The sequence below is a fragment of the Anas acuta genome, chromosome 11 (assembly GCF_963932015.1).
Source record: "Anas acuta chromosome 11, bAnaAcu1.1, whole genome shotgun sequence".
NCBI lineage: Eukaryota > Metazoa > Chordata > Aves > Anseriformes > Anatidae > Anas > Anas acuta.
In genome coordinates this window covers 1,860,360-2,146,406 of record NC_088989.1, presented here as the reverse complement: position 1 = coordinate 2,146,406, position 286,047 = coordinate 1,860,360, and the positions used below count along the sequence as shown (strand labels likewise).

Sequence of the window (286,047 nt, the reverse complement as noted above, 5' to 3'; positions counted from 1 at the left end):
GGTCGTAATAAAGCCTGCAACGCTGGGAGCATCTGGCCATCATTAAAATGAAAGCCGAGGGAAGAGCCTGGGCAAACTTAATCCGACTCATTATGAGAGGAGAACACTGCACACACCTCGCTGCTTCACTCTGCTGTTTGCCTTCGACACATTCTGTTTATGATTTTTTATCTTTTTACTTGAAAGAATCAGACGATGAATCTAACCCAGGAAAACAAACAGCCCTTTATCTCCAGCATCCCCGGAGATCAAACAGCTCTATGTCCTCGGGAGAGTATCAGCAGCTAACGATTCCCCATTCCTAGGGTGCCAAGCAGCTTAATTACAAAAAGCACTGTTTTTACAGAAGTTGTTTGTTCAAGTTAATGGTGCACAGCATTACCAGGAGATCCTGTGCACCAGCCCTGTGGACAAGCCCTGTGCTGAATTCCCCGGTGTCCTCTCTCCCCATCTCAGCAAACGATTCCACTGGTAAAACAGCATCAAAATTCTGCTTTTGTGCTCTCCGTTGCTCCCCAACTCTCTCTGACCTTACACGAAACACTCACTCATTTGCCATTCCTCTGCTGGGTTGAACAGCAACATTTCCATCCCTTAATAATCTGTAGAATAAAACCCTCACTATACCTACTGCTACAGAAAATTAAGCAGGAAATAAAAGCCAGACGTACATTATGGCAGCTTTGGGACTCGCCCAGAAGCCCAGCTCCATTTTATCTATTCGGGTTGCTTCACTTGATGATGTAGAAATACATTTGACAGCGGCCACTTTCCACATATATAGGAAGTGAAATCCTGTGGCATACAGGAATCATTTTAATGTAAAATGCTGCAGAATAAAGTTAATTGAAGGTCATCGGTGTTTTGTGTGTGCACTTGTGTTTGTGGGTTTTGTGTATGTGTGTTTTTTGTTTGTTTGTTTTTTTTAATAATTTGAAGTGCCTCCACTGTCTATCAGCATGGGGGAAAAAAGGTAATTTTGTTAAAGCGGATGGAATTACTATGAGATAAGCAGAGGTTAAATGTCAGGATAGACAGCAGAGGCTTAATCTTACTCCACCACACAGCAGACCAGCGGAAGGTACTGGAAAGGGGAGCAAAGAAGAGCTTGTGCATCAAAAATGTGCTTGCAAATTTGAACAGACCCGGGTTTTGATCAAAGACTATCAAGTTTCCAGTTAATTAGGAGTATTCAGAGATCAGACTTTTTTTGGAACAGGTAAGTGAGATAAGCAAAACCTCTTACCTTAGGAGGATCCAAGTGGCACCACATGAGTAGATGGGCACAGAGAGGAGAGCAGGGCCTGTGCTGCCAAGAGACCCCAGCTGTCCTCCCATGCCACAGCGAGGGAAACATACCAAAAAAGCCATTAAAGACACAGTTCTATCACCAACTCCCCTTGCTAAAGCCCAAACTGATGTGATGGAAGCAGAAAACTGAATGCCCATTTGGTCATGTACCCTGACTGGAGCATCCCGGGGACAACGCTCCTGCGAGCGCTGCCAGAGACAGAGGGGCTGCGCTTCCAAGAGGGCCAACAGCCTCCAGCTGGGGGGCTGCAAGTCACCTCCCCGTGCCCTACGAGCTGACAGGAGACGGACACTGTGTTCTACAGGTTGTGCTAAAGAGATGCTCCTGGAAAGCAGGAGTTGTAATGAAGAGGTAGATAACATTTTCAGTAAGTAAAAGCGTGCGGCTTCAGACCAGGGCAGCAGGGAGCAGGATGCGATGAGGACGGTTCCCAAGGCAGGATCCACACTGCGCAGGCCAGCTGGGGGCAGGAAGGCAGCAGCCTAAAGATGGATCAGTAAAGATGCACTTATGAAGCTGTTTTACAAGCGTTTGACAAATTTAACTTCAGCATCACCCTCACAAATGACTAGATGAACACCGGTGCCTTGAATGGAAGGTTTCATACAAAGTCATCTGCAAATAACTTGGATTATAATCAGTTACCGTTAATACGAAGTGTAAAGAAAGCATGGAAGATAGTGAAATATAAAATAAGGGAATAATTTTTCTAAATAACATCCTAAATGAAACAGTTAATGAAGCTGAGAAATCCTGGTAGGTTATTCTATAGATCACTGAGAAAAAGAGTTCTAAAATGTATCTGCTTATTCAAGAAGAGTACAATAACATTCCTAAATAAATACAAGTGGAATCGAAGTTTCATTTTTTCATTTCCTTTTTGACAATAAAAATGAGTTATGAAAAAAAAAAGAATAGCCTCATCATCATTCTGGCTGCTTTATCTCAAAGAGTTTTGAGAGAGATTATCGTGTGCATTTAACACTTCTCCTAATTTCAGTATTATCTGTATGAGCAGCTGGACGTCCTATCGTTGTCACTCCCTAGGGGCACCTGCCATTGTGCAAGAGGAACAATTTGCCATCACATATGATAAGCTGAACACTTGGGGAAGGTGGCATTTCGAGCAAAACTGGCACTGCACAGACTGCAGCTTGGTTCAGAGACAGATTATGGGATCTGAATGTCACTCAATGATACTGCTCCATTTCAGTAGTAACTAATAATTACTAAGTAAGTAAGTAAGAAAAGAGACTGAAGCAGTGATCATGGATGCCCAAACGAGTAGCACATGCAGCAAAGATATCCCAGCAACTCAGTAAAGAGAAAGCGAGTGGACTACAGTGACATTTAAATCATTTATAATGTAAGAGGGAACAATGTCCTCCTTACAGAACCTCCACAATGTTTTAATACAGATTTTTTCTATTATCAAGTTTAATTATGAATGAATAAAAAACACAAGTGCGGATAGAATTTGTTGGGTATTGCAAAAAAGTGTGAAGTTTTCAAGGACAAATATTTCAAATTCAGCATTTCCACTGAATGAAGCATCCAATGGAGTGTTTCACTCCATGGAAATACCTTTCCAGAACCAGCACAGCCCACCGGCTGCAGCCCACCATTGGCCTACATAAGGCATGCAAGCAGGCTACCAATCCGTAATTTTATATTCAATAAAAGCAATTTGCATATACGTCTATAAAAGATCCATTTAATATGCACACAAATTCCTGTGTCATCGTGCATTTTACAATCCTCTAAGAGGGAAGCTCTGACAGAACTCCCTATGCGAGGCACTGCTCAAAGCCCAGGACAGCGCCCAACCCGAACCATTTCACACCAGCCTCAAAACCTTTTTTATCCGGTGCACCATATGCCTCCAGCTCACTGTCTGCCACCTTCAGTTTTTAGTTTCTGCGGGAAGCAGCATGCCAAATAGCACGAAGCCTGTTGTTAAATCATGTTAGATTTCTCTCCCTGGACTAGACTGGAGCTGGACTACAAACGCACCTCAAAGAGCCTTTATTCCAATGATTATTAAAGAAACCCTCCCGTCATGGAGTAAACACATTAAGCGTCATTACACGGCCATTCTTCAAAGCAAAATGGGTCTAAAGGCAGGCTAAACATTAGACTCTCGGTCTGACACTGCTTGTTGTGCTGCCAGAGGGCCGTGCACATCACCACCAGGAGGACTGAGCACAGCCTTGGGGTGGTTGCGTTGCCGGTTAGATTCAGGCCATGGATTTAGGAGCCAGGGGTTGTTTTGCAAAGCTTCACTATCTGGGAATTCCTCTTCTAATGCCGCAGTTGGGTTGGGCTGAAGTTGTCCGAACTGTGCAGGTCCCCTGAGAGGAGGCAGCAGCGGGGCTGGCAGTCGGCGCGCAGCTCGTACAGGAGCCTGGCCAGGACCCATCGACGAGCGGCATTCCTTGCTGTAACATCTCCAAATACTACAGCCAGACAAAACCCAGCAAGGCCAGCAGAAATCTCTTGATTTCATCGCTGGAGCTGCTATCTATTTCGGTAGCAGGTTTCACCTCCAAAAATAGCCCTCGCAGCTCAGGCAGTTCGTTTTCTTCCCAAGTTGGTTGGCAGCTGACCAACCACTGCTGCTATTAAAAGCAAGCACTGGCGATGGCTGATCCGAGAGCTGTTGCATTTGACAGGGAAATGGTTTAAGCCCCATACTGCTTTGTGTTAGGCCTACCTGAAAGTCTGCAGCTTCATCTCCCTTGCCACATGTGAAACTCAACGATGGGCTGGGTCCCCTCGGACAGCACCCGCAGCCCAGCGAGGGGCTCCTGCTGCTGCCCGCAGCCTGATTCCTCCCCCTGCACCCATGGGACCTCGGGGGGAAGCTCGAGCCCCTCTGAGCTGAGGTATTTGTTCCATAAATACAGACAGACCTTCAGCCTTCAGGGCTGTCTGGAATCTGTCATCCACGCAGTAATTCACTCCGTTTTAACGAAAGCCTGGAATATGAATAATCTCCCTTCCATAGGCCCCGAAAATGAGAAGTATTCTCTCTTTAAATTATTCATCACGTTATTATTACTGAGAGTCAAAGGGCCCTTTAATGGAATAACATCTTAAAAGTATGTTTGCATTAAAAACAGAATGCCACATCTTTAAAAGACCATCTCTCTCTGTTAGCCTCCGCTGAATTACAAGAGAAATGAGTCCAAAATCATGCTTGTAGCTCAAGACAAAACTCCTCTCTGATACACAAATCAATAGATGATTTAATCGTGTTTTATTGCTTTCTTTGCTTCAGTCTGGGGTCAAGAAAAACCCTGAGAACATCCTATTTGCTATTTTCCCAAGTCACACTCACTCAACATGCACCTGCTTTTTAATTCTAACCTTCGGGCCTTCTCCAGCTGCAGGGCAGCAGTGAGACTGAAAGAGCAAGCGTGTGGCAAGAGGAAGGTATTTATTCCCTTTTTGGGCTGCAGCTTGTTGAAAGGTTTTTCCTCTATGATTATCCTCTGAAGATGCCAACAAAATTACGATGAAAAAAAAAAAAACAGAGCTAAAATGCTCATTATACAGCAGCGTGCTGCACCATCATGCTCTGATAACATGTTATCCTGGTGCCTTGAGTGCAGCCCAACACACCTTTTGGCTAGAAATGCTATTTGATATAAAGCATGAGTTTAGACCATTACTCTAAGTTTTAGGGGAAGAAAAAGTATAGTAGAAAATGCACTATTTCAATACTGGACTGAGAATTTTTTCCCCACACTCAAAGTACATCCAAAAGATTTGCCAAGCGCTGTGTCCGAGCTGAGTGGCCGTGTTTCTCACAGACCAATAAAATAACCGACTGATTTTCAAACACACAACACTGGTTGATGTCCAAAGTGACATGCACTAATCCCAGTGAATGAATTCGCACGCAGTATACGTGGACCCTTTTAATTCCTTGACTTTTTCTAACAGTGGAAGAACTTCTGAAAATGCTTCACCTCAAGATGGAAATCTAGGTTCCTGTTCTCCATCTAATCTGTTTCTACTCCACCGCTTTAACCTCTCTCTGACACCAATGAGGAGCTGATGGCTCTGTTCTGCCTTGTACTCTGGAAGATATCTATAGTTCAATTAGAATCAGTAAGAATTTTGAGCCTCGAAACTAACACATTATTTGAAAATGAACTGCTGATTTTTATTCCCCACGAGTCTCCAAGGAGACATTCAATTTTTATAGTATTTATTTAAAGTTTAAAAAAAATGAAATGGATTTTATCTTGGAGGTTGGAAATGCAGTTTAAAGCTTGATTGAGGGAATTAACGGACAGCCATGTTCCAGCTTGGGGTTATGCATTTATCCAGCCGTCCTCCTCCCAAAAGCCTTTAGGCACAGTGCTGAAAGCAGACCCTCACTCCTCTGCCATTCCCTGCTGCTCCCACCTGCCTCCAGCATTAAGACCGACTGCTCTGCACTGCCTTCTAATGGCATTCTGTAGGGTCTCGTATGGGTACATTCATCCCTGTGCACTAAATGATTTAATGACTTTCAGTGGAAATATGGCTTATACACACCCAATTCCTTCCCCTCAGTCTAGTTAAAACAAGCTCTGATTTGCCGTTTCTTGCCACTTTTCACCGGTGGTTAGATCTGTCCACTGCACGGCTTTTAGATAGGCATTTATTTTTCAAGATACATAAATAGAAAGATTTTAGAAATTAGAGATACGAGAAGACTCCAATTATATAAAAAAAATTGGCACCTGGAGGATTGTATGGCAAGATAAACCTCCCCACAAGTGTTTATTATTTCTTAGCAAACAGACACGCTGGAAGCAAAATTACTGCTTTCTGCAAACAACCGAAGGATTTGTTTAGTAAGCTGAAAGCAAAATAGACAAATCTGCCTCAGTTATGTTTATATGAAAAAAATACTTTAATATAAAAACTTGAGTCCTAGTGTAAGTCTCACAAAGGCACATCATGTTTCATTTCCACAGCCAGAATAAGAGGGTCTCCTGACAATAGGCTTAGGTCCTTCCCAAAGCCATCTTCTTGAGCAGAACAGAAGATCCATCCCCAAGGCACAAAAATTGCCTTCTGCACTTTCTTTTCTCATTTAATGGCCATAAAAAAATCCCCGCGTTTGAAGAAGCGTTTTTCCTCCATTACGCACTAATGGTTAATTCACCACACAAAAAGCACTACTTAAAGGCCAATTTTACAGTTGGAATTGAAAAAAGTACGGAGAACAATCACTATTCAAGACATTACGGGATGTGAAGTGTTGAATTCAGATGACACCACCTACCAGGGGGCTCAGTCAGCGTTGGCACCCCACCTCCACGCCTGTCCCTCCACGAGGCTGGTACCAGCACTGCCAACAACCCACGGCCACCACGGGCTGCTGGGTTCCAGATGGAAAGGCACGGACGTGGCACGGAGAAGCACGCTGGTGGCTAGCAGGACACCGGGCTGACCCGTGCTGCCTCCTGCAGGCTCCGGCCCCTGCAGAGCTCTCCACAGCAGCAGCCCTGCAGAGCTTGCAGCGTTTTTGCTACCCAGGCCAAGTAAAATGCTTGCTAACTAAGAGCTGTCAGGCTGTGATGACACACCGGCATCCAAAGAGTAAGAACAGCCCCCCAGAGCTGGAGGTTGCACAGCCGACAAGAAATAGATAGGAAAACACAGGTTGTCAGGAGGAGACAGAGTGTGAGAAACACATCCGATGAGCTCTAACCGCTCCTCGCCGGAATATCACCAAATCACTCATCCCTCGTCTGGTGCTGAGATGGAGAAAAGTGAAAGGATGGTACTCCGACACAAGTAGCAAGGAAATAAAATGTTCTTGCAGAACCACGGAGCTGTGGTCCTCATTTCTGTCCCTGCAGATCACCTGAAGAGGCGCTTCAGTGCCTGTCTGGCAAAGCTCAGGGAAGATCTTTTGTTCCTTCCAGCTTAATTTTGAGTATTTCCACATTCCCAACAAGTGTCGTTTCTTCTGCTGTAACTCAATATGCAATACTCACATATAGGAGAAATAATTCACCTTGCATAGAAACAGATTGGGTTTTCCTTTGAGACACCAGCAGGAAGTCATGGAAGCTACCCAGAAAGTTTTGTTGTTCACTGCAAAGAAAGCAAATGGAGGTTTACCCACTATTTTTCCTAACAATAATTCACCAGATAGCAAAATCATCATAAAGTATCACTGATAATGCATATTTCTGTAACAAACCATAAACTTTTTCACTGCAGCTTTCAGCAGGCCAGCCGCTGGAGCAGAAAGGAGATCCCAGATCCACAGCAGGCTCGGCGGCAATGCAGGACACTGATGGATGATTGTTGTGGTACTCACTGCTGGTGTCTGAGGGCACAGGTGCCACCACCAGTGGGGTAGGCACAAACGCGTACAGATTGTGATGCTGTGATGATCTGTGATCCGGAATATTAAAGAATGAGGAAAAAAAAATGGATGCCTGTCAGATAGGAAAGGATAAGAATAGCCGGGGACTAATGAGGTACTGCCAAGATGTGACAACAAAATGACTCATAAGGAGACTGAACACCACAAACGACGAGGAGGGGGAATATTCTGATGGCTTCCTTCAGTTTTCACTAGAATGTCATTCTGTGAACTTATTTATTCAGTATTTTCTCAGACTAAAACAGCCTTATTAAAGGCGTATAATAGGAAGTGTAACTAAGAGAACTCAAGGGTAGAGCTTGGGAATTGCAATACTGTGAGTGAAGCTTCACCTTTTGCTTGAAACACAGGACCAGGAAACAAGTTCTATTCTTGGCTCTTGCACAAATTTTCAGAAACCTCTTTCAATTTTTCTGCTTCAGCCTTCTCATCGGTGTGAAGGAAGGCGGTGTGCCTTCCCCCTGTATCCCAGCCGTCAGTGCCGCAGTGCAAAGTGCGAGCGAAGCGCCCCTCATCCCATCGCCCAGCTGCAGCAAGCAGCACTGAGCCTCTCCTGCACCCCGGCACGGAGCAGCCTGCAGGCCTGCAACACAAACAAAAACCCCACAGGGAAAGCAGAATCGCAGAATATCCTGAGCTGGGGGTATTTAAGCATTTTCCATCTATTTCCTTACCCAATAGAAAGAAAATTGGCATTTGGGTAACAGCCCCCAGCCCAGTTTCTGACTCGCAGCCCAGCAGTGCTTACAAACCCCAAAAGACCTGGAGCATGCGGTGTCCCTGCAGCACGTACCACGCTGCATGTCGCATGGAAATTTATCCAGGAGATAACCAATTTCTCCTCAATTTCTCCTGTCAAGGTTACAGCCTACTGTAACCCAATTAACCGAAGAGCAGCTTCCTCAAGGCAGGGAGGCTAGAGAAATGCTCTTGCACTAATATTGCCAGATTTGCATTCTCTTCACAGAGCCCATCAGTATCTGCTCGGAGTTGCCCAGGCCAGCAGAGCCAACCCAAGCTTCGGGGGAAACGCCACTCATCCCACAGGCGCTCTCAGTGGCAACATCGGCAGATCAAACTGGAGGAAACCTAAAGCAGGCACTGGCACCAGGCTGGCTTCCCCGGCTGCTTCAGCTGCCTGACTGGGCTTGACTGGTGAGAGCAGCAATTCACTCTTGCAGGGAGGATGACATTTGAATTTAATGGACAAAAATATCAGTGTATGTTCAATGAATTTAACAATGCACCCATGCCACACAAGCAGCAGACACGCACTACACACACTGTGTAACCACTGCTCCCAGGGATCGGGAGGTTAGACCAGGAAGACTTGCTCCAAATACATGAGAACGGTGCCAACACAGGAGGCTGACGTTTTAATGGGAGATCACAGATTCAGCAGCCTTCTGAGGATGGCCGATACGATACATGCCCCTGGGAACGCATGGCTGAGGGCGGTGGCGTGGGGCAGAGCACGGCTGGGCACAGAGCTGCATCCCATGGAGGAGTGCAGAACACACAGCAGCCAGCACAGCAGCACGCCGTGTCCATCCCACAACGTACACTACATGAAAACCTCACTGAAACTGAGAATCCCTCGTATAAAAGCAACCTTAGATGTCCATGGGGTATTTCCAGGGGACTTCTGAGCACGCACAAGTACTGATCTTAAAAGGCCCCTTTTATTTGTACTGAAGGCTTCATAACCATTTTCAACCAGCTTGAGACTTCTTTTTTATTTTTTAATTCTAGACAATACTTCGTAACAGCCTACACAAAGAGTTATGCCAACGCATTTTAAAAAATAAGATACTCTGGCTCACCTTTGCAGCACCTCCTTGCTACACTGCTGACAGAACTGTAATGATATGTTTTGATTCTGCATTTTTGAAAAAAGGAAGGAGGTTTACAAGGGCAGATATTGCTGTTACAAGTCAGTGGTGACTCCTTAGTGCAGTAATCTAAACCACACGGCCATTTGCAGCCTGTCACGCAGAAGGTGTGTGTTCCTCCCACCCCCTTACCAAACTACCTGTAATGCTCCTTCGTGGATACCTCTGCATCTCAGTTTTATTTCGAGTGAACAGAACGTTTAAGCACTGCACTCAGCTGCCATGTACAGTGCTTTAATAGCTAGTTTCTGCGATCTTCAGGTGCGGTTACAATCTGTTACCGTATTAATTTCACCCCGTAATTAGCTACCTAGGGAAAACGTGTATTATTCAGAGGACACAGGTGAAAGAAAAAATAGCTCCACAGGAATGAAACTCACGATTTACCTCCCTCCCAAAACAGAAGGGAGAAGCGAGGCACATCCCTCACTCCATCAGACACAATATTTGACCATTTTGCTCTGCGTGCTGCAAGTGCAGCACTGAAAGATGGCCTGAAACGGCTCCGCAGAAAATCAACACTGCTGATACAAGAGAAAAGCATGAAAAACCTTGCGGTTAAAGATCTTCAGCACCAAGTTATAAAGAGGCTGCAAGGTATTGTACAATATTTATGAGTATGAGATATCCACTATAGATTAATTCATAAATTCTCCATCCATAATTTATGGTCTGTTTGCAGAGTAAAACAGTCATCACACAGCAGCCACCACAAATGCCTTCACTTAAACTTAAGGGCATTTGTAATGCCTGCTCAGAAATAAGGAGGCCGTAATAAAGCAGTCGCTGTCGATGACAAGCTGACTAAAACGTGCAGGAGTAGAAAGAAAGGAAATGCATTTTTTAAGGCAATTGATGTGCCATCAATTTTTAATGCTCTATAAAATCTTTCATTTACTTAGAAATATTTATATAGTATTAAGCGCGTTATTCCAATTCAGAGTAAGAAATTAGTCTTAACTTGTTTTATAGAGCACTTGAATTTTCTTTCCTAAATTTTACTTCCATGCTTAACACACTACAAATTATGGCTCACCAAACTATTTGTACCAAAGCACCATACGTTCCTTTCCTTTCCTCAAAAGCCTTCCCGAAAAACAATTACTTTCTCTGCAGTTGATCATCCGAAGCAGCTGTGCATTAGTTTTTTAAACTCTCAGGTGCAGTATATTTGATGACCAAGATCTGACCGGTTCAGTAATTTATGCAGGCATAGCACACAGTTCATGCACCTGGATAAAATTTAAGGCACCTGATAAGTAATGTGCTCTGTAAGTACGTGTTTGCAACCTTGAAATAAAGCAGAATTTGCTGTGCAATAGCAAGAAGGCAGCACACTGTGACCACTGCTATTCTTACACACTGAATTTAATTTCTCTTGCTGCAGAGCAATTAAAAACCAATCGGTCCTTCAGTTTCACATGGTTCCTCCATTTCCCCATGGATTGTCTTTGAGACTACAGCTTTGCATGCTGTTCCCACACATGCATACATATTTATTTACGTGTAGTCTAGATCCCCATGAAAGGAGCACAGAGCAGTTCTTAAGAAACATGTGTGATGGGCTTCCTCCTTCCCCAGCTGCTTTAAGGAAGACATGGGGAAAGGCTCCTTTTACCAGGCAGCGTGTTTCCTATTAGAAGAGGAACGTGTTAAAAAGCCGTAGCATAACTGGGAATCACAAGGCCCAAGATACACAATTAGCTCTCCGGTTTCTGGTTGAATTCCTGCAATAAATGATATTGTATGCCTTGGCACAAAGCCAGCAGATCTCATTACTTAACAGAATGAGCTTGTTGATACAAAGTGCACTATTCTCTTTTTGATGATGTATTTTGTTCTTTAAACGTCTTTACGATGTTCCTCTGCATACATGCAAAGATTTTAAATTGCTGGTTAATATTAATGATTTTTGTTGGTTTTTGTGTGTTTCTGAAGTCCACATCCACTTCGAAGATAGAGCTAAACAGATGATTGTTAGAGATGGTGGAAATGGGACGGAACCAGCACCTATTAGAGTGCAGTTTATTCTGTACACAGATTGGATAGAGTAAGTAGCAATGGAGAAATTGTGAATTACTGAAAGATCTATGATGTCATATTTCTAGCACAGGCTCCTCTGAAACGCAGCTGCCTGGTTCTACTTGTGACACTGCTGCCCAACAAGCTCAGTTGTTCAGATTCTTTTGGTAAGAAGTTACAGTTAATTAGGAATCTCAAATTTTTTATCTGTGGTTCAATCACTTTAACCATCATTTCTGACATGTCTGAGAGCAGAAAAATTGCTTATGTTTCTAACACCAGATTTGCAGGGATAATAAATCTTTCAGTGTGGCATTTTTCTTTCTTCTAGTTTTAATTGATGTTTTAATTGACTGTTAAAGATGTTTTAATTGACTGTTATGGACACAGCTAATTTTATGTATTTCAGTTTCCTTAATCTCTGATCACTGTTATGGCTTTCTTTAATACAATCACATTAAACGTTAGGTTATTTCAGAAGGTTAGTGAGACTTACCATTGAGAACCACGCTCAGAGTTACCATTGGCATCCCCTGCGTTTTAGAAATTATTTGAGCAAGAACTTTGAAACTTATTTTGAACACGTTCCTTAAGTCTGTTTTACAGTTGCATACCTCGGGACCTAAGAATTATGTGAAAGAGTCAATCTGACTCTGTTTAATGTATCAAAAGGACTCACTTCCACCTACAAAATCTGCAATTACATGCGATTTGCATTAATCCTTAAAAAGAAATAGGACAAGCAGATTAGGAGTAATATTCAGTTGACAGTACCTCAAATGATTTGTGTCAATTACGATTATTCCCATGCTTCCATGAAGCCACCTTTCAGGCTCAGGAAAAGGGGGACGTTGAATGCTAGGAGGCCTCAGCACTAATGCAAAGGAGAGCTCTGCTTCCCATAGAAAGAACTGCACATTTTAAAGTTTATGCAGTGAAAAGCCCATTACATTCAACACAGCTCCAAAATGCAAGCTTCAAAGCTATCAAGCAGCAACAAGAGAAAAGTCATTTTTCATTATCCTTTCAAGATGCTGCTGAGATAAAGCTATTAAACGGAGTGCCTGATATATGCAAAGGTTGAACTCTCCCAAAGCGAACCCACACGTGCTTCTTGCACTGCTGCTGCAACGCACAAAGGTCGCTGATGTCACCAGGAGTCAGAAATTGTGCTGTTTGCTTTAGAGAGGTTGAGAGCACATATGCCAATCCAACTTCAAGCCATGTTCTTAATCTAACAGGAAGATCTTCAGGAATATTTCCTGCAATTGATGAATCATTTCTCAAGTCAAGGCAGAACAGCTATCAGAAACCCACCCGCCTGTTACTTCAACAGGCTGCCTTATTAAGAAATCCGCTCGAGCTCTCATTTTTGAATTCACTGTTGGTGACTTCGGAGAAAAAGATTTCCTACCTATCACAGAGGCTTTAATTTGCCCCCAGATATTAGCAGAGCTTAACGCTGATCCACAGAACACGTGTTAGAGTAAGTACCTGTGTCAAATGAAAACACGCTGTGTCTGGATGGGTTTCAAATTCCAAAGACAGGCTGACTTCTCCAGCAGCAACATACTGCCCGAGACTCCTCGGCACAAACACACACAAAACCACGAATCCAAGGAGGGCACCCAGCAACTGTACCAGCACTCATGACAATGATAAGCACCAGCCTTTGCACATGCATATAATTCAACCACAAATGAACGTGCTGGGGGCTGTAGTGGGCTGTATGTAATTTACCCTGGAAATTGAGAGCCTTCATCTTTCAGAAGCTTTCCACCAGCCATCCCGGAGATCCGACTGCTACTGTTCATACACAAATCTCACGTGGGTTACCTGCAAAAACTGCACCGTAATGTTTATCTTCAAGAAAAACTGATTGAGAGAAATGACTAATAAAATGCAAGAATGCTTAATTGGCATATTGTTAGCAGAAGAACACTAATTGCCAACTATAATACACTGAATAAATTAGCATAGCTAGTTAGCTGAGGACTGACATGCATTATCATGCATTTCACACTGACTTCTTAATTATTCAGAAAGCAAATAAATTGTTTTCAAGCTTGAATTTTCTTCTGTTTCATGTTGTCCTTGAGGCTTTTAAATATGTTTCTAAAATTCTTTCTTTTAAATCCAAGTCTACCAAGCACTGGTAACTCAGCTTTTCTGTTCTTCTCTGAAAGCATCCAACTGGGAAGAGAAATCTTTGTCTCATCTTTAAGATCTGCAAGGCTCTATTCATGCTTGTAAAACCTAGACATATAAAGCCTCCAATGACACAGCCCATATCTTTCCAGAGGAAGAGCCTGTTGTCAGTTCAAGGCCCATCAGTTGATTTAAATACAGTGTATTTAGCATTTTTGAGTTCCTCTACCCAAACAAGAGGTTAACCAAATACAAATCTAAGAAACCATAATGTGGTTTAATTACATTTTAACTTGCCTTTTTTTTTTTTTTCCCCTAAACCATCAAGACTTTGAACTTAACAGGAAGACCAACCACGACAGGTCAATCACCCAGGGAGCTCTGTTTCTGAGATGGGCAATATCCCCACTCTTCCCTGACCTATAATTCACCAACTCGTACGTAGCTGTCTCTAGTTTCCCCGTTCGGTCCCGTTTATAAAGACTATTTTAAGCTAGAGCAAATGTCAGAATACAAATAAAATTAAAAACGCAATTAACATTGCCAGATATAATGAGTTGTTTAATTACCCTTGAAACTAGCCTTGTGAAGATCCAATAAACTTTGAAGTGCTTTTGTTACCAATCAAATTAACAACCACAGAGAACACCACACTGTTTGCAGAACGCAGGTATACGAGTCTAATAGTTGGGACGCCAGAGCAAGGAAACAATTTTGCCATTCACCTGTGGGGGGATGTTAAAGAAACTTCAGCTTCTGATAAGAAAAATGCACCTTCTTCAAAATAGAATTTGAATATATATATATTTTTTTTAAAGAATTCCTAAATATTAAGACAAATAAACCGACAGACTGGAGAAAAAACCCTCTGCTCCTCACTGTTTTTACAGTAGCAGGAACGTCCTTCTTTGTAAGCAAGAATATATTTCATTGCTATGTATTTAGTATGCATCTTGTCTGCTAGACTGCTGACAATGGAGTATGATAATTGCAATTATGGCAGTGACTCTTGTGATATAAATACATGCATTTTAAGATAATTTATTTCCAACAGAGCTACGAAGCATCCATCAAACAGTAACTACTTTCATTTCTATCATTCCGCATTGCATTTTGCTTCAGTGGCCTAAACCAAGTCTACAGAGAAATACCAATGAACAACTCAACAGCTTATCCATTTATTGAGACTTAAAAAAAATAATCAAAACACAAAACAAAGCAAAATATTTGTACCTCTCTACCAGATTTAAATTCCGAGCAGGTATCCTTCATGTAAGGTTAGATTAGCCTTTGCAGCCGGTTTTATAATAACGGAGATCCTGACAGGCCCTTGACTACACTGGCAAGAAATGGCAGCACAATAATTACTTTTCGGCTTTGTTAGGATAATGTTCCTGCAATTGCAAAGCTTTTAACACAGGATAAAATGATAGCCTCAAGTAATTCTCAATTACAATATACCCTAGCATCCTTCTGTCATTTCACTGGACACTTCCACTTCCTTTATTATTTCAGAGCATCATTAAATCCCTGAGAACGAAGGGGGGGGGATCACCTCTGGAGACCCCTTACCCAACCCTGCTGCTCAAAGCAGGGTGAGCTACAACAGCAGGCTGCTCAGTACCGTGTCCAGTCAGGTTTTGAATTTCTTTGTTATTGGCACATGGATCTCTCTGAGATGGGTTCCTCCTTGCTAGAAGAGCTGCTCTTTGTAAGCTTTAAGGAGAAGAGAGGATGCCGAGTGAAGTACCAAGCTCACCTTCCCAAAGGGGGATCCGACACCCAGGCCACGTGAATTGCCCTACTCATGCAGGAAGGCTGAGGAAGCTAAGAACTGAACCCAAATACACTGAATTTTAAGGCCAGCTTAATTCATTGCTTACTTAAATTCTTCAATACAAAGCAATACTTTAAAAACCAACTGGCGGATGTAAGACCAAATGTCCCCAATCTCACAGTGCTGTCCTAATGATTAACTTCCCCTCAGTGTGGAATATATTTCCAATGTAGACTTTCAGCTGGAGACTGCTTCAGAAAAGAGATCAGGCTGACACTTGAGAGAAGAATTTTGTGTTCCACCCTTCATTAAGACTATTTATTTTCTGAAGGTTAACGCCAGCAAAAACTGTTCCTCTTATAGCTGCTTTTTCATATAGTTACTTAATTAAAAAACATAATCCCCCATATGGACTTTTTTTCCCCAAAGTTAACATCATGATTTTCTGTATAAGGGAAGCTATTTACGTGATGATTATTTTTCTCTAGACAAAATCAACCCCTAGAAATTTTTGATTAATTTGCAGCTTGATGCATAAAAAGTGAGCTTGTGAAATTACCAGAAGTGGTAAATAAATGATTCATGCAGGTTGGTTTTGCATGAATAAATTATTTGTTCCTTCTCTGTGCTTCATTTGAGAGAATAATGCAAAATTCATGCTATTCTATGCAAATAGAAAACCTTTTATAAAATTCTGACATAATTATAGGTGTTTGCTAAGAAGCACATACTTTTTTGGGGGAAAAAATTCTTAGTATCATATTAGTGTCATGGAAGGAAAGATTCAATCAATAAAACATGTCATTTGAGGGTATTTAGCATAGAGACTTATACCACAGCATTAATATTTCTGCCTTCCCAAACCGTTTTCTCTCTGCTGGGGAGGTGATTGGATCCATACCCAAAATACAACATTCCTACAGCTCACGCTGTAACACAGCCTAGGACTGAAATGAAATCATTGCGTATCATGCAAAGATGTGTATCCCAGAAGATTTTCATTAATGCCAATAAAATAGATGGTGTTTAAACTATCTTGTAGCCAAGGAAACAGAGAAGCACCTGACGAGTATTATCCCTTCAGCTTCCTGCTTCAGAGGCAGCCGATGTAAGTAGTAGAGCCCAGTCCCACAACAGGTAACAGCAAAATTAATTCTTCGAACATCAGGCCCTCCATCACAACCATTTCTTCTGCCATGCGAAAAATGCCAAAATACTTCTTGATACCTACCATTTGACACAACAGGAAACACCTTCCTTCAGAGCTGCCGCTGGCAGAGCCAAAGACAGAAGAACACAACCTTTTCTTCCCAAGCCCATGAGAAATCTCAAGGAGGAACGTAATGAGCTAGAGCTGGATCAGCTGCCATACACAGCACCCAGCTGAGCTGCAGCCACGGAGCCTCCCCAGCTCCCCATGATGGGCTCCCCCCAGTCACGCAGCCCCTCCCCTGCAGGGAAGTTTCATTTCAGCAAGGTTTTGCTTTGAACTTTTCCCAACACAGCCAAGCTATCATCGTGCTACAGCACCTCAGCTGCTTTCTAATACCTGCCCACATAAACGTATGGTCCCATCCCTCACATTTTGTGATGATGCCATTTCAGTGATTTAAATGTGAATTCATACCTTGTCAATAAAAGCAGAATCAATTTAGATTTTACAGTTTCTCATCTAACTGCTCATCACTAAGAAATTCTGTGAAGGGGACCTCACCAGAATAACTGTCTGAAAATTTTGAAAAAAACATCCTTCAGAAGTCTGAAGAATTTAGACATAAAAACATAGAAGTTATCAAATTAGAAATTACGTGTCTGTGCATATGAAGATACAGAGCATTCCAAATCTAAAGATTACCTTTGATCTGCCTGTTAGCAAAGTAAATGTTACACCATAACGCTAACGAGAAAATATACTAAGCCCTTCAAAAATGTACTTAACGAGTTACTTTAGATAATTCAGAATAAATGAAATTAGTATTTCCTACTTGACCAGTGGTTCATATTTCAGGTGTGTTCACACAGTAGCTTGGGCATATTTGCAAGTGCTTTTCCCCCAGGACAGTTCTGCTGTCACCCTCTGTCTAAGCACTGTTTACGTCCGTGATGGACATAGATTGACTGATGGAATCAATCAGTCAGAGGATTACAAGTGGCATTTTGCAACAGAGCTGCATGAGGAATTGCCCTGACCCGAGATGTCCGCTCTCACCTCCGCAGCTGCCGGCTGCTCAGATTCAGTCTCTCCTCTTCAGTTCTGGCCTTCGCTCCTTGATCTCCATCCTGCTGTGTTACAACGAGCCTGGGTCACCAAGGGACTTAGCCTACTCTAAATATTAAACCTAGACAGGGATGCACTAATTCCTCTATCAGGCTTTTTATCAATTGCAAACTTAAACAGCACTAACTCACGCGTTAGCACATCACTGAGCAGCAATCCTGATGCTGCTCCCCGCAGCGATTCCCCTGGGACAGCAGCCTCTATGTATCCACGCTGAGAGATGGAATGCTAACTTAGATGTGTGATACTTATTTATTTCCACTTTATGAGAACTAATTATCTGAAAGGTCAGCCCATAAAGCAATGGGACATTTCTCAAGTTCCAGGCACCAACGGCTGACTGCACGCTCCCCAACTACCCTGCACTCAGCTGCTTCCTCACTGTAAGAGGGACCAGGAATTTCATCCCCAGGAGCAGGTAGTTAAGCCTGAGCTGATTTACAACTAGATAAATCTGGCAGATTTTACGTGTTAAGTGGGTAATTAGCAAGCTAGAGGTTAAACAACCAGAGTATTCTGCTCCTGCACTCCTAGCTTGAATGGCCCCGATAGAAATCAGGGAGGTAACTACTCCAAACAGTTTTGTTTCGGTACACAATGTGGCTGCTAAAATTCAAAACAGACAATTTAGTGGGTGGATCTGTAATTAAATTATTATGGCTCGTATCTAATTAAAACAGATTTCAAGGCACATTTCAAGCTGTGGTTGGATGTCAGTTTGAAGTTGCCTCACACAGCTTGGCAAGCAATCACACTGAAGGAGGGCAGAGAGAAACAGCATCCAAGACTAAGAATAGGAGGATCTAAAAATAAAAATGTTTTGGGATGGCTGCCTTTCACTTTGAACCCAGCACTTCGTTATTGGCATTATACCATCCCACACCACAGACTTCTCAAACAAGCCTCGAGACTCTCAGGAAGAAATAAGGAACGACTAAAAATGCACAGCCCGTGGCTGCAGCTCGGTTCCAAACATAGTTCAACAACAGCAGCTGACTACACGTCTGCACTATTTCAGGCACGACAGTTCCAAGGAGGAGATATAATTACCAGCCAGACAACACAGAAAGGTGTAGCCTGGTAAGACACATCACGCATCGCGATCCCAGAAGAGGCTTTACTCCAGCACAGACCATCCCAGCTGGTTTTACTGGTGTGCAGGACAGAGGCAAGCACACCCCGCCAGGAAATACTGTCCTGGCACGGCCGGCTGTTGGTGCTGCTACCTGCCCTCGGCCAGGACTTACAGGACACGCACAGGGTTTTGGTGTGACAAGAGGAGACCAATCTGTTCTGATTCTTCAAACACAGACTCACCGTGTGGAAGGTAACTGAACAGTTCTAGTTGCTCTGCCCCATGTCTCGCAGCTCCGAAAGGGAAAACGATAAAATAACATAAAGAAAAGCTCGCTTACACACTGTGAGAGTTCTGTGCTCCGCTAAGGTTTGGGGTCAGTAGGTAACTCACCTGAAGAGCAGCAGTCTTTTCGTATTACCACAAAAGATGTACTTGAATTAAAAAATATTCACAAGTCCAGTGTCAATATGATTCCTGCTTGGACAGCTATTTATGATTACTTTGCCCTCACCAATACATTACTGCAAAACGTTGAGTAGTTCTCTATTGCCCCAAGTGTCTGAGAAATGAGGACAAGAGTTACATGACCGCCTCAGGGCCCCCAGCACGCCCGTCCCGATGCGGCCTGCCAACACCTCGCCCCTCTCTCTTTCCTCACACACTTAAATATATTTGAAATGCAGCTGTGTAAGAAGACCCTCGTTCACCCGGGTGTTAATAGTCACAGGAACCTCTATGACAAAACTCAGACCAAGGCGCTGAACACTGCCCTGCAGAGTAATTAACCCAGTAAAGCTATCAGCAACTTGAAGTGCTCCTTCATTAACACAGGGAATGCAATTATCTTCCTGCCACCTCCCCTTACCCTGCTGGCCTGACACAGAGGACTGATGCTGGAAGCTGCCTGCCTTCTGCCTCCCAGAGCACACGGGGCTCCCAGCCCAGCCTGCCCATGGCCAGCCCCTGCCAGCCCAGCCCGGGGGTGTCCCACAGCCCGTGAAGGAGCTGCAGTTTTCAGGAATGAGCAGAAATGTGCTGGTGAGCCACTGCACTGCTCCGCGGGGACACACTCACACAGCGTAACTCCAGGAATGCTGCCTGAAACCGCGTGCTGCTAAGTGGCACGCGTGGCGCTACCTCAGCCTTCCCTTTTTAACCTAATTCTGAATATATTTTTGTGACAATAGGGTATGAAAATGTAATTTCGGAATCCACTTTAGGCTCCTGTCTCATCGCAGCTCCTAAGCAAGCAGTATCGGTCGGCAGCGCTCTTTGTATTGATAACCTGCAGCGGAAAATCAAGACCCTGCACCGAGCGACATGAATAATTCACTGAGCCACCCAAACGGAGATGAGCAAGCCTGAACCTAGTATGAGGGGTCTCTCAACAAATAGATGAGCCGGCTTTTAAATTATTCAAAAAGTAGAGGTCTCACCAGCCTTCCCAGAGCACTTCCAGCCAGGGCAGACAGCCGGGCTGGGGACCTAACTCCAGGCGCACATGACAGGAGAGGGCTCAAAATACTTGCTGCTTTCCTCCAAAATCTTTGGTGGCGTGCGAAGCAAGAAACCAATCCCTGCCACACGGCGCATTGAAGAGAATCCAGCTCAGCGACAGGCTTCTGACTGAGAAGGATGAAATTACAAAGTAATTAAGGATATTAATTAAAGATTGACCGATGGCTTCCTTGCAGATTTGCTCTAAGAAGCAGAAGCATAACTTAAAGGAAGATGGAAACACAAATTAACGTATTTCCCATTAAAAAAGCAGAAGGGATCATTCTCCTTGACATGCAGTCAGAGCTCGCAGCAGCACTGCACGGCGTACCCGTAGCAGGAGCTGGCCGTAGCGAGGCTGATCCTGCTGAACGCCTCTGTGCTCACCTGCTAGTCCTGAACTTGCATGTAAAATATTCTCCTACTTTACCAGAACACACACGTACAAATCCTGTGGCGTTTACTTGCATGGCTATTATCTCCCAGCCATGCAGCATGACACACCTCATAACTTCCTGAGCCAATAATTAGGGTGAGAGGCAGCTTTTTTTTCTTCCCCTCTTTTCATTAACACAAGTCAGCGACTGACAGCCCAGAAAGCCACTGGCCTGGCAGACAGCTGTGAGCAGCAGGTAACGGCTCAAATGAGGACACCGCCCAGACTAGGGCTCGTCTACAACCGGCAGAGTCACAGAAACAAAGCCCAGCCGAGACAGCCGTGTGTAATTTTTGACATTTAAAAATGCCAATGCCACAGCACCTCTGTACCCAGCTTGCTCTAAGTCTTCCACGGGGTGTAGCGGCAGTGTACAACAGAAATGCAGCTAACTCGATTAGACAGTGAAATCTATTTGAGATTAATTGGTGAGTAATGAACCCGACGGAGTTTATGATCCTTGAACTAGGAGTAATACCGAGGTACAATGTCAACAGCAAAGTGGCAGCAGCTGATGAGAGAACCCTTCTGCGGAGCAAACAAAATCCTTTCTTCTTTGGCTGGAGGCACAGGCAGCATCAGACAATTTCACAAGTGACAAGTGCACTTTCTCTCGAATGGATCTAAAACGTTAAATTAAATAACGTCTTCGCTCCTGGTGTAACCTTTGGTAATTGTCGGAAGAAAAAAAATGTGATGCTTTTCTACTTGAGTGCAGCATGCATCATAATTTATGTTGAGACATTCGAGCAGCAGTAGGAACATCCAGCAGAAGAAAAGAAGAAAACTCAGGTCTAGGATCAACCTTGCAATTTCCAACACAGAAATAAAGTTCTCCCCAACTCGGGCACACTGTGATTTGGGAAGTCTCCTGCTCTCTTGTTTTTAGCTTCCTAGGCTTTGTTTCAATTAAATGTCAGCAAACATGAACACTGCGGTATTTAAAGAAGGATTAACTCTTGGATACTGTGGAGGACTAAGGCAACTGGCAGATGTTCATCCACACCCAAGAGTGGTGGAAAAGCTGCCGCAACCCTTGAATCCAATGGAGTTATGCTGACTGGGGGTTTTTCAGAATCTGGCACACAGCATCAGACTTACTTCCTTCAATTGCTGATTTGGGACCAATTGTAAGAACAATTGTAAGAAGCCATTAGGAATTACGGAGTGGAAGTCTTCTACCCATGCTTTAGAAACCCCACTTGCATTTCCCTCACCCAACAGTGAGCAAAGAGCCCCTCCAAGCTTTTGTGTGAGCCAACACAGGCCCTGGAGAGGATCAGCTGAAGCCTCTCCGAGCCGGGTTTATGCATCTGTCCCATTATTATTCTGACAGTCACAGGAATTGCCAATTTACTTCCTCCTAATGCCCCAATTTCCCTCTCCAACTTACAACTTGTCTGAACAAAGCACTGTAGCTCACCAAGCTGAGAAGCAATTCTTTAGGATCATTATTGCATTCGGTGCTGTTTGTGTGTTCAGAGTTTTCTAGATGCACCCCAAGCAATTTCTCCTCTGCGCTGGGACCTGTCTCACAGGAGCTGCACTCCTTTCTTTTAAATCGTTTTGTTATTTCATTGCCATCTTATTTGATATCCCCCTGACCCGTGCAGAAGCACTTGTAGCATGTTTATGGTTTGATTCTGCAGTGCATGGGGAAAATAATCAGCAGAGCACCAATGCTTTCTGTTACTGGCAGCCCGGTCTCCAGCACAGAAAATACTGATGACCACCCTCCCACGTAGACAAACATTGCCCCTCGCAGCACAGTGGGTGAAAAACTTGGAGAATGATTTCTTTTCATTTCTCTTTTCATCACCGGTTATTGGAAAATGGATTGAGTCACCTGGCTAGGCCCTACCAGTCATATGCCTGTACTGCGAGGGGATCACAAGAAGGAACAAATGAATTCAACACATTTTACACGGGGAAACTTCCCTAAAAGCTAAGCAAAAATAGAAGCTACTGAAGGAAATAAAACTCTTACAGGGGAACAAGGAAATCCATCTCCTGGCAGCCACACCACCAGCAGGGATGCCGTACAGCCACGCACTGCATGGGGGAGCACAGCTGGGGGGGCAGGAGCAGAGCGCTCCTCACTGGGGCCTGGACGCTCATCACCCAGCCAAGCCATGCAGCAAGAAGCACAGGGTTGCACTGGAATTTGAGTAGGTTAAAGGAAGAGAAAACAAACACGCTAGGCGAGTACCGGCTCTCGCTGTGCATGCTGAGACTCTTTAGCACGCGTATTTATAATGAGGATGTGCTGCGGGACTGTCAGCGCCTCTTAATGCTGCAGAAATTCAAACTGCATACTGAAAGAGGCAAAAATTGCTTGGAATTCAGCTAAATGTGTGCTTCTCTCTGACACACCAGCAAACCGAGGAGAAAAGGTTTTAATTTCAGTGGGTGGTACGATTTTATGACAAAGGGAAACAAATTTTCCTCGAGTATGACTGACGTTCCTGAAAACTGTTTGAGCTTTGTTTCCAACCATCACGTCAAAATAGCTTTGGGTGTTCCTATTCAGATCAGCACCGTAATCAGAAGCCTAGAAAACATCTCCTTCCTACTGCAGCATTTCGAAGTCACCTCTTCATTCTGCATGAGGAATTCCCTTCCCCTTTGAAATCTCTGATAATTTTTTTCCAAAATGCAGGGCTAGAAATTTCTTCATCTGCTTCATTGTATAGGGCAGGAATGACAAAACATCTCCTGAAATGTTGTCCTGCCTTGCAGATATTCATTATTAAAAAATAAATAAATAAATCTGTGCTTTCAAAACATCCTGCAGTTTTTGAACTGCAATTACTTGTTGAAAGTAATTCCCAACCCTAGCGAGTTACCTAAGCCCTGCTTGCTGTACCCATGCTGAAATCTGAGCTGCGGGTGCTGGGAAGATGTACCAAGGTCATGAGGACAATTTGATACAAACGTCATGATTTCACAGGTTGTCAATTTATCATCAAAATTCCCTGTGGAGCCTCACAAAGAAGGTCCAAGGAGAGAAGAGCTGCTCTCCTCTCACGCGTACAGCAGAACAGCCTCCTGTACAGCCTTCTCCTAGCACTGCCTGCAGTCTAAGACACAGACTGCTTTATTCTCTACTTTTAGCAAATGCATATATGCTCGAAGATGCTGCCACGGAGAAAAACAGCAGATTTAGAACTAAGGGGAGTGGTGTGTGTTCATATGGCTGATCCTGCTGGAGGCGGCAGGGCAGTACCAGCTAGCCTTTTCATTTTTTTATTACTAGCACAAGAGAACGATGCATCTGCTGGAGTCACGGCACGGCACACCAGCCCGTAACCTTGTGTTCCTAACTCGGGAGCAAGCACACCCACCTGTGAGCTGCTCCTAAGTTTCACCCCACAGTTTGGAAGCTTCTGCTGCTTATGAGTTAGCCAGCTGGGCACAGACTTACACTGATGTAACCCAGCCATCCAGCTCAAAGGTTTAAGTATCACATTTTCAGCACATTTCAGCCAACCACCATCTCAACTACAAGAGGATATTTATTTTTCTCCTGTTGTTTTAACTGACATTGCTGAAAATGACTGCAGTGATTCAGAAGCAATGACTTGAGATCACCCTGGTTGGCTACCCTCTGCCCCTCGTGTCTACCATGGTGAACACGTTTTTCTGCCCTGGCCAGAAGACACAGGACAGCCGTCCGCTTGTTCACTGTGACCTTTTGTAGCATCAGCTGGATTCGCATGGACACAGCCTCCCCCAGCACGTGGCCACGCGTGAGGCTCCTTACCCCCAGAGGTGACCCCAGTGATCGAGTGATCCCCTGATGGGCCAACAGCCGGCAGGCCCAGCGCCCCCACCTGCTGATGCAATTACCAGCTGCATTTCATACTGGAAGAGAAGGCTCAGGGCTCCCAGTGCTCTGTCTAGCCCAGGCTGGCTGTGGTGACACAGATTACCCCACCGTTTTGTTTCGTGCTCACGCCGTTCACAAAAAATTTCCAGGGACGAGCACAGGAGAGGGGCTGTGCAGATCACCAGGAGCTGCGTAGAAGTGAAGCGCTCCCAGAACAACACGCTGAGGTTATGGAGTCCCACGGCACAGCCTAATTTTATCGGAGTGCCCCAAACCTGAGCAATCCCGAGCGGCTGGAGTATTGATGAGCAGAACACCAGTGCGGTCAGGTAAAACAGCCCCTGCTGGGTAAAGAAAAATATACAGGCGAGCCATCTGCTATCCGAGACAGCAATAAAGCAGTTCCCGCAGCACAAGTATTTACAGGCAGAGCCCAGCTCTTTGAGCTGTGAGTTACTGGCAAGTTGTGACTGCACTTTCAAAGAGTTTTCACCTTACCGGCTGCTCAGCAGCATCGGTTGGAGCAAACACTTCTGTTCCCATCTGGAGGAATTAACCAAGTCAGAAGCTGGTTTTAAAACTGAGGCGGTGTGTGTTTCATCAGCTGCACAGCTCTGTGTAGGCAAAGGGAAAATCAGACCAAAAGGCACGAAAAGCACCTGTGTGAACGTATCTGATTATCAGCAATGTGACCGATGCCAACTAGTGAAGGGCATTTTTAGAAGTACTTCCCTTTAGCACCCAGCCCTCAGAGGCTGGACACAGAAGCACAAGATGAGTGTTACCTAGCATCACCAGCCGTTATTGACTCCACCACTCAGCCATCACAGAGCACACTACCACCATCTCCACACACACCACAATGCTAAACAAGACTGACACGAGACCCCTGGGAACCGCTGGGATGGTGGGAAGAGTCTCCCAAGCTGCTCTCCACGAGCACTGATGAGTTTGTCCTGAATTGCCTACTTTTTTTTTCCTTCAGAAGCTGAGGGCACACTGGGATTTCTGCAGAGCAGAACACTCACTCCAACAGTTACTTTGGCTTGCATTAAGCTTTAGTGTAGCATTAGGCAAGAGCAACAATAAAGCATATCAAAAGAGTGTGAAAAGACCGTGTCCCCTAGCCTTAATTGACTTGCTGTAAGCATCAGCTCACTGATGCTGGGAATAAAGCCCAAAAGCTTGTAGAAAGCCTGAAAATGAGAAGTTTGACAATATACAACAACTTATTATCCCTGATTTGAATCAGAGCAGATGAGGTTATCAGTCTCCTTTTTGTAACGGCAGTACTTGGAACAAACTGGTAGTGGCCTGAACATCAAAAAAAAAAAAATCCACACCATAATTGCAATCAAACAGAGCAAAAAACCCAAATGGTACAATAGAGAGCTTCTCCTGTTGTGCAGCATTCTGGAAAGCGAGGGCTGCTACCAGCACAGGTTGGCATTAAGATGAGCCATTTCTCTCAGCTCTTCTCTGCTTGCTGTGAAAAATAATGATCTGTTGATCTTGGTTTGTCATTCAAACTGTGTACCCACTAAGTCAGCATCTGTCTCCTTACTGGATCTTCTTCTGTGATGTTTACCAACAGTCAAAACAGAACAAAAACAAAAACTACAAAAAAAAATACCAAAAAACACCATTCCAGAGATGCTTTTAAAATGACATTTGTCAAAAAGCCCTGCCAATAATCCCCACCTGAACTTCATCACTCATCCATAATGGTATTATGGCCACATGCATGTCTACACAAAACAAAAACAAAATAAACAAAAATAACAACAAAACATAAATGTATATTGTACTTCCAATATCAATACAGCTTTGAAGGTTTTTTTTCCTGCACTTCCACTACGGAAAGTGAACAAAAATGGTTTGTGCTCGGCTATAAAGGAGAAGGCAAGGTTTGCATGACAAATGCACAAAAATAAAGACTTAAATGTTCAAAAGAATAATGACTTGATCGTTACTCCATTTCTTTCTAAACCAGCAGCTTGGCAGGTGTTCCCCCCCAACAGAGAAAGCTTCCCAAGTAACCCCACCAGCCTGTATTCTGTATGATCTCAGACACCTTCCACAAACTCAAGGAGCAACATATCTACCTTGTAAAGATGAAAGACTGAGATCTGAAAGTAAAGAAAACCACTACAGCCACCATAAGATACAGTCTAAGAGAAAGCATCAGAGTTTCCACTGGCAACGCCAGTGTGGGAGGTGTGAGAAGCAGCTGAGGTTGGTGTGTGTGTGCCTGAACCAGCTCAGGTCACAGCAGCCCAGATCAGCACCCAAAACACAGCGCACTTACCCAAACACCACCAATCAGTCCCAGTCTTTTCCTCTCTTTGGAAGAAAAGGATTTCCAAATAAAACTAATATGTCGTAAGATTCCCTGAAAGCTACTCTCTCAACCGAGTGGTGTCATTTCTCCTTCGAATTCAGTGCTAGGGAGTGTTTAAGAATCCTGCATGAAAGATTATTAGAGATTAAACTGGTTCACAGAAAAAAGAAACACAGGACAGTCACTGCTGCTTGCAGAATTAAAACTCGTTTCTACATTTTGGAAAGTAGCGCCCAAAGGTGTCTGCACAAGAAGTGCTGCTCTGCAGAGACAGCCTGGAGAAGAAGGATCTTCACCACACAAGGGACAGCCTGTGCACTGTGAGGACTAATGCTGATTGCCTGAATTACAAGTTACTTTCCCATTTGAACTCATCCCCTGCTTAATTAATGCAGTCCATTAAGCACTAAAAGTAAAGCGACTGTTCCTATTAATTGGTCAGCATTAGTGATCTCTCCAAGTAGGCTTTTAATTTTACACTGAACTCACTCCTTCACCGACTCCTCTCCAAAGTGTGCAGTCACCAGTGAAAGGTTCCCAGCTGGGCCTCACACAGCCTCTTTGTGCCAGCTGAAACCCACAGCACGTGGCCAAACATGTAAAAGAAAGCAGAATTTTATTTATTTATTTATTTTTAATTATGCTCTACTATCACACACGCAGTCGGGGACACGGAAAGGTAACACCCAAGTTAGAATTGCTGTGGCAACCCCTACCAGCTAGCAGATACACAAAATATTTCAGGTCCAGCGATGCTTACAACAGATGCCAGTGCTTTACTTCAACAGAACAGCTGGAAAGCATCGTCTTTCTGAGGCTTGTGTGAACTAACCTGTGGGTAGTTGACCCGAAACATCTTCTGCCCCATTCTTACGACAAAGTTAAGGGCAGCGATGTGCCGGTTTGCCCTTCTGAGAGGCAGAGAGGCTTGGTACGAGCAACCTTGTTAAATACTGCATCTTTAAGAAAAAATCGGATGCACTACAGGTGCACTACATTTACACCTGGAAATACAAGCCGGCTGTACAAAGGGGCAAGCACAGAACAGCCCTGCCTGAAGGAAAGGGAAGTGCACGGCCCTAATCCTGGCACATGCCTAAAGGCAGGAACCACCCCAGCATCTGAAGCTGGAGATATGTTTAAGCTTCTGCAGGATCAGGGAATAACAGACAAAGGAAAAAAACAAATGGAGACAGAAGAGACAGTGAGACAAAAGGACTCCACAAAACATGCAAGTTAAGCCAAAGCAGGATGGTGCCCACTTGAGTTATTTTCACCTAAAATTTATTTTTAGGGCATTTTAGTTCAAGTCTTCTCTTACTATCACACCCTAAAAGATTTACAAGCCGGTTCCAGCTCCGGACTGCTACTCCCCACATGAAGTTTGCATCCCCTGCACCCCTTGGTGGGAGCGCTCCGAGAGGAAACTTGGCCAGAAAGCTGCCATCTGTCTGGGTGGAGACAGAAAAAAATCCAGGGAGAAACTGATCCAGGAGAAGTTGCTAAAAGCTGTACGATGAGCCCGTAAATGCTTTAAATGTGGGCTTCTCCCCCATTCCTCAGTGACGTGGCCAGCCTACCCGTGGCGGTGCATTAATATGTTTTACGCGGTGCAGCTGGAGAGGGGAGCAGGGCCGAGGCAGCCCCCCTGGCGCACAGAACATGCTCTGTCCTCCCCGCGCAGGCACCGGGGGCTTCAACAAAGCGGAGCAGGGGCTGGCGCTGCCCTGAATCAGCCTTCTGTGCCCAGCTGCCTCGGGGATGCGCCCTCCGACGCATTCAGACATTCACGCGGCGTTCAGCTACTCCACATCAGCACCAAAAGAAGTGAAGGGAAGCTTTTATGCTCTCTGCAGTTTAGCCAATGCCCTGAAAGAGGCAGACAGCGCTCCTGATCCCAAAACGTGGCTTCTGTGCACAGGGCAGAGATGAATAGCTCAGGAAGCATTTCCACAGCCCGGGCAGGCAGGCTGTGACTTCTGCCAGGACTGCTCTTAGCAATCTTCCAGTTTAAAATATCTCGCCTTTATGCAGAAATCTCCGTTAGCTGCTGGCCGTGGGGAAGCCACGCCGAAGCATTAAAATCCTTCTGAAGACACAGCCCGCTTATTCACTGTGAATTGTCATTTACTGCGAGAAAACGCAATTATTCATTTTATGAGCGCATTGATCCTCATCTTTCTAGTCCGACTCTGGGAAGGCTTACCTAACACCCCCCCTTTCAGATCTCCATTATAGCCCAGCGGGACACAAGGCAGCGCACAAAGGATGTGCTCACTGACCACAAAGACCCCTCCACTCCTTAAGGAGGTTCGGATGGCGGAGCAGCACGCGCGGTGCCCTGGAGCTCTCTCCATGGAAAGCCTGCAGAAAAACGTTCCTTAAATGCACAAAAAGTGGTCCACTATGCCCGGTAATTTGGCTCTGTAGAGAGAGATTTCTGTACTAGACAGGGAAGTTTCAGTCGTGAAGGTGAAGGGGCAGGGAGAGATTCATTACGCAGCTGAAAGGAAGCGGGTACCGGAGTTTTGCAGCACTGACTCTCACTACTTTGCCACCACGATAAACAACTTCTCTGCAAGTTCTTTGTTTCTAGAGGATCCACAATCAGATGCCAGCCTAGAAATTTTCTTTCAATGAATTCTGGAGTTTAAAGAGCTGATTTGAGAGAGCACAGTTAGGCAAAGACAAGCAGTGAAAGGGTTTTGCCTGTTTCTGACACACCCCTGTGAGACCCAATTCTTCTTTTGGGGTTCTGGATAAATGTATCAGCACGTTGATGGAGATCCAATGAAGTGATCTAAACATCACTTCCCTGGTTATGGATTTTAGGGGAGGCATTTGTAGGTGCTGACACTACAGGGCTGGCTCTTTGTCCCCCTGCACAGGGCGAGGGCTGACCACAACCCGGTCTGCCAGGTGCCCCCATAGCACCGACCTGTTCCTACAGATGGATGTTTCTTTCAGCTGAGTATACAAAATCTGAAGTACATAGCAAGATTTTTCTTAAAATAAAAGATATGCTAAGTAAATATGATTTCTGCCAAAACTCGGTACTTCACAAAAAGCTACCAAAAAATTCTGTAATAATAACGTGAAACAAATATATATACAAACATTCATGTAAGCAGTGTTTACAAGCACTACTGTGCTTGTCAAAAGATGAATTTCCATGCTCCAGTCACGTAATGCTGCTAACAGAGAGGTTATGCATCCTTGTCCAAAGGAAAGAATTAGTAGCTACCGACTCCAGTGGTTCCTGATCCCAGAAATCCTTCCTAACTCGAGCAGTGTTTGCAGATGTGAGCAGTGCCCCGCCAGCCCTGCTGCAGTGCAGCTTTGCAGCGTGAGGAAGCACGAAGCAAGCTTTCTGGGTAGCTGAATCCCCTGCGATTGCCCCCATCCTGCCCATCTTCAGGCAGGAGTCTCTTCTCTCTGTTCCTGCTACAAAGCTGCTCCCCTTCTCTTTCTCCAGAGGAGAACAAAGGCTCTTGAAGAAGATAAAAAGAAAGAAGGAAAGAAAAAAGCTTCACCCTCACAGGAGGCAGAACACTACAGATGTACAAACTTTCTTTTATTGTATATTTGGTGCAGCTCTTATTTAGATACCAAGGAATAAAAGCACAGTGAGTTTCTCATGAGTGAAGGTCAAAGCCAGGGTCTCTCTCCCAGTGTCCTGGTTTACATCGCATGGTCACAGCCAGCTGCAGCACATCGTACGGAGCTCACCTGGCAAAGCAGACCTTGCAGAGTTAAGATAAGCAGAAGCTTTAGAGATATGGCCTGGCCTTAGTGATAGGTACTTTCAGTATCCATACCTTGTCAATTTTGATATTATTAAATTGAGAACAGAAAAATAAAAATATTAGCATCAAATATAATTACTCATTTCAGAACTGAGCACTACAGAAAGTTACCTGCAGTCTGCACAAGAGCAGATCCTTGACTACCCTGGATGACGTCTGTCTGCTACGCTGTGACACAGGGCAACCAACTGCAGTTGCCAGAACTGCATTTAAATTAATGTCTTATCGCAATGCAAGGTCCTAAGGGCAATGAGGTACAAAGTAATAGCAGCTGATAATTCTAAGATACCAACCACTACTAACCATTAAGAATTAAGTTTCCAACCATTTCTGAGCTTCCCCTGGTAACAGCCACCCTAAGCTCGTTGACAATTTTTTGTTTTGTTTTCCTTTGGCTGCTCTGAGCATTTATATTTGGAGCCTAAGGTTTCATTCTCTTGGAGTGTCATTATTTACAGCAATCAATATAGCCACGACAAGCAAATGGTCATCTCACATTTACTCACTGATGAGAGCACAGAGGTAAACCCAACATTTTGGTTTACATGGACGTTTTGAATGCCTTCCTATTAATATCAGGGGAATTACCTCTCATCAATGAAGGATTTGTATGTTGGTCACGGCACCTAACAAGGCATCCTCCTATTGTTTCTGCATGCCCCACTTCCTTTAAGCATAGCAGTGTGCAAGTTAATCACCTGTCCGGGACAGCAGGAAGAATGCTGCAGCAGCATCGTGCATTCTGGTGACATCTCGCAATCAGGCTGACAGCAGGATCAGCATGACACCGGCTGGTGTGAAGGGGAAAGTGTGTCCAGCATGCTACACTCCTGGTGCGTTGGTGTTACGAAAAGAATGCCTAGGGTCATCATTTTTCTTAAATTTATAAAAATAAAACAAACCAAAAAAGCATCACAAATGGTTTTTTTTCAGTCCAAATATAATTCAGTTTCAGACCAGAGACATTACGCTCAGCTGCTGCTAGATTTTCTTTTCTTTTTAACCTTCGCAGCCTCTGCAGTTTATCTCTTTTATCTAAAAACATTGTAAACCTGAAATGCCTTTATCCTGTATTTCCTGCCCACTGCAAGGCCACTACCTCCTTCTGCAAAACGTAGTGTGCTTGCTTGCAAAGTATCCACAAGCTTTTTGGAGGCCAGAAAGCCTGGCGTACAGTCTCTTCCTTCTTATCCTGTTACTTCAAAGGCAGTGAACCCAACTGCATCTCCTAACTGCTAAAACTTTTGTTCTGTGACAGTACAACTAATTCCTCAGCACACTATGGCACTACTGGCAACCTCTTTATCATTAAGGTTTTAGATGTGTCAAATAATGGCATAGATATTTCCATAATAGCTATTACAACAGCTTTAAATTTCAGGAAATATTCCTAATTTTGTTAAACAAAATATTTAATAACTATTTTGCCCGTGGCTGCTCAGCTTTCACCCGACACATATACATATTCTTGAAACCTCTCTTCGATACTACACTGAAAATCACAACCCCCACTATTGGCATCCCTGTTTTTTTGCTGGCAGTGTGTCTGGAGAGGCACGGATAACTCATGTGGTGAAGCAAGAATTTTTCCCCAAAGTATTTATCATCAGAGTATGATAATCTATAAATTCACCTGCTCAAATGGCATATGCATGTTTTGTACATTATGAATTCAATTCATCATTGTATATTAGCATTTGTCTGTCTCTAACAAATGAGTAGCCTGAGGAAATCAGTGGGACTTTTCATTTACTGAACATTAGCTTGTCTTTAACTACCTTGATGAATCAGATCTAATGTTTCCTTGCTGGACGGACTGCAGCATACATATGCAACAGGCTGAATAGGGGGGAAGGCTGCAGTTCTATCAATGCCTGAAGCATTATTTGCAACATTACGTATCGTTCCTTTAATGTATAGCACTTAGTGCAATAGGGGGCTGGCTCCAACTGCGATTCTGAGACATAGCAGTTTTAAGTAAATAAGTCAAGCTGAGGAAAAACAGTCATAATGAAGAGGAGAAAAATAAGTTCTATTTCTCAGCCATAACTATGGTAGCAAGGAAGTTAACAAACTTGCCAATAAAACTGGCAACCACACACACAGACATGCCAATTTGCTACTAAAGGAACAGAAAATACTAACTTTTCTATGGAATTTTTAAAAGCTCCACAACAATAGTACTTGATGCAGTCACAGATCTGCTATAAAATTGTGTTAGAAAGACCTGGAGAAAGGTCTTGCTTTTGTGCCATATTTCATTATGTCATTACAATAGCCTGCTATAGATTTTTCAGCCACATTGAGTTTTTCAAGACTTTTTCAAAAGGTTATTCAGAAACGGCAACTTACACATGCATAAAATAAAGAGACCCAACTGACAGGGGACTCACAAGAGTGACCCCAATAAGTTTACGTGAGACGTTTTTTTTAAACCTGTGCAACAGAAAATAATTGCACCTGCAACAGTGGCAGATAACGCATCTGTGGAGAATGGCTGCTGGATGCCTACAGACACAGGAGAGAGCACCCAGAGCCACTTAAGTCAGTCTCAGGATTTAAGGATAAAATAGCCTGACACAAAAGCACTCACTGAGCATCCGTGCCACCAGGTTTGTGAAGGGGTTTCTATACATGCCTAGTAGCTCTGTGACTGCTTTTTGCATTAATACACGATTTCAAAGCTCACCCTGTAACTACATTAAAGCCTTGAACGCAGCACCACCGGAAAGTAGAGGATCTTACACAAAAGGGGCAGTGGATTTACTCAGTGACAAACCCGTGAGAAGTTTCCTTGCACCAGTCATTATACATTCCTAATAAGCACTCACCATGCCTCCTGGGACAAAACTGCAGACACCGGCGGGCCCTCTGTCACTTCTCTGACATCCTTCTGAAAACGTGTCACCTGTGTGCCCCAGAGGGCAGCACACCACGTCTGCTCCAGCATGCCCGGCCGCCGCGCTGCTGCTGCTGGAGATGGCTGGGCTAGGAGGCCTCTGGCACAGCTTCTCCACACAAACTCTCGGAGGGGCGAACTGCAGCCAGAGAGAATAACAAGGAAGAGAATGAGCTAAAAGTAGCTAAAGCAGGGTGAGAGGGGCAAGAGGAGATCTGATTTATCCAGATCCATTATTTTGTGCTCTGGTTTTCACAGAGGCAAAGCATGGCAGCTAAATAGTTTTAAACATTAATCCGGTGCCTCCACACAAAGCAGTCAGGTTTCATTAGCAGCTTTTATACTACACCTGACTTTCCATTTGTTTAAGTGCTGGGCTGCACCTGCAGGCAGGAGCCCACCCCTGAACGTGGTGTTGGAGCTGCTTCTACCCTGAGCGGCCGAAGTTGCAGAGGCTCTTTACTCAAGCAGTTTGGCTTTCCTTCTCAGACAAGCAAGGCCCAATAAACATGTTTTTCCAGCATCCTGATTCAAGCACCCCCAAGGCATTTAGCAGAGAACAGAAATTTGTCTAATTAAAGACCACTTTCTGAAATATTTAGCCCTTGCTGCCTTGCTCAAGGTCATATGCTAAGCGGCAGGAGAACAAACAGATCTGCTAACCTGCAGCAGCGCGAGGAATTAAAACCTCATTTCACTTCGGTACCAACCTTGGTATTTGACACTGTCAAAACATTTTTTCTTTTTAAAGCAGCAGCAGACTGAGTGAGGAGGCAAAAAAAAAAAAAAAGGCAATGAAATAAGATTATATAATTTATTTCTTTTGTTCTTAATTAGAAAAAATTCTAAGAAAAAGGTTACTTGAGAATATGATGCAAACTTATTTCTAAACCTAATTTTAGTGGTTCTGCTGGATTACCTACTTGGATTCTAAGTTTAAATTAACTGAAGGTTTTCCTCAGGCATATTATTCACATTAAACAAGCAGTGCCCAAAACATCTTAAGCACAACGTCCTTTTTTTTTTTTTTTTTTTTTTTAATGGTCTAACGACACCTTTGGTCTGGTAAACAGGTAGAACATTATCAGTATTTTCATAATTTCATACTTCCTAGTTCCTGTATTCCTGATGGATTAGAAAAAAAAAAAAGAGTAAACAAACATAATCATCCAGTATCTTTTCTTCAAGAACATTAAGGCATTATTAAAAATTCCTCCTTTATTAAAACATAATTGTCAAAACATAATTTATCCCTGAATACCTGTTTTTCTGCTTATTTCCTACCCTATTTTTCTGAATTCATCACTCATTGTGAAACAATTGGGCCAGCAAGCACCAAATTTTATGTCATCGTGAAGCTCTATTTCAACAGCTCGTCTGACATTTTAACATACACTATAAGCCCACACTGAAAATAAAGCATGTCAGTAACTGGGAAGGACCAGCGCAGATGCAGGATTTCAGCAAAGTAGAAAAAAACCTTCTGAACACAACTGGCAGGTGATGGCCACTAAAAAAAAATCAGTTTGGTCATTTTAAATTATCTTGGAAATGAAATAAAATCTGACTTCTGATGCAAGGAAGGGACGCACAAGTCTTGCTGTAACAATAAAAAAGGAAACGTTCAGCTGCATGGGCTGAACCAGAAAACAAACAACCAGCTCCGCAGCACCCGGCAGTGCTCCACAGACACGGCGCAGCCCTGCTCTGCCCTCTCCTTCCTGCCGGCTGTCTGTAGCCACGTGCCACATGGACAACCCGACACTGCCCGACTTCTCTGAGCTGAGGAGTGTCTTTTTTCGTGTGCCGTTTCTTTTCAGAGTTCCTTTATGTCCCTTATTAGCCTACTGCCCTTGTACCATTGCAGCTATGCTAAGCTCTGCCCTGTCCATCCTCACCCACCACTGGGCACGAGAACCTAATTTCGCTGTATGCTCAACTGCAAATAAATTAAAAAAAATAACAGACCTTGAGGCAGAGCTAGGGAAAAGAAGCAACCTGTATCCAAAAGACACAAAGGTCTAAAGAGGCCAGAGGGCAGAGATAAGAATGTAAATCCACCAAGCACTATGATGGTGGATTGCCACAATTACAATATTAATGAAAGCAAAATCCTCAAAATCTCAGTGCTACTATGGCTGCCACTGGAGGACAGGACGAGTAAGTGAGGGCAGAAGGCAGCTTTGCTTCTGGCAGAAGAGGCAACCAAGCAGTGTTGCAGGCCACAGCTGCTTAAAGCAGGGTTTGTACAATGGGGCTAACAAAGCACGTCGGACGGGAAGGCTGCGCTCACTGTAACGCTGACAGGTTTTGTTAGAAACGTGGAGTGCTAGAAACAAGGTCACAACTAACCACATAATCAAGTGGCAGAGTACTTTTTGTGTACTAATATACCTATTTACAGGAATCTAAAGCTAAGTTTGTGTTACTTGCTTTTAATTAGGAGCTATGAAGAAATGTGACAAGCTCCATGCTGCACTTTGAAAAAATAGATTCGCTACCTCCTGCTTCACTGGGTTCGGGATCTATGGGCCTCTGGGACAATGGGACAAAAGGCAAGGCAGGACAAAAGGACTCGTGGATTGCATTCATCAAATAAACGCCTTGCATTTCTAAATTAGAAGGTCGAGAGGAATGAAACAAGAAGCAGCCGAATGCACTTCAGTAATAATGCCCGTATGGTCACCCAGTACCAGCAGTTACAGATGAGCATTTTCAGCAGTAAGATTGCAACTACTGAAAATACACTTTACAATTTTTGGCAAACTGGTTGGGAAATTATATTTCAGGAAAAGCTCTATGTTTTCCAAACCATACGAAAGAGAATATTGGGCTGCTTTTTCTTGAAGTTTTTTAAAAAAAAAAAAAAGTTGTTCTTGAGTGCAAGCAGCTATGTAAATGCTTGGGCAGGACACTCCAGCGCCTGAGACCAGCAGCAGATACTTCAGATAAAATACACACATCGACACGACCCGCTTTGCAAAACCACTGGGTACCATCCACCCATGGTGGATTTTCCCAGGTAACCTGGAGCCAGATGCCGTGAAGGGCCCAGAAGTACAGGTGCAAGCATTCATTTGAAGTCACTGAGAGAAATTCTTCTCGTGTCAGTCTGACTACAGATTTGGCTCCGTTTGCTACTCGTATTACTGCAGTTAAAACTTTCCTTTCAAACCTTCAATTTCTCTAGGCATTTTTAAGAATTAGAACTCTATTTTTTATCTTCAAACTCCTGTCTCTTGCTGGTACATAGTCTCTGGGGGCACCCCCAGTCAGGCAAGCTTCTTCCCTTATTAATGGAAGGAGAGAGGATTCCAAGCTACAGGTTTTCTAAACAGGATTTTGTCTCTTAAATAGAAAATTCCCATAGTGCCATATTAATAAGGGTCAATAAAAACATATCCCAAAGAATAAATGCATTAATATTCCCAAGACATGTTAGCCTGGGCTTTTTCTTTTGCAAGGGAATTTCTCAGGTGAAGACACCAAACAGGTGCACAAGTAGGAGCATCATTACTTAGTATTCATGGCATTCATACAGCACTCTTCATAACACTGTATATAGGTTTATCAATCTGTGATCACTGCCAAGATAAGGCAGCAATTTCAGAAGGTACAAAGATGATGTTCAGCACCTTTTTTTTTTAATAGAAGAGTATCATACGCTTATTGTGTATATGGTACAAAATCAGTCCTTCTTTCGGCACCCACATGCAAGAAAATAATTCCCACTATGAGTAATTACAACATAGATAACTACAAAGCTGCATTTATTATGAAGTCCTAACTTTTGAAGACTTGGTCTGTTCCCCTGCTGAAGGAGGCACAATGAAGCTTCTCGTCACATCCTTCTCTAAATATATCTGGTTTACTTTCTTCCTGTATATAAAAGCCAGTACAGCAATTCAAACCTCACTCTCTATAGCTCCGGGGATTTCTAAACGGACCTGGCTATTTTTACAAGTTGCTCCACAGGTCACTTGCCTGAAAGCAGGCTCGGATGTTACTGTCTCTCACATAACTGCTCCCTCAGCTTTCCCTTCCAGCAGTTCTCTTTGCTACACGACATCAATTAATTTATAATCAGTCTCTGCTGTACGGTAAGTTCCCACCTCACTACCCAACTCCTTGTAAACTTCCATCCAAGTACCCTTACCAGCCCGGCCACCGAGAGCCAGGCTGTAAGATGGGATCGGTACCGGGCAGTTAAGACCCAGTTGCATTCATTTTTCCCTTCCAGGTGCTAGCTCCAACCTTCACGTGGCTTTTGTAAGTGAGCGTGTATTTCTTACTCCTGCCAAGAATCATGCTGCCAGGAATCCCGCACCTCACCTGCCGTGCCCCCGAGTCAGCAGCCATGCACAACGGGGGCACGCACACTGCTGCACGACGGGGTAATTCGCTGCTATGGAAATCGGGGCGGGATGATTGAACAAGTTGCTGTACATTTGGGTTACCCCATCTACAATCTTTCTTTACAGAATATGAAATTTTAACAACGGGATGAACTGAAGATTTATGAATCCAATACTCCTACTGAAAATATTAGGCTGTTTGTCTTCAGATTCAATCAGTCTCTGCAAACTTAAGGTAAGCAAATAGTCACAGGAGTAAGCACAGGCTCGGTTCTATTATGATTTGCTAGAATCAATGAGCTACAATGCAAACGTTTGCCCAAAAGCATAGGAAGCAGCAGCCCTGCCCGCACTGCCAGTGATCATGACTAATAGAGAGCTGACACGGGAATGGATAGCACAGAATGGAAATGACTTCTGTGCAGCCTTGTTTCATTTGTTTCCATTTTCAAGTAATAATACAATATAAAATTCTATTTTATTTTTAGCTGCCAGAACAGGTGGCATAAGGAAAAAAAATAATTTAAGAACTTATTTGTATGAATACACGGTCCCAATCCGCAGCGTTCTTCACTTTGTACTAATGGAACAGAGAATTAGCTGATTCTGAACAAACTGTGCTGCTTTATCACCCGAATTTCCTGCTAAATATTCATATGCTTGCACCCTGCAGACAGCAAGGCATGCAGATTCTGACAATTCTGACTCTCAAAGTATCTCGCTGAGTTCGTCACATCCAACCTGTGGTGAGTCGTGGTGAGGCCCAACGCACAACTCTGAGCTCCCCTCTGGCTCATGGCTCACCTGGCGGCTCTGCAGCTCCATGCAGTCCCTTGTAGTGGCCCAGAGAAGACGTGTAAGTAGAGGTGCCCCACGGGCACCAGCACCCGGGGATTCCAGGGGGAGCCTGGGAACCGAATGGGAATTGTCTCACGTGAAATTCCCTCAGGACTACATCAATACACTTCTTGTTTAATTTTGGTTTCCCCTAGCACCATGACTTTTTGTCCCAATTGTAATCTTTCACTGCTTGCAATACGCAGAATGGGACTGCTTTACTCTTGATCCTGATTAGCATTACTGGATTTCATCAGTTCCATCTCCAACATGTAGCTCTGGAAGCCACAGCAATAACGATGATTGATTTTGTAGCACATTGGTTTTGTGGGCCTTGTGTTAGAGCCTTGGGAATCAAACCAAGCCAGTGCTACAACCCCGGGACACCCCGCAGCACCGGTCACAGCACCCGTGTCTCACTGTCACTGCTGGAACAAGACGCAGACCCCAGTGAACCTCGCTTCTCGCCTATGAACGGCACTGATACATTTGCAGCAAAGACGCCTGTTAGACAAAAGAGAACTAAAACCAGATACACATTCTTAGGAGAAAAGAAATTAAAACACTTAATTGCTGCAAAGAAATACATAAAAGCAAACTGAGCTCTATAAAAATATATTATCTGCCTACAGCCACAGGGGACAAGCCAAAGGCTATGGAGATGCCAAATAAAATAAACCGTGCCCCTAAAATTAGCTGTAGACATATTTTGCAGATATACACAGCAACTCAGCAGTCAGATGAATTTATTGCAGAGAATACAAGGCATGTAATGTTTGTCACTATTTCTCATTTCCTGCTTCCATCTGTTTAGACCCAGCTGAAATCTGCTATTGTACACCACACAACCTCTCTTCTCTGGGTCTGTCTGGTTGCTACCATAAGAGGTGAGTAATGAAAAGGCTAACATTAGATCTGGTGCCAGTGTTTTGCACACAGAGATATTTCTCTGTGCCATTTCTGCAGTACTGCAGGGTTTAGAGACAAGTGAAACGCCTAGCAAAATTAAAACAAAGATAAAGCAGAAAAAAAATTCCAGCTTCACAATCTGCTTCTGAGGCTGTCGCATGCTATCAAAGCTGTGGCATCCTTCAGCAGTGAAACCCAAATGAAATCCCCAAGTAACTTCACCAAGGGAAATACGGAGCATCACAGGACAGAGGAACGTGCCTGGAGTCTGCTGTTTTACTACGATCTTTCACACATGGAAGTTGGATTAGACTGGAATTTTAATTATAAAAGCAACTCACCGTGAATACCAGCTAGATGATTTATTAAAATGGAAGTCATCAACATTCTGCCCAGCACAAGTGCAGAAGGGGTATGGGTGGGTGTACTCTACCAGCTCCCTCTCTGGAGGACCCACGTTAGGTAAAACTTCGAGCCCCCCGGTTCTGCAGCCAGGTCTGCCCCAGTGAGCTGCACGGAGCTGAAGGAAAGCAGCCCCCGGAGAGCTGCTGCAGGCTTACGGCTGGATGCATCCACAGAGTTGTCAGTCAGAAATACAATGAAATGGGAGTGCGCTGTTTCCTCTCAACACTGTCACAAACTACTTCTGTTTCCCATACTCTGTGCTGCAGGCAACTGATTAACCTTTTATTATCCAGACTGGGAATACGAAAATTAATTAGTCCGTATATAAATACAGCAATCCTCCAAAAAAGTATAAACAATGAGCAACAGCCTACATTACTTATGCATTTTCAAGCCCCTCTGCTATTCTCCATTTATTTACCAGTGCTACTGGATCCATACAGCACGGCACTACTCCAACAGGGCCCAGGCAAAGCAATTATTTCAGCTGGTGAGAGGCGATGGCTTTTGTGACACAGCAGGTCAGACATCATTATCGTAACTGCTTTGTCTGGTCTTCCAAATTTATAAATACTCAGTTCCTGCAAAGAGCAGGTCATGCTTACTACAGCCCAGTCCGGAGCAATAGGACCAAGCTACAACAGGACCAGGTCCAAGCAGCTCTGCGAGGAACATTCTGAGCAGAGCAGGGACCAGTGGCTCTAACTGCATAAGGAGCAGATGATAAAAATTCAGATGACAATTTAGTGGTAAAAGTAACACAGATTAAATACTGGGTAAATATAGAGAGAATAGCTGGATGACTTAAAATGACAACATATTTAACAGCCCCCAAATATTCTCCAAGTTCTCATCTTCAAGAGCTCTTGAGTGAATACATCAGCCCTGAAAAGTGACATTCCTGAAGTTCATCCAAGAATCTTCTTATAAATAAACTTATTTATAGTAATAATGGTCAGGATATTTTGTTACAACATTCTGTAAATGTTATTTTTTATCACTGTAGAGAAACCTGCATATGGTAACTGAATATTAATAATAGAGGAAGGTTGACTTTTAATAGGGTCTGTGATTCTTGCCACATCTGTCTCTGTTTCTGCAGTTCCTACAAAGGAACCCAGTAGTGCTCTCCAACCCTTCTGTGTCAAAAAGATAATCCCCAAGCCAGATGTCCTTCTGCGCGTTTTTCTGCACTACAAGAGCAATTAGCATTCAGATATGCAAAACAAAAAACTTTGCTCTTTACTTTCTAAGGACATACACATTTATGTTTTGTTGTCAATGCAAAAAACAAAACAAAACAAAAAACAGTTGGCTATGAATTTTGTTTGGGCTGTGACTTATCATTCATTTTTTTTATATCTGCAGGAATTCTGAATGTCACCGTGGCTCCCTCGCTCTCCCTTCAGGCCAACACTGTCACAGATAGGTCACTGCCTTTAAAACGCTGGAGGAAGGATGGGTGAGGGAATTTTTCATGTTCCCTTTATGAAATCTGCACAACGAGAGTTTTAAGGGTTAAAGCAGAAAAATACGAAAAGCCTTGCTCTAAGCCATCCTAGAAGTGTTTACACATTCTCACCACTGAAGAGAAACGATAAAATTTTATAAGGTTTAAATAAAATGAGGCCAGTGGCTAAAACTAAAAGCTGGCATTTCACCAGCTGCCAAAAGCAGATCAATAAATAACCATCGGAAAGTACAGCAGAAAAGGCTCAGCAAGGTATTAGCAGTAACCTGCGATCCAGGGGAAGGACGCGGGCCTTACACTGGCCATGCAGGTGTTGCTGCAGGGGGAAAATGTAATTTTTTGGCACAGCTGGTGCCAGCAGTTGGGCACCTTTCCCTGGGACAGCACCCGTCCCTCGGGCTGCTGACACGAGCTCGGCAACGCAGACAGGGAATCACGGAAATTTGGTAGGAGAAAATTAATACAATTGATATGAAGTTGTTAGAAATTAACTTTAAGCCTCACAAACTAGCAAGAGTAGCAACAATTTCCTAAGCCTGAACCCACACAATTTATACTATTTTCTTTTGTGTATTAAAATGTTCCCTGTGCTAAAGGGACTTTTTCTATCTCTAATCATCCTTCCATTTATACAAAATTTACACAGACTGAGGATGTTTTTAATGTCTTAATGCTTTACTGTCTTTAAAAAAAAGTAAGAGGAAAAAGCATAACTAAGGAATAACGCAAGTGGCTGAGCTTTATTGAGTTGTTACAAAAGCCACTGTGCAGCGAGCACTGTAAATAACAACACTGCAATGCCCTTTTTTCCTCTTAAAGTGCAATTACTGTGAATAGCATCTTTGGAATTCAAGGATTTTTCATAGGGAAGCTGCTTAGTATGCATGCAAACCCCGCGTGAGCACAGACAAACAAGTCAGCGAGCTTGGCAAGGTCATTTGGCATTTCTTGCCGGCACTCGGGCCCTACCACCTGCACCCAGCCTCGTGGCCCAGCCTCCACCGTGCGAGTTGGCGCTACCAGCCCCATGTGGCATTTGGGAGCGGGGTGAAAGGGGACGAAAGGGGAGCGGGGCTGATGGCTGTGTGCGATGTACATGCCCATACCTCCTGTAACAAAACTCCCGTTGTGAAGCCGCATCGCTGCTTACAAAACGATCAACAAGGACTCCTCAAGGAATTTTGGAAGTGCTGAATCAGGAGGATCTCAAACAACTTTCAATTTTCTTTGCAATTACATGGCATTAAAATAAACGTCATTTTCCAGGCTTTTCACTAGCAGACTTCCACAACATACAGCTAGCAATAAAAGCCTGAAATGGCCATCACGGCGGTGACAATGACATGTCTACAGCATCAAAATGAGATCCCAACCCATCCAAAACTGAACAGAACTGCAACACTCAGGACTCTAAAAGATCCCGAGAGGAACTCTGACAACAGGATGTGAATACACCAGCGAGGAAGGGCACGAGCTCCTGCACTGATGGGCACCAGGTACCTGCAAAGAGCCTGTGCCCCAGGCCTGCTCTGTTCACCATCAGCTGTGTTGCTGGGATGTTTGCAGGGTGAAATGGTGAGGCAGCACCGAGCACCCTGCCCTGGCTGTGGGGCTCGTCCTGCTGCTGGGGCTCAGCCAGCTCCGAGGTGTGCGTGGGAGCCACGAGGCAGACGCTGCTGCTGGAGCTGCAGAGCTGGGCACAGGCAGCACAGAGGTGCTTGGCATGGGTAAAAGCTCTCCAATTCCCAAAGCAGCCCCAAATGACTTTGACCCCAAACCAAAAATTCTGTATTTATCAAACACAGGACGAGGTTTGAATATCCAGCTGTGCCTGTAGACGGAACCTGCTGTGGGTTGCAGCCCGATGCTCTGCTCTGCCGTGAGCCTCCCAAGCCCGGCAGTGCTTGCAGCAACTTAAAGAAAATGCCCCACACAAAGTCAGAGGAGCTGGAAGAGGCTCTTTGTTTTCTTTCTAAATCACACTTCCAGAAGTGGTATGGAAGGCATAAAAATACTACTGAATACGCTTTTGAAATAAGTATTTTTATTCTGTGAAAAATACGATCAGGATTAATGATTTAAACCAACGTGAAAACAAGAGAATCCCCGGAACAAACAAGAAGGCAAGGCACTGACAGGAATTGATATACCAGCTGGATACTGGCCTCTGCAGCACCGGAAAAAAACCCTGACATTTTATTTACTAAAGGTCTAATAGAAAACAACAGAATTATCTTCCAGTGATCCATAAAACACGGAATATATAAACTGACATAAAGCTGAGACTACTGAAAGGATAAGAGGGCTGCTCAACTCACCAAACAAAGCCATAAAAACAAACACGTCCTGCAGAAAGCAACAGCATTTTTCATGAGTTTCAGTCTGTTATTCTCCACATATTTAATTTAATTCAATACAATGAATCCAGAGCCATCTTTAAGATAATGCTGATTTACTAGGGATATAAGGAACCATCATGGATTCAGGTATGTTTCTTTCCTACAGAAATTGAGATGGCCAGAATGCACCAATGACTCCCCAGACAGGAGGGCCCCCAGGAGGCCGTGCAGTTCGAGTACAAAGATTCAAATCCACGCAGCCACAGATTGCTCTGGTACTCAAGCTCTTTGATTTAAGTCTTTCAAGGGGGCTCAAACCTTTTCTATTCTTCAAAACCTTTCTGAACTCACACATGTAACTTTCCCAGTTCCTCTGGTTAGGAGCAGTACTTCTGGACTGAAGTCTTTTAAAGGCATTTTTATCAGATAAAAAAAAAAAAAGTAAGTACAAAACAAGCAAAAAAAAAAAAACAAAAAAAAAAAAAAAAACTAAGTAACAGAAAGCACAGGGAAGAATGGCATTACCCAGGACAAGTAAATTGGTTTCCTTTTTCAAGGCAATCTTACGTTCCCCTAAAACTGTATCGCTTTTAAGTTAAAAACGCAAGGTAAGGGGCGTGCAACTTCCACACCAGGAAATGGAAGAAAAATCAACATCCAGTGAAGGCAAGAGAAAGGTCAATATTATATAATTTGTCAGCAAACAGACTAAGAATTAGGACTCCTCATAAAAGTCGTCTTAAAGGGGTTTAATCTTTATCTTTTTTCTTAAAAAATGAAAAGTAAATACAAAGCCCAGCTACAAAAAATAATGACCAGCAGACGAGGTAGAGCAGGAGGGTGAAAACAAAGCAGGAACAAGCCCAGCTTCATCCTAGGACAGCAGCAGCATTGTGCCAATAACTGCCTGCATCTCACCCCTACACCCAACGCTCCTCACTGCAGCCGCCCAGCCCGATGCGATGGGGTGGCCAAGCTGGGCACCGAGACAGGCACAGGGCGACACTGACCCTACCTAAGACATTTTATCTCACACACAGCTCTGACACTAGAGCAGGCCGTTCCCAGACTGCAAAAGGCTCCTGCAGGGCGCTCGGTCGCTCACAAGCCGCCCTCCGAGGCAGGCGCTGAGCACCCAGCCGAGTGGGGAGGCCTCCTGTGCTGCTGCACAGCAAGAAGGGGACGTTATGAAGATGGAACACAAACCAACTTTAATTTCATTGCTTTGTGGGTTTTAGTTTAAGGACCAACGTTATCTTAATGCGTTTCCTGGCTCCCATAATTAAATTCACTAATCCCCAGTCTTAAGGCATCAGCAAGCTAAGCTAATTTAAAGTTACTACCTGAGCTTATATCCATTTGTTTTTTTTTTCTTTTCTTTTTCCCCTTCAGCAAAGAAACAAAGTATTGAACCCTTTCTTTGACAAGTAGGCATTTTTGTCTTGTCTTTAATTGCTCCTTCTCCACTGTCCTCATTCTGTACGTTAGGGGGTTAGGAAGGAGGCTTAACATATTAGCTCGAGAAGATTTAGATATAGCTGGATATTTAACCACGCTACAGAAAAATATCGTACAGAATCCTCACTGCATGGCTGCTTGATATTCCCACGCCGGCAGTTACGGTGTATTTGCAAAGTCTCCCATCTGTTTAACATCTCCTACTCCCTTGTTCGGGTGCTGGGATTCCCGACGGTAATACCGAAAGAATCAGCACGTCAGTCACGCCTCCCAGCACCGCAATCCTGACAGACATCACAGGCTAAGCAGGGCCAGGTTGTCATCATTCTGTACACTGCAGACAAACACAATTACCAGATAAAAATCTCACAGAAACATAACTAGATGGAGAAATAAATTTACCCCATTATCTGCAATGAGATCGCCTAAGTTTCTCCATCACTCCACAATAACGCACCTAGGTCCTCTTTCTAATTACACAGAGGACACGTCTCCGAGTGTTTCCAACTATATAATCTTCCTCTGGCCTTTCCTATCAGCAGCATCAGCCATCCTCTGGCCCCATTTTATCTCTGGCAATTATTTGCTCCCCGCGTTAAGTTCCTTCTCGCACTTCCAATTAGCGCGGTGTCATTTGCTGCTGCCCAAACCCCAGCGCAGGTGTGGGCTGTTTGCTCAGTCACCCAGCTGCAGCACAGAGCTGCTGGCAGCGCCAGAGCCTGCAGCTCCCGTCCCTATCGGGTACCACGTGCAGGAGACACTCAGTGCTGCAAGGTCTCCTTCCCCTGTAGGCTGCCAAAGTTCTGAGCTGAGATGTGCAAGGCCCATCGTCAGCATTTATGAAATCTCTAACCCAGGCCCAAAACTTCAGTGACCGCCGTTTAACTAACATTGTAATGTTAAAAACACCACCAATGCCCCACCTCATCTGAAGCCATACTTCCATTAATCTTCATATCTTGGGGTTTTATGGCGAAGCTTTCAGTTAACGTACCACTTCCAAAGTGAGTTTCTTCTCAAAGCAGGTGTCCGATGCCCTACAGCTACCGATGTCTGTGTCCTATTCTCTTCCAGGTGCTCTTCAACTGATGCAGATCCCAGCACCATGGCACGTGCGAAGTGAATACACGTTTTCCTTTCCTGTACTTCCTATTAAGCACCAATAAAGTGTTCTGCTTTTTGCCTTTGGCCAAGGAACTCACCCTTTGGCCTCAGGCCTCCTAAATACACTCAGCAATGAAGTTCATTACACAACATCCGAGCAGAAGCTTGGTCTTCATTAGAAGTAGTTCAGAAAACCCAGCTTCTAAGTCCACAGTTCACACAGCTTCTATGTTCTGACCCTACGCACATCCTTCTTGAAGTTTGGAATCATTCCCTTTGAGGGAAGCAAAATCTCGGTGTGCCCTATTGCACAGCAGGAACTAGTTTTATACCTTTTTTTTTTAACTGTTTATTCTTGCCAGAAGAGCTCTGGTTCCCTAGCACTTTTCCCTCCTGATTTCTGTTACTGCTAGATCCATAGCTAACAGATCTGTCCAGCTGAAACCAAACAGGTTACAAAATTGGTGCCCGAGCAGCAGAGTACATGGATTGAAATCGCTCAGTGACTGCTGCCTCAACCAACACCCATCTCAGGGTACCAGAACGCGCACAGTTAATGCTGGAGGCTGCTCCCGTTTCCCCAGAGGAGCAGGACTGGGGCCGTGCGTGTCACAGAGGGCTGTGCTGTGCCCTCGATGCTTGGCAAACACCGCCACTGCCAGGGGAGCTCTGTGCATGGGGAGCTCGTGGTGAGCACCGATGGATGGTGCTGCTCGCTAAACCTTGGCTCACCCCACCACCGGTTGGTTTCTTACATTAATTAAACTTTTAAAAGGTAGTTAGGATAAGAAATTATAGAAAAAAATGGGCTTTTTATTGTTTATTCCCTAATTGCCCATGTAATGAGGCAAATTTGAAGTAGTATACCTTAGAACTTACACTTTAATGATGCTTTTATTGTGGTCTGGGTGCTAGTGCCCTCATTTTTATTACTGATTGCTGCTTTTTAGTGACTGCTCAAAAAATGTTCTTGTTAAGAAATGCTTATAAAGCATTGCAATTATATATTGTATATATTAAAGTTATGGTTAAAGAAGCCAACACTTTGGTTTATGAAAAATACATTGTATATTACGATTTCCTTGTTATAGCCTCTTATTAATGTACAAGGCACAGTCTTGGCATGAATACATGCTAGTAGTGTTTTCCATTTACATAAAAATAGTAATTCAACATAAAACAATGCCTTGCTGTTTTCCTAACTCGATGCGTTGTATTTCAACAACTGCAATGCCAACAGCACTTCCATCCCACTCTCCCAGCAGTATGAAGAGCTTAATTTAATATTATTTCAAAAACAGTTGTTCAGTTACAGATTCATTTGTACTTGTACGTTGGTTTCCAGCAGCTGCCAGCAGTCCCACCTGGAAGTGAAGCTCCTCGCCTTTGCCCCAGCGCCGCCTTTACACCAGCCCTGGCTGCACGTTTCCCCTGAAGCCCTGAGGAAACGAAGGCAGGGGCTGTGCAGGACAAATAACCAACTTCTGAATTCTGCTGCGAGAGGACAGCGGAGTGAGGAACCCTCACATACAGATAAGGCGATTACCATAATGAGTGACAGCGCACCAGCTGATTGCTAGCCTGACCTTGAAATCATCAGCATATCAATAGGTACTGAACTTCTGTCTTCTGGGGCTTTACGGTCTGGAAATGCAAGTTGCTGCTGCTTGAGATTTCAGAGAGCTTTCTTCCAACAGAGCAATACCCAGAGAGTTACAGCTTCTGACTAAGGTGCTTATTAAAACCAAGTCACAGCTCCAGGAAGGGCAGCAGTGAGGGCACCAGCCCCCATGACGAGCTCAGGCCAGGACTGGTGCCTCGCAGCCACTGCCCCAGGGCTCCCCGTCATGGCCATGTCACCCCACAAAGCCATCGGGGGGGCTGCCATGGGCCCGCACCTCCTGCTGTAGGGTCCCAGGAGGATCCGGGCCCTCAGGAAGACTCACACGAACTGGAGCTGTCACCTGCCTGCACCCTGAGAGAGGTTCCAACTCCAGACACCAGAACCGAGTGGTTTTTTACTGCTGCGTATCCAGTAGAGATATTTAATGAGATTAGCATCAAAATGGCCATCGTCAGACTAAATCACGAGAGCCAGAAGAAAATTTCATTTGGGTTATTCTCCTTTCCTCCATCGCAGTGTCAGAGCACAGTCACAGCAATGCCCGAGGCTTCACCCCGAGGGAGCGCAGTCACCTCCTTTTCAATCCCCTCACTTTAAAAGGCCGCATCATTCTCTTTTTGCAGGCCAGAGGTTAGCTCAGAAGCAACCAAAAGGCTTCTTGGGACAGGTGCAGCACAGGGACCACTGAGGCTGCACTCCTGCTGCTTCCCAAAGAGACACGAGGTGTGCGGCCGGCCCTTCCCCGAGGAGGAGAAACAGAGCAAAGCTTTCAAACTGGCAAGATAGGATCTGTTTAACACCAGCGTTCCCAAATGCCTGTGAATAACAATCCTCATGGTGAAAATTTCTAAAGCACCGGCACTTTAAAGAAAAATAAATCTAACTATTTCTGTTGTACTACTTATATACGAGCTTAGCCTACTAAAACCCGAAGCAACTACTCCTATGAAATACTCTCAAAAGCCCTGAAACACTTGTAAATAGATAAAGTTTTAAAAAATAAAGAAAGAGCCATGAGCTGTAGAAGGATTCCCAAAGCTGAATACCTCTGTGGGTCCCTTGGAACACCTCACTCACAGGCAGGCACCCCGTCCGAGGCCCTCAGCCACCCTGCATTTGAAAAGGTATTTCAACAAAACGTGTTCAGCTGCTGCAAGGAAATGGGAACAGAAGAAACGCTTCCCCAGATGAATCAGCAAAGCCAGCATTTTGCTTTCGACTCTGCAGCAGGAGGGTTCAGCAGATCGGGGTGAATGTTTTTTCCAGGGATCTGTGCAAGGGGAAAGGCACCTCATGTCAGCTTTCTTGCAAACTTCCTCCTTTGGTTCAATTCCTGGCCCATCCCCAGCCACCTCCACAGCCACGTAAGGGGCTCAGCTAACAAGTCGACGAGCCCCAAGAAGCAAGCAGTGAAATAACAAGCAGGAATTTCCCCTTCCCTGGTGCTGAACTCAGCAGCTCATCATTTGGCTGTCCTCAGTACAAGGTCTCAGCAGGAGACAGCTAATGACTTTCTCCACCTTGATGTACACTGATCCACCCCGTGCCAGGTAAATCTCACTTAGCTTTGTGTGGGAAGTCTCAAGTCAGGTAAAAGATAAGCCTTTTATGGCACAAAAGGGAAAAAAAAAAGGTATTTTCAAACTAAAATTAGTCATATGGTCTAATATCAACTTCCTAGCATGCACCATCAGCTTTTTTATTTTTATTTTTTCCTGCATAGATTGAATCAGAGGTGTTACCCTGCAGCAGCAACACTCAAATCTAGCCCTAGGCAAGCAAGCGGGATGATTTTAAGAAGGAACCAGAATACAAAATGTGACAGCTTTATTTATTCAAATGACATGCCGTGTATGTCACTCAGGATCACTTGTTTTTAACCTGTTGAATTCTCCATCACCTCAGCTTTCTCATCTTCAACTACCGAATTAAATTTTATTTATTAGCAGGTGCCCATTAAGTCACAAATGACTGCAGGATTAACTACCAAGTTTTTTTTTGATACAGAAACGTGGGTCTGAACACCAAGAAATACTTCCACTAGCGCATTACCATGAGTCACTCTCCAAGGTTGTTTACCAGCAGGTTCAGGCTGCCAAAAATCCAAAGGCTTGTCAATCCTGTACGTGGCAGCTCAGCTCCAGGGAGGAAAGCCCTTGCCTGGTTTGTTCCCTGCCTACCACCAGCTGCTCCCTTGTGAAGGGACAGGGAGAGCGAAGCGGGCAGCTCCCCAAAACGAGCGGCTGAGCAGTTCTGGAAGCAGATGGTGGGTTCACAGGGGGACTTCTTGCTCCCGTGAGGAAGTCCTGCAGAACTCAACCATCGTTAAAACTGGCCGCATCCTCCAGTGAAACACAGAACTCACAGACCTGCTGCTCCTTTTTCCCAGGAAATTTTCCTGGGAAGCTTCCAGGTGAGGGGAGGGATAGGAAAGATCCCTTTTCCCACACCACAGAGGCACGTCCACATCCAGGTAACGTGGTGGCACGGCTGGCATCCTGGAGCTAGCGACCAGATCCCAGAAGCAGTCTGCTCAACTATGGGGCTATCACAAAAAGAGATTTTGCTCACTTCTGTAACATAGAAGAAAAAAATTCTTCAATTTTGGTGAAAACAGAGCAGCTGTTCTTTCACCATGTGGATTCCCTGACATAACCTTGTCTCGGTGGTACAGCAGGGGCCCAGACTCCCAGTTCCTTCCCACCACCCGAACAGCACGCGCTGCTTGTATGAGCACAGGCGAGCTGTGGATCTCACAGCTTCGTTTGTGTGACCTGCACCAGCTCCAGCACCGATCCCTACAGCTAAAACAAAGGTGGTGAAAACTGACTGACGCAGAGAGGCCTATCTGTTAGCAGGAGGCAGTCCTTCTGGCAACAAGGCTGCTAATTACCATGCTGGGAAATATTTAACTTACTAAATTAAAGCTTTTTTTTTTTTCAATACCAAGTGGACAGCTAAAAATTATTTTTCACACCTTAACACAACTCGTCAGCAGTATTCCCATTCCTAGTGGCAGGAGCTCGTAGGAGACAGCACTGCTGTTGGTTGTGCAGTGGTTACCCAGCCTGACCATTAGCACCAGTAAGGAGCTGCACGCAGGCTTTGTGCTGCTCTGCACTGCTCCTCAGATGCACTGCCTGGCTCTGCTCCTCCTCCAGCCTGCCCATAGTGTACACGCAGCTGAAGGAGAGGCTGTGATGTGTCTTGCCCATGCGAAGAGCCCGACTGCCTTTAAGTGGAGTAAGCCTCTAATTCTGCGGTGCTTCCAACAGCAATGAAAGTATTTGGGGTAGTTGGGCTGCTTCTGCTTTCCTTCCTGCTCATGTAAGAAAGCTTTTCTAGAGATGTACCTGCAGGTAAGTGACAGCCGGCGAGCGGTGACAGCTGCCTCCAGCACAAACAAGCAGGGCTGATGAAAGCAGGACCAGAGCTGCACAAAGGCAGCTCAGGTGCTCATTTTCCCCAGGTGGCAGGAGGCGGGTTGGCCCCCCGAAGAAGATGCACGAGAACAAAGATCATTTACAAACAGCTTCAAGTTACGGACTCAATCTGATAGAAGATGTTTCAAAACTAATATCTTCTTGCCCGTGGACGTTTTTCAAATTTCATTGCTCGGTCTGAAAATGAACACCTGAGAACTGATACAGAGGGTCAGGGAAAAGGTCTGCGAGCAGAGCGCCCTGCCTGCAAGCAGCCAATTGCTGGGTTTTGTGATTTTTATGACAAGGAAAGCACAACGCTCTGCCAGCACGCCTCCCTCAGAGGCAGCCTGGGGAGCTTCTGAGCCAGCGAGTTAACTGAGGCCGGTTTATTTCATATTTACCAGTGGACCCAGCCCCCAAAAATCCATCGCATCTCTTTTGGAGTACAGTTATTGTTCGGATCTCTGCAACATCCTGCGGTGATGAGCTCCATAACGTAATTACATGCTGTGGGCAGAACGACTGCTTCCTTTTGGTTGTTTTGACTCTGCTACCTCATAATTTCACCGAGTAGCCCTGTGTTTTGTGGGAAATGTCACACACTCATTCCTGAAGAACCTTCTTTCCATACATATATCTGTTTTTATAGAGCACTAAGCTATGTATGATCACCCTTTATCACCTCACTGTTCCTTCCTTTTCCTGGTCAGCTACAAATGCACTGACCAGCACGAGACCAAGAATCCATCTGTCCGAGCAGTGGCAGGCTCCCTCCATTCAAATACAAAGATCTTTCTTCTTAACTTCTTGTTTCCTTTATGCTAGCATGTGATTAATCCATTTTATATTTTAAATAAAACGTGAATGGGACTTGTATTACTGTTTATTAATTTATTATTGATTACCCATTAAATGCAAAAACAGGACGAATGCCAGACTGTTAAAGACTTAGTTTCAGATTGTTATTTTATTATGACTGTCAATTCCTCCCAATCTTTTTAGCTTATCCTGTGGTTTTTCAGTTAATCAGGACGCATTCTGACTGCTCCTTGACGTTCTTTGCATTTCCCCCCCTCTGTGAAGAAGCCCACATTTGAAGCGCCCCGGGCAGCCCTGGCCTGTGGCAGGGAACAAGCCAGGAAGCCTCCACAAGTGGCACCAGGAACCCATCCCCGTTGGGAAGAGGTAACCCAGGTGTCTGCAGACAACTTCTGGCCAATTACAGAAACGAAATTTAAAATGCACTCCAGCAACCTCATTAACTCTACAGCCAGGAATGTGCTGCTGGAATCCTTACCAGCATGAGGATGCAAGGATCCGTTTGGTGTACTAAAATAAAATATTTTCTTCAACCGACTTTCTTTGTACTGCCTGGGTCATACTCTTAGAGTTAACGATGTCCTGTAAATCTGACTTAACGACGTTGCATAAATCTAACTTTTCAGTGACAAAAGCTTACGTAAAGGATGATAAAATTCTCTCGATTCCCCCACTGGGAGCTGGAGCTAAATGAGAGATTTAGGGTTTTGGATGAGCTGAGGATACCTGTAGGCTCTTCTAAATAGGGTCTGGGATTAAAGCATGCTGTTGCTTTACCGCAGGCTGCCATCAGCTCGGAGACAAGTACACGTGCTCATGCAGATGTGCCCCACGCCGCTGTGAGGCAGCAGCTGTACGAATCTGCAAGGGACATGAGGCATCCCAAGAGAAACACTCTGGTGTCTTCTTCCTTCAGGGCTCCAGCCTCTGAGCAGAGGTCCCACGCAGAACAGCATTTCCTGAAACTTTGTTTGAAACGTTTGGTTTCCTGAAAATTGGTTTCCTGAAAATTTTAAAACCTACTCTAAACGAATAACTGCAGCTAAGATAAAATAGCTTGCCCAGTTGAAATTCTTGTTGTGTTTGAACAGGAATTGCTACCACCCCAAAAGAACAAATCTCTTTGTCCAGAGGCACCTGTAACCACACAAAACCGTGTACCCAGCCCCCAGTGCCAGGCACCAGCACAGCGACGGCGTTGAGCCGTGGCGATGCCAGGAGACCCCAGCATGCCAACGAGGCCGGATTGTTTGGCAGCGCGCTGCAAGCCCTGCTCCTGCCCGTTGGCTTTCACTTGCAATTCCTCAGCTGATGTGGCTTCAAAGAAGAGCTCCAGAGTACTTCAGAGGAAGACCTTGTTCTGCTTCTCCTACTGAACCTGCTCTTTTTTGCATAAATAAATATTCAGGAGAGACAGAATTAGAATCCAGGATACCTTTGTCTCACTTTGTCCCTCCCAGGAGTCCTCTACCCCATCGACTCTAATCATTTTTCCCTATCGTTGCTCTCTCAAAAGCCAAGTTTTTCCTAATAAGTAGAACAACTTCGGCAGAAAAGATTGAGAGATTCATCCTGTGGAATGCTCTTTAGCCCAGCACTTTGAATATTTATTGGATATATATGAAAATAAAGAATTGAGCACAAATCCCATAGCAGAAGAAATTAATGATGTGTATTCAGGGCTCTTAGCACTGAGTAAACTATTTGTACAAAGCAATCCCAAAGATACACAGCAAATGTGCCATGAAGAGTGGGAAGAGGGATTTGTCCCCAGGATGGCTGCCGCAGGAGGACAAAGGGAACAGCATTGCCTCAGTGCATGCCCTGCTCCCCAAAACTGATTTTCCAGGAAACCTGATCACCCCCCAAGACAGATCTACATGGGAGGCTACAACACACCCTAAATACTGAATTCGGGCAGGGAGGCACTGCTGACAATGGAACCACTGTGCCACCCTGCTAACAGCAGGTGAAGTGCCATGCCTCACACTGAGAAGTCCCCGTGGGACTAGCACGAGGCGGCTCTGTGCCGGGCACTGGCTGCAGGATGCAGCTCAGGGACGCCCAATACCCACCTCCCTCCATGCACACCAATTTTTCTGGGAGTTCTCTAGTCACGGAGGGCAATTAAAGCTGCTGTCAGCACTACCAGCTACCTCAACGCATTTAATAACCCAGAAGCCAGTGATTAAGAACTAGGAATAATATCCCAAGGCCAACTGCACGTTACTGAACAACCCAGGGGACCAAGTGTCAGGACGTCCCCAAACAGCGCCCGTCCCCACCGAGGTGCTGCCACCCCCCAGGCCACGTGCCGTGCCTGACAGCGGTGGGGTGCTGCGTGCTTCCACAACAACCAGCTCGTGCCATCTTCCTTTGCTTCCCGATCAGTGTGCCCCTGCCTGGCATGCAGCCGCCCAGCCATTTAACGCTGCCACATGCAGCAGACATTTTTAGAGGTCTCAGTTTTTCAAGCCTTCTCCCAGCTCGATAGGGATATTACAGCTGCTAGGGACACAAAAGGCTCTCCAAGTAGCTCCGCAATTTCAAGAAGTGCAATACGGCTCCTTATCAGTTTTGTAAATGAATTGAACTCAAGCAGTAACAAAGAAAACAGACACTAATCATCTAGCTGGAGAAAATGACATTACGAACCTAATGAAAACAGCAGGAGGCACAGGGGAAATAAGAGCAATTCTCTGCCAGCAGCAGCGTGTCTGTGGGCACACTGCAGCTACCAGCGAGCTGGCATTTACCAAACAGAGCACAGATGCAACCAGGTTTCATACGGGCTTTCAGACCTCCGGAGAATTTGCCGTCAGCAGGATCCCAGCCTGCAGAGCTGCTTGCACCCCGCTCAGGGTAGAGGCTCTGCAGCAAGGAGCTGAGCTTCCATCCCGTGGGTTTGGAGAGGTGCTGAACAAGCACTGAAACAGAAACATTAAAGAAAGCTACCACCACACTAGATCTTGCCTCTACCGGGGTCTTAAACTGCTGTAATGGACAAATAGGCGATGCTGATCTTCAGGCCCTTCCAGCATTAAGCTCTTAATAAGCAGTAGGAGGAGGAGTAGCTAATGCTCAACGATTCCCAAAGTGCTACTCATTCCTTACGTTGCCTCTTACACTAAGAAAAAACTTGAAGTCATCTACATGATCTCATGATTTAAAAGCACACAGAAAAAAAAAGTGCTTCGATTTATAACTGCTTTTTTGGTAGAGCCCTTAACTTTCCCTGCATCTGGGGGCAATAACCATTTCCACAAGTCTGCATTAAATCTCCACTGAAGTGCCTCTTCAGGAGGCTGGATTTATTAGTGACAGCAGACTGAACACACGGCCTGGTTCATCTATCTCAAAGAACAAAGCCAACAGTCGCTAGTGTTTATCCTAGCTCTAAATGTGCACCCGTTTTCTAACGCCAAACGAAGGTTTGGTCATCAAACAGTTATTCTGTGCAAGTGCTTTGTCTCCTGAACCTTCCTCACCCGCAGCTGGCAGCACCTCAGCGTGCAGGCTGCGATTAACACAAGGCTAACGAGCCCAACACGCGGCCAGGAGATGCTGAAGGGTCCGGACCCAGACGGAGCTGCCCAGGAAGGAGCAGGCACATCCCGCCTGCTGCAGGAGTCAGTCCCTCCGCTCCGACATGGCAGCTTCAAGAGCTCCCTTTGAGACAGGCCAGTCTGGGAACGCTGCTATCACTTCTGTGCTTTGTGTCCCCCCGCACTTGCTAGCATAAAAGTAAGCCTAGCCACATGCCCAGGTCTCAGGACTTCACTGGGAGCCACTGTCTTGCATCCAGCGTGAGTGCACTTTCCCCCAGTTCACCTGGTTGGGATGTGATTAAATGCAGGAGGGCTTTAAAACCCAGAGAGCAAGGATCTACAAAATGGAGCTGACCCTAGAGCAGAAAACTTGCATCAGTGCTCAGCCCTGAACCCGGCTGGTTTCAACCTGGCCACTGTTATGTGCCGTTCCTTACTGCTTTCAGTCCCCTTACCGCTATGGTTAGACAGGCCAGGTTTCTTATTATTTCTGAAGTGCTCAGCGGTACCAAGCCAGATCTGCTCCAGCTGCCTTCCTTTCTAGAGTTACAGCACCAAGCACAAAGGAGTCCAAGTTAGGGCTCTGTGGCCCATTTGAAAAACAAACAAACCACCACCAACTGCTGCCACATCCCACAGAGAGGCAGGAACTGGTAAATCACAGAGCCCGAGCTTTGATTTTCAGATCTACTTCTCACCTAAGAGCAATTAGAGCAGCGCATACGTTGAGAAAATAAAGCAGTATGATGAGAGATTGCTATTAAGAATTAATGTTTTTATTTGCGTTAAACGTCTGAGCTTGATAAAATTCAAGCAAAGCCTCAACCCTAACAGCACGCTAATCAGAACGCCGACAATCAGCTAACAGAAAGGACATACTTTTCATAAATACACCTCCCCTGGCTCTGCCTTTCTTCTTGTGTGCTCAGCTGTAGCAATTAGGAGAATAATCTATAGGAAGCCTACCCCCAAAAGCCTCTCTCAGCTTTCTCCAGCTGTTTCCTTCTTTTTGTTGCCAGCAAACTCAAGCTCTGAAGAGATGATTCACCTCAGCAGGACTCCAAACTCTACATCTGCTCTGGGGGCATAATCTTTGCTGGGTACATAGAAATGGTCTTTAAACTAATGGAGTCACTAGACTAAGCAAAAATCCTCTTCTCTAAATCTACACACTAAGGTTTTTATTTTCAATTATATTTCTAGCTGGATATTTTCAAGATTATCATCTTTCTTCTTTAATCATCGTAACGCTGCTGTGCAGCACACACTGCTTGCTGGAAGGGCCGTACTGCACTCTGTAAGTGAAAAGCTGCCCCAGCTTTTAGAGACAGAGGAACTGCAGCGACCTGCCCGGCCAGGACCATTCCTGGGGAGCAGTGGAGTTGGCATTCGGCTACCCTAACTCTCCCAAGCCATCACCTAACGCTGCCCCATAAACAACGCAGTATTGAGCATTACAAAAAAATAGGTTTTAAAAAGGACTTGAGCTTCCCATTCTTCAAGGAAACAGGCTGTTCTCCCTTAATCACAGCAAGGGGTTGGAGGAAAGTTGCATGTCTGTAACGCACGGAAAGTGTGGCTGCTTAGCGCTCCTTGGCTCGGGGAGGATGGCACAATAAAAGTGAGATGGGGGAAGGAGGGAGAAGGATGCAATGGGTTGAGGAGGAAAGCTAGGAAGCAGCAGAGCTAATGCTGGCAAGCACACTGAGAAACACTTTTTTGTGGGTGGCAGATACAGGAAAATAGAAGGAAATTGCTACGGGTAAGAGCAAGGAATCACAGATTCTGTAACCCCTCTCATGCCTCCATGTAAAGCAACATTTTATTACAGGGTGAGGGAGGGAGAAGGTAAATGATTTTTCCCAGTTCACACAGAAGGCATTCAGGTATTTGGCTCCCAGGACACCTGGGGTGAAGTTTCTGCAAGTATTGTGCCAGGAAAAACAGTGTTTCTTGTTAGTCAACACACTGCAAAAAGCAGCTACTTAGTTATAACTTCAAAGGAAATGTACACCCATCTGTATATTGGATCAGTAAGACCTTCCCTTTGTGCTTCCCTTCCCAAGGAGGAATGCATGATCCCTACGAGGCGCGGGAAGCTGGACAGAGCAGCACCTCCTCTCGCCTCCAGCTCAGAAAAATTGCGCCGGAGCTCGAGCGTGTGCCTTTTGTCACCTTACAGAAACGTGGCTGTGAACTGGCCTCTTCTGCTAACTGCATGAAAAGAGGTTTTGAAAAACAGCTAATGGGAATCGAACCTCTGAGGAGTCACAGAAAATTCCATGGGTACCTAAGCACTATTTTAGCAGAGGCTCAAAAAATGTCATAAACACTAGCCATAGAAGAATAATCAAGAATAATTCTTTCCTTAACGGAGATTTCAGAGCCAGAAAGCCTGGGTTCCACCTGGTTTTATTCCATATTCTACCACCCGAGTTTCCACACAAGACAGAAACCTGAGGACCATGACACAGAGCCTGGAGCAGAGCACTCAGCCACCCCTTGTGCTCTGCCTCCCCTGGGAGCAAAGGAGGAAACCTCAGCCAAAGCTTAGAGCAGAAGTGCCTGCGTGCCGGCCTTGCCAAACCTTTTAGGAAACACCGAAAGGGGCCCTGTAAGCCCTGAAAGACCATTGGGAGGACTGCTGAGGTTATCCACTTCAGCTTCTACAACACAAGCCAGGACCTACCCATTGCCAAGGACATAAAAGGGATAAGGCTGTCTCAGCAATGAGTTTGCTGACTCTTACTCAAGCAGATGTTGCTACGCACGAGGAGCTCAGGACTCTGTTGTTTGAAACACAGCGTCTGGTTTTGTGTTTGCCGTAAGAACATCAAAGTAAATAGTGAATCAAAGGCATCAAAACACCATCCCCAGGATCCGACAGGGCGGCTGGACCCCAGCTCGCAGGTTCGCCCCCTGCACCCCTTCAGCAGCTATCGCAGCTCTACTCAGATGTGGAGGATGAAGCTGGCTCCAACTCAAGCGCTGACACACAGCGATGGGTCTCAACAAGGAACAGAGCCTTAGTCCCAGCAGCCCGCCTCGACACAAACATGTACTGCTGCAACAAAACCCACGGCTCCAACCATGCACTGCAGCTTGCAGCAAGGGCAAACAGATAACAAAAGTTTCAATAAATTCCACGTTCTGTAGAACTGATATTGGAACCTTTTGCTACAAATCTCACCTCTGCTATGGCCTCTGAACGTCAAAACTATCTTTTAATAAGATCAGCTGACAGGACTGGGGGTTATCATACAAACTCTCAAGTACCCCAGCCCCGAAGGCACACCTGGCACCTGCCCTACGTGCCCCGGAGCTGCTGGTTTATTCTTATCCCTGCTGAGTTACTTAAAAATAATTTATATACAGACCTTACCACAAACCTTGTCTTTCACTTAGTTCATTATCTGTTCTGAGGCACTGCTTGCAACACGGAATGAAAGAACGTCCAAGCAAGTGACATATCCCAGCTGACAGCCCCCTATTACAGGGCTCTGCACCAGCTATCAGTTTGTCTCCTCTTTCTGTAGGCAGTACAGGACGTGAAGCTCTCTTTGGTAAATGTAGTTACTCGCTACCTTAATATCCTCATTTACTTGTCTGTGTTGCATATTACTGTTCATATTGGAAATTTTAATTAGTCTCTTGCAATCAAAATGACTTTTGACAACAAATAATTGTTATTAGACAAGTGGGATGGATGAAAGACTGCTTTATTGACAGCTACAAATTGAGGAATGTTTCCTAATGCCATGTATCTTGCATCACTCCAACCATTTCAGATAAACATCCTTTACTGTAAAACTCCCACTGCCTTTCACATCCCATTTTTCTTTTTGTCATATCTGGAAAGCGAGGGTCCAAATTATAAACCAACTGATATAAATGGGACGCTTAGAAAACTCTTCATATGAACCAAATGATACAATGAGTAAACAACCATGGCAGCGTTCATGCAGACGCTGGAATGAGTTCTCCCCTCTAGTCCCTGGAGTACCGCGTTGCTGCTCCACAGGTCAGGCCCCTGCTGCTTCCCTGCAGCCTTTGCTAACGTGTTCTCGCTTTGCAGCTCTCCTGCAAGCCCTCACCCGAGCACAGCACAGCTCCAGTCTCCCACTCAGCCCTCAGCCCTGGCAGCGCTCAGCCTTTAAATGAATGCTTAGGGAGAACAGCAGGGAGATGTCTGCCTGTCCAGGCAGGCTGTGGATGCACGTGGAGCTGAGGCTGCAGCCAGTTCCGGAGCCCAGTGACCGAGCAAGGACCCACCTACACGTTAACATCAAGCTCTGGGCTCTTGCTCTTGTACAGGAGGACCTCAGCTCCCCAGGAGCTCCCTGCAGCAGCAGCACGCACACCTCCACCCTGCCGGCTCCTCTTCTGCTCACACAGCGTGTGGCTGTCCCTTATGATGAGGAGCAGAACTGGAATTCTGATCTGTAACACCCTTAATTCTTAGCAAAAACCTAAGGCAGATGGAAAACAGCAAGGAGGGTTAGAGAAACTCCTTATTACGGCAGATGCACTGCTACCCGCCGGCCTCTCAGGTCACCTCTGCTATGGCACTCCTGGCACACGGCTCATTAAATGTGGAGTACCTGACAGAATGGGGCTGCGCTTACCTGGGCTGAGAAACATCCAGCACCTTTCGGGCAGTTAAATCTGACTGCTCCTGAAAAGTGTGTTAGGTGTGTTAGGAAAGCCTCTGCCTTTCTGCTGCTGTACGTGGTAAGGCTGAAAATGCCAAGAGCCACCAAGATGCTACACAAAGGAAAGGAAATCATCTGAGCCTCACAAAGCACAAAGCTTTCCACAGGATCGCAGCTGGCATTTCAGCACGCAGCCTTTGATCACGATTATCTAGGCCCTGTCTACACCGTGCTGATTTTGAAGCAGCTGGCCTGGCTGGCCCCAGGTTCAGAGCTGATGTTAGCTGGGAAGCAGGCTGATGAGCTGAGCCCTGCTACCACGGCCATGCCACAGTGCCTGCACAGGGCAGCCAAAAGCCTGCTCGGGTACGTCCCCACCACGGGCACCCACCTCCTAAAGAACAGGCCATGGTGTGCTGCGCTGCTTCCCGGCCAAGGGAACTGGGGAAAGCACTTCAGTAGGAGCTAGGATTTCCCCAGACACTCCCAGCTGTTGTTCAGGAAGAATATCAACTGTGCTGCTTGGTGTACGGCATCTTTGTGTAGACCACCACCACTGCTTGAAAAAGTTAACAACTTGTCACACACTAATTAATAAATCCACTCTGTCTCTTGTCCAGAGCGCACGTGGACAAGCAGGGTGGTCACTGACACGCCAGACAAGCCAGCTCTTTCAGCAAGATGAAGCTGCTGTTCTTAGAGAAAGACATTGCCTGGAATATGTTGAAATCAATATTACACGATCGTGGCCTTCTGCAGTAAACCAGATATGAATATAAGAAGCGAGAGCAAATACGTGTGTTCAGCCTGCCCACCATCTGATATCAGCAGAGTGATAAGAACTGCACACAAGAACTGCAGCGATAAAACCGCATTGACAAGTTATCTGCTCAGTCCAGTATTCCTTGGCAAAGCAACACATTCGTAGCCTGCGTAGATAGCATTTTATTCAAGATCCTTTCTGCGAATCTCTGCTGGCCTTGTAAAATGCAAATGCCAAGGATTTCTGATGCCACTGTGCTTTGCTTCTGGCTGCCACAACAGCGGGGCACGCTGCGGGTCTGCTCCCCACAGCAGCTCAGCGCACGCCTCAGCTCCACCACAGCTCTGAGCAGAAAGCACAGACCCAGTATAATTGTGGAGAAATGGGGCTGGAGAGCATCTGATCGGTGAGCAACCTGCTGTCACAGCCGTGTGACAGCACTGCTCGTGAGGCAAGCAGCACAGAGGAGGAGGAAATGCTGGTCTGTGATTTTTTATTTGTTTCTTTAACCCCCCTGACTATTTGGTCTCAGGTGGCCGCAGCCCAAGCTGCAGGACACAGATTTATTAAAGCCCAAACATAGATACTCGTTGAAATTTAAGCTGGCCATAAGGGGTGAGAGGGGCCCTCAGAGCCCTCCTGGTACTTCCTTTCAGGCAGTGCTTTTTGATTCGGCGGCTACGTAACACAATCTCAGAAGTGAATACACCCAGGGCACCAGCATGCAAGTGGTTCTTGCCCCATTCTCGCCTCACAATTTTTGTAAGCAATAACTTACCTGAAATAACTTTTTAATACCAAACAAGACTTCTGCATAACAGATTTAATTACTGAGTTACAATCTTTTTTTCTACATAAAGTAAGAGAAGATGAAAGGATTCTTTTCCTGTTGGCACACAACCGTACTGCAAAGTGTTCTCTCCTCACCTCCCTCGTATCTCATGTGCCTCCTCTTACCTCTGGGTATGCTTCTGATGGCATTGCCGACCGGCTGGTAATTAACTTTTACTCTCAGTTAGTTATTGACCGTGTCCCAGGATAGATTATGCAGAAAAACTATTTCACCCATCGTGGTTTTAGCCAGAGGTAAAATATGATACCTAGTAACAGACAGGCTTTTTTTACCCTTCTGGGAGAGTAAGTAACCATGGATGCACAAGAAACAATGCCTGCAGATAGGAAGAATGCCTCCAGATAATAATGTTTGTCAGAAGAGATTTACACATTTCTTTGAACTGATGTATTTATATCCTACTAATTATTTGAGAAAAATCTCATAGACCTTATCTCAAAGAAAGTCAATGCTACGGTTATATTTTTCTCCCTCAAGTCTAGGTTTATTTTTAAAGTATCCCTCAAACTCTCAAGTTTGCTTTGAACAGTTTTCTTTACAAGCAGTTTAGTAACTTCCACCTACTCAACCACCTCTACGCTGAATGGAGCCTTACAGCTTGTTGGGAAATGTCTTTAGAATTCCAGTCCATTACATTTTGTATTTTTACAAGCATTACGGATGGCCTAGGTCACATTTTGTGAGACCTGACTTTATTGTTAATTACTCCCTCTCTTGTTCTTCCATGTTCCTTCTCTCTCGTTCCCTTTTCCACGGAAAGCAGGGGCTGCTGCTGGTACTGGTGCGCAAAGGCCACACAATAAAACTGACAGCTCCAATAAGTTGTACGAGCAGGGAGCAAACAATGATAGGTCACCTCAGGGTCTTTTTTTCCTTTAGAGCCACTGGAATTGCAATTTAGAGAATGCTCTGCTCAGCAGGTTTTCGGCTTCCCATTTTCCTTCTGCTCTTAAAGGCAGAGGGGAGGAAAACCTTACAGGAAGGGCTGTGCACAGGCAGGGAAACAGCGCTGCACGTGGAGCAGCAGAACAGAGAGACAGAAGCGATCTTCCTTCCCTGAGGAGGAAAAAAAGAAGCGTGAAACATCCTACCAGCAGCTGAGCACTACAGGTGACTGCTGAAGGTGTCTTCACCAGCTGCAGCTTAACGGGCTCCTGCTCCGGGGCCCTGCAGTGCACAGCACGCCCAGCACAGCTCCACCAGCACCGGGGGACACAGCTGGGAGCCACAGGCCCGGTGGCACCCTGATATGAGCCCTGCCCCAGGTAGGGCTGTAACATGCCCACAGCCCCTGCAGAGAGCTCATTCTGCTACAGAGTCCAGAGGGTTACAGCATCCAGTACTGGCAGGCACACAACTCATCCATGCCTCACAGCACAGCCATAAAGGACTTGGGATATAAGGGTATTCCTTATTACACGGATTAACGAAATGCTGAACTTCTTCACCATCAGGGCAGCGTCTTCTGAAGGGTTCAGGCTGCAGGACGTACCGTGATGTTCTGCCGTGCCAACAGGAGCTGCCACATTTCAGAATCAGGATGCTTACAGTGGTTTTACCCCACCACACACGCAGAGAATGCAGGAACTCAAACATCTTCACAGGGGAGCAGACACCTCACACAGCAATCACTTTTGTGAAGCTGGGTGTCTGTAATTCAATTTCTATTTTGTTTAACCACTTAGAAGTACTCTGCAGCTCATATTACCCAGCAGGGACCTAACAAATCACTAAGGACTTACACAGCACGGCCCACACCAGCTTTCCCAGGTCACCCAGCATCAAACCGATGTGCACCAGGCATGCACCTTGCAGTGCTGCTCTGTGAACCCCAGCGGCTGGCAGCCCCCTGCTTTTAGTTACTTTGCAGAAAAGGAGCTTGTCGTCATTTCTTATTTTTATCCTTTTTGCCATCTCTTTTCCTGTGCATTAACCAATTTGTCTGCCTTGTTTATACTGTCAATAGCAGTGTGTGCCAAGCTTGATATAGAAATTTATTTGGATTTAATTAAGTTTCCAAAGCCACCGGGAAAACAGTGGAAAGTGTGCGTGCGAGAGGAGGAAGGGAAACATCCTCATAATATTAGGTTGGAAGCTCTTCTACAATTCCTACTTCAAAATAACCATCTGAATCTTAGACAAGAACTACTCGATCCAATTCCTTTAACAATGTGCGCATCCTTCTCAGGCCCTAGAAACAAAACTCAAGCCACAAGGAACAAACTCAAACGCATTTCACAACCACAGACTTGTATATTTGTTTAGATCCTGGAGTCACTTTGAAAATACCTTCTCGGAGCAGGCCAGCCCTGGGATACAGGCATCTTCGTTCAAAACCCCAACCTACAAAGTGTTACAAGAACACAGCTGAAGGGCAGCCGCCTCTAATCAATACGAGCAGTGTCCTGGTGCTAGAGGTTGGGATGAATCTACTGAAGAGAAGCCAGCAGTCAGATTCTGATCTGACTTACACCAGGTAATCCAGCGTGACCTGACAGAAACCACAACAGTTGCTTGGCATTTCTACTAGCACGAAATTCACTTTTCTCCTCCCAAAAGGGAAGGTGAAGAACCTGAGGAAAAAAGAACAAATATTTACAACACACAGCTCAGGAAGGACTGCTCAGCTAATTCTTCACAGTGAGGAAAGAAAAGGTGTCCCAGCCATACGGGAAGAAACCCCAGCTCGGTAAGACCATATGGCAGAACCATGGCAAGCACAACGCTTTGAAGTGATGTGGAATACAAGGACAAAACGCAGGTACGAGGCCGCATGGAAAAGTAGATTCTGTGCAAAAAGACAGGATGCTGGTTTTATTACTTCCCCTAAAAACCCTGCCAGTCCCTCCCTTGCAAGGACATTAAATAGAGAAGATTTGTGAATGATCAGATATGAGTTGGACTTGATGATCCTTAAGGGGTCCCTTCCAACTCAGGATATTCTATGATTCTATGATTCTATGAAAGTGCCTGTGTCAGAGAAGGAAACAGAACGAACCAGCCCCAAGGCGGGGGAACAAAAGCAGAGCGGTGCCAGGAGCACGTCAGCAGCCGGCCCCAAACACGGCTGGTGTACAGCGACCCGGAGCAGTACCCACCAGCTTCAGAGCAGGCTTCGGTGGAAATGCTGCAGAGGAGAGGAACAGATGGAAAGACAAAGGCAATCAGGAATCAAAGCAGGGAATTCAGCAAAGAGTCTCCACCAGTGAACATTTTGCTGGTTTTATTGCCCTAACGAGGTCAAGCAAGTTTTTATCCCCCGCTCGCCGCCTGCTGCATCGAGTCCTGAAATGAGGCAGACCAAAACCAATGATGCTCAAGAAAATATTCTGAGCATGTGTGGAAAACAAAGACAGAGATACACTGGTGTTAGAAGCCCTTTCAACAAGGAAATGTAGCAAAGACACGCAGTTAATTCCAGTGATGTAGCAACGTGCACTGTGTGTAATAAAATGTAACCCAGGTCCAGCCTGGCCCACAGCATGAGAACACACGGATGGGTACAGAACACAAAGCACTTCTCACAACAACCAGAGGTTGAAAAAATATTTTACATGCAGTGTTGGTGGACAGGAACAAGCCATGGTACTTGCAGACAGTTTTCTTATCAATAGAAATGATTTTTCCTGAATCTTAGAAGTTTCTCTATACTCTGCTATCGAAGCAAACTCGTGATGCTGACAACAATCCTCTTTATTTGTGAGCATCCCACGACCACAGGTGTGTGAACACATGAACTAAAAACTGGAGCAAACTAAGGCAGTATTCAGGTAAGCCTACAAAGCCCAGGCAACTAATAAAAATATCCAAACCCTCTCAGCTAGTGCTGCGCAGCCACCACCAACAAAAGGCTCCCTCTGTTCCACGCTGCACATCCCAACCATTCAGCGCTGCAACACTGGCATATGGGGAGATAATCCTGAGCGGGGATGATTCTGGATGCTAAGCAACCATTTATTTTGACTAAGTGGGAACACAGATTGGCCATTGTACACGAGTTTCCATGTGATAACACACAACAGCTTCAGCATGCTTTTTGGCACAAGACACAGTTCTTCATTCCTAAGAAGAAAGAAGAATTTAGTCAATATTTGATCTAAACCCCCCGAACACCACATGAATTACAAAGACGCTCAGAACTGACGATTATGTTCCCTCCTCTGCAAAAAGAGGCTGAACCAAAGCCTGTTGATGTCAATGGAAGGATTCCCACTGCCTTTGCTGGTCGTTGGCTCAGACACAGAGGAAAAAATAGGATTGCTTCGGAGCCCCAGGGTAAGGGGAACAGCAGCAGGCTGGAGAGCTCGGCTCTAGCTGCGGCGATTTGGCCAGAAGACCAGGATGGACTCGGAAGACCTGAGTCCTACCCCGTGTCCTGCTGGGCGAGCTTCGCTGAGCCTGTCCTCAGGCCCTGACTTCTGCAGCCCCTCACTCGCCTCTTCTGTGAAGGGCTTCAGGATCTCCTGGTGTGGTGTGGTTTGGTTTGTTTTGCTTTGTTAGAACAAAAATCACCTCGCTTTGAAGCCCCCTGACCGCTGCTGACACTGATCAACGCCCAGTCCTCTCTTGGCTTCTGTCCTTTTGCACCTTGGTCAAGAGCCAGCTTTTGGCTTCTGCTCCAGGCCCCCCCTGCAGCTGGACCTGCGGCACGACACGCGGGCTGGGATCGCGGCTGCAGGCAGGGCTTGGCAACTGGAAGAGCAGTGGCAGCACCATGGAGAACAGCTGGGTCTGGGTTCATCATTCTAACAGTTATAAATCGTGTTCACTTGTCACAAAGGTTACTCCAAGAGCTATGACACTGGAACACGTCAAATGTTTATGATAGTATTAGGAGACATTAGCTGGCAGGATTAAAAAACAAAATTGAGACCGAGTATTTGGGAACCACCACCAATTAGAGAGGTAACACCCACTGTGAAAGAAGGGAGCCAGGGAGGAGGCAGCAACCCCTGACCATGGTGCTGGGGTCCCAGAGCTTAAGCTGCTACATCAGCACGGGAGTAACAGGCGTGAGAAACGCCTTGGGTCAGAACGGCATCCTTCAGCAGAGAAGCTATGGAATGCTGCTGCCAATGCGAGTGTTAGTCAGGTAAAAAAAAATATTTAAAAAAAAACGTTCTTATTGCATCTTTCTTCAAAGTACCAGGAAAGTACCAGCGCTGAAGTACTTCCAAGGCGAAGTGCCAGCTGACAAATTACTGCAGACCTCACACCTATCTGTCGGGTGCAGGCACAGCCACCAGAACAGAACAAAGCAGCCTCCTTGATGGCCGCAGCTCTTGCTACTGACAATGAAATGGAGCACTCTTCAGCTATCCCTCTAACCTCCTACCCAGCTTTTCCATAAAACACTGTTATTCAGACAGCAAAAAATAAGGGCTTCCTCTATTAACAGCTCCGTGTTCCAGCGTGCCCAGAATGACTGGATGTACAAGAGAGACTCAAAGAAGAGCTTTCATATCCTAAAACACGTCTGTTCTTGTACCTCTAACAAACAGGAGAGCTTACCTCAGCCTAAGCCTTGCCGCACTTGAGTATATACAGCACCTAGTAGCAATACAAGGTGACTCATATTGGAGAGTTATGGATTTTTTATTTTTAGTACGCCACCCTAAAGAGAACAGCAGCCAGCGCTGCATCACTGCTGCCCGTGGATCTGCACCAGCTGGAAGAGATGCCCAGTGCATGAACTGCTTCTGGATTTTTCTTAGAGAGCCTGAGAAGCCCAGGCAGAGTTTGGAAATCTGCTCTGCACGCAGCATGGAAGCGTAACACTTCCCAGGGATAAATGAAGAGCACTGCAAAGCAGGCAATCACCTCAACTTCTGCACATCTCTCTCAGCCCACAGCGTTAGGAAACAAGCTGATCAACGCCGGTCTGTTCTAGGAGAGGCCAGCAGAAAGCTCAGGGAAGAGCGCTGTGCATTGTCACAGCTACCAGATTTCCCCACAATCTCATCCGGCACGTTGAACAGCACTTCGCTGCCATCTCTTGGCAGATGTCTAGATAACAATTTAAGTTCTGTGAGGTACAGGAATAAGTTGACATTAAAAAGACATTAAAAGAAAAGGACGTATATAGAGATATTCTTCTTTTACTAGCCAAATAAAAACAGATTGAAGTTCTGCTTGAACAGTCCAGGCTGCATCCAGATTTCCCTGCCTCTCAAGATTGGTATTTAATGTTAGACACACATCTAAAAACCAGAACTGTTAAGAGTTTAAATATGGTCTAAAATCTGTATTTATTTATTTTTAAGTTTTCCACCAACTAATTCTTCGGGCTGTCCTGGATGAGCACATTACCACTGTCTTGCATTCAAGATTTCATCCAAATAGCACCTGAATGTCAGAGTTGTGGGAAGAAAACACGGATAAAGTTCTTGGTCCTTTTGAGTATGTTGAAGCAAACAGCAAAGACCTACAAAGACAGGAGAATGACCTGCATGCACTGAAAGGGGGCAGAAGACAAGAGTTACCAGCCATGATGATGTATGATGTTTACACTCACTGTAGTATGCGGTTTTAGAGATCTAAGAGAGCACTGAAATATCTCAAGTGACAGCTCCGAAAGCATCACCAGGATTTTAATTTTTGACAGCTACCAGTTAAAGATTTAGTTCTGTATTAAGCATGAAGACACACCACCAGCCCTGGGTGGAAATGCTGTCCCTACTACCATCCAGTTTGAGATCAAATTAACACTTTGAGAGTTCAGTCACCCTGAAATCCAGCAACTCTTCCAGGTTTTTGAAAATGCTACCCCTCGTTTCCAGAACTACGTGCAAATTAACAACTAAAGCACCCAACACAGGCCTCAGCAGATGACACCGAAAGCCTCAAGCAGGTCCAACAGCACCTGCAGCACAACCCTGGGCAAACAGTCCGCAGGCATTATTTTCAAGGGAGAGCAGACAAAGACCAATTCAAGAACAACTGTTACAAAGCACCAAACCTTGCTCTAAGCGTAACCTACCATTGTTCCATTTGAGTGAACAGAAACAATTTGCACCAGCTGAGTCTAGCCCATACAACGTGTCGATCTTCAACAGGCTCTAAATGAACAAGAGCAGCATGGGCTTTAAAAAAGCACAGAATTATGGAATTGCCAACACTGCGCTGAGATAAACAAGGTCACTGTCTACTTACTTGAGATGTGGTTATACGAACCTGACCTTTCTGTAATAAGTGGTAATTTCTCTGAAAACAACCTTTCAGAGCAGAAGGAAAGGGAAGTAAGTCATGTATCCTGCAGCTGCAGTTTATGATGAGACTCCCAGCCTTAATTTAAAGGTCACCAGCGAGTCTTTGCAAGGGGGATTGCTTTTCACTTTTTCCATATTTCACATAATGTCATCAGGGGGACTAGTCCACAACAGCAACTCTACACAGCTGCCAGGCCAAGAACTTTAACCCTCCCTGCACAGCTCTGCCATCTTATTAGGCCTGCCAGAATCAGTACGAATGCTCCTATAAATAATTACCTTGCTACTCTGCCTTCCTCTGGTACCGAGCAGGGGAACTGAAGACCTCACTGTGCTCGGTGGTCTACATAAAGGCTGCACTGGACAGTCAGCCTTTACCTCCTCTTCTAAAGGGAGTTTACAGAACTGAGCTCAGACAAAAAATGAAACAGTACAAGGTAGAAAAAAGAAGGATTACGTTAAACAATACAGTGACACAGACAGCTAGTGCAGATTCCCCAAACTGATTTTAGAAGCATTCTGATCTCTGTCACAATTGTCTGTTCTTAGTGGCTATGACATGAGGAATGCTAGCTGCAGCAGATAAATTTTCTTCATTTCTGATATTAGAAAAAAAATACATGGACATGAAAACAAATAACAGCTTTTAGGTTCAACGTTAGTTCATGGTTTGCCTTTTCTGAGAAGGCAGGCAGCTTACCTGCAGCTTTCATAAGTGCAGGTCTTCAACCTCTTCCTCATTATCTGACTTCTACGACAAGTGAGTACAATGCATTTTCAGCCATGTAAATAGAGAGAAATAACCAAAAATCAAGAAGCACTTTGGGAAGCTGGGAGGAAAGATGAGAAAACAAGCCGTGACTGAAAGCAGTGTCTTAGGGAAATACTGCTTCTAAGTACAACACCCCAAAGCTGTCAGCTCCTGGTTTGTAGGCGCTACCAGTTCAAATAATCCTTCTGAGGACAATGCTAACCCCTGTGTCACGCACGAGGCAGCCTAAGTACATCACTTTCCCTTTGCACTCAAGGAACCTAAACCCAGAGCAGACTGTTCCCACAGCAGTTCAGCTGCATTTCAGACAGGAACCGTGTTCACTCCTTCACCTCTGTCTGCTCAGCAGTTTGTGCTGGGGGCTGTACGCCTCGGGTGTGCTTCATTCACCACGGGCAGCGCAAAAGGCAAGAGTAACAACGCTCACCGACAGATTCCTGAAAACAAAGCTTCCTACACGGAGACTCCCCAGTGTAACAGTGGGATCCGCACATTTATACTTGGAGATTTGATTTGTCTGGCTGGAAATGCCTGCTGTAAGATCCTTAGCAGAGCTGGAGAACACCTGGGGGGAGCAGTTAATGCACAGGATGCTAGAGCCTGGCTGGATGCAAAGAGCTGTTTGTGCTTTTAACCTAACCTGAGAGATTTCTTCAGACACTTACTTACCCTTGGTAGAGTTCTCTCCAGGAAAGAGGCTCATGATTCTATTGCAGACAGAGGACAAGAACTCTGTGACCACGCAGCACTGCTAAGCTGAGGACTTCCCTGAGACGAGCAGGCTGGTGCCCTCTCTCTACACTGAGCAGCAGGAAGGCTCCGCCACATCCCCGAGGAGCCAGCCCTTGGCAGAGGAGGGAGAGGCGCTGTGCTGGGCCCCTCCGACACCCTGAGCACCCCAAGAGGGTCCCAGCCCCGCGCTCAGCTGCGCACAGCCCTGCCCTGGTCAGCTCACCCGGTGTGGATAAGGACTTCAAAGAAATCAGTGTTACAGTAAACAAGGATGACAGCAGGCTGGAGATAGCTGGAAACATATTCCAAAAATGTCCTTTTCACCAGGTGCTGCGGATGGCTCAGCCCAGCAGTGCTGACCTTATCAATTCCTCCTCTTCCCTCCCATTCCAGCAGCTGCTGCTCTGACAGAGGAGAGGGTAAGGGACTTGCTGAAGAGCAGAGGAGAGGTAGCGACGTTCAAAAATGCAGTGACGGTGGCACTTTCAGCTCCTCAGAGAAAAAGCAATTGATTTCTCTGTGCCTATCCCAGAGAATTTCCATGGAAAGAATACGCTTGGTTGTCTTGCTAGACCCGCACTACTCATTTCATTTCTGAACCCTCTGTCAGCCCAGTTGCTTGTTTCAGGAAGTACTAAGTTATGGTACAGACTATTCAGATTCTGTTCCTTACTCTAACAGCCTTGTATTTCCTGTAATACAGAATGAAATTACAAGGAAAGCTGCTATTATAAAAGCAGCCACCAAGAGAGAAATGTTGACTAAGCAGATTATCGCTAAAGCTCTGTACAGTACATCACTGTTTCATTCACTCAGGTGCAGCTCAGTCACAGCTTCCTTTCTCACTCCCCTGACTGCTGCTGTGCAGCCTGCAGGCATCACACGAGGGCAGGACTCTTTGCACGCCTTGCACACCTTCACGGCCACCCCTGAGGCCCTGACATGCAGCGTGCACCCTTAGAGGCACTCAGCCAGGCCGCTTCTCCCAGCTCCCCGTCTTCGGGCTGCACTCCAAGGCAAAGCGTTCAGAAACGTTCAGAAACGTTCAGAAATGAGGTAAATGAAAATTTTCATTTCACAGGACACATGGAAACAGTGTTCTGGGGATCATTACGGTAAAAGTTGAGAGATCACATCAAAATTAATAATGTTGAAAAGTATTTAAATTCTAAGCATGGGGAATGCTACGTAAAGCAGCTGCTGGGTTTTTGTGTTTTATTTTTAATAAGGAATTATTTCTTCCCCGCTTTTTCTTCTCCATTTTTTCCCATAGAAGGAACATTTAGAAAGTTTTAGGCATTATGTCTTTGAGAAAATTGTTTATAAAGGTTACCATGCAAAACTAGATGTCTTAGTGCTATACAAGATTGCTTACTAATTGCCCTAGATGCGTACGTACTCATACATTTGTTCATATACCTTGACAAGGGGAATTGATTTACTATCACAGTGAAATACTGCATTAAACTCACATCATTCTTGCTTTACACCGGTCCTCCCCCCTTAAAAGTGGTGTTTGACTGCATGCCATACTGAATTATTATTCTTTAATCATAAATTTCAGTGATTTATCTGCTACAGCAGATACAGCTAACATTCATCTATATTCTTACTTTAATTTCACCTTTATGTTTTCTGTTGTCATACCAACAAGGAGAAATCATGGATTTCATTTATACCAAAGTACAGCTCTGGAGCAGGAAGATAAGATAAGAGACATTTTTATTCTTTTGCAGCACATCTTTCTCGATGATGCAAATAAACTACCACAAAATACCATCTTTTTGAAAGCATAAATAGTATAGAAGCAACAGTTTGAGGCCTTGTAAAATATCAGCGAAATATTACTTAAAAAAACACGTTTTTCTTACTGTCGAGTCATGTAACGAAGGAAACACTGCAGAGCAAGATGCCACATGTGACAAAAACTGGAAGGATTTGTCCCACGATCCATCATGAAGATAAAAATGATCATTTCTTACTCAGTCATCTACTCTACTTGCAGCACAGTTCAGCCTTAACTCGTGTGCCTTTTCAGGTGACGTTCACTCCAACCACTGCTGGGCAACACGAATGGGCACCGTGACACCTGGTTACCGCTACGGCCTCGGAACGCACCGAGCTCATTTTGCATTCAGCATGACCGCCTTGCTGCGTGCCCCTTTACAGCTTGGAGGATCACCACAGTATTTGCCAAGACCAAATGACTATTTTAGTCAGCATTGCTTTCTGTATACAAAGGGGAAGTAAGGGGCAAGAAAACGTGTATCCCCAGAACAAACTTGACATATCCCTGAAATCCCAGGCACACAACGCCATCAGTAGGTTTGGGAGCAGCAGAAAGCCCTCCCCTCACACCAGACACCGCGAGCACATTTATCACCACTGCTCTAGGCACACCAAGCAGCATCTCATGACGACACGAAGCTATGAACTGAACTGTGCAGAGAAGTTTGCTAAGAGCTCTATCTATATAGTACCACTGTGTCTTTTGGAAGCACAGGCCCCAACCCCTTCACACCTCACACACAATTTAACTGGAGTACATCCAGAGGCTAATTGCGAGCTGTATGTTACAGCTAGTCAGGAAGCAATTTGCATGGAGAGGTCTGAATTGTTCCCATTGTTTTAAACGTGTTCTGCTTCTGTGTAAGGGTATGAAAAACATTAAGGCATAAAACATGTTTGTATTTATATTAAAGTCAAGATTTTGTGAGAGAGAAAGAGAGTGAGCATGAGCTGGCAAAGAGAGTTATGGCCCACATTACCTAGGTGATGCTGCAACGGCCGGCTATGAGGAGAGATGAAACAGCAAGCCCTGTGATAACCAAGAACAATAGCTCAGCCACTGCTCAGCTCATTTCATGTGCTTCTGCACCAGTTTTCTTATCTGTAGAAGAACGAAAACAAAGTCCCTCTATCTCTGCACAGCACTTGGAGATATTTTGATAAACTATGTTATTTAAACACAGCATTTTCCAAGGTCAGCCTTCCCTGCACAGCTGAGGCATACATAAACGAGCTGATCCTCAACTTCTCCCTCTCTGGCTGTACAAATGTGATCACCAGACATTTCCCTCCAGCATCCCTGTCCTTCCAGAAGCCTCACCAGCTCATTAGCAGCCAGGTAGGGCTGCAGCTGCAGGAGCCTGATGCAGGGAAGTGACCCTGACAAGTCCTGCTCAAAGCCAGGTGTGACTCAGCTAACGAGCTCGGCTGAGCGAGGAGCAGGCGGCGAGCCAGCCAGCTCCCTGCACACCGCCACGGCACTCCTGCTGCAAGGACTGCAGGCTCTCATTATTTCAAGTGCTTGGCCCATAAAGTACTTTAATGTACTTTACAAGCTATAAAACATAAATAAATTGCACTGTAAATGGGTAAAAACTGGCTTGCTTGCTAAGCGATTAGCAGGCAGCATTAACACGTTTATTTTATTTATCTGTTTTAAAGAAAATGACAGCACGGTACGAGAAACAGATCTTAAAGTAACTGTGGACTGGTCTTACTGAGAATGTCTCAATAGGGGGAGATAGAAAAATATTGTGTGTGTTTTGATTCCCCATCTCCAAACGGAAGATGAGTGTGCACAGAGCATGTGGGCAGCAGGTGGGCACGTTCATCACCTGCCCCTGGTACGCACCTCACACTGACAAAATGCATCACCTTTACACCTCCTCCTTCCACCACGCTCTGAGCACTTAAGAACAGGCACTGCTATCCAATAGCAGGTTACTGATGTCTACATATCCCAGCCAAATTCCCTGCAGAACATTTATATTGTACTGTTTGGAGCTTTACAGTGGCTAAATAACAGTAAATTCCAATTGTATCATCATAAATCAAAGTCCCTTTTCACACCAGCAGCACTTTTTAAAATTTGGTTGTTTGCAGTGAGTCTTCCATGATCACATCTTAACGACTCCTAGCAGGATGTGTTTTATCTTACTTGCCTAGCCAAGACCATATGGTGAACAAAACACCTACAACTTCAGTGTCTAGACACTCGTCTTTGAACTCTGCTGGCCGTAGCACACTGTCACTCCGCTCCACTTAATGGGATATTGATTTTTTATACTCCACTCTCTGCAAATCAATATTCTAATAGACACACAGCGGACTGGCAGAAGGATAGAGAGTACCTGCCCACAAAGCTGATGGAGATGATTAACCAGAAACAAAGGTCAGATCAAAGGAAAACGTAAACCTGACCTGAGAGGAAGAGCAGCACACAGAGAAGAGTGTGTCAGCAAGGGAGTAAAAAAAAAAAACAGCAACAACAAAAACTAAGTTAGCTGCAGAAGGAAGAAAACCCAACCTGACTACGGCACGGACATGGCAGCTAACGAGCTCTCAGCCTGAGAATGGGAATGACAGACTGACGTTCCTTGCGACTGGCAGAGCCCAGTGACATGATTTATGAGGTATTTTAGGGCTCCTGCAGGAAACATCTCCCATAAACCATACAGGAGATAAGCATCCTTTCAAAACAAAATCTCAGGTTTAAACTACCTGAGTAGCCTATTCAGAACAAAGGCAGACAGAAACCATGTGCAGTATAAAGTGATGTACTTAAAAGGAATACCTTGTTCTTCCAGATGTCAGTTCTGTAGGAAAGTGGGAAGCCAAAGGGAGTCTTCAAACAGGCTCTTTTACTAGAAGAGCTGCTTCTGCTCCTGTCTTTCTGCTGCAGGCAGCAAAAAATACTTATGCTATGACACTTAGAATTAAAGTAGCCTCTTGTATGGACTGCTGACTTGCTGGCGTGACTTAAGGCAGGCTTGAGACAGAAAATACTGCAACGGTCCAGAGAAATGGAAGACCAGTGAAGGAGTATTTGCGGGCAGAATATCCCCACACACCAGTACAGACTGGGACCTGGAAACCACCACCGACAACCACCTCTGGGGTTACAGCGGATGCCAGCCGCACATAAGCCAACAGCACACTCTGCAAATGAGGCAAACCTCACGCCGGGCTCCACAAGGAGGCACACAGATCCAACGGAGTTATTAATGCTCTCCACTTGGCGTGTGGAGGCAGCAACGCCAACTGTGGCCAGTCTGAGGCCCTCTGGTTCAAAAGATGTGGGAAAACCAGAGATGATCCAGCAGAGGGTTACCAAAACGATGAAGATACAGCCATATAAGCACATAGCCAGTAGGAAAAGCTTAAGGGTGGTAAGCTTGTTTATTCCAGCAAGTAGGACACCATGGGCACTATCTAAAGGAGTGCTACAACTGCTCTCTGAGGAGTATGGGCGAAGCTGACAGTGAAACTCTGAGTGTGAGGTGTTAAGGCATAAAGGCAACGAACTTGAGCTAGGGCATTGGGACCCACGGACGCTGCGGAATCTCAGTCCTTCAGGGTTTTCCAAAAATCAGCTCAAGAAGCCCCAGCGATCGGGCTGAGCACTGGCAGCACTCCCACTTGATGAAAGAATTAGACCAGGCCACCCGAGCTCCCTTCTACTCAATATTCCCCATGACAGTTCTAAGAATATATAAAATTACTGTACCAGCTATTAATCACTTGAGATTTCTCAGCTTTCACCGTGCTGATATTAGAAAGACAAGAAGCTTTATAGCTACTTTCTTCTAGACCAGGTTCATGCTTAGTTTGCTGAACAAAGCTCCCTTATTTGCAGTCGGACAAGTCACGGGTTCATATGCACTCCTGAGCTCCACCAGCTCGCTACAAGATGCTGCATCCACCACTAAAATTCTGTGATGAAGTGAGACGAAGACAGCTCTCAAATGAACACACTGTTCCATGCACAGTTAACCTCCCAACCTCTCATTATCACTGGGATATTAAGAAATCTGAGAAGGCTCAGAGAAGTCATAAAAATGATTAATAGGCAGAAAGCAATTATTTATACAGAGAGAAAAAACAACAGCTAAATGCATGCAACGTATCGATGACAAATGATACGTACGGTGTCATCCTCGGGACAGCAGAACGTGTTGCAAAAGAAATTCCCAGCTGCACGAGTGCTGTAGTTCAGCACTGTAAAGTTCACGTACAGTTCACTTTCATCTCCACTTTATGCTTTCTTTCAACAACAATTTTATGTAAAAAATTGAAATGAACTTTCATCCATTTTTCACCCAACCTGAACACCTCAGGAGTTCAACCCATTCATAGCTCAGTATGACAGAAGCTTAGGGTAGAAGAAGGACACGAAAAAACCATGGTTTTCCCATGACCTTCTCATGATTTCTAAACGGCATCTCCAGAACATGTAAGCAATCTGTTTCTTTTACTACAGAGTAATGACTCATTACTTCTGTCATTTCAAAATGGAAAGGAATTCCAGCTGGCAATAAGGATTAGCCGCCAAATTATGCGTGTCTTGATCTAAAGGTCGATTTGGTAATAACACAAAGCCCTAAACTACAAAAATAAAGTGTGTTTTAATATCTGCAATCACTCAACGTTTCAGTGTCTATCTCATAAAACTGATCTATTGCCTTCCTCACAGCGAGAAGAGCTTGCAGGATGAAAGCTCCAGTCCCAGGCAGGCAGGGCTCAGAGGCACCCACTGCAAGCAGTGCTAGGTTGGCTTCAGCCGACAAACTGAGAGTGACCAGCTGTGCGTATCTGAAGCCTTCCACCGTTTTCATTCCATTTAGTTATGAAACACTGGTGCTACAGCCACGTTTCCTGAACATTCACACCAGCACGCATTGCTCCAAGGTTTAAACCCATCGAACCTCCCCAGATGTATGCTGTCCAGACACCAGGCAGCACTGACATTCCTAAGTTCTTCCATACCTTTCCCTTTCTTACAGACTGAGCAAAATCCTAAACAAATCTCTTCATTTTCTACCCGTTCTGCTATCCCCACTAAACACCCAACCCACAAGCAAAGGCCTCACTCTCCAGTCTCACCTGGACCTCTGCTGGTGTTGCTCAGCTCCTCTTCCCAGGCAGGAGGACGGGTGCAGGACAGGTGAAGCCTCCTGCTGCTTCCAGGATGCTGCCAAAACAGGGATCAGGAACGTCACACCGCTGAGCACCGCCGGGAGGGAGATGAGAAGCTGTGGGAGGCACACGGTGCGCTCCGTGGCTTTGCAACTGCGAACATTTCTGTGTCCTCGCCCCGAACAGCTCCTTGCAGCTGTGGTAACTGATTTGTGCAAAAGGTAAAAACATGCTTCCAGTGAAAGGAAAAGGGGCACGGAAAGATTATCTGAGAGCTTCCTCAACCATCGGCCCCAAAAAGCTGACCCAAGAAACAAACGCGAGCAGAACAGCCAGTGTTCAAAGCATCTGAAACCCTTCATCCCAGCCCAGATCTCGCTGGGAAAGATGGAGCAAGGCCAGCGTGGCTTTGTTGTTCCTACACAGTCACACATTGATGTTTTGCCACGACTGCTTTGGCAAATGCACACAGGTAGCACAGGGCCCCGGCCAAGCGTGTGGCTCTCCGCAGCCCCTCTCCCTTCACCCAGAAATGTTCTTTGCTGAGCAACGCATCAAGGAAGCGGCTGAGGGGCTGATCAGGGCCTTTGGCAGCAGGACCCCGATCTCCTGAGCCTGCGGAGGGCCGGGCACCGCCTCACGGCGTGAGGAGACGGGCAGGGGTATGGAGTGGGGGAATTCACTTCACAGACGTGTTTAATTCAAGGCGTACATGGGGCAGGGCAAATTAATAATAATAATTTTTAAAAAGCCTCTAGTGCCTTTAAAACTCTCAAGGGTTTATTAATATAACTGCCAACCCGGGGCTGTGCGGGTAACGTTTGAACCCCGCACCCCCCACGGGGCCTCGCGACGGCGGCGGCTCCACAAGATGGCGCCTCGCGCACCGCCTCAGGCGCCCACGGCTCCCGCGCACCGCCCCCGCCCTCCCGCCCAGTCCCGCCGGCCAATCACGGAGCCGCCTCGGCTCGGGCGAGCCAATCCGTGCGGGGCGGGGGCGGGGCGGCGCCATGGCGGACGCGAGCGGCGGGAGCGAGGCGGTGGCCGTGGCGGTGGCTGAGGGGGCGGCCCCGCCGCCATTTCAGGTGAGGGGCGGTGAGGGGGGGGCCGAGAGAGGAGACGGGAGAAGCCGGCGGCTCGGCCCGGTGCTGGGCGTGAGGCGGTTTAACGGAGCATAAACGGTTGTCACGGGTTGCACGGAGAAGTTTCCACGCAGCGTGGTGGAAAGGGACGGTGAAAGTGCTGTAAATTTAGCAAAAATGGGCGTTTGGCGTCCTGTGAGGCCAAAGGACTTTTCAAACAACCGTAATGTTATCAATATTTTATTGAGCGCTTTGCAGGGCAAAAATTTACTTTAAACATAGTTGGTGTTTGTATTAATAAAAATTCTGTCTAGTAAACCAGGTGAAATTAGCTAAAGTGTCTCCTGCTGTAAATGTTTTGGGGTTTTTTGTTTGTTTGTTTTCTGGCTTGTATTTTGACAAATTCAGTCACCAAGGGTTTTGTTTGTTTTTGTTTTTTTCAGTACACGTGGAGAATCTAATGTTTATTCTGTAAAAACCTTTAGAACAGGGAGCATTGTAGTTAAAAAAAAAGCTTACAGGGAAACCAAGTGGCCGTGATGTCGGTGCTCCCAGCCCAGCTGTGGCCCCACGCTGCCTCCTGAAACACCTGGAGGTCTCTGGAAGGAGCATCCCTTCAGAGGATGTGATGAGGTGTGACAAGGATTTCATTCTTCTCTCCGCAGTACAGCCCAGACAATGTCCCTGGGGCAGACGGCGATGTGGACCCCACTGAGATCACCTTCCCGGGGTGTTCCTGCCTCACCAGCTCCTGCGTGGCTCCCGTGTGTTCCTGCCTTCGCCGAGGTGAAAACTATGACAACCTGTGCCTGAGAGCTGCAGACAACGAGGAGTACGCCCGGCCGATCTTTGAATGCAACGCCCTGTGCCGGTGTGGGGAATCCTGCCAGAACAGGGTTGTTCAGAGGGGTTTGCAGTTGAGGCTTGAAGTATTCAAGACTGCTAAGAAAGGGTGGGGTCTCCGCACGTTGGAATTCATCGCTAAAGGAAGGTTTGTTTGTGAATATGCCGGTGAAGTTTTAGGCTTCAATGAGGCATGTAGAAGAATTCAGGCCCAGGAACCACAGGATTCAAACTATATCATAGCAGTGCGGGAGCACCTCCATAGCGGTCAGGTCATGGAGACGTTTGTTGACCCTACGTACATCGGTAACGTAGGCAGATTCCTGAATCATTCTTGTGAACCAAATTTATTTATGGTGCCAGTTCGAGTTGACTCCATGGTGCCTAAACTGGCACTCTTTGCAGCCAGAGATATTGCTGCCGGAGAGGAACTTTCTTATGATTATTCGGGGAGATTCTGTAATTCACCACTAACCAGCAGAGAACAGCAAACCTCAGAAGAAGATAACAGAGTGCGAAAGCCATGCTACTGTGGTTCCCGCGCATGTGCTTCCTTCCTGCCGTGGGATGGCTCCCTGTTCTCCACACCAGACAAATGTTCAGAGAGCTCTTCATAGCTTTTCAGGCCCTAAGCATACAGTGATACCATCAACTCCAGCAGTTAAATTGCAGTTAAGCCGAAGTCTGATGGTGCATTCTACCAGTAATATCAGGGAAGTACATACAGAGTAAAAGCTAAAAAATAACATTTTTGAAACTGTCTGCACGCAATATCCTGGAGACTGTTTTCAAGGTGAATGATAAGAGGAAGCACTGGAGCTTCAAGATGTCCTGAAATCAATTACTGAGCTGGGACTGGTGCTTTTTTGTTGTTCTTTTCTGACAGCTTACTGTGTGTGAAAGCACTTGTCTTGATTTGTACTAAAGCTTTCAAAAAGAATGTACTGCAACACTGGAACAGAGAAAGGGTACGTGATAACAGTGACAAACATCCCTGAAAATTGCACAGAGAAGAAAGTGAGAAAATGAATGTTGATGTCTGCAAAAAGGGCATTAGGTTTCTTAGATTTCATTAAAAGAAATATTTTAAAATGAGTTGCTATTTTGTTTGTTCCACGAATCAAAAATAGTTCTTATTGATGTTAAAAACTTCCCCAGAACGATTAACTTAAATGCTCCTTCCTCCCTTTTCCAGTCACATCTAACTGCTTGCCAAAATTTGCTTTTAAGGGGTTAGTTCAGTTTCATTATCACTTAGCAGCTGGGTAAACTGTGCAGCACCACGGGCTCTTAGAGAACAATCATCCCATCTTTTTAAACCACATCTTTCTCAAGGCTCATCTAACGTGATTTCTGCAATAATAGCAAGCTTCACTTCCACGTTGCTTTCCAGCACTATAATTTTGCACTCCAAAGCAGACTCAGGCTGCGATCCGAGCAGCTCGGGGCTGCCAGTCTGGCTTCTGAAATGGATTAAAAGGGAAATGGTAAAGTACGTCTGAAAACAACAAATTTTGAAAAGCTGGAAGATAAAAGTTCCTTTTCACTGTTTCTCCAGAGGCAAACTATGAAGCAAGGCCTTTTTTAAGCAGAGGAAACAAGTCACTGCATCTTCTTTTTGTTACTCTCATGTGGGGATAACACAGGGGCTGCTCTGCTGGGCCTGCATCCGCATGGCAGGGACAGGAGGGCTGGCTGGGGCATGCTCCGTAACTGCCCGTTGTGTCGTGTCCTCCGTAGAAAGATGAAATGAAGGCAGCTTCACACAGCCTCCTGTTGAAGTCCCTCCATCAAAGCAAACCACGAAGTGGCTCTTCTGCCTGTACAGAACACTTCCAAAGGAGTTCAGCTGTGTCTAAAGCACCGTTTACACACAGCATGGCCACTAACTTTACTCCTCGCCTGATACAGGCAGCCCGTTTCTACAGAAATTCACCACTTTCCCTAACCCACACTGCATGCTTCACTGCGTACCAGAACGCAATACCTTGTCTCATTTAGAGGCTTATCTCATTTTCTTCTCCACAGAAGTGTTGTGGCAGCCACCCAGACATTTTCAGCCTACTGGACGGGAGGTCTGGGAGTAGATGAGCCAATCTACTTCTTTTTTCCTTTTGGAAAAAGTTTCAGGACTTTTTTTTTTTTTTTTTTAACCTCCTGTACTCCTATTCCTCCAGATGAGATGGGTTTTCAAGCTGACACGGCTGTTTGTTAGCTTCCTGTTAGGAATACGTACTTGGCACGATGGGCAGTAGTTAAGGAAGTGTAGATTCCAAACCCAAAAGCAGTGCTATCTACTTGCACCTCCAGCCTTACAGCAGAAACCAGAGCCAAGCCTCCTTTGTGTGCTCCTACCCGCTCTGTCCCAGCAAGCTGCTGCTATTTCCAGCGAGTGAACCAAATAGCAATTACCTGAGGAGGGCAAACTTCCACAGCACAGGGCTACAAGAGGCTGTGGCACTGTTAAACACAGACGGTTACATTAAAGGCCCAGCAAGGCCACGAAAAGATGCTTTGCCCTTGAGCTGTGAACTACTGGGGCAATTGGCAGGGGCCTCGAGTGGCACATGACGTGTATCGGACCTTGCACAGCCCCAGCACTGCAGCTGCCCGGGGTGGGCACCAAAGTCCCTGCAAAATCTTGTAATAAAATACAGAGACCATGATCCAAAAAAGAGCACACATGGGGCACCTTTGACCATCTCAGTGGAAGAGCAGGGAGACCTCCCTCCACGCATCTCCGAGCCTTGGCACAGTCCCAGCACTGTGGCACAATGAAGCTGGTTTTAAATAGTGATCAGATCTTTCCAATATACAGAATTACACGGTTGGGTTTTTTCTTTCTTTCCCCTCAAGGCATTTTTTCCAGCATAAAAACCACCACCAATCCTAGGCAACATCTTTAATAAAGTGTTCGTTCCTTCTTATAGCAGAAAAATGCCTTTTAGAGAAGTAGAATCTATTAAGAACAACAGGGAAATACATTTTTTATACAGAGATTTTAATTAAACATTTAGTAGTAGTAAAATAGCCTTTAGAATAGAAAACATTTAACATAGCTTTCAACATGGAAATGTGTTCCTGAATCCTTTCTGCTGCCAGAATGGCTGATGCGTAGTGTCCGTCCCCTCCAGGGGCTGGTGCTCCTGGAAGGTGCTCCCAGAAGCCCTCCAGCGCTCGCCCTTCCCTGTGAAACACAGAAGTGGAGAAGCACCTGGCAAGCACTGGATGTGTAGTGTCCCCCACCGAGTTCACTACAAGAAAATAGTGCTGGGAAGGGGTGGCAGTAATGCAAAAATGGTGCTACACCATCACATTCTCGCTGTTGCCTCTCAAAGCATCTGACAAGACGGCCAAGACCGACCCCTTGCACACGCAGGCAGCTCAGAGGCCTGGCAGAGGTCAGCCACACAGCTGACAGCACGGCGGGGCTGACAGGACAGCCCCTTGGGGACAGAGCTTACTGCAGGGACAGCTTTGGGCTCCCTGGCACAGCAGTGCCCCCAGCTGCTGTGGGCAGAGTGAGAGAGAGTGCAAAGCACTTTGCAGAAGGGCTGAAATACATTCAGATCCCCAACCCAGGTAGCTGACAGTACCCCCACTTCTTCTCCTTGCTACAGTTCTACTAAATGAAGCTTTTGTTTGTTTGCTTTGAATCGAGAGAACAGTTTCTGAATTTACCTGAATTTACCTTTTTAGGCCTTGAGGCTCAGTTACATTTACCTCCTTTTCACTTTGACCACCTGGTGTTCAGGTAGAGCCAGTTGTTAGCCCCAGTCTCTAAAGCCATTTTTGCAATTTGCAAGTCCCCCAAACAGGCCCACAGCATGTCCAAGAGAAACTCCAAGGAAGGTGCCAGCGTCTTTCCATCAGTAAGAGTCTTAAACCTAAAGAGATGCTTTACATTTTATTCAACCATGGACATCCCTAACCATCACCCTGAGGATTGCCACCCCTCAGCTGCAGAAGGCACTTCCTAAAGAGGAGCAAATATCACACCACAAAACGCACCTTTCGGTGCAGGCAGGATTTGATGTGAGAGCTGCACAGACCGCCCATGGGGGCAGTTGTCCTTCCTGCAGTCCTCACCTCTTCTCAAAGTGGTGACTGTGCCTCCCACGGGGTCACAGACGCAGTAACCGCTTCAAATTTATTTTAAAGCTCTCAAATTTATAAAAGTCCTTGTTTGTGGGATTTGAGTATGGAAACTCAAACCATACATAAAAACTCTTAAAAGATCTTTTCCAAAGGATCTACAAAACTCAACCTTTTAAAATACAATCAGCGTGGTTTTGCTCGGTTTTGTGCCAGTGCAGCTCCAGGACACCCCCACTGAAACCCACGGCAATAAGAGGTCGGTCAGGACAGAAACCCAGGCCGGGTTCCCCAGAGAGAAATCCAGGAAGCTCCAAGAGACGGTGGCTGGTGCTGGACCCCCTGCCCCACAGGCACGTGAGGGGTTTTTCCGTTCTGTCTCAGCAGCAGGCGTCAATCCCTACGTCTTTTTTGTCTCTTTTTGTCCTCAGGTGCAGCTGAGCCGCTCAGTCGGGGTGGGAGCCCTCTGTCACTGCCGCTCTGGCAGGGCATCGGCTGCGCAGCGGAAGCCCAGGTTGGAAGCGGAGCTGTCGGGGGTGTTCTGGCTGCGGGCTGCACAGCGGTACCTGTAGCAGTAAGACTGGAGAGAAAACGGGGAAATGGTCACTAGGGCCTGCCACGGCTCGTGCTCCCCTAGGTAAAAGGGTTTGCGACACAGCAAGGCATTCCACACGCCCCGATGAACTGACATGGATCAAAATCGCCGTGCCAGAGATAAGGAAAACAGTTCTACAAAGAGACCAGCTGCAACAGATGTAAAGAGGAGTTTGAATGGCAAAAAAACATGAGAGTAGGCTAATATAGGCCAATAACGCCTGTCCTCGCACTGCTGCGTGTTGCTGAACAGCCCCAGAGCTTTCATTCTGCTGGCAGAACTTGGTGCTCTGCGAGGGACCAGTCAGAGCAAAAATGGCACCTGGAACAACTCCAGGAAGGACCAGTGCGCTCGCAGACCTCTACGCCTGTACCAGTCACTTGGAGAAACGCTGTGAGCTCACAGCCAGCCAGCCGGGAGCTCTGCTGGTACTTCACCATATCTGGCTTTTTGCTCCTCTCCTCCAGCTGCAAGCTCCTGGCCTCCAACAAAAATGCTCCTGTTTCTTTCCGGTTGGGTCAGCTGCATATAGTCAGGCTCTCAACCAATTAATTAAATGAATTAAAAATTAAAAATCAGACACCCCCCACTCTGGGGGGCTAGGGGAGAACAGAGGGTAGTGCATGTTTCCCCCAGCCCTTTAAATAAAAATCCCTTCAGGAGTTTGGGCATAGTTACTCCAGCAATTGTCGCTGTACAGCCACGAGGGCACTGACAGCTCGTGCTCAGGCGACCATCACTGAGATCCACACCATCCCTGCGGAGGCAGCAGGGCACTGAATGTTTCTCCCCACGAGTCTCTCCACCTAAGGAGACATCCCAACACCAGCTCCTCGCTTACCCTGCTACTGACACGAAGCCCTAAACAAGAAGGGGGCACACTGTGCTATCACACAGCAGAGGTCTACCACTACACTTACGGCACGCTATTAGGATGCAGAAGCTGAACTACTTCAAAAATAAAAGAACGTGCTACATGTATGTGTAAGAAAGCACTTACTTGGTCAGCTCTAAGAGGTAGAAGGGCAATGAGTCTACACAGATATTTAGGCAGCTCATGCAAAGCCCTTACGCTAATTGTACTCGGTGATTTTTTTTGGCCTTGGTACACAGCCTAGTTTCATCACCTACAAAAACTCTAGGACAGACTAGAATCTTCACAAGCCTTTAAACTGGGTCGCATTATTCAGCACTGAAGATGAGGAGTCTATTCGAGTGTTAATTTAATCAAAACTGCTAATTAACATCTGACATTGATTTCACCTAAGAAGGAAGTCAGTGTAGAAAATGGGATCTCACTGTAGAAAGATTTAATCTAATTAAGAGGATTGTTTGCCAGCAGCATGCTTTGCAAGGGGAAAAAAGAACAGAAGAGCTTTAATGAGAAAGGAGATGTACAGTGAGCATTTTCTCCAGTGCAGCGTGAACAGAGTTTAAAACATGATTTATGTTCATGAAAGTAGCTTTGCAAAACATTTCCCGTACTTCCCAGTAGAAGTCAAACCAGAAGAACATGAAAGGCTGTTCCATGTGGTGTACCCAGACTTTCCAGAAAGAATTCCATGTCTGCTATCATGGAAGCTGAAGCATTTAACTCCCAGCCATCTGTCTCCAAATTTATTATTTGGAGAAGGACGTATATTATTTTCCAAAGGAAATTTTGGAAATAAGTTATGGGTCCTCCAAGATCAAAAGGTATTTTCTAGGGAGGAACAGCCTCAGGGTGGATGGAGCAGTCCCTACAGCACACTCAGAACCAAGGCACATGAGAAGTCCTGGTACTCGGCACGCTACCTTCGCTGTTCACCCAGACACCAAGCGTGTGTTCAGACCTTGATTTGAAAGTTTCAGTTTGAGTTAAAATTGGCCTTGAACAATATCTGTGCTGTTTTCCAGGTTGTCATGCCAAGCCTGGTGATAAAAAAGTATTATATATGATGATAAAAAGCATTGAAGGTTTTGAATTTCAGATGATAAAAGGTCAGTGACCTTTTACACTCAGCTCCATATAATACAAGGGTGCGTTTATCTAGAACTGGGATCTTGGTCAAGTTGCTTTCAGTTTCCCATGCAACCAAAAACTCTGCAAGTCAGAGCTGAATAAGCTTCAGCTTTCCTGGGCAACAGTGTCTATGCTGACTTCCTCCTTGCCACAGAGACATCTGTCTCCTTCCAGAAGCAAGCTAGCAATATCTAGTGAGAACAACAAAACAAACACCCATACAGCTTTGTGCAGAAGGCTGGCAGCGTGCTGGGGAGGCCTGGCTCTGACTGCTGCCCCATACTGGCTGCCCAGCAGTACATTCAGCTTAGCCTCCTACATCAGAAATAAATGGAAATGGCTGGAAAGCAGAACCTGCCAACAAGCCAGCGGCTGAACTGATGGATTCTGCTGCAGCCCTTCTCACTCACCTTGTGGCACATGTAGGATCCGCCCTTCTTCACTTTGTCAGTCCCTGAGGAGGGCCCTGTCTGTGGGGGGAACAACACCGGTTAGCAGGGTAAGGGGTACAGGGAGATGGACAAGGAGCACGCGTGAATATTCAGAGCGAACAACCAACTTCAGCTGTGTCTGAACAAGGCAGCTTGAAATGATGAGGTGGTGAGGGCTTTGCAGACAGGTGAGTCAATGTCCTCTGGTACTGCAACATCTCAGCTGTAACCTACCTGCCCAGAGAGCACTGCCTGTTGCTGTAAAGCACCTGGTATCAGGCTGTAAAAAGCACAGTGGCAATCATGAGAGTAATGCTCTGAAAACAGTTCTGATTTTGTAGCGTCAGACCTTTTCTAGGAACAGGTTACGTGCCCTCACACACCAGCCTGCACGCTTGCTGAGAGCTGACTTGTCAGCTCCACTGCTCCGTGTCAGCCCCGCAGGGGGTTGCACAAACACCACCACAGCCCCTGTGCGGGCCTGCGAGCCTCTAACAGAGCAGCTCCGCTCCTCTAAGCACAGCTGTACTGATCTGTGGCCAGTTAGAGACGAGGCCCTGCAATATCCAGCGCCTGGTGTTTGTTCTCTTCCCAGTCCCAAGTACAGACTCACAGCACAAGTCAGCGGCTGCGCTGTGAGGCAGTCGGTAACATCTCCCAGTCACCGGGTACTGAATTTGTTATTATGTGGGGCTGTGACAGCTAAAGAGGTCTGCAGAAAGCACTGCACTTACGAGCAGCAATTTTGTAATTGCAGGTACGTTTGCAGGGTAATGTATGTGATTTATTTAAACTGCTTATGAAATTGGCCCTAGAATTGCTTTAACAAGGTTATTTCACAATTCTTTTTCAATTCCAACTCCAAATAATGGCCCATGAGTTCAAGGAGAAAGCTGGGCTTCCTTGATAACACTTTTGCTAGCTAGATGATTGTGTGATTTGACACGCTTATTACACAGGTGAGTGATTCTCCCGCTGCAGTCCTTTAAGCTGTGAAAGTTACTGCTGCAATCTGCTTACCATCAGGCTGCTGTGATGCCTGGTTCCCAGTATTGATACCAAGCATTCTTACACGCTTCCTACAGACCCTGTGCATTGACAAACTGCTGTTAGGAAGGAGCGAAAGGGTCCTAAAACATGACAAACAAGATCAAGAAAATAAACAGTATCTTATCAGGTAAGTGGCAAGCAAAGCCTAAAAGGCAGTACAGCCACTAAGAAGCCTCTCAGCGTTGTAGAGTTGAATTTTTATTCTGTACATGCCTCAAGAAAAAGGCCTTGACCAATATAAAACCACACTCAATGAAGGAAATGTTCACCTCTAACACCTCGTTAATGCAGGACTAGTTCCCCTCTAGGAAGGAGGTCCTTAGGGAGGGGATTCCGCAGAGAAGAGCTAAAGCAGCTCTCAGCTGCACCCACTGAATGTGACTGCCCTAAAAGCCTTCACGTTTTGAAGCCTTCCCATTCTGGAACCTCAGAAGTCTCACATTTAGCGCAAAAGCTTTTAAGAGAACAGGTAGGGAAAAAAAAAGTCTGGCCTACTACACTGAATATCCTACAAACATGTGAGGAAAAACACACCCACGTACTGTGTCCTCTGATTTCCGCGCCCGGGTGCTCCCCCGCAGGCAGGCTCACTCCTTAGCCAAGGTCTCTGGGAACTGACTTCCAAACCTTGCCTGCAGATGCACTGGGCCCCGCGGTACGATAAGCCACGAACAAGCACAATCGACTCAAACAACCTGCTAATCTCATTTTAAGGGAAGCCAGGGTACAGCCAGGCATCAGAAAACTGACCTAAAAAAAGCCACATGAGAACAAGACAAACCAGAAAACAATGGAGCTGTTGAGCAGGATTTCCCATTAAAAACTGCAATGCAAAACAGAGCAGTGATCTTTGCTGGTAGCTCCGAAACAGCTCATCTGAACAAAGAGGGCTCTGCTAATTTAGGGTTAAAAGAAGGTTCACTGTCCAGCTACACAGCTACAACTGCTGGAGCATACGGTAAAGGTCCTATACCTGGCAAAGAAGGTTTTTTTTTGTTTTTGTTTTTTAAACCACTGTTACAGAACGATATAAATCTAATACTTTGAGAAGACAGCAAACAACTTACAAAACACTTTCAGATGTCCCAGTTTATTTTTTGCCCTTGGTAATCATTTGTGAATGCAGGCCAACGAATTACAGGAAAAAAGCATGCGTAGAATTCCTTGTTACCAATCCACAAAATCTCTCCAGTTCTAGAAGACGGAAAGTTTCAGATCTTACACTAAACGTGTTAAAAAATAAATAAAAAAAAACCTTTCACCAAACTCTGACCCTCTAGAAGAACTCCTAATCTTTTAGGCAGAAGGAACATATCCTATATATAGGTTACACTGACTTGTACTCTGGAGAGACTGAAGAGATTGGCTCTGATAGATACGGCGCTAATCATTTTTAATGTCTCAGAAGATACTGCAGCCTGGCTATTTTGGGACAACTTTTCACATTATGAGATTCAGTTACCTTATCCATTTAATCAGAAGAGCTCCTTGGAATTCACTTTGGAGGGCCTGGCCTCAGACCTTAGATCCTGACACTTGGTTTCCCAACTGAAAAAAAAACTAAAAGCATCATTGTTGACACCTCCTTGTTAAATCTTTTCTGAAGTGTTTGGGAAATGTTTGTGCCGAATTTAAAAACCTAAACTTAAGAGGCTGTGAGTTTGTGTAACAAAGAGCAAAACTCTGAAGTGAAATATAACTCTTGTTATATAATTCTCACCAATTAATTCAACACAGAATGTATGCAAGGCAAGAGCTGGTGTTTGAAAGCGAGGGGTGTGTATTTATACATTTGAGAGAATTCATCCAATACAGCTTTTCATTATTACTGAGTTATTACAGAAATGGGTAGAAATTTTGAATGATCGTGAAATTCTCAAATTGCATCATGTGACTTATTTGTACACACCGAGAAATAGCACCTGGTGTACAGCACAGCCAAAGTTCCAAAGGAAAGGAGTGTTGCTGCCTTTTTTTAAAAACAAAAAAAACAAAACAAAACACAAAAAACTATTGTTAAACTGCTATGTCTGCCTGCCAACAAGTAAAGAATGGCTCATCCTATTTTTTTTTTTGAAGTCAAGCAACAAAAACTCTACTTTCCCAACATTTCTGGGAAGAGACGTGTAACTATACCATCTGATGCACAGCTTCACCCACCAGAAAGACCTGAAGGACCTTATTGGGATACAATAACTTGAAATTGGCCAACGTGATCAGTACGTATCAGGCCTCCGGTTTTTCCACCAGGATGATCAAACTGCTAGTACAGAACTATGGCAATTTAGACCCCAAAATGAGTTTGTTTTCTCATGCTGACAACATCCTCCTGGAAGAGCAGGATGTCAGCCTCTGCTACGTACTGACCAGCAGATAAATTTCGCAGGTTCCTCAAGCTGCTTCCAACCACTGACTTCTCACAGGGCTGTGATCACGTCCAGCACACCAGACAAAGCCAGTGTATCACACGAGACCATAGCATGGGGATACTCAAATCCTGCAGCAACAGATAGCTCCTGCCCAGAGAGGTTTAACTCGTTTTCTCATTACAGATAACTGTGTCTGAACAAAACAAGCTCTGTGAGAACGGAGCAGTTCATTTCTCAGATTTAGTCATCCTAGATAAGTGAGAGAGAAGGGGATGTAATATTAGAGCTTGAATCTACCGAGAGATAGCGCGTGAGAAACCCCACAAACAAAGCTTACCCTGCTGGGCCTCTTTCTCTGGCTGCCACAAAGAAAACAAAAGATTAACCCTGTCAAAGCCCAGTAAGCTACTTCTACCCATAAGTGTCAGCGTTATTACATGCCGAGTTTTAAATGAGCTAGTAGAAGGCATTACAATAATTCAGAATGGTTTGTTCTCCACCTGGAAAAAGAAATAAATAGCGCAGCTTGCAGCAACAAAACAACCCTCTCACATTTTTATTTACTTTTTTAAGAAGTAATTCCACTGTATTGGCAAATTATTGGTCAGCTTGGAAGTACTAAATTGCTAACCAATTGTGGAGGTTTGTCCAAGAAAAATAAAATGGCATGACTACACTGCTAGTTCAGTGCTGATGGCTTGTGCTGTGATACTTGCTGATTCACCAGAACTCAGCCCATCCCACACAGAGAGGAGCAAAGCACAGGGTGATTCTGAACAGCAACCAGACCAGAGCACTAAGAGGGAGTTCTGAACCTCACGTGATGCCAATAAAATACTTACAGGGTTATGAGCTTCCTCTGCTGAATGCTGCACAGCCCACCAGTCCGATGTCCATTCCCAGGCGTTTCCTACAATGTTGTACAAGCCATACCCGTTGGGAGGAAACGCAGTGACCTACAGAAGAGAAGTAGCACAAATGCAAGTTCCTTAAACCACGCCACATTCAATAGGGTTTTTAAACCTGAAGACCCGTCTGCTGAAGGCATGTTCACCTCTGCCAAGAACATCTGTATTCATATCTCAAAGACAGTCAAGCTAGTAGTGCAGAGCTGTAATACTTTTACATACTCCATTTACATAAAACTGAATGGAAGAATGCACTGGTATCATCCTCTGTGTTCTCAGCACCATGAAGGCACATGGCACCTTCTCATCAGTTTTGCTGACCGATCCTCCAAAGAGGGGCACTGTTTGATCAAACACAGACCTGCACATTGCATTTGTATTCTAAGCTGCGTGCTCATGCCTCTAACTTCCAGATTCCAATTCCCTTTCCCACCTAAGAAAAGCAAGAGCGGCTGTCAGCTCACACACGTACAGATTTCTCCACTGATTAAACCCTCTAGACTTATTTTGATTGCCAAATAATTTATTCACAAGCTTGTCTTTAAAATTCCACTCCATTGTTTGCCATATCGGACAGGCTCAGCCTTTCAAAAAAGGGAAGTTTCATTGCTTTTAAACTATTGTACAATTTTGTAGCCTTGGGAACACCTAACCAAAAATGAGAGCTAAGAAATTTGCTATGCCAAATGTGGAGGCCGAAAGTATTTCAGCAGCTGACTCAAAAGTTACTGGAGATAGGGAAAAGAGGTCAGCTTGAGAGGAACTAGAAGTTAGAGTGAAGATAATCTTTACTTTTCAATTAAGCTTTTAAAAAGCATCCCTTGGTAATACTCAAGCCTGCAGTGAAATATTTTGGAACTTGACAATCTAAAGGTGAAAGAGTACAGTAGTGGAAAACGTCCGCTGTTCACTGTGTTCAACACAGGCCTCAATTTTAGGAAGAAGTTTGTTCCTGTATGATAGTTCACTTTGAGACACTTACTGGTGCAGTTCCTTTGTACCCATCTTCTGCAGTGTTGTTGCTTGGGAACACTCCCTGCCAGATATTAGCATAGTGCTGGCCTTTTGGCTGAAGCTTGTTGCCCCAGGGGAAAAGCCTGTTAAAAGGCAGAAAACCAGTTGTCAAACTTACTTTTTTTCTTCAATAAAAATAAAACACCTTAGCCACCCTTACCCTGGGGAAGCTGTTTGTATTCTAGTCCAGTTTGTACCAGAATTAAAAGTTAACGAGGCTTCTGCAAGGACAATGTGTACACGGAGGGCAGGAAGGCAGCACTTGCTAGCGCTGCCCTGTGCAGTCCAGGACACAGGAGGGAGAATACACAAACTGTTGTTCACCTTGTCCTCCTCTTCTCTCTAAGCCCACTGACACCTACCAGGCCTATCCACTGCCCCTAATAAGTGAAGCAACACTTATTTACTTCTCCATCTCTCTGGCAGCTCTTTCAGCCTTGGCACTAAGCCCCTTTTTTATCTTCCATCTCCTGCCTCCGATGCCAGCAGCCCCGTGTCCTGGCAGTGTCACATCTCCTCTGCTCGGGCTCTTTGCATTCCTTCTCCATTACAGAACTGAGATGACAAAATACCCCTCAGGTATTTATGGAAATTCATTTACCTAAAGGAATGTGTTCACAATAAGCCTGGGTTATATTTTCCACAGAAACACATCCTGTACAAGGAAGAAATGTGCAGGGCAATAAAAAAGCCTCAAGGCTTTTCCCAACCTAGTAAATACCAGTTTTCCACACTATCAGAGGCACATCAGCAGCATTTACCTATTCTCAAGGCCCCCTCGGCAGCTGTATTCCCACTCAGCCTCAGTTGGTAATCGCTTCCCTGCCCACGTGCAAAATGCCACAGCATCATTCCAGGACACGTGAAGAACTGGATGGTCCATTCTGGGGAAGAAAACAAACGGGACAAGATTGTCAGCACAACTGGGCAGCCCCACAGCCACACAGCACAGGCAATTAATGAAATTTTGAAGAGCTGGCCACAAAGCACCATGAGGGAGCTCACAGCCTTGCCGCTCCAGCCAGGACTGCACAAGTTACAATAGGAGCGATGAGCATCCGAGCATCCTTACTCCTACCTGCATCATCTTTTGCAGCTCCCAATCCAGGAAGCAGCAAACTGCACAAGTTTAACAAAGCTTTTTTTTTTTTTTTTTTTTTTTTTTTGGTGTTTCAGGCAGCCCACAGCTTACACAAAGGCTCCTTTTGTTTCTTTCCTTTGTTCTTTTCCTTTTTGTTCTTTCCTCTGTTTTGGTTCTAGGACTGCATTCGAATCCTGGCTTCCCTTTTCACAGCCTAAACAAATGCCTCGCCCTCCTTGTCCCAGGACCGTCCCCATCCAAGCCTCCAATGCACCAAGTCACTTCAAGAGCTGGGGTTACTGCCCCAGAGGACAGCCTCAGAGGGCTTTCTATGAACTTGCCTTTTCTGCCTCATTTAACGAGCCAGTCCAGGCCTGCTCGGCCGCTGCAGTGCTTCCACACGAGGAGCTCGCTAGCAGCTGTACCAGGCCAAGTTTGTACAACACCAGATTTGCGTGGCAGGCTTCCAACTCTCATGTGCTGACTGTGACCTAAATTTCTCAACCTCCCCTAACAATGCCTCCTGATACTATCTCTATTTTTGCCTCAGATAAGTCTTTCATTGCCCTTGGAGAAACGACAACGGACTCGTTACCAAGCCGTGCAGGCAGCAGGTGATGTTACACTAACACGACCCTGTCCTTAGGGGACTCCGAAACATGCCAGCACCTACTAGATCTAGGCTAGAGAGGCTGCCTATTTCCAGCAAGAGTTTAGAAACTTTAACTAGGGAAGCAGTTAGCAGTAACTTCGCTATCACCTGCCTAGTGAAAGGCTTGCAATATCTGTGAGAGGTCCCAAACGAGGACAGTCACATCCAAGCACAGTAACGGGCACAACTGCAGCAATGGCTCCCAGCATGTGCAGCCCAGAGCTACTGCTGCAGCAGCTACCTAAACTACCCGAGAAAAAGCGAAGCCTTTTGACTTTCTAGGCATGGAATTCATTCTGCTTCTCAACCAGAAGTGACTGTATGAAGGTATCGACTAGCAGGTCTCACAGTTAGCACCAGCAAGGCATAGCACTCACCGTAGGCTGCTCAGAGTACGTTTTTCCCAAAGCATTTAGCTTCCAGATAAAGTAACAACTGATTTTCCGTAATCAGCCCACAAAGCCAGAATACATTAAAAACACAAAAACTCTTCAGGTTCCTGAATCCCAGGTGGAAGGCACTACACACACTCCTCGAGCATGCCGTTGCTCTTCACCTCCACCACCAGATTTGCACTGCCTGTTCTAAACTTACTAACCCCTATAGGATCAACTCTTCTACTCGTATGTATGCACCAGCAGTGGAACACACACACACTGAAGCACGTTTCAGTATGGTCTCTTTTATCCCAGGATGGAAAGTAATCACAGCCAGGTTTGAAACCCTGCTGGGACATCAGCCCTACAGCCACTGAACGCTGCACACAGCGCCCTGGAGGAAGAGAAAACGGCCCCAGGAGCAGCAGCAAGCAGGTAACTAACTGAAACCCCTTTATTGCACCTTGGTTCTTGGTACATGTGTAGAGGTTTATGTTCAACAAGCATTATTTATATATTTATGTTATAATTGAATGCCTAATTAAGACTTACCTGTTGAAGATATTGGAGTCAGGCCCCTCAGGGTGCTTCCAGTTGGCCCCCTTCACAGGCAGCCACCAGGGAGCAGCTGCAACCTGAAAAGGGACAAGAATGGCCAAGGAAGATCACCTAAATTCCCAGGTGCAGGTTATTCAGAAACAAACACAATGTGGCAGCTGGCCACAAGCCTTAACTCATAGCTCGAGGCTCTGCCTGTAGCTAACTGACCCATCACATCCCCAACCACCCCGATGGACCAGGCGGATCACTTCATCCACGTTACAGTGGCACTGGCCAGAAATAGCCAAAGGTATGGGCAGCACAAAGAAAACACCACCCCAAAAGAAGGGAGAGGGAGACCAAATGCTGAGCCTTTTGGCCTGGCACATACCGCAGAGATTATAAAAGACAGTTTTGGCCTTGAGAGGGTTTTCATCTCAGCTATTTGCTCCCTGGAGTCAGTGTTTTGGAATAACTAAAACAAGATCTTGATGACATCCTTTAACTAGGGTCAAAACACGCATCTTGCGACACATTTGCTTTCCAGCTATTTTAACTCGGTTAGCTGAGTCTGAATTCTTGGCTATCAGCTTCCAGAAGGTGGAGACAGAGGTGACACAGAAGTGAAGCTTTTTTTTTTTTTTCATTAAAAAAAAGGCTGTTTACTGAATCTCCTTGCAAACAGATTGTGTAAATAATGTAAACAGAAGACTTCACTAACCAAAAGTCTCAAATTTGGTTTTGCAAAGCCAAGAAAATATTAATTAGCGATTTCTTCTACTGTGCTTACTTCCAAGCACGTTTAACTCTTGACTTCTAGGAGGAGGCTTCACTCTTCAATAGTGAGGAGCATTGAACATAATTATGTACGTCAGGAACAGGAGTCATCTCTGACATACGTTAGTTAAGGAAAAGTCTCATCCAAACCTCAGATCTCTCACTTCAATGTTTCAACAGGAAAAAATAAAAATTAAAAAAAAAATAATGAAGGGAAGTGCTCGTAATAAACATACACACAGCACCTTATTTTTCAAGTATCCAATCCAGTCTCCACTAAAAATAGCTCCCTTGGCAGCTTTTCCCTCTCCTCCTATTGTCACAGGCAGATTTGCCCCCAGCAGATGCCTGGGTCCCTTACCTAAAGGCTGGTTATTGTCAATCAAGAGCGATCCTGGACTAAAGTATTTGCTCTCACTAGAAACTACAGCTTCGTTACCGAGCATCCAAACCCAAAGATGGGATTTCCATTCAGCTGAGATCCTCTCACAGCACTATCCTAAAGCCTCAGAATGGCCAAGCTGCTAAACAGATGCTGCAGTTAATAGGCTTAGAACTAGGCTGATTTAACCAATTCCCTGAAATTCATGAGGTTTAATCTACACTCCAGACAGGACAGAAATCTGAAGCCAGAGTCTGATGTCTCTTAAAGGAAAATAAGAGAGCCACAGTACTATTTGCTAAAAGTTCGTATTGAATATGAAATGTCAGCAGTAAAATTTGATCCTGATAGTTACTGAACAAAAGTTTTGTGGTTTGGGGTGTTGGTTTTTTATTTTTGTGTGTGTGTGTGTTTGTTTTTATTATTTTGTACAAATTACACTTCTAGTTTAGGGGAAAAATCTCTGCAAGAGACTGCAAAGACTTACACTTTGGAAGACTAATTATGGAAAACATTTTCATTATGCAAAAGAAAAAGCAGATGCTTTCAATCAAAATGGTTTATTTTAAACTGAGGAAAATATAGTCTCTCCACTTGAGAGCACTGCGCGTGCAGATCTTCTCTTTCTGGCTCCGATGAACCAAACGCCAAATGGCTGCCAGTCTTCGCAGAACACCCAGATCCTTACAGAAGTTACACACACAGTACTAGGACACCGGCAGCAGTGACAGACTACATACAGACTGCAATAATTAATTGGGAACTAATTTAAGTCAGCCACCAACAGCACTGAGTGCGCGCCAGGATGCTCTTTCCCAACGAGAAAGTCACATACCTGAAATTCACAGTCCTTTCAAAAACTTCTCAGAAGTCTTTAAAGCTTTTAATTGCTCTAAATCTAATTAGCAGGAAAGCTAATTAGACACAGATATTACAACATCACATTCAGTACAGCAAAGCCCTCCCTCGCCACTAATGAGCTTAGTTCCTTCCCTAACGCGGAGCGTTCTCACGCCGCGCTCCTGAACACAGGTTCTGGAGACTGGCAGCAGAGCCACTTTGTGCACACAGCAGCATATGCTGCCGAACAGATCCTGAAGAGATGCTAAATTTAAAAAAAAAAAAAAAAAAAAAAAAAAAGGAGCAGAGATCCTTTTTAGCTCTTTACTGCATAGCCTATCACTTGTGAGAGAATTGGCTAAACAGAGCAGCTCTGCAAACCTCACACAACTGCCTCAACACAGGCGGGAAGGCAGCTCCAGGAGCAAACCACGCTTCTGAGGCAGAGCAGCTCAGTGCTTGGTTTGGTCTGATCCAGCCGAAGACTCGGGATTATCCAGCTCTCTGCTTCAGGATTAAATTTGAAGAACTCCCTGTTCTGCTTATCACAGACCCTTAGCCCTGCAGAAGCGAGAAGCTCTGGGATTACACAGCGTGAAGGCACCTCAACAGTTAACTCCAACCTACGATTTTCCGCTCAAATGAAGCAATTTGCACAGCTGAAGCCTTTACTCCCACCATCAGCTTGCATAAAATTTGAGAAGTTTTAAGCATTCAATTTTCTTATCAAGGTAGGCTGGGATATCCTAACTTTAATTGCTCCATTAACTACTGGTTTTAAGACTTTTAGACTACTTTGCAATTATCGTGAAGAAAATTGCTTCCTAAATACACACAGAAGAAAAAAGGGGAGGGGGGATAGGGAAACATCAGGAAAGTCAGTTCCATCATCAGCATTATACCATGCTACTGGCACCGCAAAAGCAGTAGGGAAATGCCCTTAAAATAAATAAAATAAATGAATAAATAAAGAAAAACTAAACTGAGCAGTTAATTGGGGTCTAATTCCACTTCTGACACTCAGTCACTCACTTGAAATAGTGCAGCTGCAGCTTTCAACATGAAGTCAGGCCCATGTGAGCACAAGAAATTCATGCTCTCGTCCAGATATGTTGCAGCATTACAAAACTATTTTCAGGTGGTAAGGGCTGCAGTCACAGTTGTGAGCAGCACACACCAGGCCAAGACGTGTACCTGAACAACCAGCGGTTACTGCACAGTGACAACTTCAGCAATTCAGGAATCAACTGAAGATGACTTTCTGACTGAAGATAAGTCTATAAAGCACTTTAATAATTGTTTATTAAAGAGTGGCTTGATAAAAAGACACACAGCAGTTTCAGAAGGTGAATTAACGGAGGGCAGTTAGGTCTGGCTGTGTTAAGCACTGTATGTAGTTAATTTACAAACCCATCCTCTTGGCTGCAAAAGCAACATGTGCACAGGCTGGAGGTAGCTAAGTTCCGAAGCATTATCTCTGGGAAATATACCCAATGGGCTGGACATCCTCACTACTGTCAGAAAAAAAGTAGTTCTTTAGTAAAGAATATCATTTTTGATGAGGTTTTATCTTATCCGTGTAAGGCGGACACACTGACATCTCTCAACTTTTCCTCCTCTAAGCCATGTTCTAAACCTTGAACGGCTGATTCACGAACTGCTGAAGGAAAAAATAGAACATTTAACATTTTCAGTAGGGCAAGGAGTTTAAGAAATAAAAATAAATATTGCACAGCAGATGAGCCACTGGCGTTTTCCCTTCAGAAACCACAGAAATTGTTAGGCTGGGTCCTGGTCATAAGCAACTTTATATTTATTCTCCTGTATAGTATTAGAGTATCTTTCTAGCACCTCCCAAAAATGCCTTCCATGGCTGAGAGCAGGCAGAGCCCTTCCTGCCACCTCCTGCACGTGTCCTTGTGGCAGCTCCTTCCCTGGCAGCCCAGGAGCGCTGTGCCGCACACCGACAGCTGCCGGCAGAGCTGGCTGTGGGCACAGCAGCTCAGTCCTGCATGGGGACGAGGATTCAGCGATCCCAGACCCAGCCAGCAGCAGCTATTTGGGGCGCTACATTAGCACGGCCCCGTTCCTGGGGCTGATGTGGACCCCACAGCATGCTGGCTGCTTGCTCTCACCTACTTCTTCGAGCCCATGGTCAGCGGGGAATCAGCGGGAGGGGGGCACAAAGCACAGCCCCCTGCCCACTCAGCTCTGAGGTCAAACTGAGAACACACCACACCAGAAGGGATGGCTCTGAGCGAGCCGGAGCCCTGCAGCAGCTCCCCTTGGTGCCTCAGCCCTTTTCCAGGCTCAAGGAGAAGCCTTGCAGCAGCATCTCACTGCCTGCACACCTCTGCCCGCAGCGCTGCTTTCCCTGCCACCAGCGCGCTGCAAAGGGCACGAGCGTGACCTATTTCTATGGACTCCTCATCCCCATGGCAACTGGCCTGTGTTTAAGTTGGAACAGCTGGAACTGAGGCAGGGAGACGTCGCAATGTAAATAGTGGGAGCGCGAGCAGGCTCCGGGGCTCGGCACGAAGAACGGGTCCCTCGGAGCTGGTTATCAGGGTCACCATGGAGCTGCAGAGGGGACTGCGGGCTGCATACGCAGCTGTAATTCGTATTTGTGCTCAAAGATACTCTGCAACACAGCAAACATTCTGTCATTATGTACATAAGCTGAACTGAAACACGATTGCCAAGTTCTCCGCCAAAGCAGTAATTAAGAACGCTGAAACGGCAGCGAAGCAGCAGCTGAGGTACCCCTGGTAACTAACACTGCTCACCAGCAACTAACAAACACTCACCAGCTCCCGCAATGCCACAGGTCTCACACTGTTCAGTACATCAGTTAAAAATTCCTGCCCCAAAAGCTCCAATTACAGAAGTATTACAGAAGAATCTGTTTTCACTCTTATTTTCTGGCTTCAGGCCTCCTTCATTAGCTCAGAAATGAAGGCAGCAAGGGTTTTAGTTTCATATTAAACGCTATTTTGTTTTAACGTCACTATTAGAATTACAGACATTGCTTGCCTTAAGCAAGCTTAATGCTTGTAAGGAGTTTGAGATTGCAGTACTGCAAAAATGAAATGTGGCAGCTTTATAGAATTAGAATAAATACAGTTTGAGTTAGAGAAAGGATTTCATATTTAATTGAAAACGAGCCCTTTACTTTTATGAAGAGACATTTTCCTTCACATGAGGAAAGGTCATTGAATCGCCTTCAAACAGCGTTATACTTCACAGCTGTGTGAGTCCTCCAAGAAAAATAGCCAGAACTATTTAATACTAAAATCCAGCAAGATTCATTAAGTGCAAGTTTTGGAATGCAGAGAAGCTTCTTTTAAGGAACTGATATTCCTGGTGAGTTCCATCTTTGGAAGCTTATTTTGCAGCCAACATCTAAATCTGCACTCAAGCGAGTCATTTTTTCCAATAACCAAATGAATATGAGCTCTAAGAACAAGGCATGCACAGATACACCTACAGCCTGAGGCACAGGCAATGCCCCACTTCACAGGGGCAGTTTGTACAATAAATATGGACCAATATCAGTGGTAGTTTCAGTGAGAGCAGCCTGTTGCATGTCTTTTAGTCCCAGAAGTGAATGGTATAAGAAAATAGAGCTGTACAGTTTAACAGCTCCACCTTCACAACTCCACGTGGAGATTTGTTGCAGCACTGGGGTCTGCAAGAAGCAGGCTCACCCACCTCCTCCTCTGGTTTCAGTTTCCTCTAATTTAGTGGAATTCCTCTTACTTAGAGGAAATGCTTTAAGTATATTTGCACAGCTCAGCACTACCAAAGAGGTTTCCATCCAAATGAGGATGAACCCAGCATCCAGGAGCTCTGGACTGACCCAAACTCCAGTTTAACAGCACTTGCTCAAGTCTGCCATCAACTGACTTCACTGCATCCCGGGATTAAAACTGAATACCTCCCAAGAATAAATGATGGCTGCAGGTCTGCATGCTCCTGGTGTCTTCATTACAAAGTCTGTCTGGCCTAGAAGCAAAAATTAATTTTGTTGTCTACCACAAGCCAAGGATAAAAATGTTCCCACAACTCTCCAGTGAGCAAATTTGACTTATGCTGAACACCAGCCTCGGTAAGTGCTGTTCTGTTTGCCTGTTTCACGGTGGCTGCACAGCAAGCAAAAACTCTTGCAGTTATTTGCAAGAGCTCTTAAACCCCTCATTGGGGAGTACACCTCAGTGCCTTCTCATTTCACAGACACAGCCCGCATGCTTTTTGCTCTAGGGTATGTTAAAACGGCATACAAGTGCAACAACAGCATTGGCCGTGTGTTTCCCCTCTCCGCTTCCTCCCCAGCTCAGTCAGGGGCATAAGCAGTCAGGCAGAGTCTCATCACAAAACAAGAACAGCAAAACCTCTAAGTGTTGAGGTGTTTTCCACCCATCTTCCAAAACCCTCCCAAAAAGAAGGAAAGGAAAAACCCCTCTGACTGCCACCCATCAGCAATCCTAGCCTGTAACGACATTAGGGCCAAGCATCCAAGCAAGGCCACATGTTATTAACAGCTGGTTTTACCCTGCAAGTCTAAGAACAGATTTTAATGTTAAGCTATCAAAACTAGTAGGCCCACGCAAGAAGCTTCAATCCTGAAAAACCTTCCCCCCTACCCCTAGAAAGTCTCGCTCTTTTAATTTGAAGAAGCCCTTGCCAGTTCCACCAGCATCCCCTTCATCTATTACAGTGCTAAATTCCCACTCTGCCACATTAACACAGCAAACATAGAGACCAAAACGACAACTCAAGTCTCCAGAAATCTAGAACAATTCCGTTTTTGGCTGCTACACCCCTTTTTACTGCTTCCTTCCAGAGGAGGATTAGGTCCCACCTACATTCCGGCAGCAGCAGATATCTGGGAGAGCACCTCACCTCCAGGAAACGCACACCCAGGGCTCCAACAATTATTCTACGTGCTAAGCTGTTTGCTCCTGCATTCGCTTTCACCAGCCCCACCTCTGTTCTAATTTAGCTGTCTGCTTCCTTTCAGGGCCTGTGACAAAACTGTCCAGCTTCAGAGGTGGAGAAGCCAAAGCTGCCAGAGAGAACAAAACCCACAGACACCCCCCACACCCCATGTGCCTCACTCTCTATAGGAGCTGCTGCACTCCAGTTGGTTCAGCATCTTCACCTCCACCTTTCCCCAATTCTTTCACTGCCTATGAAATCAGATTTGCAGAACACATTCCTACTGCTCTTCCCTTGTCCATCTGCATTCAGCCCCACTGTGCTTCCACTGGAGAAAAGCCTCCAAGCACATCTAAGTTAGGAGCTAGAAGCAGCACAGCCATTTCCCCCATCAGCTCGGTGCGGGTATTTCTCAGTACCAGTAACACGAATATTTGCATCTCACTTCTCGTGGTGATAGCTGTGATTCAGGAAGGTACATACCACAGGCTAACGCATCAGCTGACTGAGGCATGCACTGACAGAGGAGCCTTACTCTTCTCATCACGATCTGTTGATGCAAACCAACTTCACACTATTTATCCTTCCACTAATTACATGTTAACAGCTAGGCTGCAGCAGCCAAGTTTTAAAATATGTTCACTTTTTTTTTTTGTAAATATTTGAATAGTGTTAGATTTCTTCCACCATTTTCCCTCCAGATTTAAGATTTAAACATTTAAGTCAGTCTAACAAGCTAGAAATTACCAGTTTGAGATTTGGCTTTTTTTTCTCCTCTATTTAAGCTTGCAGACCCCAGGAAGGATTTGCTTTCATAGAGCCTTTAAAAACCCCCACTATAATTGGAAGGCTTCTGCATTTTATCAGAAAGAAGTTTCTTGCAAGTTGTCTGTAGCAACTTGTTTCTTGAAAGCACAACCTGTAGGAAGCTACCGGCTCTGCCTCCACAGAATTTGGGTGCTTGAGAAGCCGACTACATCCCATTGTAACAGTGCACCTCCGAGCTAAGGTCTGCACAATACTCTCAAATTATAGTCTCTCATAGAAAACACATCCTAGAACGAGAAGACACAGCAGTGACAGGCAGGAGCCCATACGAAGTGCTAAGCCGAGTGTTCAGACATCAGAGGTCTGCCGCCAGCTCCACAGCTACCTGCCCTCCGACCCCTTCCCCTTGTGACAGAGGTGCTGGCCCCAAAGCTGGGTTTCATGGCATGTAGCTGGTGAAGGTAAAAAGCAGACAGGAGGAGGAAAAGAAGCATTTACTTCACCTTCTCACAATATCACAATGTTACAGAACATAAGGTTGACCGCAGGGACAGCACAAAGTGCCAAGCTGCAAGGCAGGCAGGCACTGTTCCCTGAGCCCCTACCCAAACAATCAGAGTCTTCCTCCAGGTCTATCCCAAAGACACTCCTTGTGCCAGTACCTCCCAAAATGACCTAATAAGAAATATGGAAAAACAGAGCAAAAGGACAGTCACTCTAAGTTCACATTTAACAAATACAGAAAAACTTGATAAATTAAAGCAGCCAAGAGACCAATTTGGGCTCCGTTCCAGCTTCCTGGCATAATGCTGCTTCTGTGGGCATTACAGCCAGTGCTTTACAATTTGGCTGACACACCCAGGAAAGTGGCTCCCAACGCTGTATTTGTTTATACAAGTAGCCAAGACTGAGCTTATGCTAGAACTCTGTTCAAATAAGAAACAGAGAGCCTACCTCAGAGATTTCTGCCTCCCAGAACTAAGGCAGAAAAAAGAATGCCTCTAATACTGTCAGCTGGATTTCCTGTGGTGAAGATGGGGTGATCCCAGCTACATTTATGCTTCCTTCAGCATCAGTTACGCTGGTATTTGGCAAGTTCATTTTAGACTTCTTAGATCTCACAATACACAAATGTTTATTTTGAATTAAAAGATATAAACTATTCTCATAATCTTTCTTTCCTTGCAGTAGGAAACCAAACCCCACAGTTCTGCCAGTCATTCACAGCACATACTCGCATGGAGGTTTCAAGAAATCACATCAGTCTGTCCTTTTAGCTACAGTAAAATTAAACTCCAAAGGTTTTCCCCCTCCACCAAGAGGATCATGTATATAGAACTATGAACATTCAGTACTCAAAGTTACTGCACCATGCACTTACAAGGAAAATTCTTTCTTTCATTCTTCCTATCATTTTGGTGAAAATGACTAGCTAACCAGGAATACCTGGGTTTTGGCGTTTGTCAGAATAAATCCTAACACCCCCCAAACTCCCCAAAAGTTGTATCTTGCATCAAACAGTGTGCATAAGTAAAACCTAACGATGAAATAAATTATTCTCAAACTGTCCCACCTGTCTCTTTGCTCATCTAGAGACAAGAGGAAGACCAGAGGCCAGGCTGCTGATCCCCCAGACCCGAGGAAATCTAGTCCTCTAGGCCAAACACTCCTCCACATTTTTGTACATGGCTTTGGAGAAGATCATGCAATTTAGATATTATGACCATTACCGCTAACACATCTACCCAGTGATAAAACTTCTAAGCAAGTTTTACCCTGCCGTGTTACTCACTGCCTGATGGATTTCAGACTTCACTTCTTCGCTCAGCATTCCCTCAAACACAAAGGAATCGCCAAATTTCTCTGCCTAGAGAAAGAACAAAAAATTGATCACATTATCAGGGAAACATTCTCAAAATGCCAGCCACATTCACAGCTTTATTCTGTCAAGAATAAGGAAATCCTAACAGCAATTTTGAGTTTGCTTTTAAAGAAGCTGATTTGGAACCGAAGAAAAGGCACTGTCTGAAACAGCTTCCACCTGAGGCAGTGCTCCAGAACTTGACTACAAAATCCTCAACTATCACAAAATTTCTCAAATCCCTTCACTCCTTGTCTTCCAAATTAAGGAAAAAGAACTAACAGGATTGTTGTACTGGTACAAAGGTGTCCTAGGACCCAAAAGTCAAAGAAAGAAATACATGTAAATCCACGTAGAAATCTTCAGCCACCTGTTGACTTCGCCCACGCTGCCTCAGTCACACTGCAGGGAAGATTTTTAGTTCACAGATCAAGACGCTTGCTAAAAGCAACAGTAAGTATCTATCCTAGCGCCCTTTCAGGCTCCTTGGCAGCAAGGCAACACAATTTGGTCTCTCCACTACTTACATCCAAACCATTCTAGCATGCAAATTCCAACATCACACTGTGAGGGCCTACAAAAACGGATAAGCTTTAGTGTGGATTTTTCCATCATCAACAAAGATGACAGAAGACTAAAAACCCTTCCGCCTTACCTCCGTGAGGTACCCAGTCGCGTTCACGAACCTCTCGAAGTCCTCGTTGCTGACCTCGTGCTGGTCCATGTAGAAGCCGTTCAGGCGCACCCTGCGGGCAGGGCCCTCCCCGTCCTGCCGAATCTCCGGCTCATCCGTGCCCATCGTGAACACCCCTCCCGGAATAGCCACCATCTGCAGAGGAAGCAGTCCACACCAAACAGGTCACCAACATTAAGGACTGACAAGTCTCTTACTGCTTTTACTCCCCCTCTCCCTCATCTTTGAAGGTGCTCCTGGCTTGAAGCAGTACGGATGAAAACAGCGCAGCAAGGTACCAACGCTGACACCGCGATCCCCACATGCTCAGAAAATAACACAGAGCAGAACTTAAATCGAGAGCAAAAACTTTCTTAAAATAACCTTAAATGTTAATTGTTTCAGGAAGATGCATTCCCTTTGAGGCTTCAGCCAACTTCCAGGGAACCAAAACATGTTTCCCCTTTGCCTTATAGGGTTCTTCCTGGGAAGACGAAGGCCCCGAAGGTCTCGTCATACCTCACCGTGTGCTTCTTGAGACCCCGCTAAAAAGTGCGGACTGAGCAAACCATCCCTCACCCAACAGCCCTTCTCTCAAAAATACCAAGAGCTGCCACGATCCCTGCTTAGGAGTCTGTGCTGCAAGGACAAATGACAGCTCAGGCTCCCTAAAACCTGCCCAGCCGGCAGGTGACGTTTCAGGGGCTAACGCTAGCTTTAGCTAGGCTAAGAGCTACCTTGCTGAGAAGCTACCCAACTCCTCATCATGTGGTGAATGCAGTAGGGAAGAAAACTCCCTCTACTTCATCGCCAGCACTCCCAGACTACCTTCAGTCCCAAACTCATGCTGAACTCAGCCACCTCCCTCTACTGGCAGCGGATCAGAGGCCTGTGCGTGGGTGAGCACCAGGAAAGCCTGTCAGCACTGACAGAGGCATCCCCGAGGAGAATAACCCAGCACTGGCGAAGCCCCAGCACACGCTGACAGGGCGCGTGCCCATCCATGCCACACGCTGCTCTTACAGGGGACTTAAGCAGGTGAGCTGGTGACAGAAAGCAAAGCGAGCACAGCTCGTTCTGAGGGATGGAAGCACTTGGTGCGAGCTCCTGACGTTTGGTATGTTGGAAATGCAGGTCTCATAACAGAACTACTCGCCATGCTTCCCAGTGAAGCATGGTCCTAGCGCTACTCCACAAGTGTCATTTCAGTTCTGACAAAAAAGATAGAAGGCTAAAAAAGAACCTCAAAAAAACAAAACAAAACAAAAAAAACTTTCCAATCCACTGTAGCTAAAACAACTCCTGGAAGCAATCTTCAAAGATGTCTTTCAGCAAGACTGTAAGCTCACTGGTGAATCGCTGCCTGAAACCGTATGAAAAATTAAAATTAACTCTCGCTGCACAGCCTCAGGTTCCTTTCCAAACCCTGAAACATCCTGACAGGCTGCCAGCTGGGAACCCTGACAGACTGCCAGGCAGGGATGCTGACAGCCTGCCGGGCAGCTTCAGCTGGGAGTGCCCCAAGGCTTCCTGACGGGCACCGGCACCTCAGCAGCACCTGGCCACGCAGCTCCGTGCGCTCAGAGCCCAGCTCCGGCAGCAGGGCCGGCAGCGCAGAGCCGCACCCGGCTGCTACCGGGGCCGGGGCCGGAGCCGGAGCCGCTGCCCACCGCTGCCCCCGCCGCTCACCGGCCCGCTCCTGCCGCTGCCGCTGCCACCGCCCGGTGCCGCCGCGTAGCGCCGCGCCGCCGCCTCCCGCCCGCCGCCGCGGCCGGCCCCGCAGCCGCAGGACCCGCCGAGAGCCGGATTCGGCTCCGGATTCGAATCCGGCTCCAGGTCCGTGTCCGCCCCCGCCGCCAGCAGCAGCGCCAGGACGAGGAGCAGCAGCTGCGGCAGCGCCCCGCAGCCACCGGGCGCAGCCATGTTGGGCGGCGTCACGTGTTGCTGCGGTCACGTGGTGGTCGCGCCTTAAAGGGGCCGCGCCTGGCTCCTGGTGCTGCCCCCCCCATATACCTGGGGGCTGCCAGAGGTCGGGGGCGCCCGGCGTCTCCTTGCCTCTTGCTGGGGCTCCGCAGTTGTTGGAGGTTTGGGCGCTCCGCCACGGAAAGCTTTATGTTGTGGGGAAGCTGCTGCTCAGGGCTGTGCAGAATGGACCTATGTGCACCCTGTGGGGCAGCAGCTCCCTGCGCTTCACATCATGTTCCCTGCACAAAGCAGGGCTGTGCAGCTCAGAGCAGGGGCAGAGTGAAGGAGACTTTTGTTTTTTTTTTGTACTACTGGAAAGCAACACTACGCACTCCCATGGGCCGCATGAAGTCTCAGTGCATGCTGCAATCACAGCGCTGGGTGCTCCCAGTAGCTCTCAGCAGTCCCTTTTGCCCCGTGATGTACTCAAAAAAACCCAAACGGACACAAACTTGGTAACAGCCTGCCCCCAGCAGAGCCGTGGGATTCCGGCTGTGCCGTTACAGAGCTCAGGGACACCAGCTCGTGTCCAGCCCGCTGGGGTATCTCGCCTCCTGGTTCCCATCGCTTGCTTCCCTAGAACCCTTTTGTGCATCATTTCTGTACTTTCACCAGGAAGGTTTATGTTCCTGTACTGTCCTAGGAGACCAGACAAAGCCATTAAAATGTCAGGTTGCCTCTGAACAGCATCCGAGCTGCAGCTTGTGACCCTGAGGGCTCCCGAGAACTTTCTTTGGTGTCGTTTATTGACGGTGTCCGCACTCCTAAGCCACTTCTTCACAGGCAGGACATCTCTTCCGCACAGTTTAATTATTCTCCTTCCTGGTACTGAGTCCACCGTGCTTCAGAATTGCGACACCGCTTTCACTGTCATCAAAATACTATAAAAACGGGAGACTTATCCACAACTATCCTCCCAGAACCCTTAAACCTAGCGCTGTCGGCAGGAGGCCCTTCCCGGGCACAACCTCCACAGCCCGGGCAGGGGCGCTCCGTGAGGGGGGGACACAGCCCCTGAGGGGAGAGGACAAGCGACATGATGGGGCTGGGGGGCGAAGCCACCTCAGCGGGACGGGACGGGGCAGGGCCGCGGGGCACGCCGGGACTTGTAGTCCCGCGGGGCTCTCCCCTGCATGGATCTCCCGTAAGCCAGGACTACATTTCCCAGCACCCCCCGCGGCGGTATATAAAGCGCGGGGCGGCGCGGCGGGCGCGCAGTAACCATGCGGACGGGCCGCTGAGCGGCGGCAGCGGGGCGCGGGCTCCGTCCCTACGGCACCGGGCAGCGCCGCCGGCATGGGGCTGCCGCAGCGCCGCTAGCACGCCCCGGCCGGACACAGGTAGGGCCGGGGGAGGGCTCGGTAAGCACCGGGGGGGGCGGGTGGCTCCGCTCCGGGCAGCGGGCACCGCCGGAGGCTGGTGTGAGGGAGCCGGCGTGGGGCTGGCAGCAGCCCCCGGGGGTCGCAGCAGGGTGCTGGGGGGTGAATTCGGTGCTTTTGGGGTGTTTCTGGCGATGTGCTGTGTGTGGCAGGAGCGGGTGCTTGCTGCTGGGGTAGCCCTCCACCTGCTCGCCTGCTGCGAGGAGGGAGCAGCCCGGCTTCCTCCCGCTGGGGTTGGTAAATTAGGAAGGAAACAAAACAGCCCGAGCCCGGGGCTCGCCTCTGCAACCGTGGGGTGGAGCCTGGCGGTGGGAAAGAGCGTGTTTGGTCAGAGAATTGGTGCTCGCCAGCAGGGCTGGGGCGGGGGGAAGGCCCTGGTGGAGGCACTGGGCTCGGTGGTGCCCTCCTGGAGGCACTTGTTGGAGCCCCCAGGGGGGATGTGGGGACTGGCAAACAGGGGGTCAGCAGCAGTTGTGGCTCCTGGTAGAAATGAGGGGTTAACAGGGCCTGGTGGCACTGCCTGTCCTCTCGCATCACCCCAAAGGATCGGTCTGTGGGGTGCATCAGGACCCCAAAGAATCAAGCCCAAGTGATGAGAGGGAACCCGAGGTGCTGGCTCCCCACAAGTGCTGTCACAGTCTAGAGTGAGCCTTGCAAATAGCTTGTGACACCGGGTCTTGGGCTCAGCCTTGCTGTAAAGGTAGTGCTGGATGGGTGCCAGGACGTGGCAGCGTGGGGGGCAGCCGGTCCCTAAGAGTGTCAGACTTTGGGTGAAACGTGCAGGTAAGCTCGTGGCATTTCCCACATCACACATGTGTGCGAGAGGAGCAGCAACAGCCTGGTGCCTGCCCTGTGCCAGCCGGTGGGGTCCTGAGGCCTGTGCTGGAAGCAGGAGCTCCTTCCAGTGCTTCCCGGGGGTACCTGGCTGCCATGGATGGTTTCAAAGCCAAACTTTTTCCAGCAGCCTCCCAGCAGGACCCAGGTCCTGGGGGCCGTGCGATGCGCCAGGTGCCGGGGCATGCCGGGAGCCCGCGGCGGCGCCACGCCATAAACACGAGAGTTGTAGTTGTAGGATTGTGCTGGAAGACGGGAGGAATCTGGGAATCCCGTGGGAGGTGGGACGAGGGTAGTGGCTCTGTAGTAGCTGGTAGACGGGCTGCTTGCTCGCCTGTGGGTGAGTGTGAGGGAAGGCAGCTTCGCCAAAGCAGCTTACAGGGACCAGAGGGGCTTAGAGCTGGAAGACGGCCTGCTGGTAGAAAGTTATGTAAATGTAACATTTCTGTCACGATGTGACTGTGGTATTAATCTGCTTTCATAAAAAGCTTCCTTATGGAACGCTCCAAATTCGTTGCTTCTGCTGCTGAGGTAGCACCTTCGCGGGTAGCTGTTGCTTCAGGAGCCTGGAGCCGTTTTTCTGCTTGCTGCTGCGTAGCGGTGCCAAAGAGGAGTTAAAAACCTCCGAGCAGTTCCGTGTAGCCCCCTGCACGCTGTGCTGAGTGACCTGTAAAGCAGAAGGCTTGAAAAGCCAGCAGACGTATCCACGAGCTGCAAAGCTGCTCCTGTCCACGGCCACGGCTGCTCAGAGCGATTCCTGTGATCTTCGTCGGGCATCTCCCAGCGGCGGCTGCGGGAGGCAGGGTGCCAAGCAGCCCGAGCTTTGATGCGGCCCGATATTCCTTCCTGACTTCTGCTCCCAGCAGACGCCACAAAAGCCCCCCCCCTGTTGCTGCCTGGCTCCATCTTGGCACGGGAGCGCTGTGGCTGGGGATGGGGACGGAGCCGGCTTCCAGGGGGCTGCAGCCCCGCGCTGCCTTGGCAGAGGCAGCCACGCCAAGGGTCTGCAGGCCCTGCGTGCTCCATACCTGTTGAGAAAATACTTTTCCAGGTCTTCAGCTCAGTTGGGTTCTGTACGACTGCATTCTTTCTTTTAGGGAAAAAAAAAATATTAAGATAAAGTAAACTACAGGAACCATAATTCCAAGGTGGAGTGAGGATGCAAAATTCAGCTCTGGATTCTGAACTCTGAAAAGTTTCATTTTCATAGTTGTGGTTTTGGTTAAGCCTATCAAAACTTGCATCAGAACTTTTTTTTTTTTTTTCCCCTTCCTAACAGTGTTTTTATTGAGAGCAAGAACTACAGATCTGGGGAAGTTAACCCTCTAGAGAGACAGGCGCGCTAGAAATGTGCGTGGAAGCATGTGTTATTCTGCTGATTTACAGCTCGCGGTGATGTAACTCCATCCTCATCTGCCAGAATGCTAATGTGAGCAGCGCTGCAGCCAGCTTAGTGCTCCTGCCTCCCCGAGCGCTCTGCTGAGCAGATTATCAAAGGACGGTAAACAGCGCTGAGAAAACTGAGTGCCAGATGAAAAAAATTGGGATTAGAAGGTTAGATAACGTTTCTGCTTTTGGAGTAATCTGATACTTCAGGTATAGGGATGGAGGCCTGGATACTGAATCCAGATGTAAGGATGTGTACATAAACAGTTCGTTCTCTCCTCGTCCCCACCATGTGCAAGATGTCAGAAGCCAGTAACCTTGGTGCACATACGGGTAAGAAATCTATCTCATCACAGTAGGCCAAAAAAATGGCTACTGCCAAAAGACTGTGGCTTCTTTTTTTTTTTTTAATTTCTGGGAATTGCTTAGTAGCAGTTGAGTATGAAAGTTTTACAAACATTTGTTTTGCACCATGGCAAACCCTCTTCATCGCTTCTTCAGAAATCTGCCAAGAAGTTCTGAAGAAAAGCTTTAATCGTAGCGCTGTGATGTCCAGATACGTCCTATCTGAATCCCTCCCTGGGACACGAGGGCACAAAGGCAGATGCCTGACGGTTTGCTAATGATGCTCGGTCTGAAGCATTAATTGAAAACTGATTTATCTTATGATTGAAGTAACCCATCAGTCCTTGGCCGCTCTCCCATCAGTAAGGGTTAAGTAGATTCACTTGCTAACGCTCCCCATGCGATGAGGTGGTTCAGAGGCCTGAACCTTCCCTCCAGGAGGACGACCTGTGCTTGTCTTCTAGAAAATCACCGCGGGGAGCTCAGCGTGTACCAGGCGGCCCGAGAAACGGAGCCTTCATCTGCAAGGAGCCCAACCCAAGGGTTTTTTAGATCAGGAGGGCGCAAAGTAGGTCTGCTGGCCACCAGTGGTTCTCCCCACGTGCTGGTCACGTGCTGGCGGTGGCTCCTCCTCGTGGGCTGCTCGTCACGGGCATTTAGGGTTTTCTCTGCAGCCCCGGATGCCTGCTGAGGTATCCAGGAGGGAAGAGCAGTGGGCTCACCCTTGGAGAAGGGCTGCTGCCGCTGGGAGACGCGGGAAGACTTGCAAGGCTTCGCTAGGAGAGACCTGCTGGCGGGAGAAGAGCGGCGATATTCCCGCTGCGGGGACCCGAAGCTGCCAGCAGCCATCCTGCAGAGCCCAGCCCTGGACGAGGACGCCGGTGCCACCATGGAGGGCAGGGAGCCCCCGCCAAGGTGCGGTACTGGCAAGGGAAGAGATGGAAGGCGTAGCGTGTGGAAGGGCAAAGGCGTTGGGCAGGCAGGGGTAGGGAGAGATGAACCAACACAGGAGGATGATGGAAAATCCCTGGGTACGTTTAGGGCTTCTTGCATTTGCTAGAAAGTTTGCACCTTGTGAGGAAAAGAGCGGGGCTGAGGAGTTAGCCCCTTCTGCAGGCAAGTCTTGTGGCTACATGGCCATGCGAATTGGAGAGGGGCTGTTCTGTACGCTCTTCTGCCCTGGCCAGACTCCAGGAGATGCTATAAACCAAGCTTGCTCTCTTCCCCATGGCACTGGTTGCCCTGGTTCTTTTGGCACGTTCCAAGGCTCTCCTCCTAATAGAAATATTCTGGAAAATGCTTTGTGTGCTTGTAGGGCCTCCTCCAGAGGCTGACGTCTTAAGCTGCTTTCTCTCTTCAGGGTTAGAGGCAGTAAGTATGAACTTCAGTAAGCATCAACTTCAGTAAGTGCTGCGTACTTTTAATGGAAATAAAAAGACGCTGTCAGGTCATATTTGGTTTAAACTTCAGAAATGATTTGCTTCCCTGACAGCACGTCTCTGAATAGATGTTCTTTTTTCAGCTTTCGGCAGGTGCTTGTCAATAGGACCTGTCAGCTGCGTGCGGTGCAGCAGCCCGATGGTGCCGTGTGAGATAGCTCTGTCACAGCCTAACCTCTGCCTGGTGCCTCCTTACGGGTGCTCAACGTGAACTTTCTGAGTGCAGCAGGGCTGTCAGCCCGCCTGGCTGCACTGCACAAATAAAAAAAGAGGTGCTCCTTCTGAGAAGGGATGCCTCGTGTGTTTGCTTGCTGGGGTGGAGGATTTTTGTAGGCTTAAGTTAGCAAGAGGAGTTACTTCATCTGTTTCCCCTTTTTTTCTTAAACTGAGTTTCCTTGCACCTATTAAGTAGTAATTTCTGAGTAGCTTTGTCATTAGTATGGTAACTAAATAAATTCTTCAGCTGTGCAGTGGCAAATAGTGTGAACAGAACGTAATTAACTTGGCCGTCATCGTGCTGACCGAATTTACTTGTCTCTTCCAACTTTCTTCAAGAATAGGGGGAAACGTGTGCTTGATTAGATGTGCGGTGAGACCGAGTTTCCTCCAGGGAGAAGAGAGGCGGAGTGGGCTGGTGGATGGGGATTTGGGAGACCTGGATCCAAACCCAGGCGCTGAGGCTGACCCCGCTGCGTGTCCTTGGGAGAGTCCCAGCGCGGAGCTGCTTCCCCCTCCCCGCCTCTCACAGCCCCCCGGCTCTTCAGGCTGCACGCTGCAGAAAAACCCGCTGCCTTACCAGCAGTGGGAGGAAAGCAGTTTCTCTGAGAAAGGTGCATTTCTCCTCTTTAATCTAACGGTTCATCGGAGGAAAATCTGCCTGCAGATAGCAGGCTGCTGGACATGAAAGGTTGCAGTTAAATGGAAAACAAGATCATGTGGTAGATAAACACACCACGCTGATTTTTTTTTTTTTTTTTCAAATGCGTTATCTCTAAAACGTAGCTACATGCGCATAAAAGTAACAGCACAGAGCCCTGTCGAAACTGAATGTGATTCCTGAGCTGTTCCCCCCAAAAAGCGTGCGAGGGCGAGCAGTGCGAGGATGCTGGCGCTCAAGGCGGCGTGGCAGGGATGTTCCCTCCACCTCTGTCATACTCCACAAGCTGCAAGCAGCCTCAGCCTTCAGGAAATGCAGAACTTGGCTCTGCTGTTCACAAAGTGCTCAGCTGAGGAGTTGGATGCTCCTGGGCTGCTCTGCGCCCTGCAGGGCACCTGTCCCAGCCGCCAGGCACCAACCGCCCGCTCTTCACTACCCCAAATCCCTGGGATTTGGCTTCCCGTGGTGGTGTGAGCGTGCACAAATTGCTCCTCTTAGATTTGCTAAGGCAGAAGCTTTGAAAATGGCAGTGCTTCATCCTGCAGCCCCAGAAGAGCGATTATTCACCAGATGATCTTTTAAATGGGGCACTTCCTCCTTGCTTTGGCTGTTTTAATGGAATTCGTATGAATCTTTCTCACAGCCCTCAGGGAAGAAACCTTCTTTCCTTTTTATTGAAGTAAGGATGGAAAATATCACTTTTTTTTCAGTTTTCATGAAGTTAGGTGCACCTGTAAAAACAGATACCAAATGCTGGGGGAGGGAGGACTGTCCGAAACACATGGAAATCATTAGAAAAGCGTTCAGTGAGAAGTACAGTGGATGGAGACTAAAGGGCCAAATGTTTGATCAAATCTTGTAAAACTTTGATTTTCAGATGTGTTCAAGTACCTGACCTTCATTTAAGTTTTGTGAGTCAGGGCATGTTAAAGAGGTTAGCCTGCTTGGCCTAATGCAGAAATAGTAAGGACCCCGTTCTACTCAAGTCAAACAGTTTGACATACGTGGTCTTCTGGGTTCCTTGTTGAAGTCTTCTGGTCTGGTTAGTGGTACCTGCTAATTTATGGATGCTTTTTCAATAGCTTATGCCATTAAGCAGCCCGTTGTTTGCTTTTTTGTTGTCTCTGCTCTTTAAAATCTGATCTCTTTTCTGTTAAAAACCAAATCAAAATTAATCTTTCACTGCGAAGCTTCCTGTCTGCAGGAACGGAGTCTAAGCAGTTAAGCACAGTTTGAGATTCGATTCTTACCTAAACAGCCTAAATAGTGAAAAGTGATAAAGTGCTGCCCCAGTTTCTGGAATGGTACATATGAATCTGACGGTCTCTATTTAATTGAGCAATAAACCACAGTGAAAATATGATAATAGAGAACTGGGTACATCGTGGGACTACAAGGCACAGCAAGGAGCTTTCTTGCTCTCAATAAACATTGTTAGAATCATCTTAAAAAGATTGTTGTTCGTCTCCCAGTTGCTGGAAATCAAGCCATCGGTGATAAGACTTATTTGGTCTCGTTTATTTTACAAATAGGATCTGCAGTCATAGGTTAAAGTATTAAAATCCCACACAAAGCAGACACGTGGGACAAGATATCAGCAGAAAAGCTTCAAATTCTTTGAAAAGCCTTTCAGTGTTAAATTGCTGGAGATGAGGAATAGCATATTGCAAAAATCTGGTTACAAACAGTTCCCGTAAGGAGGAACTTCAAAAGGGGGCCTTGACTCTGGTATTCAAGGAAAGCAAACTCTCAGCGTTGCTCTGAAGCATGTTTTTTCGAGCTGAGCATGGAGATGGAGATGAGTGATGGGAGGAATTAGTGTGATATGTTTACCAAGCAGTTGCATTTCCTATTCTGAGATCTTCAAAAAGCAGATGTCTCATTAAGGTATGTGATATTTAACAGTCAGTTTGATTTCTAAGCGTTTTCGCTCTTAATTCTGCTTTAAGTACCATTACAAAATGTGTTTTCGTGAGACAGTGGGTTGAAGCCTCTGAGGTGCATTTCAGCGACTATCAAACTTTCACTGGCTTGCTCAAGGCCCCGAGGCTCAGCACATGATCTGCTTGTGCCCTGAAGTGTGATCAGTCCTTTCAGTCTTCCTGAAAGCTGGGGATGTTGGTGAGGGAGGGTCAGGACTTTGTTTTGGACAGGAATGCAAGGTGCCTGTGGAGCAGGGCCGTGTAGGAACCTTTTCCAAGTGCTTGTTTTCCACTTCAGATCGGCTCTTCATGGGCTGTTGCTGTTTGCGGTGCAGCTTGTTTTGAGGATATGCAGGAGGTAATCTATAAGTAAGAAAATAATCAGAAATGAACCTGTAATTATTGCAGTCCTGTTCGGTCAGAAGACCAGTCTGGAGGTCTTGTGATGCAGATTTGTTCACCGAGGCAGCACAGAGCAGTAGGGGAAAGGCAAGCGCTCAAACTCCTGAGGGAGCGGGCAGTTTGCTTTGCTTTAATTCACTGCCTGGATGTAGCCGTGCGTTTTCAGACCCAGGCCCATACAGCAAAGCTACAGATCCGCACGGTGACTTCTAGAGAAGTACTTCACAGTTCTCATGAAATTCAGCAGGTTTCCATAGTTATTATTTGGGCTATTTCCTTAAACAGAGACGTTATTTTCCTGTGCAGATAAACGGCACATAAAGCACATTTAAAGATGTGCTAACATTTGTATAGATAACATACATGATGAAGTAATCACCAAAGTAATCAAAAGAGCTCAAGCTGTCAAGGCTTAAAAAACATCCTAGAAATTGTTCATCTTTCGGGTTTTTCTCTATGCCCATGGGTACAGTCAGCTGCTCCGTGTAAGGGTCTGCTCAGTTCGTGTTTCCTTTCTCATCTTAAAAACCGGTAACTTTGTATTTGTGGAAGTTTGTTCTTTTCCCACTTAGCCGAAGAATCATTGTTTCCTTTAATGTTGCTGCTGTCAACATTGTTGCCCCCGAGGTAAACCTCTGGTGCTTGTTTGGAGAACCCTGACTCTGCGTGCTAGCATTGCCGCCTGTATTGTTTCCTTATCTTCAGTTTTTTTTCAAGTACTCTTACCTGGAAAGGATCTCGTTTCCCCCAGCATTGAAGGGGGAGAGTACAATGCTCCAGCATTTGTGCAGCAGGGACGCGGTGGCTTTCCTGCAGAGCTCCTCTCCTGAGGATGCGAGAGCAGCGGGTCCTCCCCGGCCTCTCCTTCAGCACTAACCAAATGCTCTTGGCACAGGCATATCTAAAATAAATAAATTGCAGAGTAATGCCCGTATTTATCTACTGAGCACAATTGTTTTTTGAGCAGAGAGATTATGCTTCTAGCTGTGCAAGCCAGCTACTGATTGTGTGTGTAAGAGCCCTCCTGCCCGGGGCTTCCAGGGGATTTCTGGTGGCCTTCCTGGGCGAGGGGACCTGCGGGATGCTTTGGGTCCGGGTGCCCAGGGGGGAACCCACTCCCTTGTCCATAAGCCCACCTGTGCTGTGGGCATGGGATAAATGTGCCAGGGTTGGCAGGTCAGGGCGAATGGTTGGACTTGATGATCTCAGAGGTCTTTTCCAACCTAAATTATTCTGTGGTTCTGCTCTGTGACCTTCGGTGGCTCAGCTTTCCTAGTCAAAGGAGGGAAATAATCTGTGGTAGCTGATCATTTGAAGGGTTTAATGCAAAGAACTGGTTAATCAGCGGACGAATTTTGTTAGGTGTCCCAAGCCCCTTGTGAGGAGATGAGGAAAGCCAATATGAACTAAGCAAGACTGGTTTAGAAATTATTCTCTTCACTTGTAAACCTTCTGAGCCACGAGGCCTGTTGGGCCGTCGAGTCCCTCGCTCCATCTGAGGGGCAGCGTGTTCCTGAGCACCAAACAACCTCGAGAGCAGGGTCCTTAAAGCCAAAGGTCAAGTGGACCAGCTTTGGGTATTTAGTTATTAAAGTAGGCGATAGACACAGACAGCGTTTGTCGTGTCCCTTTGGAGCATGGGCAAGCGTTAGGACAGCCCTCCTGGTGGCCACATACTGACCATTGCTGACCATGATATTACTGGAAATGTCAGTAAATTGCAGAACTGCTTATTTTAGGTGTTCAGCTATCATCATGCATGATACTTTGCATGTCCGGAGCTTCCTTGGTAAAGAAAACAATTTTTAAAAAAGCTATATTGTGGAAAGTAATTCATATGTTGTAGAAATTGGATTGCCCGTCCTTAGGCCTGGTCTTGATCAGTGGTCTGGGATATCAGTGTTTTCGCCAAGAAAAAAAATCTTCTCTAATGGAAGTCAATAATTTTGACCTTCGCATTCTCTTGGGAACAGCTGCGGTGAACATCTGCCTCTTCTAAAGGCAAATGATGTAGTCCAGTAAAGTAATTCCCCATAAAAGGGATACTGTACGTGTAATTGTAGGATGGGAGAGTTGGGGATCAGAAATACCTTGTGTGTGCAGTAATACCACAATGCTCCGCAGCCCCGAAGGTCCAGCATGCCAGAAATGAGTGCCAGAGCAGACTTGGTCTCCACCAGAAGTATCTACGTTTCTTCTGGACTTAGTTGCTCTTCGCTTTGGGCTGTATGAATTTAAGGCATTTTTAACTCGGTGGGCCTGAAAACTTGGTGTGTGGAGTTTGTCGTCAACCTCCAGTCAGGAATGAGGCAGCTGTATTTCGGGGGATGCTAATTCAGTCGCTCTGCATACTTCTGTATGTTTTCTGGCATATATCTTAAAATAGGTAGTGCTGTTTTTCTGTCCCCTGACCAGGAGGGAAAGGAAACAGACTATGTAAGGGTACGCAGCGCCTGAAGGACTTGGCACTACGCGACCTGAAGCCCCATGCCTCGCTTCTGCGGGCACACACACAGGGTTCTGGAGGAGCTGAGGCTTCTCCCTCTGCATATGAATGTGGCCTGTTATCTTGTGATTTTTTCTGAACTTGATTTTAATTGTGCAAGTGACACAGTGACATGCAGGCGTGAGAACGTCTGCAATCTGCTTTGACTTCGTAATCGCCCTGTGATGACTGCACCGCTACTCGGAGGCAGGGAGGAGCGGGAGCTGTTTGCAGCTTGGCCTTGGCTTTTGCTCCCGCTGTGATACCTGCAGGGTGTCACCAACATTACCTTTTAGATCTCCAAGAATCTGTCCTTGTTGATCTCCAGCCTTGCTTAACGAACTTGGTCCTTACGTTTTGGTAAACAAGGTAATGTTCAATGAAGATTTGTCCCACGTACAGTGTCCGGGCTGTGTGCTATAATGAACAGCGTTTCCTGCTGCTCAATTCTCCCAACGAAAGACCATTTAAAGTTGATTTTGGTGTGTCATGCTAGGTGGCAGGGTGAAAATGTTTTGAATTATTTTCCCCTAAATACAAGAGTCTGATCCTGGGCAGGGCTGCCTTTCGGAGCCTGTCACCAGCCTGCGGGAAGGAGCAGCTTGGAGCAGCCACGTTACTGCCTGCTGTCTGAAACCTCCTGCACAGAAAGCTGTTCCAGCGTTTTGAAGTTGGTGATCAAAAGCCACGGCTTAGGAGGATCTCCAAGGAACCAGTAAATGGCTTTTCGAAAGGCATCTTTGAAAATCTGTTTGGTTGGGGTTCTTTTTGTCAGGGCTCCTGTTGTTTGTCTCTCTCTTGGTTGCTGTGCCAGATAGAAACTGGCTTTTCTATATTTGGTTAAATGACAGGTAGGTCTTGTGTCAGTCAGTCCCGGATTTGGGACTTTATAGAAAACAAAGGTAGTTCTTAATACTGCAGAAGCTGACAGCACTAAGTGGCTGTCCCTTCAGTGTTATGTTTAGGCAATTTTTTTAAACAGGATCGAAATATTCCTCATTTCACAGGGATTTGGCTTTTCGATGCGTCATTTAAAGCATTCGCCTCTGAAAAATCTTAATCCTTACCTTTTTACGTGCAAAATCTGTTGTCAGGCATATTCAGTGGGTCTTCGCCTAATGCCAGCTTTGAGGCAGCAGCTCGGAGCAGCGCTCCATAGCTGATGGAAGCTATTCCACATGTCGATTCCTGGGAGAGCCATTTCTGCACACCAAGGGACCCTTACATGTGCCCCTGCCTACCTTTGTTTCTGGCAGAAGTGTTTAGGCAGAGAAAAACGTTGTAATTTAGGTGGTACAAATAATGCGCATTAATTTAAGGCACTCCTCTTCCCTCCTCCCCTCTCAGGTGGGGTGAAAGGGGCCAGCACGCCTGCTGTGAGATCCTGTGAACATCTGTGGGGACGACTGTGGCTCCAGAGAAACAATCCCGCACTGAGCAGGATGCCAGGAGCTTGTTGGTTTTCCTGAGTTTGTTTTTCTAAGCAAGCCTTTCGCCATGCCGTGTTTTCCTCAATACCTGACATTGCAGGGCAAGAACTCGTTGGGTTTTGCAAACAAACACAAGGGGTGCTGTTGTTGTAACCCCCCCAGTAGCTCGCATGGAGAAATCGTTCTGCCTAATAAAATACATTTTGCTTTATTTTTCTAGGGGCACTAAGCCAGAGATGACCGACAAGATGTCGAGCTTCCTTCATATTGGAGATATTTGTTCTCTCTATGCAGAGGGCTCAACAAATGGATTTATTAGCACTTTGGGGTAAGGACGGCTGTTCTCTTGTACCGAAACATCTGGAAGAAGGGCTGCCAGAGCTCAGTTAGCTATCTCGAGCCTGACTCCCAGGAAATACTGGGTAAAACAAAGTAGCTTTCTGTACAGATCTGGCCCTAAATTTAAAAATGGCCTGAAATTAATATGGCAAGTTAGATTTTGGGGAAGATAGAGAGCATGTCAATGGATGTGGTGTGGTTTTAATGTAGTTGGTCGGGAGGAAGAAGCTCGCTGTGGTCAAGCAGTGGGGAGAGGGAATGAGTACAAGAAAATGATTTTCATGTTGTCTGTCCCGTGTCCATCCGTGTGTCCTGTCCTGTTCTCTCCTGCCCACCCTGCCCTCAGTCAGGAACGAATAGGCCTCAGTGCAATCTGCTGATTGGGGGAAAAAAAAAAGAAAAGAAAAGAAAAAAAAGGTAGCAATGTAAGTAGGTGGTTTAAAAAAAAAAAAAAAAAGAAAAAGAAAAACTTGAGCCAAACCATTCATAAACCACTAACTTACCACTATGGCTAGTTCTGTCTTGTCTTGCAGTATTTGAGGTTTCTCACACAAACAAAATTGTGCTTCTTCAGTCAAAGGAGAACACTTTGAATCTGCAGCTTGCCGATGGCCAGCGCCCCCAGAGCTGCAGTGGGAGCCGTGCCCTGCCTGCTCCTGTCCCTGGCGTGCTGCCCCGCAGAGCTCCTTGGTGTTTCCTTCTGCAACCACATCAGGCTAGGTGCTCTGTAGGACAGAGCCTCTAAGCAGCCAGAAGTGAATGCCACTTCGTTAAACAAAAAGTAGCCCTTCACGTAGGACGAGGAAGACTTTGCAGAGAAAGCACAGAAGTCAAATACAGCTCTGACAGAAGGGACAGGGCATGTTTTATTCTGCTCAACTGCTGCTTAGGAGAAATCTCAGAACATCAGAAGCTGGCAGTGGAGCCGCGTACTGAGCGTGAAGACCTTCCAGGGGGCTGGATGAGAAGCTAAAAGAGCACATCTGCCACCTCGTTTCAAAGCAGTGGGAAATTAGGGGGAGGGAAATAGTTTGGCTTATTGCTCTGGTACTTCAATACCCAATGAATAGCAAAGAGGCAACCAGGAAGCCTGGTGATGTGGTGAGTGGGCATACACACAACGTGCTCTTTCTCATTTCCAGTAGCCGTAAGGGCCTCAGGGTGGGTACAGTGACAGCAAATTTTTTGATGCCTACTGTCCAGATGCATCTGATAAATGGATCTCCCAAGCAGGGTACAAAGACAGCATCCTGGTAAGTCTTTCAGCAGGAAACAATGGGCTGAAATCTCATCAGTGACTCCAAACTAACTTGTAGGTTTAGTCCTCTAGCTATTAGGAATCTGGAAAATAAGGGGGCAGAGAGGAAGCAGACACTGAAGATGCACCATGATCTATTATAGGAAAGAGAAGAAAATATGGGATGCTGCCAGAAGGGAAAGAAGGTATGATAAAAGCAAGGGATGTAGTAAGTAGGGTTGGTTGAATAGTATTTGGCAAATGTATTTGACAAATTTCCCAGGTACTCGTCAAATATGACATGCACACTCTGCAGTAGTCGATCAGCTGTGTTGTAACTGGCCAAATACTATCTGCTGGCAACTGGCAAAACAAACTGAGCGGTACGATACATTTGGCTTTTTTTATTCCTAGTATTGAAGCAAGTTTGGCAGTAGATAATTCCCGAACAAATAGAAAGTTATGTTATGTTTAATCCCATACAGTGCATGACGAACATTATGCAGTGGCTGTGGCTTTTGATGGCATTGCTGAGCAGATATTTTTCACCATGGGTAGTCCTTTCAGACGTTGCAGGCCCTGAGCACATCCATTTTTTTTAGGCTTGATGAGATGTTCTGATGGCAGGTCTAAATATCCCTTAGTATTAAAGGCATCCTGGTTGATTTGATTTGCAGTGTTTTAAGGTAACTGTATTATATAATGGCCGCACATCTTCTGAGCCTAATTTAAGCCAGAAATCCCAATTGCTATGTGAAACATGAAATGCATTATCATCTTAATAAGCCTCCGTAATCAAATTAGCTTTGTCCCATATTTAATTTAGTCTTTGTCCTGGAGAAAATTAAAGAAGCAAAGGAAAGATTTGGTGTAATTGTGCTCTATACCATGTGGAGTTCTGACAGTCTTATGTCATAACGATGTGTAATGACTTGTTCATGTGGTTAATGAAGGTTGAGAAACAGATACCACTATACAGTCTAATGTCATTTTAGCCAAGTAACTCTCTTTGAAGAGTGTTCCTATTTGATATTTGTATGACATGACTGTTGCTTAATTGTGACTTTGCTCTCGCTGTTTCCCAAACTCAGTGCTGTCATCTCTGTGATTATTGGTGTTCAGTATGGCCTCTTCTGGCCTTTGCACCCTGTAAAATTATTTTCTTAGTAAGTTGGGAAGTTCCTCTTATTTTCTATTTAGTATCAGGAGAACAGAGAGAATTTGCACTGAGGTTAACAATGCGGGGGATTATCAGAATAACCCATTTGGCTTTTAGTTTCGGCCATTTGTTTGCTAGAAGCAGGTGTTCCAGTGAGTTCAGGTGTTGTTAGTATTATTCTTGTTGGAGCACATACATGTTTGTTTAATGCTGAATAGGGGGAAAATCCATGGGGAAAAAGTAACTTACTGTGAATGTTTGCATATGCAAATTTTAGATGCATAGAACTGTTGATCCACGTAGTGTCTCTGATCTCTTAATTTTTATGCACTTCATGATTTTCCATAATTGTTGTCTCAAGATGCTCCCTGCATGTAACCAGCCTCTGCAAGGAACAACTCTCATATTCTAGGTTTCAGTCTCTTTCTCAAGTTGATTCTGCATGAGAATGGACGTCTCTACCCTTTAAGACCTTGGAGTTTTACCTTCTACTTTTGTGTAGAAAGCCTCTTCGACAGATTGGTTTTAAGGAGCCCAATTGTATAATTTTAAAACCAATTCAGAACCCACAAGATATTTGGTTACAATTGCATTTTTCACCATTTAGAAATAGCGTTTGGTAAAAGAGCAATTCCATGTAGATACAAAGCTTGCTAAGGGCAGAGCAGTGGTGACAAGTGCATCTTCAATGCTTTATTTATTCTGTGGGCTTTGAGTTCACCCACAGGGTCTTTTGCCAGTGTGTATTCAGAGGAGAAGCTCTGTCCCAGCATTTCCTATTGAAATCTCTTGGGTTCACTCTCCAATTCGCTTCCTTTCTGGTAAAGCAGGAGGAGGTTCGTTTGCTCTCATGACTTTGCTTGTGTTATTACTGGTAAGCAGGAGGGTGTATTTATGCCTCCTGTCCTGTGGGAATCAGTTTGCATTGTGGCAGTTGACGTTTCTGCCTTTTTTGGTACTTGAGGGGGTCGCAGGATTGGTGCCCAATTGATGCAGTTGTCTTATTTTCCTGTTCTCTGTCCTTTAATGTGAACACAATTGCAACATGATTTAAATCTGTCCAAGAGGCAATAATTGTTTTACGGCTGTCTCTCACCTAACTAGAATATGGGCTGTTCTGTCTGCACCTCAAGGAGGGGACATAAAGAAGATGCAGCATAGAGGAGCAATGACTTATTTATTGTCCCGCCTGTCCAGGAGCATAGCTCTGGGCAACAGTAAAAATTAGCTGCATGCTTCTTAGAAGGGTTTGGCATTTGGGGAATGTCTTTTGCTGAAGTGGCCACTCAGATAAAATATTGCAAGTAAACACTTCGGTTTTGCTAGCGAGGATATAAGCAATTGCAAAGGAAAAGAATCTCACTTTATTTCTCGTTTCTTTGCAGCCTTGTGGATGATCGGTGTGTGGTACAGCCAGAAGCAGGTGATCTTAACAACCCACCCAAAAAGTTCAGAGGTAAGTTTACGAGACAGCTTTTTACCCTTCTGGGTGGAAGAAGTCCTTTTATTTTGTGTAGGCTACTTTTGAGCACCTCACTTCCTATAGAATATTTTAGTGGCATCCTTCCACAAAGGCCGACTCACGAGGAAAGAAAACGTACGTATGTGTGAATGTCTGAATTGTGATGTGGGACTTAAAGGAAGGCTTTGTGAAGGGCAGGTGCAAACTGAGGCTGGCTTTCAGATATGTCCAACCAGGATGTCCCTGTGAGTCTCATTTCTTTTCTCTGCGTGTGGTTTGGTTACAATCCGTATGTGCCATTTAGTTACCCAGTACCAAACCTGTTTCTGAGAAGAGGAAAATGGAAACAAGCAAATGTTTGTTACAGCTGTCGTTCAATCTCATCGATTCTTAGCGAAGTTTCAGTTTGCCTTCTTTATAGCAGGAAACTTATGCTTACTGTAAGAAATTAATGCCTTCTTTGTGGAGTTTGGCTGGGTCTGATTAATCTAAGAAAAATTTTAAACAGGAAGAGAAGCACTAATTGGGATTTTGCTTGGAAAAACCTTGGTTTCTTTCTTTCACCCCTCGGTCGTGTCTTTTACCCAAAGGATAGCTCAGCCCAAAAATTCTTAAAATTTGGTATACCTTTTATTGCTGTTATCAGATGTGGCAGCTCCTAATTATCTCTTTGTTGGATGAATCTTGTTTCTTTGGTTATGCTTCAGTTTTCTCAGGGACCTAGAATTTCCATAATTCCATTCAGATTTGGTTAGATTGCCCTTGAAAATTGTGTATCTTCTGTGCTGCTGTTTTTGTTTGCCTTTGTTTGGGTTTTGTTTCTTTGGTTGCTTTGGTTTGGTGTTTTTCCCATGACATGAGGTTGTCTCATGTAATTAAACTTTTAAAAATGTTACTGAAGTCTGTGAGTTCTTAGTGGTTTTTCCCCATTTTACTGGAAAACTGATAGCTGGTGATTCAGATATTGAAGAGCAACCTAGAAAAGCTTTTAGAATTGACTGTTAAGCTCTCCAGAATAAGAATGATGGTATTACCTATCCATGCTCTAGTTCATGTAGTTCTTAACAGTAAAATCAAATACAGGAATAAACCTGGATTTGACTGAGACTACTGTGTATAGGAGAGATTGGGGGTGGAGGTGGAGGAGAAAGAGGCAGGGAAAAAAGGAGAGAAAAACAATTATTTCTAGCTCAGCTTAGGAACTGCAAGTACAAAGAAACATTTTTCTGACATGAAACATTGTGGTTGGACATTGTAAAAGTTCTCATATTAGTCAAAATTTATACACGGAGAAAGAATGGCATGAACATCTTCCAACCTTTGCAGTTACTTCACTAAAGCTTTCATGAGGAAGTTTATGCTTAACGGTAAATGGCAGCAAAAGTCATAAAATTTTAGCAGGCATGTCAGTTGTTTATATGCGTGCTTTTCAACTGTGGTCTGAGATAAAATGCTTTCCACAATAAATATTCAGAAGAAACAATAATGAAACTTATCTCACCATCTTCAACACAAATAGAATCCCCTTTTTAATGAAGCAAAGGCACCCAGATACTTGCCTGGGGTGTTGCCTGGGAAGTCCCTGGCAGTGTCGGGAACTACAGCCATGTCTCCAGTCGTGGTGTTTTAATGGCACCTTCCAAAAATACCCTCCTTGCAAGTGGAACACAGTCTTCCCTAAGGTGTATTTATCCAAACAGCGTCCTTTACTTCTGGGTTACAGAGCAACAGTGGGCGTCTGGTGAATGTAATTCACCAGTCCCAATATTTAGTTCTGTTATACTTGAGACTTCACTTTAATTGCTCTGAGCGATGCCACAGGTACAGCAGACCAGAGCACAAGATTTTACAGCAGCAGCACATGGAAACATCATAATATCCAATGAATTGTGTAAGCGGTGTCCATGCTTGCTCAGTGATTTCTCACAGCCCATGCTGGCCATCCCAGCTGATGGGATGTGGTGGGGGAGCTGCTCTGGCTGCAGTTTGAGGAGTGTGATCTTGGTTTGAATTCAGATCGGTGAGAAATGCTGCCACGTAACTGAGAAGTAACTTCTGAAGATCTTATTAGAGCGGGACCAAAATTAATCAGGTGTCAGCGACTTACATTATAGCTTTGAAAAGACGCAGTACTGGAAAAATGCCTCCATGCTCTAACCTGGTTTATATCTATGTGAGAATTCTCCTTCAAATGAACTGTGCGTTAAGCTGTCCAGATGCAGGTCGGTCACATCCGAAGTCACCTTCTGGGGGGAACACTGACCGTGGCTTCATGGCCCCTGCAGGGGGTCTCCCTTCAGGTAGTATTTTAAAAACATAATTCTGAACTTCTCTGAACAGATCTTGGGCAGATGTAAAGCTGTTGTAAATATGATCGTCATGCTTCACGTGGTAAGAGAGATTTAGAAGCAAGCTTTTCTGCTTAGAGATGCATGCATCACTCTTAGAAAATTCAGTGTGAAACTGAAGTGTATGTACCCAGCAGAATGAATCCAGCCTGCCTTTTCATAGCCATGGATGTTTCAGGTTTTAAAAAGTCTTGTTGCCTAGGCTACACTTAATCAGTTGCATCTCGTGCCAGCAGCAGGGCCCTGGGCTGGTGGTTTTCCTTTTCTTCCTACTTCAGGCCCTAGAAATGCAGCAGAGTTGCTGTGCACAGAGCAGTGATATTTGTGCACCAGCCTCCTTCCTGAAGTCGCCACCAAAGGCAAGGCAGTTGACAGTAACATTTTGGGAGCTTACGCTGTCACTGGGCTCTGATAACCTGCCTGCAGCGTGCAAACAGCCCCTGCCTGGGGAGCCTCTTCCTAACAGCAAGCACTTCGCTGCTGAAACGGGTTGGCTTATGTTAGTAAGTCACTCCTTTAAAAAATGTTAGCTGCAAGTCGTCCAAAGGAAAACTTGGGTTGTGCTTGGATGAGCTGGGCTGAACAGAAGGGTTTGCAGCAGCACGACTGGAGTCGGAGATGGGAGCGATAGAGCAGTCTCTACCACTTTCAGTCTGCTCGGAGGAAAGCGTACAGAGGTATTTTAAGGACACGAGGGCTTGTTTTGTTGATAAAGTTGTGGAAAAAATAGTCTGACATTAATCTGGTGGTGCTGGAGCACTGAGAGGGAAGAAATGCAAGAGGAGGCTGAGAGGAAGGTGGGATAGAGTTCAGGTGAGACTTGGGGTGCAAAGTACAAATAAGAAAAAGTTTAAAAGGTTTTAAAAAAAAAAAAAAAGGGCATGATAGATGGAAAGAACTGAAGTGCCAGAGCTTGGAAGTTGTAGTAGGTCTGTAGAACTCCAAAGAAAGCTGTTAGTCCAGCCCATTCAAATTACAATGACCACTGGCCTGTAGTTATTTCACATATTAAATGCTATAGTGCCTTTAGGTCTTTAAAATGTTCATATAAACACTTGAAAGTGTTGAGGCTGATTTTTTTTTACTTCCTTCTTCCCCGTCCCCACCAGAAGTAAATAGCACCCAAAGTTAGTGGTTTGAGGTTGGACGGTAAATTATGGTCTGACATTTCAGTGGATTTTTTTATTTTGTCTTTCTGGACCACTTGAAATAATGGTGTGGTTTGTTCTGGTTTTGCTTTTTTCTAAGTAGCGTTTCTCTGGCCCTTCATATTTTCAGCTCCAACTAACTCAGAAACTCTCTAAAACTACCGTGCAAAACATTAAGACTTCGGAGTTACATTCATTTAGGTGTTTCTTTTTTAAAATGTTCATATGAAAATTCTCGGGAAAGTATTTAGCTTGTCCGAATATACTGTGTACAGATGAGATTCCTGGAAAAAATCCTGGTTGTGGAAGTCTCTAAAAAAAGAAAGTGTGACAGTTCCTTGGTTGTCTGAACTGCTTTGAACAAAAAAAAAAAAAAAAAAAAAAGACATTTTATGTGTTTTTTAAAGCTGGAATCCTGGAATCTGATTGCTGCATGTGAGTATGACTGTGTCTGAGTAAACCCGTGCACATCAGAAGGATGTTCTCTCATGTGGCAAGTACAAACTGCAGCTGGCCCTTTGGCGAGGCCGAAAGCACCACTGCGGTTCATTAGGAATGAGATGGACCTGAACGCAGGGAGATGCTTGCTGCTTTCTTTGCAAACCGAAGAAGTCAGACCTAGCAATAGTGGCAAAGCTGAGGCAGAGCCCAGGGCTGGTACCTGCTTTAGCCGCAGGAGCTGTGTTAAGCTGGGTGTGCTGTGCAGGGGTTTTATTTGCGCCCCTGCTGTAGCGGCGCGCTAAGCCAAGTGTGTTTGCTCCACGCTAGACGCTCGTGCTACACCGAAACAGCCTGTCTGACAGCCGGCTCAGGAAATTCCTTACAGCTCTTTATTTGGGATGCAGATTTGTCTGCCAGGGATCCAGAAGCTGCAGCAATAGCTGCGTGCAAGGCAGGGAGACCGGGCGCTTACTGGGTTAATCTGGCCGGCAGCTCCCTCCTCCCAGAGCACTGTTTTAGTAGTTGCTGGGCAACACTCTTTTTTTGGCAAGATGTTCAAGGAACGAACCCATATCTCTTAGACTTAAAATACCCTCATGGCGAAGCAGAAGATGGGTAGTTGGTTTCTGTTTGTTCTTTTGATCCTAATCCATACTGTATGCTCCTCGTGTTGCTGTCAGGCAGCGCTGGGCTGTGCTCCTCTGGCATTGTTAGGGCTGGTGCTGAGGGGCCGAGCCTTTGAACTGCAGCTTCATCTTCAGAGGAAGAAATGACCTGAGGCTGGGCACTGCAGAGAAGCTTTAGTACATGTACACACACCGATGCTTTTTGATAGATTCCTCTTGTATTCGTGCTGTGCCCAGCATCGATGAAAATCAGTACTCTGTAATAAATACCCAGATCCCTCTGCTTGTCAGTGAAGGAAAAATCTTTGCAGCATATAAAACTGCACTTCTTTGGCAGTAAGGTAGTTCAGTGCCATCCCCGTGCACTCATCAAGAAGAACTTTTTGCAGTACTGGCCTTTAGGTATCGAGTGTGCAGCTTCAGATAAGCGGGCAGCCTAAAATCCTCTTGCTCTCCATATACCGATGCGTACCTCTCCAGATCTGCTCGGAAAGCAATTATATCATCTCAGATTGCTTTTTAAACTTTGATGTGAAGTAGTCTGGGCTGGATGACTTCCTGCATGTATTAGATGAGTTAGCGTGGGTGTCGTGCAGGTGGAGGGCACCTGCCAGGAGTGATGGTGATGAACAGAGAGGTGTTGGGCCTGGGCTGCGTGGCCAAGCTTTGGCTCCTTTTTCTCTTACATGGGACTTGAAATGTTTGGGTATATTAATTATTCATATGCCTAGACTACTTCAAGAAACAACTGATGTCTAAATATGGCCTTTTCACTCTGATAACAGCATATGAACAGATAAAATTGCAGCATTCCTTTTTCATTCAAGGCAGGATGTTTGAGAGTGCTTGAATGCTAAGCTGAAGTCTTAGCCTGGTGGTCTCAGAGAGAAATAAATAGGCTGCAATAGATTTGTGACTTCTCAGATGTCCAAATCACACAGAAATGCTCTTGATGTCACACATAAATGCTCTTGATGAATATCAAAACTACAAAGTGGGGCAACAGCAGTAAGCACCCACTTGTTTCACTCCTGTTTTTCCAGCGGGGCAAACACCATAAATCAATGATGCTTAGCCCCTTTTCATAAAGGGCACTGTTGTGATTTAGTGGGAAATCAAAAGAAACTTCAATGTTAGCATGATGGAAGAGAAAAATAAGAAAACATTGAAGTCTAAAGTTTTGCCTGTAGTTTCTTTATTTGAAACTAAAGCATTGGTTATTCCCTGTGGGTAGAATCTCCGTCTCGCAGAAGTATGATACGGTTAAGTATCCGAAGTACATTTTCACTGCCTCGATGAGGAATCCTTTAGCATGACTTTTAAGCATTTATATAACTGTACTAGAAAACTGCCAACTGCTAGTGTGCATTTGAATTCGATGCCCTTTATATGATCAAGAAATCCTGAGCACTGTCTCTAAAAAGTGAAGCTTTAGCCCACTGCATCCTACAGACAAGCAGATGTTACAGGCAATTGTCACGGTGGCATTTAGATCTTTCAAAAACCTAAGTCAGAAGTGTTGTATTTTCATACAAACGTGCTTTATATCTGCAGAGGCTTGGAAAATTCTGCGAAAGGAATCCTAATCAAGAGTTGATGCACCTCTTGCATGAACACATCCAAGCTTCCTTCCTCTCTTCCCAGGAGAGGTGGCCGGCAACGTGCAGTGCTCCCTCTCCTTGCCCGGGGAGACTTCAGCGTGATACAGGATCATGGAACATCCCGAGTTGGAAGGGACCCATAAGGATCATCAAGTCCAACTCCTGGCACCCCAAAAATTCAGACTGTGAATATTTTGTGAACACTAAATATATTTACCATATTGAACCATATATTGGGAACACCTCTTTTCCAAACACTTTTAACCTCAGATTTTGTCTTCACCAGCCTCATCTAGAACGCTTCTATGGTCTGCTGTGTTAGCAAGCAGAGAGAAGGAAGTGGAGCTCTTCTTTACGAGCACAGCGAGAGAATAGATGTTATGAGCTGGCTGGTGTAGCTGTTGTGTCCTGTGATTTATTTAAACGTGCAGCAGTCGCTTGCTTTGCTTTGAGAGTAGGGATTGGGTGCAGGAATCAAAGGGCAGCTGCGTGTGTTTGTTTATGCAGGAAGGTAAGTGTCACGCACAGGGAATCAGCAGGCTGCTCCCACTTACATTGCCACGTGTATCACAGTGCTGTTCCTCATCGACCTATTAAACAAGACAAGTTTGTATCCCCTTTGGGGGCTACTGTGCTGAAACAGCAGCGCATCCTAAAGACATTCCACCCCCATGCTGTTAAGTGCTTTGCTGAAACCATGAATAAATGATTGGCTAAATAATTACTGCTTAAAAACAGATGGTTTAGCGTGGTTTTGCTGCATCCCAATGATGGGGTACCAAGACCATCGTGGAGAAAAGGCCCTGTGTGGATTACATGAATCTTTTTAACTTGGCATAAAAAAAAAATTGTAGGTTCTGAACATGGAGAGGAAACAGGTCTGCTTGGGAGCCAGGGCACAGGCCGTGAAGATTGGCTGGGTTAAGTTTGCATGCTGCTCTGTTCGTAGAGCACTGCGCTCAAACAGCTGTCTGCCAACTTCTGGCTTTCAGGTGCTTTCATCTTGGGTGCTTTGCGTCTAGATGAAGGCAGAGCAAAGCCCCTTTGAAATATAAAGTGGCCGTTAATATGCATAACTGGAACAGTGCACGGAAACACAATCTGTTGTTCAGGTACTACAGAAGAAGAGGGGGGATCTTGTTGAAGTCCTGGTGTGAAGTTCTGTGATCTGTGTGCTTCAGTTGCCCATCTAAACTTGTGGGCAGCAATCTCTCCTGATGAGGCATGCCGGAAGATGGGGAAATGGGCTGAGGCAGTGTCCGTGCACTGAAAATGAAGAAATAAGCCAAGTCCTGGTTTAAATATTCAGCCTTTTTCTCAACATCTTTCACAGGTCTGAGCTTTTTCCCCTGTGGAAAGTTCAGGGTATTTCAGGTAGGATCAAGGGAGGGATTGCCAAAAAGCAGTGCTTAGCTATTAAGTAGAACACTACTGTTAATAAACCTAGCCCCAACCTTGCAGACAAAGGAATACTGTGGCTTTGTTGCCATAGTTTCAGTGCAAAATCTGACCTTAGCTACAATAACATTCGGTTAGAAAGAACTAGCTAATCAGTTTTCTAAAATTAGTGTGTTCCCTAGTACATAAGCCAGTATGAACAGGATATTTAATGAAATATTATACTTAGTCACAAGAGCCCAAGGGAGTGAAATGCCTTGATGAATCGTGGGGGTGGGGTGACATTGGTACATATCTGTTAACATAGCAAAGTTATTAAAATTTGTGGCTTGCTTAAAATTTAGGGTACCTCAACCGTTGTGCTCTTCTGTGTGCTCAGCATACCCTGCTCTGCTCCTTTTGGAAGCTTTTAGTCTGCTCTGTAAGCTGGGAGCAGTGGTCTGGCAGTACCTCCTGATAACCTGGCCTTAGCAGAGCCCGAGTATCCTGCAGGTGAAGGAGTCTCCTTCGTAGAGAGGGATGCAAACACTGAAGCAGATGGGTGAAGTCAGCAGTTTGAAGTTAGTGGAAAGCACTGTGTATGAGCTGGGAGAGGAGCAGTCTCCCCAGTATTAGGTACTGGACATCTTCAGGCAGCTTCTCACCGCTTGTCTGGAGTGTTGAGAAATGTACGGGGGGGAGAGACAGGCTGGCTGTAAGGTCTGGTATGTAAAATACTGTCACCAGTTCGTAATGCTTCATTCGAGAGAGCTTTTATTTGAGGCTCGCTGACCTAACCTTGAGTGGGATTTTATTAGGCGCTGGGAACAGAGAGTAAAGGATTGCTCCGCCAGCCCAGCGTATGGGATCTTGGTAGTGAAACGCAGCTCTGCTGCCGTCCTTGGCAGTACTGAGAGCAGAGCTCATGCCATCCAGCTCCATCTCGACTTGTCCACTGTATGGTGCTGCAGTGGGCAGCGTTCCCTCACAGCTTGGTGCCTGAGAGATACCAATTGCACGGGAAGATGATTAGACGAGGAGGTTCCTCTGAGTGATGCTTACTGCTTGGTATTAGCTTTTGTTATTCCCGTCAGCCAGAATAAATTATTGACGGCCACCTTTTGTGATAGTGCCTCCAGTTAAGGTTAAAAGTGACCATAATTAGCCAAAAATTTGCACAGCAAATTCCCTGAGATGGAACTTTGAGACTTCACGGGATATGTAGAAGCACAAAGCTTCAGTGACACCTGCACCAGAGTTTGCTTCAGCAGAATGTTTTTCATCTTGCACGCACTGACACTCGCATGGAAGAGCTGTCTCGTAGTTCCTCGTGGTTTTGCTTCTGTGACATGCAGAACAGAGAAGGCTGCGCTAGGCAAGCTCTCACCAAATCCTGTTACCTTGCTGTGAAAGTCAAAGCGTTTAGGTTGTCAGGTCTCCTGAGAGCATTTCAAATGCTGGAATAGCCAGTACAGATTGACTGACACTGAATGCAGCCTTCTTTGAAAATCTTCCTCTAATGAGCAACTTATTATTCAGTCAAGGAAGAGATATTTATGTTAGGACTAACACTTCCTTCGTACCTCATTTGTGAAAATAATTGGTGCCGAGTTCTCCTGTTGGCAATTATCATCTGTTTTGATTACACAGTGTACAGAAGTTCAGTGAAAACAGAACTCCTTGCTTTTGAGTTGAGGAATCTTTCTACAGCTTTCAGTCAGATTTCTCTCCCAGCTTCTCTGGAAGAAATTATTTCTGGTTCAGATTTTATTAGGGGTACAAAAAGCTTTGTTATGCAAAAGCAATCTGGTAGCACTTAGACCTCGCATTTACTGAACGTTGGCCCTTCTATTTGTTGAGGTTAAAAATCGTACAAGTGAAAAAATAAGCACAGAGCTCGTAGGCATGAGGAAGTGAGAGCTGGACGAGGGAGCAGCCATCCTGAAAAGGAAAAATTCCTAGCTGTATCTACAAAAATCCTTCCCTCCTCCCCCTGCGGAGCAGCACATGATCTCCAGGCAGCACCAGTTAAGCGCAGCCATCCCAAAGAGGCAGGCTTTCGGGTGGCCCGCCAGCCTCTGGGACCGGGCTGGGGGCTCAGTACGAAAAGAGCTGTTTGTGTTAGGGATTCCAGGCCGTGACTGCTCGCTATGCCATCGGGCTGGGTTTTTTTTTTCAAAGAAACAAGAATAAATCTCAGTATTATTAGAATCTAACCAGGATCTATGTGCAAAGAGGAAATGTTTGCTCCCCTCCCTGCAAAACTCTGGAGTGAATTGTTACAGCCCGAACAGTCTGGGACACAAAATGTGGCCGGAGAGAGGATTCAGTTGGATTTTTGGTTCATTGCTATTTTTTATTTAAAAACAAAAAAATTAAAAAAGCAGAAACTGTGGTATTGCTCTGAATGCTCCCATCAGTCCTGCATGTAAGTTTGTATTAATCAGCACCAAAGGTTTCAGAGAAGGGTCAAAGAACAGCGTGGTGGTTTTGTCGTGTTGCTGGTCAAGAATGGGTTCAGCACACACAGAGCAGACTCAACGACAGCCTTCTTCTGTTCATTTAAATAGATGCTCCTGTCAAAGGCATCCGGCTGCCTTTACTTTTCATGTCTCAACTTCAGTATTAAGCAGAAGTGCATTTTGGAGCAAATAGATTTGAAAGCCTGCTGGTGGGATTGCGTTGGCTTCTGCCTTTCAGAAGTGCATTTTAGATATTGATTAAAAAGCAAGTTATTTTATCCCCATACTGTGTGATGAGAACAGAGTGACGCGAGAAAGCTGATAAGAACTTGAAGTACTGGGCTGCAGGAGAATATCAGCAAATTTTTCTGGGAAACAAAAATTGCATCTTCGGTGGGTGCTGTAGGAGCATTTGGCTGCGGAAGCGGGATGGTGACTGCGTGTGCTCGGTGCTGAGCCATCCGTACCAGATTAATCTTTCCCTCTGCAAAGTGCTTACTGGCTGAATAGGAATGCCAGCACGCTATGAGCAAGCCTCTTAAGGACTGGAGGATAAATCTGAAGGCAATATAGATCTTAAAGACAACTCTTCATTATTATTGACAAGTGTTAAAATAAGCTGCGAATTTATACCCTCCTACTCCTTGTCAGGCAGATGGCCTTGGTCATGAGGAATGACAACGGGGGGAAGATCCTTCAAAAATGATTTACAGGTTTTAATTCCAAATATGTAGTGCTTCCCATATGCTATCAGCTGGGTGCTTAAAGCTTCTTCGCTTTGGGCTCACTAATCTGTGGGGCGGTAGCTTCAGTGCCTGCTTCCCATTCACACAGAGCAGCAAATGGACCTCAGAAGGGGAAGGCTGACAGCGTTATCCCAGTTCAATGCCCTGCTCCTTTCTACAGTAAACTGCAGAGCACAGCATTAATGCTGAACTGTGAGACAACTGGACAGGTGAAATTCTGCGTTTGGACCAGAATTTGTCAGCACAGAACTCCTTGGGATTTAACAGTTTATCTGTCATCCCATCTCCTTACAGGTTGGGCTGTGTGTATCTAGAAAATATATATACTTAAAAATTGCAAGGGAAGGGAGTACACTGAATAGGGGATTTTATATTGGAAAGTAGTAGCTTGTGTAATGAATATCCACTAATATTTCCCTTCAGCTGCTTTTAACCTTGATATTCCGGTTGACATTTAATTTCTAATTTTTCTGATGCAAAAATCCAGAGGGTGTTTCCATATTTATTTATTTTTAGTATTTAGCTTGGCAGTTCGCTATCACCATGGCTTTTCGGTCTCCACAGCCGCGGTGCTGAATAGCGCTTCGCAGGGCCTTCAGCGCACGTGGCTGGCAGGGAAAGCCAAAAAGCGCTTCTGTAGAGGGCACAAATGTGAGTTAATTGGTGCTTGGCTTCCATGAAATGGTTGGTGGAGGGGAAACCCTGCAGCTGTGTTGAGGATAAGCCCATTTCAGCTGGTGTGAACAGGCTGGTTTGCAGTCAGGTTCCTGAAGGCTGTGAGGAAGCGGCCCTAAAATGGGGTAGTGCTGTAGGGTCGCTGTGGAGTTGGGTCACAGCTTGGAACAGGGATTGAGGCAGAAGTGATAGTGGGCATGGCAAAGCGTTTCCAGAGAGGTGCTGCAAGCGCAGCAAAGCAGCATTGGTTACAGGGGCAAGCAGAGGGAGTAACGGGGGAGAGAAAAGACTTCCTGCAGGCTTTGAGAAGATGGGGAATTTACTGGGGTTCTTATCATTTATGTTAGTGAGAATCACTGAAAGTTCAGAATAGGAGAAAAGATTGTGTTCTTGTAACTTCTCTAAGAACCCTCTATTGAAAAGAAGACAAAAATAGAGAAGTTCTGAAATTCAAATGGGGAAAAAAAAAAAGGCAAACAAAAGCCATGGGGAAACTATAAAAGTTCTTAGAAAAAGAAATCAGGAAAAGTATTTATTCAGACATTTTTGGGGAGAGATCATTTCTGCTTTCAGAAAGTATTTTTTTTTCCAGCTTTCTGTATTAAAGCTCTCATTATGGATACATCTGTGCTGTGCTGAGGATCTTTGTGATCCTTTGCTAGGTTTGTTCCTGCACAAAATGTCTGATAACTGGGAAAGGGCTGAATAGAGCTTAGCATGCAGAACTAATTCCGTCTTGCTGTGCCTCGCTTTCCCTTTACTCCTAATGTGTGCGTTTCTATATTCTGTGTTGTTCCCTTTCTGTGCAGAAAGCACTGGGTTTGTTTCTGTTCTGGTTTTGTAAGTATGGTGAGCCTGCTCGTTGCTTTAGTGCCCTGCCACTCCTACATGGATAAAACCACAGCTGAAGGTAATGGGGAGGGGTTTGTTAATTGGGCAGTTCATTAAAAGGGGGGAGAGGGGTTACTAAAATCTCGGATTAGTGACACAAGTCCACAGCTACAGACTGTTGTCCCTCCTGGTCAGGCTAAAGCCCTACCCCTTAAGTGCCTTTGGGACCGTGTACCTCTAGTTACCAGTTAACTGTGCTGAAGGGCACTGTGATATTTGTCCAAAGCTTAAATTGTGGTTCATACAGGATTAAAATTAAACATCATGTTGGGAACGAGACGTCAAAGTACTCAAAAGAAAAAAAAAAAAGTGGCAGGAAAATGAGTTGCAGCCTTAGCCTTAAAAACCCAGTAACTTTAAAAGAAAAACTTTTATCCTTCATTATGAAGTGCCTGTCACTTAATGTTCTTTCCCTCAAGTCATAGTTAAAGGCTCATTTCAGAAAACCACAGTGACTCAGCTACTTTGAATGTCTCTTCAGCTAGCATGTGGTTCTTGCTGGAAGCCCTAAGATATTCTTCCACCTCCAAAGATGATTTTTATTGGTGGGTGCATTATTGGAAGCATCTTTTTGCACCATGCTAATTTTAGACGTAATTTAAATATTTAGATTTTTAAAGAATTGTAAAGGCATCATACCCTGATACTGGTAAGTAGAAAGGAGGACATTTATTTATAAATACTTACTGTTTTGCAAATGCTAAGTTATGTTTATCTAGATTTTTTCCCCCATTTGAAAGTGACTGCTCCATAAACAGTGCTGTCTAATGTTTATTGCAATGTAATACTGGGTTATTCTGATCTCTGCTGAAGAATTGAAAACAAGTTCCTTGAATATTCTTTTTGATTGACTCAGTTAACCAGAAGAAATGAACAGTGCCTTGGCCTCCTGGGATCTGCCTGCTGGTCAGGCAGTGGCTTCAGGATGGTCTGTGGACATCCTCGCTTGTGTCAGGCTTGAATAGCTCGTCTTTGTGGCTCTGCCTTCAGCAAATTCCCCTGTTTCTGTAAAGCACTGCATGCTTTTGGGGAGAGGACTCTATGATTTGTGTCATATTCTCATGGTACGGGGGATGTGGAGAGAGCTGGTTCTGGGCAGGCTTCTTGCAGAATCAGTTGGGTGGCCTGGTGAGAGATGCTTCTGTATGCATCAAAGCGAATTTCTCAGCAAAACTCGTATAAATATGTGAAACAAAATTAGTAGATTGTAGAGGAAGAATCTATGTCAAACTTCGATGTAGTAGGGCTGCGATATGTCTTTATTTAGAGGAAAGAAGCTTGAGAGCTAGGAGTGGGTGAGAGTGAACAGATACTTGTGGTGATTAAAGGAAAGTATGATGTGTAATGGAATAAACCGTCCATAAGGGGTAGTGACCTCCCCGGTGACTCCTTTAATGGTCTGAGATTGGGTTTGGCAGGTGGCATCCCCTATAGGTTTCCCCTGCTTACGTGCCCGTGGCCCAGCAGCTGGGCCGCGCTCGTCAGATTCATTTGGAACAGCTCCAACCCCACGATTCAAACCTGGGCGAGCGACCGAAGTGCTGAAGTGGCCATCTTCCTCTGCAAGGTTACGAGCATCGCTCCAGTGCTCGATCCGAGGAGGCAGAAACAATCCGATATTCATGTTCTCTGCCTTCCCCTTCCACGGGAGTGTTGCCATGGAGGGGAGCGTGGGGGGGAGTGGGCAGCAGCCAGCTGGGGCTGGGGGAGGAGAACCGGGGAGGAACGTCCCCAGGCTGCTCTGCAACAACCCCAGGAGCTCCTCGCTGCCAGGCATCGTGTGCCTCCATCTGGAGGGGCGTTGAGGGCACGTAGAGGAGGGTCTTGTCCAGAGGAAATGGATCTCTGCTTGGCTTGGGGAGGGAGAAGCGGCAGAGCTAGTGTGAGGTGGGCTTCGTGGGCCTTGGGTTTGGTCAGGGCTACCTGGGCCATCCTCTGCACCTGCAGGTCTTGTTGGAACAGGTCCTGCTTTTCATGATACGACACTTAAAGGAAAAAAGAAAGAAGAGTTCTTCATTCAGCTAAACGGAGCATCACTACTGCTCTGATCTTTAATAAGAAAAATCAGGATTTATGCCTGAATGTTGTTCTGACGTGTGCCGTTCGTGCATGTGACTGGAATAGTCGTAGGATTTCTGAATGTTTTCAAAGGGCAGGAGGGAGACATGCTTGGTATCTGGACATTCATCTTTTAGAAATCCAGAGACATGCCAGGAAAGTAAATTGAAGTCATTGCTTCTGCTGACTTCCTTTCCATACCTTGAGTGACTAAAATTGAAAGTTGATGAGGAAAGTCCCAAGTGCTCATCCAGATCTAAAAACTGAGGAAATCACCGATAATCAACTTTGCACATCTTTGTCACTTAGATTTTTGTTTCACATAGCATCCTTGCCTGCAGGTGTACTGAGTGGAGCTTGGGTCCTGCTGACACCAGCTACCTTTGGGTAAGATTCAGATATTTAATCCAAGTGCTGTGCAATTTCCATGATTAAGCCTTCAGTTGGCGTTTGTGTCCGTTTCATTTACAATTTGCTGCGATAGTCTCTATTTTGAAGTCCCAGGCAGAATCTGGGTTTTGAACATCTGACGCCCAAGTGCCCGCAGCCCACCTCTCACCCCCGTGAGAGGCAGCACGGCGGTCGCGTGTTGCTTCAAGAGGCTGGAGGCACTGTTTTTTCCCAAATCATGCATGGACATCCATGTGGTAAAAAGTTATCGGGTCTACAGCTAATGCAAATAACGAAATGCAAACTCGTGCTCGAGTGGGGCTGCCCTGACCATGAGTCCCATCTCAAGCTGTCCCGGCCCTTCCTGCCAAAGGGTTTTTTTGTCTTCCTGCACTGTTACTGCGCTGCCTTCTGCAGCATGATGGGTTTAAGTCAGTGCTTCTTATCTGTTGGATATCATCTGTTTGCTTATCGACGCTTCTGCCATTTCTGAATGCCAAGATCTCATGTAGAGAAGGAAAATGAATCCGTAAGAAGGGCATAAACCTGATGGAGATCTGGATGTAGAGACTGGACCGTCTGACACCAGGACACGTTCTTAATAAGATTATGGCACAAGTAAGAAGTGGGGGAAAAAAGGCAGTGATTGGAACAAAAGAAGAGAAAGGAGCAAGCAATGCTGAAAGATTTCAGTGTTTTTCTGAACTGTTAAGGTTGTCACTGCTTTGAGGCTACTGAGAAAGGTGGTGTTCGCGATCCAGACTCTGCTGACTGTGCTGATGTTGGTGTAGGACGTGTTCAGACAGTGATGCAGCTGGTGTTATTTCATAGCCCTCTCCAGCCCATCCATTGCTTCTCAATCCGTTTCTCTTTTGCACTGACTGATAGGTTATTATGTCAATAAGGCAGCTGAAAGATGGCTTAAAACATTGAAAAAAACTAATTAATGCTTGTATAAGAGGAAATTTTGAAAATAGATGTAGCATGAAATGGCTTGGATAAATTTATTTTCTCTAGACTTTTTGGAGAGATGCAGGTAGGGACGCATGGGGTCACGCCGCGATGCTGAGGCTGTCTCCTGCCGCTTCTGTGGGCAGTGCCGGTGCCGGGCGTATTGCTGCTGTGCTCCCTGGGCTACACTTCAGTTCCACTGCAAGGATCAGCTCAAGTTTGCAGAACACATTTTGATTTAAAGCACGTACTTTGTGTTAAGGAAGAGCTTTATCCAGACCCTAGCGGTAGCCAGGTAAAGGTTTAATCTCTGCTTTTCCCCCTTCTGATCTCCAGTTCCTCGTGGTGCTGTGAAGGCCTCCCAGCTGCCAGTGCCAGAAGCCACGCTCGTGTGCAGATCTCATCTTTTTGCAGCTGGCAGAAGAGGGGACTGCAGTGAATGGAGCTGTTGATTCACGCAGACTGTGAGAAGGCGCCAATTAATAGGCTCTGAAATTCAATGGCAAATAAATATTGTGTTCTTGACGAGAAAGTGGCTTAGGAAGCAGCCAGCATGCAGGTGGATGCTCCTTGCTTGGTTTCGGTGGAGTGCTGGTGTGACTGCTGCAGATTTGGAAAGCCAAGTACTGCAGAAGTGGAGGGCCCAAGGGCACGGGGCAGAGGAGCCCCCCTCTTTGGCTCTGCCTTGCGACAGAGGGATGAAAAGACCTGAGGTCCACTGCTTGCATGTGCTTATAAAACTATCAGCATAATGGTGGTTTTGGGGTTCCCATCTCAAAGATTTCAGGGAAAAAAGTAGGGGTTGTCACATAGCATTACGGCATCTAAAGCCAAACTCGTAGGTCTGCTTAGCTGCACAAGGAGTTAAAGAAATGCAGCTAACACTTCCCTTTAGGGGTATTTTTAACTCATTGATTTACTGTACGAAATGTCAGTGTTCCTGCTGCAAGCTGTTCCAGCCTATTGTCCAGGGACATCGTACCTCTGGTGGTAAAGTGAGAAGTCCTGGAAGCTGCTGTGTCCATTGAAAGATAATGTTAACAGAGGGTGTTTATTTCTGCAAAAGGTTTACGTTTGGAGCCTGGATGAAACATCCCTTAAAGACATGACAGCGTGCTCTAAGTCTCTCTTCTGGAAGATAATGCAGTAGTAGGGCAGGCTAAAATAAATCGAAAGCTGTGCCTTAAAAAGGGGGAAAACAGCTCGGTCTCTTTTGAAGTTGAACAAATGAACAATATTCTCTTCAGCTTTACAGCTCTGCTTGTCTTGCTGCAGTAATACTTGGGCTGCTTTGGGGTGAGTTCAGTGCTTCAGTGCAGAGGCTGGGCACCTACACGGTACGGGATTTGCTTTTCCTCTCCATGCTCATTGCACTGAAGTGCCAAGCACACCAGGCAATGGTAAGTGCCCCGATGGCATCTCTGTCCAGGCATAACCTATGGTGCTCCTGTGGCTTGTTTAACGTGATGGCACTGCATTTAAAATAAAAAAAAATCCGGTAAGAATGTGATGTAGAGTCCCGCAGGCTGGGATAAATGCCTTCAGAGCTCTGCTGGCAGGCTCTGCTTCCGCTCCTGCTTTCTGAACATTTGTTCTTCCCATTTGCAATCCGGTCTGGTGGAGCTGGCTGGTCGGCCTCTCTGCGATCCAGCTGTCCGAGCTCCCCGTGCAGCACGGGGCTGCTCTGGCGCCGAGCTCTCTCCTGCCTTTTTTGGTGAAGCAGCACCGCGGGGCCGTTCCTGGAAGGGGCTGCTTTCCGCCTGCAGGGACAGTTTTCCACTTTCATTTTTGATCCGTACAGCTCTAGGTTGCGTTGCAGCAGCAGCGCTGGCAGAGCTCAGCTCTCCTGCTCTGACTGGGATATTTTGCGTTTTAGAAGTGCCTGAAATGTTTCATCCTCGGCCGTGACACGCCGGTGTGCTGCTGCAGGCAGCCGGGCAGATGCGATATACGGCAGCACTTGCGTGTGCTGCGTGCACCTTGTCAGCATAATCTGCTTTTTGAAATGACAGCCGGAGTGCGATCTCCAGTGCTAAGACTACATTACGGAGGGCTCGGCCAAATTTTAATTAGCTGCATGATTTGTTGGCGTGTTCTGTGCTCTGTTCCTGAGAAGGGGAGTGGCGTGCAGCGAGGGAGCGAGCTGGGACAGATTGAGCAGCATCCTCTGAGAGGCTTCAGCGAGAGCACCGCTGGTCCCCTGCCAGCGGGGTGCCGGCTGCTTAAAGCAGAGAGAGGGAGAGGGCCTCAGCGAGCGAGGTGAAAGGCTCCAGCCAAGCATGGGAAAGGACAGTGAGGGATAAAGCCTTTAGATTGGGAAATGGATGGGGATGCTGGAGTTTTGCTCCATGTGCAGGAGGGCGCAGCGCAGTTCAGCAATGACTCTGCTCTGCTCAGCTCCAGGGTGTTGTTTCCTGTAATTAAGGCAGGTCTGGCGGCTGTTGTTGTTGCATTTTCCTTTGCTTTGCTAAGCTCTTGAAACAGCTCAAGTCCACCTTTAACCAGTTTACTGGGAGTTTGGGCATCTGCATGGCAGCACATGCCTTGTGCTGCTGTGCCTGGCACCAGCTCCGGGGGATCGCTGCCGTGCTGCTGGTAACTGCAGCTGCACAGCTGGCTTCCCCTGAAACCTTCACAGAGAGGAAAACCTGGGAATTTACTCAATTTACACTCAGAATTACCTTGAAAAACAAAGAAATGGTTTGAAAAATGTCGCTGCAGTGCAGTGGGGGCACGTGTCAAAGGCTGCATTTAGCTGCCTGAGTTTGGGGAGGAGGAGCAGGGCACACAGCTGGGAGTGGGGCTGGGGATTATAGGAATCAGGGCTGGAGCAGGAGGAGCCGGTGCCGTGCTGCTACAAAAAGTGCAATTGCTGCCTTGGAATATATGAAAAGAAACATTGCCAAAAGACATAGTAACTAATTATTTTTTCCAGTTTTACTTCCTGGCGGAGCCTCAAGTGGAGGATCTTGCTTAGTGGTGCACCTCGTACTTAAAGATAGGAGCCAACGAGAGGGAATCCAGGGTGGAAAGGTCCCGAACAGCTCCGATCTGCTGCGTTGTGTGGGGCTGCAGCACAGGAGCCTGCAAACGCTGCAGGGGGTGTTCCCTCCTCGTACCTGCAAAGGGAGAGGAGAAATGGGTCTGAAATGATGATAATGAATGGCTTAGGTACAGAAATAGCAGAGCACGGGGACAGCACTTTGGGAGCTGTGTCAGGAGTGGGGCAGGCACGGTTCATCCTGCCTTTCAGAGGGAGGGATGGGCTGGGTCAGCTTGCTGAGGGTCTTCCAGAGCCGTGAGCTGCGGTGTCAGTGCTTGTGCAGACAGCAGCGGGGCCAAAACTCAGGAAGGGAGCAGGCAGGGGAGGAAAGGAGCAAACATACATCTCAGGCAAAGTCTCCCAAGCAGTTTGCTAGCACAAGAAGAATTAAAGCACTGAATTCAGTTTTATTTCTTCAATTCCAATCTAGACTCCAGTAATGCTATCAAATAATCATTTAATGCCCCTCAAACTTCTTTTTTTGGCAATGTGAGTTTTCTTCTAAGCCAAATGCATTTAAAAGCTGGAAATCGAGTTACTTCATTGAACAGCTGAACGTTTTGCCTTTTGTTTTCCGTGCTGCTGTGTGGCTGGGCTCTTACAGCGCGCACGCAAACTGCGGGGAACTGGGAGCAGCCCCGGCAGCACCGTCGCACAGCAGAGCCATATCCTTCCCATAGCACTGGGCCGATGCTCTCAGATGGTGTCTGTAACTCGATCTACGGCTTGTTCTTCCTGCACGGAGCCGTCCAAGCCCTTCCCCGCCTCCTGCCCCCGCTTCCTGACCCATTTTGAGCAGGAACTTTATTCCGGAAAAGCAGGGACGAGCGAAGAAGCAAATGTGAAAATGAAATCCGAGGGGTGAGCGGTTGAAAGAAGATGAAATGCAGCCAGCAGATCGTGCCTTGATTTACTGCGGCCATAAAATGCTACAGATGGATGCTGGAAGGACCCGAAGGTTTTGAGGAAGGCTGTCCCGAGGCTCATGTGCTGAGATTTGTGTTTCAGTGCCTCGCAGTGGGATGTTTCGTGTAAACTATAAAAAGGCAGATAGCGGATGGCTTCCTGAGTGAAGAGCACAGCTCTCCAGCTTGTGACAGAGCCTAGAGCCAAGACAGTTTACTTAAAAATGTTTCTGCAACTCTTACGTACGTTAGCTCGCTGAGCTCTCTGCACATAAAGCATGACACAGCGCTCCGTGCCGCCTGGAAAACGCGATTTTCGGTGCTTGCGGGAGAGGGGAGGGGTTGGCCTCTGGACTTGCCTCTTGGCAAGGCTCAGCCCTGGTGCAGGATTTCGTTCGTGCTGGACCAGAGACAGAGATGAGCTAAGACAGTAAAAACGCTCACTGGAACCAGCAGCTTTCCTGGAGAGCCTGCATGCGTTCAGGTCCATGGCTGCGGTTGTGAGCTCTCCTCTGGGGCGTTTGTGGGGGCTTCTGCCTTTTCCCCTCTCCTCAACACATAGAGTTTTTTTCTGGCTTGTATTTTTCACTCACCAGGAGCCACGCTGCTGTTTTGACTGCTTTTAAAGGTCCTTGAGACTCTTCTCAGCTTAATTGCAGTAGCTTCTCCTGCTCTGAATTACCTGGGTGCCTGCAGATACCAGTGGCTCCTTGATGCTCTCCGGGATACCCGGCACGGCCACTGGGGCTGTGTCATCGTGTCCCTGGTCACCCATCCAGCACAAGTCCATGCTGGTGCCACCCTCAGTTTGCTTGGAGTCAAATGGGAGAAGTTGCAGTTAAAAAATGGGAGAAGATGTAGCTCAGTGCAGCTGGCTTTTTGCCCCCTCTCCTTGCGCTGCTGCCCCTCGTGGCTTTGCGTTTTCACAGAGCCTCCCCTCAGCCTTGCTCATACCAGAGACTGGGAAACGTATCTGGTCTTTCCTGCAAATGTTTCCTTTCGGAGCTGCCTGTATATCCAGTGTCTAAATATTTCTCTCTTTTCGAGTAGCAGCTTTCCTTCTGAAGGAGACCAAAGAGGTTACGTGCAGAAATAAAACAAACATTGGTGTATCCTGAACTCTTTGGTACCTAAAATGTTTACCTAAAGGTGTTTCTCTCTTGTTAGTCTTTTGGTAGTTTTTTGGGCACTTGGTCACCGTTGTGGTCTCTGAGGGCTTCTGGAGGGTTTTTGCTTGTAACCCCAGGAGTTTCTGCTTTTGCTCTCAGTGTACCCGGGGGCAGGGCAGTGTGTGCAGAGCCCTGAGCTTACCTTTCCCTGCCGGTGAGGAGCTGGCATTGCTCTTCCTGGTCAGAATGAAGTTACCTTCCTCGTTTTTTGCTGAAAAAGAGCCTTAACCTGCAGTAAATTTGGTTATGCTGTGCATGTAAGCATGCTGTTTATCACCCTCAAGTTACTTAATGTGGTGTGGAGCCGTGTCCTGCTCTCCGTTTAAACACCATTGCTTTCTAATGAGTACTGTATTAATGAGTGCTGGTGATTTAATAGGCATTGATATTCAGGGGCCATCTTCCAGGTGTGCCTCTTTTCTCTGAAATCACCGGTCTAGTCCCCTTCCTTTGTCTGGTTTTGTGTCAGCTCTCAGTTAATAATTACATTATTTCCTATGTTACAGCTTGAGAAAATGCAGTAGTGATTTCCATCGGCAGAGCCGTGCACAAACGAGTACAATGGCAACAGGGTGGTTGCCCGAACGCCTCGCAGACGTGAATGGAGGGTGGTTATTTTAACACAGAAATATATTTAGATCACAGATCAAGCAGCCTTTCCGTTTAAATGTTGGTAGCAAGGGTGATTTTCCTTTTGTTGGGCTCGAGAAAGAAAAACACTTAAAGTTCTTGTAAGAGGCAGGATGCAACACCGCACAGAAGGGAGGCAGCAGATTTCACAGCAGCAGAAACCTCGAATGTGTTTTGTCCTGGAACTGGTGCGGGCTGACAGTGACATACGTGTTCACGATGGGATCTCTGAGCTGGGCATACAAATGTCCTTCTGACCTGCTTCTGGATTTACCCCAGTTGTGTGACAACTGTTGGCAACGTGGGAGGAGATTTCAGTGGTCTTTTATTTGGCAAATTGTACACAGTTCAGGCTTGTTTTTTTTGCCTTTTTGCTGGAGCTGCTGCTGGAGCGGGCTGTGCTGGGATAGGAGGTCGGGCATTTAGTGCATCTTGGCAAGGAGCTGCTGTACTCCCCGCAAAGCTCCTTCGCTGCAAATTGGGAATGAAAAGATGTCTTCTCATCACAAGGACAGTAATTTCAGTAGATCAGGTTCTTTTTTCTCCCTCTTTATGGAAATGCAGGAATGATTAATAATCAACACATTTCTGTAGCCGCTTTTGTTCTATATTCTTTGAACCTCTTAGGCTGTCATCTCTTCATTTTAAACATCAGAAAAAGCAAGTACAGAAATAGACAATGTAGTAGTGTGGGGCCTTCTGGGAAGGCAAAACTTGCCTGGGACTGAATATGTGGATATTTTATTATTCTGTGTACCTCCTGCGTGAAAATATTTCACTTCAACACAAAAGAGTCTTGAAGTAATCTGTGTCCATGTGGAGTGTTACCATCTTGGTGAGGGCATTGGGGCTGTGAAACTTCCGTAAATATGATGTGGAGAGCTTGTGTTGAGAATATTTCCATCGTTGCTGGCTACGTTAATTCTTCATCTTTCTTGTTATTCTTATATTTAGAAGTGTACTGATTTTACTATATCCTCTACCATGGGCGTTGACCTTGGGGGAAATGTTGGGTATCCAAGTCTAGAAAAGAGAAACTGCGAAATTTCAGTGGAGAGCTGCTAATTTTCATTTAATTTTGGTATTGCTGTGCAAAAAGGAATTGGGTTTTATCAAGTATTTTTTTCAAGCAAGAAACAGCTGTGTTGGTGTGAAATACTCAACAGGTTTTGGAAGTGACCTAGTTAAGTATCTTCCTCTCGGTAGCTTTTCCTCAGGTGAATGTGCCCTGAGGGAGGCTTTGCGAGACGGGCGATCATCTTGCTTATTTTTGAAGTCACCAGCCACGACTCCAAACTGTTGGGAGCTGGTCGTGCCCTTAGTGTAGTGAAGGTGGAAAACCTTCGCAGGAGCTGCTGTCTGGCTGTCACCAGGCTGACCAGCTCAGGCAGCACGAGGAGCATTACATGCCAGCACTGCACATTTAGCAGCTCCCCGAGCTTCCCGTGCAGCCTGTGGATGGCTTGTGGTGAGAGCAAATGATGGTCTTGGGTGGGCTCCGAAATACTATACCTGCTTCTGCGAATCATTCCAGCTTCTCTGCTAACAGATGCTTGCAATCTGGGCAAGTTTTCCATTTTCTCTTATAATAATATTAACATACTACCCAAATGCAATTGAAACTCCCATGCAGCTTTTAATCGAGTTGCTAAAAAGTAATTCTGAGAGTATAATCTTTGAATGCAGCTTGATCTTTCCATGGTGCTTTGATGGAGTCTGACCGGGGAGGGGGCACAAAAGGTGGGAAACCTGGTACCTTTTCAGCAGTTTTCTTGCTGGTTTGGCTCTTCTTTTTTATCACTTGTGGAAGCAAGCGAAGGCACCCAACAGATGTTTTGGATTTATCACGGCTTCTCAAGAATTTCCCTGAAATGCCAGTTGTACGCTGGATTCTTCTGATCAATCTTAATGATAATGAAACATACACCCAACGAGGCAAATGTGTTGATGTGATTGCAGTCGATGCTATAAACTCCGGAGGTGTGAGGAAGGTCTGTCTTGCCACCAAGCAATTTTTCTGGCTCCAAAGTATTTCCCAGCCTAGGAACAAGGAGAGGAGAAACGTACCTCTCCTTCCCCAATGTTTTTGAAATTCCTGAACAATTTTACAACTTACTCCAAGTAGTAAAGACCAGAGGGAAACGTTGAGCAGTTTTTTGCCATTCTTACAGTTGCCTGCCTGCCTTTCCCCTCTGCCAAAACCCGAGGTTTTTCTGGGCACAAAATCAAGACCTCTGGCGTTGGTAATTCCAGGGTTTTTATGCTGACCCTGGCTGTGGGGGATGAAGTCTGGATTCCTGACTTGTAAGTACTCTGATAACCACCAGGCCGTGGTTTCAGGCCACTACAGAAAGCTGTCAGCTCTCCCACCAGGGGTAGAAGGGATTGCAGCTGGAGTAACCTGGCTGGCAGGTTTCTCTCCCGAATCCCCAAACACTTGGGAACATGGGATCTTCTGTGTTTCTAGCATCCTTTCCTTACTCCTCTGTGCTGCTGGTGTGTGCAGAGGGTAAGCAGGCATTCCTGGCATACTTCAGTGAGCTGCAGGTGGCAGAGGCCCTGTGGGATCAGAGCGTCCCGACAGCGAGAAGGGGTGTGTGGCTGCAGGGCCCGGCCATGCACCAAGCCCCTTTCCTGAAGGAAACTGCTGGCAAAAGAACAAAATTTAGCCTGGAAACATGGGGATGCATTTTAAGAGGTGTCTGTATAACTGCATTCATTACCCGTGTGTGTGATGAGGTGATACACGGTTACACGGCCGCCTTTTGCCTGCAGGACTTTGCTCAGCGTGTGCCTGACGCCGTGTCCTTAATCAGCAGCTCCGGGGGTTTTATTTTCCTGCTGACGCAGTGTGCGGCTCTGACGTCCTTCCCATATATCGTGAAGATCTGAAAACAAAATGCATTCCTTCATGGCTAAAGTTCAGCGCGCACTGCTTGGGATGATGAGATTATGTTGCAGTGACGGCTTTTATTTATCAGCTTTCCCCTGAATCCGTGAGCAGAGCAGGGAGCGGGATGTTTCAGCTGCTGGCAAGTCAACTTCTTCATCTCGGGTCTGTTAGAAACGGAGAGACCTTCCCTGTGTACCACGTCTGACGAGTGCTTGGTCTGTCTTACACAGCCGGCACTTCTGTGGGTTGCAGACTTGTGACCGTGGTGGTGCTCAGCTAGCACGCACTTGCGTGTTGATTTCTGTGAAGATAGAAGCCCGTGGAACATGGAGATCTAAGAGCTTTCTGGCCATGGGTTTGAGCCGTGGTAAAATGCACGCTGTGTTAACCAGCCTCGGGTGGTCGTGGTAAGGGGAATGGCACACACAATCACAGAATCACAGAATTTCTAGGTTGGAAGAGACCTCAAGATCACCGAGTCCAACCTCTGACCTAACGCTAACAGTCCCCACTAAACCATATCCCTAAGCTCTACATCTAAACGTCTTTTAAAGACTTCCAGGGATGGTGACTCCACCACCTCCCTGGGCAGCCTGTTCCAATGTCTAACAACCCTTTCCTCAGCCACTTGAGAAATAGATTTCCTAATACTTGTTTTAGGAATTTTGGGTGCATTTTATTGTTTGGTTTTAGATTTGTAGTCTTCTAACTAAGAAGAAAACCTAAGAAAACCATGTCATATTTTCCCCTGTTGCACTGAAGAAGGTCAAGCACTTGCAGTCCTTTTCCTTCATGCTCTAGGGAAGAGAGGGGGCGCCGGCACTTCTCCGTGTACAAGTTGAGCCTGACTTGAAAACTTTCTTGACTGAAAAGGCTGGAAAAAACACACTTGCACTGTGACTAAATCTAGCATACAATTAATTCTTCTGTGCGGTTCTGTGTGTTAATTGCTGTCAGCGTGAACTGATGGTTTAAGCAAAAATAGAAAATTTGATAACTGCTGCGTTGCTTACAATGCATCCTCCGAAAGTGCAGGGCTGCGGTGGCTTTGTGAATCCCGTTCCGTGCTGTCAATCTCGGTGAATCATCCTCCTGTAAATGAAAAAGGGTGTTGAAGAGAGCATACCTGGAAAATGTGGTTCGTTTTCCACTTCTCCTAGTTGTTCAGAAGCCCTAAGGTGGCAGTGCCAAGCAGAGGATGTGTCTCGGGACAGATGCACTTGAAGCCCTGCCCCAGCTGAGGCTGGTGCTGGTTTGGAACAAGCGAGCAGCCGGTTGGCACTCAGTGGCTCCCTGCAGGGTGAAAGACAAATCTGCCACTGGTGCTTCGCCCCCTTAGAGGCGTATTTAATTTTGAAGACCTTTACCCTTCTGTCAGAGCATTTTTGACGTTGCCTGGCGTGCTCTCAGGGGTGGGTGAGGCAGGCAGGCAGTGCACCGGCACATTAAATTGTTTTTTAAGCACGAGCAGTGCGAAGGTGGCCAGCACAATGCCCTGTTCAGGGGACGTTTCCAAAAACCCCCATTTTGGTCTCTCCATAGCTTGCTGCTTCCCACGTTCCAGTGCTTGCCTGTAAGCACACATCAGTCCTTGGAAGCACGATGGGAATTAGCCTGAAGCCTTACTCCACACCATGGCCAAAGAGATGCTGGGAGCAGCTGCCCTGGCATTTTTGGCACTTTGTTTATCTTCAAGGCTGCTACTTTAGGCACTGTCTCTGACCAGCTTAATTTATTATTTTTTGCGTGTACAGTTGCGTAGCAACAGATGAAAAAAAACACTAAATGCAGCTAATTTAGTTGTATTACTGATAAGCTTGCATCTCTTTAATATGAAAACGTATTTTTAATAAGACTAATCAGCTGTAATTCCTGGCTTTTGCCAAGCAGAATGTTAAATAAACAGTGTCGATGAACTTGGTAAAGAACCTGACACCCAAGGGGCTTATTGCCACCACTGAGCTGTGCTGTGAACGTTTCTTTTGTTTTTCCTGCTGTTGTTCAGGGGTATTTTCTTCTCCTGTTGCTACTTATTATGTAAGTTTCTCCAGTTCTTTGTCTGTCATTTTCCTTAGCAATAAAGTGATTTGACTTAAAAATAAAATAAACACCCCTAAACACTAGCATCGGGTGATGCAATGTACCTGCTAAAATATAAAAAGTAGAAGTTGAGTGAGTAAAATCAATCTGTTTGCCTGGGAAAGCACCGAGAAGCGTTACCATTTTAGTATGGTGGGGTTTTTGACCGGGACAAGTGATGGATTTTCTGTTCTTGCATCAGATGTTTGGCAGCAACAGTTAATTTTTATCATTCACAGGGCAATGTTCCTGTTGCCCAAAAAAGCATGTGTCTGATCAAGAGCTTTCTGGAATTTGTTCATAAATCTTTCCTTGCTGCTCAAATATTTGGACAATACTAGCAGCAAAAGCCCGGCTAATTATGTCTGGTTGAAGCACTCTGTTTGTTTCGTTGTTTTCGTAGATTGCCTGTTCAAACTATGTCCCATGAACCGGTACTCTGCTCAGAAGCAGTTCTGGAAAGCAGCAAAGCCAGGAGCTAACAGCACGACAGATGCGGTGCTACTCAATAAGCTACACGTAAGTATTCAGTGTTTTGCTGCCGTTCATCATAAACACTCTCATCCATACTGTTTTAATGATTTCCAATCAACCTGACACTGTTAACAAGGAAATATCAGAGAAGTCTGTCAAAATCAGTACCCAAGACTCCTTTTGAGATGTTCACTGAGATGTGACTTAAAGGCATCCCCTGATTTATGCTAACATGCTCCTTGAGGTCTGTGTCCACGGGCAGTGTGTAAGGCACTGGGTTACAGTCATGAGAGCAATTCAAGCTTTTGTCATTAGTCCCTGCTAACTGTAGCAGTGCTCTCTGTGGGCGTTTGGGGGGCGTCTTTTAATGGCATGAAGCCAGGACCCTTCAAACAAACACAGGAGCAGGTTCTCAGGCGTTGTGCCTCAGTGCACGAAGGCACGGGCGTTAGCTGTGCTGGCAGATGCCATGAGCTAAATAAATCTGATAGCCTGATAAATCTATTGAGGTGCCTCACACAAATACTGCTGCTGGGATACATGTAAAGGTTGATGGGTAATTACGAGTAATTATAAGGCCAGACAGCCTCTCCTTCCTTATTAGCTTGCAGTATTTAATATTTTTTCTGGGTAAAATGTTGACGTTCAGCAGTTGAAAACCCAGTAAGGCAGCTGATTGCTGGTTCTAGAATTCCTTTTTTTCACACCAAAAAGCCAACTAACTTAAATACCATCTGTTGACTTTAGAGTTAAATAAACTGCATGTTTATGTTAAAATTACATAGCTGGAGTACTTCATGTCAAAATTACAATTCTAAATATTTTTAGTTTCTTAAAGCCTATATTAAGCTCATTGAAGACTGAAATACAAAATGGCCCTGTAGGAGAGTGTCATTTGCTGATTGCCATATGGCTGCCTTGCGCCTGCATTTCAGAAAGGCTGTTTGACTCATTTTGCTTCTGAAAACATAATTTTATAACCCAGAAGTATTGACTTGGCAAGGAGAAAGTTATTTTTGTGCTGGCTGTAACACAGAGGTCCCTCACTTGTGCCACATTTCTCCTGCCCCTTTAATGATGGTAGGAGAAGGAGCCCGTGCCATCAAGCTTGAAGTGTCGGGGGATTCTGGGTTTTGTTTTTCTGGTGTGTAAGGGAAGGGGAGAGTTTATGCCTGCAGGGTGTGTGCGTGAGTTCATGGATTTTAAAGACAGGCATGTTCTAAACACTGCCTCATGCCCAGAGGAAAGCACCGTGTAATTGGGCTGGATTACCGTGTCACTGAAAGTTGTCTTCTCTTTCCTCAGTACACACCCGGCCAGGTGTTTGAGACCCGTAATATTCTGCTGACATTTTACTGGTTTGTGCCGAGGCCCCTCTGGAAATCCAGGATTAGATTTTGCCAGTGCTTATCCCCAGCTGAGGGATGCTTGCACGAAGTGCCACTGTGCAAGAACCGCGTACTAGATCAGGTGAAGGGGTTTGAGTACTTCACAGTTTGGTTGGAAATGGTTCAATATTCATTACTTCCACATGAGGCTAAACTGTTCTGGAGGATGTGCTATGTCAGGACTTCAGTGACCCGGGTCTGATGCGTGGCTTTAAAATAACCTGGTCCCATGTACACCATGCATACACCAAAACTTAATTTTCTGCCAAGTTTGAGTGTGCCATTTATTGGTACGTAGAATATACCAAAACCCCTGAATTTTGCAGGATGTGTGCTGGGGGGGAAGCGGGCTGTGCCCCCAAGACATGTGCATGCAACAGTTACCCCTGCCTCTGATGAGACTTCTTTATCAGTGCCCATAGTTTTTAACAAAATTAGCGGTGCAAGATGGATTCATCATCACTTGCCTTTTTTGGCTTCTGTTTGCCTGCTGGTGGAATTTATTGTCTGCTGTGGCACGCTCAATGCTGAGGTCAGGTTATTTTAAGTTAATGCCATTTAAGGGATTTAAAATCTGGGACACTTGTCTTTCTTTGGTATCAAGAATCAGTGCTGCTTGAGAAGCTGACATCTAGTGGCCAGAGAAAGTGCTTTTCTTGAGTGACTGTCAGATTTGGTATGTGCTTCTGAAATCCGTCCGAAGACTTAATTATGTTTTCCCAGAACACGCGATTTTCTTTATTTCCAGTAAATGTGGCACCCAGTCCTGTGCAGGCAGAGAAGCCCTCTCGTTTGTGATCCTCACTGATAGTTGAGGGGTACAAGTGTCTTACCTGAATAAATTCATTTTCAATGGAGTACTGTGAAATCAAGAAAAAAAAATAATAAAAAGAAAATTATGCTGCATTGTAGTTCTGAATGTATTTTTGAGTTTAAATGAGCAACTGTATTTTCTCCTGGAGAAAGAACCACTTATCAGACCTAGCAGAATTCCTAAAAATAGCAAATTTTTGTAAGCTGAAGAAGGTGAAACTTTAAAACAGCGTAGAGATAGCTACTGTGAATAAAGAGCTAAGCTTTATCTTTTTTTAACTACTTAATATAGTTGGGAATTGTGGGCAGTCCCTTTTCCTCCAAGAGGGAATTGGACCTAGCATAGTCCTCGAGATTCTTGAGAAGCAAGTCATAAACAGTCATGCTGAGCCTCCTAAAAAGTCTAGTTTTAAGTCACTGTTACCCAGATGCATGTTAAATAATTATTTCTTATTAAAAAAATCAGCTTTTGTGGGAAGTGAGAGGGAATTTCTTTACCAAATGAAATGGTTTACAAATGGTTTTAAATAGCTTACTTGTTTTTAAACAAAACAAAGTACAAGACAATAGTGAGTATGTGGAGCAGATGGCAGGCGTCAGCCATTGTAAGAGGAGCTGGTTGGCTTATATGGGTGGGTTATAAATTATTAGATTGAATGATCATAGGGATTAGTTTTTCTATTTTGCATATGATTTTCCTTTTATTAACGTTCTGGTGTGATGCAGAAGTGCACAGCTGTATTTTCACAGCCAGTCTGTAACGCACCGAGCGGTACCTAATGAGGTGGGAGCTGTGTGGTGCTGGGAAGGCAGGGGCTGGTGCACTCACAGCTCCAGTGGGCAAGTGGAAATGCCTTCCAAATAATCCTGCTGCGTGACGGGGATGATTAGATTCATCGTAAAAAGACAGACTGTGGAAGAAAGGGGGCCTTTACTGTCAAAGTAAAATAATGAACCAAAGCAGAGGTTCTTTCCTTTCTTTTTTATAGAAATCAGTAGAAGAATACAGACTTCCTGGCTTGGGTTGTTACCATCCCTTTTCTCCTTCCCCCCTACAGGTGTTTTGTTGTTTTCTAATGCCTCGTTTTCCATCTTGTTGCAGCTATTTATCAAATTTGTCGAAGTCAAAACTCGTATCATTTAAATGTTCTTTATCTATCTTCATAAGCAACTGAAAAAGGGAATTAGAAATTATACTATTGGAAATTAGGAAAAGGAAATATTGCTCTGTCAGATGTTCACGTTTTTTCCAGTTCTGTGAAATACTCTTAGAGCACTGTAGCTGTCTGGCCACGCTGTTTTTAAAAAAGCAAGTGAGTTGTTCTCTTTTCATGTCAGCATGCCGCGGATTTGGAAAAGAAACAGAATGAAACTGAAAACAGAAAGCTGCTGGGAACGGTGATCCAGTATGGCAACGTTATCCAGGTAGGTTGTGAGCATCTTTGCAAGCTGAGTGGGGGAGTTTAAGCTAAATCGTGTGCAATGTGACTTTACACTTGTAGTATTTGTAGACAAGAATCTGTAGCTTTGCCTGGTGGACAGCATCCTGAGGTACGATCCCGTGAAGCAAAAACTGGGTGTATGGCTGTGATTTCCGTGAGGATATGGATAGATTCAATTTTTATTATGGGTTAGCTGTGCTTTTTCCTATCTGAGGTCCCCATATAATTAATTTCTTTGGGAATATTTCTTTTTTGTGCTTACATTATAATTGGCCATGTGGAACGTGGCACAGACACTGTATTTTGCAGTCAGGTGTTGAAACATCAGACACTAAAACATGTATTTTCACAGTGGTAGAAAAGTGAGTAACCACTCACTTCTGTGAGTAACCACTATTTTTAATAGTCAAAAAAAAAACAAAAAAACATCAAAAGTGTCTTTACAAAAGTATTTGCAGTTACTGGAAATGTGGCAACAGGTGTTTTGAACAACATAGCTGAGGAACCAGGCTGTGCCCTGCTGCAGTTTGCATTTTCATGCTGATCATGTGCAATCTGTGGGAGCTGTTAACACAGTGGAGGGTTGTAGGATGGGGCTTTTTGAAGAGAGTCTTCAAAAAAGCAGTAGAGTTTTCTGTTAAACAAATCAGACTGAGCAAAGTAATGTGAGAGCAGCCTTATTTTACACCACCACCTTCTGAAAAGGGAGAACTACTTAGTGCCTTACATTTTACAGCTTTTGGTCCTGGGTCTTTGAGCAGGCTGCTGTAAAATGAGGTGGGCAATTCTAAATGTTTATCCTTTGCTGGAGAAGGTACTGTTGGATTATTGAAGATGTTTTGTGCTGTAAGACTCTGTATCCACTGCAATAAGTGCCAGTGAAATTGTGCATAAATTCATCTATATTTTCATATGGTATCACCTAGCTATTGTTTTAATTCTTGTATGATGTTGTGGTTGTCCTATACGTGCTCACTATTTCTTGAGGGGAAGAAAAATGAGCATTCTTAGAACTGAACTCTAATTCTTATTCTAGCTGCTTCACTTAAAAAGTAACAAATACTTAACAGTAAATAAGAGGCTACCAGCTCTGCTGGAGAAGAACGCTATGAGGGTGACCTTGGACGAAGCTGGAAACGAAGGCTCCTGGTTCTACATCCAGCCTTTCTACAAGCTGCGTTCCATCGGAGACAGTGTAAGTGCTGAGAATATCCTCGTCTATTGTTCTGTGCACAGCTTGGCAAAGCTCGTTTCGGGAGGTCTGTCTTGCAGTTAATGAGATGCACAGAGCTTCTCGTGCCTTAGGTTGCTGAAACAACTTTTTTCCTATGCTGTCAGGAGGGGGAGGAAAATTGCTATGGTAACTTGTATTTTGGAAACATGGGATGATTTAACATTGGAAGGAATAAGAGACCTAATTATGGTAGCCTTTCTCAATCCCTGTCCAATTCAAAATGGCAGGAATTGTTGAGTTCCTTTGGTATATTTAGAACAAATAATATCTGGGTTTTCAGTGTTGCCAGTTTTGAATCAAAATTTGTCATCGTTTTGTATATGATGAATGAGGTAATAATGAGGCCAAATGGCCCTGTTCATGGGAAAAACAGAAAATAATTGGTTCTGATTCATTACCTTTGTACAAGAGTTTGGTGTATTACCTGCCCCCAACCAGGCATTAATAAGCTTAAGGGTGCTCTGTGGTATAGTTCAGGCATGGATTTGGCACCTAAATCCAGTGAGTTTTATTAAGTAGGAATAACTTCTCCTGTAGACCAGCCCCATGCATTTTGATGTAGCTGTTGTGCCTTTTACACACACACACACAGTAAAGCACAGGATAATAGTCTTACAGGCTATTAAGCTCTTTTAAATCCTAGCTATCTACAGACACTTTATCATAATGACCAGTTCCTTTCAATACAGAGAAGGGTTTTATATTTTAATTTAGGTAAGACTTCACCCTGGAAGAAGGGAAGACAAGGACCTTGACTGTCCATAATAAAGTGCTTTTGTCTTGAGCCGTATGCCAGCCTGGTCAGGAACATGATATTACAAATCAAAGTACCTCTCGGAAGAGGAGAGGTTTTGGCTGACCTTTTCCCATAAGAATTACTTGTTAAATGTTAACCAATGAAACTAATGGAAAGTAGCAGATAAATTTGTTACCAGAACTGTAAACTGTTTCTTCTGTAAGCCTCTGGATCCATTAGTATAGGCTTTTTTTCTGCCCGAATGACTGAATATAGTAAGCTAAATTCTGAAGCAAACAGAATCCTGGTTTTCATATTTAGACTGGCATCTCTCCAAACTGCAAGAAGGTGATTTCCTCCTATCACTTCCATTAACAAAAAATTAAAAAAAAAAGAAAAAAAAAAAAAAAGGAAGGAAAAAGCTTTCTCATACTGAAAATTTCTGTCTGATGCTTCACTTACCTGCAGGTTGTCATTGGAGACAAAGTAGTGCTGAATCCTGTCAACGCTGGCCAGCCTCTTCATGCTAGTAGTCATCAGCTCGTTGATAATCCGGGATGCAATGAGGTAAGGGCAGATTGACAGAGCTGGGGCTTTGGAATAACTTTACAAGCTCCTATATATTGCAGCTAGGCTGCCAGGACTTGTATTTTAACAAAATTAAGCCCTCAGTAAGTTCATTAGTACCTCTAGTGGTATTTAGAAACGGTTATCTCGTTGCTCAGCACCTTAATATATCTACAAGACTTTTCTTGCACCTTTTGGGCACTTGACAAAGGTTAAGTTTGATTTCTCTTGCTTGAAATGGCTAGAAATAAGATTTTTCTTCAAAATCAGTAGTCATAGCACCATGATGTGTGACTTACTAACGAGTCAGATTTGCAGTTACTTTTTCTGGAATAGATGCAGAAATGGCTTTCTTTAGAGCAGTGCAACAGGGATGGCAGTGCTCAGTTGAAAAACATGAAAACAGTAAGGCAGTGGCATCTTGTGCAGGCACAAGACAGTGGGGCTAATACGTTTTATTTCTCCTTTCAGGTCAACTCTGTGAATTGCAATACAAGCTGGAAAATAGTCCTTTTCATGAAATGGAGTGATAATAAAGATGATATCCTCAAAGGGGTAAGACTCAAAACTACTTGCTTGCAACTTACTTGTTCATTGATGCATAATGTCTGTATTGATCGTGCTGTCTGGACTTTGACAGGGGGATGTGGTAAGATTGTTTCATGCGGAACAGGAGAAGTTTCTGACTTGTGATGAGCACAGGAAGAAGCAGCATGTCTTCCTGAGAACGACAGGGAGACAGTCTGCCACTTCTGCAACCAGCTCAAAAGCACTGTGGGAAGTAGAGGTAAGGATTTCGATGCAGGTTGAGGGTGGCTTTGTAGTGACAGTTACAATTTCTGTGTAAAAACTTCTAGCTGGATTTCCTTTTTTAGGTGAAAGTCTTACCGGTGTTTGAAGTTTAATCTTTAGAATTCCTTTACTTGCTGTGCTTTCTGTGCAAAATCAAAACTGAGGGCTTTCTAATGCTGCAACAGAGAGCTCTGAATTGCAGGTTCTTGACAATTCAGAAAAAGAGGACAGAAGTATCTATGATGTCATTTTTCTTACCAGTCACTGAAATCTAAAACCAGCTAATAATTTCAACTGTCCTGCTGAGTGTACTGAACATTCTATTTCTGGTGTGGAATACTGTGATTATGCATATCCTCATTTGATAGGAGATGGCAACCTTTTCCTAGTCTGTGCATTGTCTGAACCATTTTTTACTGTACTTGGCTTTTAAATAGTGACTAACACCTTTGCCATCATTGGCTTCTTAAAATATCCTCCCTCCATTGGTGTGATTAGGCTGAGCCAGTTGTTTTACGTAGGTATGATTTTAAATGCCTGCCATGTGAACTGCCTGAGAGATCCATAAAATTAATTTCAGTGGTGGAGATGATTTTCCTGTTGTCTTTCCAGAAGTATCTGGTTTGATATGCGCATTTTCCCCCATTTCAATTGCGAGTTTACCTGTAAGTAGTGTTGCGTGAGCGTGTTACAACACGTCAGAGGATTTTGTGGTAACTGTTCACATCCATGCAGATACCCAATGATAAATGTGAGGAGTTCAGAGGTGAGGTAGTTCCTCCCCAAAATGCAGAGGTCAGCTATGTTTTCCTGAAGTACATGGATGTACCCCCAGAGTGAAGGTTCTGCTTTCCACAGAGGTTTGCAGACCATCATATTTTCCCTCTAATACTCTTGTACAACGCTGCTGCATTTGAAACAAGTCCAGATGTCTTCCCTCACCTGTTTTTCGAAGGTCATATACTCGTTATACCCAAAGGTAAAGGATCTGCTGCATCTCTTTAGGAAGCCTGTTTCAGGACTTAGCAACACATGCACATCTAGAGCACCGTCTTTAATTCTCTCCTGCTAGCACCTTAATTTTCCTGCTGTCACCCACCAGACACCATGCTGCTCCTAATGGAGAGCCAGCTGTGGTCAGTGACTTTGCAGAGTGTTACTTGTCAATGAGCAGAAAATCAATGTTCGTAAATTGAAGTGAACTAATTGCTCAAAGTGTTTGGTGTACTTCCTGTTGTTTGAGCATGAAAGATTGTTTATCTTTTCTGAGTTCCTCGTTATGTTCATCCTTACTTGTAAGTGAAATACAGCAAGTCACTAATGTGCAGTGTAAATGTTTCCCTTTATTGTAGGTAGTGCAGCACGATCCTTGTCGTGGTGGTGCCGGGTACTGGAACAGCCTTTTCAGGTTCAAACATCTTGCTACTGGACACTACTTAGCAGCAGAGGTAGGTGTTGGGGCTTGCTTAGAAGCTCTGCCTTTCCTTCCACAGCATCTTCTTTCCTTTACCCCTTCTGAAAATCTCTCGTTTCCCACCCTAAAAATGGAAACAGATGAGAGGAGGAGAGTGAAGCTTGGGTCCTGTACTAATACAAAAGTGGATGGCTAGACACAGAAAACATGGTCAAAGATGTGTAATTACACCACTGTGCAGGGGTAGTTTTGAGCTTTTCTATTTGAATTCCGAAGGCAATAACTTTTCTACAAAGGATAGATGCTAAATACTAGTACACTGTCAGGTGGGCAGTAAGAATCAGGGTGAATTTATTATTACACGGGTTGATTACAAATAGCTGAGAGCCTTTGGGGGGGAAATGAATTCAGCCAACTGTTGTTAGTTTCTCTTGAATCACTGATTTCCTAACAGAAGCAAAGGACTGACTGCAAGATAGAATTGCAGTTAGGCTTCAGGCCAGCCTGGTAAGAACTGCAGGTAACACTTCGCTGTCCAAGCACAGAACAAATAAATTGTTTTGCGCACCAAAGTGGATATCTCCTTTCCACCCTGAAGAAAAACTTCAAGGCATTTAAAGACGTTAAAAAAAATGTCCAAGGGTTATAATTTTGAGTTTTGCTGCTTAATGCTTGTCAATATTTACTGAAGTTAGTTTTACTTAATTCACAGCATAGATATGCCAGTGTACCAGTACAGACACCTCTGTAAATAAAAGCTGCCCTGGATATAAAAGTGCATAGTAGGGCAGAAAGCCTGTCTCAGCCCATGTTCTTGACATGAGAACATTTTCAGTGGGAAAAGTCCATATTAAATATCACATTTTAAACTCCTCTAACAAGCAGACTGGAAAAGCAGCAACGCTTTGTCACATGTACATGCACACGTCCTTTTCAGGAATGGTCCAATACTGAGCTTTTCCAGTAAATCTTGGGTTTGCTAATCAGCCGGAACAAAAACATGTTCTTACATCACATAAAACATGTCAGAGGAGATTGCTCACCTTATCCATGGTTAGAAGGGTGTTTCTTCTCAAAGATTTTTGCCAAGTCAGTGATTTCTGGTGGAAATTCCATTTGGAATTTAAAAAAAAAAAAGTGAAACTTGATAACTCTCTTATTCTTCTTGCTCCTTTAGTGATTATCATGAGCAAGTTTCATCTGTCTGCATTGTTTGCAGATTATTTTACTGCTTGATTCATGGACAGACGTTCGCCCGATTAAGAATAAATCTATTTGCGTAGTATGTTTGTTCTGCATGCTTGGTAGTGTTGTAGCAGTAGAGTGCATCCTTTACAAAGCAAGTTTAGATCATGCTGAGGTTGTTTCCCACTGCTAGCTCTGTTAGTTTTGACATGCCTGTGATTCTGTTTCATCAGGTAAACCCTGACTATGAGGAAGATGACCAGGAGTGTCAATCCTCAGTAAGTATAGGCAAGAGTACGATCTTGCCCCTAATTGAGGAGGGCTTGCACAGGCCCTGGTATTTAATTGGCCAGTGCAGAAATGGTCCAGGCTTTGTTGCCAGTGAAGACACTAAAAAACTGAGAATGATCTTTTAAAGTCTGTCCAGAGGATTGGATATTAAAACCTGGAGTAGGCTTTAGTGAAGAGCAATAGAGATGTAACCAAATTCCTGTATTACTTGGACCCTGTTCCTCCCCGCTGTGTAGAATGTCTTTGTCTTCCTGTTCCTTAAACCTTTGTTTCCTTGAGGCACGCTTTGAATAGCTTTGAAAAGCAAGTTGCTCAAGATGACATCGGATGTCAAGTGTTGGTAATGGGATGTCAACGTAGTGCTGTGCCAGTCCTCTGCCCTCCTTGTTCGGTTCATCAATTCCCTCTCGTTTTAGTTTTAGCCTGTCACAGGAAAGCCATGACAAAGGGCCTAGAGAGCAAGAATGGCAGGGTGAGAATGATTTCAGCGCCATTCTTCTGATTTTCCTGTGAAAGCAAGTCCTTTTCAGTAATTTTTTTGTGTCAAAGATAGAGTGTGCCGATGCTTTGTGCTAATAGAAGCTTCTCACTGATGTCAAAGGGAAAACAGCATTGCTTCAGTAGGAGGAAAGAGTTAGGACTGGAACAGCGCTTTCCATTGTAGATTATATTTAGAGTTGAATGAGATTGTAGGCTTATGCAACTTGCTTGGTCATTTTTCCTGTATACGGAAAATTTGCTCCACTTAGAAAAGAGAAAGAACTCCTCCATGTTTAAAAGGAGACGAACACCTGGTGATGCTTTGAAGTGCAGCGGGGCAGTTTTCTCCTCCAGAATGGATTTGTTATCACAATCTAGCCATTAAAAGGCTAACCCTTGCCCCCAGATTCTGAGCTGATATCCTGGTTATTTCTCGGTAGTATTTGGCAGCAAATGCCGATCTTCTGACAGCTTGTCTTCAGTAAGTGTAGGTGAAAAGTGGAAAAAAATAACATGAACAAAACCCCCACACAGCTATTGTTCCAGTGGAAAAAGAATCTAACACTGAAGTGCTTTGTTGGCTTAACTTTTTGAAAGTTAATGAGTTTGTAGGTCTTTAATATAGACATCCCTCCTACTGGTGTTATGCTAATGTCTCCTTCCGATAATAAGTGCGGTAATAACGATAGCACAACTCTGAAACCAGCGCGCTGACTTTTTTCCCTACTGTGTCTCCTTACCACTAGGTGGCAAAAATAGACCACAAAGAGTAGGATCAGGCACATATAATTCATTTCTGACACAAAATTGCTGCATCGTTTAACATGCACTAGTGACAAGGTGGTGTGGGGTGCTTACCACTGCTCCAATACGGAAACTTTAACTTCACTCACATGGGAGGTTTCTGCAAACATCATTGCAGAGCTGTGTTGTTGGTGTTGTCTCTTTATACCTCAGTGAGCTGTACAAGAACAGGGTTTAAATGGCACGGGTGAGATGCAAGCTGGTACCTGTTTGAAGGAGAGTGAGCTGCTTCTGTCAGCTTTGTGGTTGAAGTTTAATTCTCCCTAAATTGCCCCAGTTCCTAATTCCCAATTTACTAATTCTCATTTTCATCTTTGCCGCAGTTTCTGTAGCTGACAAATTGTCTCCTGATGTGTCAAAGGTACTACAAATTGTGAATGTAGAGTGGCTGCCTTACTGTGGGGATGGAGGAGACAGATGAAACTTGGAGAATTCATTCCAAGTGAGTGAATCTCTCCTGGTGTAAAGCCTCCAGATGGGCTCGCCTGAGTATATAGTTGCTTCTTCATGTGAGGCACATTCCCAATATATAATCCTGTTCCATACAGCTAACTGTCTGTTCCCATGTGCAAAATCAAAGACTTGAAATGTCACTATCTTGCAGCCAAGTTCACTGACTACAAATGTGCTAGCTGCAGAGTATCCTGAGGCAGCAGCAGCGTTAGCGAGCTCGACTTTGTGTTTAAGGGTTGGAGTGCCTTACGCAGGGACTTTGAAAGACAGGTGCTTGCGTTCTGGCTCCTTGGGGTGCCCCCCTTCCACTGGTGCCAAGATCACAGTGAAGCTGGTAAATTGCTCAGTGATCACTTTGTAAACTCCATGTAGGAGTTAGGTGTTTGTTTCTACATCGGCAGCTGGTTTCTTTGTTTTGTCAAATGACAGCTTTTTACTGACTATAACTGCTAGTTCCCGAGGAAAGCTTTTAGAAAAAGATGTGGTTCCTTTTTCTGTATCTTTTTTTTTTCCCTAACCTTTTATCCTTTCATCCTAAAATCTAGTGTTTTACTCACTCATTTGATGGTTGTCTATTTACTTTGATAAAGCAGGCTGGTGATTTGCTAGCACCTTAGGCAGGAAGGTACTTGTGATGCCGTGTCCTTTGTAGCATATCACTGTGTTGGAGTGCATCGTGAGCTGAAGCATAAGCAGCAAGGCAGCTAACTTCTTGATTAGCTCTTGCTTTGTTCATTTGCAGTTGATAGACCTGAGCCCCATTTTTGCTGTTGAAGGTGATTATTTCCCAGCAAGGCTGTTGGTACTTAGTGTTGCTGGGTTTTGTATTTGTTGCTTATGTAATTTCTTCTAGGGTGACAACTGCCATACATTAAATGCATTTCAAAAGCCAGTAGTGTCTAGGGTGGTGATCTGAGCAGATGTGGATCATCTGAAACTGCTCCGAGTTCCTGGTGTGCTGTGGGTGAACAGCTGGGAGATGTTGAGTCTCTTGGCACGCTGCAAGACACAACCTCTCTTGTCGAGGATTTATTGTGTTTATAACCCAGAAATGCTCAGAAGTTATTAACACTAGGGAAAGCAAAGCAATGTTTGACAAGAGGAGCTACTTTCACTTGTACTGGTACCCTAGAGCGTAGTCATCTTACCCAGTGCTTGGAGTGGTTCAGAGCTATGGCTACAAATCACAGAGCGCATCTATGCAGCGCTAGGCAGCTGGGTCTGGAGGGCTTGGTCTGACTGTGTGTGATGGGACTTCTTCTGCAGCTGGACCCTGAGCAGGATGCCTCCAGAAGAGGCTTGCGTGATGCTCAGGAGAAGATGGCATACTCTCTGGTGTCCGTGCCTGAAGGAAACGATATCTCCTCCATATTTGAGTTGGACCCTACCACCTTGCGAGGAGGAGACAGCCTTGTCCCCAGGTACGAGCTAATGACAGCATTAGAGCTGACTACCTGCCTTGGAGTTTGGCTTGGTTTTGGTTTGGTTTGGTTTTAGGTAAAGCACTTTCTCACTATTTATCTTCATATGAAATTAAGGTTCTCTTTCATTTATAATAATGATTAGCAAATGCCTAGAGCGTCAGTATAGCATTTTACAATGAACTTACAAGTAACAATATCCGATTTTACAGATGGGGAAACTGAAATAAAGTCACTTTCTTTCCAGTTAAGAAACTGACAAAAGTCTGGGGTCTATGATAATGCTAATTCCCCCGACCTGCCTGTGTTGTATTTGCTAGGACACAACATCCAGTGTTCAGCATTTCATTTTCTGCTGTGTATGGTTGTTTCTGTTCATATCGTACCTCTTGCTACTCAAAAGATGCCGTATCTCCAAAGATGCTGAGTTCAATTGTGGGCTCTTTGCTATCTGCTCCCACCCAGAAAGCATGACATATTTGTTTGATCTACTTCATCCAAGTGACTCTTGAAAAAAATCAGGTGCTCTGAGGTGGTGTAAGTTAACATGGCCTCCAAATGCAGCAGTTCTGGCTGCCACAGTTTGTGGAGTGACGTTTTTTTTTTTCACTTGTTCTTGACAACAGTTTCTGTTTTTGAACAATGCTAAGATTTCTGGACTGGGAAAATAACTCACATTTTGAAACTTTTGACTTTCTTTCAGGAACTCTTATGTCAGACTTAGACACCTTTGCACTAACACCTGGGTTCATAGTACCAATATCCCTATTGATAAGGAAGAAGAGAAACCTGTGATGCTTAAAGTAAGACCTGCTACTTTTTTTATAGTCACATCCTTTAATTTCTGAACTTTCACCAATATGTTGTTGGTAGGAGAAGTTCCAGTCCCTTGAGACTTTGGGGTTTGTCAAACAGGTAGCAGTATGACAGTGGTAAATAGTGCCTACACAAAATATTTTATCTAAAAGATTATGTTTTCATAGTAGTTTAATAGTTACACTGTTAAATTTCGAATTTACAACAGCACATGGAGAATTTTTTCCTACTCTCTGTGGCAGTATTTTCTAGTCTCACCTGATGTTTCTCTGTTCTGGGAACACCTGTGAGCTTGTACAGGGTGCTGTTGTTCTTATACCATCTCTAAGTGAGGCTGTGTATGAGTATGGCTTTTTGTCTTTTTTAGTATCAATTCTGCCTTTTGGTTTGGTAATAAAACTCTTTGGTTTTAGATTGGTACTTCTCCAGTGAAAGAGGACAAAGAAGCTTTTGCTATAGTACCAGTTTCTCCTGCGGAGGTTCGGGACCTGGACTTTGCAAATGATGCAAGTAAGGTTTTAGGTTCCATCGCTGGCAAGCTGGAAAAGGGAACAATAACCCAGAATGAAAGGAGGTAAGGAGACAAGAATTTGGTTCAGATGATATTCTTTGCTTTACTCAATGTTTCTTTTATTGTTGATTTGCCCATAGTGAAGGTTCTCAAGCCATATTCTGTCAGCCCCTCCTTGTTGCTCTGTGAAAAGAGAGCATGGGAACTGTTGTTGTGAACTTGGAGGAATAATCCATAGCATGCCTTTCTTGATGGGCTTTGCAAAATGAGTGTGGGAATTTATAATCTATCTTGTGAAGAGGGAACATATGACTTCTGGCAAATCCTCTGACAATGTCTTTGAAAAATATGTGGCCACTCAAAAAGAATGCACAGTCTGCTGTGTAAAACGAGGGTCCATGTGCTTCCATAGCCAACCTCTTTTCTTTGGTCTTGGGGAGATTATCATCTGATTTATTTTTTCTGGCAATACAAAAAAACTGCTAAATAGGACTTAGGGAGCAAAAGTTGCCTTAAAGTGATATTGTTGTTTTACTGCTTCTGTAGTTTGGCTATTAAACATTAACCTGTAATAATAAGGGAGCACTAGTTCCTAATTTAAAGTTCCTTACAAACCTAGGGGCTTTATCCAATGTCTGGGTTAGTCTCTAATTGATGCTTTTTTTGTCACTTAACATTTTGAAATCTGTATAACCTTACCACTGTCATTGTTCTTTTAACAGATAAAACTTAGTCTTGTATTAACAACTTCTGGCCTTTCTGTAGATCTGTTACCAAATTGTTGGAGGATTTGGTCTACTTTGTTACTGGTGGAACTAATTCTGGGCAAGACGTGCTTGAAGTGGTATTTTCTAAACCCAATAGAGAACGGCAAAAATTGATGAGAGAGCAGAATATTCTAAAGCAGGTAGAGTGCATTTTTCTTTAAACTCTGCCTACCAGAAGGGTTGTTAGAAAGAAAATCCTAATAGTAGAGAACCTGGTCAAAATATGGGGACCAAAGGATCCTTTCAGCAGGTTGTCAGTGGACTCTAGGCATGGTACTGTTAGAACAAAAAAATACAGCATATGTTGGCAAATAAACCTGATAAATAGTGTCTTCTGTACAGGCTGTACTTTGGCCAAGAAACAAACATAGCAATTATAGCATATTTCTGATGCGTCTTGTAGAAATTCAAAGATATGAACACTTTTTTTTTTTACTTTAATTTTACTTTAATTTTACATTTACATTAATTTTAATCAAACGAAGGCAGTACCTCATGTGATTTAAATGCCTGGTTTTTAATAAATCCATAGATTTTCAAGTTGCTGCAAGCACCATTTACGGACAGTGGTGATGGCCCGATGCTGCGGCTGGAGGAGCTCGGAGACCAGCGGCACGCTCCCTTCAGACACATATGTCGGCTTTGCTACAGAGTGCTGAGGCACTCTCAGCAGGATTACAGAAAGAATCAGGTTTGAAATATGTTTGCAGCTTTCAATGGCACTGATATTGTTCCTGCGCTCCAAAAAATAAGAGCTACATCCTGTTAATTAAATCCTGCTAATGCAGTGGTGTGATTTCACAGTCAGCAAGAGATTTTTTTGATTGCTCAATTTTACTCTATTTGCTGTCTTTCATCTCTATCAGACTATGTACAGTGTAATTAGTGCTAGTTCTAAGGGAAATTTCTGAAAGAAATGGGTTTGCTGTTGATCCAGGTGAACTTTTAAGGTTTTCTTTACTCCTGCGTACTACAAGCTCCATTGAAAGCTGGCCTGTGAACTGAGGATGTACGTTTTTTGTTACCAGCTATTAAAAACAAACTCATATCAGATGGGGATAAATGCTTTGATGGTCTCCAGCCCAGAGGTGAGGGAGATGTTAAGACTTTGTCATTACTCACTTTCTCTCAAAGGAAGTACAATAAGAATGTAATCCAGTTCGCTTCTTGGGATGGTGGCACTAACAGGTCTTACTGTTTTGTTATTGATGATTTTCTGAAATTCTGAGACTCAATTGCACCACCTTTGTCCTTCCCTTTGGTTCAAAGGAATACATTGCAAAGCAGTTTGGCTTCATGCAGAAACAAATTGGCTATGATGTCTTGGCTGAGGACACGATCACCGCACTGCTCCATAACAATCGCAAGCTCTTGGAGAAGCACATCACAGCTGCCGAGATTGATACTTTTGTTAGCCTTGTGAGGAAAAATAGGGAGCCCAGGTGAGAGCTACGTTTTCAAGCGCATGATTACCCTTTCCTCTTAGTCTTCTGAGAAAAATCTGTAGTTGCCAACTTGCTAGCAAGAACACAACTAAGTTCGCTTCTTCTTTTTTGGCATTTTCCACAACTTCCTACTAGGGCAGCAGTCTCACTCTGCTGTGTAAAATTGGAGTTCTGATTTTTTTTCTTTCTGAAATATAGATTTCCTCAGTCTAAATCTCAACGTGGATTGATACCCTTTTGGCTTACGTTTTCCAACAGGTTTTTGGATTATCTCTCAGATCTGTGCGTTTCCATGAACAAGTCTATTCCAGTGACACAGGAGTTGATTTGTAAAGCCGTTCTGAATCCAGCGAATGCAGACATACTCATCGAAACTAAGTAAGTAAATCCTTTAAAGATGGTTTTGCTAGTGTGAAACAGAAGGGAGGTGATTCAAAGCGGAGAACACTGCTGACATCTCTAGAGAAAGCAGCGTGGAGTCCTCTTTGGATGCACAATAAATGGATATTGATGACTGCAAAAGTCTGTAAAATGCATTCTCAGCCCAGTAGTCAGAGACATCTTTTGGATGTTTCATGTTTGATCAAAGTACATGACTTCTTGTAAAGGTTCCATGGGCCTGATTCTCTTCTGGGCCTCAGGCTTCCTTCTTTGAGCTGTCTGATGTGACTGAACACTTCTTGGGTACGTGCACACTGTGCTCAGCTTGCAGCAAAACAAAAGATGATGCATCTTTGCTCACCCCTTCACCCCTTTCTCCCCCCTAATGATGGGATTTGGGTCTCAGCATTGCCCTGCCATTGCTGGAGCACCACAGCAGGCACTAAATCCCAGCCATCTTTTGTAGTGACACAATATGTGGCATAGGGCACAGGTAATCAATATCAAAACACTGTAAAAGGGAAACAGATCTTTGTCAGGTAGTTAAAATCCACATGGATTAGAATATTCTTGAAGATGTATAGTGCTCTTCACGAAATTACAAGGACTATTTATTTCCAGCAGCCCTTGAAGTTGCTACATCAGTTATTTGTTCTTATCTTGTACATTTCGTTTACATTTTTCAGATGTATGATCTTTCTTTGGCTGAAGAACTAAAAGCCATAGTTGCCTTTTTAGTGGCTGATTCGTTTCTAGCTTTGTCACATAAGCAGAAAAGTTTTGATCCAGTTGGTATTTAGGGGATCCAGTACTGATGTCAGATATTTTTGTTTACCAAATCTTTTCTTAGCTTGTTGAATATCCATTGAACAGATTTTCCCATCAAGATGTTTTTTGAAAGTCAGTTAGCTGTGATGTCTTTGCTTCTTTATTTTCATCAGTTGAATGGAGGTGAAAGGTATGTGTACCATTGATCTTTTCAGGGCCAAATGGAAAGCTTATCTAAATTCACTCTAATGCCTTTAATAATAAAACCTAAAGACTTTGTGTAGTAAACTGCTACTGCTGAAAGAGTAAGGTATTCAGCTTTTACTTGGCAGAGTTCAGGAATAAAATGTGTTTGCTTAATGCAGGTGAGATCATAAAATTACTTTTATATCGCCAGTACATTTCAGCAAGTGTTTTAAAAGAAATGTTCTTAAAGATTTGCATGGGTCTTGGCAGTTTGTAATCTAACCACACTTCATTCTGGCAGGCTGGTCCTCTCTCGATTCGAGTTTGAAGAAGTGTCAAGTGGAGAAAATGCCTTGGAAGTTGGAGAAGATGAGGAAGAAGTGTGGCTATTCTGGAGAGACAGTAACAAGGAAATCCGCAGTAAGAGTATCAGAGAGTTGGCTCAGGATGCTAAGGAAGGGCAGAAGGAAGATCGGGACGTACTCAGCTATTACAGGTTAACAGCGTGTGCAGTAGTTGGCTAGCAAAGTTCATTGAGACAATTGTGGGGGGGACCTTCAGTGTGTAGGCTTTAGTTGAATTTGTGGACAGGATGCTGCTCTAATGGATGAAATAGCCATTAGAGAATGAGGATGAAGTGGGAGCTAACAGCATAAGGTTTGTAGCAAGAAGTCGAATTATCACCATGAGCAAGTTTAAACTGTTCTAAACTAGCTGAAGCTTAGGGTGCATTAAATTTGCACACCATTGCCTGTATTTCTGCTTGGTTTCCAGATAAGTGCATGCTAACACAGAGTCTGTATGTTAACTGTTTAGGTTAACTGTACCAAAATGGTAACTGGGGTGAAAAACCACATGCAGGAGCAACAGGATTTCAGTGCACAAGTGGCTTTGCTTTTGATTTTAAAAAAGAGCTGCTGCTGTTCTCCCTGCCTTCTAAACCTTTCTAACCTCAAAGTGTTTAGCAGTCCCGTAGCCCTCAGCAGGACAGTATATGAACTTAGGAAAATGCCACAAGTTTGGTGTGATTAATGCACTGTTCTTTCATACAGCTTAAGCTATGCTTTTAGCAGTTTCTAATGTGAAGCGATATTTCCAGATGACTTGACAAGACACCAAGTTCTTGGCATAGTGTAAGATCAGGTTTCAGCCCAAACCAAATTCCTGTGTCTGGGTTATAAACTTCTGAAAATAGTTTGACAGACTCGACTGTGGTGGTGCAGAAAGCACTACTAGATTTTTTCTAAAAGCTGATTTTCATTTTATTTTTTGCGTTATCATTTGCATTAAAAGGTTTCATATAGTAGACTTAATGCATGTTTTTATTTGAGCCTGTTGGAGGGCTCTGCTCAAAAGATGTTCTTTTATAATATCTATTTTGAAAAACTATATTTGATTCCAAGATAAGCTTTCTTGCATCTCCTTTTGAAGAGAATTGCTAGTGTTAATTATTTTCAGTTCACTTTATAGACTTGTGCATGTGCTTAAAACAACTGTTTAGTGTAGAGTTTGGTCAAGGCCCCATGAGAAGTGCTTAGACTTAAAAGGAGCCTGTTTCCAATTAAAAATTCATTTCTTTGGGAAACACAGTTGTCACTGTTCGACACAAATCCATATGAATACTCACGAATGTTGGACATGTGTTTTATGACTAAAAGTTAATTATTGCTCTGTTGAACATGCGATTGTTTATCAGTTATCCAGTGGAAGGTTCTGGAAATTAAAGTGTAAGCTGTTTGTTTGTGTATTTCCCCCCCACCCCAAAGATACCAGCTCAACCTCTTTGCTAGAATGTGCCTTGATCGACAGTACTTAGCCATAAATGAAATATCTGGCCAGCTGGACGTGGATCTCATTCTCCGTTGCATGTCTGATGAAAACTTGCCGTATGATCTGAGAGCATCTTTCTGCCGGCTAATGCTTCATATGCATGTTGATCGTGACCCCCAGGAACAAGTCACACCAGTGAAGTATGCTCGTCTGTGGTCTGAGATACCTTCTGAAATTGCTATTGATGAGTAAGTGCTTGCTGGAATCATTCCATCTTCTTAAAAAAGAAACTGGATCAATCCTAAACTGATGCATCATTTATACTGTTTCTGTGCTTAAAAAAAGGGGGGTGGGAGAGAAAAAAGTTCTTATTCTTACAAGCTTTTTTATTCAATCCATGTAGCTTCATTTGTCTGTAATGTTTTCTGGAGAGGACCTTCCTGAGTATAAAATAACCTTCTTGTATGGGTCTGGAGTAAAGCAGGAAGGTGTAGGTGATTTTTCTCTAAAACATCCAATGATCACAGTGACGTTTGCCTCTGACTGGGGTGATGTGATGAGTGACCTAGCTCTGGGAAGGCAACAGAGAACTATTTTGTTTTTCCTCATGCCTTATTCAATTAGAATATTGACTCTTCAAGGCAGATGGTCCGTACAGAAGCTAGCACAAACAGAAATGAAGACAAGGGGGAAGATGCTGAAACAAGTCATGTCCTGGATACAGAGTCCTGTTGCTTAAACCCCAATGGGAAACACTGATGCAGGGGTAAAAGACCTATACAAAACCACAGCCAGACTGGAGACCTGATTTTTTAGATAGACTCGTATTAACTCAATTGTAGGGATAACTTAACACTTAGAGTAGTTCAGTGGCTCAGCTTCTTCAGCTGGAAGAAACGAACATTTTACAATTGTGTTAAATTTTAGGAATTTTAGTCTTCCAGTGTTAGTACTGGCATAAAGTGGTTTTTAACCTCCTTTCCCTCCTCAATGGCCTAGTCGTCTTCTCTGAGAGAAATGCAATAGATCATATTCAGCTTTAAATGCCAAAACAGAAACAAATGGCTTAAGCTCTGGCAGAGGCTGAACGGTGACTGACCCATGACCAAACAGGAAGAGGGAAAAAAAGGCAGTTGGTGGAAGGTTATGGGGATTCTCTTTTTACAGTGCTCTACACGCGCTGAGAAACCAACTTAACGTTTCTATTAAGAAAAGTTCAAGTCTACTTTGAATATATTGTTTTCATTTGCCATCAGCATCTCTTGGCCACAGCTGTTCTTAGTGCTGTACATAGGTTGTCACTGTTCTGGTTTAAAAGAAAAATAAGCTTCTTTACTGAGACAAGATTCGTTTTTGTTTGCTTTTGTTTTCATCAGACACTCTTAAATAGTGCAAAATGAGTATATGGGATAAAACAGTAAAAGCTGGGAAATTGTGGTGTCAGCTTCTTGGTTTCCTCATTTGGATAAATTATTTAACAGCATTTAACTTCTGGATTTTTACAAATCACTGAAAAATTGTATCAGGGGAAAGCCCTGTGTGTTTGCATGCTAAGTTTTGTTTTTGTTTTGTTTTTTTCCCTCTTCAGCTATGATAGCAGTGGAACCTCCAAAGATGAAATTAAGGAGAGATTTGCACAAACAATGGAATTTGTAGAGGAATATTTAAGAGATGTGGTGTGTCAGAGGTTCCCTTTTTCTGATAAAGAGAAAAATAAGCTCACTTTTGAGGTAGTTATCCAGTTCTGATTTTTATGCTTTTTGGTGGGATGTGTTGCCTTTTTCAACACCAGATAGGTGGGCAAGTACGTAGTGAATACTGAGCCACAGCATGCGTGTGCTGCCAAGTGTGCTCCTTTCTCATGTGGGCAACCCCACTGAAGTTAGCGATAGTTTGCAATGACAGTTCTTGAAATACAATTAATGCATATAAGCTTATGTCTTGGGCTTGCAGCAGCCTTGTTTGCTTTTTGTGTTCTGTGTTATTACAAAGTCAAGCTTTAATGGCATAAATACTCAGTAAAACAACACTTTGCATGCACAGAAGTGCTCTAGAGCTTACAGTATTACCTATGAAGAGAACTTTACAGTACCTGGGGACTTACTGACCAATTGAAATATTCTGTCTGTGCAAATAAAGTGCAGCAGACGCATGCAGTAGTGTTCTTGAACAGTGAATTAAAAAAAAAAATTGAAATTATTTGAGGAATGTGCAGCTGTTGGGTCTGCCTTAAATATTTGCACTACATGTGAAATTATTTTTTGTGGCATGTGGAGGGTTTGTGGGAAAGCTTGATAATTTGGGAACAGTAATCTCTGGGTATGGTGTGTGTTCCTGTCAAAGCAAACTGTTCTCTCTGGTCTTGGCCTATCTTGCCTTGTCTGTAATGAGACAAATACAGTACGACTTTGTAGCTATAGAATATGAATTGTAGGTACAGACTGTTACCACAGGCATTTCAGTATTTGTAGACAAGTAGAAAGCCTGCTGATAACATGCAGAACTATACAGTCTTACATGGAATTATGAGGAATTGTAATCGGAATGACTCGCAACCAGGTTATCATTCTTTTCATTCTGTTGAAAACTTGTTTTTTGTAGCAAAATGCTTAGTATTAATCAGGCTTTCTATTGTTGTTTTGGCAGGTTGTTAACCTAGCCAGAAATCTGATATATTTTGGTTTCTACAACTTCTGTGACCTCCTCAGACTAACCAAAATCCTCCTTGCTATATTAGACTGTGTGCACATCACTACCATCTTCCCTATTACCAAGATGGCAAAAGGCGAGGAAAGTAAAGGTAAGACTGAAAAATGAGTGGCACGGGAGATGATTCATCAGCAGTTTCTGGTTCATCTAAAAACATCATTTCGGGTTCAACATCTACTCTGTGGCTTTGTTGGAAAGCAGGGTGATGTCTGTGAGGAACAAGGGAGAGGGCAGGTGTGCCCTGCGAGTGCTGCAGTGCTCCTCCTGCCCTCCGTCTGCTCCAGGCACTCAGGTGTCCGGCTGGCCTTGTTTAATGTTGAGACAATTTCTCTTTGTAGGACGTGAAGGGTCCTTGCTCTGTTAATGCAGTCCCATTCTGCCATCATAACCTTACTGTTTACCTACCTCTCTGAAGGGAGCAATGTGATGAGATCAATCCACGGAGTCGGTGAGCTGATGACCCAGGTGGTGCTCAGAGGTGGCGGGTTCTTGCCCATGACTCCGCTTGCTGCTGCTCCTGAGGGAAATGTCAAGCAGAGTGAACCAGAGAAGGAGGACATCCTGGTAATGGACACCAAGCTGAAGATCATAGAAATACTTCAGGTATTAGCAATGCAAACTAATGTAGCATCTCGTGCTGCATTTAAGTCTTAGTATAGGGCTGTGCTGCCACTTAATTCACTCCTGCCTTGCATGTCCCACTCCTCGATGGGTGCAGTGTTACAAGGGCAACTTTTCCAGGCGTGCAGCACTCATCTCACATGTGCCAGTACTATTGTGCCATGACTGAGCCTGTGATAGAAATGAGTCAGCAGTGGACTTCTGCGCATGACACAAGTCTAACAGTGACTTGTAAATGTCTGATTTGCTGAAGTGGAGAGCTCATAGTCCCTCTACTGTTGTGGTTTCTCCAAATCCCCAGGAACATCCTGTTAGATGTCCCAAGGAAGGGAGTTACACTTGATACTTCTCTCTGCATAGCTATCGGCCTGAGCGGTTTTTTTATGCATGCTCCAGCCTCTTGCAGCCTCCTTCATCTTTGCCTGGCTTTTTCCACTTGTTCACTCCTAAGGCTTCAAAACATGAAGACAAAAGTTTTTTTCCCCTTTTCCACAGTTCTGTCTTGATCTTTTTGTGTTGGTGACACAAAATCGCTGTGCTGAAATCCATCTTCCCTCCCTTGCTGTACAAGTCCCTGTTCTGTTCAGTAACTTCACGGGCAAGTTCACGTAGGCCAAAATGCTGCAAAAGGCGTGTGGGCGAAGTACACAAGGCAGCAGGCACGCCGTGGTGTACCTTCCCTGTGCTCTGCCCTCTGTGGGAGGTTTTGCACGTAGCTGGATTTGGGGTCGTGCCCTTCCGCTCAGCAACAGATGCAGCATGCAGGGGAGGCTTGATTCACTTCCTTTCACCATTGCTAATTTTAGTTAAACTCAGAACTGCTCTCATATGGCCTGGCATGTTGCGGCAGGGTATTTTAATGTGCCAGTGTTCCCCCTGTTACCATGGGTTATTAAAACTGGCGTTAAGCATTTTCCCCTGAACTGCAGGGAACTGCAAGTGCTCTCTGCATTGCACTTCATTCCTCAAAATTGTTCAGATTTAATTGTAAAGCACTGAGGAGATGGCTGAGCTGTACTAACTCGTGCCGATGACACCCCCAGCACACCTGAAGTGCCCCTGTTGGGCTGCAGCAGGCTGTGGGGCTCTGCGTGGGGCAGTGACCTGGCTCTGGAGCTCAGGTTCAGAGCAGACAGGAATGATTTCCTCGTCGCGGGGGGAGGCAGTGTGAGGGTGCATGCACTGGACAGTAATAAGGGATCAAAACTCTGTCAGAGTCTTTTACCTGTAAGTATACACATTGAAGTTACAGGAAAACAAATCTGTATTCTGGGGATATTAAAAAAAAAGAAACAAAACCCTTCTGCATACCTCTTCTCCAAGTTAAATCTACGTTTTTGCTGTGGTGACCTTGTGTGTTGGTATCACTGCGTTCTGTGTCAGTGCTGTGTACGTGTGCTGGAAACAGGCAAGTTACTGCAACATTTCTACCACTTCTGTATCACTAGTTTATTTTGAATGTGAGATTGGACTACAGAATCTCCTGCCTACTTTGTATATTTAAACACGAATTTGATGAAAGCAATGCCCAGATGACCGAATCGCCCACTGGAAGCAGCAGTCAAGAAATGCCAGCAAACGTACCAGGTCAGTCACTTCGCAAAGAATGTCTTTGTGTATGTTAAGGAAGGCTCTTTAATCTTAGAGATGCCAATTGAATAATCGATTCAAGTTCTAGCTTTAGCACTGACAAGCAGTCCCACTGAAGCAGTGGTCATGTGTTGTGTCATGTACCATTTTCTGTCCCCCCCCAAAACAATGCCAGGAACAAACACCACTGTCATGTGAATCTGATTCCCATATCCATTTTCCCGTGCTGATTCTTCAACCCACCAGAACTTTCATTTCATACTGTGGGAAGGAGAGATATCAGAGGTTACCCTGTCTCAGTGCTGACAGACAAGGGTATGCCAGTAATTCTGTGGCTGACCAGTGTTCTTAACTGAAAGCAGGGGAGTCGGTGCGTTGGGTAGAGGTAGTGCTGTTAATTGCTGTACCACTTTCCATGGGAAAAAGGATCCTGCAGTTAAGACGTGCACCATGAAAAATCGCTGGATATTAAAAGGGCAGCTTATTAGACAGCAAACAGTTTTTCTCACTTGATTTGGGGACTGTATCTCTAGATGTAACAGGGAAAGATAAGAAAAATGTGTTTTAGATGTGAAGTCTTCAAAGGACAGACTATTTCTTTTGATCTCACTTCAAAGGGGTTATGTTTACTTTTTTTCCTTGGACTGCCTGTCCAGCAGCCCCCCAGGGTGCCAAGGCCTTCAAAACAGGGCTGGTTGGGGAGCACAAGAGCTCTTTCTGTCAGCTAAACTTTGGAGGAAAGGGGGGAGCAAACATTTTTGGCAAAGATGTTAAATCCATGTGCTCTCTTTCCATTCCATTTGGAAATGGTTGTGAAAGATTCAGAGCTCCAAGTCTGGGGTCAGAGCAGGGTCTTGGGTGACGCCAGAGCATCAATTTCTGCTTGTTCCAGCGTGATCTGAGATGATGATGGGGAGCAGTGTTGTTGAACATAGCTTTAGAGAATGAAATTATTCACTTGGGTCTTTCAATCTCAGCATTTGCAAACAGAAGGTGGCCTGGTATCAGTAGTCTGTGATTTTGTACTCACCATCAGTGGGTTCTTATTCAAAATTTCCTTTTAATCTCATTGCCCCTTGTGCCCAATGGCAGGTCTTGTCATTTACCTATTTCTTAAATTAGTGAGTCCAGTGGGATTCAGACCGAGCTGCCCTTTGTCATTGCTGCTGGTTGGAGTTTTGGGGTAGCAGAGAGGGAAGAAATGCATGTTTGTGCAGTATGTAGCTGAGAGTGTCCAGGGGAAAAAAAAGCCAAACACATTTTACTGTTTTTTGTTGTGTTTTTTTTTGTGTTTTTTTTTTTTTTTTTTGTATTTTGGAAGATTAGTCATTGCCAACGTGATCATATTTACCTTACACTGTTAAATATAAAGCCCTTGTTATCAACTGAGCCACAGAGGTACGGTTGTCACTGCTGAACGTAATGCTTTGGAACTTTGAGCTGAAGCTCGGTGTGTCTTGTGAGTGGCCCCTCGGAATGACAACATTTCCCATCAGTGGCCTGGAAGAATGCTGGTGAAATCTAAAAATAGACGAGAAGAATAACCCTGGATGTTGCTGAAGTGATTGTGCAGTTTAATTTGTGAGCTGATGGCAGGTTAATTTATTGTCTTGTTATCTTAGCAAACTGCTTCAGTAATTTGTGCCCCTTTCAGCTAGTGATGACCCCTAAGCTTACACCTACATCACTTCTTGCAGTTCAGGATGTTTTTAGGCTGCAAAAACATCTCCGGTGCAACTCTGACGTAACATATTTGCCTGTTCTTATTTTCTCAGGAGCCCTGGACTTTGAACATATTGAAGAACAAGCTGAAGGGATCTTTGGTGGAAGGAAAGTATCACTTCAGTAGTGCTAATTGAAGTGTAGCTCAGCAGTTCCCAGGCTGCAGCCCCAAGTGTGCTCATAAGGAGGTGGATTGCAGTTGCAATTGAGGTGGTAAATGGGAAAAGATTGGAAACAGCTGCCCCACTCAATTACTTAGGCTTCATTTTCCTGAAATGCCTTTGGTACAGCTTAAAGTAATGTCCATGGGAGTTAAAAGCCATGAGTAAGGCACAGGTGGTCCTTCAGTCAAAAAAGATCTTCATTGGAGTGCTTCACTTGTAAGGATGAAAGCAAAGTTGGAGGATTAGTGCATCTAAGCTGAGTGCTGCTGTAAAATCTTAGGGAAAAGTTTATGTGGGCAAGGATTGGAACTTCTAAGACAGGTATCTACTTAGCCATGCTTTTTTTTTTTAATGCAGCATTAGACTTCACGTGCATGACAGAATAAAGCTAGCAAGCTGTGTCTTCAGTACCCCTTTTCTTTCTGGAGTTGCTTATGCTCTTCCTTTGACCACAGGATGATGAGTCAGTGACGGGCTTCAAGTACTTGAGCTTATCCTGATATTCTGCCCGCTCTGTGTTGAAGCCCTGTGAAGGTGTATGTTCTAACAGTCCTTAAGCTGCTTGGAGAGCTGCAGTTCGTTTCTATAAACCTGAGATAACTGCTTTCTTAAATGAGGAGGGAGAGAGATTCGTTTACTGAATTAATAACCAGAATTTCAGTGCAAGTGCGCAGACTGAGTTGGAAGCAGAATTTGGGAAAGATTCAGAGTAACTGATAAAGAAAAAATAAGGTAGTCTATCATCTTCAGGAAAGAAGTGCAAAGGAAAGAGCAAAGAAGAAAACTGTAAGTGCTTGACATAATTAGCTTTGCAACGGTGATATTGAGGAAGGGTTGTATTTTGTGGGTAGAAAAGGTATTAGGAATGCTCAAGAACTATTTGAGCAATAGCATAAGACTGACATAGGGATGAATAATTAGTCATAATTTGTCTGTGAAAAAGTAAGAAACTGTATGCTGAGTGAGCCATGAGTAATGAATTTCTGGAAGCCTTATGATTATGCAGCATGTGAAGAAAAAAAACACAAGCCTATGTATTTTAAGGTAGCATTTGATTTGACAAATTCCTTGGTTATTTCAAAACAAGAAAAAAACTTTTCCACCACAGGAGACTGGACTTAGGAACCTGCTGGGATGTTAAGCCCAATATGACAGTTAATTCCTACGTTTTGTTTTCAGTGAGGAGAATACCCCACTGGACTTGGATGACCATGGTGGCAGAACATTTCTCAGAGTTTTGCTGCATTTAACAATGCACGACTACCCTCCTCTGGTGTCTGGGGCGCTTCAGCTGCTCTTCCGGCACTTCAGTCAGAGACAAGAAGTCCTTCAAGCTTTTAAGCAGGTATGTGTGTGTATTAAGAACATTATTCCTCATCTGAATGTGTATACTGCAGTTTAAAAATAAATCCTTTTGTGCAACTAATGGATTGCATTCATATAAGGTTCAACTGCTTGTTACCAGCCAAGATGTTGACAACTACAAGCAGATAAAACAAGATCTGGACCAACTGAGGTCTATTGTGGAAAAATCGGAGCTTTGGGTATACAAAGGCCAGGGTCCAGACGAGGCGATGGATGGAGTGCAAGGAGAAAATGAACACAAGAAAAAAGAGGTAATTGGGTTGTGCTTTCCAAGATTTGTATCTTAATGTTTTCTGAAGGTGTAACTGCTCCCAGAACTGTGGGTACAGCAAGTGTCCCTTCTGCATGCTGCATAGTGAGGCTGCTGTATTGCTGTTAAAAATACGGCAAGAATAAGAGGAAAGCTTGGACCAGATGATGCCAATTAGCCTTGGGTGGAAACTGTGGTAGTGTCATCTTTAGGCCCTGACAGAGCAGTTGGTTTGGGTTTTGCTGTGCCCCTTGTGTTGTCCTTGCAGCACTGGGAGACTCTGTGACTTCTTTGGGTGGTCACCCAGCAGAGGACAGCTGCGAACAGTTCGGGTGATGCATTGTGAATCACAACACAGCGTGTGTGCTGGTGCGGTGTTTGGGAACTGGGAAGGGCAGCAGAGCAGTGGTGTAGCCCTGGCAAGAGGGCTCTGGGGCAGGTGTAGGCAGGGGCTGCAGTGCAGATCCCAGGGAGAGCAGGCAGCGGTGTGTTGGGCAGCAGTGCCCAGCCTCTGGGAGGGCACTGGTGGCACCAGCTGCTGTGCAGAGACACAGCAGGGAATGTGGGCAGTGGGGACACTGGGGTGCATGCTTCCAACACATTTGATTTTTTCATATCCTTCGGTTAACTTATTTGTATATATAACAGGGTTGCTGTATTTTTTACAACTTACTTGTAGCTATTAGTATGGTGAATATTATTACTTATAAAAAGTCTGCAAGTGAAGCTAATGAATGGTGAGGTGAACACAATGTGCTAAAGCACTGTATCAAAACAAAATACAACACTAGAGAAAAGGCTTAAAAAATCCCAGAATATTTCTTGGTTTCTCACGGCAGTTTTGAGTATTCATTTTTATGAAATGGCAGAAGAGCACAGTGCTTAAGAACCAGGTCAATGCTGGTGCTTTATCACACCTGATAGTACTAAACTTCCCTGGCATGCACATCTGGCCTAGAACTAATTAAATGCTCCTGTCTCAGCGTGACTGTAATCAGATAGAAAACACGGGATGAGAGAATGCAAGAAATAATCCCTGGGATATGAATATTTATCACTGGAAGTAAATAAAAGTAATTTATTTGTCACTTTCCATGTGTGTAGTTAGGCATCTCTTGCTATCTGTACGATGACAGTTTAATAATAGTAAAGGGGGAGAGAAAATAAATTTTTCTGCGGTGGGGACTGGATTACAGATGGAACGTGACAAGCGAAGGAAAGGACAGGAGGTTACTATCTCTAAAATTATCCCACCCTCATGTTATTTTATGTTATAGAGGTCAATGTGGGATGGCAGGATAACTGTGTTTTTCTGAGGCTGTCAGCAAACTGAAGGATGACGCTCCTTTCCAGGAAGAGAGCAGTCACTAGCCTAGAACGGTAATTTTAGTCCTCATGAAGAGCATACTATAAGCTGCTAATAAATTGTATGATTTTTATCCACAGGAAGGTCACAGCAAGTCACAGAAGCCTGAAAGTACCAGCAGCTACAACTACCGCGTAGTAAAAGAGGTAAAACTGTTTCTTGATAGTTAAATGGAAGTGTAAATGAGTAACTCAGCCCTGGAGAGCTGCAGTCGCAGGGAGACACCCAGGAAAGTCTGAGTCACTCTTCCATTGTGGAAACTATTTGCTGAGTAATAACATATCCCAGTTTGAATGAGAAGCCAGGAATATAATAAGCACAACATGTGTATTCTTTCCTTAAGAATGGATTAGTGAGAAACGCGACATTTTGTTGCTGTTTCAATGGTAACACAATATTTTTATTAAAGGCTATAAAGCAAGTAAGCAAGTCAAGAAGCTATTTAAATTGCTCTGTCCCGAGTAGTTTACATGCGAAAAGCTCTGTGCTCTTGAAATTTAATTTCAGAAATACCAGACAAAGAGCGTGCATTGGCGCTGCTGTCCTCTTAGGTAATGGGTTTTCTGTGGCACTGTGCTGCGGAGCCAGACGTTGGGTTCACTTTACACGGCCGAGTTCCACAGGAGCAGCGCTAGTTAGAGCTGAAATGGATAGTGCCCAGGCCAGTAAACCACCAGATGTGATGATAGAGCTGTTGCCTCACTGCTTCCCTTGCCTGTGCCAGGGTGATGAAAGACTGCCCTGGCTGCTGCGTCTCCAGGAGGGTGGCGAGGGGGTGGCAGCCACCGCAGCCGCCTCCTGCCCCAACATTTCCCAAGGGCTCTCATCTCCAGCCTGGTCCTTCCGCATCTCTGCTGCTGTTGCAGGAGCAGGCAGGCTTTAGCCCAGTCTTTGCTCCTCATCTTGAGACCACAGAACTTGATTTTGCTGCCTAGAGTCGCTGTGGTTCGTGCAGATGTGTGTTCTGACGTTAGCTCTCTCCGAGAGCCGCCTGGCATGTTCTGAAATAAAACCCAGTTCTAAAGCAAGTCTCTTCTCCAGATCCTGCTTCGCCTGAGCAAGCTGTGTGTGCAGGAGGGCATCTCTGTCAGGAAGAGCCGCAAGCAGCAGCAGCGGCTGCTGAGGAACATGGGCGCGCACGCCGTTGTGCTCGAGTTGCTGCAGATCCCTTACGAAAAGGTTGGGTTTCTGTACAGCTGTTGCCTTACTTCGTGTTATGTTGATGGATTTTTAACACCTTGTCACGTCTTCCTGAACCTTCTACCTTTTTAAACTGGATTCAAAGAAGCTATTCTAAATTATCAAAATTAATTGAAAACCTATATAGGTTTTGTTTGTTTAAAGTCTTTGAAGGTAGTGTTCTGCACTAATTTCTGAGGAAATATTTGTCCACTCTAGCTTGGGGTAAGACCAAGGCTGAACTTTCAGCTTTCTATGGGAGGTGTGTTATGCTGCCTTGAAGTTAAGCTGTCAGTGGAAGCAAGACACTATTGCTACACGGTAGCTGTCTGAAAGCCATCCTGGGAGCACTGAGGGACATGAGGGAGCCTGCTGCCCTGTGGGATTTATCAGCAGGTCTGTCCAGTAGTTAGACGTGAACCAGACGCCCCACCACCACACCTGTCTCCCAGTTACAGAGTCCCAAACTCCCTCTTAGGAATAAATAAATACCAACTGGCTCTCGGGACAAGGTCTGCAGTTCATAATTAGCCCTCTCAGAGTGCCATGTAATGTCGGTGGCATGGTGTGGAACCCCTGTGACCGTGCTGCTGTGCAGCTGGAGCTGGCACAGCACCGCGCCGTGCTGATGGAGCACACCCCGAGTGCGTCACGTTGGCTGCCCGTGAGTCACTGCTGACAGGTACTTATCATCGCACAGGTGAGGGAGCTTTTCCAGCTTACTCTGCTGTCATCTGTTCCAAACTCCGCAGGTTTCTGAGAACCAGTCACTGTAGGCAGTAGCTTTGAGAAATGTTAAACTAAGTCTCATACTATCCTGCTTCACATTTTGCTAAAATATCAGCAGAAGTAGCCCCTTTGATAGCTCTTGTCACCGTTCTGTCCCATGCTTATGAACACGCTATTGAACAGGCAGTATGGAAAGTGTTTCACCTTTGGAAATAGATGAAACTCCTTAAAAATAAAAGCAGACAGTCATTTTTCCAAACTGCATTTTATACCATCAGTGATCTACGCTGATGTCAGAGGAAAGGCACTGATTCCTGAACTGTGCTTGGAAGCATGCAAGTAGTGTGCAGATTCCAGTAAATATAAATTGGGCTTAACTGTTGCAATAACAACTTTCCATCTCTTCTTTGCCATGAACTACCTATCTGTCACTGCTGAAATGCATTTCAGCAGAACATGGCAATTTTCCTCTGTAGCCCTAAGGTGATGATGTGTGGTTTGGCCAGTGCACTGGTATGTTCAGAAGTGTAAAAGTGACTAAAGCACGTTGCTGGCAGGCTTGGTCATAGGGTATGCAATTTTAGAGAATAAACTACTGTAATTTCTATTACGGTCTTTATTTTTGATGATCTTTAGAACTGTGAAGCAGGCCAAACTCATCCCTAATGTCTGTGAACTGGGTGGAGGTTTGTTTTTCTTTGGAGTGTGAGGGAGACGTGACAGTTCTCTTGCAGAGCTGGAGCTGAGACTCATCTAGTTAGTGCTCACCTGAAAGTGAACCTTCAGATTCTTTTTAACCCCATCTTATTTGTCATGCAATCACAGGCTGAAGACACGAGGATGCAGGAGATAATGAAGCTCGCACACGAGTTTTTGCAGAACTTTTGTGCTGGGAACCAACAGAACCAGGCGTTGCTGCACAAGCACATAAACCTGTTTCTTAACCCAGGGGTAAGAACAACCTCATGCCATAATTTTTTTTCCATCAAGAAAAGAGAATGGATTGTCCTTGGTGATTGCCTCTGGGCCTGTTCTGATGCAAGACTGGTTGAAGGGGTCACATTTTATTTCCTTCTAAAGCCTTGAAATTTTGTTAAGGACCATTTCAGTGAAGAAAGTTCAAGAGGCTGAAGTGGACTGAAAAAATAGCCTTAGATACAAGCCAATGTGTTGAAATATTAGGTCCTCAGAAATGTTTGGTTAAGTCCTGAACCCTGCAGGAGTGTTGACTTCATCCTGACCTCTCTGTGGATTTGGTGGTTTGTTTACTTTCTAATTTCTTTCTTTGTTTTATCCCCTTCATTAGATTCTGGAAGCAGTGACAATGCAGCACATTTTCATGAACAACTTCCAGCTTTGCAGTGAGATTAATGAACGCGTCGTTCAGCACTTTGTCCACTGTATAGAAACACATGGCAGAAACGTTCAGTACATAAAGTTCCTGCAGACAATTGTCAAGGCGGAAGGAAAATTCATTAAGAAATGCCAAGATATGGTAATGGCTGAGGTGAGAGCTGCAGAGATTCGCGAGGTCTGAACAGAAGTTTTCACATACCATTTGGTGAAAATGACAAATTGATCCTCTCGCTTCTGGGACTGCCAAGAAGCTGACAGTTAGCTCTCACAATGCAAAAAGAGCATACAGCTACCAGAAAGCATAGACTTCTTGTGACCAAAAGCGTTCTGAGCTCTTCACCTACAGATATAAAGAGTGGTTAGTTACTAATGATATTTGCAAGTTATTTTCCAGGCTTCTACAAAGCAGTATATAGGCAGGCTTGGTTTGAAGGAAAGCTGCCTTTCCACAGGAAAATTGGCAATAAGAAAAATAGTTTAATTTCAATGTTCTAATGGAGAAGGAAAATTTTACCATGATAATAGAATAATTTGATGAGAATTTCTTTGTATCTTAAACAGCTGAACATGTAAGTCTTGGTAAGTGCTGAAGGAGGAACAGACTGAGGGTCTTCAGCAATTTAGGTGTGTAGGTAACTGAAATCAGGATGTCAGGACAGGAGAGGTAATAAAAGGGTAAATAAGTCCCTTTAAGTGGGATATTGTAGATGATCAGTTTGACAGTCTGTGTGTCTGGCATTTTTATTGGCCTCCTCGGCAGGGGGAGCCCAAGGATCAGATTTCTCAAGCTCTGGCTTGTGTGTGTCAGTTTTACTAGACTGATCAGAGGGCTTCCATAGTTTGTAGCTCAGTTCAGAAGTGGTTCTGTGAGCTTTCCAACGTGGAGTTATGTTTGTGAAGATGCTCAGCACTTAGCTTGAACAGGGACCAGCAGCTGCTGAGGAAGAAGGGGTTGCCTTCTGCATTTTATCTAGCTGATTGCCACAAGCTCTACGTGGTAGGGTATCTCTGATCCTGCAGTTGCATGCTAAGAGGCTCAGCCCCTGAGTAGGGGTCAGCCTTCTTGCTGTCATTTCCTTTGTGGAGTTACAGGAGGTCTGAGCTACACAGGAAATCTGGCCATCCAGATCTAAAATGTGAAGTTTGTAGAAATCTTCAGTGTGTGACTTCACATGTCACTTGCTAGCGCTGGAAAATTGATGTTTGTTCAGCAGGGTGGAATTACTGGGCCCTGCAGCCCTCCCATCCAGCATGCCCCTGAGGCGTTGCTCTGAACAAAATGGTCCGGCTACAGCTCTCTGTATGAAAAAGTCAGCTGAGGCAATGTACGCGAAATAAAAAAGCACAATGGAAAGTCACAAGCTTCTTGGCAAAACTTCTGTCTAGGCAGTCAGTTGGACTGACTTTGAAGTTCTTCAGCAGTTTAGAAGTGGTAAATTCTTTAAGAGAAAGTGTCACACTTGAGCCATCTGCCCCATGAAGGAGAGCACAAGAGGAATGTCCAGCTGACTTGGTGGCTGCACTTCTTAAGTTTCCAAGGAACAGCAAATCGGAATTTTCACTGTGACTGTCAGCCCCCAGACTGGGGGAGGATGCTGTGGGGAGATGCCCAGGCTTTGATCTGCTAATGGGGTGTTTTTCTTTCTTGTTAGCTGGTGAATGCAGGGGAAGACGTCCTGGTGTTCTACAATGACAGGGCCTCCTTCCAGACTTTGGTGCAGATGATGAGATCAGAAAGAGATCGGATGGACGAAAACAGCCCGCTGATGTACCACATCCACTTAGTCGAACTGCTCGCTGTGTGCACAGAAGGCAAAAATGTCTACACAGAAATAAAATGCAATTCCCTTCTTCCTCTGGATGACATTGTTAGGGTAGTAACCCACGAGGATTGCATACCTGAGGTGAGGGCTGTTTGGAGGCACTGGCCTTGCATGTATTTGAAATGCACTGACTTTGGGTGAGAGAGATGTGATGTTGAGTCTCTTGCCTGGGAAAGCTGGTGGGGCAGGTGAGCAGTACCTGGGAGTTGGGAAATTACATTCCTTCCCTGGTTTTGCCATAGACAACCCCAGTAAATAGCTAAGTTAATCCTTTCATACTTGTTTCCTTGCCCTTAAAATGGGCATGTGATGCTGTACTTCACTTTTTTTATAGGGTTCTAGAGGCAGAGAGGTTTATGGAGTATGCTGCTAACCTTGAACAGATGGTTCTGCAGAACTGGAAATGAATATTATGCTGACATTTTGTCTGCAGTAATCCCAGTGTTTTTTATTGGATGGTGTCTTTCTATTCATGGCATTAAATTTCACCAGTGCTTAAATAAAAAGAAGTAGTTGAGCTGCAGATGACTTATAGCAGTTTTAATGTGACATTATATCCATTCATGATACCATTCAAGTTTTTTAATGGTATTTTTTTCTCCACTTTTAGGTTAAAATTGCATACATCAACTTCTTGAATCATTGCTATGTGGACACAGAAGTAGAAATGAAAGAGATTTACACCAGTAATCATATGTGGAAGCTATTTGAGAACTTCCTGGTTGACATCTGTCGGGTAATGATTTCTGTATCTGGGAACTGAATTCAGAAAGTTTAAATTAACCTATCTGGTATATAGCAGTAAAAATAAGACATAGCAATGCTGCATCAAGACAGTAAGTGCCCTAACTGCTGTGCTGCTTCATATTTATATTTGCCTCTTCCCTTGTGCCTGTGGATTTCATTAGTCATATTCCATGGAACGCATTAATATTTTCCTTTAAAAAAAAATCAGAAAAGCCCCACACCCTACTCCTTTGTCTAATGCCTTTTTCTGTTCTGCCACCTGGCTTGCTTATTCTGGCTGTGATAGTTAACTTCTTCCCGAGCAATAGTCAATGTTTTTTTGGCAGGTCAGGACAAATATTTTCCAAGCTTGGCATTTGTTTGTCCATGTGGCTTTTTGCCTGGGATTCCAAGTATTTCCCCATACGAAAGCATTACACCTCAGTCCTCCCGACCCTACTAGTTTCTTTCCTCTAAGGTACTCTTTCTTCCCCTCCCTCTTGAACATGCTATATGCCAGCACATTAAAACTCGTTAAAACAATAACAGCGTTGAGCTTCTGCCTATGCATGTGCTAGAAATACAAAGATACCAGTATCATAAATATTGCTGTGACAGGGAATTGCACTGACTAGGCTGATAGAAAATCAAAAACTCCAGTCTGTAGCACGTCTTAGTCTACCTTGGTTGAACTGTTTCTGATCCAATAATGAATTACCTTGCAGGCTTGTAACAACACCAGCGACAGAAAGCATGCTGACTCCATATTGGAGAAGTACGTTACAGAAATAGTGATGAGTATAGTCACCACTTTCTTCAGTTCCCCGTTCTCTGATCAGAGCACTACTTTGCAGGTAGGAAAACGTAGAGACACAAGAGTGAAGATGTATTGTCAATGCAGTGATGCTAATTCCACTTTGGTTCTATTACCAGTTAAAAAGAGGCACGTGGTGGGTCAAATGCATTCTTTGTGACCAAAATGTTTGTGTTTTTTTTTTTGCTGTAGAAATTGAAAGATTTGTATATCAGATTACAATCATTTTCTGTGGAAGCTGTCACAGCTTCATCAGTAAATTCAGTTCTGTACTGCCACTGAGACCACGTAGAAACTCTCTCCAACAGGCCCACATGGCATTGCTAGGTTCAGGGTGAGAAAATCACAGTGCATGTAAGGCAATGAAGGTTTTTACCATGTTTTGTATTCCAGTTATATCTGAGGGGTCAGGCCCTCTTTGCTGTCAGTTATCTGAGTACAGCTGAAGGTGATGTGGGCAGGTGTAGGAGGGCAAACAATTTTGCTTTGGGCATGCCAGCTCTCTAGCAGTGTTAAAGCAGTTGCACAGCAGGAAGGAGTTCTCCTGAGCACCTTGAAGAATGAAAATAAAAATAAAACAACTTTGCTGGCAAGCCTGCCAGGTAGGATAGAGAGTGTTGCATTACAGAGGGTACAAAGACAGCATGTTTTTATAAAAGGATTCTAATTTCCTTTAAAAAGTAAAACAACAAATACAATCCAAGAGTTCTTGTTCTATTAAGCTGAGTAACTTCTGATCTTGCACAAAAATCTGGGAAGTGTGGAGGAGAAGCTTGGAACATTCGTGAAGTGACAGATTTCCACAGCAGAACAGCAGCGTCAGGACATTGCCATAATATTTGTATTGCAGCACAATGATAACATCATTCTTTTATTCATAAATAACTTCTTGGGAGGAGTGTGGGTGGAGTGGTCAGGTGCCTGGCTGTTCTATCAAGTTTGAATATGGTAATTGGTGAAACTTGATGCAGCTTCATCATGCCAAAGGCAGTTGTTCAAAGTGCAGACTCCAGGTTTGTAATGGAATGCAACTGGCAGCAGGTTAGGAAGCATCTGGTTCCCAAAAGCAGCCATAAAGGGCACCTGGCAATTTGCCGTGTCAGTCCCTCATCAAGGAACTTATGCAAACCCTCTGGATCATGGTGTGCTGCCTGGGTGACTGCAGTCCCCCAGGAAAGTGTACATAAAACTGCTGCACGACTATCAGGTGTAGAGTTCTCTCTGCTCAGTATTAGCAGTGTGCTCGTTCTTTTCTCCTGCTGACACTGCCCTCCATGGGGCAGGATGCATACCCAGCCTGTGTTTGGGGGACCAGTTTCCAGCCTCACCTTACCAACTGCTTTCTATTCAAGAGGCCTGCCTCTAGGAGCTAGCCCTCCTTATTCAGGCAAGAAGATGGTCGCATCAAAAGCAACAGAGCAGCATTTGAGGTTGACTCAAATACTCTTAAAGTGCCAAACTGTGTGCTTTGCCTGCGAGAGCACAGAGGGCTCCAGCAGCTGTGTTTGGGCTGAGCAGCTTTATTAGGGTTGTCTTCACTTGTGCAAGTCTGAGCAGTCCAGCAGTTGATCTGCTCTTCGTATGACTTTCAAAATGTCAGCAACTACTGCGGTATCAGCTTTCGTGATAGCTTGTCACAATTTCATCAGAAGAAAATGAGAAATTGAGATGAGTGGTTAGCCTTGTCCCCCAGGGCTCTGTCCTTCTACTCTTCCCTCTGGACTGTGTTACCTTGCTGTCATACCCTTAATTGTCATCTCTGAGTGTACAACATTTGAATACACTTCCTTACCATCATATTTTAGCCCTTACCTTTATACGCCAATGGGTTTTCTTTAGTTTCCCATTCTCTCCCTCTGTCGAGCAGGATGAAATAATTCTTCTTCACCATCTCAGTTGATCGCTCTGTCTTTGTCTTATCCTACGTTTTCCCTCTGTAAGTTAAAAGCTCTGTTTCTCTACCTTTTTCTGCCTGTCAAGACTCTTGCACATAACCAGGAACTCTCCCACCTGAGGAGTACATCCCGTTGGACTGCCTGCTGGATGTACCTACCTCCTCCAGGTGGGATTTTGCACTCACATCTGAGATCCTGCAGGGCTGCCTGCAGCTGCTTTTACCTGATCATGTGCCACTGTCTCCAGGAGTGACCTTTGCCATTCAACTTTGTTTTGCCTTTGGATTCAATCGCTCCCTATTCCTTCTGCTACACCTTGTCATCTTGTTTCTTCTCATGCGAGCCTCTTCTTGTCTCATGCTCTTTCATGTTATGGCTCGTTGGACTGAAATTGTACCTCCCTTGAGTCAGGACCAGCCTTGCTTGTTCAGGGAACACCTTGTACATCTATCATAAAGTTCAAATAATATAAAATTAGGAGAACATAAATATGTCTTTTCAAAGAACAGCTGCCCCCAAACTTTCCTCTTTAAGAAGTACTGTTCAGCCTGTTTGCCTCCTAAGGGTGCTCCTGCCTGAGGCCTTCCTTCACAAACGTAGTCAGAGAGATGTGGGACATGGAATACATTTCTTACTTGATTTATGGACCTAGTTTAAGCAAATGAAACATCTTTGAAGCCTTTTAGACTGACATGTCTTTAAAAATGAACTGGAAGGACTATGTCAGTGGCTGAAGTCCAAAAGTGCAGGTATTTTCAGTGCCTTGGAGAATACTGCTGTCTGCCATGTTTTTGATGTTTGGCTTATTTCTAGAAAGGATAATGGGTATTTGCCTCTTAGTAATTTTTGGTTCTCGAATTTTGATTCTCCTTTTGTACATTTCATAATGGTGTTATTAAATGAATTAATTTAATGGATTTAATTACCTAATAGATTTGGCTTTTTCCTCTAACTCCACTTTTTTCTTACAAACAGACATCAATCTTGACCAGAATAAAAGAGGTATTTTTTCACTGGTGTTCTTCAGTCTTGTGGGCTTTGCACTGTGGTGTAGTTCACTTAGCTGATAGAAACATGGAATAGCTAATAGGCACAGGGACATGGGTATTCCTTCTCAATCTTGGGTCATTTGAAATATTTAAAATACAGGTAAAATAAATGAATTATTCTACTAATTGCTGTACAAAACCAAACAGGGAGTTCTGGTCAATGTAGTTGGAGTGTTGCAAAGACAAAAGACTAGAGCTTGTGTGTGCTGGAATAGCTGACCTATCTGCAGTGGGAGATCACCTTGCAAGTACAGGGCTAAAAACCACGCCTGAATTTTGGCCGATCCCTAGCAGCCATAGTATTTACCACTAACTGCTACCTATATCCAAAATAACAAATGCACAGCTGGTTTCTTCAGTAAATTAGATACTGGCTAATATTTGCAATGAGTTTTCAACTCTGTTGTTGTGCTGGTGTATGGCCAGGAGCAAAGTCCCATTTACCTGTGGACTATTGAGTCAGCTGCTGGTCAGCGCTAAGAGAAAAATCTCGATGCCACGTTTGCTGATAACTCTTGATTAAACAGGTGAAGATTACTGCTTATTTCCTTTGCTTAGTCAGGCTTCAATTACTAAAGCTCTATGCTTTAGAAGCTGTCTATTTAATATTTCCCATCCAGCCCTCGTTCCCACCCTTTCCATTCAGTTGCTGATTGTGTGGTAGATACGCTGTCTACAGCATGGAGTTGTCTAACAAGTGGATGCAGACCAGTTAGAAGTGACTGCTGTGCAAAAAGTCAGGGCTGGAGCTGGAAACCGGTGTTACCTCAGGTTGATGCTGATACATCCCAATATGATGCAATGAGTTTGATTTTTCTCTAACCTTGTGTTCTAGACTCGGCAGCCTGTGTTCGTGCAGTTGCTACAAGGCGTGTTCAGAGTGTACCATTGCAACTGGCTAATGCCAAGCCAGAAGGCATCGGTGGAAAGCTGCATTCGGGTGCTCTCAGATGTAGGTAAGAAATGCATGTAATCAGATCTAAATATGCTGCAAATGTGGTCATCCAGTATTTGCTGCTTACATGGCACCCTTCCAAAAATAAAGTTCAGCTTGCTTCCTGCTGGGGCCGCTTGCAACTAATTCAGTGCCAAGGCACACTACAAAGCCAGGCTTATGCTGGTACACTGTCGTTATTGAGCAATGTTGTCACTGTAACCTGAAGTGCTTTCTTGGATTAACCTCAGAACTCTGCAATCCTGTTGATCTGTGACCAGGAAATGGTCCATCTGGAGTTTTGTATCACTCCTCCCACTAATTTGCTCTGCTTTTAGCAGCAAAGAGAATAATTTGCACTGGATGTGAGGCCAGATCTGTTGGATAGGTGCATGCTAACACACGTGAGATGTGTGTGTTGCATTCCTGCTCATACAATTTGAAGACAGTAAACTGATCAGAGGTGTGAAAGCCTTTAAACATAATGCTACAGAGAGGTCTGACCCATTACACTGACTGACCATTGTGTTGTTTAAAGTGCATACGAGGTAGATTGTAGAAGGAATTGCAAGTAGAGCTTGTCTCGTTCTTGCATTACCTCTAATACATGGGCTAAAGGAATCAATTCTTACTATTTTTTTTTTTGTTTGTTGCAGCAAAAAGCCGAGCAATTGCAATTCCTGTAGACTTGGACAGTCAGGTCAACAATCTCTTCCTGAAATCTCACAATATTGTACAGAAGACTGCAATGAACTGGCGAATGACTGCAAGGAATGCTGCCCGCAGAGATTCGGTGCTTGCTGCCTCCAGGGATTATCGAAACATAATTGAAAGATTACAGGTGACTACACAGCACCCCTTCCACCTTTGATAACCACTTGCGTATCTACACAAAAGGAGGAATTCACTAAGTAAAGACACTAAGTGGGAATTAGTCAAAAGCTTCATGGTGAACGTTAGCAGATGCTGAGTGTAATACTGTGTGTAAAATCAAATGTAAGCCGTTGCATCAAGAAAGGTAATTGAATGTCCACGGTACATGAACATAGAGGTTTTATTGTCCTAGGAAGTGACGATATTTGAAGTTACTGGTACTTGAAACATTATTTTCTACCGTTAGTTTGAAATAAAACATTACTTCTGTCAGACAGGACATTATCACTGTCACAGCCTCACCCCTCCAGTGCTTTGCTCCTTGTACACCAGCCCCCTCTCAGTACAGCAAAAGGTGCCATGAGCCTTCCTAGAAGCTGCTGCATGGCTTGAAATAAATGGATGATTGGCTCCTTGTTGACATAGTTGCAGCTGGAGTCATTTCGCTGAAATGGTTGTGTTCCCACACTGTTTCTGCTTAAAATAATATTTAAACATAAAAAAGACTTCCCCTTTAAAGAAGGCTATTAAATGACAAAACATGGCCAAACTATCCAGGCAGGACAGTCGTACTCTTCTGCACCTTGTGAAATTAATTTGTATATAACTTCTACGTGTTTAATGCTTGCTGAATCTCTCTATATGGTTATGTTCTAGGACATCGTATCAGCTCTAGAGGATCGCTTACGTCCTCTTGTCCAAGCAGAGTTATCAGTACTGGTAGATGTGCTTCACAGACCTGAACTGCTCTTCCCAGAAAACACAGATGCAAGGAGGAAATGTGAAAGTGGAGGTTTCATTTGCAAGTAAGCTGTCTTGAAGTCTGACCTTCTTGGAGGTTTTTGGTTTTATTTTGCTCTTTTTTTCCCCAATTTTCCTGTGCCCTTGTTTAGCTTTATACAAAGCATGGTATTTCATGCTATGATAAACACAATTTCTCCTTTTGGTAGGGGGAAGCTACTGGAGTGGGGGAAATTGATATGCTCTCATAGCAAATGCTTAAAAATCTCTATTTGCTGTAGGAAACAAATGTAATGAACGCTAGTATAAATTAGTATAAAATTTGGAGCTGATCCCTGCCTTCAACCCTAATGATGTTTGCGAGGTACTTGTCCTTGTAGCACTTAATGCTGGGGAGCTATGTCAAAATCAATTGTTATCACATGCATCACCTACCTTGTGCCCAAATCTGGAGTGAAGGGAAAGGAAAGATTACAGGGTCATTTCGAGGGCAATTCAGAGCAGAATCCTGGTTCTCAGATCACCTCCCAAACAGGTGGATTGTGCACAGAGCTGAGGGAAGCTGGGTAACTGAGTAACAAAGGCCGGGCAGAGTGGATTTCTAATTGCACAATCACAATCCATGTGTTTTTAACAAAATAGCGTGTGGAACAGTTTTCTTCTTCGTGTTTGTTCTGGAGGATCATCAAGTCTTAAATTACATTGCTCCTTCCTCCGATTCCTTTCTGCCTGTAGGCAGATGGGTTTTATCTAGCTATCCTCCTGCCAGGGACTTTGCAAGTTTTCTTCACAGCTTCACCAAGTCCTAGTAGCTGGCTAAATGTTGCTCTTGAGAGAATATTCCCAAGATGGTTGTATAATGGCATGACAGAGCTATGTTTTAATAAAAACCTGTTTGCAGCTTAAACTAATTAAGAGAGCCACATATCTTATCCCATTTTTAGAATTAGTACTAAAATGAACTGATTGATTGCTTATTTTCAGATTAATAAAGCATACTAAGCAGCTGCTGGAGGAGAATGAGGAGAAACTATGTATTAAAGTATTACAGACACTCAGGGAAATGATGACCAAAGATAGAGGCTATGGAGAAAAGGTAATGTAATTTACAGTTCATCGTTCTGTGTTAAGCACTGTATTTATTATTCAGTAAAGGAAAATATTATTCTGGCTCTTTCAAGCTGTTTTGTATGTGTAAGCATTTCTGTGGATCAGGAACAAGTTCAAATCAGGAACAAAAAAATTTTAGTCAACAACTTCAAATATAACTTGAAAGGTAAGCTTGCTTCTGTTGCTTTTGTACTTTAGATGTGCAAGTTTAACTCAATTCTTGTGGTTGCTGCCACTGTAAAAAAATAAAAATAAAAGTTGGTTACATTTTTACGAAGGATATAACCTCCTTATCTGCTTGCTAGGTCTAGGTGACTCTTCATCGGGTCACATAACCTTGCAATAAGAGGATATTTTGTGGTTTAATTTTAATTTGTATACATCTGAGTCATCATCTTGTGAGTTATAGATGGAAACTGTCTGTACAGCCGCCCATGTATTTTTCTTTCCCTTTCCCACACACAAGTCCTTTGTCAGGTGAGAGGAATGTCATTCTGTAGGTACAAGCCTATTCTCATTCTCTATTTGAATCAGAAGAGTGTGCCTACACCGGTATGTTTGGGCATCTAGGCATTCCTACAACCATTCCCAAAATTCCAATCTGAAGCATCTCCTGCATTTTTAAAGCTCTTTAGGTTATGAACATGCCATGCAAGAGGCATACAGCATGTCCTCCCAGTGAAGGTGCTCGTGAACAGTTCGGAATTGGCAGCTGGGTCTGTGGGGAGGCAGTGGCGTGGAAGGATGTGTGCTGCAGCTGGGAGCCTGTGCCTGAAGCAGATGGCGTCTCGTGGCCCATTCTCACTTGCTGTAGGGTTTGAAGTTGTTGCAGAGTGCAAGATTCACAGTCCTGAAAGGCAAAAGCTGTAGAGCTCAGACAGCTTTGTCATAGTGACTGTTTTTAGCTGTAGCTACAGCTGCAGCCATGAGGGAAGGAGAAGCTGTGAAGGCAGAGGAAGCTGTAGCACCACAAGGGTGAATGCCCAGCTGGGATGTCACAGACAACCTCTGCTTTGGCTGGTTTAGCTGGAAACGAGACCGTAGGAGCAGCAAGTAGCTCTCCATTGCCAGTTCAGCAGGAGGCAAGCACTCGCACGCCAGAGCGCAGGGACCTGGAGGAGCTGGCAGGAAGGGAGAGCAAATGGAGCACGGAGCCTGCGTGTGGGTGCGCGTGTGGGCTGCTGCCCAAGCACACCCAGCTGAGCACGCAGCGCTGCCATGAGTGAGCGGGAGACTCCTAGGAAAATGCCCACGGGGCAGGGATGGCCTGGGCTGTGCTCCCTGATGTGTCAGGGACTGCGCTTCCCACCTGCTGCTACCACCTCGCGGCTGCCCGAGACCCAGCCTGCCTCCTGCTGCTTTGCCCTAGACCTGCTGCTGTACTGAGGGGTTTTCCTCACTTTGCATAGCAGTGTTTTCCGTATTTTCCAGTAAACTGACTTTGGGAGAATGCACTAATCAACTGTAAGAAAGAAGCATATATATGCGGGAAGAGCAGGGGATCAGGATTGGTAGGAAAGGGCAGCAAGTGCAGCTTTCAGCTTGTTTTCAACGCGTTGTCCTTCTCTGTGAAGAGGCAGCATCCTGTTCTGAGTCACAGCCCTCTCCCTGCAAAGCCCTGAGGCAGTCCTCAGCCCCTTGGCTGCAGCTGGAAGCCTTCAGCCCCATGTCCCTTTATTAAGACATCTGCAGTATGGCACAAGTCAGATCTGTTAGGGGACAAGCCGGAGCCAGCAGCAGTTAGGCTGCTCCAGCAAGAGGGAGTTGTGCTGGATGAGCCCTTTCAGAAGTGCTGAGTGCTGATGCCTTCTCTTGCCCAAAGCAGTGGGATGTAAAAGATTAAACATAATCATAGATTTGGTTTCGCACTTTGTTAGTAAATGTATCAGTGTACATTCTCCCATTAAAAACAGCTAATGAGGCCCTCTAAGGTCAGCTTAGCTAATATAATATAAGTGGTGGCTGATCTTATACATGAACAGAACCCAAATTCGAGCCTTGAGTTTTTAATGTGATAGAACAGTTCATTTTTCTAAATGGAAATTCATTTACAAGAGTTCCTTATTTATTTTTTTTGCTAACGAGTAAAGCAGTACTCCTAGAAGACTGAGCTAGTAGATCATTCAGACTAAGGAGAATCCTACAAGAATCTCAGTCTTCAAAGTAGAAAATGCATTAATTTCTGAAACAGCAGATCAGTTACATAATGTGAGATAAGAATATGCTTGCTTGTGAAGTAGATTTCTGAATATGAAAAAGCAACTGATTGCTTACAGATAGACTGCTAGTAGTAGTAGGACAGCTTCTACTGTCTGGCTGTGAGAAGTGCAGTCATATTTATTCTCCCCTGTGACTCATATAACTGTATTTAGTCACCACTTAAAAGGCAATACCTTTGCTTTTAAAATCATCCAGAAGTGTAAAAAGAAAGAAAATTGTACCCACTGGATGTAAATACAGGAGTCCCTGCATAAGGTACAGGCGGCAAAGCTCATTCCTGTGACCAGGATATCGACCATCCAGGCTGTGCTACGTAGGTGAGATGTTCTCAGAACTGACAGCAGTCACTTCAAAGCAGTGTTCAGCAACAGAGTGCAAGGAAAGTTTTGGCATGGCATGTGATTTTCCTGTAGTGCTGCGTGGTGCTCGCTGGAACAATCTGATTTATAAAAAGATCGTACTCCTCCTCTCACACTTAATCTTCCAGCACAAATAGTAAAAATACCACACCCTCTGGCCCGTGTGCTTGTCCCTTTTGTAGGTGGGAAGCGTAATGAGAATGCAGTGTTGTCTGATCCCATTAGCTAAGGCCTTCATTAAACAGCTGGGATTCCTTTGCAGCATGCAAAAAACGTGGTGAGAACACAGATGTACAGAAGCCTGTGGGAAGGCTTGAAGTTTTACATATTGCTAAAGACTCCTAGTCTTGGCATGCACTCAGGCTCTCGGCGATGGGTAGCATACTGTGGTATATTTAATATGCTGAAAACTTTACTACATTGACAGTGTAGACTAGACCCAAGTTTTTTACTTTGCTGAAACATGTCATTCATGCACATCTTTCTGCTGTCTGTCAGATGATTAGCCTAAAATGCAGCTCTAGTGTTTAAAATTCCACTTCTCTTCCCAAACTGGAAATCCAGCTTCTGGACTCTCACTGCTGCTCGCAGCTCACGCTAGCGATGACTCCTAGGCCCAAGGGTGACGCCGTTGGATCTCGGTCAGCCAGCCCGCGGGGTTTGTCACTTGGCCCAGGAACAAAGCCGGGCGCATCCTGTCTGCGGAGCTCCCTGGCGCGGCACTTCCAGCGCTGTCAGGGCCCGAACGCGCCGCAGCCCAGCCGCCTGCAAGCACTGCTGGTGCTGCCTGTAAAATATGCACAGTGTTGGGTTACAGTATCCAAGTGTTAAATGATTTATAAGATCCTAACGTGAAATTTATCTGTAATTTCTCTTACTAATGCTTGCTTTCAATTCTTCCCCCTCTTTCTTTTCCAGCAGATTACCATTGAATTGGATAATGCTGAGGTTTTAATTTTATTTATCTTCTACGGTGTTGTTTCTATGGTGTTTGTTTTATGAGTAGCCCTGTGATTTGTCCTGTTGTCTCTTCAGCACGGAGCTTTCTGATCTGTATGCCTGTGTCAGTGAGTTAGTTGAGTTTTCAGTCTGCCGTGTGTCTATGCTGGGAATAGTTACCCTAACTAATTCCATATGTCATTACTTAGAATATTAGTCCAAATGCAGTTACAGTTTCTGGCAGTCTGCAATCATCTGGTACCATAATAGTTCTCATAAAGTTTAGGACCAGATCTGAGTGCTTTTGGAATACGAACTGCCGTAAGCACCATTAAAATGTCAGTGTTTAGCACTGCGCCGTGATACCCCTGTCATCTGCGAACAGGTCCTTTCAGCTATTTGGAAAACCAAATACTGACTTTTTTAATGGCATTCCTGTATAAGTTGGAAGAACCTGTCAGAAGCCAGCTGGAGAAGGGCCCGCGTGAGCTGTCTGGTGAGAGCCATTACTCACTTCCCAAGGCACGGCACACAGGGTGCCCATGAGGGCTGTGCCCTGCTGTACGGGCTGCCTCGCTTTCCTTACCGAAAAAGGTGACAGGCATGCTATTCCCCAGAACAGCGAGCTGTCTTTCCTGTTGCTTCTTAGTCAGGTTTGGTGCATAAAGCCACGTAAAACGTTAGGACGTGTTGTGAAAGCCGGGTGGTGTAACTCTATGAAAATTACCGGTCTGGGTGAAAAGCTTCCTGCTGTGAAAAGCGTGCCTTCAGCTGGCACTGCAACAGCCCGGTCTGTGTTTGTGCTACATGTGGTTGTTCTACAAGCAGAAAAGCTGTATGTGAATGAGAACTTTCAGTGTAACTGGACTGAAGCTTTCTAAGGACTTTTAAAAGTGGTGTGTTTTGTTCGGGCACTGCTGCACGGGCTGGGGTGAGCGAGCTGAGCTGCAGCAATTTCCTCCTGCAGCTCCAAAATGTGAGTGTGGGTGCTAAATTTGAGATGCGTTTTGCATAAATGTATAATGCTGAGAAAGTGATTGACTGGCACCTTATTTTACTGATATACAAGGGAAAAAAAAAGAAGTATTTTCCCTGTTGTGGTTTGGTTCCTGTGTTCTCTCCCAAGCCAACCTTTCATATGGAACAAAATTCAACCACTTCCAATGCTGCTCCTCTTCATTCGGTAGAATAGATAATGAAATATGCTGTAAGTTCCTTACTGTAGAATATATACATTTTGATGACAATCAGCTGAATTTATCAGTATAAACTTATAACACTGAGAACAAAATAATAATTGAAGTCTAACAGATTTGTTACAAAAATAGACCAAAAAAGCATACACATCCCCTGGCATTGTATTGAAGGCTTTTCTCCTGTTAAGTGAGGCTTTTGAGGGAAGGAAGGAACCGAGTTCCTCGTGAGAACGAACTGGAGTTGTGACTTCTTTGTGGTGTTTTTACCCCAGCAGTGCTGGGACGCTCAGGCCCCTGCCTTGCCGCTCCCTGAGCCAGCCCGGTCCCCTCACCCAGCAGGCCCAGCCTGGGGCTGTGACTCCTCTCCTGAGAGAAACTTCATAAATCTCCCATCACTGCTTTCAGTTTCCGTGAAAAACTCAATCAGCTGTGGAGATTTTCTGCTCACAGTGTGCAGATATAACAGGGGCAGGCAGTGGAGAGCAGGGGCCCGGCCGTGTCCTGCAGGTCCCTGTTTCATGTGGGGCCCCCGCATGCGGCCCTGCCATCGCCTCTGGCCTGCCCGTGTGAGGCACCTCATGTCTCTCTGGGTCTCATCCAAATTTAGGATTACATAGCTGCAGAGGTGCCTCGTCTCCTTCTCTACATACATTTTTAACTAATTTTCGTGCCCCCCAGACCCGCCCCTTTATCTGGGGATCACATAGCAGTGATGTGCCCTGGTTTTGAACAAAAGCCCCGTAGTGCCTCAGCGTTGCTGTCAGGTGCTAGACCCCTCCGACTGCACGGTGCTTCGGCTTCCAAGAATAGCATACATAATTTCATCTTGGAGAAACTTCAGACAGAACGTTGAATTGTTTAATTGCAAATTAAGTCATAATGTGAAGCTCTTTCCCGTTTAGTTTCTGGCTGTAATGCACTGTCTTTGCCTGCAATAAATCAGCCAGAGAGTGTGGAGCAATTTAGGATTTCGTCTGGAGGCTGCAAAGGAGGAACTTTATTGCTCCTCAGTGGAGCAGCTGCACGGAGGGGGCAGGTGTGTTTATAACCATCGGAAATGAGCCCTGCTGCTTATAGGAAGGAATTCAGACAGGGCTTAGAACCACTGACAATTTTCAAAGGAAATCCTGGTGTTCCCTTTTTTTTTTTTTTTTTTTTAGCTTGTCACCCCTGGCAACAGTAAACATTTAGGGCAAAGAACACAGAAATCTCTAGTGTTAGTAAAAAGTTATTAAATTCCCTCCCCGTCAAACTCTGCACAACTTAATTTTTCTGATCATCTGAAATGCTCCTTATTCCTCGTGGTAAAACTCAAATAAAGTAGCTGTTTTATGGCATAGTTGCATGACTTCAGAGTATGTGATTGTGATCCTAGATAGAGCTACACATCTGATACTCCTTTACTGAGAGGCGATTTCAGCGTGTGGCGAGCCCCAGTTGCAGCGATCTCTGTGATGATGAAAATGATGGAAGGTGCATGCATTTGTTGCTGAGAGTTAGGATAGATAAGAGAGACTGTAACTCCAGTTTTTTCTTTATAAGTTCTGAGAGTGCAGAAAGGGAGTGCCCTTTTAGCTGGGTGAATAATACTGGAATTCACCTTGGCAGTAGGAAATCCCCCGCAGAACAGGAAGGACCGTAAAGGGCCGCGGGGCGACATACCTCTGTGACAGCCGGCTGAGCGTGCGGCTGTCTGGAGTATCTGCAGAGCTGGGTGCTGTGGAAATGAAGGGACCAACAAGCACTCTTTGATCCTGTTGCTTGTACTCTGCCTAGTCCCTGTGCTTTCGAAGGAGGGATTTATCCTGAATTTGCTTTTGGTGTCACTCCTGAAAAGGAGGGAGAGGAGGGAAGTGGAGTTTTCTGAGAAGTGGTATAATGTTGTTTGTTTTTAACATTTACTAATGTAGGCTGAGGACCATGATCTGTTCTGGCAGAAATATCCCAGTAGGATTTTTAAGCCTTTGTAGATGTTTTCCAAGCTCTGCAGCATCCCGTACTGCAGCAGGGTTCCTGTCGAATGCTTATTTTGGGGACAGAAATTATGATGCATTAAAAACGAAAGTCATTCTTGCAGCATTTCCAAAGCATTCTGGTTCCTGTAAAGCCTGAAAGTTCACAGACCTTCAGCACAGGGTCTGCATAAGACCGGTATTAAAACAGAGAGTAGAAGAGGTATCTCGAAAGATTGAGGGAAAGCATGATTTGTTTTAATTAAAACAAATGAACAAACAAACCAGCAAAGCCCAGTGTTGCTTTGGGTTTTGTCGTGACCTTAGGGCGTGCTTTGTTCAGAGCTTGTCCTTTGGTGCAGCTGATGGTATCAGGCTGATGTTTGGGGCTGCAGAGCTCAGCAGAGGGGTCTTAGCATTGGCTCTGGGCAGGTGTCTCGGGTAGTGAAGAACTCCCCAAGGCAGGGTGCTGGCATGTTCTCTGTGAGAGCCCTTGGGCTGAGTCTTTAATTTACTTCTCACTGGGCTTGCACTGGGGTGACTTTGTTCTTGGTGGAGCTGTTGGCAGTGCTGCTCTTTCAGAGAGAAGGTCCAGGACCAAGCTAAATTTTTCAAGAGCCACCAAGTGTGAATCTTTACACAAGAATGATAACTAACCCTCAGTTGTAATTGGGCACAACGGCTTAATTGACTTTTAATTGAATCCCTAATCCACTCAAATATCCAAACATGATGCAAAAGCAGATTCTGCAGCTTTTCAGAAGCCGCGTTGGGATGGTGAACTCCACCTCGGGTTCCCTGTGATCCCAGAGGACAGCAGCACATTTCCCTCTGCGTCGGGCATTTGTTTGCAGGGCCGCTCTCTGCCCAGACAGGTGTCTGGGGACAGCGCGGCCCAGTTTCCGCACGTCTCGGGCACCAAAACACATGCGTCTGAGAGAAATCTTAATATTTTTATGGACTGAAAAGGAAGAGAAGTGTGAGCGCTGACCTGCAGGTGGCATGCTCAGGATGCTGAATGGGGCTGGGAGATGTCCTACTTTTTACTTTTTTTTTTTTTTTTTCCCCTCCCAGCCACATTGCAGCGAACTGCTCCATTGGGCACCTGCCAACATTCAGGCAGCAGTTACATAAGAACAGCTTTTTTTCCTGGAATTTAGGCCCGCTGCTGATGTGTGACCTTCAGCGGCGATTGCCAATAAACGTGGTGGAGCTGTTTACAGTTACCTCGGCCCGCGGCTGCCAGCAGCCGAGCCTCCGCCGGTGCCGCAGCGTGTGTGCACCGCTGCCTCTCGTGATAAAGACGTTCCCCTGAGGTGGGGTCCCTGCGTGGCTCGGAGGGGCTGGCCGTGGGCGAGGGGTGAGGGCAGGCAGCTCTGTCACGCTGCGTCCATCTGCAGAGCCGCCGCAGAGCTGTGCCGGAGCCGTCCTGCCCCGAGCTGTCCCTGGCTGGCCCCTGGCTGCAGAGAGCCAGCAAGAGCCTGAAAGATCAAGCCCAGCAAAACGCCCGGAACAGCCTGAGTTTCCATTGTCATTACGTGGTACTAAGGATGTGCAGGATTTGAAGTAAAAAACAAACACAAAAAAAAAAAACACCAATCAAGTAAAACCCCACTTACATTTTTTTAATTCAGTAATGGTACTTTATACAGCTGACGAAACAATAACCAGCAAAATACACCTGCAAAAACCCACTCAATATAGGCTTTTTGGTTCTCTTACCTCTTCACTTTTTTCTTGAGGTTTCAGCTAGGTGAAAAAGGGAAGCGAAAATTCAGGTTCAAAGGGGATTGACTGAAGAAGTAACCTTTACTGTGCTGTTTATCAATGATAAACTACAAAGCTGTAGTGGCTGAGCAAGGTGCAAAATATAGGCTACTTTGTACGTCTTTTGATTGGAATTGGAAAATTTCTTAACCTCCTGAGTGCTGGAGAGAGGCAGTTTTAAATTTTCTTTGCAGAGAGCTCGTACGACAGTCATCTCTCTTGTGTATTTTGCACTTAGACAGTGCTTCACTTGTTATGTCTCAAGTAGAGGAAATGCAGGCTCTAATAAATTTTTGTGGGCTGCCTTATATTTTTTTTCCTTCAGAAATCCTGCAATCTTTGGACTGTTTTTATTGCACAAACTGGAACTAGAGTTGGTAAGCTCTTTGGAAAAGGAGACTGGAACTTTTCTTATAGTTATTTGTAAAAATAACAACAGAAACTTGCACCCTCTTTCTAGTTAATTAAAAATACTAATGTAGGATGTGTAGAGAAGGTAGTCCTTCATATGTTCAGTTACTGTGGGAGACCTGCAGGACCGAGTGTTTAAGAGAAGCAAGTGGGATTGCATTGCCAGTGAAGGTCAGTGGCATATCAGAGGCTGAGGTCTCTAGCTCTAGGGAAGCCCCCGCCCAAGTGAAACACCCTGCTTCGACTGAAAACTCTGGAAAGTTAAAGAAGGAAGTCCCGTGGGCAGATCTCGGTGACCTTTCAGTCCAGGCACTGACGGTCCTTACGCCAAAATTCCCACCTCATCGTCTGGCAGTGCACAAAGGCTCTGCAAATTCCCTTAGATAAGGGAGGGGAAAAAAAAAAAAAAAAAAAAGAAAAAAAGAAAGTGAGCACTGCTCCTGCCGGGGACAGCCACGTCCCCGTGCTGGGTGCAGGGTGCGGGCGCTGCCACGCGGCTGCGGCAGGGCTGGGGCTGAGCCGGGGGCTGCCCGTGCCCCTGGAAAGCCCCCACAGCTCCTGCAAGGGGAGCCCATGCCCTGAGAGCGAGCTGCTGCACAGCTTGCACCGCCTCGTAATCGAGGCAGGGTAAAACCCTCCGGCACCTGCTAAAAATACACCGCACAGCATGGGTCGTTACAGGGGAAAGCTGCCATGTGGGATGTTCGGCAAACAGGTTCAGTGCTCTTGGGTCCCAGTTATTCCCCGCTGTCCTGAAACTTACCCATGGCAAGTCAAGTACGTGTTTGACAGACACACCCACAGATCATCTGCAGAGGCTAGAACTTTGCCACCCAGCCCTTTTCTTGGTGCTGCGAGGTAACAGCGTTGGCCCCGTGAAGGAGGCTTCGCGAGTAACCTGTGCAGAGTTACCCGCAGCTACTGCAAACTTGCAAAGCCCAGCAGCATGACTTGTTCTGGCTGGTGTCGTCAGTCGGGAGAGGTGGTAGGAGGGCAGCATTTCACTTTTGCTTTGTGTGTTTAAAGTAAGAGCTGTACTAAATGTGTTCCGCAGAGAGAAGAGGAGAGGAATTCAGAGAAGGGAGGAACACAGAGGAGAGGGGCTGCCAGGATGGTACCCAAAAAGCCTGTCCTAGCTGGGTCTCCAGCTGATACCGCAACAGTTAAGGCAGAGAAACTGGGGCAGTGGTTTGAGCGTGCTACATCTGAGATCTTTACCGTAGTTCTTGACATCTGGATACACAACCCAGCTATCGGCAGCCCAACATGTTGGCCAGCTGACTCTGTAGCTGTTTTTCCCCTCTTCCCTCCTCAATGCCAGATCTCTCTGCTCGCCACCCCGATAACGAGATGCCATATGCGGGGAGTTGGGTCAGTTCCTGCATTCCCAGCTTTCAGGGCCAGAAGGCACCATTCGGCGATGCAACCCGGCTTCCTGAGCAACGCAGGGCATCTCCCAGTTCTGCACCGCGCCAAATAAACACAGCTTGCCCAAACTCCTTCACAGTGATGTTTACTTCGTTGATCATGACCCAGAGGAGAGGTGAGGTGCTTTGGAAAGAGCATCGGCCTGGGCAAGTTAAACAGCCGGGGGTTTGCCACCTGTCAGCCCTCTGAACTTAGGGTGGAAATGGAGGAGGTTTCTGCTTTCAGGGTGCAGTTTTATCCATTTTTTGGTCAAAATTTCAAAGCTGAAGGCTGAAGAAAAAAAGATCACTTTTTTTTTGTGTGTGTGTGTTTGTATGTGTGTGCTCACACACGTGCAGCTTTTTCTGATAAGGTTCTTTTCCACCCATTTCTACCTTTATAATCAGAGCTGTTTTCTGCCCTGTGTTGCTAAAGTCGTTACTTGGAGGAGACCCCATCTATGTGAACTGGAGCCTCCGCCTGCCTTTTAACTGTGTGTCAGGCCTTTTCAGCACTTCTGTTCGAGATGTTTACTACATAGTTGAGTTTAAAAAAATAATGAGAAAAGCAGTCCTGAGGCTTCCAACCTAAATGAAAATCTTTCTGCATTTCCTCAAACCATTTTCACTTTTTTTTATCCCCAATGCTAGATGTCTGAATTTTCCGTGAGAGGCAGCATTAGGCAACTTTCATCGTGATTTTTTTATATTTTTAATGCAAATGAAAATAAAACATTTATACCTTCTTCAAAACCAGATAGAAAAGACAAAAACCTCTTCCATATGTCGTTGAGATGAAGTGAGTTCACGCTTGAGCTGTCGCTTGCTGTGGTGGTTTTTGAGGTGGACACCTCCAGTGTTGAGTCAGATGAAGACCATTCTGGGAAACACGCGCAGCCCGTGTTGGGGAAATGGATGTTAGAGGCATTACAGTCACCGACAGGTCAAAGAAATTGCAGTTCTCCTGTTATGGCTAATGATGAGTGGTTTATTTGCCAGCCTTGTGGGAATGGAAACTTAAAAGGAAGAGGGTTTTTGTACAGCAAATTGAAAGGAACTTTTTCTACCGCTAGTGAAAAGGAAAAACATCGTGCTCCTCTCTGACCCTGCCACCCATTACATTTCAGTTTAAAAGCCGCCCGCTTCATGCGTGCCACTCACCTGGCCTCTCCGAGGGAAGGGTCTTCCTGGTCCCTGAGCTTACTGCCCTGTTGCCCCCTCCCCCCAGAGCTGTCACTTTTTCTTCCAGGTGCAGAACTGAGGTATATGGAGGCACAAGAAATTTAGCAAAATTACTGCTTCAGTCTACTCTCCCTATTCAATCCTTCTTGTAAAACGTAAGCTAATATTGTGCTTTTGCAGTACAAAGGATGGTGTGAAGAACAGCACAGTAGCTATAGCTGAGTAATTCTTTCCTGGTTTAACCCATTTAGATGTGAAGAATTAACAATTGCAATATTTGGAGTGTATGTTCTTACTGAAAGATCGCTGAAAGCTATGGTAATTTTGAATGATCCATCAGAGCCTTGCCAAGGCCAGTGGTTTCTGCTTGCAGATGAGTTTGTGAGGCTGGTCCTGACATGCTGATCTATTTATACATGCTGTCTGTGCTAAAGTGGGAAGGCGCAGGAGTTTGCAAACTGGAATGTTTACTTTTCCCCTCTTCAGTTTAAGTTGAAAAGATCAAACTAATTCAGCGCTGATTCTTCATCTCTGCTGGTTTTCAGCCCCAAAATGTACATGCAAGTTTGATTAATTTGGGGTCACAATATAAGTCTGGGAATGAGGTCATTTTCATTAGGAATCCCAAGTCCAGTCCATCATCTCGCTGCAGTCACATCCACTTGACCTCCCAAGGAGCCCAATTTCTCTTACAGAGTTACGCACAATTTATGTGCTGTAATTGATAAGCTTAAATGAAAGAGGTGTTTTTTTGCTTTTCTCTGAAAGCAAATTGTCCTGGCAGTGTCAGAACACTGTGCCCAGACACCCTAATGACTTGATATGGCTTTCCCAGTATCCAGCCTACAAGCAGCCAAGGGTGTACTCAGCACGGCGCGATGTGCAGGAACTGTGTGTTCCTCTGCATAAATGTGGGGCTTCCTGTTAACTTTTGATCCCCTGGCTTCAATGCTCTGTGCTTCAGTTTAGCCAAGAAAGAAATGGTTTGCATGCTTGAGAAGTTTCCAGGAGAGGTGACAATGCAAGGAAATGGCGTACCAGAGGCCGCGTGAATTAGCCAGGAGGAAAGTCCATTAGGAGGAGGATGGAGAACGGTTCTTCCTGGCCAAGGAGCCCCTGCCCACCGAGCACCACAAGGGAAGGGCTCACTCCTCCAGCTCCTTCCTGTGAAGTAGGATCTCTCCATATTTAGCCTCTCGGATCCCGACAGCCTTCCTCTCCCTGCTCTGCGTTTCCCAGGCTACAGTGGATATTGGGTTAAACCACCACGGTCGCTCTCCCAGCCTATGCTTGATTTTTCTGTCTAGTTCGTGTGCCCTCTAGGCAGACATGGGCAATCAGCTGCAGACTTAATTTGGTATTGCTGTATCGTCAGAGTCTTATTTCTTAGCGTATGTTCCTGAGAAGTTAAATCAATTTACCCACGATTAAGTAGGCAGTTTGATTTGAATGCTTGGGTCTCTGTTGTATGTCTAAGTTCTACTTGATAAAAGTTGCTTGTCTTTATCTGTTTCAATGTGATGATCAGCATATTAAATTTGAAAAACCATCACCATTAAGCTTATTTCATTGTTCATGTTCGGTACTGTATTACATATCTGTTATCTCAGGAAAAATATGTTTATAGCTGGGAATCCATAGGAACCATTTTTAACTAGCGTTCGAAGTCTTTTTGTGACATGCAGCTCTTGCTTCTTCCTCCTCCCCGCTGGGGATGCGTGTGCTCTGTTCACCGTGTGCAAGTCGCAGATGCTGTGTTCGTGGTCTGAAGGAGCTGCCCAAAAGTGCATTATTTCTGGGTGGCAGGCCTGTGTGCACCTGCAACTGAAGCTTTTAGCTTGTGCCTTTGTGCTTATGCAAAGTAGTTTGGGATGTTCAAAGGATACCTGCTAAATTTTCAAAATGTAGCTCTTTTAGGAGCATGGTGGGTGGCTGGGAGGGTGTAAATGGTAATTATGCCATAATTCGTTTGTGATGATTCAGCTGAAGTTGAGTGGTTTGCTAGTTCCCTTCCCCTAAGTGTGTTGACCAGTAGATGTCTGTTGGGATGAAAGAATCTTGAAGAATGACTAATTTTTCTGCATTTTGCTTTCAACTAGCTGCCGCAACCTCCAGAAACGGAAAGCTCGGTAGAGGTGTGTCGCTCACCTATATTTGTACAACAGCAAATATTGGTGTTCTGAAGTAGTCCTGGTGGAGTGTCTTGTTGGTAGAAAAACAACTGTGAAATGTGTGTCTGAGTGGTATAGACAGTGAAAAATGAGCAGATTGGTTGAAGTGCTTGAGTCCAATGCAGCATCAGCAAGACAGACTGAAAACACATAGAAACACGTAAACCAGTCCCAAATATTTTGTTCCTGCAAAGTAAGGGACCCAAAGGACAAGTGGTTTCATGTATCCGAGGTAGTACAAGCCTCCCAGCCATTTGCCTTAGGCTTTTAGTGCAGGCACTCTTTGAGAAGTCTCCTCTGAAGTCTCTCTTCTTCAGCAAAGTAAGACTTCATTTCCATGATTCCCTATAAAGAGTTTTGGTTTCCCATTATCTTACATATTTAAAACCTTTGAGGAAATGGAGGTGACAAAAGAAGTTACTGGAATTTTCATAATTCCAGAGCAGCTGGGTGTCCTGTTTGAAACTGCTAATTGTCACTTCACACCAAGAAGGTTCCTAGCTCTTTAGTGAATTGGAATCGGTAGGAACATTTCATTTATGAGACACACCAGCAGCATTGGCCTAAGGCAGATTTGCCAAAAATAGGACATAAGAATTTATGAAATCTCAAATTCTTTTGGAATTAATGGGATACCTGGAGGTGGCATTGATAGATTTCACATCTGGGTGCTGTATCTGTGCAAATTTCAGTGAAACAACAATGAAGTCTTAATCTAGGAGGGCACTGATTCTCTGACATATTGAAGTGTGAAGTTTTTCTGTATGTTTTGAAATAACAAAGAAAAATGAAGTTTGTGAAATCTTTGTACTTGTAATTTTTGTGGAATAGTGCTTAAATAGAAGCTGAAACTCTCGGTGGTCATAGAATGACTTTGAGATGTCTAGAAGGTGGCTCCTGGTTTAAGATGGGTCCCTTTATAGAGTGGTTTCAGAATATTTCTACATTTCCAGAATGCTTTAAAGAACGAGAACTTGAAGTACTTTAGGTTTCCAAAGTGGAAGTTCGAGTCTGTACTAAGTTCCTGAAAATTTGCTTCCTTTACATACCTAATATCTGAAATATGAGAGACTTGATTTGGAAATAGGCACGTGCCAAGGGACTTCTCTCAATAAATCAGTGAAACCTCTACTGAAGTCCATGGCGTTGGAATGAAAACCCTGTGTGGGTTTTGTCAGAGGCCCTCCACAGTCTCAAAAGAACTTCCTTGACCACAATCCGACATGTTAAAGTGCCTCCACTTCCACCAGAAATGTGTGTGTGTGTGTGTAGTGGGAAAGGGGCGTTCGTGTGTGTACGTGCGTGTATATGTGTCTATGTATGCATGGGCATAATGCATGGTTTGAGATCCTGAACTGTCGTGTGGTACCTGTAAAATTAGGTAGACTGTGTGTTTTCTTTAAGTCCCTGAGAATGTGTCGGCATATGTGCATGCCATGGTGGTCTGCTGGCGAGTGTCAGAGCAGACTGGTTAAGTACCGTGGGAGCTAATTAAGGGCTGATGTTTTATTTAGTTAGCTTGTCGGTTGGTCTTCCTCATCTCCCCGTTGCTTTCAGCTGTGACTTCCCTTAATATTTCCCATGAGTGCAAAGATGTTAGTGTCTCTTTAGTGTTGTTCTCCTTTAAAATGAAATTTCTGCGTGCACAGCAGGAGCTTGATCAAACTCTACCACAGAGGCAACTGGAGGATCATAGAAGGGTATGTACAGTAGTCAAGCGCATTCAGAACTAATTCTCTACCTTTTCCTTTTAAAGAGTGAAGTTTAAGTCACGTAAGACACTTCTGTGGTTAACTGCTTGCCAGTCTGTTAGAAAATCCCAAACTAGCAGCCGTGCTTACAAAACAGGGTATGGGGGCACCTTCTGCTGTGTTCAGTGGAAGGGGCAAGTGCTTGGCTGCTCAGGATTAAACCCCAGATCCTGCTCTAGTCTGTTCACACTTCTTAAAGCACTCCCTTTGGTGATGATCACAAAATTACAGTGAGATTATTCAGTGCCTGTGGAGTTTGCTTGCTTTGGCCCTACCTGCCCCCTTCATAAACAATCAAGCTGCCAAATCAACATTGTTAGCACATTTCTTAATTTATTCTGCTCTTGTTGCTCAGAACAGAAAAGTAGCAACTCCTAACTGCTTCACTCTTAAATTTTATTGACAATTCCCCATTTTAAAGGTCATAACAGGTTTCTGATAACACCTGAACTGTATATTGCATCTGTTTTATTGATCTGTTTAATACCGTTTGTATGTTGCTTACTGTTAGTTGCTGATGAATGCAGATGAAACTGAATTCTGCTAGGTAGCATATTTGATTTTTCTCGCTGCCGCCAAACATCTGATATTTGTTTGCATATTGTACGCATCAAAGTGGTGTATAACAGTAACAGGATGGTTAAAGAACTGTTCTGAAGCCAAGCAGCGCAGCTGAATTAATTATAACGTTACTTAAATAACATTTTTCTCCTTTATTTTGATCACATTTTCATACACTTATTAGCTAACACAGTGTTTTTGAATAATTTTATAGTAAACGGTGAAGTTTTTATTCGCAGTTAGAATTTTAAATGATATCGAACGCGGGGATGGATTGCCAAACCTCTGAAGCTGTGGATCAGCATGCTTTCAGACTGAAAACAGCAAATGCTTCATAACGTGTTCCCACTTGTATTTTCTGCTTGCTTGTCCTGCTTCGGGTATACCACAGGCACAGACAGCAGGTCTGTCCGAGGAGCAGGAGCTCTGCTCAGATCTCCCCACTCATGTGAACCATTTTGAGCATGGAATAGAAATTGCCTTCTGCTCCTAGAAAGCCCAGGGACAGTCCCATGAGCTTGAGTTATTCTCCTGGCTTTGGGATGAGGTGGAGCTTACCAAACAGCAGTTCTTGTAGTCAGATGTGCGTTTTGATCTTTGTAGTAGGTAGTAAAAATTCCAGCTTTTAAATGCCAGTTGCTGTGACAACTGCTAGTCAGCTTAACAGCAGAGAAAAAGGTAACGGGAGAGCTCCGCTGTGACTTGGTTTTGGCATGGGGCTCTGTAAGTATCAAGTTTCCTCTCTAATCAGTACACGTGTAGAAGAAAGATGTAGTTAAGATGTTGGGTTTTTTTTTGCCTGTCTTGGCCTTGTTCTGTCATGTATCTTTCCTTACCTGCCAGACGGAGAGCAGAAAGAGTGGGTAAGGCACTACAGCATGTACTAAACACTATCTTGTCGTTGTCAGTCAAAGTAGCTCCTCGGGGATGAGTTTGCTGGGGCCCTGGAATTAGTCTCTTGCCTCTGCCACATGTTCACGGTTTGGCCCCAGCAGTGACAGCAAGTGTGTGCCCCTTGGAGAAGGACTGGTTTTCTTCTACTTTTGCTTCCAAAAGAACTTTTTTTTTTTTCTTTTGGAAGCAGCTGGTTGGAAAGCTCTCTTAGTGCTTATCTTCATCTCGCCTCCCTGTCATTTCCCCATCCCCATCTGATTTGGTAAAACGCAGCCGGGCAGTGGGAGCAGCTCCTGGCTGCCGGGGCACGAGCTGCAGCCATGGGTGGGCTTCCTCAGCTCGGGAGCGATTTGGTCGAGGATTGATAGTTTCTGACAGGTTTTTTTGTCTTTCCAGTGCGCTGGGGTGTAAGGCATTCTGTGAGTGCTGGCTTCATCTCAGAAGCAGTCTGGCTGCGGCAGGGCTGGGCTCTGGCTGCGGCAGCTAGCACACATATGCGTTGCTCCTTTTACTTATGTATGTTTTAAAGGCCTCTTGTGAAAGTTTAAGGAGGAAGGCTTCACTTGTGTGACAGCTAATATTGAGCCCTGTAGCTGATGACATTTTGAATCCACAACCAGACTACTAATTTGGTTTGAAATCCAGCTGAAAATAAGCATCAAGCACGTTTTGTCTGAAATCACTGCTGCCAAGCTCAAATTTTTTGGAGTCCTCAGGAAATAAATCCCGTGTCTCCTCTCCGGCAGCGGCTCAGGGTGGCACTGCTGCAGTCACAGCACACCCCCATTAGCAGAGCAGCAGCTCACGGTTAAAATAATCGCCTGTCTCTCCTAATGCGCAAAGACCTTGCAAAAATCTGTTAGCCGAGCTGCAGCGTTTCTGCATCTGCCTACTGCTGGCGGCACAGCCGGCTTTTCTGCCGCTCCCTAAATTACCGGGGATTCTTGTGAAGACCTCGGTGAGCGCACTGCAGGGCCCGCAGGTTAACGTTCAACCTGGGAGCTGTTTGGATCTCCTCCGACTTCTGCTGACGGCAGCAGCGCGTGCTTCGCGCAGCCGTGCCGGGTGTCCCCGGGACCGCACAGGGCTGGGACGCCGGGGTTATCCGAGGACCGCTGCCCCGCGGTGCCCAAAGGCTCATGTGCTGGGGTGCTGACTGCCGGCGTGACGGGGAACAAAGAGGGAACAAAGAGCCGGGGGCGGCGGGGAGCGCTCGGGTCCCCGCTGGCTGGTGGCGGGGAGGGCGAGGGGAGCGCCGTGCTGCAGCAGGAGAGGCAGGGGCTGAGGAGATGGGGCTGCTTGCCCACAGAGCCGTTTCTAACAGTAGCGTTTCTCTGATCCGCCTCTTTATTTCATCTCGGTGCTGTACAGATTTATTTTTTTACACTTAAGGCAGACAGTGGTCCACGATTTGAAAAACAAAACGCTCTGAAAATAAAATCTGTCTAGAAAGCATGAGGTAAATCTGGACTGTAGCTGTTTCTGGTGCTGGGAACCCCTAATCTTGAGCCCTGTGTGACACCCCGGGTGTCCCAGCCTGCTGTGAACCCCAGGCAATGCCCAGTGGATCTTCCCCAATCTCCAGGGTCTCGGGTCCCCCTCCTCACAGCACGTAGGCTGGCGGTAGCAGCACTCCTCCTGTACCGCGTGTTGCTGGCCGATTTCTTCCCTGAGCCCGAATCATGACTTGGTTATCCTCTTTGAATCAAGGGGGAGGCCCTCAGGCAAGTCTTGGTCAACCGTTACTACGGCAACGTGCGGCCTGCGGGACGGCGGGAGAGCCTCACCAGCTTCGGCAATGGGCCCCTCTCGGCTGGCGGCGCCAGCAAGGCCGGGGCAGGAGGTAGGACGCGCGTCTGTCTGTCCGTCCGCGCGGCCCCTCGGTGTCCTGCACGTCCAATCTTCTCCCCTCAGACTTCTCCCTTGCTGGTCTGTTTCTGTGAAGTGCAAAACAAACAAATTTAAGTCAACAACAACGACGAAATCACCCACGGCGGTCGGGGAAGAACTCTTAATGCCACGTTTTCCCTGGCTTTGGAAACTCCAATGTTTCAGCTCTCCTTGAGGGATTTCACTTTAAGCCGAGCAGAACATGGCTCTCCTGTCTCTAATCACGTAAACTGCTTTTTCCTTACGCAGATGAGAGTAGCGTTCTTGTTTTCCTGACTGTATTTGAGAACATACTTCAGAGTTAAGCAGGCCGAGGTTTTTTTATGCCTTCCAGAGACTTTCTTGGGGTGTCTTGCTTTGAATGGATGTACTCAGGAAATCTGATCAATTTAATATTTGCAACAATGCTTGGGAGATGTGCTCATAGCGATGTCAGATTAACCATATCTAAAACAAAAGCATTTTGTTGCATTACGGGGAGATTGCAGGGTAGGATGAGCAAAAATCAGGTTTGAAGTCAACTGTGGAGTGCAGTTTATTTAATTTGAAACCATTGCTAAAGAAGTCAGTTGGGCATGTTTTCGTCAAACACCATTCAGTGGGTTTTGCCTCTAACGACTGTCGGTAATCCCATTGAAGGCAGGTCTGATCAGAAACAAACAAACAAAACAAAAAAACCCCTCCCTCATTTTTTGAAGTCGAGCTGCAATTACATTTGCCTTTGCATAGTGCTGCCTGCTGTGATACTCTTTCGCTTTCTAGATCATTTTGCTTCAGTTCTTGTTCTTTCTGCCTCTTCCACCAAATCTTGTGTGCTTTATCTTGTTTGATCTGCTTCATCTACGAATTTTTATGCTTCTGTAATTGTACAGAAGCATAGCGTTGGCTTTGCCATCTGCTGGAATTTGTCTTGCCTTTTCTCCATCACTTCGCTGGTACCGCTGAGCTTTTACCTCTTTGTATCTCTGAACCCATACTGCTTCCAGAATCCTCTTTCAGTACACCAGCCCTCCTTCCAGCTTCTGCTAGCAGTGAGGGTGATAGTGGCAAGAACTATTTCTGCTTGCCAGCCCGAGCTTTCTTCCTCAGGACTTAAGAGCCTTGCACACATTAAAGCAGCATTAACTGCCCATCGTATGATGCGTCCCATCTACGCTCTAAGTTAAAAACACTTGCAGAAATGCTAGGAGTTGAGTTCATCACTGTTAATAAACATGTGCCATTCAGGATACTTAATAATTTAAACCAGGAGAGAGGTGCCATCACTGTAGGGTAGCAGGATTTGAATCTCAGGCTGTCATGATCACCTTTATAGGAGGAAGCTCCGGATCAAGTTCAATGAGCCGAGGTGAGATGAGTTTGGCAGATGTCCAGTGTCATCTGGATAAAGAAGGTGCATCCAACCTGGTCATAGACCTCATCATGAATGCCACCAGTGACAGAGTCTTCCATGAGAGTATCCTACTTGCCATTGCCCTTCTGGAAGGTGGGAACACTACAATACAGGTAGGAAAATGGAAAACATTAACCTTATAACTAAAACATGTCGGGAAGGGAAATATTTTCGAGATCCAGGAAACTTGACGGGGTTAAGGAGATGGGAGGGGAAATGACTAAATGATCTTTGACCTGTAATTAAGGGAAATATCAGTGTCTACCATGCAAAAGTTAACTTATTAAATGTTTGCATGGGCACTAGGTAATTGAGGTATTTCCCAGGGCAATACAGAGGTATGAATGTATAATAAAACAGCTTTGTACCATAAGTTAATATGACTGCTTTTATGTGTAAGTTGAAGCAACTGCAAGATGTTTTGAGTCCTTTACAACTATAGGTCTTACATTTCAGATCAGAATTTAAAATATCACTGCATGGTAAACTCCAGGCCACCACTGTTCTTCTGTTATCATGCTGTACTTCATTTCGGTGTTTTGAATACAAATTTGGTGTCCCTACATGAGAACTGCACCTGGTATGGATTTTAGTGAACATACAGCAACTAACTTGTTGCATTTCAGAAACACGGTATTCTTCCAAACAGAAAGATAACCTTATTACAGTAAAATACGACTGCAAAGATTATTAAATATGTAATATCTAATTCTTTTGACTTTGTGTATGTTCTGCATACTAGCAGTCCTGGACAATGGTCCTTATGCATGGCTGTTCCAGAGGTTGTTTTCCCTTTCCTCACCCTCCTGCAATTTGTTTCACACTTGAAGAAAACAATCAGTGATTTGTTTAAGAAGGTCAACAGGTTGTTTCAGATAAATATGTTCAAGCATTTGATACACATACAGGTTTAGGCTTACAACTTGATACTATTTGTGGTGCAACCTAAGGAGGAACAACTGTTTAGGTACTTAAATCAGGATCCAGGTAAAGTTTTCGGAAGATCTTGGTCAAATAGAGCTAAGAAAACCTTACATACGTGCCCCACTGTTCCCAGTACAATATAACCACTCCCCAGTCCTTTATTTGTTAATGTCCTGAAAACCAAACTACCCAAAGCATGCGGTCGGTCTCTGGTATCGTTGCAGTGGCTAAGAGCCACCACAATGACAACGTTATTCTTGCTAGACCTCTGTGGCAGCTTCTGTGATAAATGTGGGACAGGCCAGGGGCAGTGTTCCGCGTTGTGCTCGATCTAATGTAACTGTGGGCTCTAGCCAAAACAGCTCATCCCGTTCTGGTTAGCTCTGATTGTCCCCTCCTTTGTATGGCTTGTGCAGCTGTGGAGAGAGTTGATCTGATGGAAAACCAGCCTGCCAGCAGCAACAGATTCAATGCTATCGAAAAGGTCTGTGTAAAACCTGACCAGAGATGTGCAAAAGAGCAGCACTTTCCTCTGGGTAGCACTGTCTGGTGAGACTTGATCAAATGCAACGTGAGGCTGAGTTCCGACTGGTTATAATTGATGATAATGATTAAAACTTAAACTACATCTACAGCAGGACCACCTTGTTTTCGCACAAACTTCTGCTGAGAGGGGAGAGAATCTTTTCGGGTTCCTTCATCTCTTGGCTCTGTAATCAGTACCTTCTTTTTTCCCCGTATATGTGCTCTAGAGCGAAGCTTCTTTGCAAAAGACAAAGTGGGAACAAAGCATTTAAAATCCCATGTCATCTTAAAATGCAATGACAGGATTAACATTCCATGGGGAGAGTCACTCCTTTCAATTTCCTGCTCTCTTCAGATCTGAAGGAAGCTGAGCTTTCATCTTCCTCGCTCACAGGTAGCCTCAGGTAACCTCACACTGCTGTGCTGGAAGGAAAAACAAATTCTGCACCAGCCTGAAATGGAGAGAGCCTTTGCTTGTCCTGGAACCCAGAACTAATGGAGTGAGCAGAGTCACTTCCCTGCTGTGCACGAATTGTTGTTAGAGTTGGAAGCAGACTTCTCAGCTCCTTGGGTCAAAACAAACAGGGAAATCTTCCATCCACGTCCAGAGACACCTCTTTCACCAAAAAGCAAGGGTTTTTTAAGTTTGCATTTGCTCTCTATTGCTGCAAATTGGGAGTCTGTGAAATAATTACGTGGTTAGGAGCGAGCTGTTGTTGTACGGTGGTTACAGCAAGTGGCAGAGCTCTCGCACCCATGCGTTAGGGTCCTGCCAATTTCTGCTGCTCTCCTGCCTTTATAGACGTTACTTCCGACAAGCCAGAGTAACTATTTTCCATCCTTTCCCACTCAGGAAAAAGTGCTTAGTGGCTGCCTTTACCTTGAGAAAAATGTTCTGGGCAGCCAGGAGTTGCTTTGTCCATGTGTGTACGTGCTGTAATGGAACAGCGAGGGGTTGGGGATTATGGACCTGGTTGCTTTTGAGTACAGAGTGTTTTAGGAACCAAATCGCTTTCTGATGCCTACAGCTAATGCTGTGTAAGGCTGAGGTCTTGGACACACCCAGGAGCTCTTACTCATGCATGGGAAGCACAGAGGAGACTTTACTGAAAATATCCTAACAAGTGGTCCCAATCCAGCAGCCTAATAGCAAAAGGCAAAAAGGAGGTTTATCCGTGCGCAATGTTCCCTGGGTTACCTCTGCCTTGGTTAATCTGTTCCCTGGGGCCCTGCTTTGCTTGCACGATCTCCAGCACAGTCAGGGCCCTTGGAGACTACCACAACATCAGCGGCACTTACTCAGCTCTCTCATCTTTCAGTAGTATTTGAGTCATGAAAGCCAAGTAAATAAAACTTTAACGTAGAAAAACACCAACCACAAAGCCTAATTTCTGGGAGAACAGCTGGCGCGACGCTGGTGAATCAAAGTGAACTTGGAGGTTTGCTCTTTAGTAAAATCACAATTTCTGTTCTCTATCTCCCAGAGTGATTGCTGAATGATGTCCAAGTTAAGCTGGCATCCAGAGACAGTAAGTTCATGTAACCAAGCTTTTCTCTCCTCACATAGTGAGCTGGCATATCTGCTCACCCAGAAAATACCGAAGGCTCTGGGTGAAACCTAGCTGTTAGCAATTCTGCAGAGGCAGTACTCCCTGCAGGAGAGCAGTCAGTAGCCTGCACAGCTTCAAATCTGGTGGTTTTATGAAGCAGTCTTTCACTGCAGTACAGATTTAATAATGGTATAGCAGCGTGATGGTCTCTTATTTAGTAAGACTTTATTTCTACAAAAAGCACTGCAACATTTTCTGTCTGCTTATGGAAACAAGACATGCTTATGAAACTAGGTGCACTTATGAAAATGAACCCGGTGCTCTCTGTGGTCTTTTATCCTGATCCTTCTCTAATCTGTATTCTTTCTGTGAGTTTTGCAGATCAGGTGGGGCTTCACAACCTCTGCAACCTGCAGAGTGGATTTTCTGAAATTCTATGGCAGTTTCCAGTAACTGTCAGTGGAAGAGTCATCTACAGTCACTGGACTAATAACTGTGTTCAGTTTGCATCAGATGCGTTTGTCATTGTGAAAGTCACCCTAGCCAAGTCGGCTAGCTTTGTCTTTGGGTTCCAACACAGCTCGTTGTCATTTCACATTTTTTTGGTTATTATTAGCAACTCTTCGTTTATAGTATTCTGAATAAGTTCATTCCGTGCTCCATCTGAATAATTTTTACTAAACTTAAATTGCTTACAGTCCTTTGAGAATAGGAAACTAGTGGGATAGGGACAGGTTATGTAAAAAGGCTTTTTGGCAGTACAGCCAGAAATATGTCGCCCCTGCATGGCATTTTCTTAACTCCAGGTTTTCACACGGGAAATGAGTTCAGCCTGAAGTTAAGCAAAAGTCTGTACTGACACACAGGAACTTGCACATGACGTTTGTAATATGGTTAATAATGGGAGTTCCCGGGTGACTCCCATGAGCTTTAGTGGGAGAACAGATCCCCATGATGTTGGAAAGGGATAACTGGAATAGGTGTTACTGCCTCATTACGTGTGTGCAGGGCCAATATTAAGGCTAGGCAAAGTAGGTGGTTGCCAACTCTAGCAGAAAAGCAAATTTAGAAATGTTCCTTATTATAATTGGCAGGAGTGATTTTTATTGTATTGTTAAGAAAATGAACGTGGGGGAGAAGCAGGGCAAGAAAAAATATTCCTGGTTTATCTTAGGTAATAGGCTAAGAGGGTAGTGTACGGCACGTTTCATCCCAGCTGCTCGGTGTTTTGTTGTCGGGAGCGAACGTGGATGTGATAAATTTACTGTCTGGGGAGAAAGACAGGTCTTTGCACACCTAGAGCTCTCTGGATGGAAGCTTTTCAGTGTTGTTTTTTTTGAATGTGTTTGGGAACAGGGCCAGGTGCTTTGGTAACAGGTGCTGGTGGTGGTGCCCGAGCTGTGTCCAGTGAGCCGCCTGCCCTCGTTTGCAACGAGGCAGGAGCGGAGGTGGAACCGCAGGGTCAAAACCGAGCAGCAAATTAACTTGACAAATGGTACTGTTCACTGAACTGAAAATTATATAAACCCCTTTATTAATTTATATAACCCTCAGCATCCGCCTCAAGAGAGCTCACGTCAGCGGTTCTGCGCGGGACAGCCCTGGGAGGGCGGGTGCCCTGCCGGCCCCGTGCTCTGCTCCAAAATTTGAGGGGTGAGCAGCGTGTCCCCAGCTGGGGCACTGCCAGCGGGTGTATGGCACCCGTCCCCGCAGGTGCTGGCCTGGGCGTGCTTCGCAGGAGCTTGCGTGGCCGCTGCCATTGCTCATAGGCATGCTTACCGCAGAGCTGCTGCTCCTCTGGAGAGATCAAAGGATGGTCCGTCCCTTGCGCAACCTGCAACACAGCGAGTTTGCCTCGGTTAAAGCAATCCCAGCAAGTGAATGACAGCGAAGAAAATTGCTGAGGACTTCTCCTGTAGCACTTGTCTCTCATCTGCCAAATAAAAATTATATGCACCACATACTCAGCTTCACCTCCGTGGAGTTTCAGGTTTCCTAGGTCCATGGAAGTTCCCGACAAGTAAGGTCCCTTACATAACCGCCTCTCCGTGGAGAGTTTGGTCCACTGGTTTAATTAGGGATCTTCTCGAAAGTTAGATTATGTGACAAATTACCCACACACGTTGGTACTTTCAGCCAGGGAAGGTAAAGTGAGGTTGATGACATTAGTTTAATTGAAAGCATTTTTAAGTGCTACCCCAAAGCGATGTGATGCAGAGCTACCACCTCGACGTGCAGCGCTGCCTTTCCACCTCATCCACAGTTCTTCAAGGTACACTGCAAGCACCCCACGTGGTAAAGGGAGTCAGCACTGATAAAAAGGTGATTATTTTTCGGCATAGAAATGGGATTTGCTCCTGGCTTTAATGTGAGCAGTCGCTGCCCATGCGCAGGAGGTGATCACAGACTCTCCCTGGGGCAGGAGGGACACCTAGGGCGGTGGCCAATTTCAGCCACCACGAGGGCTGTCCCCGAGGAGCCTGCGGTGTGCGGCTGTGGTGTCAGCCTGCGTGGCTGTGCCTCCGTCACTGAGTGGCAAGAGGCAGTAAATCAGCGTGAGAACAGCATCGGGCTGAGCCAAGGTGAGGAGTTCGTTCACTGTGTGTGTGCTGAGGCTCCTCTGCTGCGTGACTGCACAGAAAGCCTTGTGGCTTGGAGGTGCCTTGGCTTCCAGAGCCCTGCAGTTCAGCCCACGAAGGGAAGCCGGGTGTTTTACGGGCCTTCCTTCTGAGCGTTGGCCAGGGTTAGGGGCCGTGGCTGCAGGGTTCAGGGCTGTGCCTCGCACAAGTGCCTGGGTGGCTCTGAATGAGCAAAATACCAGAAATCACCTCAGCTGGCTCTTGATTTGTCTGGTTTTGTAGTACGGATTTGGGTAAAAGGCTGGACTGGCACAACTCTCCTGCCTTCAGCTCTGTCTTGCACCACGTAACGTGCTTCGGCTTGGCTGACTTCTCTCCTGGTGTGCTACCACCAGCAACCAAGCTCCAGCAAGGTGAATTGCAGTCTCCTTTGCGAAACTCAGTGCCTCAGACTGTCCAACAATGATTGATTGTTATGAAGTAATTGCATATTTGCACGGAAAGGAGTTGAATCCAGACTCGTCCAACTCCTATCTGTATTTCTGGTGCACAGGACCGCAGCAGGAACCAAGTGACCCGGGTTGCTAACCGGGCACAGAGAGGACACCCGGTCAGTGCGCTTGGGTCTGGGCATTAAGAGTGCCAAGACGCGCAGAGAAGCATTCCAGGTTCTGGCCTTGTGCTAAGAACAACGTGGGAGCCATGGTGATCCCCAGAGCTAAGTACAAATATTCCAGTACCTCTCAGAACCTCTGGGACGCTGCTGCGGGGAGGCACAGCCCGTCGCAGTGCGCAGACGTGGCAGCCCCAGCGGTCACCTCCATTGCTGCCGGCCACAGCTCTGCTTTTACGAGGCAGTAACTCTGAGACAGATCTGTGCCCTTCAGCCTCCTGTAGCGCTGGCTGCGAAGCAGTGACAGAACTGAAGGGTAAGTGATGCTGGAGAACAGCAGTGAAATAGCTGGAACACACCAGTCAACCCGTTCCTTTTTTTTTTTTTTTTCCCTTTTTCTGTTGGCCTGGATGTGTGCTGCCCTAGTAGCTGCCAAGGCACCTAGGGTGTTTCTCCATCTCTGCAATTGTCCTCCAAAATCAGGAGAAAATTTGGCAAAATGATACAGAAGTATCCGTAATTCAAAACATAGATTTAGTGACATAACGGTGTGTTGGGGTTTGTGGTTTGGACTTTTTACCCAAATGTACTTCTCGCAGGCTATGCAGCAGTCACAGATACCTGTGAGCACATAAAGCTGTACGTGGGGGTAAATGCTTCAGAGGCAAGAGAACTGTTGGGTCACTAAGCTTCTGTGAATAGCACTTGAGAACTTTTGGTCCCTGAAAAAAAGTCTCTTCATTTCCAGTCTGAGAACTCCTCTTCCAGATAGAACGTGAGAAAAAGTGCCGGTGTTTGTTTTTAACAGGCAGGATTTTTTGATATAGGATGTTGTTATCTTTTTTCATTGCTTCGATAATGTCTGTTGTGGATACTAAAGCCAAACCAGCAAGGTGTCGGTGCCTATTAAGTAATCACCTGTGTCTTCCACAATTTTAATAAGTCTTTCTCAAGCTGAACTATACCATAACAGTGTTTTGACATTCTGAGCATGTTACTCTGAATATGATATACAAAAAAAGTAAATCTTGGTAAAGACCTGCATCGGGCAGGACACTGAGCTGTGGGCTGTGACCGAGAGCGAGCAAGCTCTCCCAAACGAAGCACGATGCACATCCAGAACCCAGGGTTACCTTCAAAACAAGGCGTTGAATTTGCAGTAGCAATTAAGCGAGTGCTGAGGAAATCCATCTCCCTATGCACTGCTGATCATCATCAGGTGAGCAGATTGCAAGCCCTGGGGCGCACACGGGCTCCTTCACGTGTGCTTCAATGCAGTTAGTGCAGGGGAGGCTTGGATCTCACCTGGCCGTGAGACACCACCGTGTTAAAAACAAACACGCCCTGGTAATAATGCACTGAGAGACTGAAAAGCTGTTAGGAGTCATTACTGCCCTTGCTTTACAGAGGTGATTTCATTTTCATTGGGGGCAGCTGATGCCACTGGAAGGATTTGGGGGCCATCAGTGCTCCCGTATTATAGCATCTTCCAGCCTTTTTACCCAACGGGGAGCTTTTCCATGTAGATCCTGAGATGCCCATGCGTGTGATTGAGCAATGCAGGCAGGAAGGGAGATGTGCTACCCCAGAGCTCGGCTGCTTTACTCCTCGTCTGGTCTCGGTAGCTGCGAATACCACATCATTCGTGGTTGGGCGTTACCACAGACCTCTCCTGTGGCCTCTCCCTCGGCGTTCAGATGCGATCCTGGTGCTCTGCGTGGTGATGGGAGTCGGTGCTTCTCCCTGTTCCCCTCCACGGAGTCCACATCCAACTTTTAAGATGATCCCTAACAGGATTAAAGTCCTCCACAAGCAGGCAGAGGCAAGCTATTCAGAAAAACAAGGTCATGCTGCATTTTTATTTTTTTTTTTGGTAAGCACAGGAATCAACAAAGAGATGTTATATAACTTCTATTTATATCCCACTTGCTCACTAGCTGCAGGCACACACGAGTAGCTGAGGAGGGAATTTAATGAGCTCTCAGGGCTTGCTCACCTTCCAGAGCTGGTAGGAGCCAGCTTGTTTTTGAAGTGCGTCAGCAAATGAAACTGGTGGTGGGTGGGTGGTTTGGGTAGGTGGACTGACTTGTTGCTATGGTTTTCTTTAATTCCTCTGTCTCTCAAGAAGATCTTACACTTTTTTTTTTTTTTTTTCTTTTGGGGAGTCTGCAGACTTCCTTGTTTCTCACACCTACACACAGCTCGCTGGTTCACCAAGGAAGTGGGATTCGTGCTCCTGCCACACAGGAGCCTCGCGCAGATTAGCTGTGTGACCCGCCGGTGCGTGCTCGCACATGCACGCAGGAGGAACTCAAATCAGGCTCCGTGCTGAAAGCAGGTCGGGCCCCCAAGTCTCCCACGCTGGGAGAGCCATCTGCTCCCTGCTCGGAGGGATTTAAACCCCGAACCCAAGTCACGTTCCTACCTGTACCTCCTCCAGCCTGCGCTTCCCTCTGCTCACCCAGCGTCACCTCGCTGGCCGGGGGGCGCGGGGCTGGGGCCGTGTTAGTGAGGGGCTGACCCGTGCTCGGTCCTGGCTTTGCTCCTCCCTTGTGAAAGGACCAAGCCGCATCAGGGTTTTGGGTGTTACAATAGGAAAACATATAGGATGCAAGGGCTCCTCGTGATGTGAGTGGTGCGATTCCCCCACTGCTTTCATTTAATGCTTGTTGGGAAAGCCGAGTGTGTGCCCGGGTCGGGCTGTGCACACTCAGGGTCAGGCTGTGCACACTCAGGTCAGGCTGTGCACACTCAGGTCGGGCTGTGCACACTCAGGGTCGGGCTGTGCACACTCAGGGTCAGGCTGTGCACACTCAGGTCGGGCTGTGCACACTCAGGTCAGGCTGTGCACACTCAGGTCGGGCTGTGCGTGCTCCTCACCCGCTGCCAACCTCCTCCATGCCCCGGGACAGGCTCTGGCTGAGGGTGAGCCCTGCAGGACTGCACGTGGGGTGCCCGTGGCAGAGGGAGTTTGTCTTCCGTGTGGAAAATAGAGTGGAAGTCCCCCTCTGCTTTCAGGACACGGTTTATTTTACAGTTTGCTAAAACAAAAAAAAAAAAACAAAAAACACAGTCAGTTGAGGTGTTCCGGCAGATTTTCCTTATGGGTTTGTTTCAAGCTGTGAAGTACGTTCAGCCTGAGTTCTTTCAGCTGCCATTTCGCTCGGCTCCGCGAGAGTAATGATATTCATCACTCCTGCCCGGGAGTGATGGCTCTTCGGGGAGCCAGGATGTATGGAAGGTTTCGGTTACAGAGGGGGGATCGTTTATATTAATAAATAAATGAAAGGGGAGGGGATGAGAACGAAAAGTTAGGTTTTAAATTCTGCGGCGGAACCCCGCGTGATATGTTTAGGCAGAACATAAAGGGTTGGTGTTTGTGCTTAATCTGGTGCCTGTGTTAGCGGTGCAGTTCCCCTTCTTCTTAAAATGTGGCTGCTTTGAAGTAGTCCTGCCGTAAGAAATGGTACGGGGGTGGCAAGCTCGTTCCGCAAACACGAAGTAGCACAGAAGTTTCGCATTAGTTCTTGCTGGCAGCCTGTCCGGGTAACCCAGGCACGTTAACATCCCCATCGTAATTTCTCTTTAGCGTTGGAATAAAATGTCCTGAACCCAAGCCAGAGAGCTGATCTCTCTCTCGTATCTGGAGGGACTTTCCTCTCTGAAATAGCCCTGACTCGCCAGGCTGATAGGACGCTTTCTGTTCATTGACGTTAGAGGAACGGGGAGGGAGATGACAACAGCCCGCTTGAATGCGTGCGAGGTGTTTGCTGGGGCTTTCCTCTATTTATTTGTAACCAAATATTTGTTTTCCTGGGGAGTTCTTTGGGATGGGCTGCGATGCTCTGGCAGGGCTGGATGGCCGTGGTGTGAAGCAGCTCCGTGAGCGGGCGTGGAGCAGAAAACGCTCCGTCCCCTGCGGGATGGCAGCCAGCCCTGCTCGGGTGCTGCAGCCAAATGTTTCCTAAAATCAGGCCGCCCTTCTTTCAGGAAGAAGCACGCATCTGGACAGATGTATCTTAAACCCAACGTTTGCTGATAGCTTTAGTTGTATTTCTCCCAACACGATCTCAGCACATACAGTCCGGCCACAGTCACCGAGGCTGGGGAGCAAAGCCAGGCTGCTGGGTGCCCCCCACCCGGCCACTGGGCCCTTTTTTCAGGCAGCAAAGCTGCTGGTTGTGGCTTGGGGGCTGAACTGGGTGGCAGGAACCTGCCAGGGGAAGGTGGCAAAGCGGGATGGATGGGCCTTGGGAAGGGAGAGCTAAGGGCAAGCTGCCGTCAGCTGGCTGCTCGTCCCCATCGAGCAGTGCTGTGGTGCAGTGAAGCAGGAATCACTGAAAGCTTAACGAATTCTGAGTAAAATGCCAACAAGCAAGATTTGAAAAAATACTCAGATATTTTTTCGGTTTAGCACAAGGTAGGTAAATGTTTAGTATTGTGTGTAAACACGCTGAAGGGGAAAAGATGCCAAGCTCCTGAGATAACCATGGAAGAGGGAGAGTCTTTAAAAATAAATAAATAAAGCGGTGACTGGAAATTGTGACACAGAGGAACTTAAGCACACGTTTCTAACAGTTATTAACCACTACAGAGAGACAGAGTTCACCATCTCTGATGCCTTCTAAAGCAAGGGGGTGTTTTTCTTGAAAAGACGCGTTACTTAAACACAACTTCAGGTTTGCTTAATGAGCAAGACCTCCGGGCTGGTGGTGCTCGGGGGTGGCCTGGACTGTAGCTAACCAAGGCACCAAAAATTCAACTTCACCTTTGATTTATTTTCTGCTCAGATCAGTCACTGGTCTTTCAGCTTTGCTCCTGCAAAATGCACAGACCAGTGAAATAAAGTAGAAAACATCAGTAAATAATTGCTGCTGGAGCTATTTACTTCATGTCCTTTTTTTTAAGCCCCAAGGCAGTGTGCTGGAGCTGAAAAGGTGTCAGGGGGATTTTCTGCTGCATGATGTTTCTGGGTGGATTTCTTCGGGAGCAGAGATGGGTGGTGGAGGGAAGGAAGGAGAAGTTACTGCACAGGTTTCCTGGTCCCTGCCCTTGTTGGTTGCTTTACTTCTTTGGTAGCTTAACTGACCACGGGATGTCAGGAGGAGGAATCAGGGTTCAACATCGCATTGCAGACCAGTGAAGTTTGTGCTGGGTTCTTCTTTCCACCCCCTTGGAACAAACACGGTACCACTCAGGATATTGAATGCTAGTAGGAGATGCAGCATACTGCTGCCTGCCCAGGGCTCCACGCCGGCACGGAAAAAGGCACACCACAAAAATGTGTCCTCTGCCACCAGCAGGGCTTACAGCTCGCAGACCTTCATGCGAGGAGGTTTTCCCCTCGTGTTCCTGTGCAGATCAGCAAAGCCCTTTCCATTGCCCCAGATGAAAGCTAAGCCATGAAGGTCTGAACGCGTTGTGTAGGTGGCTGTAGCCCCGTCTTTAAAAGTGTTTAAGAAGTCTTTGCGTGATACCCTTACGTGCTGTGATCGGGCTGGCGTGTGAGAAGCTTCTGGATTTTGTGTGCGTGTTGTCAAAGTTTCTTTCATTCTGTGGCTCTGTAATTAATTGCAGTCACGTTATCTCTGCTACTTGCATCAGAGAAGTCTCAGCTCATTCAGTCGGCTGGTGGATGTGCTCCGGAGCTGTCTGCGTTTCGTGGAGGTGCGGGCACTCGTGGAGCTGCGCTTGCTGAATCCAGCATTCATAAAACAAACCTCATGATCTCCTTCGTGCCATGTGATGTCTCGTGTTCAACAGCAATGAGTGTCAGGGCAACTAAATAGTCGTACGCTGCTCCGTCAGGGCAGAGAGCTGGTCCCCTGCCAGCTCCTTGAGTACAAAACAAGCTCATACCTTCCCTTTGCTTTGAGCATCCTGGGGTACCTTGTGCTGGAACGGCCAGGTACAGGTGTGGAAGGGGCCACGTTTCTCTGCACTGGTCTCTGGCAGCTTTCCTGGAGGCCCCAAGTCCCAGCTTGCTGTCAGCTGAATTGGAGGAGCCAGCGTGGGCTGCTCTGCCCGGTACAGGTGAGGGCAGGAGAAACACTTGGCTGCAGGGTCAGCAGGGATTTTTGGGAGCTCTCAAAGGAGGAGGCGAGGTTAAACGCTGCTGTATCAGCAGCACTTCAGGAGTGCCTTTCTGGAGCACTGCGTTCAGGTAGAGCTTTGCTGGTCCTCATGTTCCAAGCACAGCACTCGTGCTTGTGGCTGCACGGTGGTGTACGAGCCGGGATCCTGGCACACCGTGATGTAAAATGGCTGCTCCACTTCTGTGTTAAAAAGGGAGATTTTCCCAGTTTTGGTTTTGACGCTATATCTGAAAATAAGTTTAAGGATTTCTGCCATAATTAGCACCGCCAATTACCTGTAGGAGCACAACTTGCAAGATCGCACCTCTTAAAGAACAGTGCCTTTGATAGCTGGCATGTGGTTGATTCATATGTGTGAAGGTGTTAGGCATCCTGACCTAAAGCGAAACAATCATTTTGTGACAACCATTGAACGTATGCACAGCACGCACAAGAATGCTTTACTGGAAATGTTCGTTTCATTTGTTTTTTCTCTGAAGTGCAATGGAAAGTCAGTTAAGAAGCTCGAAAAGACGAGAAAAATCAAGCCTGTCAGCAAGTAACAATTACTCGCATGCAAGGTATTTCTTCAGTGTGGTTCATTAGAACGGTTCACCACTGGCTCATCACAGGGAAAATCTTCCTGTGCAGGCTCTTTAGATGTGCAGTCAGGTGACGGCAGTCACCGGCTTGAACTGCAAATCAGGGCATTTTTCAGAAAGCGGTTACACTTTCTAGAACCGATGGTTCGTGCTGGTCTGTCTGTAAAATATTATTGTTAGGTGCTTTGTTTGATACCGTGAGAGTCAAATTTCCAAGATGCAGCTTAGATACCAGCCCTTCCTCTGTGCTTACAGGCAGAGAGTAAGAGTGAACCTGGGTTTGGTCACGGGCCAGCAGCTCAGGGAAGCCACGTTATGGCATCGCTTGGTTGGGAGTGCAGTGTGACAGGGCACTAGCCATCGTCTCTGGTCGCGTGAAAGGACCAGTGTAGAACAAAAATATCACCTGGATAAGTAATCTGTCAGTCAAAGGCTGTTTGGAGAGAAAATGTTGGAATACTTGATATAAAATCCTGGATTAGAGAATAATTCTGCAAATATTACCAAATGAACTGGGCACCCAAGTCACCTCGTGTCGTGTCCCAGGGCCCTGAACGGTGTCTGCAGTTCTAAGCCTGCTGGCAGGGTGCACCTCTTGCAGTGTTGCCTGACAGTGAAAGTGTGCTCAGCCCTTGTGAGAGCTCAGGGGGAACCTTTATTGCTTCCCAGCTACATCTCCTAGACCTGGATCGCTTCCACGCATCTTCACCTTTGGGATCAACATGTTTCCACCGTGAAATTATTGTCCCTGTGGATGCCATTTACATGTATAACACTGCGTGTGTCCTGAAACGTCTCCTTTGTTTTTTTCCCTTTTCTGTTACTCGTTTGTGGCTGTTGGCAGGTCAGAAGCTGGTGGCTCCCTGCTGGTTCTCACCAGTCGCTCTCCTTCTCTAACTCCAAGTGTGCCCAAGTACGAAGGTGTGAGGGGATCTGCTGCTGCCGGAGGGCTTTCTGGTTGCATTGTTTAGGAGCAGAGCGGGTGATGGAGAGGAAAGGAAGGTGAAGTTACTGCATTGGTTTCCTGGTACCTGGTGCTACTAATTGCTTTGCTCTGTGGCACTTTAATCGAGTATTTGAACGGGTGTCAGGAGAAAGGATCCGTGTGGGTGGCTTTGCAGACGTGCGATGCTCGTGCAGGGCTCTTCTTTCCATCCTCTGCTAATCGCTAGAACAAATGAACTCTTTAAAGTTTACCTGAGGTGCCTTGGGCAGGTGGAAAGTGTTGCAGAGGTGGGAGGGCTGTCTCACGTGAGTATTGACCAGCTTCTTTAAATAGTAGCACTCCTCCTCTGTCTGTAATCAAAGCAGCAACTTTTTTAGCGTTTCAAAGTCATTCAGCGGTGTCCTGACTGCAACTGCTCGGGCATGATCAAAGGCAGGCGTCCGAGAGACAGGCTTGTGTGCTCTGAAAAGCAGGCAGGATGGATTGCTATTCCCATTTTTCTTTTTTTTTTTTTTCAATAAATCGGGTTTCATTCCTATTCATCATGTAAAGCTGTTGGGTTGTGAGCCGCTGCAGAATGCTAACTAATTTCATAATACTCTGCATAAGGTGACCCACTTACAAGTTCATCCTTCAGTCATGGTTAAGCTCTGGTCCTGATTTACGTAACAGCATATTGGTTTCATCAAGAGTTGTCTGATGCCTTACTGTGTTGGCTCCCTTTTGACCTGTACGTGATTTGTATTCCCTTCTACTTTAGGGTCAGCTTTCTGTCTGTGCGTATGGGCAGACGAGCATTAATAAACCTTCTCGAAACCAGTCAGCGCTCTGAGCTCTTCTGTCACTTACAGGCATATTGGAGTAGGAATTAGAAGGGGTTTTAAGAAATCTGCAGACAGGGCAGCGGAAACTTAGCACAAAATATCCCTTGTTACATGTGCCCTGTTTGTACGGTTTTGGACTGTGATTAATATCGACTGCTGCATGCTATGAGTCACGGTCCCTTTGATTGAAGCTTGGGAGGGCAGGCTGGGCAGGCTGCTGCTTTCTCCTCTGTATTTTTTCATATTGTTTCGTTTCTGAACTGCGAATCGAATTATAGGTAATTCCTTTGTCCTTACCTTACCTTGATTTGTTATACTTTATTCTGCTGTTGAGAGAAAAGTATGCCGCCTAAATGTATGAGGGCTAGCATGATTTATTGCACTTGCTTCTTTAAAAACACATTCGGAAGTTATCAATAAGGGAGCTACCATAGCTGAGAAATGTTGGCTTCATTAAAAATAAGGTTTGAGTTTCCATTTTTCTAGGTTTCAGTTTACTGAAAGCTAATTAACTTTCCAGTCCTTCAGGATGTCACACCTTGCAGAAAGGTGAAATCATCTGTATTCAAACCTCTGTATGAAGATATCTACCCTGTTCCTCTCTCTCTTGTAGCATTCGTTCTTCTGCCGACTAACAGAAGATAAGAAATCTGAGAAGTTCTTTAAGGTTTTTTATGATCGCATGAAAGTAGCACAGCAAGAAATCAAGGCTACTGTCACAGTCAACACTAGTGACTTAGGAAATAAAAAGAAAGATGAAGACACAGACAGAGATGTACCGACAAGAAAAAAAGGTAATCCCCAGTCGTTCCCTTTCTAGAGTGACAAGGGAGTAAAGTGCTGTTTTGAACTCATTTCAACTGATTCAATAATGCTCTGATCTCTGATCCCACAGAGCAAAGTTCAGAGATCAGTGGTGCCCTGGCTTGGGATTTGAAGAGCTTCATCCCCTCTTCATCCATTTGTGAGATTGCACTAGTGAAATGATGAAAAGTATTTCTGAGATGAGACTCTGCCACCTTGTCTCTCGTGACAAGCTGCCCAAATCTGATTCGTAGTAATGACCCTGGACTGTAGGTTGTGGTCAGTGCCTTCTCTAACAAAAACTGGAGAAATGCTCATTTTCTTCTAGAGCAGGTGCTCTTATAACTCCTGCTAGTGCTAGATGTGTGTTCCCTAACCAATTAATATTGGAATTTGTAACTTTAATGTGGTTTGCATAAAAGGTGTGAAGAGATGGCGTGACATCCTTCTAAACTTGGGACCCTCACCTCACACTAAACGTACTGACCAGAAAGAGCTGCTGGTGAATAGCCAGCCTGTGTGTGGGACCATAATGGGAAACGTGTGAATAGATTTTCTCGTCCTCTCCGTTCAGTTTGCCTAAGGAAGCTCTGTTCTTATGTATTTTAGCGAGAGAGCCGATGACCCAAATTACAGAGGAAGTCCGGGATCAGTTACTGGAGGCCTCTGCAGCTACAAGAAAGGCTTACAGCACTTACCGGAGGGAAGCTGATTCTGATGACCATTATTCGGCTGGGGAAGGAGCACAGCCAGCAGCAGACAAGAATAAAGATGACCTGGAGATGAGTGCTGTGATCTCAATAATGCAACCCATCCTCCGTTTCTTGCAGCTGCTCTGTGAAAACCACAATCGGGATTTGCAGGTACAGTCTGACTGCTAAGCAAGAGTGCTCACGTAGCTTGTGCAGTCACTGCTGTCACATCAGTCTCTCTAATCCCCTCCCTTTCTATATGGATACATAAGTGACTGGTTTCCTTGGCCTTTAAGGTAATCCAATAAAAGTATTTGTATGTTGCTGGACAAATACGAGTCCGGTTATCTTGCAGTCTTTTCAATGCATATAAAAGGTGGTGGGATCACCATTTGAAGTGGCTTTTTTAAAATTACACCTAAAGCAAGCAGGTGTTCTGCTGTGAAGTTACCGATCCTCTTTGAGAGGGGAAAGGGGAAAGAAGAAAGCAGTGGGAAAAGAGAGCACTGAGACTTTGGTTCCAGCAGCCTTTAAGCACGTGCTTGCTTCTCAGTGAACAGCTCATGTCAGTGACTGCCGTACAGCCATCCATGTGCACAGAATTGAGCGTGCTGGGGTGATGATAGGAAAGCCTTAGCTAGAGCTGAGTCTGGGAGGGAGATAGGAACTGTGCACAGGCTAGTCAGGATCATCTGAATCCCAGAGAAGGTGATGCGATAACTAATCCTGGAAGCCACTTTCAAAGATCATAAAAGCAAGAAGGTGACTGGGAGTAGTTTTGGATTTATCACTGGAGAAGCTGATGAAATGCAGGATAGAGAAATAGGCATCAAAAACCCAACGGGTCGGTCCTGGGAAGCCTCCTGTTGCTGCCCCTGCTCTGAGCAGAATCCAGAGGTCTCTGCCACCTTCAGTGGCCTGTGATGTTCTGTGGTGTGTGTAGCATTTCAGTAGTGAGGCTCATCTGATCTGGCACATGCCTCCACAGGAGATAAGATTTTTGCTTGCAAATGGACTGTAATTAACATGATTTTCGTTCCGCGTAACCACTGCCGCTGGTTTAGAATTGAACGTGAGGAGCTCGAGAGACGCGGTACAATGCACTAAATGCCCTCATAAAGGAGCAATAATTGCCTTGATTGCATATTGTTGTGCTGTATGCCAGAACTGTAAGACCCTGTGTGAATGCTTTTCAGACCTGCCAAATCACTTCCGCCAAACTTGAATGCCCTGCTGCTGGCAATATCTGAAATCCAAGCTGTATGTTAATGTTTCTGTGTGATGAACGTGTAATTCTTCCAACATTTTGTAGGTGCTGAGGTTACGTACACCAGGCCTTCTCCTAATTTTTCACAAACTATTTGATCTTTGTTTTGTCAAACAATTTTCATGCCGTTAGCAATGTCGGAGACAAGTAGGACGCCAGTTTTGCGTGGCAGTAGTCCAAACCGCACGCGCAGGATCCTTTCTTGCTGCTGTCTTTGGCTAGGCACTGAAAGCTATAGGAACAAAATTGAATTCAAGCCAATGAGAAAACTTGGCCTGAGCTATTCGCCGTCCTGAACAATTAAATTCCCCAAGCATCTAGTAGCTGCATTCAGCTCTGGGAGAAAAAGGTTAAAATACAAGTAGAAAGAACAATTTTTCAAAAATAATGTTATTACTGCTGGCCTGCCTTGATGCTTGCCTTTCTCCTGCAGCACCGAAGCAGAGGTAGGAGTGCGTGGGGCTTCCAAACCCATCTGCAGCTAGCAGGTTGTAATGGAACCCCTATCAGTATTGCCAAGGGGTTCACTACATAAAGCACTAAATAAGGCTTGTTCGTTGTTCTGGAAGTTGTACATCCTCCCAGGTTACAGAAGTGAGGTTTAGATTTGGGTGATTCCTCTTCACTTCCATTAGCACAATTACAGCTCTGTCGAACCCGGCGTTTGAGGAGCTGTTGCAAAACATCAGGCTGCTCGCAACTGCTAAAAGGGGGAAATGCAAATCGCCTCTGTGAGAGCCTGGAAGGGGTGTGCTCAAGTGAGGCAGAAGCCTTTGAAATGGCTCGCTGAGTTGCAGTCCTGTGCCTTTTGCACCACTCTTCTTCCTCCTGGAGCAGCCTGTGCACAAGGCAAGGAGCAGCCCTCCCAGCCACCAACACTCCAACACGCAGCTCCAGTGCTGGGCTCACTTCTCCCCATCAAGACAAAATTGTTATTGCTTCAGTTCTTTTCTTACCGAGTGGCTTATCCCTGCAAAATAGCATAAATATTGTAGTAATATGCTAGCAAGTCGTGCTAAGATGAAAGCTCTGAGCCAGTAGGCTAAATACTGCTTTTGGGCAAAAAAGAATGAATTGACGTAACTTTTCTTGTTGGTTTTTAATGTTTGTTTGTTTCTGTTCCTAATCGCTGAAGGCACAGCGTAGGTTATGAAGAAGTAAAGCTTTGCCTGCTGCAGAATGGTGATTCAGTGATTTGGCTGGCAGGGCAGCACTACAGCGTGCAGAGAAGGAGCAGGTTCAGCTCGTCATGTTTTAGGCAGGAAGCCTGTCTGAGAATTAACTTTTTAAGACCAATACAGACCACAATATTCAGTGAAAAATACCTTGCCGTACTTGATTGCTAGTAAAGAAAAATCTGATCACTTAAAAATCTCCCTGTGCTGAGACTTGGCTCTAATTTGTGTTTCCTTTGCAAAGTTTTTTGCAGTCAGGGATCGGGTTTCTGCTAAAACAAAGGCCGTCCAATGACAACACTGAGGCTTTTGGGGGAATTACCGGTGTAAATGGTTGAGCTCTTCCTTCCAAGGATGCTGTGCTCATCCGTGCTTGAACAACGTGAGCTGGCGTTCTGCAAGGAGCCAGCTTTATTTTTATCCGGTGTGTTTTCTCTAAAGGGTGCTCAGCTTTAGGCTGTGGATGGGGAAGCAAGTTCCCCGCCAGCCCAGCGTGCTGCTGAGGCATTAAGGGCCTGCTGCAGGTGCTGCCTTCCCAAACGTGGCCATGCCAAGTTGGGGGGGGGATGGCAGCATGAAGCATCTCCAGAAGGGTGTTCACAAAAGCAGGACTTTAATGACTGCCGTTGAGTGCACTTCATCCCATCGGAAAGTGTTTCTCTCTCTGATGACTATATAGGATGCTTAAATTTAAGCAGTGTGAGTGCTTTTTCCTGCTTTCTCCTCCTGATCCCACAAGCTGCATATTTTTTCACGTTTAGCTGAATCTGCAGCCCCATCACTCTTCATTGTAGGCAGGGTCTTGCAGGTGGTGCCTGAGGTTCATCCCTCTGGACATTACAGGAGGGCACGTGTGATATTAAGGGTTGTGTTCCCATGTCGTAGCCCTCGGGATGGTCTGGGTGATAGGAAACGAGCTGGGGCTCCAGCAAATTCCCTGGGACAGTCCCAGTGCAGAAGGACTTGTTTTCTGCCGTATTTTCCTTCACCATGTTTAGCCATCTGACGCTGTCCTTTTGCCTCCTGTACCTCATTCCCCTTCTTTCCTTTCTTTTTATTGACTTTGGATCAACAAGTGAAGCTATACATCAGAACAAACGCCATGCCACAGGAGCGTTTTGTTTCCTAGCTTCCGATATTATCCATGATTTTTGCTCTTTTCCCGGAGGGAAGGGAAGAGCTCTGATTTCTGTAGCATCAACCTTTCTACTTTCTGACAAGTTAATCAAAAGTCAGGATATTAAATGAGCAATCAGTTGAAATGTGCTGAATCACTGTCACCTTTACTCTGTATTCAGAGACAGCGTTTTCCTTTTTTAGCTTAGCCTTCAATCGAATCTGGCAATTTCTCAGTCTGCTTGCCTTAGAAGACTTATTAGTCTGACGCAGCCACCAGAGGCAATCAGTTAACAGCGCTCTGCTGCAGGCTGGTAGAAAAGGCTGTGCTGCTTCCCTGGTCCCATGCATTTTGTTTGTCAAAGGGTTTTTTTTTCCACCTTTAAAATGAAATGTTTTATAACCTGCTAGAATTGAGCCAGATAGGAGATCTCCCTGCTGAAGCTGCTAGGATAAGAAAGCGGTGGTGTCGATGTTTTCACAGAGCACTGCTGGGAGCGTACTGACAAATAGCATCTGAGTCACTGGGAAATTGTTTTTCATTAATTGTCCCTCTTTGGGTTCGTTTTTTTTTTTTTTTTCTTTTTTCTCGTTTGGAACACAGGAGAGGGGAAACACGTTTAATCCATGCTGATAAGCCTGGTGTTGCATGAGAGGAACTGCTCCTAATCAGCAGCTTCAAGCAGGGATTACGATAATTATGTGGGAAGAAATGCAATTGAGAGAATTGCATTTAAAGGCGCTCTCCTCCAAGTCATGCAGCCAGGTGCCTCCTTGCCATGCAGGTGGGGCTGCTGTGAAGAGCCAAAGCCAGGGAACTGCATCTTCTGTCTGGGAGAAAGGTCTCGGGAGGAGTCTTCAGTGATCATTAGTAGTGAAATGTAGCGCGTAGGGTAGGAAGAAAGCTTCCAGGCTCAGAGGAGCCTCCTGATCTGCAGTGAATTGCCTATTCTGTGTTGCTGCTTAGTGCTCTAATGGATGCACTCTGTTTATTACTTGTTGTCTTCTATAAAATTTGAAGCCAACAAGCTGCTTCGGAGAGCGGCACGTTGCAAGCAAGCCCTGGAAGAGTCTTAAATTGCTTGTCCAGGCTCCTTGTAATGAAGTTCCAGTGAAATTAGAGCAATATACCATGCGGTGCAATTGCGGGTTGATGAACTTAATAAAACGTTATGATCCAAACATCAATTTGTATGCCTTTTTCCTGTCCTCCCCCCTGCCCTGGCTGTGACACTCTCCCTGCAGAATTTCCTACGCTGCCAGAACAACAAGACGAACTACAACTTGGTGTGCGAGACGCTCCAGTTTCTGGACTGCATCTGTGGAAGCACAACTGGAGGACTTGGGCTTCTTGGTCTGTACATAAATGAGAAAAACGTGGCGCTGATCAACCAGACACTGGAAAGTTTGACCGAGTACTGTCAGGGGCCATGCCACGAAAACCAGGTAACGTGTCTGTAGCTGGACAAAGCTCACCCTGTCTCCCCATGCCTGCAGCGTGCGCTCTGCTGGGCTCGGCTCTCAGCCTGCTCAGTTTGTGTTGTCCTACACTGCTACTCACTTTGCTTGCCTGACAAAGCGATTTTGGTTTGGCTGTTTTTTTCATTATCAACTCATAACAATCACCTTCTCCTTCTTGGGGCTTCCCCCAAGGAGTTAAACCACTCAAAGCATCAGTCAAAATTTTTCTGTTTCTGCTAGGATTTAAGTTCGTGTATTAGACATGACAGAGAGGGAGAGTGGGAAATTTCTGTACTTAAAATCCGTTAGAGTAAAATTGTCACTAAAACCAAGCCGTGGTGCCCATGGTAAATGAGGCCAGCAATGAGGCCCCCAGCCAAGTGGGAGAAGCTGGAGCTCTGTGGCCTTGTTAATGACGGTGATAACCCTGGGGTGGGGCTCGAGGCTCTTCTCAGATTTTGTCGTTTTGGTAGCCCCAAGTGGGTGTCGCTGCTGCCTGCCTGTGCCAGCACCGGGGATGTGGTGCTGGCTCCGAGGAGCCTCTGCCTGGCTGCCACTGATACGTGACCCTGTGAGCAGGATGCTCTGGAGCAAGCGTGGTGGTTTGAGCAATGACATTACAGAGAAGGCAACTGGGGAACGACAATAAATCGATAAATATCAGACTATCGGGTAAAGCAGTTACTGACCCACGGCTGGACCTGGTCTTTTCTGTGGTTCTGTGGCTAAATGGCTAAGAATGAATCCAGGAAAATGCTTTGTCTGGATAAGCAGGAGTTTGTAGCTGCTCCAGAACTGCAGTTTGCTCCAGTGGGAAGGACCACAGGGCAAAGCAGCTGCACTGCCTGGCTCTGCTTTCCCATTCATCGCCCCACCTCCTCGCCTGGTGTACAGCCGCGTTTCAGAGCAGCACCACCAATTAAGCAGTCCCATGCTTCTGCCCTTGCTCTGAATGTGATTCTTGCTATAATTGTTTCAATTAGGCAAATGAAGTCTGAAGTCTGAAAGTCTAGAATAACTGTAGATAACAAGAGATAGCTACGCCTAAATAATTTTCTAAACTCTGGCTGCTCTTTGGTATTGACTCAATAACACGCGCTCAGGATGCGTGAGAGGAGAATTTCTGCTTTGGGCTGGCAAGGTCTGATCGTCATCTCTTCCTTTTAACACACGAGCCTCTGGGATTAGAAAATGGATATCTGCTGCTTTTCTGCATTTGCATTCTGTTGGAGTCTTAGTATGCTACAGAAAGACTAGAATATGACTTTTCCAAAGGTCTTTAAGCAAACCTGTCCTTTGAAGCACTTTTGTCTGTCCAATTGTAATTTACAGGAAAGCTAAACAAAGCGTAGTGGGGATGACAGAGATGTTCAGGTGAAATCGTATTTATGCAAAAAAATGCATGAAGCTTTACGTGTCCGTTTATATTTTATCTCTGTAATACAGACCACAGACTAGGTGGAGTCACCACCTTTAAATGTGAGAATGCATCTTTGCAGAGGAGCTCAATAAGAGAGCAAGGCTGTGCAGCTGGAAGCAGCAAGCTGCTGTCTGTACGTTTTAGTTACAGGCAGCTATAGGAGCAAGGTTACAGGGCAAGCATGAAGGATATGGGAAGTCACATTCTTTGATTAGATGGCTCTGAAGTTGGTGGTGTTTGGCACAGCTAAACCAAAGATAACTCTCCCTAACCTTAGTAAAAGTGTTCTGCCTCAGCTATTTATTCAGCCTGAGCACTTTGGCATGTAAATACTTAGTTTATCAACTGTGGTGCTTTCTGCTTCCTGAGTCTGGGTGGTTTCAGTAGGGCACGCCATGGCTGATTATAGGAAAAGCTTGAAACAAAACGCTTTTATCTCTTGTTATTCCACTGTCTGGAGTATTGTGTTCAGTTATCCATCTTAAACAGCTTACCAGGTGATGAAAGAGCTAACTCTTCTGTTCTGGCTGCATCACCAGCCTAGGCTTCGTTTGTAGTTAGACAATTAGTGAAGTTTGATTAATTTTCTTTGGACAGAACTGCATTGCTACTCACGAGTCCAATGGTATTGACATCATCACAGCATTAATTCTCAATGATATCAACCCTTTGGGAAAAAAGAGGATGGACCTTGTATTGGAACTAAAGGCAAGTGAATGTTTTGTGTGATCTTCGTTCACATAAGCGAGATGAAACATAATTTTAGTGTTGGAATAATGTGGGTGTTTATTATATCCCAATAATCTCAAGTGCCAAAAAGTTATTTGCATCAGAGAGCTGAACATAGTGCCCAAAGACTGTCTGTCACAGGCAATATCATATTTGAAATGATAACACGGAGTCACCAGTTTTCAAATGTGGGTGACTGCAGACAATCAAGATGTGCTGAGGAGTCCTGAAATAATTGCCTGTTAAAAATTTAATTCCAATTAAAACTTCTCTGTTGGTGAGCTTTTACATGTACAATGGAAGTAAAATTTATCATGCTACATCTAGGTCCCTAATACTTGATTGCTGCTGTTAAATCAGTTGATGTTTAGTCATCAAGATTTTTTTATGGCTATTCATATTAATGCTGAAATAATAAGCCCTGGTGCTGTTTTCAAAATACCCTAGCAGGTTGTCTTCTGGCTACAGTAGTCACAGAGTACTCCTACTTCAGCATTTGTTTGAGGAGTATTTCCTTTCCGACTTATTGTCCTGTCGTATAGTGCAATGTCTCGTTGTTTTCCGCTGCCGACTCACACCATTATTATGGGTAGTGTGGCTTTTTTATTATTCTAAATAAAAAATGCTTTTAGACTCAATTAGCATTATACTTCAAAATTAAATACTTTTATTGGTTTTTATTGTCAGTCATGATGGATTTTAATCTTAATTGTTCGTATTAAAGTAGTCTGGTGCCTTGTGGTAGTTTCCCATTTCCTCCTCCGATTTCTTGGCATGAGCAGGTCGCAGAGTAATTTTCAGCTAAAAGCAGCGAAGCACGTCTGTGTCTTCAGCCTCGGCTGTCCTTTGATTTAATCAACAGAATCTTGAGTAAAGCTGAGCTGCACCATTGTGGGGCTGAAAGCCTGTAGTAATGCTGCAGCATTTTTAACACTACAAAATAATACACACAGCTTCAAAACCTCAGTATTTGAGAAATCTAAACCTTAATTTGGTGTTCGCTGATAAATAGGGTTTGGGAAGTAAACGGATTTTAAAAAACAAACGAGCAATAAAAAACCCACCTCAGTTGTACAGCCAGATAATTAGATAGGAGGGAGTGCTTGGCACGCTGAGGCTGTAGGAGCCCTGCCGTAGTTCCAGCCGCGTGGCTCTGCCTCGCCTGGTGCTTGTACTCCTAGAAACCAGGTATCTCGAGCTCTTCTGGGCAGTGAGTGTGGAGGAGCTGAAGCTGGGTACGCTCTGCTTGTGACTCCATGCAGTGACTGGTGGTGTTCTTCCTTCCCCTCAGAACAACGCTTCAAAGTTGCTCTTGGCAATCATGGAGAGCAGGCACGACAGCGAGAATGCAGAGAGGATCCTCTACAACATGAGGCCCAAGGAGCTGGTGAGTCCCCGGGCTGCCCCGACACTCCCGACTAGGTGTCGTTGTGGGGAGAGTCCAGGCGCTGCCCAGGAGGTCTGCATGCAGGTCGCAGACAACTGCCAGTCCTGGCACGGGATTGATTGACTGAATGAGGTGTTTGCTGGGCATGGACCTGGTTAGTCCCCAGAAAGCAGGAGCACTTCGGTTGTGCCGAGTGCTCCGGAGACAGCTGCTTTGCTGCTGCATAAGGAAGGGAAGAGAGCATCACCTTACGCTTTGGAATCCGTGTAAAGAAATGATTTGAGCACAAAACAGATATATTGTGACCTAACAGCTGTTCAGTAAACTCTAGCAGCATTTTGGGCTGCTTAATGTGTTAATTGGTGAAGACAGACAGATTCAAAGTACCCCTGAAACACTGACAGCTCATCCAAGTGTGTGTAGTTATGGCAGGGGCCAAAGATCAGATGTGACGTAGTGTGCCATGAGTACAGCCCGCAACTTATTACTTGGTGGGAAACGTAGAGTTTGGTTTCTCGTGTTGATGAGCCAGGCTGAAGATGCTGAGTTCAGGTCTCCTGCTTTGTCCTGGATGTTGAAGCCCACTGCCCTTCCTCTTGAATGTGTATGGTCAGCTTCCTTTCGCTTCTCTAAGAGCACCAAATGCCTTAGCAGACTTCAGCCCTCAAACTGAGCTGTCTCTTCATTGGCCTGTGTCTGTTTTTCTAGGTGGAAGTGATAAAGAAGGCATACCTACAAGGCGAAGTAGAATTTGAGGATGGAGAGAATGGGGAAGATCTTGCAGCATCTCCTCGGAATGTGGGGCACAACATTTATATATTGGCTCATCAGGTAGAATTGAATCCGCAGCATTTGTTAGCACTAAGTGACACAAATTGTGAATAGCAAGAGATCTGCTTTTCACTGAAATTGTTTTAATGGCTCAGAGACGAACTCACTGCACGTTCTCGTTGTATAAGAGCCAAATCTTATCTTTAAAATAGTCAAAAATGAAACTTCTGTAATGAATAAGAAACTATTCAGAGTTATAATGGGAGACAGGCAGCTTCTTGACCAAGGTTCTGAGGACACACGATTCAAGTTCTTGGCAGAACTGGGGAGCAAAATATTATTTTTCAGCTGTATCAGAAGTTACTTTCTACTTCCAAAGAAATTCTTCTCATGGATCACTTAAACCTTAAGCAGAAATCTCACTCTGCTTTTATTGTTCCTGCCACGTTCTCTGTCATCATTTACGTTGGAGCTGGTCAGGTTCACTGCATTGATACAACGTGGTGTTGGAAAGGTCAAAGACCAAGGGGAGAAAAAAATCGAGGTCTATTTATATAACGATGCTACATAGATCCCTCCATTAGAGACTCCTTCTTCCTTTTGCATCTGAGAAAAAAACACTCATGCTTTAAAAGTAATTTAGAGCATCCAGAAGCGTTTTTTGAGCAGTGTTCTGTGAATCTGCTTTTTAGATGATGCAAACGTTCTCCTCCATCCCTGCCTCAGCACATGAGCAGTAAGCACACCTTTGAATTAGGGTGGGTGTAGAAGGATAGACTGAATGTGAATGGTCAGAAACTTTCACAAGTCAGGCAAACGGTGGGAGAAAATGGATAAAAGAGGAATACAGCATGGATATTAAAATATATATTGGAATCTTTCTGACTTGCTCCCAAAATAGAGCTGCAGGGTGTCTGGTTGGAATAGAACAAGCCTTCTGTCAACTTTGCCCTTTCTTAGCAGCTGACTGCGTACTATGTCTTTTTTTATGCCAAAAATCAGAAATTTAATATCATAGAGAGACATCTGGTGTTTCCCACTCCCTTTGCATTCCTTTATTTTAGTTGGCTCGTCATAACAAAGAGCTGCAGAACATGCTGAAGCCGGGAGGTCAGATAGAGGGAGACGAGGCTCTGGAGTTTTATGCCAAGCACACGGCACAGATTGAGGTAAAGGGAAACACGGGGGGTGTGGGGAGATGTGGTCTTCTGGGGAAGAGCAGTTTGCAAGGAAATCTGTGTAAGGAAACAACAGTTACATTATACATGATATTTTGATTGAACTGACTACCTGTGTGGACTGTCATCTTTGACATAAGAACTTTTTTTGACAGCCTCTGGGAGGGGAGCTATTTTTGAGCTGTCATGTGTGGGCTTTAAGATGGAGCTGAGCAGAGCTCTGTTGGCAGGAGGAAGTGTAACTTCACTTATGTTACATTTTGGCCGGTACCATTGCTTAATCCATAGTTAGCGATATCTTCTGCCATTCTTTCTGTATTAAAATGAGCGTTTGGCCTGTGGTACAGTCAATCTGAGATGCTTTTAAAAAGTAAAACATATACAAACACGGAGACTTCACAAAACTCTGTAATAAGCAAGATAAATATAACTGTTACTCTTTATACTTTCCTGCTCAATGTGTGGCTAAAACTTGCTAAGATTCCTGAATCGGGTGACCAGATTGTGCTGAAATTCAGAGCAGCTTTGGTGCAGGATTTGCTGGGCCCCTTGGAAATCCCAGCTCTGAGCAATATTGCCAGAATAAGACCACAGCATGGAAATTATCAATCTTGGAGCAAAATGTAGGCCTGCTTTGAAAGGTAAATTGGCTGAAGTCTCTGTCAAGCTGCTGTTCTACAGAACTGCATCCAAGTTCTACACGTAGCTGGTTTCAAAGGGTGCAGAAAATGAAAGCAGACAAACCAAGAAATAAAAACATTTTAAACTAGGGAAAACTCCAATAAGACTGTTGTTCAGATTGTCAGGTCGGACCGTACGATGGAGCAAATCGTCTTCCCTGTGCCCAGTATATGTGAATTCCTCACCAAGGAGTCCAAGCTGCGGATATATTACACCACGGAGAGGGATGAGCAAGGCAGTAAGATCAATGATTTCTTCATGAAATCAGAAGACCTCTTTAATGAGATGAACTGGCAAAAGAAATTGCGAGGTAAGTGGCTGTTACGAGTGTGGAGGGTTACCAGCAGAGTACTTAGGTCAGGTTTTAAAAATTTAAAACGTTGACTTGATAGCAGATGGTTCCCCAGTGTGGCAGCAACCTTGATGATTGTTTGAAAGAATCTGCTCCTCTGCACGATGGCAATATGCTGTAATGAAATCAAGCTTAACGCCACAGCAATATGGACCAACTGGAGGGGATCCAGGGGAGAGCAGTAAGAAAGAGCACGGGTCATCTTTTTTAAGATGCAAGAGAAAGGAACACATTTGTGGAGGCTTCGCTTAAATGAGCTGGCATTTGGTGGTAGGGAGAAATGAAGAGGGCCAAACTGAAGAAAGCAGTGGTCTGTTCTCCCTGCCTGCGCTGGGTAAACGCAGCAGTTCCCTTGCGTTGCAAGAAAGAGCAAGGCTGGGTAACGCAGCACAGACGTGGGCTGCCTGTGGTGGGTATGGCATCTCCAGCAGTGGAGGTGTTTAAGAAGAGGTTAAACACACACTTTCCAGTGATAATTAAAGTTAATCCTTTCTGTGGGCAACAAGTAGACTAGAGGACGTGCTGATTCCTTCCAGCCCTGTGATGCTCAGATGTCTGAATGCAAATATTTTCAAGCACTGCTTTCCCTCTGAGGTTCCCACTGGCAGCTAGGAAAACTTTTAAATCTATATTTTACTCCATACAGTGCCACCATTTCACCCAGTAAACTTTCTAGCTTGTTTGATTAAAATTATAAAAAATAAAAAAATTATTTTTTTTGCTGAAGGAGAAATGTTGTGCGCCAGGCTCAGTTTCAGTGGGCAGTGGTTAGAATTTACCAACATTGCCACTCGGAAATGTCAGATAAAGTGGTTATTTCCTCCTTGAGTCAACATCTGCCATCTGATACCCCAGTTGTTCCCCATGCTTGAATCAGCTAAAGACCAGTTATTAGTGCAAAAGCGCAAAGAGTTCAAGACGGCCACCGAAACCTGCCTGCAGGGCTGAACAAATCTACAGCGGTGTGGTGGCAAAGCTTTTCCCCAATGGAGACGTTGGTGGTACTCAGTCAACACTGCATATAGTAGGGGGAAAAAGGGTTGAGAAGGGTTCAGAACAAGATTGTTCTTGTTCTGAAGGTAACTTGTAATGAAATTATTCCTCTTGTTGAAATCTCCAATTACATTTTGCCCTTTCGATCTGCACCTCTGAGAAAAGCCTGGATTCTCTCCGTTTGGGTGCTTAGGCTCAGTTCACAACAGAGCTTATGGTGTCTTGCACATTTGGCAACAGAAACTCAGTATTTGCTTCAGATAGTTGGGGCGTAAGTATTTCTATGTTTTCTTCTAATAAAGAAAAGCAATTGTAATTTTGTTTAAAATTACCAAGATCAGATATAGGCGGGCCAGCCTGAAACTTGATCAGCTCTATTTAAATTTAGCTCTACTGAAATTTGTCATTTTTATGAATACTACAGTAGAGCTATTTCCACTTAACAATGGATTAATACTTCTGTCAGCATCAAACCCCCCAGTAAGCTGCTTCCTAAAATGACTTCTAAGAACTCTACAGGAAAGATAGTTATGACATGTTAAACAAATGGGCAACTTTGTGTTTGACAGCATCCATATATTCTGTTGGATTTTGCTGTTTAAGTCTCGATTTCTGGGTTACTTTAGTTGTCTTCAAGGCAATCTCCAAGCAAGCTGTGAAGATATCCAAAATTAACAGCAGGCTGCAAATTAATCAAGATCTATATGCAGAAGTGGAGAATACTTGTTTTTTCTTTGAAGAACTGGAATTTTTCATTAAGATTATAATCCTGTTACACCGTGCAGGAAATCATTCAGCCTGTTTCCTAATATTCTGGTTTCGTTAGGCCTCTGACTGATAGTCCACATTTATACATCTTCAAGGCAGGTTTGTGTTTTTGCGACATGACAGGCTGGCAGTGCTGTGTTGTGCTCATGTGATCCACTCACAGTTTATTGAAACCTGAGAAAGACATCAGCCCGAGATGTTAAACTTGGCAAGAAACTTTTCTCTAAAAGTCTTTAAAGATTATTTCCACCCCTCTTCAGCTCCTGGGGCTAACTCATGATCTGAGCACCATAAGTCTCTTGAGGTCTTAATAAGGAACTCAGAAGAGCCTGCCAAAACCAGGTGGAGGTGCTTCATAGGGCAGGTAGCCTGTGCCCACCCCCAAATAGCAGTGTAAGGTAAATTCTGGAATTTTGTAATGACCCTTTGTATAAGAATTACATACAAATTGATTCAACCTGCTTACAAAATCACTCAGAAAAAACAGATTGGGAAGAGAAGTAATACAGAATGCAATGCCTCATGTATTCAGGACACTGCCACATCTCATTCCATCCGAGCTTAACGTGTGCCTTGCTAATCAGGTGCAACGAAGCTTTTATTCTTCCAGTGACTGGGTGCCTTTTTGTCGTCCTTTCCTTTACATTCAGCTGTTCAATGCATATGCTTTTTATGTGCATTTCAAGTCAGTATAATGAAGCATTGTATAACTCTTTTAACCCACTTTTTTGCTTAGGATGCTAGACGAGGTGATTTACTGAAGAGAGGTGGTGATGACTGTGATGCTCAGAACTGCAGCATTCGTTAATTTACTCTTCTTTGCAGCCTCAGAGTTTGCATTTTAATCTTCCCTAAATTTCACTGTGAGCTTCTTTGCCTTTGCTCTTCGGTATCTGTACGTGTTACCTCGTTCCAAAAGGGAAAAGTATTCCTTTCTTTGGAAGAATTTTTAATAGATTTTTCACTACTGTAGATTTCAGGAGTACACAATTTGCTGCACAATAAGCCTGCAGGAGCTAAATTCTGGGGGATTTTGCCTTGATGCAGAGGGAATTACTGTGAGGCAGCTTTTTAGCTGTCCTTTTCATCTTCTTGTCCATGACCACTTCAGAAAATGAATCTTTCTGCTTTTGTGCCTCTTGATTCTAGCTGCAGAGATTATTAATTTTAATAAGACTTTTTTAAAGGCATTTGTATGTATTTGAAAATACACAGCTATTTAACTGTACCCCGAGCTCTGTGCGGTTACATACGTGCCCTTTGCCCACGGTACAGAGGGAAGGCCAGCTGAGCTTCAACTGGTTTATTATTTTGGGGCTATATTGGTCTATTATCAGCTTGAAGTAGAGTTGTTTTATTTGCTTGGCAGCCAGTCCTAAACATTTTAGCTTTATTGTTATGTCGCTATGCTGCATTTTGTGTCTTAATTGTGCACCTAGGCCTTTGCTGTGTTGCTTCTGGCTTGCTGCAGTGGAAAGGAAGCCTGAATGTGGGCAGGCACTGAGGCAGGGGAGCTGCTGCCAGCAGCGGTAGCAGCACAGCTGGGAGGGATGGGGCTGAATCTCACCGATGTGAACGTGTACACATTTTCTTCCTCCTAACCGTTCTCTGTGTGACTCTGAGTACAAAGTACGTTATTAGGGGAAACCTGAAGTCCTTGAACTCTTGTATTTCTGAACTTGTTCTCATGCTGCTGCTAAATCAATTCATGCTAGGAAATGCTTTCCTTTGTAACATTAGTCCTTTGCCTTAAAGCACGATCTAAGAAACTGGAAGTACCCCAAAGATAAAGAGTAATCAAATAAACTTCAGAATAAGCAATGAATACTAGTGCTGTTGATGCTGTGCTTTTGGGCAAACTGAAAATAATCAGCTTGATGGAAATGTGTTTTTGTTTTTTGTTTTTTAATATAGACGTCTTGTTTTTTTTAAATGCTCCATTATTAATACAAATTATTTTTGTTGTTTTGCAGCTCAGCCTTTCCTGTACTGGTGTGCTCGCAACATGTCCTTCTGGAGCAGTATTTCCTTTAACCTGGCTGTCCTTATGAACTTGCTTGTAGCATTTTTCTATCCATTCAAAGGAATTCGAGGAGGTACCAATATTTGACATATAAAAATATATGAACAAATAAGGTCTGATGAGCCAAATCCTGTCCCCCATTTGTCTGCACGTCCCTATTAACTTCAGTAGAGACTGTAGAACAGAAATTGTCTTTTTTTAATTGCTTTGATTTAAATTATGCTATTTTCTGACTTTTTCTTGGGGCATTTGTAAAGAAAATGTAGAGCTATGCTTTTTCGTAGGGCAAAGATTACCACAGACAGACATCTACTTTTAATTACTTGACTGTTCTACTTCGTTTTAAAATTCTGTAACGAAGCATTGAACTAAGAATACGAGAAATGTTAATTTATTGCTTTTCTTGGACTTGCATTTTTTTAATGCCATTTTCATAAACCTTCATGGCTACATAGCACATCAGGAGGCCTGTGAGTGTTGTACAGAGTTGGGTGTGGGAGCTTGCCTTGAGGTCTGGCAGGTGAGACGTATGAGAAGTGACCTGCCTCGTGTCTTGGAGGTTGTTGGAGGATGAAGAACAGGAGCTTGGTTCCCTTCCTGTTGTAGCCTCCTCAGGAGCACCTTACCTCTGCGAGTGCTTTGAGCAGAGGTTGCCTTAGGGAGCACGAAAGAGTGCGCCAGCCTCATCTCCTGGCTCAGGAACAACCTGCATTTCCCTGCCATAAGTGGGTAGCAGCTGGGCCTGCTATCATCTCTAACATAAAGTATGGGTTAACATGTGTGGCTCATGGGAGATTGCACAATCTTGCTGTAATAGCTCTCATGGAAGTTGCTTTTGATCCAAACAGTGGGTTTGTGCGACGGTGGTGGTTCTTAGAGCCAATTCAGTAAATACTTCCAATAGGAGCTGATTAGATTCAGCTGCTCTTCCTTACATTCAGCCTCTGCAAAGAGACGCACCGTAGGGCAGATTGATTGGTGGATTCATGTCAGCAAGAATCAGAAAATCTGGAGAAATATTCCTGCAAAGGCTCTATCACAGCTATTGCTTGCAAAGCTGGTATGGAGGAAGCATCTGGATGGGAGCTTTTTCCACATCTCTGTCAACTGGAGTATATAAGGACCCCAAAAGCAAAACCCCGTCCTGGAAAGGGTTATTCATGTTCAAACTTTCACTTCCCTTTCTTAAATGTTCATGATGCAACAGGGCCAGATAGATGCTTATCTCTTCCCATTGAACTTCCCTCGGCCTCTTTCTCTTGCTGATAGCTAACTACAGAGCCTACAGAAAATACAGCTGAAGGGCAGCAGTAGCCTCAACGTAGGAAAGTTATCGTCTGGGCTCTGTGTGCAACATAAAAGCCACTTCACACTCTCTGCGGCTCACCAGTTAATTTGAGGAGAGCTGTCATTTTGTCCAGGTGGTGTTTGGTGGTAGCTGACTTAGCAAGGGAATAAAGACAACGAGCACGGAAGGCTGGTTCTGGGCTTCTCCATCCTGAGCATGCTCAGGTAAAGCGTGTGGGAAAGTACGGGATATATTAGACCAAAGTCTGGTGTTCCTGAGAGAGGGAAGAGGATAGATAACTTCTGGAACAGGCTTGGGTTTCAGCAGCTGTACCTCTGTGTCACACTGTGGGGTGGCAGACCTCGGGGTCACGCCACTTCCCTTCTGGCCAGCAGCTGGTTGAAAGGGCTTAACCAGCATGAAGAGCAGCTGAATTTTCTGTCTCCAGTCTCAAAGATCACAAGTTAAAATTTAAAAGTCTGAATTAATGGCTGCTAGCAAAGCTGGTAATTAAACAAGTTTGTTGAGACTACAAGTTGCAAGACTGGGGGGTGCGGAGAATCATTTGGCATTTTGTACGTGCCCTACCCTGCATATTTGAAATACTTTATCAGGTAACATTTGATAAAATCTCTTCCTCTACGAGTTACAATCAGCCATGTAAATAATAAATATGCGTCTATTTATTTTAGCCTTAAAGTTGGACTTTTGAAAACAGAGCAGCTGGGGGAAGTTCTCTGTGTCCCGAGCAGCCCGGACGCGCTGGTCCGAGCAGCTGATCAGCATGTGGCTGTAGCAGGACTTGTACAACTTCTGACTTGAGGAGCAGAAACAAAACTGGATGCATGGGATTGGGTACTGAAACTGCGGGAATTCCAGAGAAACAGAACTTCCCTGCAAGTTGAGGGTTACGCCATCCTCCTGCCAGCAGGCTTGTCATGGAGGCCACGTGCTCACAGCAGGCGCTTTCAGGGCAGATTGGGTGTGGACCTCGGTGTCAAGTGAACGCTGTCTTGATGACCTTCATTTTCCAAGGGCAGACACCGCTTCCAGTTTGCTCCCAGTCTCTTTCTGTCCCTAGGAACGAGAAACAAGCCTAGGCCCAGAACCCACTCTTCTGTGAGTGCTCTCCTGGTCCCTGAGCCCCGTTACAGTCTTTATCTTTTGGTCCTTGTTCTCATGGTGATGGGCAGCCCACGTGTAGGTGTGTGTCACCAGCAATACCACGGACTTCATTAATTCTAGTTACTTTTGCAGGCCTGCAATGGCAAGGGGATCTTGCCTTTCTCTTTGTCAAGGTACCATTTTCTTGAAGAAAAGCATTTTTAATGCAAGTTTTAAGAAAAAGATGTCTCATATTCTGCAGAAACCTAGGTTAAACAGTATTTCAGGCTGGGTATTTTTCATGGTTCTTTGAGAAGTGTATTTTTAGATACGCAGGCTGATGTTATGTAAGCAGGCAGTCTCATGGGACAGTCTAAATAGAACCAGAAATAGCAAGAGATGAAAAAAAAAACGGTGCAAGGTTTTTTACCAAAAGCATAATAGGAGACTCAGGATGAATTTGTGAATCAGGACCTGGACGTATTTGTTGTCTTTCTTCACCTCCATATTCAATCATCTACAGAGTACACTAAAATGAAGAATCCTGTAATACTGTTTATCATTTACATAATGCTTTAGTAATAAGTTTGTAATTAAGCTCTGTTGAAGGCGCTGGGCTCAGACGTTCCACTTAGCACTTTGAAATCAGTAACGTCTGAACACGAGGATTAATGGCGCTCCACCAAAGATAAGATAAAATGGCATTTATTTGGCTATTTTGATTTTGTTTTGCTTGGTATACAAAGTCTTGAGACATTATTTGTTTTGTTCTCCTTCATCCTAGGTACACTAGAGCCCCACTTGTCAGGCCTGCTGTGGACAGCGATGCTGATATCCCTGGCTATAGTCATAGCTCTTCCTAAGCCCCATGGTATCAGAGCCTTAATAGCTTCTACAATATTACGCCTAATATTTTCAGTTGGTTTACAACCTACTTTATTTCTTCTGGGTGCATTCAATGTAAGTATCAAGTTGGGTCTTTTTTGAAGTTCTGTTGCTTCTTATATAAGGGCTTCTTACCTGCTCCTGAAGGCAAAAATAGGCTGGAACACTGTGGCAGAACTGGGGTAAGGAGTTGTTCCCTCCTCGGTCGTTGCTAGCAGAAGTACTTTGCTGCTGCTCATTTAATTCTGCTTCCCGAAGCCGGAGAGCTCTAAGGTCTCGCTCAGTTTTGTCACAGTCTCGTAACAGCTCCCACCCCAGCCAGAAATGTAAAGAAGTCTCTGTGACCCTCCAGCACTCGGATGTTCGCTCGAACCCGTCTCCTGCTCAGCGACTGAGCTGCAGTATTTACGGGATTGTGTAAGCTGTACTAAACAATGCATTTCCCAAATGTCTGTCTGCAGTCTACCTGCCAGCCAAGAGCTGACACTAAGCAGTTTTGCTACAGTAACGTGTGGACTCAGTATGTAAACTGAGCTGCCAGAAAACTTCATTAATGCTCAAACCCGGATACTTGTGGTTTCTAGGCAAGTAAGCCAAAAATGTTTCTTTGACTGAGTCAGCAGGAGCTGTGCAAAGATGCATCTTCTTGAAGCGTTGGCCTTTATTACAAAGTGCTCAGCTTTAACGTGCATCATTTCATAGTGTTCCTTGTCTCCAAAATGTCACCAAGTGCCGTGTGCTAAAGAATCAGGGTTGCATTGTTAGGATTGTTGCTGTTGTTGTTAATTGCAGTGTTTAGCAGGTTCCAGGTAAGTCGAAGGCAGCTCTCCTTCAGTGCTGATGGCTGGGGCTACACAGGAGGATTCCTGTGTGCATGATCTGAGAGAGAAATGCTGAGGCAATCTGGAGCACTCACTTATTAGTGAGCAGTAGGGGCTGCTTCAGAAATGTAAGGGCTGCTGGAGGCTAGCAAGTAATTTGATTGCAGAAAGTGCAGAGCTTAGAGGGGTTTTTTTAGGGCAGTTTACCTCTCACACCAGGGAGTGTTCTTACTTTCTTCTTTAAATCTTGAAGTCCTGATGCCCTTTGACAGCCGGCTGGGGACAGGAGTCGATGTTCCTGTTTTATAGACGTGTTCAGTTTTAGTTTTGGCTCGCTGTCTCAGCTGTGCAGAAGATGCAACAGAAAGCAGCCATTGACTGACACGTAAAATGCTGGCATGTAACAGACAATTCAGCACTGTTGTTGATGTTGCCATATAGCTGAGTTACCACCAGCTTTGAAAAATTGCCTTTTTTCCTGCAGGCTATGTCTTGCAACTAATTTATGATTAATCTTTCCTTAGGTTTGTAATAAAATCATTTTCCTGATGAGTTTTGTGGGCAACTGTGGAACCTTCACTAGAGGATACAAGGCAATGATCATGGATGTAGAGTTTCTTTATCACCTGCTGTACCTCCTGATTTGTGCTCTGGGGCTTTTTGTACATGAATTCTTTTACAGCTTGTTGGTAGGTATTCATTTTGTCTTCAGAACGTTTTTCTTCCTATGTGCTTGTAAAGTCCCACCTAGATGTCACCCACTGCTTGCTTTCTGCTTTACAACCGGACGCTGTCGTGCAGGCACTCTTTTGAAAATGGGGCTCTGGTGTGACATGGCACGAGCACAACCTGCCTGGGCTGTGCTCGTGCCATGTCACAGGCCCAGAGGAGTGAGAAATGAAAAGACATTTAAATGGAAAATTTTCTTCCCAACACTAGCTTGGGTGAAAATATTGCTCACTGTTAGTGTGCTGCAGAAGATACTGATAGTTCACGTGAAAAACAGCCTTCGATTTTGTTTGTTGTCCCCAGCTGTTTGACTTGGTGTACCGAGAGGAGACCTTGCTGAACGTCATCAAAAGCGTCACTCGCAATGGGCGTTCCATCATCCTGACGGCTGTTCTTGCGCTCATCTTGGTGTACCTCTTCTCTATCGTGGGGTACCTGTTCTTCAAAGATGACTTCATCCTGGAAGTAGACAAGCTCCCGAATGAAACGTTATTGCCAGGTTGGTAGCAGTGACTCATTTTGACTGTTGAAGAAAGTAATGGACTTTTGTTCCCTGGAGCTTGCTGAGTGTCTTCCACCTTTTGTGAGAGATACTGGCTATCTCACAGGTTTGACAGTTTCTTTCTTACCAAGCACTCTGCTTAAATAAATAAAACAGATTGGAGCAAATGGATACCAAATTTACCCTTTAAATTTTGACAAGATGCTGTAATCCACTGCAACATATAGAGAGGTGGGGTAGCAGAACCCCTGAAGACAGCACTCGGGCTTTTCTGCACACACTGGAGATTTCTCCTCTGTTTGCTAAAACAGTTGAGATTATCTAATTCATCTAACACCTACTCCCTCCCCCAGTTTAATTACAAACAGACTTTAGGTAGGCTATCGTGGGGAAGGCTCTGCACTAGGGGGATATTTAGTTCTGCCTCAGTTTGCCAGATTTTGTATGCTTATATTGGCTTTTAATGGTGCATTCTAGTTTCAACATAAGAAAAATTAATATTTTATCAAAAATAACCTCGTGAATATAAATGAAGGGAAATTACCTTCAAAGCCATGATCCTGTGAAGTTGAGGTCTCTGTGTCAAACTCTGGTTTGCTCATAGCTTTTATAGACTGTGTTAATCTCCCTCAGTTTGTTGCTGTAGTTTAAATTCCATAGTAGACCTCTCAGTGCTGAACATAGGTTGCATATTGTAAGATAAAACGTTTTGTTGTTTTCTTTTCCCTTGCCCTATAGCATCAAGTAAGCAACTCAGTGGATGGGAAGCACAGGAATGAAATTTGTTAGAGAAGGAGTTTGGGTTTTGGCTTATTCTGACTTCTTTTTCTCTCACTTGAGTTACTCAGACAAGCACTGTTTGACATACCCACTATTTTTTCTAATTTTACTGCCTACCCTGTAGGAGACCCAAACCTCACTGACCTTATTATTTCACATTTCCACCAAGCTGGAGAAACGCCAAAGATGTGTTACTGTGTGGCACTAGGGTGGGTTTGATACTTGTGAGATGTTGAAGGGCAATTTTTCAATCACCTTGAAAATTCACTGTGCACTAGAACGTAATATTTTTGGAACAATTTCAATTACATTCTCAACTTTGGAGCTAATGCAAAATAAGTGCACAACTATGGTCTTGAATTCATGGAAATAAGAAGTTCATATTTAAAATTAAAATCACTGAATGTGTGAATTGGAAAGGACTGTGGTTGTCTAAACTCTAGGATAACATACAATTCTAAATCTGCCTAGTAAGTGCAGACCCAATGCGATGAGGTATCTTAATATCTGAAAAGTAATCTTGCAAAACACAAAATATTAAATTATTTGACTCATCGCCTTTTGTTTTTAGATCGCACAGAACCGGGTGAGACCATGACTGGCGAGTTTCTCTATTCAGACGTGTGCAAAGCAGGTAGCAGTGAAAACTGTTCTTCAATCATTCCTTCAGACCGTGAGTATCTGCTTAGCTGCTTTTGAATTACTAACTTCTTATCCTGAAGTTTTCACACTTTTTTGAGTTAAGCACCTTAAGTAAAATTTGAAGGAAAAAAAAGCTCTGTATACTAAAAGGGGCAACAAAATTAAGACAATCGAGTTAAGCCAACAGCATAAATGACATTTGTAACATGAATTCTTTAGAGAAACTTTTTGTAACTGAGCAATCCTTTGATAAAACATTGACATATGCTTTGATTTTCTATCTTATCAATTTGAAAAGGAAGTGATGTAGTTTACCTTCTTGCAAGGTTATTATTTTAAAACATTAGGCTCTTAAATGTGATCTCAGAGGATAATGCTCTGAAATATGGAACAGAACATTGTTTACTGTCAGCATTATTTTATCTAGTTAACTAAGGAAACTGTTTTTAATATCATGTCAGGAAGTAGTCAATGGATTAAGCAGACAGGGTAGGTTTGGGGGGTTTTTGAGATCAAGAAAGTGCATGTGAGATATTACTTGTAGCGTAATCACCAGCCTCAGACTGGGCACTGAAAATTTTCAGTTTTATTTTCTAGAAAATGTAATTTACTAACTTTGAGATTTATGATGCTGGCTGAGAAAGCCAGACAGAACATCGCTATTTCTTTTAGAAGTGGAGCTCTTATATGGTCAAATGTTTCAAATGTCAATAGTGGCCACAAGCCCATGCTCTCAAGAAGAGATGTCTCTGTTTTGCTCAAGTGTCCTCTTTGATAAAATAAGATTCAACATAGATACAAGAATAGCTTCTTTATTCGGCTCTAAGAAGAGTGTGCTTTGTCTTTATGCGTTCTGGCTGCAGAAAGGAAAACTTCAGAGATGTGTTTATATCGTAAATAATCAACTTGGTATCGGGGTCTTATGTGGACAGAGATGTTAACGATGCCCAAATCTTTGACCGCTTCTGTACCCTCATGGGTTTGGGGTATTTCTGGATTTCTTAGGGATTTAGACCCATCTAAGGCTTGCCGTGGGAAGGTGGGATCCGCTCATGAGCATTTTTATGATGAAATGTAAGTCATGAGACTTTTAATAGGTACAGGGAAAGTATATGAAATTAGGTAATTAATTCTCGCAGTCCTGGAACTGCAACAGTGAAGTTGGAGGCTTCAGCCAAATGGAGAGAGGGTCATAAAAAATAGTGCTACTTTTTTAGTAAAATGCTGTTTCCATAAGCAGTGATATTTTAGCCATTTGAAAAATAAGAGTTGAAGTTGCCATTTTGAGTACAGCCCAAAGGCTGTGCAATCTGTTAGGCACCAAGGGAGAGTGTAAGAGGCAACACTTTGTCCTCTGAGCTGTCAAAAAGCTATGATTCTGTATAAACAGGCATCTGGTGATCCAAAGCTATGCATACTAACAGAAATGGAAAGAGAGATTTAACCAAGTCAGAGACAGCAGTTAAAGCACAAAAGAAAACTCTGCTGGTGAGGAGAGGAGGGCAGGCTGGAGCCACCAGAGCAGGAGACCTCTGATGGTCTGCTCGTGGCGTTTGCAGTGCTGGCTGGAAATTGGCCGTTTGCAAAGGGGAGTGAGAGTGTAGCCAGAAAAGGATGGAGAGAATCACTTAAAACTGATCTTGCCTTCTAAACATGTCTTTGCTTGCTGTGTTAACAGAAGTGATTGCTGAAGAAATGGAGGAAGAGAATAAAGAGCATACGTGCGAGACGTTGCTGATGTGCATTGTTACTGTACTGAGTCATGGGCTCAGGAGTGGGGGTGGAGTAGGTGATGTGCTCAGGAAACCATCCAAAGAGGTAAATTATCACTGAGTGGGGGTGGAAAAGTGATAACCGTGGAGGGCTGGGGATGTAGTTCTGCTGGGGAAAATGTGTATATATTCTTGAAACAGACGTAGACCTTGCGAACTAGAAGGGACCACGCTTTCTCTCTGTATAATAGTCAAACTTCGGTAGTACCAAATCAAACAGCAGCCAGTTCAAACAAGCTTTGAGCCATGATCTTGTTTCTTAGTACACGAGACCTTTTTCAGCTTAAGGGTATCCAGAACGAGGCCCAAATGAACAGAAATGGTGTAGCCAACAGTTTGTGCTTTGGGAGTTCAGGATTTGAAAAAGCAAGAAAGGGACAAGCTAGCAAAGGATTGCGTTAGGTAGCAGAATGAAAGTGGTGTGGTGGCTGATACTATGCGAGTGGCTTGAGTTGCTTTCAGGAACATTATTGAGAAAAGTAAGATGTACAAAGCAGGGAATGAGATGAGAGGACAGGGACCAGGATGGCTCAGAGCTGGGACTGTGGGGAAAGGAAGGGTGTTGTTTGGAGCCGTCCTTGCAGAGCAAAGACTAGTCAAAAACAGCAAGAATTTTTCATAATACCCACAGCTGCCCACAGAGCTGTTTCTGTAGCTAATTGCACTTATCAGAGTCTCAGGCTTGCCTCTCTCTTGTCATTCCCCAACACCATATTAGAGACAAAGGGGCAGGCTTGGTCAGAGTGAATGCTTTGCACCACGTAGCAGGGGAAAGGAAAGAGGGTCCTCTTCAGCCTCATTTTGCCCTCTCTGAGTAGTGTTGTGTCTGTCTGCTTTGTTCCCAGCAGATAACAGGAGTTAAGTATATGGTCTGCAATTTCAAGGTGTTATCCAATAGTTAGCCTTATTTTCAGCTTAAAATGGTTTAAAGGCTATATAATTCCCAGCTAACGTTCGGCACCCAACTGCCTGGGGTAGTTCTGAAAATGAGGGTTAGGCAATAAACACGACATGGGCACTGCAAAGTCCAGCTTTGCATCCTGTTTCATTCAACACAACATACTTGGTTTATAAGATAAACAAATCCTATGATATTCCAATAAAAGATTTTATAATTAACACTGGTACTATATTGATATAGAGGCAGATTAATACAAGGATATAATTTGGACTGGCTTGCAGTGAGCAGGTGAAGAGAGAAAAAATTCATTGTGTAAGAGAGAAGAGCAAAGACTTGGACATAGTAAGCAGAAAGCAACTCTAGGGATTGCATACCATTAGCTGACTAATTCGGCTCCTTTTCAGTAATTTTGCATTTTAGTTTCACTTAATGTTTGAGTTCTAAGTTATCATTGGAGAACATCAGAAATGGAGAGTCTAAAGGGAGGAGTTGTGGGGCTGCATACTCGTCGCTGAACTGCAAGAAATGTGTTGTAAGGGTTAGATGGATATGGATTTGGGTTGTTAATAATTAAAATATGTATCTTGCAGGAACCTCTCTTTGCTGCTAGAGTGATATATGATCTGTTATTCTTCTTCATGGTCATCATTATTGTCCTTAACCTGATTTTTGGTGTGATCATTGACACTTTTGCTGATTTAAGGAGTGAAAAACAGAAGAAAGAAGAGATTTTAAAAACAACTTGCTTTATTTGTGGTAAGTGTAGAAACACACTTAATACAGAGTTAGGTTCCACATGCATAGAAACTTGGCAGAAAGAAGAGATGGGGAATGTATTTTTATACTGCCTTTGCCTTAAATCTTTAGTTTCTGCTTCTCCTGGGCTTCAAATAATTTTGTATTGGAATAGGAGAGAATTTATAAACAGTCACTTTTCAAGGGTGCAGTGTTAAGTAGTGTCTGAGAAAGTTTCTCACAGTAGATTTGGAATTAAGCTGCTGAGCCTTTGAGGCCAGTGCAATTAACTGACATGGCACTGCAGAAGTTGCATAACACGTAGACTGACAGAAGTAACCTTTGGAAGTTTGCTGCAAAGCAAACGTTGCATTTGGTATCATTTTGCCTAAAAATAGGAGATGTGTTATGAAATTCAGCTGTTTGCATTCAAGGTAGTTATCTTTTTTTTGACCAAAAGTTATCTGTTATGTTACCAAATGTGACCAGCACTTGTAATGCCTTCTCTCCTCTCTCCCTCTTCCCTCTGTTTGGTGGCTGTTTGTTAGAGTTTATTATTCCATGTTCATTTAGGAATGCTTGTGACTGTTAAGATCTGCAGCAGACCGTAGATTTTTTTTTTCTTAGAGCTCATTTTCCTAGTCCCAGTTTGTAAATACTAAGAGTTATAAATGTGTCACTCTTGTAGGTTTGGAAAGAGATAAGTTTGATAACAAGACAGTCACATTTGAAGAGCATATTAAAGAAGAGCACAACATGTGGCATTATTTGTGCTTTATTGTATTAGTGAAAGTAAAAGATTCAACAGAATATACAGGACCAGAAAGTTACGTGGCAGAAATGATCAAGGTGAGTTTTGAGTATTCTCTATTTTACTTTCTTCGTAAGCAAAGACTTGGAGTAAGATTTTTCCTACAATAATAGGCTTAATCCAGTGCCTTTCCTTTTCAAAGCGTCTTATAAAGATAAGTACTTACGATGTGCTTGGCAAGATAACTTGATAAAAGATAACACATTGATGGCACCACATTGCAATGTGCTACAAATAGATGGTGCAGGCAGGGTCGCTTGTGGGAGGCTCCGTGTGCTGCAGCACAGCAGTTTGCAGCTTCGTGGCTGCAGCTTCTCAGCAGCTGGAACACTCACGGGTGTGTGCCAGAGGAGGTGGCAGTGAGCAGTGACAGCTAGGTGGTCGCCGTGGTTTCAGATGGATAAAGAGAAGCTATTGTTTTCAAAACTCATGTACTGCTGTTCAAAAGAATATTTTCATGTTGGTGGAAGTGCCTGAAGTATAATAAACAGTTTTTAACCTGTCCCAGTGTAAATGCCTTTAAAAGACTTGTAAGATTTGTTGTCATATGATCGTATGATTTTAGCTCACTGTTGTAAGAACCTAAAATTAATATCTGCTCAATTGTAATGCCTTCTAATGAGAGAATTAAAAGCCTCGTCTCTGCCAAGTGGCAGGTTCAATGCTCCTGGAATTAGATCCTAAACCCCAATTACTAATTTGTGTGTCTTCTGGCTGGTTAGCAAAAGTAGTTTCTGGTTTATAACATTTAGTTGTTATTTATTTGCCTTCAGACAAATAAAAGCAGAATATTTGTCTTATTTATCTCTGAAGTTTTTGCTGTGGAGGTGCAGCCTTCCATTAAGTGGGGGATTTGTCTTGGTCTGGTCAGAATGTAAATCTCACCAAGATTTCTTAGAGGTTAGACATGTTATTTTGGGGTCACTAAAGTGTGTGTCCTAGTTCTGGATTTCTGCCTCTGTAATGAGGGCTTAAAGAAATCTTGTGAGCAGTCACCTGACAGAGGATTAGCACAGTGAGATAACTAAGTCCATCACTGCTGCCTCGATTATATTGCTCCCTTTATTTATCCCACTGCAGTAGGCATTACTTCGGGGCAGAGCGTTGCACTCTTTAAAAGGTTTCTGCTTCTAAAAGAATATTTTGTGTGTTGTGTTCAAGCTATTTAAAAAAATGTTTGAACTGGCTAGCATTTTATTAACAAATTATTATTTCAGATTAAAAGCTTAACTTAGGTAAGAACCAAAAACTCAGTCTTTGAATGTGATTGCAGTAATCATAAAAAATAGAAAACTTTTCCTAGAATTCCCATTCGTAGAAGTATCAGCAGCAGGTAGTTCCCATGTGCTGAATGGGAACATGCATATGCACAGACCAAGTGTTCATGCAGCTGAAATTTTGTACAGCTGAGTGTCCCAGGTAGAGGCTTTGAGCGTGTCCTGCAGTTGATGCTTTTTGCATTTCAGGAACCAGTTTTAAATTGAGAACTGAGGGTTCTCAGGGTCTCGGTGCAATGCTGCTGAGAGCACAGTGTAACCGTACAAGCTGTGGAATGGGAAGTAAATTTGCTTTGCACATGAGTGGTCTGCCACAGCTCAGCCCAGGCATGGCCGGAGGAGCTGGGGCTGGGGCTGGCCTCACACCGCAGCTCCCAGCAGCATTTTCCAGTGGCCGTACTCCTTAGGGCAGGTGTGGCCGTGGACTCTGAAACTCAAACGATTTCTTGCTGTTGTTCTTTAATATTAAAAATGTTCACTTGTTCTTTTCCACACCAGAAAATCTCCATGTAAAACCTGCTGAATGTGTTTCTGTGTCAGACCTCTTTTAAATACTTCTGTAAAAGTCGGAAGCCCTCTGTTCTGCTGAAGGTGTGGCTAGGGGTAACTTCCAGCATGGTTCGGTTCATCTTTTACTCAAACCACCTGCCTTTATCCCATAAATCTGAAAGGACATGCAAAAGGAAAGTTAAATGTCAGTGATTCCAGAGATTCAGATTGACCTGTTGAGGGTGAGGGTTTGTTTTCTGTTTGTACAGAGTGTGAATGGGAACCTAGGGCTGCTTAATGTCTGCAGCTACCAGATTCTCCTTGAACACCTAGTTAGTTCGTGGTTATGTTTAAAAGGGACTTTTCCCCACGTTTTCAAACTGAAGGTGGCACTCTAACATCTTTGATACTGACATAGATGGGGCATGTCTTTTTCCATGAACTGTTATGCAGTACCATTGTTCAGCTGAAATCTATACCCATTTTTAGTAGCTGGGGGTAGGAAGCATAATGTGCTCCGAGTCACACTGTGATTACAGAAATCACCTCAAATACACTTCACCTTTGTTCTGACTCCCAGCAAATATCCTTAGAAACCTCTTGGATTTCTGTCTTTTGGCAATTTTAAAAAATAAAGAAATTACTTCTGTCGTTTAGTATTTGTATTTTTTCAACACACCAGAACATTAAATAAAACAGAATTTAGGGCACTAAAATGGGATTCACCATCAGCTGGTGAGAGCATCCAGCGCTGCTTGTACAGTGCTTTAGAGATATTTTAAGCACTGTGGTCTCCAAAGAATCCTGGACAATTTCACTTATGCCAAATAGTGAATATTCAGAAGCCTTAAGAGTGATCTTGAATTTTGATGTTCTCTTGTCTAAAAATAATGTGTATAGAGAGGCAGTTTTGAGGCTGTCCACTGAACTGGATATGGCAGAGCTGAATCTTGCCCACAGAATTCATCTTGCAGCCTGCAGGAATCTGACCCAGTGTAAAAATAAGTTGTAGCCAGGAAAACTAATGATTAACCTCAATTTTCTAGTGAATTTTGTATTTTTTCATGGATAGAAGCTAACTAAGTTAAAATGCAGTGTGCAGAACGAAGTCAACAGTTAAACTGGGAAACCAAATTTAAGGAGCATTCTGAACACCATGGGCATGTTCAAAATAAATACCAAAGAAACCACAGTGATCTGACAGAATCGAACACACGGTGTTTCAGTACTGATTTGTAACTCTACCTTCCATAATGCTCTTCTGTCCCGTGAGACCGATGTGGGCCCGTGTTTGTGCTTGTAATGCTGGGATTGTTTTCATTGAAGTTTCTGGTGGTTGTGGAGCTGTGTTTGTTTGTGTGCTGTAGCGTGGGAAGCCATGCTGCATCGCTCGTGTAGCTACAAGTCGGCCTTTCTGATTAGCAGACCTGGAATTCATCGCCAGCTCGCTCCCCTGTAACTCGGGATAATGCTCACTTTCATCAGGAAGGTGAACACGTGCCCGCTGTGCCGCCTAAAGCTTGTGAGAGAGATTAGGAACCTTAGCTGGGAATTGCTGGAGCAATGCGAGGGGGAGATGGGGTGGCTGGTGCTGTTTGATGTGAAGCTAAGCTCGCATCCACGCCCTCGCTGCTGCAGTGAATCATCTGCTGTCCTGCAGCTCTTAGCAGCACTTCCAAGGTTGATAAGTTTATGGTTTGCAGGAGATGGCAAGCAGAAGCGTGGTACGAAGCAGATTGCCCTCAAAATGCAATCTTGAGTGGCCTCGTAATACCTATTCAATATCGCAGAAAGTACCCTCGGATAGAGGGAATAGAGCTGGTCTTTAATTCCCAGTGTTTATAAAGCCCTTCCGATGACCTGACTTCTGTTCATCTGGTAAATCACTGCAGATGTGCACTTAAGATAGCGAGGCTTGAAGATGGATCGATGCCTTTTGAAAAGTGTTTATCTGGAAAGTATGCTAATTGTGCCGCAAAGCTGGTAGCCCAGCGCATCCCGCGTTTCCCAGGAACAAAGGCGTATGGTTCGGCTGCTGGATGGCTTTGTAGTCACCAGGGAAGATCAGGTGATGTCTGAATAATACCATGTGTGTAGGAGGTGGGGGGATCCACTTATCGTGTTGGCCAGACATTGACTTCCACACCCAAATGACTAATGTGAACTTGGTGCAACTCCCTACAGATTAGTTCATTTAAATGTCTTATCTACCCATCCTCTCGGTCTTGAGAATTTCTTCTGCAGTTTTCTGCGTTTGCCCCCAGTTCCTGCAGCAGCCTCCCCAGCATCAGCCCCTTTGGCACAGCTGTTTTCCGAGTCCTGGCAAAGCTCTGCTACAAACAGCTGTTTGTAGGCATTTATAATATGTAAAAGAAAAAAAAAAATCCTTCTCTGAAGCTTGATACATGGAGAACCACAAACACAAATCAGCTCTCTGTGCGTTCACAGGCTGTCGTGCTGCAGCTGCAGCGTCCTGCCACTTGCATGGACAAATATTTGCATACATGACTCCTGCATACACTAAATACGGATTTGCATATACACCTTCACATCGGGGTTTGATCAGAGTGGGTAAGAGCTGAGTGATTTTATGCACGCAGATATGCATATTAAAAATAGACCTGTTTGGAAAAGTTCATAGCACAAAACTTCCCAACTAGCTCTTGCAATTTCCACAAACTTTGGATGTAGCCTTGTGCCAAGAAGGATCCATGTCATTAACCTCTGTTACAACACTGAGGCAGAGGTGTTAGGGATTGCCCAAGCTCACATGTCCAGATCCAGAGCGCTGAGTCCTGAACTTTAAATGGGATTGTGTTGTCATCTGAAAATGAACCATTTATAAATAGAAGTGATGGCGCAGATATCCTTAAAGGAATTTGGAATGGAAATGAAGGCTAAGGATTTCCTTTTGTGCCTGAATTAATCTCTTTGTATAAAACTGGGCATTTAAACATAGTACTGGCTTCTTTTATGTCTTGAGCTCCGTGCTGTACCATGGTTGGAAAGTGGTTTTTCTTATCCAGTCTCTAGTGTAGCCAGTAAAGCTGCCTCCCAATAAGCAACAGCAAGGTTTCGTTAGTCTCAATCTTTAGAATTGCATTCTTCCAGAAGTGTAAGTTCAGCTTGAAGCCTCCTTTAAGGAGTTAAGCCACGACTGTTGTGCTCTGCAACGTGACAGGAGCGTGGGATTCACGGCGTGCACGGCTCTCCCTGGTAATGGCTTTGAAAGGTTGCTGTCCCCAGGCCCCGGGCTGGATGTGGTTCAGCTGGAGGTGGCTGGAACTGGATTTGAACTGAAGCCCCTGCAGCAAAAACAAGTGGCCAAGGCATTGCAAAAGGGGCTCACCAGTTCCAGCACTGGTGCAAGGCATGTGGCTGAAATTAGTCTGAGAAAGTGTTCGAACTTGGTTATATTCATGTGTAGGTTGTGCCTGGGAATCCTTTACTTTGGGGCAAAATCAAATAGAAGAGATTTGTCATGCCTGTAGATTGTGGACTGACTGCAGGCACGGCAGAGAGCAGCCCATACGGATCTCCTGTATGTGGTGTTGGGTGGATGGAGAACCCAGGGCGCCAGAGCTGGGCACTGACCGCAGCCCGGGGAGGTCAGCGCCGCAGCTGATTGTGCTTAATTTGGTGTGGGATCTGCCAAACAAGCTGCATCTTGAGATACCGTACCGGGTTAGCTAATATAATTGCAGGGTTAAATAAAAAATAATAGCAGGGGCAGAGAAGGAGCCAAGAGGTGCGCTTGGCAGGAGGCCCTTGGCTGCTGGAAACTGCGTCACCGGCACGGGTCGGAGCGCTGGGCCTCGCTCACCCAGCTCCTCGTCGCACCCTCACCATGAGGCAAGGTGCAAAGGGGCAGCATGAGGAGAAGGGCTCGCTCAGGACGACCTTCCCCGTGTGGTGCCGGTCCCTGCCGGGCGTGCCTGCGGCCTTCACCACACAACGCCCCTGCGCTGCCTGCCCGGGCCTCGGTCTTCCCCGAGCAGTGACCTGGGCAGGGCCCTGCCCTGCAGGGAGCCTGCGAGAACAAAGGCGGGGTGGGTGGCACCTGGAAGGAAGGAGCCTGGCCTTGGGAGTGCTCTGATTAAATATGTAACATCCCTGCAGCGGCTGCAGTCAGGGGAGCACTTGTTCTCCTTCACTCCTCACCTGTTTGGCACGGTGCAGGGAGAGGTGTGAGCCGTGCTGTGCTCCAGCAGCACTCTGCCCTGCAACAGCGCCCAGCAAAGCTTCCTTTTGCATTTGGGATTTTTTTCTTTCCTTCCCCTCGCCCCCAGCATCCTCCTCACGTCACCCCCTGGTGCCGAGGCCTCGTGCCTCCCAGCAGGCAGCTGGGTGCTGGTGCGAGCCCCTGCTGGTGTCTGTGCTGCAAGCATCAGCCCGGGCTTGTGCACAGCAAGTCTCCATGCACCAGAAAAAGGGTCTGGGTGGGCGACAGAAGCAGCTCAGGCTGCAGCACGGTTCCCTGTGTGCATAAAAAGAGGGACAGGTCCCTAAGCTCGCAGGGTCTGCTCCGGCCTTGCTGCTGGAGCCCGGCCCAGGAGGGAGGGAGAGGGGAGCGCTGGGGGCAAAATAAACTGTTCTGTCTGCAGCCTGAGCCGCACGCGGCGAGGGGATGGCCGAAGCCTGAGTCATCGCCGCCGCTTCCTCCAGCCCACAAGTGCCCCCGAGGCCCTGACCCCGTGCCGCGGGTGCTCCGGAGGCCACCCGGGCCCTTACCGGACATGTTGAGCAAGAGTAGGTGGGTCGCTGCAGCCGCCGGCAGCTGTTTGCTCAGGCTTTGCATGTTTTAATTGTTTTGTCCTGCCCAATGGCTCGTGATGTAATACGTCCTACTTCAGTTAAAATCTAGATCCAAACAACCAGAAGTAGGTTGCCGCGAAGAGGTGGCACCGTCCGCTGGGAAGGAGCGAGGAGGTCTCCTCAGGGAGCTCCCACCAGGGCCGCCCGCCCTCGGTCACGTTGAGCTGGTTTTGGTGAGGTAACCCCGCTGCTGGCAAACAAACGTCCGGCTCCAGTGAGTCACTTCAGCAGAACTGTTGCTGGGATGCATGGGGGGATCGCTGCCTACGCAGAGGCGATCTTCTTCCACCTTTGGAAGCTGCCTGCCCTCCAGGTTCCCTGCTGCTGCCGGGCTCTGCACCAGTGCAGAAGCCGTTTCTGTTCTTAATCTATGGCAACGGTGAAAAAGGAGATTGATTTTTTTTTTTTATATATATAGCATTAGCCTCCAATTTAAAGACATGGGTGGGGCTTGAAACTATTCTTAGTGTGGAGTGGGGGCACCGTCGAGTTCTTCGTGAAGAGGGGAGAAGTCGATTTGGCGTGGAAGAGGTGACGGTAAGCCCTTGGCAGAAGAGAGAGAGATGCGGGGCTTTTTCCCAGAAGCACAAGGAAGAACCAAGAGGACTTGCGTCTCGCCACAAACAAAACGACAAATTGCACAGAGCTTTTCAGTTTCAAAGCACTACCCAGAGCCGTTCCTCAGGTGTGGGATTTTTACTGACACGTGACAAATTGAAATCTGCTGCCATCACCTCCCCTGACTAAGCAGCGGCCTTGCTGTGCCGGCGATCGGGATTTATTTTTTGACGAGCACCGCACCAGCCTTTCAGCACCCCATAAATATTAGGCAGGGCAGTAGCTGACAGAAGGGAGGCCCAGAATAGGAGCGGTGACTTCCTCGGGGCCGGCGGCGAGGCTGAGCCCGGCTGTGCCGTTAGCGGCCGCCCCGTGCCCGGGGAGCGCAGCTAATGCAGCTCCTGGCACGTTCCACGCTGAGGTCGCCTCGGGAACCTTTCTTAGAATAAACTCTGCGGCAGAAGCAGGGAAGAGCGGGCACTTCTCAGAATGAATTGCATCTGCATCATGCAACGCAGCTTCCTCTTTTTCAAATTTCCAATCGTGGACGTTTTAAGAGACTGGTCAGCATCGCCCCCATGTCTGAGATTTAATGATATTTGCTCTACAAGAGGGACTTTTCCAACTTTACCTAGAAAAGAGCTAACCCGAAACCCAGCGCTTGTGGTTAGCCAGCTTCCGTCAGTGGCTGTAGGCAGTTCGTCTGCTCAAACAGAGGAAGCTGCGACTGTGACGGGAAGAGGGAGCTGACTGCACACCAGGATCGCGGTGCCTCGGCATGCAGGAGGACCACAGCAGACAGTGCATAACTGCGCTGGTATGCGAGGTGCCAGCAGCCGCCGAGGGCGTGTGGCAGCCCGGTGGACAGGCAGGGGAACAGGACGGAGGCCCGGGCTTTATGGCTCGCCTGGTGCCTTTAAAAAAAAAAAAAAAAAAAAAAACACACGCAACAAAACCTAGCAAACCTCGAGTAAAGGATGTCAGGCTGTATCTTTAAAGGCACCCTGGTGTTCAGTTAAAGTTCAGCAGAAACTAGATCATCAAGATATAAATCTTTTATTCAACCTTGAATAGCATTTCTCTGCAGACCGAGCGCTGCCGGGAGGCGCAGGGCCGGGGAGCTGGGCTGGCTGCGCACACCCCGGCCCCGCAGGCCCCCCAGCAAGCGACCTTTTCACATTCCTGCTTGGTTCCGTTCCCACCATCCCCGCCGAAGGCATCGTTATTAATTATTGAAAAGCCCCCCCAGCAGCCAGGGGCAGAATCCAGCACCTCTGCAAGGTGCACCCAGGCTCCTGGGCTTCATTCTGCAGCGCGGGGGGCGGATGGAGAACGGGCTGGAGGTCACCCAGGCCAGAGGAACGGCTGGCAGGGCCTCGCAGGCATTCCCCTCGCCCTGTGCAGGACATTCCCAGGTGCCCAGGCTCGTTCCTGGGCAGGCAGAGCAGACACGGGGCGGTGTGCCCCATCCCAGGTGCCATTCCTGCCCTGCCACCTCAGGAGGCCGATAGGGAAGCCGTCAGTCTTGTCGCCCTTTCGTCAGCCTTCTCCTTTCTCAGCTCGTGGAGTTCACGTGGATCACTTGTATTTTTAATCCTTCACCATAGCCATGAGAACCGGAGAAGGTATTTGTTGTTGGGGTGAAAGCCCAGATTTCCCATACTCGTGTGACTTCCAGAGCCGGGGCTCTCAGGAAGCCAGCGAGCACCAAACGCCAGCAGCAGCTCCAGCCTCTGCCCGTGTCACAAACTAGAAAAGGGTTGGGGTGCTCGTTAGTCCAATTTGCTCGGTCCTTGAAAACATTTAGCCTCGAGGACAGCCGGGAGGGGAGCAGCAGTGCCTTAGTCGATCCCCCTGCCCCGTTCGGGGGCGATGCGGAGTGGCAGAGGTGAGCAGAAGCGAGGGGGCTGCCTGCTCGCCCCTAACCCGGTGTTTTACTCCTGCTGGAAGCACGCAGTGAACTGCTGCCCGTTACTGCTCTTAAATCTTAGCTGTGGGACTGTCTTTCCCTAAAGTCCAAAATATTTTGGCACTTGTCTCGATAAAGGCATGTTTTTTGTATATATATATTTTCTTTTATTAGCAGAAACCATCTGCCCTGCAAGCAGAGATCAGGAGAAAAGCCTTTCTGGCAGTTCTGCATCATGTGGGAATCCTGTGTTGCACTGCATGGGAAAGGGCCTAATTTATGCCTTTTAATCTCTGCAGTAGTAAACTCCGAGCAGATCAGAAGCAACTAATTTAAGATGATGATTCTTGGCAAGAGATCTGAACTGCAGAAAGGCCGTGACTGTGCCTCTCCGTAGAGGTGCGCAGCCCTCGCTTCAGCACCGTGCGTGCTCCTGGAAAAGACTGAGCACGCCGGGGGGGCAGAGGGATGGGGGAGTGGGTTTGAGTTAAAGGTTTAGGCAGGCGATGGCAAAACTCCAAGGCGAGTTCGCAGAGCCATAAAAATAAGCCGTAGTTTTGAGAAAGTGCCCAGCCTGGCCTGCGGAAGCAGGGGGGAACTTTGGTGGCTGTGAGTCGGTGGTGCTGAGCGGCCCTTGGGATGCTGCTTGGCCAGCAGGCTGTTAGCAGCTCATCTGGTCTGCCCGAAACAGGAACAGCTGCTAAATGTCACCTGTGAGAGCACACATCCTCCTCTCGTCCTGTGTTACCTTCACTTCCATTTTAGAGAGCATCTCCAGTGTGGGAGGGGAACCAGACTAGATAGGAAACCAGCGCTAAACTTTAGGTGTCGAGATGCGGTACGCACCCCTCCGCCTCTTTTGTGGCTTTCTATTCCGTTCCTGCTTTTATTTTTAACGTCACCGGCGTGTAAGTGAGGGTATGTGTGAACCTCTGTGTACATATTAATAAAACCAAGCAGCTGTCCGCTGAGTTCCTGACCATACCTTGAACGTGGAGCATCAGAGACTTTATCTCTGAGTGAAAACTTGGTTATGAGCAATACATTGCAATTTAATCTGTCCCCACGTTTTAAATTGAAACATCTGGTCATGGTGCGGATTTTTTTCCTTTCATTCAAAAGGTATTTCAACTCTAGCAGCGTTTTGAGGTAGAACGCGGTTCCTTTCAGTAGAAAGCAGAGCCAAGCTTTGCTTGACCCAAGAAGAAAAACCAACTGCACCAGCACAAAACTCCAACAAACGTGAGTTAGAAAGCTGTAAGGTGGCAGCGATGTCCTAGCGCTGGGAAGTGCTTGTGCTGACATGGAGTGTGGTCGGTTTATCTGTCCGATGTTCTTGTTTCACTGAAACATAGCTGGGAAAGAAATGGCTGGGGGTGATGAGCTGCTGGAAGGGAAAAGCCAACGAGAAGAGCCTGAGCTTTCAGTAGGTACACCTGAGGTGCCTCATGGCCTCTAGTGGGCAATTTGGCAAACCTTAGGTAAGATGGAAGCGCTGCAGGGCTCATGTCCCTGAGCAGTGCCCCAGCGTGGTGCTGTGCTCCCTGCTGCTCGGGTGCAGGCGTTCCCAGGGCGAGCACTAATGACAAACCTGTGTCTGATCCGCAGGAGCGAAACCTGGACTGGTTCCCCCGCATGCGTGCCATGTCTCTGGTCAGCAGCGACTCGGAAGGAGAGCAGAATGAGCTGAGGAACCTGCAGGAGAAGCTGGAGTCCACCATGAAGCTGGTGACCAACCTCTCTGGCCAGCTCTCAGAGCTCAAAGACCAGGTAAGGGAGACCCGACGGTGGGCGTGCAGGCATGCACACACATGTGGGCAGCTCAGAGCTCCTGCACACCTCTCTTATCGGCGGCCTTTCGCAGCTCCAAACACTCTGTGAGCTCCGTGCAGCACTTCTCTGAAGTGTTTAGGAAAGCAGTAAACAAAAAAACCACCCTCCCAAGGCCAATACCACAGCACACCTGCCTGGCAGTGCTAAGAGGAGCAGCATAGCCTAAAGTGGCCCCCTCCTGAAAGGAAGAACTTGCATTTAAAAATCAAAGCTGACATTAATTGTAGTCAGTTTTCACCAGTGCAGGTCTCCTGTATTTTTTTTGTTTACATTTTTGTCGTTCATACACCTTCTAACCCAAGACTGTAGCATGATCCTGTAAGTCAGAGGATAGTGAGAAAAGCGTGGTGCTGCTGCACGGACCTCAAAACCCACTGAGAAACTGGAGAAATTCTTGAGTGGTTAGCTTGCAGTGGTCTCCTTCGTGCTACAGCCACGCTGCTCGTGCAGATAAGAACCTGCTACTGTTAGGCTCAAATCTACAGCCCAGGCGTACCCACAGAACTGCTCTGCATCGCGTGCGTTGCTCCTGCTTGACACGAGAACCCTGGATAGCCCTCTGGTAGTATTTCAGTGCAGCAGTGCTTGGTGCACTGAGGGTCGGAGGAGATTTGTGAACTTTTGGTTTTGTCCAGCTCCTTCCTGTAAGTAACTGAGATCAATGGCTTTAAGTGTTTTGAAGCTGTACTTCTTGTGTAAACATTGTTCTTTCTGGGAGAGGTTCGCAAAGGATTATTTAAGATAATGCGAAGCTGAAGTAATAGCTGATCAGAGACAACATCTGTGAATTAGCTGCACCGCAGCTTGTAACTCCTTGTACCTGACGTTTCACTGACAGCTAGTACAGGGTAAAACCCTCCAAAAACAAGAGATCTGGGTGGAGAAAGGTTTCGGCTGGGGTGCTGTGGTCACTGTCATATTGCTCTACAGAGAAGTACCAGAGGTTACGCTTATCTGTACAGCACAAACAAATTTTAAGAAAGGAGAGGAGACCCCCTGTGTCCCCAAAGGGACGTGGTGACCGCTTCTCCCTGTCCTGGGTGTGCCCTTGTGTTGGCTTTGCACTCACCAAAAATTTCCCTCTGAAGGGGAGTTCAGTGGGTACCCCCAGCTACTCATTTCTTAGCTCCCCACTCCCATCTTCTGCACAAACAACAACAACTCCAGGATTAATTACAGATTCCTAACAGACCACGGCTCCTTTTTAACTGTTTTATTAGGGTCAGAACAAACAGCCAGTGGTAGCTTTTCATGGCACAGACAGCGCTGTCCCAGGGGTTTTGCTGAGGAGCGAGGGCATTGTTGGGGTTGCTCCCTGCCCAAACCCAGCGATGGCCCTGCAGAAGCCCGGCAGGCAGCAGTGGTTTCCTTTGTGTTGTCTGTATGGCTTGCGGCCTAACTGGGAGCAAAAGGACTGTTTGTGGCAGTACACTGCCTAGCTGCTTGTCTTCGTGGCTCAATAACCAAAGGCAGATGGTTCAGTTAGCTGAGGGGATGGAGGGAGAGCTGCACTGGATGTGTGTGCACACGGCAGTATCCCAGGGCAGTCAGTGGGGGCAGAAATGGCCAACAAATTTGGTTTGTTACCTTTTGAGAGCCGATCTTCCTACTGTCCGACAGTCGGCACGGCTCTCTGATGCCTGCTTCCCATCCCTGCCCTGCTGGGACCTGTTCCCAGCACAGCCAGGTCGTCCTCGTGGGGACAGCCTGGGAGGACGGCACCGCCGAGCCCCGGCGCTCTGGCTTCCGACCACGCTCTGCTTTTCTGATGAGTGGGGCCTTCCCCAGCGCCCCGCGGAGCACAGGGAGGGATTAGTGTCACACTGAGAGCAGGAAATCTTGCTGCTCTTGGCTGTAATTAGTTTTCAGACGCCGTGCCACGGACCCCCATGCTCCAGTTGGTTTTGAGGGCAGAGGATAGAGGCAGTTGCTCTTTTGTCTGGACTCTAATGCTTGCCGGGTTGTGTTTTTGCTCTTTTGCCTGGAAACAATTATCTTGAAACATGTGTCTTATGTCTTCCTGTTGAAGGGTCTGACTCAAAGTGGTCTGCAGTCAACAGGAGTCTTTCCATCGACTGAAGCCAGCTTTGGATCTGAACGCATTTCTTTCTAAAGCTTGCAGCTCTTGGCTGCCCAAGCACTAAAAAAAACCTTCGTGCTCTTTGTGAAAATAAGAATGAAGGATTTAGCTTTTAAAGAGCTATTTGACTGTAAAAGCAAAAGAGGAAACCAGCTTCATTAAAGTTGTGATAGCTTTTAGGAATTCCCCTAAGTACCGTTAGTGAGAGAACCCTCTTTGCTTGCAGGATGCGCCAATTATGGGACAAACCTGGTGCGTCCCTCCTCCTGGGCAGGACCTGTCTCAAGGAAAAGGAACTAGCTTGGGGAAATTCTATTTGTATTTATTTTTTTTGCAATGAAATAAAGGGCAAACCTCTCATTCACTTGCTGTTCCGGCCCGTTAGGGTTCTGCAGGCAGAGTTTCAAGCCGCAGTGCAGGGTGCCTGCTCTCGCCACTGGGAACAACGCACCAAGAGCCACTAAAACCTCCAGCATGTTCATTCTGTGCAAACAGCTCACAACACAGCTGTCCGCAGCAGCAGGGCTTAGCTGCAATTATTCAGAAGTCCTTTCCAGTGCCCTCTTCCTATCTCAGTACGTGCGGCACCTCAGGAGATGTTTTTGGAGCCGGCTCCAGGCCTTGCCCCCTGCCCGCGCAGGTGCCGGGCACGCCGCAGGGGAGGTGAGCGCTGCAGGCAGCGTGGCACAACCTGCGTGTGCGGTCACTGTCCTGGCCATGCAGCTGCCACATGCGGTGCTCGCGTTGCCGGAGCCGATTCCAACTCACAGGGAACCTTTGGAACCAGGCAGAGCGCTCCTACGTAATCACACGCCGTTATCTGCGAGTCCGGCTGCACTCGGCTGAACCGCACACCCCGCGGTTTGGTGGTGTCGTTTCATCCTTTGGGCACTGCTCGCCTGCTCGTGGCCTCCCCGGCAGCTCCCCAGCACCTCCCCTGCGGAGCGTGCACGGTTCCTGGTGTTTTCCCAGCCCGGGCACAGGTCGCTGTGGCTGCCGAGCTTTCACAGCAGGCTCACTGCAGATAGATGGGATGGAAACTGCCCCATCGTGCAGCCCCGTGCCTCCTGGACAAGAGCATTTTGCAGGATTAATGATGTTCTGCATTGGCATTGTGTTCATGTTCCCTTTCCCAAAAGGCAGGGCTGGCTCCTTCTAAGCACACATCGGAGCACACCATCTCTTTGGGATTTCACAGAACCCCAAAGCTGCCCCGTGCAGGCCCGTTGCATTGCTCGCTCCCCGTCCTTTCCTATTTGCACTTCACGTGTCCTCTGAATCACTCCGTGTGAAATCAGGGCTCTTGGTTTGCTCGGTGAAGCTAATTAATGTAAACAGGCACCTTTAAAACAAAGGCCTCGTTGCCTCTTTGCACTGCCAGCTTGTGGGTTCTGTTGGAGGAGCAGTCCCAGCTGGCCCGGCAGGAGAGCAGCGCGCCTGCAGACCCCTCTCCTCCACTCGCCTACTCCTGCGAAGCCTCGGGAGCTTGTTGTGAAAGTCAACTTCCAAAAGTGTGTGACAGAGAACGCGAGGTGTGACCTAGCCTTGTGAGAGTGCCGTAATTTCTCTTAAAAAGTAACAGAAAATAACAGTTCTGCCTCCCCTTTGGTCAGGCGTTGAGCAAGGCACCAGGCTGTAATCGAGTTTAATTATGGTTTCGGGATGAATGTCGGATTTCAGTCCTTTCCCTAGTGAATAAGTGAGTGTAATTACAGGCACCCAGCCCGTCCAGGTGCCGAGCCTAACGGTGTGCGCGGTGCTGCACAGCCGAGGAGCTTTCGGAGGCTGCCGGAGCCGCCTCTTGTGGCTGAATCCTTTTCCCACGACGGGCTCACACCTGAGCACTCGCTGCCTCTGAAACGCAGGGTCTGGGACGTGTGTTTGGGTGTGTAAAACGCAGGGTTTGGGATGTGTGTGACACTGCGAGCTGCGAGGCGGTGACAGCAGCGGGTCAGAGATCTCCCCATCAGCTCCTGGGCAGGTTCGGAGTCGCCTTTTTCACCCACTGGCAGGGCGTTATTCGCAGAAAGTGGATTTCGGCCTCAAGCTGCCCACACAGCGCGGCGCTGGGGCGCTCTGCGTGCTGACGCACAGGAAGCGCCTTGGCCTAATGAGCAAACTTTTTGATTTTCCAGATGACCGAACAGAGGAAGCAGAAACAGCGCATCGGTCTCCTAGGACACCCTCCTCCCATGAATGTGAACCCACAGCAACCAGCGTAAGTCAGAAGGGTCACTTCTCCCTCTCGCAGCGCTAAACGAGTTCAGATCCGACCACTGAGGCTGCTTCTGTGTATGTTTAGTTCATTTTGTAAATACCCTGTTTTTATACTGTATGTATATGACTGCTACTATATAAAATTTGGGGCATACGTATTGTAATTAGAACTGTTGGCACACGAAGGAGGCTAAACTTGTGCCAAAACTATCAAAATTGCCTTTTTATTGGAAGGACTAAAGAGAGCACCTGAATTGCACTTGAAAAGAATATTTGACTATGTGACATGTTATTTTGTATTTAAAAAAGATAGAATAGCTAGTATTTATGTTTTTATACAATTGTGCAATATGAATTATGCAATCACAATATATTTGTAACTCCTGAATGTCCTAAAGGGAGTGCACATCTTTGAATCTGGTGTGTTAGTACAATGTAATAAATGGTATAAAATTACAGGTGTAAATGAGGCTGCTGCAAAATTGTGTTACTGGTGATTTTTCATACCCTTGGACATTTTTGTACCATGTGTGTAAATATCTTGCAATGCCATATCTGTTGCCTCTTCCTCCCAGAGAGAGCGCTGGGAACCCACGAGCTGTTAAATTGATACCAATTAAACCAAAACCTTACTTCGAAGCTTCCAGAGGAGGAAAACAGGAGGTATTTTTTCAAGTGATTTCTTCAGAGTACTGAGGCTAGAAGAGCTCAGATACCAATTTTTTTTAAATGCTAAGATTTCTTAAAGGGAACTTTTTATGCAAAATGAAGTGTAGGATGAGTATGCACTACTGGTGAGTCGGTGCAGTCTCTTACAGGCATTTTGTGCCATGACACCTGAGACCTATAACGAGGCTGTCCAGGCTTTGCATTCCTCAGTGTAGGATCCTTTCCTTTTTTTTTGTTTTTTGTTTTTTTTTTTCATTAGAGACCTCTGTGCCTGCTAAAGCTTCAGCAAACAGGCATTGCACCACCGGAACCGTGAACTATCCCGTTAGGACTGTAGCTGAGCACTGACATATGTAATACTTGTGAGAGAGCCACTTGTTGTGAGGTTGTTTTGTCCCACCCCTTTCTTTCCCTCTCCCCCTCCATTTGGTCACTTTCTTTGGTTTTTGATTCTAGAAAGTATGAGAGGAACTTCTTTTTTTTTTTTTTTTCTTCGATCTGTTGCATAGTTTTATACATGGACCTCATTTTACAAAAGCTAACTTCTCTGCAATACTGTCAACAAAAAAAAAAAGAAAGAAAAAAAAAAGCTACAAACAGAGCTATGAAAATTTGTAAATGCATAAATATAGGTATTTAAATAAATGATGCAAAATACTACGTGGTCACAGGCTGCTGTTGTTTGTCCCCCCCACAGGGGGTGGTTCTGCTTGCTCTCACGCTTGCCTGGGTGCCCGGGAAGCTGCTCCGAAGGGGCTCTGTGGGCAAGGATCGCGCTCATCCGTGCCCAGCTCTGGGGGCAGAGGTGAGGTGGGTCTGGAAATCGCAGAGCCACGTCATCCCTCCTCCTCCTCCTCCTGCCCCTGCGGCCTCACGGGAACACTCTCCAGTTTCTGACACTTCAGACTTGGACTGCTGATATTTTGGGCATGGCATCCTGCGGCTGAGGGGGAAAAAAAAAAAAAGGCTCCGGTTCCACGGTGTGTGCGGGAGCGCTGCTGCCTGTCTGTTTGATGAAGATGTAGCAGGAGCCACCTGGTCCCATTAATCACCTTTAATCTGGTGAGCGAGCACAAGGGCCTGAAAAGGGCGCCCCTCCCTGCCACAGGTCATCGCAGCGCGCCAGCCCAGCGCATCCCACGGAGGAGGGGAATCCTGACCTGCAGTCTCCGAGCCAGAGATCTGCTGGTGATTTTGTGACTGCTTCATCACACATCATTTCCATACTCAGCCCAGTAAACGTTGCCTCCTCCTCGGCAGCCGCTGGCTTCCAGCAAGGTGCATGCACAGGGAACGTGACAGATGCAACTGCTATCAGGGGTTGTGCAATACAGGGAGGAGGATTTCATTTCACGAACAGTAGAGACATGCATCTGACTCACTTCTTCCCTTCGTGCCATTTGGGGATAAACACACACACACACGGCTCTGTCAGGCTTCCTGGTGTTTCCCACAGTTCAGGTGAGAGGGAGGAGGCTCTGCCCTCACGGGGGAGGCAGGAGAGCGTGCAGCAGGCATGTGCCCCGTGTGGGACACAGACGTGTGGCCCTGCTTCGTCTTTGCCTTAAAAAGGCAAAAATAGCAGGCGCCTCAGCGAGAAGTGCAGACCTCAGCCTGTGCAGTGATCCGTGCGACAACCAGCTGTGTACAACCTGCTGTTTGCACGTGTGGTTGTCATTTCCCAGGAGATGTGGTGAGATGCAAAAAGCTTTTTCCCCCGAGCTCCAGCTGCAGCCGGGTGCCTGAAGCGAAGCAAAGCCCCCCCAGCAGCTGTGGGGCAGGATCTGGGGCTGGTCCTGTGTCCTGGGCTGGTGCTGGTCCTGGTCAGCAGAGGAGGGCTGCTGTCTTCTTCCCTCTCTCCACCAAGAAATGTAGCACTCACTTCTGGAAATTCATTTTTTATGACAAAATTTTGCCTATTCCCATCATGTTTTACTTTTCTCTTCTTGCTCCATTTGGCTTCCAAGGCTTTTTGGCTTTTCACTCCATTCCGGATCCCCTGGGACGTGCAACCATGCGGCTGTGGCTGCGGCAGCAGAGAGTGGGAGCAGATGAAGCTCCCAGGGTACGGCGCTTACGACCCCACAGATTTTGGGGTTCTTGTGTAGGGCTTTGGTTCTGGGCTGAGGGCCGGCACCTCAGGGCACCTGGTGACAGAGCTCCAGCAGAGCCACCTTGGGGGGCAATTGGATTGCTGCCTTGTTGGGGTTCCCCAAAAGCTGATTGTCCACTGAAACTACAGAAACGTTTATTCACAATTCGTGGCCTTTAAAGTGAAAAAAAAAAAAAATCAAAACCTATGACTAGGCTCTGTAATGACACCCAGAGGTTCTTTACGCTGGCCTTTGCTGCCAGGACCTCAGAGGCCGAGTCCCTTGAGGCGCCGTGGGATGCGGTAGGAGGTTCCCACTGTCCACCTCTGCAGATTTTGTACTGGTTTTTCTCAGAAACTTCAGAAATGAGCTGTCATCCTGCACGGGGAAACCTCCGCAAACGGTGAGATGGGTGCACACCACTCACTCGGTGGAATATCTCTGAATATCGGCAGATTGCTTCAAGGAACAGAACCGGCGCTGCTGACCGCAGCCAGAGGTGTGTGCGCAGGAGCCGACCTTCCCTTGACCAAACCCCGGTTCCACGGTGGCCCAGGGGGAGCGGCTCCTCCCTGCCCCAGAGCTTTCCCCCCAGCCCCCAGCCGTGCTGGTCAGCGGGAGGAGAGGAAGGGAACCGGGCAAGGAGGAGGCTGCAGGGGCCACCTGGGAGCGCGGGTGCTCCTGTGGCCAAGGTGGCTCCTGGCCGGACACGTGGGCCCCGCTCCACTCCGGCTGCTACCCCCGGGACCCCTCCTGCAGGGCCTTCAGTTGGGTGACACCTTCAGAAGAGCGGCGTGGACACGCCAGGGGGGGTGGGAGGAAAGCAGGAAGGATTTTGAGATGCGGGACCAGAGGTGATTTGTGAGGAACGGGAATTGCGTGGTCTCGGAAACGGGGAGTGGGAGAGGAAGCAAGAGGTCCCGAGCAGTATCCCAGAGGATGCGACCACGTCTGCGGAGGATGTGAGGGGTAGGAACTGCCCGGCTGAGAGCCCAGGAGGTTCAGGTCCCTCACGGTGGAGAACTTTGTAACTGAAAACACTTCCCTGACCGCCAATAAAACTAACGATGCCGTGACACTTCCAAGTGGCAGCTTCAGGATTAGGTTAAAACTTGGGCGTTTCCACCTGTCTCGCAGGCGTCTGTGATTTCTCAGCTTGGAATCTGATTTTTTTTTAAGCAGGACTGCTGGATGTGAAAGTTTGGGAATGCAATTATTTCACCTTAAACAAGAACTTTCATTCTGAGGTGAAAATGAAAGTGACCTTCCAAAGAGGAAGGAACAAAAAGAATCTACCAATTCTTCTAATAATGGAAAGTCCTCGAGGGGAAGGATCTCCGTGTATTTTTCAATTTGCATGACTGGCTGAATCTGTGGATGAGAATTTTCGTTGCTAATGAAGCGGGTGACATGCTAATCAAGGCGATGCAAATAACTGCTCAGAAAGCACAGCCCGAGCACCCTGGCCCCGAGACTGCTACAATGGCAAATCCTCGCCTTGCCCTCAATTTCGCAGCAAATTGGCGCGGGGCAGGACAAAGGAGCCTGGATTACAGTCTCGGTGCTCGCGGCGGGGCCTCGCGATGGGGCGCGTGTGATGGATACCTCGTTACATAATGGAGTCTTGATTGATACTTTGTCGGGGAAGTCATAATATAGCTCCATATAACAATTCAACTTGTCTCCCAGAATGGGAAACGCTCCTACACACATGCTTAATAGGTTTTTTTAAATTGCCTATTGTATTTCTGAACAAGAGAAACTTATTTGGAGTACTTTCCCTTTTACGTTTTCAACATAAGCATCTGCAGACGTTGCCGTGTGTGTTCTCTGTGCCCCTGCAGGCCCCTCTGGCAGGCAGCTCCGGGGCCTCCCAACACCTTCACGGCGATGCTCGGGAAGCGTGGCAATGCACCAGTGTCTGAAACCAGACCGCATCCAGCAGCTGCTGTGGGATGGGCACGACAGAGCCATAAACCCACCAGGCTCACCGGGGGGCTCTGTGTTTCCACTGGGGACCGCCTGGTTCAGGGCCGATGTGGCCGTGCTCTCCTGGGCTCTGGTGGGCTCAGTCCTCAAGGCAGAGGTCCTGCCTCTCGCCGGCGCAGAGCGCAACCTTTACGCTTAACGCAGTGAACGCCGTGACCTGTGTTCAACTTTGAACTTGGGCAGTGGAAGATGTTGGTATTCGGAGTCAAAGCGGTATCGACACTCTGCCAGCGTGAGGCTGGCACTTTAACCCAGGGATAAATGATACCTGCAAGGGACGTGCAGCATCTGTGTGTCCATTTTTTTATTTACTACCTTTCCAACCTTCTTTCAGACTAAACATGTTAATTTGATGAATGTCAAAGCCACCCACAAGTAAACTGAGTTGTCCCATCCAGTAGGCTAATGTCAATTTGTTTTTAGTAACTAGCAAGGATGCTGGAAAACCCCTATAAAGATTTCATTTTTAACAAAAAGTACCAAAAACTCCACCAGTTTTGCATCACAAAGTAGTGGTTAAAGTAAAGATTTGAGTAAAGCAGCATGTCTGTGGTTTTTGTGGGTGGATGCATCTCGGAATGACTATCAATCTGTCAAAGGGGAGATCTGCATGTCATCTCTGCATATGACAAGCAAAATCTGCAGTGACAAATATCTTTCCAGTACTCGGCTACGCTGTGAGCTTCATAACCTTACTGCCAGCCAGAATAGTTAAGTCTTGTCAGCACAGGAACCCACTTTTTTTTTTTTTTTTTTTTGACAGAGTTTAGAACTAACTGAGATAACCGAGGAAGGAAAGACAAATATGGAGCAGTGCTCTGAAGATGCCATCAAACACCGCAACCAGTGTGCTTAGTCATATAGAAATTCAACTATGATATGCGCACAGGAGGTGCCATGCCGAGCAGTCGTATCAGACCAGCTAGCCTACTTCTGGCATGCTCTCACGAGTTTTTGGGACGCTTCTCTACCGTAGTTACATGCGTGGGGGACACCTGGATGTGAAATTGTATAAGGCTGGAAGGGAAAAATAAAAAAAAAAATAAATTAACTGTACCAAATCAAAGTAACTCTGGGAAGTCTGGATACAGATGCAATTGGAACTGCAACTAGGAAAGTTTGCAGAAAGAAAACAGAGCACACCGATCGATTTAGACCTCAGCTGCCGCGGGAGGATGCACAAAGCCTGCTGCGCTTTTGTTGCGTGTCGCGGTGGAGCGCGGTGCCCCGGCTGTGACACCGCTCAGAGCCGCTGCTGCAGCTCGGCCCCGCTCGCAGCTGGAGCTGCTCCTTCCCGCGCTCGCTTCCCCGTGGGAAAGATGGAAGTGGTTTGTCCCAGTGCAACACGGCAAAAATTTCTGAAATTTCAAAAATAATCACGAGATGGGAAAACCATCCTGTGCCTAGCTGGAGTCACAATCCCAGGATGCTTTCATTGTCTGTGTGAAAACAGGCTGACAGCTGGATAAATTGCCTTCGGCCAGGTGCTTCCCCAGGAGCACACAGAGCAGGAACAGCCAGACTTATTGCAAGTCAGGCTTTTCATCCACGAGAGCTATCATCCTTCAGATTCATCTCACAGCTTTCTCTCGCCCATTATTCCTCCTCTGCTGTCTGTTCTCACCCTGGCACTCCATCCTTTTCTTCCTTTTTTTTTTCCCTTTCTCTCTGTTGTCTCATTTCGGGATGACTTTGCAGCTCTCGCTTGCACAGAGCACTTCCTTTGCCTGGAAATGGTACTCAGTCCTGAGGGAAAGGCTAGAATCGAAGCCTGTTTACTGCTGCTTTTTCAGATGATAATTTTGTTTTCACTTTCCATCCCTAGCACTGAGTAAATACACAGAGCGCTGAATCTGAAGGCAGCAGAGAGTGGAATTTCGTATCCGTTCCATGTGTTTCAATACGACTCTTAAAATAGTGAAGATGGCATGTTATGATTTCCATTTCACTTGTGTCCGTAATACTGTTTTTACACAACAGAGATGGAAACACAATCTGTTACGTCTGTAAGAAACTTTTACTTATGAATGATAGGAGCCATGTAGTATGCAATTAAATTGCAGTGAGAAAACTGTATCCCCTCAGTGCTAGCGTACCTGATAGGAGTTAAAAATTGCAGTTGGCCTCTCTTTACACGCCATGGGAGTCTTCACAGCAATTTAATCCCAGGATGATTCATTATTCATGAACCAGCAGAACCAATGCAATCCACTGGCACTGCTACCTGCAGGATCCAGACCACAGGCTGTCTCCCGGCGGCTCCCCCCTCCACCCCACAGCTGGTGGGTAATCTGCCCCTCGTTTTCACCAAGAACCTTTCCCCGTGACCGCAGCCTTAGCGTGGACCTTGGCAATACGTCCCAGTGACTAACTGCCTGAACCTACTGCTGGTCTCCAGTTTCGCAGCCACTGAATCTCGTTCAAGAACGAAAGGTCATCCCTGGGGCTCGGGGGACTTCTGGATTGTGTGCTCTTAGATCCAGAGCTGATAAGAGGCTTGGGTTATCTAAGCCCAAAATGCAGAGCCCCAAAGCTCCAGACTCACCCAGAAGATACCCCAGAGCCTTCAGCTGCTCTGTGTCTGGCGGAGCGAGGAGGAGAGCAAACAAAACCCTCCCGTGGGCACAGCCAGACAGGGGCGGGCTGTCCGCGGGGAAACGCTGCGGGTGGGCCTGCCCGGAGCCTGCTCCCGACAGCGTGCCTCTGTGGCTGCCAACAGGAGCCTGCTCTTCTTTTTCCTGGAATTAGGAAGTGGGAGGAATACCAGGAAACGACACCCGAAGCCTGCTCCATGTAAATGCTGGGAAGAGAGTTGGAAACGCAGGTTCCTCGCAGCGCCGCCTTTGATGCCGGTGCCACCAGGCCGCTCCCGGATTCCCTCGGTGCCCGCTGCCGATGCTCTGTGGGGTGCCAGCGGCGTTAGGGCAGCCAGGCAGGGAGGTGGTGTGGTGGGCAGCACCGGGCAGGGTGGCCCTCCTGGCTCCTGGGCTGCTGCCACCCACAAATGGCCACCGGGCCTTCGTGTTTGTGGCGTGCCCCAGGCCCTCCTCCTCACTGAAGCGTGACCGGCAGCTGTGGGGCGGCTGCCAAAGGGCTCGGCAGGCCCCAGTAGGGGCTGGTGAGATCCCAGGAGTGCAGGAACGCACCGAGGGCTGGCCATGTGGGAAATACTCGGCTTTCCTGAGGTGTGTGGAGCACTGGGGTGTGAGCACACGCAGGCCCCGTGCCAGGCGCCTGGTGCTGACTGAGACCCTGCGCCTGTGCCACCCTCTGTGCCCACCAAAAAGCACCAATGGACTATGCCCAGGACACCTCCCTGCTGTCCCAGCTCCTCAGTTCCCATTTATTGCCCTACCCGGGGCAATCCGTGCCTCAGCAACACCCAGGGCCCTGCGACTTGTGTGCACCCAAGCCCCTGCCCGCGTGAGCTGGCGTGTTCCCAGCGATGGGGCTGGGAGCGGACCCGCGTGCAGCTGCTGTTTGAGTGAATATGGATTAAAAATAGTTCCCATAGCCTGGGGCAGGCATGGGCAGTGGTTTCTGTATGGCAGAGCAGTGTGCCAGCCGATCTCACCCGGGGGATGGCAGTGTCAGATGGTCCAAAGCAGGGCACGTGCCAGGGGGAGGCAGGCGCGCCCGTCTCGGGGATGCCTCGGTACCCAGAGCTTTCACACCATCGCTACCTTTGTGGCTGCCCCGTGCAGCCACCCTTCTCCTCCCGTTCCCTGCCTGGGAAGCCGAGACCCCAATCTTGTGGCTTGAGTGGGTGACAACACGGTGAGAACTGAAACTCTCAGATTTTTGCTTTCAGACCTTTTGTGAGTCTAGTCCCTAGCTCAGACTTTCTGTGGGTCTGCTACTCACCCCGGCAGGACAGCAGGGAGAAGCCTTACTCCTTACCCATCTCCTCACCCTATTTCTGAGCAACCCCACAACAGGGAAGGTTACCTGCCTGTCAAATACCTGCAGCGCTACCCCCGGCCTCTCCCAGCTGCACTCCGGGAAAGCAGGGTTAGCTCTGCCTATGGCAAAACCAGAATTTTTAAAGTGGAAAAATAAATAGGCAGAACATTAAGCTTTCACTGAACCAAAAAAGCAGAGGTGGTGCATTAAATCGTGCAAGAGCAAGCCGGGCAGACAGGATGAATCAGAGGGACCAGTGACAACACGGAGGAGGAAAGCCCTTCTGGCAGTGTGCCACGGTGAGGCAGAGCTCCTATTGCGTGCATTCCCGCAGCATCCTACCCACCCGCCTGACAAACCCTCTCAGTCAACAATGAATAACAGTGGGAAGCCGACGACCAAAGTCCTTCATCTGGCAGCTCGGTTGTCTCATTTGGGGTGAATATTAAACACGCTATCTGAAAATAAATTGCTCTCGAATTCCGAGTTACCGCGTTTTGGCTTGCCTGGGGTAGACCTGGGATTCAAGTCTGTGAATGGGAAGCGTGCATAGCACGTAACCCTATATTAGCAGAAGAGAAATGTAAGGTTGCCACCTCCAGAAAGGAAAAGCACCTGCTTTCAGTTACAGAAGAGCACACAGCTGTGGTGCAGAGCCCGGTGCCCCGGGGCAGGCCGGCAGCAGGCACCGCGCAGCGCCCCGGCCACGGGCTGCCCATCCCCGCTGCGCACAGCTGCTGACCGGCCGCAGACCTTCCTCCGGCGTGTTTACTGTAAGCACCAGACGACCAGTGCACATAAATTACTGTATTTACACTGCGTTACACCATTACTAGGTGGTCTTTGGAACCAGCATCGCTTTTAACTCAAAATCGAGATAGAAACAATATAAATCATTAACCCGCTCATCCTGCCTGAACAGATGCATCACGGGCTCCCAGCGCATACGCCGATGAGCGTGCCCAAGCCCTCGGGGAAGCGCTGTGAAAGGAGAGGGCCCCCCCTGCCCTGCTCTGGCTGTGGCCCCGCGGGCTGTCCCCGTGCAGCAGCGGTGACCGTAAAGGTTACGGGCGGCGCAGGCTGCTGGACCCAGCGGCACCGCTCGGCCGGGCTGCGCCGGCTAATTGCCACCGACCCCGTGACAATGAGGTAATGTCTCTGACTCCCGGGTCAGATAAATACCACTCATTTTAGAACCACCAGACATGTTACTGAAAAACAGATAGGAAACAACCAAAAGTCCCCCGATCGGCTGAATGCACGCTCTACTACAACTATTACTCCAGGCCTTAATTTGAATGCTCGCGTTTCTCCTCCTAACAGACATTAAGATGCAGCCGCAGAGCGTGCCCAGGGATGCTCGTATTGGTTTGCAGCTCACATTTTAACTCAACTGTTTTTTCTCCCACTCCAGCCGTAACTCAGCAATGTTAATTTGCCTGGCACTTTGCACCAGCTGCACAAAAGCTATTTATATAGGAAACGGGCAAATATTTCCTAGACCTTCTTTGACCTTCTCCTACACTCCTCTACTACCAATTTCTTTTCTGCACGTTTTGGTGGTAAGGGAGATTCCTTGCTTTGGATGGAGGGTGCAGACCTCTGCCACGTTTCTGCACATACCCATCACCTCTGCACCGGCACCAGTGGTATTTGGGGCTGTCTTGCATGACTGCAAGAGTTTCCTGCTGAACTCAGAGGTGCACAACCCATCCACTTTTTTTTTTTTTTTTTTTTTTTTTGCATTTGTTTGTCTTCTAAAAATGCTTTTCAGATGCTAACAGCTCTAGAGAAGTTTCACGTTTTTGTGCAGCACGTCTGTTTTGTTCTGTCATCTAGCATTGTTCGTTATTAGTCACTCCCTTGGTAGGGAGCGCTGGGTTACCCGCACGGAGGCTGGTGCTGACCTCCTGAGCACGAGCCCGAGCACAGGCGTGCCGCGCTGCCTTCCTTCCTCACAGGCGAGCCACCCTGCGGGGGCAGCTGATTCTAGACCCAGAAAACGTGTTTACTATAGAAAGTGGCCATTAAATAGAAGAATTGGCACAACAAACTTACAAGCATTTAGAAAAGTTGTTGGTACGTACGGCAACCATTTGTTGAAACGTTTTAAAAGAAAGCTTTAAAACTCCCATTTTCAGATCAGACATTTACCTTACAAAATCTCCAGAAGTACTTTTCCTAAATGTAAGTTACCAAGTACCAAGCAAAAGAACCAAAACGAGTGCAGCTCCACCAGCTCCACTCACTTCTGCATTCACTTAGGAGGAGGTCGGATGAGAGGTTTTTTGCATTGAGCAGGGCAATGCTGCGCAGCAGATTCAGGAACTGGCCAGCCCCACAACGTTGAACTGCTCAGACATGAACAGGGGGCATAAGGAGGAACTCAAAGACCAAGCCCCGCGAGGTTCTTCATTTATTGATCTGGCAAGAGAGGCCTGCCCGTGCAAACCTAGGCTCTGATGGTTATTCTGAAGGGAAAAGGCAGTGGCAATTTCTTCAAAATCCGTTGATGTCTCAGTCACGTGAAAAAAAAAAAAAAAAAGGCAGAAAATCTTTTCCCTCCAGCCTGGCACAACCTGGATGTTTGACTTAAAAAATGAGTGTGCTGGTTTTATTTTTGTTGCTGTGTTGTTTTTGTTACCCCCCTCCCCCCGGATTTGAGTCTTGTTAATAATCATTGTCCGTTCCCTTATTACTGGAACAAGCATGAGCGGATTTGAATTACGTTACGCCGTTTTAAAGAGAAATCATTTCACACGCTTTCACTATGCATAGTCCCTCTCAAAGGATGTTTACGTAAAGCACAACTTACTTATACACCAAGCATATTTTAAGATACTAAGAGATGGAACAACTTTTCTGCACCATTATATTGAGGAAGTACAAGACCTACAGCAGATCTGGGGGACACTGAATTAAACACCCTGAAAGGTTTGTTTCCTAAAGGAAACAAGACATGGATGGAGCAAGGGTGCTGAGCTATGGATTTCTGCTGAACCAAGCCTATCAGCTGGGGCTGAATAACTTCTGACCAGCACCGAATGCAACTTATGGACATTGGCACGCTGGTCATAACGCTGTGGCCATAAATCTGCCACTAGCTGCAGATGCGTAAACCCTGCCCTCACGATGTAAGGACTCAGCCTGGAAAATCACATCTCTGCCCAGCCCCGAGCCAAGCGGATCAGCAGGCACTCGGGCAAATGCGGCTCTGCGCTGATACACAGTAAGCTGCAAGATAACGGCCTCACAAACAGCTCTTTTCATGAACAAGTTGAAAAAGTTGAGTAATTAACTACAAAATGTTAAAAAGCAAGGATGTTTGTTTCTGAAAAGTGGAGGTCTAACTCAACTTCATTTTTTTTTAGTGTGAAAAGTAAAACTCAGTGTAATTACAGGCATAACATTTGAATATTATGCAAGTGCATGCTTAGGCCTTTCGGAAAGAACAAGGTCTCACATGTTCTTCTATTTTAAATGCCTGCTGCAGCTCCTGAAATCTACGGGGAACGTGCTTAGCAAAAGGTGAGCTCAACATCTCAGAAATAACACCCTCGCCACGACTGTGCTGGAAAATTAAAGCCGTGCCGGTGCTCAGCACACGATGCACGTTCACAGGTGGCTACCTGGAAGCCCAGGCTGGCTTAGCGGAGCTGCAGCGTGACATTTCCTCCTCGGTGTGCTGCTGATGATTCCATTAAAAAAAAAATAAAAAAAAATCTGAAGATGTTTTCTTTTATCCTAAAATGAGTGTGGGAAGCTCGGCTAATAGGAGAACCTGCAGCGGGCTCCAGGCCTGCAGCGTGCTGCGAAGCACTGCTACCTGCCTGCTGATGTGCTTGTTGCTTTTTTGTTATTATTTTCTTTAAACACAAAGCAGCCTGCTCGCCAGAGGTCATCTGAAATCTGTTTGCGATCCCTCGCTACGGAGGCTAACCACATCCTGGCACAGAAACGTCGCTTCACAAACAGCAAGCACACACGACCTCGGTGGCACTGCTCAGCCCGCTGCGGCTGTCAGATGCTCGTTTATTAGTTATTATCATTTATTTTTCCCCCGCCGTGCTAGGCCCGGCTCTGAAGGGAGCGTGGAGAGGCTTCGGGGCCACGGGGCAGGGCCGGAGGAGGGCGGTGAGGAGATGAGGGCCCGGCTTCCCCCCCCCCCCCCCCCGGGCTCGGAGCCGCCGCATTCCCAGCCGCGCCGCCCTGCCAAGGCACGTCGCTGCCGAACGGGGGGGGAGCAGGCTGGAAACCCCCGCGGCGGCGGCTGGCGGCCGCCATGGGGCCGGGCCGGGCGGCAGGAAGGCCGGCGGACACGGGCGGAGCGGCCCTGCCCGCGGGGGAGGCCCTGGCCGCCCGCCCGGCCCCTGACGCGCCCCTGGCCGCCCGCCCGGCCCGGCCCGGCCCGGCCCCGCCGCAGCCGCCTCCTCCTGCCCCGTCCCTTCCCTTCTCTTCCCTTCGCTCCCCTCCTGTCCCTGCCGCTCACGTTTTGCTCCGCATGGCCCCGGCACGGCCCTGGGCAGGGCTGGGCAGAGCCGTGCCCGGCTGCTGGGCAGAGCTCGGGGCTGAAAGCTCTCACCGGGAGCTTCGTCCCCCCGCCGGGTGGCACGCTGGTGGGAATCAGTACCCCCCACACGAAACACACACACACATTTTAATTTGTTCTTCAATAAATTCTGTCAGTTTGGCAGCTGGAGCCCTGAGGACGTGGCCAGCCGGTGCGCAGCGCACCCCCACTGTGGGGTGCCCAGCTCACCCCGCTGCCCTCCTGCCAGACCCCACACCCTAACAAACCTCACACACCTCCTCCCCTGCTTGTGCCCACCATCCTCCCATCCCTCCAGGCCCCTCCAGGACCACTTTTTTATTTTCCCCACCTGCATACAGCGTCTGGCACAGCGAAGCCCCGGATAATGACCCCGGGGAAACAGTGCCAACCACCCATTTCTGTGGTTGCGAAATCAAGAACTGAAAGGTTCGGAGATGTGCAAAATTAATTTGGCTTATCTTTGGGCATGAATTGGAAGCCTTATTAGATGATCACGTCCTGCTCTTCCCACTGGAGCCCTGTTGTTTAGGGAAGGGGGTGGGCAGCCTTAATGAAGCGTTTCCCAGTATTCTGCTTTTCTCTTTTTGTTTTGTAGTGCAGCGTGTGGCTGGAGGCCCTAAAAGCCAAGGTGCTTCAGACCTGGCTGGGAGGCAGGGTGAGTCACATCGCCCCGGGCCTCGGTGCATGTAGGAGCGTGCAGGTCTGCTGCACTGGAGGTGCTGGTGCCTGGTGGCAGGAGGTCGGTGGTGTGCTGGGTGCTGGTGGGTGTCAGCAGAGGGCTGCATCCCCTGCCAGGAGGCTTCATGGACACTTGTGACAGCGGAGGAGCGGTGGTGCCCGCTCTGAGCTCTGAACAGGGGCTTGGGAACATTGGGTCTGCCTTGCAGACTGCTCCCATCCCTCCTCACTTATGGCTGTTTGTGCTAACATCCTTGCCCAGCTGCTCCCAGTCTCCTTTCCAGCCCTACCACTCCTTACCTCAATTTCTGAAAAATGGCTTAGTGGAAAAATAAATGGCTGTTTCTCAAACACAAGTCCAGCTTTCGTCCTTTCTGCTCTCAAAGTGGGAAGCTTCCGCCTCCAAAGGTTGCTGAGAATACGGGGAAGATAAACGTCCTGTCTTCAGTCCGAGTGCCTGGTCCGAGCCCAAACCACAGCAGCTCACACCTGCAGGTGCAGAGGAGATTGCTCTGAGCCTCAGAGAGATAAAATCTTCGGGGAATTCAGCAGGCAGCATCCGCTAAACCTCTACTGAGATACTGTGCGAGCTGCAGCTTCTCAGAGGCTTAGTGGTTGTCCACGTGCTGGTTGAGCTGTCATTGCGATGGCAAAGCTCTCCCTTCCCTCCACAGGCAGATTTTAGGCTCCGAGGCCTGGTGGCATTAGAGCTTTCACAGGAAATGTTTAAAGAAGTATTTCAGTGTGGATAAAAGATTGCCCCTCAGTTGCTTGCTTGAAACAAACAGTGAAGCTTTTCAAAATTTATATCAACTTAGAACAGGATTTTATTGTTATTATTATGACTACGGAAAGTATTGGGCAACCTTTGTAACAGGTGTACCAGTCTGCCTGGAATGTTCCTGGAAACCCTAAGTGCAGGGCGGCGGGCCGAAGATGTGCGCTGGGTCTGAGATAAGTGTCCGGAAGGAAAGTTCTGGGTGCTTTCAGTGACCTCAGAGGTCCTAATGACAGGCGCCATCCGAGGAAC

At 45.7% G+C, this 286,047-nt stretch overlaps 3 protein-coding genes and 3 long non-coding RNA genes across 22 annotated transcripts; 2 read left to right on the top strand and 4 right to left on the bottom strand.

Annotated features, from left to right (window-relative positions):
- Positions 1–5,995: 5,995 nt before the first annotated feature.
- LOC137862339 (uncharacterized) lies at positions 5,996–18,394 on the bottom strand. Of its 2 annotated transcripts, XR_011100188.1 has the most exons (3): positions 17,761–18,381; positions 7,524–7,720; positions 5,996–7,414 (listed from the first exon to the last, which is right to left on the bottom strand). It is a non-coding gene; the product is annotated as an uncharacterized lncRNA (long non-coding RNA). The 2 variants fall into 2 exon arrangements; XR_011100189.1 differs by lacking the exon at positions 7,524–7,720 and having other exon boundaries at positions 17,761–18,394.
- Positions 18,395–24,529: 6,135 nt separating this feature from the next.
- On the bottom strand, positions 24,530–34,012 carry LOC137862695 (uncharacterized). Its single transcript, XR_011100477.1, has 3 exons — positions 33,648–34,012; positions 25,168–25,283; positions 24,530–25,013 (listed from the first exon to the last, which is right to left on the bottom strand). It is a non-coding gene; the product is annotated as an uncharacterized lncRNA (long non-coding RNA).
- Positions 34,013–44,283: 10,271 nt separating this feature from the next.
- LOC137862413 (uncharacterized) lies at positions 44,284–46,083 on the bottom strand. Of its 2 annotated transcripts, none has more exons than XR_011100259.1 (3): positions 45,947–46,083; positions 45,606–45,823; positions 44,284–45,195 (listed from the first exon to the last, which is right to left on the bottom strand). It is a non-coding gene; the product is annotated as an uncharacterized lncRNA (long non-coding RNA). The 2 variants fall into 2 exon arrangements; XR_011100260.1 differs by having other exon boundaries at positions 45,617–45,823.
- Positions 46,084–78,849: 32,766 nt separating this feature from the next.
- On the top strand, positions 78,850–80,933 carry LOC137862294 (histone-lysine N-methyltransferase SETMAR). Its single transcript, XM_068694185.1, has 2 exons — positions 78,850–78,998; positions 79,661–80,933. The coding sequence occupies exons 1-2, from the start codon at positions 78,924–78,926 to the stop codon at positions 80,453–80,455; spliced, it is 870 nt and encodes a 289-aa protein (XP_068550286.1). The 5' UTR covers positions 78,850–78,923; the 3' UTR covers positions 80,456–80,933.
- A 1,792-nt stretch (positions 80,934–82,725) lies between these two features.
- SUMF1 (sulfatase modifying factor 1) lies at positions 82,726–107,135 on the bottom strand. Its single transcript, XM_068694184.1, has 9 exons — positions 106,881–107,135; positions 105,174–105,347; positions 104,450–104,524; positions 94,965–95,047; positions 93,064–93,186; positions 92,271–92,385; positions 91,223–91,336; positions 86,941–87,000; positions 82,726–84,513 (listed from the first exon to the last, which is right to left on the bottom strand). Exons 1-9 carry the CDS (start codon positions 107,112–107,114, stop codon positions 84,403–84,405), a joined length of 1,089 nt encoding a protein of 362 aa, XP_068550285.1. The 5' UTR covers positions 107,115–107,135; the 3' UTR covers positions 82,726–84,402.
- Positions 107,136–108,356: 1,221 nt separating this feature from the next.
- On the top strand, positions 108,357–272,459 carry ITPR1 (inositol 1,4,5-trisphosphate receptor type 1). Of its 15 annotated transcripts, none has more exons than XM_068695039.1 (61): positions 108,357–108,496; positions 119,876–119,983; positions 123,776–123,846; positions 150,689–150,804; positions 154,299–154,385; positions 155,439–155,597; positions 156,841–156,939; positions 157,411–157,494; positions 157,580–157,726; positions 159,084–159,179; positions 160,564–160,608; positions 163,625–163,779; positions 164,483–164,582; positions 165,009–165,169; positions 165,872–166,013; positions 166,406–166,564; positions 167,143–167,315; positions 167,577–167,696; positions 168,955–169,149; positions 170,420–170,671; positions 172,012–172,153; positions 173,070–173,223; positions 173,548–173,735; positions 175,202–175,340; positions 177,119–177,173; positions 178,409–178,574; positions 178,675–178,845; positions 180,291–180,356; positions 181,252–181,389; positions 182,944–183,069; positions 183,425–183,625; positions 185,127–185,378; positions 185,908–186,033; positions 186,749–186,877; positions 190,617–190,737; positions 191,372–191,556; positions 192,246–192,394; positions 193,314–193,425; positions 196,937–196,966; positions 206,971–207,006; positions 208,692–208,742; positions 211,959–212,091; positions 213,454–213,644; positions 228,782–228,962; positions 229,582–229,835; positions 234,468–234,668; positions 236,701–236,811; positions 238,124–238,219; positions 238,928–239,050; positions 240,055–240,159; positions 240,967–241,159; positions 244,936–245,058; positions 248,162–248,337; positions 249,608–249,772; positions 250,116–250,311; positions 251,666–251,767; positions 253,415–253,554; positions 255,000–255,165; positions 255,833–255,993; positions 266,612–266,773; positions 271,052–272,459. In XM_068695039.1, exons 2-61 carry the CDS (start codon positions 119,892–119,894, stop codon positions 271,136–271,138), a joined length of 8,256 nt encoding a protein of 2,751 aa, XP_068551140.1. In that variant the 5' UTR covers positions 108,357–108,496; positions 119,876–119,891; the 3' UTR covers positions 271,139–272,459. The 15 variants fall into 15 exon arrangements, with proteins under 15 accessions (XP_068551140.1, XP_068551133.1, XP_068551139.1 ...); XM_068695032.1 differs by lacking the exon at positions 108,357–108,496 and adding an exon at positions 111,839–112,015 and having other exon boundaries at positions 177,119–177,177; positions 178,413–178,574; XM_068695038.1 differs by lacking the exon at positions 108,357–108,496 and adding an exon at positions 111,840–112,015 and having other exon boundaries at positions 196,940–196,966; positions 208,695–208,742.
- Positions 272,460–286,047: the final 13,588 nt, after the last annotated feature.

Excerpts from the sequence above, each read along its gene's own strand:
- LOC137862294 (XM_068694185.1), top strand. The coding sequence starts at position 78,924 with ATGGCGGACGCGAGCGGCGGGAGCGAGGCGGTGGCCGTGGCGGTGGCT. Across the intron at positions 78,999-79,660 it reads CGGCCCCGCCGCCATTTCAG|TACAGCCCAGACAATGTCCC; the intron begins GTGAGGGGCGGT and ends TTCTCTCCGCAG.
- SUMF1 (XM_068694184.1), bottom strand. The coding sequence starts at position 107,114 with ATGGCTGCGCCCGGTGGCTGCGGGGCGCTGCCGCAGCTGCTGCTCCTC. Across the intron at positions 93,187-94,964 it reads GACTCCAATATCTTCAACAG|AATGGACCATCCAGTTCTTC; the intron begins GTAAGTCTTAAT and ends TTTCTTCCCCAG. Across the intron at positions 84,514-86,940 it reads GATCCTACATGTGCCACAAG|TCTTACTGCTACAGGTACCG; the intron begins GTGAGTGAGAAG and ends TTTTCTCTCCAG.
- ITPR1 (XM_068695032.1), top strand. The coding sequence starts at position 111,990 with ATGGAGGGCAGGGAGCCCCCGCCAAG. Across the intron at positions 166,565-167,142 it reads AGGATTACAGAAAGAATCAG|GAATACATTGCAAAGCAGTT; the intron begins GTTTGAAATATG and ends TTTGGTTCAAAG. Across the intron at positions 170,672-172,011 it reads TCTGAAATTGCTATTGATGA|CTATGATAGCAGTGGAACCT; the intron begins GTAAGTGCTTGC and ends TTCCCTCTTCAG.